This window comes from Agelaius tricolor, unplaced genomic scaffold (assembly GCF_023055355.1).
Source record: "Agelaius tricolor isolate 1412-34295 unplaced genomic scaffold, bAgeTri1.0.p SCAF_32, whole genome shotgun sequence".
NCBI classification, from domain to species: domain Eukaryota; kingdom Metazoa; phylum Chordata; class Aves; order Passeriformes; family Icteridae; genus Agelaius; species Agelaius tricolor.
Window position 1 is genome coordinate 3,917,809 of NW_027269292.1, and position 287,590 is coordinate 4,205,398.

At 43.4% G+C, this 287,590-nt stretch overlaps 3 protein-coding genes and 1 long non-coding RNA gene across 9 annotated transcripts; all 4 read left to right on the forward strand.

The window, feature by feature from the left end:
• Positions 1 to 2,785: 2,785 nt before the first annotated feature.
• On the forward strand, positions 2,786 to 10,931 carry APOH (apolipoprotein H). 2 transcript variants are annotated; one of them, XM_071451385.1, is made up of 8 exons: positions 2,820 to 2,941; positions 4,385 to 4,561; positions 5,291 to 5,387; positions 6,706 to 6,782; positions 7,374 to 7,562; positions 8,153 to 8,332; positions 9,498 to 9,695; positions 10,501 to 10,931. In XM_071451385.1, exons 1-8 carry the CDS (start codon positions 2,878 to 2,880, stop codon positions 10,569 to 10,571), a joined length of 1,053 nt encoding a protein of 350 aa, XP_071307486.1. In that variant the 5' UTR covers positions 2,820 to 2,877; the 3' UTR covers positions 10,572 to 10,931. The 2 variants fall into 2 exon arrangements, with proteins under 2 accessions (XP_071307487.1, XP_071307486.1); XM_071451386.1 differs by lacking the exon at positions 4,385 to 4,561 and having other exon boundaries at positions 2,786 to 2,941.
• A 5,136-nt stretch (positions 10,932 to 16,067) lies between these two features.
• Positions 16,068 to 211,055, forward strand: CEP112 (centrosomal protein 112). Of its 4 annotated transcripts, XM_071451527.1 has the most exons (28): positions 16,068 to 16,550; positions 16,962 to 17,082; positions 18,002 to 18,192; positions 18,891 to 19,039; positions 24,407 to 24,497; positions 27,317 to 27,391; positions 35,280 to 35,327; positions 35,466 to 35,543; positions 47,664 to 47,750; positions 49,944 to 50,043; positions 51,197 to 51,315; positions 52,308 to 52,451; positions 55,048 to 55,202; positions 55,526 to 55,643; positions 56,581 to 56,676; positions 57,471 to 57,530; positions 60,100 to 60,179; positions 74,948 to 75,083; positions 78,283 to 78,390; positions 89,370 to 89,552; positions 118,500 to 118,730; positions 134,237 to 134,299; positions 137,982 to 138,131; positions 162,850 to 162,939; positions 176,351 to 176,452; positions 178,768 to 178,827; positions 179,710 to 179,764; positions 210,920 to 211,055. In XM_071451527.1, the coding sequence occupies exons 1-27, from the start codon at positions 16,113 to 16,115 to the stop codon at positions 179,737 to 179,739; spliced, it is 3,303 nt and encodes a 1,100-aa protein (XP_071307628.1). In that variant the 5' UTR covers positions 16,068 to 16,112; the 3' UTR covers positions 179,740 to 179,764; positions 210,920 to 211,055. The 4 variants fall into 4 exon arrangements, with proteins under 4 accessions (XP_071307628.1, XP_071307627.1, XP_071307630.1 ...); XM_071451526.1 differs by lacking the exon at positions 210,920 to 211,055 and having other exon boundaries at positions 179,710 to 180,151; XM_071451529.1 differs by lacking the exon at positions 210,920 to 211,055 and having other exon boundaries at positions 16,069 to 16,550; positions 56,584 to 56,676; positions 179,710 to 180,151.
• On the forward strand, positions 211,027 to 235,317 carry AXIN2 (axin 2). 2 transcript variants are annotated; one of them, XM_071451531.1, is made up of 10 exons: positions 211,027 to 211,850; positions 217,944 to 218,084; positions 223,500 to 223,602; positions 225,442 to 225,582; positions 225,723 to 226,210; positions 226,314 to 226,490; positions 226,775 to 226,993; positions 227,847 to 227,942; positions 229,283 to 229,450; positions 233,514 to 235,317. In XM_071451531.1, exons 1-10 carry the CDS (start codon positions 211,027 to 211,029, stop codon positions 233,638 to 233,640), a joined length of 2,484 nt encoding a protein of 827 aa, XP_071307632.1. In that variant the 3' UTR covers positions 233,641 to 235,317. The 2 variants fall into 2 exon arrangements, with proteins under 2 accessions (XP_071307632.1, XP_071307633.1); XM_071451532.1 differs by having other exon boundaries at positions 226,317 to 226,490.
• LOC139602041 (uncharacterized) lies at positions 211,859 to 215,065 on the forward strand. The gene is made up of 2 exons (XR_011683096.1): positions 211,859 to 212,921; positions 213,916 to 215,065. It is a non-coding gene; the product is annotated as an uncharacterized lncRNA (long non-coding RNA).
• Positions 235,318 to 287,590: the final 52,273 nt, after the last annotated feature.

The following is a 287,590-nucleotide window of genomic DNA, read 5'->3' on the forward strand; positions in this document are numbered from 1 at the left end:
TATTTTTTCCTCCTTCTTTTTCATTTTACCTTCCCTTTCAAGGTCTTTTCTGACTTATCCTCTTCCTCTGTCCTGTTTCTTGCAGAAATTCCTCTGATCAACCAGCAATGCCAGTCTCCATCATTTAATTGCTGCCTTTTCAAACATTCACTCTGGATGTCTGCTTTGCTGCCCTTCACATTTTAGCTGGGCAATGCCACTCCTGCAAAGGCAGTTTGTTCACATCCTCCTGCATGTTCTCCCTTCAGGCTGTGTTAGCACAACCCCAGGTAACAGTGTAAAGTAAAGTAAGGTAACAATGAGACTACTGGGACACTGATCTGGCTCCCATCATGGCTGATATCCCCTCTGAGTGCTCCTGCACTGCTTTCTCTGCTTGCAGCTGCCATTTCTTTACTGAGGATATTATTATTATTATTATTATTATTATTATTATTATTATTATTATTATTATTATTATTATCTGGGGCAGAGACCACCCCTCTGCTCTGTGTTTATGAGGTCTCTGATGAAACCAAATTCTGCTTCATTCTCTGGTTTGCAGGAGCTGTGATATTAAATAGCTGACATGTGAAAGGAGTGGGCTGGATTTGATGGAAGATCACCTGATGTATATAATTGCACACAATCACAATCACAGCAAGAACTGGGTTGGTTTTGCTCGTGCTGTGCCAAGGTGAATCCATATGATAATTGTCACATTTTCATAGAATTATAGAACCAAAAAATTATAGAATTACAGGATGGTTTGGGTTGGAAGGACCTTAAGGATCACCTTATCCACTCTCCAGCCGTGGCAGGGACATCTTCCACTGTCCCAGGCTGCTCCAAGCCCAATCCAGCCTGGCCTTGGGTACTGCCAGGGATCCAGGGGCAGCCCCAGCTGCTCTGGGCACCTGTGCCAGGGCCTGCCCACCCTCACAGCCAGGAATTCCTTCCCAATATCCATCCAACCCTGCCCTCTGGCAGTGGGAAGCCATTCCCTGTGTCCTGTCCCTCCATCCCCTGTCCCCAGCCCCTTTAGGCTCTGCAAGGGGCTCTGAGCTCTCCCTGGATCCTTCTCCTCTCCAGGTGAGCACCCCCAGCTCTCCCAGCCTGGCTCCAGAGCAGAGGGGCTCCAATCTCGTGATTAACTCGGTGTCCTTCTCCAATTTCTGGAACAAGCACAGTTATTTGTAACATACTTTCAGATGTTTCTCATTGCAGAGAAATAAGTTTTCAAGAAGAATCACAACATTGGCAGTTACTATGCACTTCTACACATAAATATTCATTCCCCTGTCCCTTTCACATGCAGTTTTAAATCTCAGTTTTAAAAGAGGTAAAGTTTTCACGCAGGAAATCGACGGAAAATGAATATACTGGTAATTTAACTCTTTCCCCCCCGTTTTTAAATAGAGAAAACTTTGGAATTGCCGGTCCAAGGCAGAGCGCGTTGCGCCCCCTGCTGCCCGCGGGGGGAACTGCGTGTGAGTTCCCCGAAATGCCCCAAATTGTTCCCGTCCATTCCCGGTATTGGAAACACAGAAAGGGACAAAATCCAAATATCCAAATATCGGCAGATCTACCGAAGGATTTAAACCAGAGGAAATAAAGCTCATTAAAGCAGCGTGCCTTGAAGGGAAGAGCTCCTTGTGAAAGAGAGGAGGAAAAAGCAGGCTGTGACAAATGGAAAAATTATCAGATGTAAATACAGAAAATGAAGTCAATCTTTTTCTGTTGGTTTAGCAGTGGTACTTTGCCCTTCGGCACTGTGTATTTGGTAAATAGTCTGAGCAGGATACTCACAGCGTTTTCTTTCTGAGAAGAATAGCATGTTCCCAATTGTTTAATGTTGTGGCTAAAATTCATGTTTCAAATACAAACAGAGAAATTTCATAAAACAAAAACAAACAAACTATTGGAGATCCCAGCAGTAAGAGCTTGACATAACCCAACTTCTCTCAGAGCTTCAAATGTCCCTCACTCCCCCTCACAGGCTGTGAGTCAGCAGGGGAGGAGGATACTTAGATTAGAAACACCAAACTGTGGAACAATCATTACACAAATGTTATTTTGGTTGCTCTTCAGATGCTCCTGCAGTTAAAATCTGCTAAATTAGGAGAACTGCAGTGATCAGAACCTCAGCTGATACCTGTCAAGTTCTGACTTGATGCTCCAAACTTGCAGTGCCACAACAAGGCTTTATGCCACCCAAAAATCTGATTTATGACCCCCTTGTCACAAATAAGAAGAGGAATCATCATTTCAGCCTTCCTGCAGAGCTGGCACTGAGCACTGTCTCTGCTGCCTTTGGTTAACTGGTAATTGGAAGACAACAGGAATCAGATCAAACAGGACCCTGAAGTCCCAAGTTTCAGGCCAGATCATCATCTGTGTAAGCTGGCATGAGGTTGGTACATCACTGGGGGCACATTCCAGTACCAATGTCACTCCAAAATGGATCATTTTGCCCTGGAATGATTTTGCTATAACTATCAGGAGTCTTTGGTACACAGAAATGTCCACGCTCCAGTGACAAACACGAGCCTCGGAGTGACAGTTCTATTATTCAAACCAAATTTGCATTCCAAATATCCTCATCCTCTACAGATGCTGAGAATACTGTTTTCCCCAACACCATGGGTCCCAGCAGGAGATGCTCTGCAGAAGCAGCCAGAGAGGAGCAGAAATTGCCATCTGAATTCCTGCATTATGCCCCCAGAGCAACATGTGATGCTTGTTTCAGCCTTTATTAGCAGAGACACAAGGAAGCTTTTATCTTTTGTTTACTGGGATGGGAATAAACACAAAGAGTTAATATGTAACCATCCTTTTGTGGGTTTTTAAGGGCAGAGCCCTGGCCTGGGGGCACTCGGCACGTCGGGGACTGGCAGGATGCATCCCCTGGCACTGCTCGGGTGCCTCGTGGCTCTGAGCCACTGCGCTCTCGCGTCCAAAGGTGAGTGCCTTCCACCTGCTAGGGACAGCCCCATCCTCAGGTGGGAATGGGGGACACCGGAGGAAACAACGGGATTTTAAAGCCTCTAGATAATCCTGGTCGAGTGTTTTGATCAGGGCTTTTCTCGGAGAGCTTTTCTTCTCTTTTCGCTTTCCATTTTTTTCCTCTGTCTCTTCCTGTGGTGAGGTGAGTGGCTGTGTACAAAAGCATAAGACGAAGGAAAGCAGAAGAAATGCAGACAGATGTTGTGGGACCCAGCTGCCGGGGTGCCAGGGGGGAACTGTGTGTGCCAGGAATTAACCTGCTCCATCCCTGCTCACCCCTCCGTGCCTGCACAGCTCCCGCCTCGCTTTTCTCCTCCTTTCCCCTACACCCAGAGCTCCGGGCACTGTCTCATGTCTCCTCTGCCTGTGTTTGCCATTTATCTCTCCATCCTGAGCTCCCTGTCCCTCTGTGCTCTCCCCTCGATGGCAGCAGGAGCCTCTCTCCATGTGCTCAGCAGGAGCTCAGGCTGCACCCTCTGTTCCTCCCTCACTGTTCCCTCCTGTTCTCACCCTCTGGCTGATGAGCTGTTCCTGCTGGCATCGTGTTAAAGCCGTTTGGGAAGCAGAGCTGCCTCATGGAACAGAGGGTCTGCCCCAGTGAACAGAAAAGTTGGGGGGAAAAAAGGAATTTAATTACAAGAAAAAATACCTGATTTCAGGCTGACCCCCACCAAATGGATTTGGATTAAAAATGAAAGGCATTTCTTTGCTACTAAGTCCTTCTCACCCTGTTTTGTCCAAGGCAATTTACTGCAATTGAATTCACAGAATTCACAGAATCACCAGGTTGGAAGAGACCTTCAAGGTCATGGAGTCCAACCCAGCCCCAACCCCTCAACTAAACCCTGGCCCCCAGTGCCACATCCAGGTTTGTTAAACACACCCAGGAATGGTGACTCCATCACCTCCCTGGGCAGAACATTCCAGAACTTTATCACCCTTTCCATAAAAACCTTTTTCCTGATATCCAACCTGTATTTCCCTTGGTGCAGCCTGACTCAATTTGTGCACACCTTCATAAATCTATTTTGGAGGAAAAGTAAATTTTAGTTTAAACAGCGACACCAAATCTAACTGGGACCATTGGTAGAGCTGCTGAGGAGAAGAAGAACACCACATTTTTTTCTGGCTAATACTTATGGCAGCCATCAGCTGCCTCAGGAAAACAAAAGCTCAGGGCAGGGAGATACTAGAACTCATAACAATAGAGAATCCTCTGCTTCAAGCTGAGAAATCAAAACAACTCCAGGTTCTAACTGGAGAGTTAACTCCAGGTTAATCAAAACAACTCCAGGTTCAAACTGGAGTTTGCTAACTGGAGAACCTGCAGCAGATCCTGAGCACGCCTGACCTCTCTCCAACTTGTAAACAAAACCTCTTGTAAATTCCTTTCCTCCAGTCTGTCCCAGGCCACCAGAAGTGTTGTTTGCCACACTCAATGTAGACAAAAAGGTGTATGAAGTGGGTGAGGAAGTGGAGTACACGTGCCGGCCCGGGTTCATGCCCAACAGTGGGCAGAGGAAGTACACGTGCCTCCCAACGGGCAAGTGGGCCTTCAACACCCTGCTCTGCCTCCGTGAGTACCCAGCACCTCCTGCCCCTGTGTGAAAGGGGCATCTGAAAGGGCATTCCATCATCTGCAAGAGGAATTGGAGGGATTTCAGCAGGTCTCCCTCCACTGGTTCTTCCCTCTCCTGTTGGAGGATAGCAGTGTGTGGTGAGGGGTGGTGATGGAAGGGGTCTTCCCATCTGTGTCCCACAGCTGCCCTTCACCCCCAGCTCTCAGTGGAACAGAAATTACACTGAGGCTGGATTTCCACTGGAAACTTTTGACCCTACGCTTTCAGGGTCTGAGTTTCTTCAGCGTTTTAATACCAGCAGAGGTTCTGCCAATATGTAGGACACATTTTTCATTCCCAAATGTCACGTACACAGATGGGGATGGAGACTGGAGCTGGACAGGGGGAACCCTCATCCACCCCAGCCCAGCAGTGCTCATTCTCTAACAACATGTGCTGCTTAACCCGTGCATTTATTGCATCCTCAAATGCATTTCCATCATTTCATTGCAGACAACTTACATTCCTCAGGCAATTGAGTATTAAAAGTATTTTATGTTTGTACAAAAACTTGTATTTTGATGGAAATGTAGAACAGCCAGACTTGTGGAATGTAGTACTTGGGAGTGGAGAAATGTGAAAGACACCAGGATGAACTTTTATGATCTACTTGTTCCCACTATAATGAAATTATTATGTCATGCCTCATGAAATAATATGATCCTTTTTTAATATTTAATAAACAGCAAAGAGATGTCCCCCTCCTCCACCCCTGCAGAATGGGAAAATGGATTTTGAAGAGTTTCAGTACCAGAGCACTGTAACTTTTTCATGTGATCCAGGGTAAGTGTTCCTTTCTCCTGCTGCTAAATAAACAGCATAAATTACATTGTAGTATCACCCACTGCCACACTGCAAGACAGAGAACACTGAAAACTGCACATAAAAACTCCTCTACATTTCAGAAATCATAAAAAAGCCTGTCTGGTGATCCACCTCTGTTCAGTCTTGGCTGTAACATTATGGAGCTTTGCTACTCCAAAGAAAAGTCTTACAAATATGGAAACCACCAAAATAGCAGAGATTTTATGCAAAAAATTTATTCTGGACTGCTGTCCCCTGCTTTTCAAATCCTCTTATTACATCATGAGATGAAATCCTACAGCAGAGAGTAGATAATCTCTATCAAAGTTATGCTGTTGGGCTCTGAGGACTGGAAATTGTGTTTCTACGCCTTTCCAAGCTCAGTAAATGAAAACATGATGTTAATCCTAACTTACCTGCAGTAAATTCACTTTTCCTCAGGGCTACGTGTTAGCTTTAGGAAAAAGGATGAATTTAAAAAAATAATAGTTCTGGTAAATGTAGGGAAGCATTTGATAGTAGCATGTATTTAATTGTCCTTGGGTAATTAATGACAAAACCAGGCTTACCTGGAAGGGGACAGGTGAGACAGCCTAGAGCTCACTGAAAAGTGTCAACAGCCTCAACAACCCCCTTCTGTAAAAAAGGAGCAAGATAAGGAATAAATAAATTCAACTATGACACCAAGTGTAGCAATGGGACTTGATTTGGTTTTGTTAATTCTAATTTACTGGTGTTCAGCTGTGTGATATTGAAATGCCAGACTCATGATGGGTATTTCTTTAAAACTCAGAGTAGATGCTATTTGTGTGAATACAGAGGATGGGAGAGAAGTGTGTAATGTGCATATGGATTTGAAATGTCTGAGATTAAAATATAACAATGCACCTTGGTGACTTTAGTTTTTAAGAGCACTGAATTCTTTCCAATATTTGATCCTAATTGCCATAATTAACTGGGAACTCCTCCCAAGAAAGCATGCCATTTGCATTAGCAATCACAGATCAATATTTGCTATTTACATACATCCATAGTATTAATCACTTGTAGAAATTAATATGTAAAACAGAATATAAAGTTGAAACAACAAAACATCTTGTTGTACCACGCCTACTGCCTGGGTCTTTGCAAGATTTGGATATTAATAGTTTTTCAGATCTGATTCTAAACTTCCTCTGAGGTCAGGAACTGTTAAACTAGAAAAGGATTTCAGAGCTGGATTCTTAATTCTGTGTATAGAAATGGCAGATGATTGATTGATCTCCCTGCTCTGATAACCAGGTCTGTTTGTTTCCAGCTACAACCTTGTTGGGTCAAGAACAAGCCAGTGCATGGCAGATGGAAAGTGGACTGGAACTTTTCCCCGCTGTCAACGTATGTGTTTCAATAAAAATTAAATATCCTTATTCTTATTCCAGAAATATTCCTTTGCATTGCTCAAAATTATATATACTCTTATTCAGAAGTCCCCTCTGTGCAAAAGCTGGTTGGGAAAAATCAAGCAGAATGCTGCATATTTGGTTTTCTATGTGTGGGTTTTAGAGAAATATAGCTGAAAGGTCTGAACAAAAGGTCGGGATCAGGGATGCTATTTACAGCTGGAGGTAAGATGCTTATCCACTCAAATTCCTCCTCCCTGTGTATAAAAAGAGGATATTGTCATGCCTTTGGACTTATGCAGGGTTTTGCCATAACCTATCCTGCAAAAACACTTGACTGAAAAGCAGTAATATTAGCTGAAAAATCCAGCAAAAATCATGAATTCCATACTCTGAGGCCCCTCTGACACTTTTAACTTAATTTATATTTTGCCAGCTGTGATTCCATGTGGGTTCATTTAGTCATAAGAATGTTGCTCCTCTGATTCCACAATTATTTTCTTGTTAAGATTTAATTTTCTGAATGCTTTTTTTTCTGGATGCTTTAAACCTTTTTCTGAATTTTCTGAATTCTGTGCTTTTGTAGCTGTGACTTGTGCACCTCCCTCGCTCCCGGAATTTGGGGTCATCTCTTTCCGTCGCCTACATCCTGGAAATGTCTCTTATTTCCTGGACACAGTCCAGTTTGAATGTGTCCCTCCTCTTGCCCTGATTGGGAATGAGACAGCCACCTGCATGGCCAATGGCACCTGGAGCAGCATTCCAGTGTGCAAGGGTGAGTAACTCACTTTTATCCACACCAAAAAACATTCCTGAGAACTGCAGATACAAAACTAAATCAACAACAATATTTTAATTTTTTATACAACTGTAATTGCAAACATACAGCACAATCCCTCTGCAGCTGAATTCTGCAATCATTCAGGCTCATGGATCAAGGAGATTGCTAACCCATGGCACATAACATGGGATTGACAAAACATTTGCTGCAGGTGTAAAGGTTATATAAACAAACCCTGCTAAACATGGTGCACAGTGGGGAACCTGAGCCTGGCCTCCAGTGTGCAGCCAACATTTGATTCTAAGTGCTCAGATTCACCTAAGCCTTACCCTCAGTCCTAAAAACTTCCCTGCTTTTACCATGTTTAAGTCATGTTATAACCACAGATTGCAATGGATGTGTATTTAAAACAAGGAATGTTTATTTATTTGTTGTGGTTTTTAAGCTGTCTTTCCCCTGGCTGTGTTTCCTGTGAAAGAGGCAGCAGTGAACGCCCATGAAAGTTTTTCTACATTTTTCAGGTTTATAGCTGTCTTTTTGACCTGTGACTCTGCTAAAGCTTTGTGTTTGGTTTTGTCCCCTAGCTGTCACCTGCCCCACTCCAACAGGAATAGAAAATGGGTTTATAGATTTTGCTGTGCGCAGAACCTACCACTACAATGAGAGCGTCAGCTTTGGCTGCCAGACCGGCTTCGTCATGGAGGGACCCAAACACTCCCGCTGTGAGAACACTGGGAACTGGTCCACAAAGCCAGTCTGCAGAGGTGAGCACACCCATCCCCAGGAACCAGGGACCAAACTGAGCTCCTCCACCTGACCACGGCTCTGACTGAACAGCTGCCCCTTCTTGGGACTTCTGCTGCTCAGAGTAACCCCAAGATGCGTTGGAAAGTCTCTTTTCCCTGGCAGTCAAAGAAGGAGAACTCTGAATTCTCAGAACTCTTCTATTTTCATTCTCAAAGTCTCTTTTCCCTGGCAGTCAAAGAAGGAGAACTCTGAATTCTCAGAACTCTTCTGTTTTCATTCTCAAGGTTGTTTATTGTTTTTTATCTATAAAATTCTTTCTCTGGCCTGCTGAGGTCCATTCAGCAGGTCAGACAGAGGCACACTGTGTGTTATCTTTTTATACTAAAAACTACGTGTACAATATTTACCATAACTTCCCAATACCCATCACCTGTGTTAGACACTGAGCTTCTACTCTAAACCAATCCAAAAGTGCCAACATCACAGCAGAAGATGGAGGCCAAGAAGGAGAAGGAGAAAGGCTGGACATGCCCAGATCCCTCCATCTTGCCCTCTGAACCCCCATTCTAAAACCCCAAAAAATCTATTTTTCACCCTGTGACAGACTAACTATTATTCTACTGAGACTTTCATGGCTTGCAGATCCTTATATAAGGTTGGTAGTTTTTTCCATGGGTCATAATCAAGTCACAGGGATCTTGGGCTCTGTGCCAGGGTCTCTGAGCCCCCTGGCAGGGGTTCAGGCAATCCAGGACAGCCAGAGGGGATGTCCTGAATTCTGACAGTCACTCCTTTGTGCAAGAGCTGTGCTCAAAAGGAAGCCAAAAAAAGGAATTGCAAGGCCCTGATAATCTAAGCCCACTCCCAACACTGAATGTTGTATGACATTGATGTATCTGGATTGACTTCAATAATCAGCCATGTAACTTTACTCTGTCTGAGTATTTCCTCTCCTCTTCCTACTTCATGTCATTAGAAATTACACTGAGGCTGGATTTTTACTGGAAACTTTTGACCCTATGCTTCAGGGTCTGAATTTCTTCAGCATTTTAATACCAGCAGAAGTTCTGTCTGCATATAGGGCACATTTTTCATTCCCAAATATCACATACACAGAATTCTGCTGGGATCTGATCTACCCCCTTTCCAAACCTGCTCCTTATAACTGGATTTTTTTTCCAGCACCATGTAAAATACCAGTAAAGAAAGCTGTAGTATTGTACAACGGTGAGAAGAAGAGAGTTCAGAACGACCTGAAGGATGGCATTCTGCACGGGGAAACTGTATCCTTCTTCTGCAAGAACAAGGAAAAGTCCTGTGCCTACACTGTAGATGTGGCATGTGTGGATGGCAACTTCACCCTCCCTGCCTGCTTTAAAGGTATGAGGCAGGCTGCTCCCAAACCAGCACCTGGTGGGGGAATTACAACTGCTTGATGTGGGGGACAATGCCATAATTCATCTTCAAGCCCTACTTGAGTGGCTATTTGAATTACTGGGTGTTTGAGTTATTGGGTATTCTGGAAGAAAATGGCCTGAAGAGAGAATGCTCAGCAAGAATTTTCCTTTGGTTGTGTCAGAGCCCTGCTTTAATTCCTGTCCTGTTCTAGAAGATGTTACTTAAAAGTGTTACTAGCCCAAAGAAAAGGCCAAATGTAAAACATTCTGGGATTTCCCAAATCCTCAGGGACAAAAAGCCTGAACACTGCTGCAGGTTTGAGAACCTGACATATTCCCTCCTATTCTGGTGAATTATTTACACCTTCTGCTGATCAGGAAAACACTTTGGACCAAGAGTGTTGAAAAGCAGATGAGAGCTGTGGGGAGGAGTTGATGCTGGAGGAAAAGCTTCACAGGCACTCAGGCTTTTAGAAGAAATAAATAGACATTACCAACTTTGCTAGCAAGAGGAAATGTTTCACACTTGTTTTGTTAATATTCCTTCCATAGAATTTTCCTTGTAAGTTTTAGTTTCATTTCTAAGCAAAGGAAAAGCCTGTCCACAATGAAAACATCTCTCCTCACATTTGGCTTCTGATGCACTTAGCTCAGCTTTATTAAGATAGAAAATAAAAGTGCATTTCTTCCAACAGTTTCACTATGATGCAAAGATTGCTCACCTTGCTGTTGTTTTTAGCTGTCATGTTATAAGAAATTAACCCAAGTTCTTCACTTGTCTTCAACAGAACGTGGCTTTTTCTCAACTCTGGTGAAGAAAGACCCCTCAGAGATGAAAGCATGTGAAGATGAAGCCTGAAGCAGAGAAAATAACCCAGTACTAAACTTCTGCCTTACTGAGACAGAATATTCCACATAGGAGAGAAAAACTTAGGTCCTGTGAGTGTAACTTGGGTCTTGTAAATGTAACTCAGGTCCTGTAAGTGTAAATTTCCAGGTGAACTCTGGAATCTGTGAATGCTTTCTTCCCTCCCACCATCCCCTCCACTCTCTTCCACAAGCTACAACACAACATTTCAGCCATTAACTTCCACTCTCTTGTCTCTGCCTTCTTCCAAATCCCTGCACTAGGGCTTCTCTCTCCACATTTCCAACATTTATGCAACTGTAAATGACCTCCTCAATAGCAGTTGCTTTACAATAAAGTGATTTTCAGCCACTAGTGTGTTCTTATTTAATATTACCTAATCATCAATCAGATCCTTTAGCTCTAGACTGATTTATAGCAAGAGGCCTTAATCATTAGTAATTACTGGGTTCTGATTCCATTACCACTCCCCTGTGACAGGGAGTGGACCTTTAATTATAGATAGAGGGCCATGAGCCTGGGATTTTCCAGAATTTACGTAAGTAGAAAGACTGAGATTTCCAAATGAGTTTAGAAGCCAAGAATCCAACCATGATTTAAACATCAACAACATCAGATAAAGGGTTTTTTAATATTTCTTTAAAAAAATGCTTCAGTTAGTAAGACTATTTACATTTTAGAGATTCTAACTTCACCTGAAACTTTTAAACCACTGTTAATTTTTACCTCTGTTTCAATATTACACAACATAATTGCTTCAGTTTTGGGGTTTTTTTTGTTGTTGTTTTTTTTAAGAGAACTGTTACCATTGAGCAATAGTTCTGATCTCTGATCATTAAGTAGCTCTGAAGTAAACTGTACTTTTAATTTGATTTATGATACAGGCAGCTTACTGGTATGATCCAGTTTGGCAAGTTTTGTGCTTATGTCTGTATTTTCATTCAGAAAAAGTAATTATAATTTCAACATACTAGAAAGTGATACAGAAATATTTGTGGTACACTTACAATAAATTGTCATGAGTCATACAGGGTTCCCTCTGCAGTTTAAAAGCCTTTTCTTTGATAAAAAGCATGAGCTCCACAGTAAGTAATAATCCACTGCAGAAGTTTTAAAAGGACCATTTAACATTAAGATCAAGCTACTTGTAAGATGGTAGAGCTGCCATTAAAGAACTCTAAACATATTCTAATTATCTTTTTTCCTTGTTTTTTTTTTTGGTAAGGCTGCATATGAATATTTTAATAGTATGACTGATATAATTCATCCTTATGCTTCCTATTTTTAAGGAGAGATCGAGGCAGCTATTATTAAGTATTTAGTACTTTGTACTCAGCAACAATTTAATTTTCTATGCAGAGACAGAAAATTCATGCTGGCAACTGAAGTGGGCATTTTGTTGCAGCGTGTGCCATATTTTGGTTGAACACATTCAGGTGGGATCCTCAAATGAAGTTTGCAGGCCAAGATACCCATAAGTCCTTCTAACACAGACATAGCTCAGCTGGCACCACAATGAATTTGGAAATCCAGTCTAAATGTGGTGTGGATCCATCTCTGGGATCAGGATGTTCAGGACAGGTGCTGAGATACCAAACCCAGTTTAATATTAACTCGTGTGTCACAGCAAACCCTGTGAAACTGGCATAAGCAAACTTAGCATTCACTGCCACCCAAATGCAGCTTGTCCCTGAAATGCCTTGTGTTTTGCACAGAAACAGCTGCCCTGGGAAAACTGAGGTTTTTCTAAGGAAGTTTTCCCAGTTCTACTTACCCATACAGCAGAAGAATGACTGAACAAATCAGCTGGCCCTGCTTCCTCACTGGATGTGAAGCACTGCAACACTTGAAAGGATCACCCTTAGGAGCCAATGTTCACATGCTGAATTTATTATCTACTCTCCTGAAGCAAGAAGAGGGAGAAAAAAAAAAAACCTGTGACCTGTTAACTCTTTGAAGTAGTGAGGTGTTTGTGAATCACAACTTTCCAGACATGAAAGATTTGCTCAGAAGGGCTGAAAAATAATGTCTTGCAACTTGAAGTGTTCCAGAAGCTGGTATGAGGCAGTGAGACCTGCTTTCTTTTTTTTTCTGTATTTTTGAGATGTTTGATAAAATGCCTTAAGCTGTGTTCATGTTGCTTGTGGCAACCTGCTGAGACAGTTAAAGAGATAAGAGAATGTGGTAAAATGTGGGGGGAAAAAAGATTATTGACTATATTTTGCTTAAATGACCATATTTTTACAATTCAAATTGGGAATTTGTTCTGTATTTTGGTTGGGATATCTTTGTGTTCTGTATCAGTGTGTCTACAGTGATTTCCTCAGGAGGCTCAGGGCACATCAGTGCTCCTCATGTCCAGGCTGCAGCTTTGGATGGAGACAAGACCTCAGTCATTTCCTCAATCTTGTGGTTTTCTTTCTGTTTTTTTGGACAGAAGTTATGCAATTGTCAAATCACTTCATGTAGGCTCCAACCTCTGTGGCCACCCTGCTCTGCCTTGGGAAGCAGACCCAGAAACTGGATCTACTCCCTCTGGAAATTTCAACTGGAGTAGTGGTTCCAGTCATTGATTTTGCTTAGCCTTGTGCTCTTTTAGATCATGTTCCAGCAAATTCAGTTTTTCAAAGTACTTTGTGATGAGTATGAGAGAGATACACTCAAATCTGAAGGCAATGTGCAGAAACACAGCAGCCTTACTCTGCTGCAAGGATCTACCATGGATTTAACACAGATGAGAAGTGTCCCATGTTCCAATATATATCAAATGACAACTATTTTAAATCTGGAATTTCAAGATAATAAATTATCCTTGTAATGTACTCTTGAGATTCTACCATGGTTGAAATACTCCATCAGTGATTTTTGCACTGCTTCTGTGCAAATGTGGGTTTAAGGCACTCTGAGCCCCGGTACAGCTGTCAGATCTATCACCCAATGAGCCCTAACACAGAATCATTCCTGCTGAAGATTAGCTGAGAAATCAAAGAAAACAGCCAATTTCCTACTGTACATGTAAGGGTTTCTTGTTTGATCTCTATGTGCATCTGAATCAAACTCAGAAGTGTTGAAGAGTTTGTTTGTTCCAGATAAAAGCGCTTTAGATGCTACAACAGAGCAAAGCCCATGACAGATTTTGGGGAAAGAGAAATGCACGAATCAAAGAGGTCAGAGGGTTTATTTGGGATCGTACATACACACAGACACTTCATTCTCTCAGGAAGAGACTGAGCAGCTGAAGGATTTCTCTAATTCTTTTGGATTAATTGATGTTTTTTCGAAATGGCTACAAAACAAGTACAACTCATGGGTTTTGTGCAGAAGTGTCAGGCATGTGCTTTGAAATTCTTCTATTCCACAACACCCCCTCATGTTCTCTGTCCTTGGGATAGGACAACCCAAAACCCATCAGCAATATGGAGCATATTTAATGTTTTAAAGTGAGCTCAAAATCTCTCTATTACCTACAAGAATATACTTGAACAGATTTTACTCAGAAACTGTGAATAAAATTGGCTCTGCAATTATTGAACCTTCTCCTGAAATTTCATTCTCATTTTATCCACTCATATTCCTGGCACCCACCCCCCACTGCTCAGGCTCAAAAGCTACTTCTGATTTATTGACCTCAGGGTGGCAAATATTTCTCACTAAGCTCTGAATAGAAACATTTTTCCCCCAAATGTTGATCATAATGAAGATACAAAAATAGATACAGCCAATATCCAGCCAGCAGGAATAAAATACCACATCACAAAGAACCTGTTCATGGAGTCCAACCCAGCCCCAACACCCCAACTAAACCCTGGCACCCAGTGCCACATCCAGGCTTTGTTAAACACAAGGGATGGTGACTCCCCCACCTCCCTGGGCAGAACATTCCAGAACTTTATCACTCTTTCCATGAAAAAAGTGCCACAACATCCCAAAAAACTCACTTCCTCTCAAACCAGGACACTCCCCCACTGCTGCTGTACCCTCACTTTTCTAGTCCCAGCTCTCCTGTACTCACAAGGCACCAAGTCCATCCCCTGAATATCAAGGACCTGGACCCATCCCGTTAAATTCATAGCACAGAATCGTAGAATTGAGTGGGAAGAGACCTTAAAGCCCATCCCTTCTACCCCCTACTGTGGCAAGGACACTTCCCCTGTCCCAGGCTGCTCCCAGCCCCAGTGTCCAGCCTGGCCTTGGGCACTGCCAGGGATCCAGGGGCAGCCCCAGCTGCTCTGGGCACCTGTGCCAGGGCCTGCCCACCCTCACAGGGAACAATTCCTTCCCAATATCCCATCCATCCCTGCCCTCTGGCAGTGAGAAGCCATTCCCTGTGTCCTGTCCCTCCATCCCTGTCCCCAGTCCCTCTCCAGCTCTCCTGGAGCCTCTTTAGCCCCTAGAAGGGGCTGTGAGGGTCCTTGGAACCTTCTCCTCTCCAGGTGAGCACCGCAGCTCTCCCAGCCTGGCTCAGAGCAGAGGGACTCCAGCCCTGGCATCATCCTGGTGCCTCCTCTGGGCTGTGTCCAGCAGCTCCAGCTCCTCCCTGTGCTGGGGCAGCTCTGCAGGCGGGCTCTGACCTGAGGGCAGAGGGCAGAGCCCCCTCCCTGCTGCCCCTGCTGGGATCAGCTCAGGGCACAGGGCCGGGCACGCTGAGCTCCTCACCCATCAACACCTGAGTCCTGCCCCGGGGGGATCTCCATCCATTCCCCACCCAGCCAGGTTTGTGCTGGGAGCCGCCAAACCCAGGTGCAGGACTTTGCACTCGGCATTTTTCTCATGGAAAGATGATAAAGTTCTGGAATGTTCTGCCCGGGGAGGTGGTGGAGTCACCATCGCTGGGTGTGTTTAACAAAGCCTGGATGTGGCACTGGGGGCCAGGGTTTGGTTGAGGTGTTGGGGTTTGGGTTGGACTCGATGGTCCTGAAGGTCTCTTCCAAGCTTGTGTGATTCTGGGATTCTGCGATCTCCCGTTTCTGCCCCGCCGCTCCCCGAGGCTCTGCTGGGGACTCGTGAGGCGTTTTCCGGGCGTGTCTGAGCGGATCCATAACAATCTACAAAGGGAATCTGGGGGAGAGCATTGGGTGTAGCCATGACCGCACTGCTGGGCTGTGGTGACATTCATCAGGCCGGGCAGGAATCACAGAATGAAATAAACACAAAATATCCTGAGCGGGAAAGACCATCGAGTCCAGCTCCTGTCCCTGCACAGACACCGCAACAACCCCAGCCTGGGCATCGCTGTCCAAACGCTCCTGGAGCTCCGGCAGCTTCGGGGCCGTGCCCATTCCCATTCCCTGAGGAGCCTGGGCACCCTTGGGGGGAAGAACTTTTTAAAATCCAACCTAACCCTCCGCTGGCACAGCTCCAGCCGTGCCCTGGCTCCTGTCCCCGGTCACCAGAGGGAAGAGCCCAGCGCCTCTCAGAGCGGTGGCTGCGGTGCCCCACCAGCACCTTCCTTGCACTCCTCGAGGCCGAGAGCTTTCCCCGTTCCTGGGGCGAACAACTCCTCAGCCCCTGCGGGCTGTGCTCGCCGTCTCCATGCCCCGCCCGCGGCCTCCCGGGCCGGGCCGGGCCAGCCCCGGTCACCGCGGAAACGGAAACGCGCGGGGCCGGGGCCGCCGGGAGCGGGGCCGGTTTGAACGTTCGGCCGCCGCCGCCGCCTCCCCCCGCCGTGGCCGTGACCCGCAGCCCCCAGAGGTAACGGGGCACGGCCCGCGGGGCCCGGCGGGAGGGCTGCGGGGACACTGGAGTGCGCCCCGGGCCGGGGCACGGCCGGGGGCCGGGGCTGAGCGCCGGGAAGGGCCCCGGGGCGGGCCCGGGTGTGCGGCTCTGCCGGCACGGAACGGGTTCATTGTTGAATGTGCCAGGAAGGGCCCCGCTCCGCTGGGGAACGAACGGCGCGGGAGCGGAGAGCGCTGCTCTGTGCGGGGCTGCTTCCTGAAGAACTGTCCTGACAGCTTCTTGCTTCTGCTACTTGTAACTATCGCTGTACTTGATGTTCTCCCTCCTTTCTCCCCCCTCTTCTTAAAAAAAAAACCCAAAACCCCAAACCTCTAATTCCAAGGAATACCAAGTTAGGAATGCGGTATCACACAAACGACTTGAGGTGTTTTATACAAATTGGGTGTAATGAATATATTTATTGTGTGGTTGGCTATTCCGTTTCAAATCTAAACAAGCACATTCTTGTAGATTACACTGAGAACTTGTTATTTACAAAGAATCTGTTTTAGGTAATCTGTCTTCGGTTTGTGTTTGTTTGAGCATAACACATCTAGTTTCACTTTCTGTACTGTTCCAAATGCATCTTTGTGTGGCCTAAGACGAAGAGAGACTGGTGTAAAAAGGAGTTTGACCTTTTCTACATCAATGGCATTAATTTTGCAGGTTAATTTGTGTGCTTTCAACATGAGCAGTGAAGATGAAATAAAGGAAAGACTGGATGCGGAATTAGATCGCTGTATTGTGGCTATGAAACCCTATGTCCTTAACCTGCAGAATAGTTCAGGTACAGATGGTAAAATGTGCATTTAAACACGAATAACAAAGCCCTAGGGACTGACAATTATTATGTGTAATTAATTTAACCAGGCACTTCATCTCTGGCATTACAAGGTACAGTTTTGATGGGGGTTTGCACAACTTCTAAAGTTGGATGTTTTAGGTACCTACTGCAATTGTTTGACCTTATCTGTCTTGTTTTCATGATGTAAATGTGATTTTGCACATTTACAATACATTAACATCAATCTTTAAAAACCTAGTTCAGTAGAAACTAAAGGGAATTTTAAAGGGAATTGTTTCTGAGATAGCAAATATTTTTTAATTATAAAGTTGTTAACATTTGTTCAGGAATGTGTATTGATAGGAACATCAATTAATAAATGATGTTGCATAAATCTAATTTTTACAACAAGCTGGTTATTATTAAAGGCACAAACCCTACAAATTAAGAGCTTTATGTATAAACATTTAACCAAATGAATAATTTCCTTATCTGATAGCAAATCTTGTGTAAATAGAGATTTATTTTTTTTAATGGATGAGGATTTATTGTGTATTTAAAGTATTAATGCTCCTGCAAGCTGTAAGTTGTAGTTTATGGCAGCTCTTGCAGTGAGTGCAGAATTCCTGGGGTTTCCAATTCCATGTTGTTTACAAAAGTGATGTAAACTTCTGGTATAAACATGAATTTATAGAAAATGTTTGTGCATTGTGTAAATTTGAACCATTGTTAAAGACTTGTTTTTATTCTAAGTCTTTAACCATTTATTTTATTTGGTTTGATCATTTGGGAGTTTGTTTTGTTTTAAACTGGTGTAGAAAGGAGAAACGTACAAAATTGGTGCCAGTGATGGCTTCTGTTTTCTGCATGTGTTTGATTTGCTCTGAAAATGTATGGTCACCCCAGAAATCTGTATTTTCAGAAAGAAAAAGATGCTCACTATGGATTAAAAAACTCTGCAAACCTTCAGCAGCAGGCGTAGGAATAGTGGGAAGGGAGAATCGGAACTTGTACGCAAAGCTGCTGCTCCACATGCTGCAGAGAGGAGTTCTGAATGGTCCTTTCAGCCAGAAACCAGAGGAAGGAATGCTGAAAACTTTGCCTGCCTACATGGTGAGTGTCCCTGCTTTATGAGACAGACTTGCTAAAATGTATCCTGGAATTGCTTTTCCATCTTAGATTTGGCACAAAAGTGACAAACAGTTCTGAATGGGTTGAGTGGAGCTCTGTGATAAATAAAGGCATTTCTTGTCATTGATGCTGGGGAAACCTTGCAATGGGCAAAACCTTTTGTGTCTTCAAAATTCTGGTTTGAAGGCTTATGAAAATAGGTGTTTGAAGGAACAGAAAGGTAATCTTTTTCTAGTTCTTTGGAAAAATGTAATAAAAGGCCCTTGAGGCTTTCTTGTGTCCTAATCAGTAGATAGCTCTTGTGAAAGGAAAATTGTTCTTAAAGGTCGTGGCTTTAGTGGCCTGAGAATACTATAGAACTCACAGAGGCATCATTAAAATTGCAGTTTGCTTTCTGGAGAACTGAATATGCTGTGTCAACCCTTGGCATCAACTTCAGTGACATAACAATGCCAATTTTTGCTAAAATTACCCATCCTGTAAGAAGTATTGGAAAATATTTACATTGTTGCCATGAATTCCCATGGGTTGGGAAGGTGGCATTTGCACATCTCACTGACCTCAGTGGAAAGGGAATGATTGTACTGCAGACAGTTCTGCAAGAAATGACATTGAGGGTGTAAAGAATGCCTCTGTGTAAATACATTCTCCTGTTGATTTTGCATTTGTTCTCATTCCAGTCAGTTTATTTCGATGAACCAAGTTCACCACGAGCTCGGAGCAGGCACGCTGGCTGCTTATCTGAGTGGATGGTGGGAGACCTGGGCAACCATGACAGTAATCTGTCCTCTGTGGAGGACTCATCTTCAACAACAGCTCCTGCACTTGGGTAAGGCTTCTGTCCTTGCTTCAGCAGGGTTTGATTTGTATTTAATAGCTGTAAGTTGTTAAATGAGGAGTTTGGATGAGTTTATTGCACTCCCTCGTGGACTCACCATCAGTGTTTATAGTCAGAAACTCTGGTAACAGCTTCAGTGTAATGAGAACTTCTAGACTGCTCTGTTCTTGCTTTTCTCCATTGTGTCTTCTTCTCTGACTTCTTTACATCTCCTTCCATGTCCCATCCCTCTATCCTCTTTGTCTTCCTCTTGTTCTCCTCCTCCTTTCTGTTCCAGACACTTAACATGGAAAATCAAAGCCTACATCTGTTGTCTAAGGCCATGATGCTGAAAGCAGCTGTTTTTATCAAATAGTTTTAACTGTCTTTTTTCCCATAGATTAGAAATATAGGCAAGCACACAGATGGTAGATTTAGAGGTTGTTCTATGACTGTTGCTCACAGGTTTTTTAGAGGAAATGGAATAGTGGCTCTTTGCAGATAAGCAAGTTTTGCTGAGTGAGATTTAGGTTTTTGATTTGCAGCAGCCAGTGAGCTTAAACTGCATCCTCAGTCCCAGTCAGCTGAGAATAGAGCTGTTTACAGCAGGGGAAAAGGGTGAAATGTGTTGTTATTAAGGCTTATTTTCCTGTTGGCTTAGAAAGATGTCCCTGCAGTATTGAAGGAGTGACAAGCTGGTCATTTGGACACTTGGAAAACTTCAGCACTATTCTGTCCTAATTTGTGGGAATCTTAGGTAAATTCCAGTTTAATCTACTGTTCTTAAGTATTTGCTTTATGGATTATCTTACATAGTACAATTTTGTGCTGATTTTCAGGATCTGTGTTCCTTTTTTTTCTTCATGTGTCTTTATTTCAGTCATGGATGGGATTTCCTCTTGTTTGCCCCTTCTAAAGTCTCATTAATGTTTAACCTTTCTGAAATCCTTGGTGAAGGAAGCACTCTTAGACATGCAGTGAATATTACTCAAAGCTCAGTGGGTACTGTACAGGAGGAAGTGAATGTTTGCTCTACTTCTGCTTTCATTTCATTGTGTTAGAAATGCATTTTCAAGTTTAGTTTCAGAAGTCCAATGCTTTTTTTCATGTCTTCATTTACATCTTTCATAAGTGGCCACCATTAGCTGTTCTCTTGTAGGCACACTGATGTTTATGCTGTTTATCATCATTTTTCAGTCATGTTTTTAGTTTTCCAGCAGAGATTTGGATAAGTGACAGATGGAGACTTGCAAGTTTAATCACATTAATATTGAGTATCATTAAACTCTTCTGTATCCATTAAATGTGTGTAATTCTAACAATCATTTCAAAAGTTACTCTTATGTCTGAGGTCTCTGTATCTCCTTTTCTTGAGGATTAGGAGCTGTTCTGGTTGCTTGCAGTCAGGCTCTGATAAGAACCTGTGGTTTTGATAACAGATTTGTGGTTTAAGACCAGAGGCAGACAATGGAGAATTTCCAGTTGAGTTATGATATTACTGATTTGGGCTTGGTGATACAGAGAATTCACTGGAAAAGGAATGATTCTGGTTTTGTTTAATTGTGTTAGAAACACATTTTCAAGTTTAGTTTCAGACAGACACAGAAAATTGTTAGAAGGAGCTGTTCAGATACCCTTCATTTAAAAAAAAAATAGAGTTGACATTATGAAAACAAGGAATGTATCATGTTTCAGAAATGCTTTTTGAGACCTTGGAGGGATTTTTGTTCCTGTTGTGCCATGCCAGGATAGCTGGCCTGGGTCTGACCAGGTTGTGTCAGTCCCTGGGAGCAGCAGCATCAGGTCAAAGTGTCACTCTGGGTGTGAGAGGCAATAAAGCACTATCAGCACAACTCTCCTCTGTTAGGCCAGATTTAGCCCACTGAAATCTCTACAAGGCCCTATTTGTGGTGTAAAAATGCACCTGATTGCTCTGAATTCCTGACTTGTGCTCTCAGCTGGGGTGGGGTTTGCATATTCCCCCCTCTTCATCCTGAGGTGCAGTTCCACCTATTCCCTCCCTTCTTTGCCACAGTTTTTCTTTCTTTTCTACCTGGTTTATAGTAGAATACTGGAATTGGATGTCTTCTCCCACTTTGTGTCTGAACCTAAGATTCAGCTTGGCCTGGCAAAGTTCCCAAAGTTTTTTTGGTGTAGTGAAGCTTAATTTCACTTTCCCCTTCTATCCTGTGGGAATGAAGCAATGCCTACATTGGTAATCAGAGTGGTTCCCAAGACTCTGCTGAGTTCTCTGGAGACCTGCATTGCAAATTATTCCCTAGATTGCAAATTATTCCATGCCAGGAGAAGCAAGTAAATGTAATTGAATAATGTTACTGGTTTAAAGGAATTAAAAATCAGGGGTATATGCACACCTGTGCTGGTGGATACTTGGACTGAGAGTGGGGCTGTGTCTAAGGAAATCTGAATTTGTGTTGGAAAATTTTGATAGTTCTGCAGATTACATAAATTAATCTTCACTGCAATAAGAAACTTAATTTTCCTGCAAGTTTTGCAGAAAAATACTGACGGTAAATATTTCAGCAGTTGTGTTTTGAAAAACACAAAATATTTACATATTTAGTATTTACTTAAATGTGACCATGTTAAGATATTACCTATAGCAAACATATAGCTCCTGGTTTTCTTTGTATTTACAATTTTGAATGAGCAATCAGTGCAGGTGGAACTGTAATATATTAAATATTTCTGGATGTGCAGTTTGTAGGGAGAGCCAGCAGATGGTGACCGAGTTCCACTGTATTTGTCTCCCTCCTCTGAATGTGCACTGGGAAACTGCATCCCTGGGCATGGAATTTGTGTGGTTGGATGAAAATTTTGCATTCCAGCCATGACTCAGTTCCTACAACATTTTCTCAGGGCAAAATAGATAATGTCAGTGAGACATGTTTGAGTAACTGCTTGATGTTCTTTATCTCAAGATTCTCTCCTTTCAAAGACCTAAACAAACAGAAATTCTTTTCATAGTGATTTTTATCTTGCAATACAGATAATTCTGTGTTGGACAATTTTGACTTTTCCATATGAAGTTGTTTTTCTGCCTAAATAAAAGCCTTAGAAATACAAACCTTACTTGCAAACTGGGGTGTTGATGAATAAATCCAACCTGCTGGGACTGGAAAGGTGCAGCTTTATTTTGAAATGTGAGAGGGTTGGTTTGAGAAATGTTTAGATTGGTTTGAACAGAAACCTGGGCTTTTTGACCCTGTAGGAAAATTCTACTCTATGTTTATAGAGCGTGCCTGAAAACATTGTTAAAGGTTAGTGTGTAGTCATGCTGGACCAGGAGGAATCAGTGAATTTCCCTCACTTTGTTCCTGGATGGAATATTTACCAATCTCCTTTATTAGCAGCAAATTGCTGCCTCCTCCTGTGCCAGCTCCCTGCTTGGGCTGCAGCAGGAGGTCACAGGTTGGTGTCAAAACTCTGCTCATCCTTCACTCACCTGCAGTGAGAGGTAAAAGAATTTATCTTGTGCTTTTTGGAGCCTGACTTGTATTAGCAGGAGGCTGGAAAAGGTAATGGACAGGTGGTACCTACTTGATAGGAGCAAAATTGTGTTCATCCTTTCAATCTCTTCAAATTCTGGTTGTACAATCAAGTAAAGGAGCTTCCTTTTCAGTTCCTCTTCAAAAGAGCAAATACAGAACTAAGAATGCATCTAGGCTGTTGTCTTCCCTTTGGTGAATTTGCAAATATTACAGGTAGCTTGGGTTGGCTTGTATTTGTTGATATTCCTGAATCTCTGAATGATGAGGGCATGAATTCTGTTTTCTCTCATTTTAACAATTGGAACTTTATTGCATTGTTAGGTAACCTGAGTATTAGTCAGAAAGGAAATGTGATGAAAGGGCAGATTTACTCACAGGCAAAGATTTATCTCCCTTTAATTAAAGGTAATTTTGTGTCAAATGAAATCTTGGTAAGAAATGCAAGAGACAGTCATTGTGTTATCATATTCCTTTTGATCTTTTTTACCCCTAAGACTTTGCTTATCTAAACTATTTACTGCTTTGTGATTGTTATTGTGCATCCATACATGCTGTTTATGTGGGATTTATTGGTGCTGGAAGGGAAGGTAGGCTCCCAGTTGTTGTATTTCTCTGTTCCCTGCTGTTCTGATGAAAGCTGGGGCCCTGTGCTTTCTGAAAACTTTGTGTTTGTCTCTCTAGAAGTGACTGGTTTATATTGTACATCCAACACTTGTTCTGTTCATAAACACTTCATTCATCTCAGTGTCTTTTTGGCATAGCAGCCATCTCATTTGCTGCCAGATGGAAAGGAAGGGAGGTATTGAATGGTCTGATTTGACTTTTATATAATATGACCAGTCACAGGAAGGTGAAGGGACCAACAGCAGTTTTTAATTACCTTAATACCTGTGGATCTGACCGTGGAGTATGTGCTGAAGGGTGTTTCACTACTGTTCTGGATCTTTTGCTGCATCAACCCATCTAATAAATGCTTAGAACTTCTACTTTATTTTGTTCTTTTTCCTCCTGCTCTGGGGCTGAGGAATGTCAGTGACCAGGTGCAGCAGTGACAATTCTCCTCACCTGTCTGCTTATCTGCATTTCCCTTTGCTCAAGTGTTTTATTTACAACAAAAGCTTTTCCAGAAAATCCCTCTGCTGGACAGAGCACTTGCTCCTGCTGTGCTTGTGTCCTGTCTTGTGGGCATTTCTTTACCATCCCTCAGAAATTCCACTGTAGTCCATAAAACAGAAATGAAATGGAACCAAGACAATCTTTGGGACTTGTTCCTCTCCACCTTGGCCTTTCAAGGCACTGCCTTTGTACAGAGCTGTGTGTGTTGTTCCTTCCCTTTGTGTGTTATAGGATCATTTACCTTGTTCTAACCTATTTTTTTGGTCTTAAAAGTCTCCCCTATGGTGCAACCAACCATCACCTTAATTCCTCTTTCTTCTCTGAGTCACTGGACTCCATCTTATGTTGTTTCATATTCTTAGCAAGATTGTTTCAAAAGCGTTCTCCTAGATCAGCCCTCTCCTTAGCTTGGATTTATCCTAAAATCCTTTGGGAGATGTTGGGTCATGTAGTAAAAGAAAACAAAGAACACTTTTTAATGTACTGTCATGCACACAATATTTCTAGTGGGGTTTTTGGTGTGGGGTTTTATGGTGGTGTTTTTTTAATGGAACACTTAAAGCTTTTGTTTGCCTCTAACATGAATTTTTTATCTTTTTTCTCCTTTTTCTTTTATCGATCTTTCCATCTTGACAGTTATTTTCTTGTATATATTTTACCCAATTCTATTCTGTGATTAACATCCTTTGTGTGCCACAAATTGCTGCAAATGAACTCCTCTCTTTCTGCTTCCTCCTGTCATTACTAACAGGGAAAGACTCAGTGAGAAGCCATCAGTAATATCCCGTTGTCTGAGCTCTCCTCAGCGCACAGATGAAGATGACCTAGGCACGTCACTGTCTGTAAGATGCTTCTCCTTTTTCTCCTAAAGCTCTGCTTTCCCTGAGTTTTGTAGATCCCTGTAAAGCTGTTATTTCCAGATGTGTGGGTCATGATCCCTGTGTAAAGGTGCAGACATTTGGGAGGGAGTGGTAGGGAGTGTTGAGCTTTTTTCTGCTTTTTGCCATGGTCAGGATTACATGTGCTCGAGGGTATTTCTTGTTGGGACTCAGATGTTTATTAATTCTTATCTATGTTACATCTCACAAACCCTGAGCTCTACAGCACTTCACTCTAACAAACTAAAAATGGAGCCCCATCTCTCTTTCTGTAAGGATAGACTGTCCAATTAAGAAATGACACCTAAATTATTTTTACTTTTAACCCAATAACCAACCACCCATGCCCTGTAATGTGGATTTTTATCCAATTACACAAAACCACCCAAACTTGTGAAGAAGAAGGAGCAGCTTCCACCCTAAAACCTCCATCTTGCTTTATATCTATTACTGTATTCTAAAACCTTAAACTCTGATTTTCCACCCTGTGATATCACACACTTCTATTCAAACTCCACACCCACAATCTCAGTTCTGTCATTCCATTTTGGAAGCTTCTCCACAGCCTCAGGTCAGTGCAGTTTTCTCTTGGGGGTCAGTGCCTGGCAGCACAGAAAATCTCAAATTCTCAGTAACCAGGGTTCCAACAAGGGAGGACTAAAGCTCATCAAAATCTGTCCTCTGCAGTGCAGGGGAAGAGAATTTCTTGTAGGATGCTGAGTTCATCCTAATGCTTGACCTCTGTTTAGTGTTGTTGTGTGTCTGCTGCATTGTTTTCCCCGGGCTTGGCAATGTGCCTGCATTGACATCATCTTGTATTTTGCAATAACAGATTAAAGAAAGCTGCAGAGATGCCTCTGGCTCTGTTCAGTGATGGCTGACCTCTGCAAGAGTGAATTTTGGACAGTTTGTTTCATCAGACTTTCCACAAGGAGCATTTTGACTGATGAAAGGGCATTGAACAGGCTTTGTCTGAAACCCTTTTAGTCCAACATATTCAATGATGTTGTTTATATAATTGCAAGCCTTGCACTGACAATTACTCCTGACAAATGTGTGACACCAAGAAATGTGCTGTTTACCTTCTAAAATGTGCTCTGTGGCCTTGCAGTGTCCTTCACCACACCTAGAGCAGCCCTCACCCCTCTGTGAACACTGAATTTCCTGTTTGTTCCTCCAGCTCTGCCCACGCTTCATTTTTGATTCTATCAGAGGAATAGTTTAGAAAGATTGCAGCTGGGCACAGTTGAGGATTTTATGAAGTGCAAATAGGATAAACTGGAAGCTGCTTTCTGAGGAAATTTGTGTTCTGCTGTGCATCTGGAATACAGGATTAGCAAGGGGATGGTTTATCAGGGCAAGTTACAGGTGCTCAGTGGGCAAAAATCAGTGTCTGTACTCTAGGCTCTGATTGCTGGGAATGTATTTATGTGTGTGTTGATTGCATGTATACAAATGGAGTTTAAATACAGAAATGCCATCATTAAAAATAAAACCACATGCTGGCTTTACTACACATCTCCTTATTGGTTTCCTGTTTATTTTACTTCAGGAAATATTCCTTATGGAAGAGTTATTGTAAAAAAAAATTATATTCTTCAGTTGAAACCTGGATTTGGAGCTTTAAAGTATTTTAGGGGAGTTTTGCTGCTTTGGTTTGTTTATTTTTAATATTTTTTTTTGCTGTTATTGCTGGCTCTGCTGTAGCTTCCAGGTCAGTGTTGGACAAATCACTGCACTTCATTGTTCTTCAGCTCCATATACTGGATTCTCCTGTGATTACAGCTCTAAAAGGGCCTTTAAGTGAACCAATCCTCTCTTGCTTTGCCAGTTTGATAATGTTTGGCTGGCTGGAACAAACAATACCTTGTTCCATTGTCAGGGATGTTCTGGGATTTCACAAATGTTCTGGCATGGTTCAGGCCCAGGTAGAGGAGCAGGGAGACTTTTAAGAAACATTTAAGAAACATTTGAGAAACATTTAAGAAACATTTAAGAAACATTTAAGAAACATGGAGAGGTGCCTCAGCCTAGTGTTGATTAACAACAGCCCAAGCTTGCTCACTAGATGCTTGTGACAAATGAGATTTAAAGAAAAGCTGCTGGCAGGCCCATACACAAACCTCACTTCATGGACAAAGTAATTCAGGCTTTAGTGTTGTTTTTTAAATACCTGGGCCAAGGAAGATGTTCTGGACCAGCTTTCCCCATTAGATCCATTAAATGTTGGTAGTTGTTACCCCACAGGAAAAACCTTTCTCCTGAGAGGCATTCCCTGGGACTTTGGCAGCAGCAATAACCCAGGCCTGGCTGAGTGCTGGGAATCAGGGAGGAGCCTTGAGCTGGGCAGCAGCTGCTCTGTCCTCTGCTTTGAAACCATCCCTGCCTTGGTTTCCTGCCATTTTTAAATCTGCTTTTTTATTTGGAGGTTGATAGGTGATCTCTGAATTCTGCATTAGCCCCAGGAAAGGCACTGTGGAGATGAATAGATGCCTGAAAATTGAGTATTTTGGGTTTTTTAGTAAATTCACCCTCTGTAAAGGAGACCATTGCTTTGGAAATAAATAAAGAAGAATATTAAAGTGGAGATCCAGGCTGATTTATCCTCTGAGCTGCTTTCTCAGCCCAGTATCCTCTGGAAACTGTGGAAGCTGTCAGAAGTATTGTGACACTATTAGGAAGTGCAGTGTAGCTATGGCCAAGTCAATGAGAAATTTAATTTTAAATTAAAAAAATAATTGCCAACAATGCTGATATTTTCTTTGACTTTTTTTATGTTCCAGGATGATCAACACAAAAGAAAGTTTTCATTTGATGATGATGACCTCGAAGCACGGCTCAATAGTTGGAATCTTGGGGTAAAATAAACTGAGTACTTTACTTATTTATTAACTTGCAGTGGGAACTTCTCAGTAGTGTAGTTTGCTTTCTGAGCTTAGCCAGCAAAACTTTGTGTGGGAATCAGTCTTTTAGAAATGAGTTGCTAAGGCTTGGAAAGGTTATTTATGAATGTATGAGAAGAAAACATTGAAATTTTAAGTAATAATAATCTTCACAAATTTAATATGGTTACTCATAAATCAGGCCAAATAATGGCTGCTGGTCAAAACCAAGAGTCTTACTCTGGTAGAAATTCAGAAAAATTCTTGATGACTCTGTAATATTATTTTTTATTTATACTTGTATTAATGAAAGAAGAGTTTGGCTTTCTTTGTTTATTTTTTTTAACCAAAGCAGAATGTGTAAGTTATTAATACAACTCAGTTTTTTTTGGTCAGTGTGCCTCCTTTTTAAAGTGTTCAGGAGGCTTTTCTGTGTGTTCACCTCTTTCTTCTCCTTTTAATAATTCAAATTTATTACTCTTAAAAGAGTATTCCCTTGGTTGTATTTTCTGTGGTATTAGTCCATGATAGTTCTAAGGAGACAATGAAGCATCTCTTCTCTGTAGATGTATTTTAATGTATTTTTTCTGTTGTGTTATTTTGTCTTTTTTGTAACCCTTTCACTTGTACCACCAAATCTTTAACCTCTTTCATTGGAATTAATATTCTTACAGCAATTTAGTTTTGTTAAGATCACTTTGATTTTAACAGGGAGGTTTCTTCTTTCTTTCCTTCCTTATTTTGGCTTATTCTCCTAGGTTGAAAGCTCACAGAGTTGCAGCCAAAGTTAGAAGTGATGAGAGTTTAATGAAATAGTTCAGCCTTGTTTTTTGAAAAAGAATCACGTATTTTCATGTTGTCATTTTAATCAGCTGCCAAATGATCCTTACTCTTCCTGCACTATTGTCAGTCCAGAGGGATATGACAGCATTTAAAAATCTTGCCTATTACACTCCAGGTTTTTCATGGATGGCCAAGTTCTCTTCAGTGCAATCAGAAATGATAACAGAGAATATTCATGGTTTTCTGTCCTTCTTGGTGTTTCTCTGGCTTTTTCCAAGCTGAGAGTGGAGATGGGTGTGTCAGCATTGTGCAGGTGCCTGAAACAAAGGTGCAAACACTTGCAGATTTTGAATATTTGGGCTGTATTTATCCATTGGATGATATGAGCAGAAAGCTGTAATACCTCAAGCTTTTAAAGCTGCTTTAAGGGGAAAAACTTGCTCATGGCCATTTTACAAATTACACCAACTGATGCTGACAAAGGATCTCTTTATATCCTGCATTTTTATATCAGTGTCAATCTGCCTGCCTGCTTATCTCTTATCTCTGCCATTTTATTTGTATTTTATTTCTTTCCCTAATTGAAATTCCAGTTTGCAATCATGTTGTGCTGATAATGGCTGGTTATTAAAGTGTGATGATCCTCTGCTGATACAGGAGCTCCCTTGGATAACAAATTGGCTACCGTGGCACATAAATCAGTTTTTCAAGTCTCCTCTCCAGGGATGGTAATTAAAGAAGTCGCTCATGAGAGACTTTGATTGCCTGATAAGACTTGTTGGGAGTTACCTGACAAAGGGGATTGGAGGTTGTAAAGGAGAGGTCTGTGAGGGGTTGTGCTGAACAGCATTTCCCTGCTGGGGATCACGGCCTCCAGTGGCTGCTGAAAGGGTCAGGAAGTTTTTTACACTTCAAGAATATGCCACTGCTAAAAATAAAAAACCCCTCTAAATGATCCCTTGGAATCTGTAAGGTTTGAGTGTCAGATGTGGCTGCTGTTATTTGCAAGCATTTAAATTGCCATGGGAGCATCTTGCTGTCCTTTAATTGCTACTCCTGGCTGCAAATCGTTTGGGAAACTTCATTTACAATGATCCCACCTGAGATACAGGAGACCCTTGACCCAAAACACACTTCAGTGGTGGGGGAAGATAGGAAAGGAGGTACAGAATGGCTTTCACTTTGAGCTGCCTGGGCTAAAGAAGAGTTGTTTTGAAAAGCTTTTGAAACTTTCCTTGGGTTTTTTTGGTTGTACGAGGATTTTTGTCAGTAAGAATCCGTGTAAATTTAGGAAGATGTGAGTATTTCAGGCCATATATGCAGACCATGCTTTTATCCAAGAATCTGCAAATACCCATCTAGGTGAGACAGCCCTGGTGTCTTCCAGCTGTGAGGTGCTGCTGAGCCTTCACTGCTCCAGCTTGGGCTTGAAATGACCACTTATAAATTGTGCATTTATTTTTACTGTTATCTTTCAGCCTCCTCCTTTGTTAATATATTTTAAATTTCCTCTTCTTCAAAGTTCTTGTGTTTTTAAGGTCACATTCTGGATGTGTTTTCAGTTTTTATGATATACCCACATCAGTGATTGAGATTTTATTTTTTTTTTTAATATTAAAAATATTGTGGAAAGTTTTGGGAAATGCTTTTATGAGTTTTCTGCTAAGCTGAGAGGTCACATCTGGAGGCTTCAGGTATTTGTTCTTAATAATAACATTTTCTACAGGAGAAGTAAATCTGTTGTGTTACTTTGCTGATATTGTTACTTTTTGTGAATAATAAAAGAATTTTCCCCTTTTCCTTGCAGCATTCCTGATTATCCCTATCAAACATTTTATGATTCACATTCTTTAGATTCTAATCAGGCATGAGTAAATGTTTGAAAAAAAAAAAAAAGAAAAAAAGTTGAGTTTTGATTGTGATAAATTTGCCTTTCATACGTGGAATACTAATTTACACTCATTTTACATATATTATAAAATGTGTTTTTCTTAGCCTGTGCTGGCTGTTATCTACACTGGTGTGGGGACTGTCCTTTATCAGGTGTTCATGCCTTGAAGGTGCATTTACAATGTAGAAAAGCAGAAATCCTTTTGTGTGGCTGTTTGGAGGGAAAAGTTTCAGGAGCAGGAGCTGAGACAAATAAATACCAGTAATCTTTGGTCATGTTGTTACTTTGAACTTTTTGTCATTCTTCAGCCATCCTGAAATATGATAAAAGTAACCTGGGCTAGGGGAATGAGAAGAACTTTAAGGTCCCTTCCCAGACTTTTCTGTGATTCTGTGGTCTTATTTCATTAACAGCTGTCAATAAATTTCTGCATATTGTTGCAACTCTAGTGCACTTTATGAGTGAAAGGAAGGTGACTATCTCCTGTTGGGGTGTCTCACAAATAATTAAATCTTGTGAGAGATGTGTAGTGTCAGGAAAAGAACCTCGTTGGATAATGGAATTAAACTGCCTTTTTTTCCTTTTTTTTTCCTCTTTAGCTGAGCTTTTTCGATTGTAGACAAATATAATTTTTGGATTAAAAAAAATCCAGTTACATAAAGAAACAGCAATTAATTAAACGCCAGCAAATTCTTCCCTCACCTGTCTTTCTCTCTCTTTCATGATGCCTGTGGTACAGTTTCATTTGTCACCAAACTGTAGCCAGTTTTAGGGGTGACAAAGCATGTCTTTCAAACATCCCAGGAAATTCAGCACATCATTTCAGGTGGAAAGCACACAAAGAGATTGCACCCTGGGGAAACAGCAAAGGGCTTTTTAATCAGGGAGAACACGATTTTTCATCACTGGAATTCAGCCAGGACAAGAATTAACTCTGTGACCGTGTTCACAGGGCTCTGAGGATGAGGGAAGAGAGGAGGATCTGACTCCATGTTTCAGAAGGCTTGATTTATTATTTTATGCTATATATTATATTAAAACTATACTAAAAGAATAGAAGAAAGGATTTCAGCAGAAGGCTGGCTAAGAATAGAAAAAGAAGGAATGAATAATAAAGGTTTGTGTCTCAGACAGAGAGTCTGAGCCAGCTGGGCTGTGATTGGCCATTAATTAGAAACAGCCACATGAGACCAATCCCAGATGCACCTGTTGCATTCCACAGCAGCAGATAATCATTGGTTACATTTTGTTCCTGAGGCCTCTCAGCTTCTCAGGAGAAAAAATCCTAAGGAAAGGATTTTTCATAAAATATCATGGCTACATTAACTCTTTAGCTTTTCCCACAAGTGATGTGGGGCTGACTGAATGCTCAGTCTTGCTCAGAAGAACTTATCCTGCTAAATGTGACTGCCTAGGAAAGGTTTGAGAAGACTGAGGCCAAAGAAATTGCCTGGTTGGTGGCTGTGTTCCCTTCTCCTTCCTTGGAGCCAAGTGTTCTAACACAGGGTTAAGGGATGGAGGGCTGGGAATTCCTGGGAGGCTGCAGCAGCACTGGATGCTGTGCCTGCTCTGTGTGCTTGGCTCACATCTGCCTGTGTCTTTCCAGTCTAGTTAAGCTCAACCATTTCTGCACCAGCCATTTGATTATCTTTTGTTTGGTTTCTCAGTCTGGCTGCTTACTATAAACATACCTACTGTATATGTTGTGGCCTTGGAGGGCAGCAGTGCTGGGAAAACTTTCCCACACTGAACTCCAAATGGTGTTGAGACTTCAAAAAATAAATTCAACTTCCATGCTGACAAACAGCCTTCATGTGCTTTAATGTCCTTCCACTAAGACTGCAACAGCAGCATTAAAGTGAACTTCCCTACAAATGATGATGTTAGATAAGAACGTCCTTACTCAAATTTCCTGAAGCTACTCAGCAGTTATTTCTGTAGGGAACATGCTGGCTGGGTTTGGTAGATTAAAGTAAGAATTTAGGGCAAGGTTCAGTTTAGTTGTTTACCATTTCAAAGTCTTAAGTGTTCTTAACTCTTTCATGTGTGTTTTTGCCATCCTTGTTTTGAAAACAATCCCGTTTTGTCTTTGATGAAGCTTAGGGGGGAATGTGCAACAAGCCTGCAGATGCAAGTGTGGGGGTTTTATTCCCTGAATCTTAATATTTACAGTATTCTGTGAGAGGACTGACCCAGGCTGAAGTTGGGCATTATTGCAGATACCCATCCCTGGAGAAACATCTTCCAAAGAGTGGACCAGGACTTTGGAGGGGTAGTTTGGAACCATGACTTCAGTGTTGTCATTGTTGTGGTATTTACTGAGCAAAAGAGCAAAGCTTTGGTGGGAATTTCTGGACTGGACCATATTTTCAGCCTGAGGGATGGAATGTAATTGATGAGGATGAGACTTGTGGAAGTACTTAAAGCTCAAAATTGTGCTTTTCCTGAACTGTCCTTGCTTTTGGGGGGAAGCATTTCAACTTTTGTCAGTGCTTCACTCATAACTTCCATTGATAGCTTGAAAATTGTATAACTCGTAAATACTTAGTTTTGACTACTTTAGGTGTTGTTAAAATAAATAGAAATTGAAAATACTGAAGTTACAAATTATGGCTGATTTCCCTGAAATGCGGTTTTGGAATTCTATTTTTACGTACATTTCTGCAATACTTTTTTTATCAATTTAAAATTTAAATAAGAAAAAAAATATATTTTAATGAAGTAGATTATCCCTGTTAGATGATGGGGATTTCTTCATGGGGATCTGATCACCCAACACCTTCACAGCTCTGGTTTAGGAGAAAGAGAAGGTGACCATTGCACTCCTCACAAATTGAAACACGATTTCTTGTCAGACTGCCTAATAGAGCAGGGGAATCCAAAATCTTTTCTACAAAGACATTCAAAATACCATTTCTGTTAAGAAGTGGTATTTACAAATTAGAGTTCAGTTCTAGTTCAAATAAAGATGTCTTTCATGATGACATTTATTTGGTTCATACTCTAAAAAAGCATGTGATTTACTGCTCTTCTCATGGCAGTCCTTCAGTTTCATACATATGTATTTTGGCTTGTCTTTGACCTTTTGCTTATTATTTTTAAATTTGCATGTTTCTCATAAATACAGACTTTTTTTTTTCTTTTTTTGGGGCATTCTTTATTGTGATATTCCCTCTTTAATGTGGTTTAATTTGGAGAACAAGAAGTTTTGCAGAAGACCAGCATGAAAAGAATGAATGTTGAGGCATTAAATGTTTACAGATCAGTTTAAGTGGATATAATCCACAACAAGTAACAAAGTGGGAACATTTAACTTCAAAGCACATATGGCTGCTGTTACAAAATCAAGAAATGCAACACTTGGGCCCTACAAAGTATTAGAGACACATTTTCCTTCTTTCCCATAAACAAGTAGGATGTACCTTAGCTTTTCAGATGGTTTTGAAGTGAAGGGTGCAAACAGCTGAATGCCATGGGCAGATAAAGGATTTTAATTAATTGTAAACATTTACAAGAATTTTTATATTACTTTGGCTTCAAAAAGCCCAAGTAAAGGGTGATTCTGCATGAGAGACAGGGCTTTGGAAAATCATGAAGCCTTTGAAATGTGGCTCTGCAGCCTCCTCCAGGTTCCACCAGATATTGGTCAAGGCTTCCCCCTGCTCCCACTGATCGCAAACTGGGGAGTGCCTTGAGCTCCTGGCAAACACCTTCAGCCCTGGGCACGATCAGGGGTGTGGGCTGGATGGGCAAGTGGCCAAATTGAGGTGGGAGGAGGAATAGAATGCCAGTAAAATGTAGGTAGAAAATCCTATTGCAGGTAAAAATGTGTAGGACAAAGAAAATCCTCTGAAATTTTTCCAGTTTGCAATTTCTGTGCCTTTCATTTCCCTCTTCTTGATTTGCTTTTCCTTCCCCTCCACTGGATCTCCCGTGGTTGGTGCCCCAGGCTGATCCCACTCCTGTATTCCTCTCCTCACAGTCTCTTCTGTGGCCAAAATTCCTCTTTTTTTTGTGGCAGTGGGTGCATCCAGGATTCCTTCATTCCCTGGTGGCTGCCCATGGATTTTACTGCCAACACAGGATACTTTGTGTGAAGGAAAGTTGAGTGTAACTGTTTTAGTAAACTCCCTGACAATAAATACTGTTAAATGATTGGTTTCCTGATGCTTTCAGCTAATGTATTAAAATTTTGGATAGCACCATTCATTGAAATTGAATGTATGTGTTAAGTGTGTCTGCAATGACTTCTGGGTGAAGTATGACAACTCAACACCACACTGAAATCCTACATCACCTTTTGGGACAGGAAATGAATAATACTGTATCAAATTGAAATTTCAGAGGGATTAAGCCTCTTTTCCACTGATAAATTCAACACACAAATTTATTTCATGCTACTGCAGAAAGTGCAAGCATTTGATATGTTTGCCATGCCTCATAGATCAACCTAATCCTACAACTTTTTTTTTTTTTTAATGTGTATTGCAATCTCATTCATATTCCAGATCTCGCTGCCACATTTTACAAGATTATACCCTTGAAAGCTTTTTTTGGGCATTCTGCTTTCTCTGTGATGTGATGTTTGAGCCTCCTTGTCTGAGAAAATGAGAAAGATAGAGCTGTCTGATAGAGGAAGTGGGTTGGGAACAATGCTTTGTCTCCAGTTCTTAAAAATAGTGATTAAGAGAGCTGTTTTAATTATATAGCCATGTTAATGAATTATTTCCTTATGTTTTGTCTCTATAACTTACATGTGTGGCTATAGTTTCAACGCACCCAACTGTAATTTTTCAAAAGCACTACATTTTAATCAGTACAATCTGTAAATGTATTCTAGCTTTATACTGATTTCAATGAGAATTCAGCCAACAAAGTTGGAAATCTTTTGCATAAGCCTATGTGTGTAGCTGCCAAATATTTTTTATGATATGCATTGATGGAATTTTTACAACCACAAGAGGTGGGAGGAAAAAAGTGCAATTTTTTGGTCCAAAATTGCTGAGTAGATTTCCAACCAAATGATCCCTTCGGAAGATTTCCTATTTCTATAAGATTTAAGACATGTTGAAATCTCATCTGTGGTTCTTTGAGCGATGCAGTTCCTGTGCTAAGTATGGTTTAGTTCTGATGTCTTGGACTAAATCAGACATTGTTGACCTGCTGATTTTTCTCTGCCTTGTTTTTCAGTTAGAAAACCCCAGATACCTGCGAGAAAAACGGGTGCCAATGACTGTGGTAGGTATTTATATTCCCTTGGTATTTCAGAAGGGCAAACAAACCTTTTATGTTATTTTTAATCCATGGTCAGGGTTGATTGTACTTGAATTCACTGGTTTTGACTTCATTGGTTGCTTTGAACTTTTTCTTCAATAGATGACACCTAAAATTGACCTTGGGCAGGGCAGCCCCTCTCGGTACCATCAGGCACTGCTTCAAATGCAGGAGAAAGAGGTAGGATTCTTTTCCTTGGAAATTGGGCATTAACAAGGAAGTTACTGTAGCAGAAAATCTCATGGAAGAGAAATTTGCTGAAGTGACAGGGCTTGTCATTAAATACTTCATGGGTTTCCCAATTATTTAGGGAGTAAAAAAGACTTTCTGAACATATTTACTGGTCCTTTGAAAGAATTTTTAGTGGAGAGTTTGAATTCTAGGAATTTTCCAAATTACCTTTTAATAGAGGCAGTGAAACCTTTGATTTAGTGAGGACTTTTGTTTGCTTTCTATATACCTTTCAAATTGAGCAGATTTTGACCTTATTTCTGATAGGATCTACATTATTTCAGTATTTGCTTCATTGAGCTCCAATCCTCTATTGGTCATATGGGGTTTTATTTTACTTCTTTGTAACTTTGTGAATTCCTGAGATTGCTGCCCAAGCTTGGCTGTCTAATTCTCTCACACCATGGTTTTTTGCTTTGAATATGTGTAAAAGTAAAATTTTGTGGTCATTTTCACCTTTTTCATGCTTTAAGGAAGTCGACTGCCTGAGATATTTTGTCCCAAGCTGCTCATTTTATTTAAGACATTTCTTTTTTTTGAAAGACAGTGAATTAAGGGCAGAAAAGGAAATTCAAGGTGCATTAGGAAAACAATTAATGGAATCCCAAACCCAACCAACCAATCATTAAAAAAAAACCCAACAAAAAACCAAGTCCAGCAGTCTGCTCTGTTTGTCTTCAAAATTTCTGATTTCAGCCATATGCTCTTGGAAAATTGAGACAATGCACATAGTTCCCTACCATCCAGAAGGACCTAAACCCACAAAGTACCCCAAATATGTCTGAGTTGGGGAGGAAAGGGCATCATCAGCAAAGCAGGAAAACATTCTTTCATTTCCTTGGTGTCTTGTGAGGACACATGGATTGGAACTGCCCTAAAGTTACTTCCATGACAATTCAGAAAACATCTTTAGCAGAGATACAGAGGAGGGTAAAATTGGTTGGCAGATGTTAAAAAAGGATGTGTATGAAATGTTTTCTGGTGCTACCTGGTTGCCTCACTCAGTGCCCAGACAAGCAGCTGCACAATCCATGTGCCTTTCACTTTCTCTACTCTGCTGTTGACTGTTCTGGATTGACAATGTTCAAACCACCAGTGCCTCAGGATGAGGCAAGGTTTCATAAGATGTGAAAATAGCCCAAGAAATAAATAAATTGTAAGCACAGTGTTGTCATTTAAACAATATTTTCAAATTAAATAAACAGGAATCCATGCCGAGGAGCTACATAAAATACCCAGTTAATACTTTGCTGGTTCAGTGGAAAAATCCTCTAAGCCACACAGTAAAAAATCCAGGACTTTTTGCTAATGGTGCTCGACTGTGGGCTGGTTTGAACTGGAAAGGTTACAGACAGTGTTTCACAATCACCATGTGTGTGCTATTAACAAGAAAACTTAAATGTGTTTTCATCTTATTTTGTTTGTGAAGCTCAATTAGGAATAAAGTCCTTTTCATTTATAGAATGTGAATGTATTAACAGAGAAATGGTGCTGTACAAAAGGGTCCAGGGAACCATTAACTGTTTTCAACCTCTTTGTAGTACAAGGGGAGAACATAAAATAGGATAACTGTGGGGTTTTTTGCTTTTAACCTTTAGACCTTTGTTCATAAAGCATTCCTGCACCTGTTTAGAGTCTGTAATGCTGAACACATGGCCATGAGCAGTGATAACCACATCACAGCCCTGCGAGAACGCCGATGTCATCAGGCAGCGGCTTTTAGTCAGCTCTTCCCCAAATTCTTCTGACATGGATTAAACCATTTGGGAAATGGTCATTACTGAAGAATTGTGGCTTTAAACAAGGGAGATGCAACCCAACAGGAATAAATCCCTGTTCAGCAGGACAGCAAAGCACAACAGATGGGGTGATTGGCCTGTCTTGATAAAAAGGGAAAATGTCCCTTTGAACTTCACCTCTGGCCATCCTGTGTCACCCAGGGCTCCACGGGGCAGGGCAGGGGGAAAGGAAAAGTCTGATTTGTGATTTTTCAGAAAAACAGATTCAGTGCCATTGCTAAGATACAGGTTTGGAATTCTTCTAGAATGAGAAAATAAAATCAGCTATGTTAATAAACTGATTTCTTTTAACCTTTCTCTAACAGCTAGTTTATCTGATCTATCACTTTGAGACATTCTGGTGTTTCTTTAAAGAAGTTCTCTTTCTTAATTTTTCATTTTGTCAGTCTTATTTATTCTTAGCATTTTTTCTCAATTTCCTTCTGTTTCATTATTTTGTAAGCAAAGATATTTATTTATCTTATCTCAACAAAGGAAGTCTAAACAAATCAGAGGCATATTGGAAATAATTTTCACTTTTCAGTTGAAGGTTATACCTGGAATAAATTTGTACTGAGTTGTATACCAGCTCTTTATTTATTTTTCAGACAAACTGGCAAGCTCAATGCTTTATGCAATAAATTGTGAAGCTTCATTTGTCTGGGTTAACTGAGAACATAGAGTGTTTCCAATGCTTTTGTTGACTTTATCAGTCCTGTCACTCCTCTGTTTTGATTTTTGGGAATCCAGTGATAAAGCCTTTGGACACTGGAGCCACTTTTCCAGCCTCTTGTGTACTAAAGCAGCCCAGACTAAGTGGTTGTGCAGCTGGGAGCAGGAGGGATTGTGGGGAAGGCAGTGGCTGGGTTTTCAGGGGAACACCCCTGGGACAGCTTCCTCCAGTCTGTCAGCTGAGATAGGTGCTGTAAGATAACAGGCAACATAGAGAATGGGTAAAAGAGGTTTGGTTTTGGTTTTTTTTTTCCCTGAAAATGCATCTTCAAGGATGCATTGGACCTTTGGAATTATGGGGAAGGCGGTGGCTGGGTTTTCAGGAGAACACCTGTGGGAAGCTTCCATCATTTTGTCATGTGGGCTGGGGAATGAGGAAAAGGAGAGATGAGATAGGTGCTGTAAGATAACAGAGAACATAGAGAATGGGAAGTTTGGTTTTTTTCCCCTCTGAAAATGCATTCTCATGGATGCATTGGACCTTTGGAATTGTGGGGAAAGCAGTGGCTGGAGAACACCTGTGGGACACTTCCATCATTTTGTCATGTGGGCTGGGGAATGAGGAAAAGGGGAGATGAGATGGGTGCTGTAAGATAACAGGCAACATAGAGAATGGGAAAAGGAAGTTTGTTTGTTGGTTTTTTTTCCCTGAAAATGCATCTTCAAGGATGCATTGGACCTTTGGAATTGTGCAGAAGGCGGTGGCTGGGTTTTCAGGAGAACACCCCTGGGACAGCTTCCATCATTTTGTCATGTGGGCTGGGGAATGAGGAAGAGGAGAGATGAGATGGGTGCTGTAAGATAACAGAGAACATAGAGAATGGGAAAAAGAAGTTTGTTTTTTTTTCCCCTGAAAATGCATCTTCATGGATCAAGGACCAGAAGTAAGATGAAAAACGAAGAGTGTTTTATGAGTTTATGAGTCAAGAAGTCTTATCTTTAGGATGCAGCCTTTTTAAAAAGCTATTTAGGACCTTCATCTTTGTAATCTTTATTTCTGTTTTTCTCCTTTTATTTTGGGAATGAGCACTCCCTTTTACTGCATGACACAAATTTTGTTTATAAAGATCATCAAGCCATTTATATGGTTTTACTGCAGCAGAAGTGTTGGGATCTAGTGATATATTTACATGAAGATAAAATCTGCAGTGCTGATACAGTTAAGTCGTGGTCTGGCTAAAAGGGCTCTGGATTGAAGGTGTTGAAAGCAGCAGATTTACTGTGCTTCTCACTTATCTGGCAGGAGATTATAACTTGAAACAGAGCAAATTGCATGAGGGCTGTGATATGGATTTCCCCCAAGAGGGACCATACAGAGAATGTAGGGAAAGGAATGCAGGGAGGAAAGAAAGTTGTAAAACTCGGGAGGGAGAGTGAATAACACTGGCTGGTGTTAGCATGGAAAAGAGAAGGAAAGAACATTTGAAGATAAGAGTCCCTGCAATTAGGAGATGGTGATCAGTGGGAATTGTCCTGCTGGGTTTGATTTCTTCCTCTTAATTGCCCTGTTCCATAGTGAAGTATTTAAATATATTAAATTCATGCCAAATACAAGCAATAAATAAACCCAATATGGAGTCCTAAAAAAGAACTCTTGTAATTAAACCACTGTAAAATTTACATTATTGTGTCTTTAGCTACATCATGGATTTTATATTTTTTCCTCATTAAAAAGAAATACTTTTGTTCATACTTCCAAGGATGGTAAAAAAAATATCAGTATTGTTCTTTTGTGTAATATATTGAATTAAAAGTGTGTGCTCATGTCTGTGTGTGTCTCTAGAGTTTAAATCTTGGTGGATGGATATAGAAACATCTGTGTATGGAATCAGGAGAGCTGGATGCAGCTCAAGGAACCTCCTTAGATGTGCTGGGGCTGTTTGTGCTTTTTAATAACAGCAGGAGAGTGGTTCTGATGAACTTTCTGAAAGCCCTTGAGTGGGCCCAAAAACTGAGTCTTACAATAACTGGAGCTGCATGTGTTGGAATTTTTTTTTCTTATTATCCCTCTGTTCTTCCAGTTCTCTTCCTTTGCTGTTCCCCTTCTTTTGTCATCCTGTTCACTGGGGAGTGTCCAAGCCATACTTCTGCTCATAAATGTCATGCTGATTTCCAAGGGTAAAGGTTGTTAAGGTTTTTAATTCTGGTTTTTAATTCTTGTTAAGATGTAAGAACGTGTGTTGCTTACTGTTCACACAAGTGTGACCCATATGAGGGGGCAAGAAAAGGCAGATATGACATAATGATGCCTTTCATTGTGATTTTCACTTTTCTGTAACTTTGTTTTCTTGTGACAACTTGCTTCTGAAAACACTGTTTTATTTCCCCTTGAAAATATTCCAGGCAGTGACAGCAACTATTTTCTGGTTCATTTGAATTTTCTCCTTTTCTCCACAACCCCTGTGTCTGTTTTGAAGGCAGGGTGTGATTTATCTGGAGAATCCAGTTGTAAACTGATTCTCACCACTGAGTAATCGTCCTGAGCAGGAATCTGTTCGTTCATATTTAAAATCACAGCAATCCTGACTGCTGCTAACATAATTCCTGCCTGATTAATGTCCTGCTCCCAAAAACATGTGCAAGTTGTCCCTTGTGTTCCTGGTGAGGAAGTCACATCCTGCCTTGCTTTGATAACTCTTCAGAATGTAATGTAATAAACCCCAAACCTTATTTTATTGCTAGACTGGTGTGAGACACACAGTGGATGTCAAGATGAGACATGTTTTCATAAACTGGCTGCTGATTTATAATTCCTGATAGCAGTCAGGCTGCTTGTGGAGATCTAGATGTACATGTACAGTTATTTATTTTTTTTTTTTTTGCAATAGTTTGTGAACTATGTCTTTAATTATTGCACATATGGGCTGGAGACATTGAGAAAGATCAAAGGGGTAGGTTAGCAATTCAAACTAGTGTTTTAACCAGTAGAATGTCCAGATGGTTGCCAAGCAGCTGGGAATTAATCTTTTGCTGCATGATTAATCTCTGCCTCAAAGTGTGTCTCTCTTTAAAAAAAAAAAAAGAGGAAGAAAGTTTGATTTCTTTTTTTTTCATGTTTAGATTCTGATTTTTGAGGGAGAAAAGACATTGACTAGAAAAAGTAGGTGCTGTACACTGTTATTTCTACTGGTGAAAAGAAGGTGGGAGCACAGTGGCTGCTTTAGGAGATCTTGAAATGAGTATAAAAAGTTCAGTAGCTGCTAAAATGCAGCATAAAAAAGAGAGGAATAACAGTGAGGAGAAAAAGTCAGTGTTGGTGACTGTATTCAGACTGATTCACTGGACTGGGCCCTGTGCAGAATTCCATGGAATTCTCATGTGCTGCCTTTCATTATATTCATATTTCCCTAAATCCCTCTGATACCTCTGTGATTTCTGCATGCTCACAGATTCAGCTGGGTTCAGTTCTCAGTGCTGGCTACTGAAGGTACAGCTTCTTGCATTTTTGTGCTGTCTTCTATAAAATTGCATTTAATACTGCTGTGGCTAAGCTGTCTTAATTTCTAAACATACACTGAACTTTTTTTGGTCCCTGCTGATGTCAGTGTCTCCCACTGGTGGCAGACATTTGTTCCATGTGGAAGTAGGACCCTGCAAATAAAGCTGTTAAATAACAGGATATGTTGTAGTGCTAATATCCATGTTATGTTCATTGGCCAGAGAAAACATCCTTGAGAGCACAAATACCATTTCCACTTATTACAGTTGTTGGGATACAGAGCTGGGTGCATTTCTCCTTCTCTCTGCTCCTTCTTCCCACCACCCCCAGCATGGAAATCCATGAAAAATACATTGTTCTCTCTTGAAAGAGCCTAATGACATTTACATATGAATAAGAACAATTGTCCATTCAATTAGTTCTCTGTATCAAGCAAGTGTTTATTAATTTCAGTGTCATTTAAAAAGTCAGATTTTCCTTGATGGGGGAAGCTGGTAACATTTGATTTAGCACAAAGCCCTAAATTTTAGTAGCTATAAGAATGGGGCAATGTCATATTAATTTTTTAATTAAGTGAATATCCAGTTTCCTATTAAAGAGTAATATGTAAAAATATTGCAACTGGAAATAGCAATTGTATTGTTTTTGAAGATACAAAGAAGCGTGGATATGTGGTGGGAATTATAAATGTTTGTTAGGTCAAATAATCCAGTCCAGATCATAAACATGGACTTTTGTGGAGGGACCTTTGAATCTGGGCAAAATGCCATGTTTATAAAGGGGCTTTTTACATTCTAATTTCTGGCTGTTCCACTTGTTTAATGCTGTTTTTATTTCAGTCCATCTCTGGTTTCCTGAGCTCTTTGCAGCAGAGAGTTTCCAAGACATTTATTTCACCTCAGTCATTGCATTGGACAAAAACATTGATGATATTCGATGCTGTAATTGGAGTGGTTAATGATGTATTGTTTCAAAATGTAGTTATAAGTTTGTTTATTTTCTGAAATGGCAAGTGAACAGTATTTTTTTCACATCCTGTAAACTGAATGCAAAGTTTTCAGCTATTCCATTTGAAAATGGAAGATTAGTTCCAATATTATTAAAATTTATATTTACTACTGAAACTTCTCTTCAAATATATTGTCATGAAATATAATTTTTTTCCTGTTTTCCAGTATTTAAAAGAAAATCCAGTGATTTTCTTTTAAATACTCTGAGTCTTTTTTGTAAAATGTGGAAAGTATTAATATACCTCAAAGCTAATCTTAAAAACTTTTGAGGGCACAGTGTGATACAGAAAGGACACAATGAGATCAGACAGCTTGTTAATGATCAAGTGAAATACACTGTTCCAAATTACCTTAGTCTGAAGTCAGTGTGTATTTATAATAAGTCTTGACTGTTTTGCAAGTCCAGTCTCTTCTGTCTTGGCCTTCCTGTATGGTTTAAAACACTGTATAAATTATCAATATTTATTATTTTAACCCCACATGTGAAAATTGAGTAAGCACAATTTGGTAGAAAGTTTGACTTGTTTGTTGATATTTTTTAAGAAACCTTTTTTCTTCTGTGGAAATATCAAAGCTTTGTGTGCTGTGCACTGATTCCTTTTAGCAGCTGCAGAACACCAAGACAAATAACTTTTGTCGTGTACTGTAAGATATACAAGTCATTGTTCTGCATTGTTAGTTCTTACTTTGAAGTTCTCATTTATTGTTTACATCCTTCTCCCCCTTCCTCGCTTCCTCCCTCCCTCCCCCATATATTCATAGGCTTGGAAAAAAAACCTGGCAAGCAACAAGTTCTGTTTTGTCAAATAGCCAAAAACCCCAGTCTGATGGGTGTTAAAGCTCTGAGATGTCCCCCCTGGCCTGAGGGTGAGCCCTGGAATGGAGACAAGTGGGCAGCAGTTCAGTGATTCATATTGTTAACCTACTTATTGATTTGCTTTTAAATCAGGTATTTCAATATTTCGACAGATTTCTGTAAATGGGGACAAGATAAATGTTTGTCCTCTGTCATGAAAAAAGGAGAGATCACTTTTCCCCCATCCCCTGGAGATCTGTGACAGTTGCAGATGAGACTGTGTCAGTCTAAGCCTGACAGTTATTAAATGTTCCTAACACCTGAGCAGTGCTGTGGGATCAGGACAGTGAAATCCCAAAACCCCATTTTCAGGTAACTATCTGCTGGTTTTGGTGGTGTTTTGTTTTTTTAAATGAGGAAGAAAGTGTGACTAGGCACATAAAAGCAGCTCTGTTGCTACCACCCTTCATGGCTTTAAATAACAGGGACAGCACAGATGTTTGACATCAGTATTGTTTACATGGCCTTAGGGTTTAATTGCCTCATTCTCTTTGTGAGGAGGATAAACAATGACAGAAATCCAAAGGAATGATGTTCAGCCAACAGCAATGGCTGCGTTTCATACATAGTTGCAAACTTCCCAACTATAGCTAAATATCTACACTTTTTTTTTTCCTTGTCTGAATGGTAACATGCCATAAATTTCATATTCTCTGCTGCCTCCTAACTGGTGATAAAAGATATTAAAACCAACGAGCGCGAGCGCCGTAAATTGCGTTTAACGAAGTGAACGACTTACAAAAGTTGGTTTTATGTGGTTTCTCCAAAACTTGTGAAGCTCTTTGGTGAAGCTGCTGTAGGTTATTTTGTTTCTTAATATGTGCTTAATAAATAAAGTCAAGCTGAAGTGCTCGGAAGAGCAGCACATGCAGTTACCTAGAGCTGTTCCACAGGAAATTGGGACAAGCTGAGATTTGACATTTGGGATCTGTGGACAGGCTCCACCTCGGTTTGGTGTGGTTTTAATTTGAAAGATACTCCTTGATTGAAATTAGTATTTAATGATGTGCTTCAGCTTTCAAATGGAAGGGGATGCACTTCACTCCCAGCTGGGGAGAGCTGAGCCGTTCTGCTTCCACCCCAGCCTTCATGAGATCACTGCACAAAACGTCTTTACATGACTCAGTTTTGTATCGACGTATGTGGTGATGTTGGGAGTCTGCCTCAGAGGGAGGGTGGGTCAAAAAGCAGATTTGGAAATGAAACCAGTCCTCCAGGCTTTGCTATAGGACGCTGTGGTGTTGTCCTCATGTTTGCTGCCAGTTTTCCGCTCAAGAAATGGAGTGTTGGATTTTTAAACCAATATATCACTATTTTTACATCAAATGCTCAAATTAACACATCCAGAAGTTATGATGAAGATACATGTGGGGTTGGAACTATGGACCATTAAAAATTTTAAATGCTGTTGGAGATTTTTAATTTTTTAAATTTTTTTACCAGTTACTCAGTACAAACACAGCTTTCCTCTCAACACTAGCTGAAAACTTCATATGCACATCAACTGTTGAATTTCAGACACTTTAATATGGGATTTCTCACATTTCTTTATATGTAGAAATAAAATTAGAAAATTTTATCTCAGATTGTGGAGAAGATGTGCGAGCAAAGCAATTGTGTGAAGATGTGTGAGCAAAGCAATGATTCCTAAAAATCAGGAAAGTTGTGGATGAAGCACATGGAGCAGAAAAGTGCCTGGGATGCTGAAACTTCATTAAGTTTATAGAAGTTGAGGACCTTGAGTACTTTTCAAGGTGTCCCCTCTTTAGCCCTCACCTGATGAGGAGTTGGACTTCGTGATTTTTCACCTATTTTTTTATTTTATTTCTAATATTCAGAGGAAAAGCAACCTACTTTGTTATTACAGTGGTTGCATTCATTAAGGGCTGATTTCTGTATCTTGGACACATTTTTCCAGTTGTTTGGTTGCAATTAGCTCTCCTTTTTGGAAAGCAGTCTCAGAACTGTGACATTTTAAGAGATGAATGTCCTGGTGGAAGGGGTGTAATGAATTAATGAGCTAAAATTGATGGGGACTGGTGCAAGTGTGAGGGTGGTGCTAAGGGGAAGATTAATTAGAAGTGGGAACCAGCTTCAAGTACAGGGAGTTCTGTGTCAGCCTAGGGGAAAACATCCTGTGGCTGAGAACAATCAGGAGCACTTGAAAATATGTATGTCCATCTTAAATCTGAGTGAAATTCTCCATTTTGATTTATTTTTGTATTATTTCAGTGTACAGAATAATAAAACCTAGACCAGCTCTTGGCTGATACAAGCCACCAAGGATTCATTTCCATCAGCCAAGACATTCTGATGTTATTAATGAGTTTTAAATGTAATTTGGGTGGATTTAGTAGCTGTGTGAGGGCAGTAGCTGTACCTCAGTCATTCATAAGCTATTAATATAATTCAAGTAGATTGGAGTCTCTTTCATATTTAGTTTCTAGTATTTGTGTTGGTATGAGACCTTCATATTTATTTATGGCATGTTCACAAGCTGTCTATCTGGAAGTGGATTACTGTGCTCTTTTTATTAAATCAACACTTATTCATCACCTGGTACTAAGATTTTCTTCTGTAATGTCACTTTGTTGCAGTGATATATGCATATATTTCTTTTCATATATACATATGTGTAGATTTCATGGATAGGAGATGTACTTTTATCATAATGCTTATTTTGGGAAGATGAAAGTGTTGGCTGACAGCTGGGAATATGATTTATTTTCTTTGGATTAATTGTCAACCTAATTTTTTTTTTCCTCCTCCATTAATTTGCATAAGTCTGTGTGCTAACAGTTGGGAAATGGATTTCTTTATCTGTGGTGTAATAGGGGGTTGTTGGGTACAACTCATCAGTTGATGAGTTCAGAAAATTGAACAATTTTCTGCTTTTCCTTCTCTTTTCTCTTCTTGAGGAGCCTTCTGTGTTTCCTGCATTGAGGAAATGAACTCATTGAATTGAGTTGGGTTTTTGTAGCTCATGTTTTCAAGTCATGATAACCTTGTGATGTTTTCAAGTCCCAACAAACCTGTGAGACAAATGAGTCATATAAAAAATGAATAATTTGTGCTGTGTTTAGTGTTGGTCTGTGTGAAGTAAAGACTCATGCTTGAATGGCAACTTTTGATGAGTCAAGGGCATGGAAAATAAAGGCAGAATGAATAATGCTGTTCATTCCTGTGGAGTTTGTGAGTTGGGATATTACAAGTCATGTTCTGGGTTGGGCTAAATAAAAATGTGAGAGCTGGAAGTGGCTGGGTGGTGATGGGACTGCAGTGTCCAGCCTCGAGGTGGGGGGACCTCAGCCCCTTTCAGAACACCCAAAAGTCAAACACAAAGTTTTCTGTTGGCCAAGGACCACTTGGAGTCATCTCCTGGAGGGGCTTTGGTGCTCCCTTTCTAAAGTGAGGGGAATCAGGGTCTGTCTTCTGGAAAAGCTTCTCAGTCCACTTTGCTTTCTGAACAGTGACTGTTAATAAATGTAGGAGTGGAACAGCCTGAGTTTGAACTCAAGGTGTCACTTTTGGTATCTAGAAAAGCCTGAGAGATTGAAATTCCTCTCATAGCTGTCCTGAAGACCACCTTTAATGGCGTTCTCAAAACATGCAGGAGGTTCAAAAATACTTGAGAGATGGAAACTGAGACTCTGAGTAAGAATTGGCAGCGTATTTTTGTGTTGGAGGGGTTCAAGTACAGCTTTGAACAAACACAGGCAGAACAGGAAATGTATTTCAGTGATCCAATCCTTAATCCCATCATAAGTCACCTTTAAAAGGAAATGTGTTTATAATGTGAACTCCGTGAATAATAGAAAACAAACAAAAATAAACCTGCATCTGGGCTAAAGGACATTCTTTGTGTAAATGTAACACCTGCCTGAAGAAATGAAAATGAGTTTACCAAACTTGGTATATTAACAGAAATATTAAAGTTTTATTCCTAAGTGTTTGTTTAAATTAAGGATGATAACTTGTTCTGGGCAGTAGCAGTTGTGTTTATTGCCAACTAAAACATCCTAAAAATCCATTTCTCTGAAGAAATGTAGGATGACATCTTTGCTAACAATTGTATTGAATAAATATGAAAATGTTGAGAAACTGAATATAGATTCTTTTCATAAGATTTCTTTGTTGGTGACTTCCCATTGCCTTCTGAAAGACATAAATGAATTATTAAAAAGTTATGAAAAGGTCATTGGTGTAATTTATTCTTTATTTAAATCATGTATCTATTCTGTTTTGCTTTTAAAGCTGGAAATGAAAATGAAAATAGCAGAAGGTAAATTTCATGAAGAAAAACTGAAATTACAACAGAAGCACGATGCTGATGTTCAAAAGGTAGGAAGTGTTTGTACTTTTTTCCAAAAGCAGTGTATTAAACAATAATAGAGACTACGATTATCATAAATATTTATCAGTTGTTTAGCTTCTTCACAATTGCAATTAATGTTCAGTGGAAGTCAAATTGTAGGTAACAGTTGGCATAAACTGAGAGGAACGCAGAATATTTTACTTAGGAAGGGGAAAGCACTTGCAGAAAGGAGATGAAAATACAAGGCAATTTGTTTGTTAGAACAAGACAACCTATTTTACCAGCATAACAACTTCTGTGGGAAATCATAAACTCGTGATTTTTCTGTTGGAGAGAAAACATTTGTGTTAGAGAAGAATGTGAACAAAATTAAATTTTCATGACAAAATGCAAAATATAACAGTAGGAAAACCCACAGATATATCACATGTATTCAGGCTCAGCCAGCAGCAGTGCTTGCTGTCCTGTCCTGTTTTGACACTGTCTTAGAGCAGAGGCAGGTCACCAATCCCCCATTGATTTACGTTACCACATTTTTAAAGTTTATGCACTCTGAATTCTTGTGGCACTAACATATTGTAAATCAAAGGTGATTCCGACAAAGGGGAGAGAGAAGGGTGCATCTGACTCCATCATCAGAAGGCTAATAAATTACTTTATTTTACTATACTACGTACATTTCATCTAAACTGAATCTGCCATGCACTCACTCTTGCTCACAACTGCACAGAACTGTGCTCATCTCTGATTCTGTCGTGACAGTCCCACACACACACACACACAGACACACAGACACAGACACAGACACACACACACACACACACTTCTTGGCCCTGATTGGCCAAGGGAACAAAACATCCTCAATTTGGGTAAACAATCTCCATATTGCATTCTACTTTAGCACAAGAGAGGCACAGCAAGCAAGATAAGAATTGTGTTTTCCTTCTTCTCTGCTTGTCTCACAGCTTCTCTCTGTTCAGAGGGCGTGTGAATACCACACTAACATGGCACCAGCTCTCTGGGTTTCTCTTTACTGTGTCACACACCCCTCCTGGGAGGATTATAGCCACCCCAGACCATGCTGTGACTTTCAATACCATGTTTTAGAGGTGGGGTGAAGTGCTGGGAGATACCAGGTGCCCCGGGCAGGGCTCTGATCCCAATCCTGCTGATCCCGCTGTAAGCTCGGCATCACTCAGCCCCTCTGCTTTGTTTCCTAAAGACTGAGTCACAGCCTTGGAGGAAGTTGGTTGACACAACTCTGTGACACATCAAAGCCTCCTGAGAGGATGTTAATATTTGGTCAGGTGCATATTTGGCTCATCTGTTCTCAAGGCCTTGGAGCAGAAGCAGTGAGCAAAGCTGAGAGTCTAAAGGAAACAGCTTTGTGAGAATAAGAAATAGTTTAAATGCTTTCTCATCCCTTGAGTTGTCATCCCTTCCTAATTGATGTTAGGATTCCGTCTTTTGAAGTCGTTTAATAACGTTGGATATTTTAGAAAAGGTTAAATAGTGTCGTATTAATCTTTAAAGACACCAAACGTTTATTGCAGATGGAGTAATATTGTTTTAAGATGAAAGCTGCTGTTTGATAAGAGATTTGGGGCACTGTTATAAAATTTCTGCAACTTTAATCTTTATCTTAAACACAAAGTTTAAATTAAAATACTATCTCAAAGTGTGCAAATATTCAAGCTTTTTTATTTCCAAACTCAGCCTGTACAGAAATGTGGGTGTAGTTACCCTCCTATACTTGCTCTGTTCCAGTCCATTGTTCCTTAGGATCCTTGTGAAGAATTTCAATTGGTGAAGCACAAAAGACTATAATGAAGTTCACCAACTTATTTAAATATTTCTTGAATCTGCAGAGAATTTTAGATGCTTTTAAATACTATTAGGCAACATAAGTATGGAAATCTTTTCTATTTGCAGCAATAGCAGCATGAAACTTCCAACCTCAACAAAAGCAGCACTGGGTTTGCCCAGGTTTAAAAGGAAAACCAAAAAAACTCACCTTAAAACATGAAACTCCTTTTTTAATCTGCTTTTTCCTACATTTGTCTAAACCAGGTCTTTGTTTGTAGCTAGAAAAATGATTTAGGTTCAATCACTTAATCCTGCATGATGTGAGGACTTCTGGCAGACCAGGTATCTTATGCATTGGTTGTAGGTTGGAATGTTTTGGACATATGTTAAAATATTCTGAGTTTTCTCTGCAGATTTTGGATAGAAAGAATGATGAAATAGATGTGCTGAAGTCCAACTATCTAAAGAAACAAAAAGAGTCTGAGGATATGATAAGAAAACTGGAGAAAAAAGGTGATTTTTATCCTCATGGTTGTCTTCTTTGTGGTGGTATTGTACTGCATTCTCTTGTGGCTGTGGGCTTGTGTGTTCCTCCACACACATCCCTTTCTTCATCATTTGTAGCTCTTGATTTAATTTTTTCCTTTGGATTCTGAGATTCTTGTCCAGTTGTCTCTGCTGTTCCAACCCAAATGTTCCAAGAGGCCTGTGATCTATTACACTGAACACAGGTTTTTTGAGCGTCACCAAAAAAAGTTTCTTTGATGCCACTGAAATATTTTGGCCATTTTTTTGGAATCTCTGGCTCAAAGTTCATTTTTTTATACATTCAGTACATTTTAATCAAACCACAGTGGGTTATTTTTAAGACTATTGCGGCAGGAGATTTCAAACATGAGTGCTCTTGAGCGTGTCACGAGTACAAAACTCACCCTCAGAGTGGCTTGTCAGCAGTTTTTCAGTGTTAGTTTCTTTCAGAATTCCTTGGAGTCCATTTGCTCTATGGACTAAACCACACTGGAAAATAATACAGGAGTTTGGTAATCTATGGACAAAAAGGAAGAGTGTTCCATGTATTTTGTTTCCTGCTCCTTGGGAAAGTAATTTGTCCAACAAGGGATCTGGGGCTTCTCTCTGTGGGCTGGTGGTTGCTCTTGGCTGGAACAGGTTGAATTGGAGATGCCCACACTGTCCCAGGTAATGAAAATCCTCAAAACAAAGTGGAGTGTGAATATGGATCCACTTTTTCCACTAATGGTGATGCCATAATTTGCAATTTAAGTTGGGGAACTTCATTTTCATGTATGTCTTGGGCATTCTACCTTCACAAGAACCTTTTCTCCTAAGGATGCTCATAAAGTCAGGTTAAAATAACTGTGTTCTTGAGGTTATACAGAGTTTTGCTGATGTATATTTACTCCTTCAGGAAGGAAAACTCTCTCTGAAATATTCTGTAAACAAAGTAGAAAAGAGAGAACACCTTGTAATGACACAGTTTAAGTGCTACAACGTAAAGCAGCACATCCATTAAGTATTTAAGAGCTAAAAACCATCAGAAAGCCAAGTCAGTTGGAACACTGACATAAACTTGTTGTATCTACTGCCAACACTGAAAAATCCCAAAGGTCTTGAATGGTTGTTTATTTTTTTTTCCCATTTTTAACAGTTCAGACCCTTGTTCGTGAGTCCCAAGTTGTGAGAGAAGCCAAAGAGCAGCAGATTGCAGAGCTGAAGAAGATGTGTGAGCAGAGCAATGATTGCCTGAACAATGAGTGGGAGAAAAGGGTAATGAACAATGCTTCCCTCCTCTGACAGACTCCTGCAGTGTTTATCTGGGATAGTACATTTTGTCACTCAAAAAATAAATACACAGAATATGTTTTAGGGGTGGTTTTTGTGCTGATTTTATTTTTTCCTGAAGTAATCAGACTCTTTTTGCTGATGCTTTTGCACCCAGCTGGTCACCCTGTTCCTGGGGTTCATCTGGCCTCCTGGCAAGTCTCTGGATCTGTTAGGGAAGTGTTTATTTCTGGTTGACCTGACATGGAATTTTAATCTGGATAAACCTGCTGCTACCTGCTGTCACGGCGATTCCTTTGAACTCTTAGTCTTGCAATGGGTCATGAATTCTTCAATGTATTTTTATTTATTGTTCAACTCAAGACAGCAGCAGAGCAAAGGGAAGAGCATGTTTATTGTGAGACAGTGTCACCTTTGTCCAGATTATTGTCAGTATTTGTCTTGCTTCCCCCTCTCAGGAGAGAGAGGGTCACAGAAAGGACAAACCCACCTCCATTCATGAAGTTCGCTGTCAATTTAATTTTTTTGCAGCCCTGCATGTAGAAATGAAGTTGGATTTAATTCTTGCCTTCTTAAAGGCAAGTCATAATCATAAATCATAAATTGTCCTTTGTGATGAAGATCCTGAGGCTCCAGTGTTGGGTATTTTTTTTGTTTGGGTTTTTTATTTTTTTCATAGAATCCCAGACTGGTTTGGGTTGGAAGGGACTTTAAAGCTCATCCAGTGCCACCCCCTGCCATGGGGACACCTTCCACTGTCCCAGGGTGTTCCAAGCCCTATCCAGCCTGGCCTTGAGCACTTCCAGGGATGGGCAGCCACAATCTTTTTTGGTTTTAGAGAAACAATATTTTCAGAGAGGACAGAAGTGTGACACCTGGGCTTTTCACTGATTCTGCCCATATGCTATAATAATTTAACACTTCTCAATGCTAGCTGTAGATGCCATTTGTTACTTTGTGCCTTTTTTCTGGCGCAGCTCCACGACGCGGTGGCTGAGATGGAGAAGGAGAAGTTCAACATCCGGAAGAAGCACACGGAGGACATGCAGGAGCTGCTGGAGGAGACCAACGCCCGGCTGGCCAAGATGGAGGAGGAGTATTTGCAGCAGACACAGTCAACTGTAGGTTTGGTTGTGAACCTCTCACAAATGTCTCTTAAAATGTTAAATTCCATTTGTTTGTGTTCAGGTGGACTGGAAGTGCCCCAGGCTGGGTTGGATGCTATTGTGTTTGCAGGGACCCCCATGGCAGGGAGGAATGATGAATCTGACTCCATGTGCTCAGAAGGCTCATTTATTGCTTTATAATACTGTATTATATTAAAGAATACTATACTAAACTATACTAAAGAATACAGGAAGGATACAGACAGAAGGATAAAAAGATAATAATGAAAACTTGTGACTCACTCCAGAGTCCTGACACAGCTTGGCCAATGAGTCAAAACAACTCACAGCAGAATCCAATGAAACAATCACCTGTGGGTAAACAATCTCCAAACACATTCCACATGTGAGCACAACACAGGAGAAGCAAATGAGATAAAAATTGTTTTCCTTTTCTCTAAAGCTTCTCAGCTTTCCAGAAGATAATCCTGGGCAAAGGGATTTTTCCAGAGAATGTGAATGCTACAGGATGGGGCTTGGAGCAACCTGGGATGGTGGATGATGTCCTTGCCCGTGGCAGGGCTGGAATCAGATGGTTTTTAAGGTCCCTCTCAACCCAGACCATTCCATGATTCTGTTATTCATGCATGTACATCCTTGCTTTCAATACTGCAGTTGTTCTCTCCTTGGAGAGGGCACTGTCCTGGCAGCCAGTCCAAGCAAGGATTTTATTCCCCAGCTAAAATTAAGCAGGGCACAGCCCTTCAATCAATGTTACACTGTTATCTTAGAATCAGTCCTTAATTACAAATATTTGATTCAAGTTAGTAGAACTTCTGTCTCTGCAGGTTTGTAGATCATTTATATATTACATCTATTTTCATAGAAACGTGATTTTTTACTCACCCACCTCCTCTTTGACTGAGCAAATACTTCTGTTAGATGAAAGATGGCATTAAAAGGATTTTAAAATAAGTATTGATTATTCTAATTTATTGCATTTCTTTTTTAGAGTAATTATAAGCATGTTATTAGGTATAATCTGGATTTTGTGCCTGTTATATAAATGATGCAAAAAGCAAAAAAATTAACAAGTAACCTCAAAAAAGCATCCTGTACTTTTCATCAGGATGAAGTACGAGAAAAATTGAATAAGTGAAAAGACAATGTCAAACAAAATTTATTCCTTTATTAATGAATGTTGAATTTAAAAATTAACATTCAGATCATGTCATAGGTAACAGTAAATACAGAGAAAAATGGACACAGTCTGTCAGCAAGATTGAATTTAAGAACCATCAAAACTAGACAGATCTTGCCGAGCAGCTTCTGATTTAATAATTAAACAAGGTAGAGTTCAAGGCAGGGCTTAAGATGAAAGACTAGACTGTCACTGGAAATTAGTTTTCTTTTTTTCTCTCTCTCCTTTCTCTCTCCTGATTTTGAAATTTTTTTTCTGTTGGTGTTTCAGAGTTTCCCTGTTCAGAGTTTCATGTTGTCAGGAATGCCAGTGCTGTTAGAAGTGGAATTGGCTGAGCCATTTCATTAATGCCATAGAGCTGATAAGGAGGGGTTTGTTCCCTGAACAAGGATGAACTTCCTTGAGGGACATGGGGCCAGCCAGGAATTACATTCAGTGGTATATTAAAATGACTCCTTTTTTAATTATTAAAAAGAAAAAACAAAACCAGAACCCCAGAAAACCACAAAACAGACAAAAACCCCGAGTCTCCAAAGCACACAACCCTCTTCCCCCAGAAAACCAAACCCATACTGAGCAGTTTGGCACAGATGGAGAATTTTGCTGTGCTGTGGCTGTGAAATCTCTGTGGGCACTGGCCAGAGCTCAGGTGATGTCTCTGAGGGAGGTTCTTGCCCTGGCTCAGGTTTGTATCACCTCCAGTGACAGGGCAGGGGCTGTACAGGGCAGATAGTTGGGGTTTTATTTTACTTTAGGAATGAGTGAAATTTCTGTTCCCTCATCTTCAGGCCTTTGTTAATATAAAAAGAACTCTGATACCTACTCTGGGTCTGATTTTCTGACTGCAGCCTCCTGAGGAATTCTTCCCTCATTTCCCTGCATATTACCATACATTTAGGGAAGAATGGGAAGGCCTGGAGTAGTCTCATGCTACCTGCCTGTCCTTATTCTGTTCATTTTTACCTTTGTTTATATCATGAGATGAAGTTCCAGGAAAAAGATACAACTTTTGAGAGATGCTTGTAATTTACTGAAAGTTACTGCAATGAGATTTCTGGAAAGTCGAAAAATGCTCTTTGTATATATTATCATCCATTGTGGTTTTCCATTGAAATATTGTTTTTTTCTCCCATTTGAGAGGATTTGTAATTTAGAAATCAGTTGCATATGCTGTTCTGTGTAAGGGAGAAGAGATGTCACTTTGAGGGGGAATAAACACCCACATTTTGAAGATATATTTGTTTTTATATACAGTATAGAATTTACTGTCAGGATTGATGACAGCTTTGCCATTGTAACTCTTGTGTCTCTGCATCATCAGAGAACTTTGTTGCTCAAGGCTACTGAATAACAACTGGGGTATTCCCTCATTGATTCTGGGCTTTTCTCAATAATTCTTTATTCTTTTAGAACGAGACAGTCCAAAAGCTGGGGGCCCGTGTGCAGCAGTTGACTGTTGAGGCTGAAAATAGTAATTTACAACGTCAGAAATTATCTCAGGAGAAGACTGAGACAGAACTGCGCTACCAGGAGGTCTGCTCCCAACTTCAGGAGCTGACAGAAAGGTAATTCAATAACAATTAGTTGTTCAACTTCTAAGAATATGCAATTTCCAGAAGCAAACATTATTAATTTTGTTCCAGGAACACACTGAATGGCATTTGACATTAGAAAACTCTCATGAAAATATATTAATTGGTGTCAAACTCATTTAAAGTGACCCAAACGACCACCTTGAGGAGTGTCTTACCTTTCCATTATTTATGAGCAGCTCATTCTGTGACAAGAGCACGTGGCAGACGTGCAGACTCCGTGGAATTGATACTGAGCAGGTAAAATGCCAAAATCTGAAAGCAATTTCCATATTCTGTTTGCTTGCTCCGTGTAGGTACAAGTTACTTCAGAAAGACAAGGACCAGATTATGCAGGAATACAAGGAGAACCTTCAGCAACTACAAAGTAAATTTGATGTTGATAGAGATTTTCTGAAGCAGGAACAAGCTCAGGTATGCTGCCAGGTGTACCAGGCAGGAAAATGGGGTTTATTTCTTCTATCAATATGATGCTTATGAATAAATCCAAGGGATTGCTCAGTTCCCCAGGTTACTCATGAGTGTAAGTTTAAATAAAATTGAGATTTAATTTTTCATTCCCAAATTTGACTGAAAAATCATCTGAAGTTGGTTGGTCATTCTGGTGTGTGTGTGTTGTACAGCTGATTCAAATAAGGTACAATTAACATCCTGATTTTGTTTGTGCTCCTGTAAAAATTCTGGATACACCCTTGAAGACTTAATGTTTTCATAAAGCCTCTTCCATGACAGAAAATATTTTTTCCAGAAAAACATAGTCCGGCAGGCCTCATAGTATTGAACATTGTGTTAAATATTTATGTGTTTAAGGAAATAATTTTATATTTTGCAAGTGTAGGTTTCACCCAAAATGTAATAACTCTGGTTTGTTTCTGGAAAAGCATCTGTCAGGCTGATATCTACCAATATGCATAGGTACAGAGATGGCACATGTTTAAAGGGATTTTAAAGTTAAATAATTGTAGAAAAGACTCAAGTTTTAAATACCATTTATTAATCCATAGAGCCATAGGACAAGTGGGGTGTTTGGTGTTTATTTGCTGAAATTCTCTGAGCTTTGATGATACTTTACTCCATTTCATTTACAAGGTATTTTTCTTTCTACCAATTGTTAGTAGATTTTAGTAGGGATTTTTTTATTATTAGGGGTGGTTTTTTGTGCTGTTGTTTCCATTTCTAAGCTCACCAGAGGGCCCAAACTGACACATCCAGAACCATAAACTCATACAGGTTTTTTCTCCCAAATTGATAATTTTTCCAGTTTCTGGAAACTTTAGAGAAATAAATTGAAAAATGCAAAGGAGCTAATGGGGATTCCAAGACAAAAACTGCTTTTTCTGTTAAATCCCAGCAGACTTGTGATGTGATTGCAGAATTACGCCGTGAAATCGCTCTGCTGAAACAACAACTGCAAGATGCTGAACTTCAAAGGAAGCAACAGCTGAGGGTGAGCCCTGACTTTCTTTCTCAGAAATGACCAACTCTTTTTACTTCATTTGATGATTTAAATGTTTAGATATCCATCCTTAAATGTACTTCTATATACCCTGCTTGCTTGTTTCTTTTTTATGAATGGAAATATATGAAATTTCACATATGGTTAAAGGTTGATTTAAAAAGTGTGGCTAAAAGAGAGGTAAGAGCAGAATTTTCACAGAAGTTTTCTGACTGTTTCTTATAGTTCACATGTTAAATAAAAGAGTTTAAATCTCTATTGGTGGATTACAAAGAAGCCTGACAAAGAATGATCAATATCTTTTTTTTTCTCGTAAACTGTAAACATTTTTAAAGTTTCAAAATTGTTTTTAATTTGCACTGTTTAATAGTTCAGTTCAATATTCTGTCTTCCTGTAGGCATTTAAATTAATCCTCCTATCTCAGGGTAATGAGTTCCACATCTGTATCATGTATCAGTCCTGGTTGAGTTTTGGCATCTACTTTTCTTCCAATGTCTTTCATTTCACAGTTGATATAGTACAGAATGGCATTTTAATAGCTCAGGAGAACAAGTTGCTGTTTCTCTTTAGCAAACATGAATCATGACTTTGGAGATAGTTGTGTTATTTGGTGTTGGTTAAATTCTCTTCTATGTCAGAGAATTTTTTCATGATGATATAAAGTAGGTTTTTATTTTGTTATGAACTGTTCTATGTGATAGCTAATGTCTGTGTTTGATGAATGCTCTGAAATGGAAGGAAAATGGGCTATTTTGATTTAGAATACACATCTTTTCCTCTGCAGGAGCAAGAATACAAGGTTCAGCAGGACAAGCTTCGCATGCAGCGTGCATATGAGAAACAGGTAATATTTCCAGGAAAATCTCCCATCTTCTGCACAATTTTGTTCTGTACAGGACTTAAAAGTTGAAATTTTGAAACCCCCAAATAGTAAATTGAGGAATCCAAGCACTTCACACAGTTTGGAAAAAATAATTGGACAAAGTCAAGTAATATTTTAAGGACAGCTGTTTAAGGACAGGGATATCACCTCTGATTTTAGGAACCTTTTGCCAGGGGATGGAGGCTGGGATGGCATTCCCAAAAAAGTGGCCCTGGAAGCCTGTCCTGTGTGTGTACACTGCTTGTGGTGGCAGCTGAAAGGAAAATGAAGTGAATGAAAGCTGGCCTGACCTCTGCCAGTGCTCATGTGTTCTCCCACACTCCTTTTCCCCCAGAGTGTCTCTGTTCCATCCTTCTCCATGTGTTCTCTAGATATTGTCAACAGGCATCGTTTTTACAGCAGAAACTTCAAGTAAAAAATGTAATTTTCATCAGAAACACTTCATCTTAAAGCACTTTGCAAATCCTGCCTGCTCTTTTAGACTCAGAACATCAATAGGCTTCAAATTAAACTTCAATTTTAGTGACATTATATGTGCAACTCATGTGCAGCCAGAGGGTGCCTTAGATGCCTGTTTAATTGAAAGGATGTGTTACTCAAACATGTCATTGCCAAATGTGGCAAATTTATAACATAAAATAATGGATTGTGATCCCAGCTACTTGTCACTTGGTAATAGCACTTGTGACATGAATTGTAGAGAGGTTTTGGTTTGAGTTAGTTCCTTCTGCTAACATTGAAGTCAAAACATTCTTTGTTCCAGGATCTGCCTTAGTTTAAACCTAGCTTACATTTGTCTTTTTAGTCAAATCTTGGGTTTTATAAATGTTGAACTCAAGAAAAATCCAGGATTTGAGTGATTTGCAGGCCAAAATAAAAATATATTGGCACAATTTGACTGAGGTTTGAGGATCTTTTGGGGAGAAAGCTCCTAAGCATGGGCTGAGGGTGTGTCAGCAATGCCTCCAACCAGTGAGCCCAGGGAGGGAAGCAGGAATTCTGCATCAGCAAACAAGGAAGCAGAGCCTTTCTTTTTATAGATAACTTGACAGCAGTTTGTTCATAAATTCTGGTGTAACTGTTTTCGAGCCCAAATCTTTGAGAGAGGACGAGAAGAAAAATACCAGTGAATAATCTATGGGTATAAATCCATAAACCAGGATGGATTGGCCCATAAAATACTAAAACAAGTAAAGGAATTGTGAAGTCTCTGCTGCAATCTGTTCACTTAAAAACCTACCCATTATCTAATAATCTTTATGAGTCTGCAGTGGCTGTTGCCTCTGAGGATACTTAAACATCAAACAAATCATAGGTAGGAACCTTAAATGTCACTGTTTGATTAAATGTGCTTATCTGCTGGATCAGGAACCAGTTAGGCTAAATGGCTTTACAAGCCAAGGAAACACCTGCTTTTTATAAATAATCCACTGCTTGTTTTGCAAACATTCAGCTCAGCATCAGGAGAGTGACAGATTATTCCTGACAGCCATTCCCAAGCCACCTGTTGAATATATAGAATTTTATCAGGTTTGGCAGTAGCTTCTTCATTCTCTAATAGACAGCTCATGGATTTGGAGGTTCTTGGAACCCAACTAAGTGTTCCTGGAGTGAACACCTCCACAAAACTTCTCACAGCAGAGAATCTCTGGATTTGTTTTTTCACTGGCCTGCACACTTAGTAAAACACATTTTTTTTATTTTTTTAAATATTTTATTTTATTTTATTTTATTTTATTTTATTTTATTTTATTTCATTTTATTTTATTTTATTTTATTTTTTTATTATTTTATTTATTTTTTATTTTATTTTTTATTTTATTTTTTTATTTCTTGTCTTTTATTTTGTATTTCTTTACATTACAAATGGCTGTAGGTGGATAAAGGATTTCCTGTGTCTCCCATCCCCACGTTGTTCCTTAAGCAATTCTAAAGCAATACAACTCTTGGATTATGTACAAACTCTTGGACTTAACCTGCTCTTGGCAAAAAACATTACAAAGACCTGTGGTGTGGCCTTCACCTGGGAAGCTGCCAAATTCAAAGGGTTTTGTAACTATTTTTAGGATTATAATTGCTAATTGTTCTATTATTCTTTAGGAAGTTTATCTATTTCTGTTTGATATTTTTTATTGTAAGAACTGATCAGAAGTGATTCACTCTGGTTGGTCACAAATTTGCACCTCAGAGAATACAGGGCACTATTTTAGGCAGTTTCCTGTCTGCTTTTCTGTACTTACCTGAAGAAAATCGAGTTCCTTTTTTATGTAATTACTGGTATTTCTTTATTCTAGACAGTAATACTCACTTTGAGAAGGAAAATAGCTCATTGGCTCCATTCCATACTTCATCTCTCTGTTAATCTCTGCTTTTGAATTTCACATAATTTTAGAAATCCGTGGATGATTTGTCTGCATCAGTGGAAAAGGATCATGCAAATAAATAGTTTTTAGAATCTAAAACATTGATTTATTTTAACTCAGACGCTGTTTTGGCTAAAATATTTGGTGTTTTTTTCTTTAAATGGCAGATTAATGGCATTAGGAGTGATCTGGATAAAGAAAAAGGGAATGCTCAAAAGAAAATTTGCCACCTGGAACAGGTTCTGAAGTAAGTGAATGTGCAATAATTCTTGAACCACCCCATGTATTTTAAAATATTTATTTATTAATATTTATTTATTAATATTTATTTATTAAATAATCTTATGCTTTAACTCATCTAACTGCCCTCCTATAGTTTTTTCCTGTTTTAAAGCTGAACCTTCAGTTCAATCAACAAGAAAAATGAAAAAAATAAAGTAAGAACCACCTCACCCAAATTTGTTGACTTTTAAGTCGTAGGAATAAAATAGAATTAATGAGAATTAATTAAAATAAATAGTGTTAATGATGTCAGCTGGTCTTGCTCTCTCAAATAAATGGGCCCAGGTTCAATTCAGAGTTTATTCATAGGAAGTAAATAACTAAAAACTAAAACTAAAGACTTGTTGCTTTGAGCTCTTCTAGAACATTGAATAAATTTGAAAGGTGTGTTTACTTAAAATATATTTTAATTTACTAGATGATCCTTCTGATTTTATATTTTATGTTTAATATCCACAAATTACAAGTCTAATGCAGATTTTTTTCTCTTTGATACAACTCTTCTTTGTGGGACTGTTTGTTCTTCATGTGGATCTAAAGCTGGGGGAAATGCTCTGTAGCAAACAGTTTTCCTTAACTAACTTGGAACAGTTTTTTTGCTGACTCTGTCCATGAACAGCTAATCAGGAAGCACCAAATTTGATGTTTTCTGAGCAAGGGAGTGGTTTATGTACAGCAGATGCACATAGGACAAGATCAACTCTTGCTATGCTCCTTCCATTTTTGGTTATGTAAATTATTCTTTCCATGTGTTAATCCAGCTAAAAGTCAAAGCTGTGGAAGTAATTTCTGGGCAAAACAGATTATTCTGAAACAAACCAGAAGTTATTTGTTGGAAGTATTCAGTTTAATATCACAATGTACCTTATCTAGGCTGGGAGAGGCAAGTAAAGATACTTTCATTCCATAAAAGTGACAGGGCTGGAGTCTGTATTTCTTTATTTCTATAATCTCTGAGGTATTTGGCATAAATAGAGACTATCTTAAATCACTGCAGACATTAATAAAAACTCCAGCTTTTAATCTTTAAGTTCTTTACATTGGCTATTATTTAGAATTTTGGGGAGGTTGAACTGTTATCAACTGCACTTAATCTTTTAGTATTTTACCATCTGATTTGTTGATAACGAAGCTGCATTAATTTTCTTCCACATCTTTCAAATAATGTGTCAGTTTGCACTTATGTTAATAAAGCCAGTCTGGCTTTGCAGCCCAGGGCTGATCCCACGTGGGTGCAGAGGGAATTCTCTCCAGGCAGGATCTGGGAGCTGCTGGGGCTTTGGAACCTGAGGAGCTCTTGCAGGAGCTCAGGACATCCTCAGTTATTTCAGATATTCCTTGGCTGTGTTTCAGCTTAGGTGTAGCTTGGAGTTGAAGTCAGGATTTGAAAGACTCAATTTTAAGAGCCCCAAGTGCTGGTGATGCTCCAAGGGCCATGAATTAAAACAATGCAGGCAGAGCTCAGTCCCAGCCTTGTACTCCTGTGGGTCAATCTTTGGCCAGAACTGGGCATGGCTCAGCTCCTGGGATTGAAGAGCCCTGGGGCTGTTCCAAGGGTAAAAATCATCTCCTGTTTCCCCCACAGCAAGTGATTCATACCTATAGGGCTCTATATGGATATACCCATATGTTCCTGTCTGGTTTTCAAAGTGTCTCCTAGTACAGGCTGCTGCTGCTCCTGTGGGTCCCCTTTAAATGAAAATATTCTTTGATATTGTATTTTTCTCAGGGTCACTTCCATGTCCTATGGCACTTGGTTTCTCTTAAGTTTTTTCTTTTAGTTTAATTTTTTTTTATTCAGGTTGTTGAAAATAATGTAGAGATTTCTAATATGAAATCAAATATACCTCTCCCAACTGAAATGAAAAATGGTTTTTTTTTGTGGAGATAGTTTACTCTAATAAAACTGCTCTTTTGATTGTTTTATAGCAGGAGTTTGGGGCTAATTTTAAGATTAATAAGGGAATTAGTAATGCTAATAAGTAATTGAATAGAAATAAAAATTAGCTTTCTAGTGTGGTTTTGGCTGGCTGGAGACAGAAGTTGGCAGATCCATGGGGCTGGATTTAGGATCCTATAAAGATGATATTTGCAGAAGTGCAGTGCCCTAGGGTGTGAGTCCAGCCCAGCTCATGTTCTGCTGGTTGGGACTGCAGCTCTGGGTCTGAGCTCTGCATTTCTGAGCAGGGCTGCAGCAGACTCACATGCTCAGGACAGAGGAAGTGCCAGTCCTGCAGGGCTTTCTGCAATTCAGACCATTCCTTTAGCACCAGTCTGTCTTGACAATATTAAGATTTTTTCATATATCTGCTTTTATATGATATACAAGTAGGTAATAGATAAGGAGCAGTGGTATTTATTGTGGCAGAAATGGATGGCTTCCTTATGGCTTTTTTTTTCCTCCATTTTGAAGAATTTTGAATTCTTTTGCAAGAATTATTCTTTTCAGCAATCCTTTTCCTATTAATATCAGTCCATAAGATCCAATATCTTACGTAAAAATGCTTCAGTTTGCTGGATTTCTTTAACTTCTTGCAGAATGAATTTAACTGACTCCAAGCTCAGGCAGAGCCAGTAAATCTTTAGAAAACAACCTTTTCTTGCATGAGGTGGGTGAAAATACAGTTCAGCATCTTCCATAGAAACGATGCCTGGTGGAATTGTAACTCAGAACCCAGTAGGTGCATCAGTGATTTCTCATAAACTACTTTGATCTGAATGCACTTTGATTCTGAAATGGCCACAGGATTATATCTTGAGTAGCTGCTGAGCTGCAAGCACACAGAAAGGGAAGTGGCAGGCATTTTAGGGGATTTTTGTTATTATTATCATTATTTTCCCAGTGCTGTGACAGCAAACAGTGCTGCTGCTGTTTCAAACATATCCACACTGATGCAGAATGAAAGTCATTTGAGGCATTGTTTGGAATAGTAAAATCCACATTTCTGAAAGTATCTTTCACTTCAAAAATAAAAAAAAACCCCAGTATTGCCACAGTTTCAGTACAGAATAGGGGTTTATGTAGTTTACAGGAGGTTTTTTTCTTCTTCTGAAGTTCATGGTGGAAATATCTGTCAAAAGCAAACCTTTTGCAAAAGAATTGCTCCAACACTCCTGACTCGTGGTGGTGACTTGTAGATATAAAATTTATATTTACTTCTGCAGTGCATGTCACAGGCATTGCTTAATAGCAAAAGTCCCTCTGAGAAGTGCTGCAAGGGCTTTTCTAGAATGTCCTTTAAATGGCATTTCTATAAGAACAAAGTTTTCTTGAAAAGCTTCTCTGTAATTACTTGGGGGGAAAGGTTGTTTCTCTAATCCCTGTGGTTTGGTTGCAGAAAATGTGTCTTGAGAGTGGGTTGCAAATAGGCTGAATCTCTGCTGTTCTTATCTCACAGTAAGAAGAGGAGTAGGAAATGGAGGTATATAATTTGTCACAGTACAAACTGAGTAGAATGAAACAGAAAATAAATGAGGGGAAAAAAATCTGTACCCATTTGCTGCTGAAGAAATTGCATGGAAGAGAAAGAAAAGGTCTTGCTGAGTTTATACAATTCTGTTAAACAGCTCTCAGCATCATCTCTTGTGTCTTGTTCTTTGGATGTTTATTCATTCAATATATTTATTTTCCTCTGCTTATATTTGGGCAGCAGATTGTTCAATACTTTTAGTTTGCTATGAGAAATATATATTTACTCTAGGGAAATATTCCCCATTTTATTGAAGATTACAACCACAACAGCAGCTCAGTTTTGAGGTGGTTTTGACAGAGTCATGAAAGAATCCCAGAATGGTTTGGGTTGGAAGGGACCTTAAAACCCATCCCATGCCAGCCCTGCCATGGCAGGGACACCTTCCAGTGTCCCCCTGCTCCAGCCTGGCCCTGGACACTCCCAGGGACAGGGATCCCACCTTTGTGGCTGCACAGACACATAAATTTGGTCACTCCTGAGACTGAGAGATTTTGGACTCAATTATAAACATCCTGAATAGTTTGAGGCTGAGATCCTCTGTCACCCTCGTGGGAAGTGCAGACCAGGTTGATTTCTTCAGGATGAAGGTTGTGACAGTTCTCATGTACTGGAGAGGATTATGGGGTCTGATTTAATGCTTTTTGCTTTGCCTGCCTCGTACACAAATAACATTTTCATATTCTCCTGAAGGACAAATTTCATGAGTTCTTGTTCTTCAGTTCTGTAGTGTGTGAAGGAAACAAATTTTAAGAAGTGACATTTTAGGAGAAATGAAATGAAATGAAATGAGATTAAATCCCCCTGTACAGGTGCAGATGCTGTAGTTAAACACTGCAACATCAAGGAATGCCTGCACATCTCCACCCCAGTGCTCCACAACCTTCTCCCTCTCACTCTTTGCCTTTTTTTTTTTTCCAAGTCTGTCTATGGAGCCAAATCTCAGCACTTTGCAAGTGGGGATGATACAGAGCAAATGCTGAGCAGCTGCTTCATTCTGACTCACTTAATAAAATTATTTGTTTACATTAGGAGCTCCCAACACCTCTTTTTTTCCATGGCTTTCTACCCTTTGTCTGAACTTGTTTAAAATTCTGGGGAAGAAAGAGGGGCTAAACTGCTAAACTTTCTAGAAACCAGTAAAGCCACTCCAGTCCATTAGCAGATTTTCCCAATAGTTTCCACAGTGGTTTTTAAAGCACACACAGACAGTTCTCACAGTATTTTGGGGTTTGTTTTAGGTGGCTAGACCAAAGCTTTCCAATCATGACGTGGTGTGGATTTTTTTGCAGAAAAATTAAAAGTATTCATTTTATTGAATACCTGCTGCTGCCTGCAGGTATTCAGTAAAATGCAGAAGTGAAAATTATTTGCCTTTCTCTTCTCATATATACTTGTGTACATGCACATTCTTGTGTTCATGTGGTTTCTGAAATGGCAGTCAAGGGGAAGAAGTTGATTTCTCAGTGGAGGTGGTGCCATGGAGTTTCCTCACTGCAGATTTAAAAACAGCTTTTCCCACTGCTCCTTGTTATTCCAGAGTGAGGGCAATGCTCTGTGCTTCCCTATGCTGGGCTGCTGTTTCTGGGGATTTTGTCAGGTGTTCAGTGGTACTCACTTATATTTTAAATTTCAGGTTTTGTGTGTAGCACAGTTATTTCTGCTACAAGGTTTTGCCTCACAGAAAATTTCTGATGAAAATGTGTTAGCACTCATATTTCCTAAATCAAGGTGGAAAAAATGCTCTTTAGGGAAGGAAATACTTTTTTTTGGTACCAGTTACTCTTCTTGAAACTTCAGTTATTTCTTAATTCAGAAATTACTTTATTCAGTCATTTCTTTATTCACTTGTCATCTCCTGGTGTGCTTTGCAGTCATTTGGTTATTCTGGGTCATTCTTTACCTGACATTGAGCCAGATCCACAGAGCTGGAGCTATTCTCAGGCTTCTCCTGTGGTTTTAAACTTGGTATTGATACCTGTAAGGCCTTCAGAGAGTGGCTTTGACCTCAGCCTTGCTAAAAGCAGAAGTTAAAATGAAATTAGCACTGTCCTGGAGCCTCGGGCTGGCACAGGGAATGCCTGGATGGCAGCGGCACCGAGGGTCAGGAAATTCCCTTTTCTCTCATTTTGATTTCCACAAGGCCCCATCTGCTCTGGGCTCTGGTGCAGTGGGATGATCTGAGTTGATGAGATTCTGTTTTCATCCTGAGTATTTTATTAAGGTTTTGCTGTTCTGAGCCTGCCTGGCCTCCTCCAGCAGTGCTGGTTCTGCTTGGGGTTTCCCAGTTCACCTGCACTGGTGAAATGGGGACAAGGCAGAAATGGGCAGAGGGTGAGGTTGTCCTTTGCAGAATCTTTTCCTACAGCTGTGTCTGAATAATGACTCATTTTTCATTCTATGGTTCTCTTTGATGCACAAAGAGAAGACTTGGGCTTGTTTGATGTGAAAAGCTCTTCTTGCTTTATTCAGGAGTACCTAAAAATGCATCAAACTTCAGGAAGTTTTATGTAGAGGTCTTCTGGTCCTTAAGATTGCTTAAATCTTGCAAAATTCCCATGGTGTTTATTTAGTTTTTCTTCTCTCTGTAATACCACAAAAGGAACAGTGTAAAAGTGAGGGGACATAGATTTGAGAGAAATAAATAGTGAACAATCTGCTGCTGACCCAATAAAGAGGGAAACAGATGAAGGCAAGGAAAAACAAACATGTGAATAGAGCTGGCAGAAGGAGGTAGAAGAAATAGCAATGGAAATAAATTATTTTGTTTGCAATTTACATTTGCATAATTGTTAGATCCCAACATTTTGCAAAGAAGTAAAATTTAGGCTTTTCAAAATATACGGAAGTTATAATTTGAAAAAAAAAAGCTGTGATTTACAGTGGATCTTGAGAATTTGATTCTACCAAGCCCTTGGAGAACTTTCTATTTAAACAGCTGCTTCTTCAAATCCTCTTGTATTGGCTTCTTGGAGTGGTGTGTGTCAGAAATGCCACTGCACACAGCAAAGCACAACAGCCTGAGAATCATCAATGCAATGATAAATAAATAAAGGAAGTGATAGCTTTAACCGCAAGTTAATTTTTCATTTCTTTTTTCCTTCCTTGCTCCTCTAAGTTGAATCCAAATTCTGAGTAATTGCTTGTTGTTGTTGTTAATATTTTTAGGGTAATTGCCTAAGTGTAGCTGTTTTCCTGCAGTTAATTCCATTTTTCCTTGAAAATGAAGTATTTGTGTGTGGAGAGAATTCTTGTCAGAATGGAAAAGCCATTACTATTTAAAGCCGGAAATAATTAAAGGAATATGAGCAAGCATTGTCTTTAATTCCAAGTGTTGCAATAAAAGAGCATTGTTAAGAGTTTATACTCATGTTCATTGTGTTCATCATTATCTTTTATTAAAATGTTGAGGCCTGTCTCGTTACAGCCATTGCAATATGATGAAAAAAGCCATGTCTGTGATTCAGAAACAGCACAATGTGATGTGGCTGAGGAGTTGGGATCTAGTTTTACTCTTTAAAACTGTGTGTGTTTTTTTTGGTAGGCTGGGTTTTAGTTTGAGGGTTTTTTTTTTTTTCTTTTTTTTTCTCCTTTAAGAATCAGTGGAAAACCAAGCAGCTGTTCTCCACTTGGTGCTGTGCTTGAGCATCTGAAACCTTTTAGAGCAAACCCAGTCAAAGTTTCCAGCATATTGTAAACATTCCCTAACCCTCGCTCTAGGGGCCACAACGTGGAGCATGAACAGAGGGCTCCAAAATATGGTAGCTCTGTTTAATAGTCTCACTTAAAAGCAAAAATAAAGTGTTCTATTAACTATTTACAGCCTTTCATTTTCTTTCCCCCCTGTTTCTCTGGAGACCTACTGGCAATAATGAAATATGTATTGAAAGGAAGGCTCCAGTTGTACAAAAAAAAAAATGTCACAGTTGATTTTTAATCCTTGGCTCTGGGACTGTTATGTCCCTCCAGATGGTTATAGAGATATCACATGACATCTATTTTGTGATAACAACTGTGAAACTGGTTTGATATGGCACACAGCTTATGAAATTAAAAGTATTGCCTTGTGAGGTGAAGAGCATTGCTGTGTCATGCTGTAGCACTTCATTAATTGCTGTAAATTGCTATTCTAATAATTACTGTAGTTAGGACTATCACAATTACGTTGACTAAATGAAAATACAAATAATCAACACTAATGGCAGAATTGTTTCCTTGTTACTCCTAAAGCTTCCCTCTCACATCAGTGTATTTTTCAGATTTCTTATTTCTTTTCTCATTTCAAGATTATACAATGCCCCAAACATTGATGAAATGAGAAAAGCTTTCAGTTGGCTAAAGAAAGTTGTACAGATGATTGAATTCAATTAACTGATTGTTAAAAAGCATGAGAAGTTTCAGGCTGTCACCTCCTTTGAGTCACTTAGAAACCATCTACAAAACAGTACAAGGAAAAACTTTGTTCCTTGTTGCTCAATGATTGTGATTTCTCTACTTCAATTACATTTGATAATCTTAAATTTGCTTCTACTTTTTATGTACTTTGTACAACTTTCCTTTAGCTTCAGCAACAATCCAACCAACCTTCATGGAGGAGTTGAAGCTGATAATTCAAAAAGTACTTAAAAGGAAAAGACAATTGTGACAATCCGTGTCCCCTTGGAAAGAAGAAACCAATGAGCCAAGTAGGCACTCCTGGTTCCCCAGAATTAAAAATCTTTATTATCTACTACAACATGAATATTATTACTCTGAATCCTGAACTAACCAATTATTTTAACCCTAAAATGAGTTACCTTAAGTCAGTAGAATGACAGGATGAATTCTGAGCCCTTGTACCTCCTTAACAATCTTAATCCTGGCAGTTCATCCTCAGCATCTTTGCTTTGCCAACCACTGTTGGCTCTGTCACTCTTCACACAGCCTGGGCTGTGCTTTGTTAGTGTTAAGTGATTCTCCTTGCCTGGCTCTGTCCTGTGCCTGCTGATTTCTCACATAGTTTGTCCTTGGATGGTTTATTTTATCCACCCCCAGCTCTCAGTGCCACAGCGCCGTTCTCTGATCTCCATCTCTGCCTTCCCTGCTCCTCTTCTTTGGGTACCTCATGAATCTCTCTGCTGTCTGGGCTGGCTTTCTGGGCCACCTTTTAATTACAGACTTGTCTGCCCTTTTCTAAGGCATTATCTACACCTGTCTCTCTGATTCTCCCCTCTGTGCTGTCCTTGCTGAGGTTTAGCCGTGCTCTCAGCATGGGAAAGCCGTGACTGTTTAATCTCTGTTCTAATCCTCCTCCCCTGATAACTGAGCCTCTGAGCTCTCTCTTATGTGTGGTGGATCTAAATCTTGGAGACACTTTCTGCAGTCTGGAGCAAAATTACCAAGTTTTCCTTTCCAGCCACATTTACAACACTTGCCCAGCCTTTTAACCCACATCACATTCATCATTTGGCAATTGCTGTTTTATTCTGTTAGCACAGCACCTAGCACAACAGTGCCCTGTCATTATTGTAATGAGAAATAGTTATAATAATTATTAGTGTCTTTAACCAATGTCTGCCTAATTTGTGAGCCATTAATTTTGAATCTAATGCATTATTCTTATTTCAGTGTGGTATTGCACACGTGGAGTATTATTTGCTCCAAATTCATTAATGGCTTTAAGGAGTGATTTAGTTTGTTAATGTTATCTCATGATTTATTTAAAACATAAGTATATAGTTTAAAACAATAACTGTATTGTAAATATATTCCATTGTTGGAGCTTACTTAAAGGGATGCAGACCAGCTTTTTGATGTTAGCATCTCAAATTATGCAAACTGTAAACAATTTATAAGTGGATTTGTGCTTTTTCTCATAAAGACAAGCTCATCTTATTCTTAAAATTGGGGAACACTTTATATTTATTCCTTGCCTTTATATTTTTGGCTTTATTTCTTTGAAAAGATAAAACAAGTTCGAATGCTTTCTAACAACTCCCAAATATTAACGTGCCCAGGGACAGGATAGGGATGATGTTTTGAAGGCAATAAATATTTCAGCTTCACATTTCAGTCTTTCTTCTTCGCTCCTTTGATCTGGCTTTGGTTTAGTTATCATTCCTCTTGGATGACTTCACACTGTCTCTCTTCCTCTCCACACCAAAAAGAAGAAGTGTTCTGCACAAATTCCATATGTTTGGGGCTGGCATGGCAGGAGAGCCCTGGCTGTTGCTCCTTGGCTGTGGGAATCCCAGCCCTGCCCGGGGATGCTCCAGCCACAGCTGGGATGGAGTTCGGCCTAAAGCTGTTCCTGAGCTCTCACTGTGAGTTCAAAACAGAGCAGGAAAAGCAAAATTGATTTTTGTGTATTCCACAGATTTGGCATTACTACTGAAGCATTTTTGTGTAACTGTTAGCCCATTAACCCCTTCCTTTACAGATATGTGGTATTTTAGGCCTGAATACATTATTTATGTAGTGGCATAGCTGCATGCTAGAGTAAGGTCAGAGGGGTATGGCAGGGAGTGTTTTTTACTGGTTGTGGCACTAAAAAATGGTAGCATGGGTCTTGCATTTGGCTATAAATTTAATTAATTAATTAAACTGCTGCAATTTTGTGGAGTCTTGGCAGTACTGGAGCATCTCCATGTGAGGGACTCTGAGAACAGGAGCAGGATTGTGGATCTGCTTAAATTTCCCTCTCTAAAGTCAAATATATGTGTCTGTACACTGGATGGGTCCTCATATCTGTGGACACTGAAGATACTAAGGTGAAATTCCTGAATTTTGGTTTGCAGGGGAAATTTGGGTGTGTTTTGATGCAGTTTGTGTTTTCAGCTACACAGTTTGCTGTGTATTATGTAAGAAATTGTGTTCTCCTTTGGAAATGTGTTTATATAGGGTTTTTTTTAGGGTTTTTGAATCTAAATGAATTATATGAATGGTGATAACTGATTTTTTTTTAGCACATATTAGTGAGACTCAATTTTTTGTTTCTTGTGACATGAAATAAAAAGGAAGGCTGTGTAGAAACAACAATATCCTTCTTCAGCTGCCTTCCAGCAAGTGAACAGTTTGCAGAAAAGCAATTTTCCCTCAAAAGCAGCAATATTTAAGATGGAGAGGGAGGAATGCTTGAAGACATGTGTGAGTACAGCAAATCTGAGTACACAGGATTAGAGTTTGTGTAATGTGGGAATGGCAGCACAGCCTGGCCTTTCCCAGCAGATCCCAGCAGCAGCAGTGGGGCTGCAGGCTCAGCCATGACTCTGCTTTTCCCATCCCTCAGCTTCTCTCAGTCATTTGATTTAGTTTTAAGTAGCCTTTGTGATGATTTGAGTTTTGGTGATTTAGTTTTAAGTAGCCCTGTGAGAAGCAGGGAGTTGGACTCAGTGTGGGAATTCTGGAATTCTGGGATTCCTGTTTATTTCCAGGCATAACCCAGAGTCATAACAACCTGAGAGAGACTTAGACAAGGGATGGAGCCTCTCCCTCTTGTGGAGTCCATCAGAATTTAAGTTTCAGAAGCTTATTCAGTGGCAAAATCTATCCTTCTGGAAATCCCTTGCTCTGCTGCTGTTCTCCAGTACACTTGGGATTCAATGGGCTGTGCTGCCAGCAGGTTCTGAAAACCTGAGGAAGAATTTGCCTATTTGTGAATTAAAGCCTGGTATAATTTTATAAGAAATCATGAAGAGTTTCACAGCCTATTGCTATTTTCCTCTGAAAATCTCTCTGCATGACACACAGGGAACTTGGGTGTGGATTTGCTGCTGGGATGTGAAACTCTGTCCCTGTGCAGCCTTGGGGGTAAAATGTGCTCAGTGTGTGCTGGCACTTCATGTCTGAAGGGTTTTCATTTCCTGATGAGGCTGAGACCCAGCCAGGTGCATCTCCTGCTCCCTGAGCTGTTGGTGAGCCCTTGCTGTTGTTCAGGGGATTTTGGGAGCCCTCCAGGAAGGTGTTGGTACATCCAACATTTGGGGGACATTCCAAACTTAATTAACCTTTCCTGTTAACCCATTAATTTCCCTGTGTTTCCTTAGTGCAGTGCTGTAAAGTCTCACTGCATTTAGTTGTTACATCTTGGAAGACATTTTACAGAGCAAGACAAATATTTATGCTTAAGCATGAAGAGGAAGCACATAAAATATTTGTATTTCTCATCAGTGCACTTCAGGGTGCTGATTTCTGAAATTGAAATTCTGGACTTCACAGTCAACTTTCCCTGAGATGATTTGTGCTGTGTAAGACTCCTCATTCCATTGCCATGTCCTTTACACACTGAAACAAAAGGAATTTGCTGCTTTTTAAACTGGGGGCAAAGAGTAAATTCACCCTGTTTCCATATTCAGGCCGGCTCAGCTTTAGGGGATTTAAGTGATGTAATTGTATTGTACTGGGCCCCACAACTGGTCCAACTGAAAAAAATAATCTTCAAAGTGAATATTTTAGTGCTTCATGCAAGGCACATTGCTCAGTGTCTTGGGAAAGAAAGTGAAGCTTTTCTTATATTTGTGAACCGAGGGCCATTGTTGTTCAGGTTTTCTAAGCTTCTGTACAAATCTGAACTGCACAAAAAACAGAGAGTGCTGGCTCCCACATCCTTAAAAATGAAGTTTTTTTCCTGCTTATAATGAGATGTTGCATTTATTCATGGGATTAAGTCCTAAAAGAAAGGAAGGTGCATAAAACCACATTCCTAGAAGTTTACATCATAATATTTCAAAATGAAAATATCTTCCTGAGGAAGAAGATGCATAAATTTGGAGCCTGACTATGAGCACAAGGCCTGATATCTTGTCCTTTCATGTTTAGATTTGTTGTGTTTTCATCTGACTGGACCTAAGCTGCTGTCCCAGTGTCTTGTGACACTTGGCAGTGTGGATGTGTTTGAAAAAGCTTCGAGTTTTGGTTTTGCTTCCACTGTGGAGTGAATTCTTAGATGTGTTTTGCAGGGAGAGAGATTTGTTATCCAGGGCCCATTGCTGAATTATGGATCTTTGGGAGGAGAAGTGGACATTTTCCCCTCCCCATGGTCCCACCAAGGTAACAAACGTGGCCAGAGCTCTTTATATTCTTCTCTCTGAGGTAGATTTTGTTCTGGGAGAGGGGAGTCATGTGCTTAATGTAGTTCAGTGTCAAACAGCTGTAAAATTAAAAATACCTGTATTCAGCAGCTCCCTGGAATGTGGGATTTGGGGGATAACTGAGCCAAACAGCAGGAGCAGATGGAAAACTGATCTGTCAGACAGTTCCTATCACTTTGAGCCCTGGAGGTGTCACTGGTGTGCCCATTCTGAGGAATGGTGGAGGAGTTTTGTACTTGGGATTTGGATCCTTTGGATCCTCTGTGGGAGGAATTTAAACCCGAAATGGTATTTTGCCATTTGAGTTTAGATGAGGAAAGAAATGTTGATTTTGGTGATGTTTTTTTGCTGAATAATTTGTATTGTCTCATAAATGAGTGGGGAATGTGATGGCTTAGATTAACACAGATGTGCTTCCCCCTAAAGGGAGTGTGGGAAATGGAATCGATGAGGCTGTGGAAATAAAACATATCTGGAGGGGTGGTGGATGCTCTCTAGCAAATTTGAAGAAAATTTGCACAGGTGTTCTAAGAACACAAAACCAAAACCCCAAAACAATCATCATCAAAACTGTGGTACAGGATTTTGTTCCATTTTCTCCAGTTTCTGCTGAGGAAAAAAGGTATTTTCCTTTTTCTGTAAGGAGAGGAGCAGTCTCCCTATTCCCAATTATCCCATCAGCTGTGAGTGAGGTGCCAAAATAAAATCTTTTTTTTAATATACATCATGAAAAAAACCTCTAGACATAAACAGCAATGTACTGACTCAGGGCTTGTGGCATTTCTTTGATGTCTTTGCTGATGGAATTACCCTGCTCTCCTGCACTGCAAACAGCCTCTTTGTGAAGATGTAGGATTATGTTCTTTGTCCTATTGTCAAAGTCTGGTCTGCAAACCACAGAAGAGGATGTGAATACTGTAACTTTGGGCTTGGCAGCTTCCTGACCTTTCTGAAAGGCTCTCTCAGTGCTGCAGCAGCTCCTCCAGGGCTGGCAAGGTGACAGACGAGATGAATTAACTGGGCTTTTCCGTCTCTTACGTGTCAGATTCTTTGTTTTATATGGAAATAATTTCTGTCAAAATGGGAAATTTATCGTGAGGTACTTCCTCTGCCTGCAAAATGAAAATGTCAGCCCCAGGTCCGTTTGAATGTGTCTTCTGTTACAAGCCATGGGTGGAGCCAGCTTTGTCCCTGGATGCCACCATCGTGTTCTCCAGTGTCTGAACACAAAGTCAGGCAGCTCTGCTGACCTGTGGGAGTAGAAACATGTCACAAAAAGTTAATAACAAAACCAGTAAAAAGTTAATAAAAGTTAGTAATATTTGAGTACTCACATCTGAAATATTCATAAGTTACCTGAATTTTTCTCTGTGTTGTGTTAATATAGTGAATGTCTCTATCTTTTCATGTGTATGTGAATGTACATAAAATGTTACAGAAACATTACTATTGATGTACCATCCAGTCTGAAGAAACCCAGCCTGATTTCTATAGATGTATCAGGTTTAATATGTCAAATAGTGTAGGCTGTTGATATGAAATATCTTTGCACAGAGATTTAACATCTGTCATTACTGTAAAGGCTGAATAGATATCACAGCATTATGGCTCTCTAATAGATTAAGAAGGAACCACGTGTCACGCATTGCCCTGCTTTGCATTTTGATTTATGACAAGCAGGGAATAATCCTGCACCTTGTCTGAGCAAAGATGGTGCTGGGATAATTTTCTTGGTTTTTTGTTTTTGTTTTTTTTTCTAATCTGGAAAGGCAATCATGTTAAAAAGAGTTTTGTTTAAGTATTGGGGGTGTTTAATTTAATGAAATCTAATTTGTTAGTATTTATTCATTGTTACTATTATTAAATTTTATTAATTAGATGAGATTAATAAAAGAGGTTCTACAGTGGGTAGAGAGCCATTGAAAGGAAGAGAGACTTTGAAGGTGGAGGTTTTGTTGTGAGCTGTGGACGCCGTGTTTGGGCGTGTGAAATTCAATCGGAGAAAGCGAAAATAACTCCGGCCTTCCATCGCCTTCTTCAAAGCCCTGCAAAGGGAAGTTGGGCAGAAGCTGGGACAGGAAATTGAAATCTGAATACTATTTTAAACTGATCGGGTTAAAGGCCTCTCTTTTACACCAGCACACTTGTTCTTTTATTTGATACTTGAACTCTGAAAATTTTCTGTGACTTTCTAGGGAGAAGGAGGAGCAGCTGAGGCGGGTGACGGAGGTACAGAGGCTGCAGGCCCAGCAGGCAGGCGCTGCCCTGGAGGAGTTTAAGCGGCAGGTGGAGCTGAACTCAGAGAAAGACTCTGCAGAAATGAAACAGCGGGTGAGGAGGTCACAATGCCAGCCTTTCTGAAACTCTGGCGCAGTGGGATAGCGGATTCTGATCTTATAATGCCAGAAACATGCTCCACTTGAGAGTGCTACATCAAAATCTTGCACAATGTAGTGTCTTTGCAGCGAGTCAGAAAGGGATGGTGGCGGGTGTTTCATCTTTCTGACAAAGCCAGAATTGTCATTGTTATAAAGATATCTGCAGTTATGATACTGATTAGGGATTTTTCAGGAGTGAGAGTATAAAGGGTTAGTTTGTACACCCTATGGAACAACGCTTGTCATTTCCCACTTAAATGTGGCTCTTCCTACTCTTTTCCCAGCGACTCTGTCTTCCATTAATGAGCTCCTGTAATCAGTTTGAGCCCAAACAGGGGCAGAGCCATGGTGGCTGCTGGCAGTCATGTGCAGAGGATGGAAAAATCCGCTTTTCTGCCCCTGAAAATCAGGGAGTTTAGTGGCTTAAATTTCTTATGGAGCAAACAGTAGTTAAACCATTCTCCTGGGAGTTTATAAAAGCAGCCCAAGGAGTGAAAGAAAGGAGGAACAAGCAATAGGTGATCAAAAAAAGGGGAGAGAAGGGATATTTCCTAACTCCTCGTGTGGTTGAGATTAACAGACAGAACTCCAGCTTGTAATTCTGGATTACAAGTTCCAGCCTCACCTGTCTTGACCAAACCTTGCTGCTGACAGGAGGGTGCTACAGGCTGGGACTGGAATGGGTGGCTGAGGGTGCTGCCTTAGGACTGAGGAAATTCCCTTTTTGTAGTTCTCAAAGCTTTTTGAAAATCTTCACTGCTGATAGTTTTAAGACCCATGCAGACAGTGAATAATAGAATTTGGAAATTAAAAAAAAAAAAGCCAGAACAAATTTATAAAAGCAAGATGTGTTCAGCAAACCAGACCCACGAGGGCAATACAACAAATCCCACGATTTTAATCTGACATTTTCTGTACTGTAAGGCCCTCCTGCAATTTCTTCATGATAACTTAAAATAATATCCTAGTTCTGATCTGAAAGGGATGTTGTCTAATTCTAGAAAAGCTAATAATAGTTTCATTCACTTAAAAAAACTTTCAGCAAAGAAAACCAATCCAAAACATAAGAAAGTGCAAAAGAATTTGGAAAACATAGTCAACTGTAATTTTAAAATGACAGTAAATTTCCTTCAGAATATTGCTGCATTCTGGGAAATTTTGAAAATCAATTTTGCTGTACTCCATGAATCAGCCAGAGGTTTACTCTTTCCCTGCTGGGGTGTTAAAATCTAGAAATACTAAATGATATTGTACAGTTGAGTGGTTCTATTCTACAGGAACCAAGGAAATCCAAGGAAATACATCAAAGGAACACTGCTGAAGCTCTCTCTTCATGGCTTTGGCCTTTCTCATTCCTCTGCATCCCCATACTCTGAGATAAATCCCCCAGTACATTGGAACATACTGGAAAATTCTGTGTTTTGTGCTGAGGTGGGATGGATTACTTACAAAACAACTGCAGTAGCCATAGCAACACTGTCCTTTTATCTGCATTAGGAATACTGGGCTTTAAACCCATTTTTTGTGTGAGATAAAGTTAATTATGGAGACAAGTAGGATGGGGTCATTTTCAGTTGTTGCAATCAATATTTGATTCTCTAGTTTGGCTCTATGATAATATCATTTATTTTGTCATCTGCTTCCTATTTTGTCAAGCTTGTGATTATTAAGAGTCACCTGATGTCCACTGGTGGGTGGATGGCACGTGTTTAACTGCAAGATCTGCATTTTTTCCAGTGCTAATTAAAATATTACATAGACTATGTCATGGCACTGTAGATCTGGGGCTTCCTGAGTTTGGCAAACAATGATCAGAAAACTTTGTTGGAAATAGATGAATGTGACCTAATGAATAAACTGCAGAATCCAGTGGATTTAAAGCATCTTTGCATATGTTTTTACTATTTTTTTAGAACATTTTCATTCTCTCAAAAAAAAAAAAAACAAAACAACTCGTTTAGTGCAGTAACAAGATCTGTTATTTTTTTCTGGGTTTTATTAACCTGAGTAAAATATGGCCATGGATATGCAATTTGAGTAAGTTTGGAGCCAGAAGAAAATTATTCATAAAACATTGATTTCAGTCCCTTTTCTTAATGGCAGATGATAGCAGTGAGGTTCAGGAGCTGCTTCCTCCCTGCTCTCTTTTTCCACTTTCTATGTGGCCAGCTGCTCCTACTCCAGCCCCTTCCTTTCCTGCTGGAGTACTCTGCAATAAAATGCTTTTCCCACTCTGAGTGCTGCCTTTTCTCCTCCTTCCTGGCTGGGGAGTGATGTCCAGGCCAATTGGCACAGACATCTGTTGAACACTGAGCACTCCCTTAGGCCAAGCAGGATTTTGGCTTGTGGTTCAGAAATTCATGGGTTTCTTCTTTTTGTGTAGCAGATGGGTTTGTGGTCCTTCAAACCCTTCCACTTCTTTTCCCTTTTTAGGGACACAGTTTATTCACTGTTTATGTTGGGATCTAGATCTAAAAGTCATTGATGAGTGTGCAGTGCAGCAGAGTTACATATATATATTTATATATATTCCCTTGGAAACATGCCTGATGCACAGCTAACAGTTGTGCTTTTGATACAAAAGCCTTTGTTAATTGAGTTGTGAAATTGCTTCCTTGATGCTGCGTGCTGGAATCTGTGGGACTCATTATTCATAGGCGATGACTATCTTCAGAGGACTTCACTTGCAGCCAAATAATTCTCTTTTAAGTTATTTAAAGTTATTTTCTGATTTAATGTAAACTTGCTTTAATTGTGCAGTTTATGCTCTGACTCGCACATGATTTCCCTTGAATTTCCACAGGCAGTGTATTTTTAAGTGAAATATATTTGAGTCTTAAATATGTCTAGAGAAAACATTCCCTTAATTTTGATGGGATATTCAGCACTGTTGAGTGAAAAACGGAGCCAATCCTTTGTAATTAGGGAGTGGCATAACAGTGATCACTATGTCCTTGAGTAACTAATAATCCTGTAGAGACTGAATATTCATTTTCACCACATACAAATGGTGTTGTTATCATTCCCAACAAGTGATATTCTCCTCTTTGATGGTTTACAAACAACTGTAGAAATGTCAGAACATTTCAAGCTATGCCTTTTTAAAAAAAAAAAAAAAAAAAATTAAATATTCCCTTTCTTTTCCCATGTAGATGGCAGAGGTTGAAGCAGATCTAAGCAGATCAAAATTGCTTCGGGAAAAGCAAGCCAAAGAATTCTCCTGGCAGTTGGATGAGATCAAGAAAGGATATGAACAACAGGTCAGTTGCTTTGCTCCTCCAGGTGGAGGGGAGCAAACACCCTTCCTGCAGCTGTAGGTCACTGTGTGTAGCTGTCCTTCCTATAAAAACACCATTTATAGATATGCAGAGTTTTGTGATGGAGGGGGATGTAGTATTTTCTACACAGAAAATACTTTTTGTTTCCTCTTCACAGCTCTTTGTACCTCCGACTCTTTTCAAATTGTTTCCCAGGCTTACAGGTGGCAACACCTATTTCCATAATCACCAGGTTCAATTATTTAATGCATTATCTGTTTCTCTTCATGTCAAGAAACAGCAGTTTTTTCTTTTTATCATTTTTGACACGGGGAGTGTTCGTTTGAATGCTTGTTTTGGCCCACTGAACGTGATTTTCTTCTTTGTAACGTAATTTCAGGGTTGGGAAATACTCAGGAAACGTTTGGGTGGAGACAAGAAAGTTTTGTTCAGTACTGCTGTGAAATGTAAAGGGGGAAAAAGCAGAAGGAGAGAAATTATTGCATGACACAGGCTTGGGAGCTAAGGAGCAGCACCAGACATGGGTGTGAGCTGGTACTTGGTCATGAAATTAAAGTGGCCTTTGTTGGTAACACCTGCTGAAGGATTGAAAGGGGGTTTTTAGTACTTTGTAGGAATGAGGTGGTTAATCCATGAAAGTTCTCTCTTATCACTGTTCTTGTGTGGATCTAAGCTTGCATTTCCAGCAGGGAAATGTGGTTTCATTTCTGTTTATCTTCTGTGCCGTGAGAGGATGAAACGCTGCGGTTGGCTTTGGAGCCAGGCCTGCTCTGGTCCATCTGGAAGGGGCTTTTTCAGGGAATTAAGGAGCAAGATCACTTTGGGAGGTGTTGAGAGACCCCTTCTCTGTGCTGGGGAGGAACAATGGTGTGTTTTGTGTGTGGCTCTTGGAACAGAAGGGATTTTGTTGGGTCAGATCAAAGCAACGTCACCACTTGTGCTGCCACCTGACAGAGGTGACACGTTGGCCTCTGGAAGGGTGAGGGACATCTCACAGGTGTTCAGCTTAACTGGGAGATGTTATTTATGGTGATTCCTGCATTTAGTGATTCAGAAATAGTCAGAGATACTGGGGATTTGTGCAGGAAAGGTGAGGAAGTTTGGTGTGCCAGGGACTTGCTGAAAGGAGGGTGATGGGGCTGTCAGGGTCAGTTGACATCTGCCTTAAATGAATTTATATTTAGTATTTTCACATCATTTTAGGCATATGGTTGGCTCACATTTTTTCTTTACAGTTCTCATAATTTGTAGTGCATCTTTAAAGTCCCAAGTAAGCATTTATTAAAAGATTTTGTTCCCATTTTCCCATCCCAGATTTTAATCTGTAGAGATAAATGCTAACCTGCAGTGTATCAGGAGTTACAACATTCCTGTTCTACCTACAAATGGTAAATTTTTTTTACTATCCATAGTAACATCCACCAAGCCATAGATAAAATTTTCTGCCAATATTCAGCTGACTTTGCACACTAAAGGCAAATGATAGTGTCTCATATTGTCATGGTTTGGTTTTATGTGTCTTCTTATATTTGACTGTGTCAAAAAAACCCCACAAAGCAAGAAATTAATATGAGAGTTAAAAATTTTTTGGTGAATCTATTCTGTAACATAGTTGATGTTGTGGTAAACATCAGTGAAAGCTTTTTTCACTGAGATTTTACTGCTTCCCATTTATTTTATTTAGGATAGCTGTTTTTACTCTAAGAAAGAACAGCTAAGCTTTATGAGACAGCACTGGAACCCGAGGGTTTCAGCGCTAAACAGCTAAACAATGAGAGCCTGAGAAGAATTTTCAGTGGAATCCTGTTTATGCCCTTTTTAAAAATCTATTTCTCTTTGTCCTTCATCTGGAATGTTCTTTGAAAGCTGGTGAGCATGAAGAACACGTGCCCCTTCCTGCAGATTGTGGGGGGTTATCACTGGGAGTGAGGCTCTTTTGGGAGGCACAAAGCCCCTCCAGCCCCACCACGGAGCAGGATGAGCTCAGTTCTTCCACTCTTAAAATTTCCTTTCAGTACTTCCAACTTCTGTTTCTCTGCACTGCTCTCTATTTATGCTTCAGAACTTCTAAACCATTTTTAAAGCAGACTTTTTCTTGCCTTGTTTTACTGCATATTTCTTTGGTTGTTACTTGGCAAGGAGCAGACTGATTTAAAGTGTTTAAATAGAGCAGTGAATTCAAAGTGGGGATACATTTTGACAGGGCTCCAGCAGACTTCCAGTTGGAAATAGACACCCAACCAAAAACCTGGATATTTTAGCTACCTGAGAAATGTAGTGATTGCTTCGAGATGTTCTGCCTCAAGTGTCTGAATCTAATTGTCAAATGAAATTTAGACATAAAAAGGGAAGGGAAATTGCCCTACAGATTTATTTTTTGTTGGCTTTCATGGTGAGTAGCAGGGGTAGCACTGATGGCAACCTGGACAATTCAGTTGTCCCTAATTTTAATCAGATTGGTAATAAAGAACCAAATTAACTGATATGTTATCCAATTCCCCAGTCTGAGAGACATTTTGGGAGTGTAGGCACTTGGAACACTGGTTTAACTTCTCTGCTTTGTCTGAATGGTTGATACCACAGGACTCTGCTTGAATACTGATTTCAAAACAATTATTGGTATGAACATGGACTGTTCATTGTGGGGCTGAAAGATTGTTCTGCCTGAAGATTAGACATATATTGATATTTATCTGATATTTATTACAACAAATACCCCAATACATTGATATTTATTTATCTTTGTCATTTGCTTCAAAAATAATTAGGAAAAAACCACAGCACTTAATATTTTATTCGTTTTTCAAATGCACTCAAATCCATTAATAAAGCAAAAAGGAACTTTTGGATCCTGCAGTATTTGGTTTCAGCTGTCACATGTCCCTCCTGGTTCCAGCTCCATCTGATTCGGTGCCACTTGCTTTTGAAGTATCCACTGAGAACACTCTCAGAGAGAGAAACTGGTGGCTTTTTTTTTTTTTTCTTCTTTAAATATACTTTAGCTCAACTTTGTTCTACTTGCAGCTGTTAGATTTGAAAGTATATTTTGAAGGAAAAAAAAAAAACTCCAGCAGCACCAGAGTTCCTATCTGCTGGGAGCAGCTGCTTTCGGCACTTCAAAGCCAGTGGACAGCACAGTGAAGGCCTCAGCCTTTCCTGCCTTTGAAACGGTTGCAGTATCTGTAGTTGGGCTTTATGGCACTGTCAGCACAGGAAGAAAGGTTGTTTGGTTTTTTGCACCCCCTCCCTTTTTTCTTTTTTTTCATTTTTCCCCCTACTTTCTAATTGCATCCTCAGTCCAGCTCAAAATACCTGGGAAGTGTTTCTGATGAGTTCATCTTCTATGAGCCCAAATGTTTGAAAGATCATGTGCCCAGGCTTTACAGTAATGGATTTTAGTCAAATTTGACAGAAAAGTTAAGGGATTTGCTGGGTTTTTTTCCCATATCCTTGTCAGTTGAGCACTTTCTGAGAGCACATCTCTAGTGGGGAGTGGTGGTTCCATGGCAGTGGTGGGACAGGGCTTCATGCAGGGACATTCCCCAGCACACTCAAGTACATGCACACCTTTGTTTCAAGCAGATCTTCATAAATTGTTGAGAATGGAACAATCCCAGTGAACTCAATGTCATCCTAATGCTTAAATGATATTAGCTTGTCCTTTAAAAACCCCCCCAAACCGTTAATAATAACTGTGATCACTGTTACACCCATTTTTTGCTGTGAACAGTTGCTGAAGTGACTGAGTGAATGTGAAATAAATGAGATGCAAGATTAGTAAGAGAGCCAAAGCCTAGGAAATTTTATTTTCCAGCAGGAAGGGAACACACAACAAACCAGTTGATGAGTTATTGTCATAGCAGGATGGGGTTACCTGATGAATCATGACCATACTCTCTGAGATTAAATCCCAGCCTAAATATATAAATAATCCTTTTGGTTTGGTTCATCTTTAACTGTGTTTATTCCCTTTAAAAATAATTATTCATGCTTCCATAGGAAAGTGGAAAGTTGTTACATGATAGCTGAAGAATCACCCTATATCTCAGGAAATCCTTTCTTGTGACATTTATTGTTGGGTTCTGACTTCTGTAAAAGTTATGAAGAAATTAGAGTTGTCATCTTGTCCTATGAATCCAAATAGGGAAGAAAGAGACACCTTCAGAAATATTTTCCTGGGTATTTAATGAAATTACTTTGAAATCATGCTAAAGACAAGTCAATAGACGATGCCTTTAAGTTGGCAGCAAGACAAAGGTGTGGTTAAGTTTAAATATGCCTTTTATAATAAAGAAAGTGAAGTAAAGAAGTGCAAAATAGCTTGTTAAAAGTGAAAAAAGCATGTTTGTAATGTTACCTGCCAGCAGCAAGGACAACATCTGAGGTGCTGCTGGGACACAGTTCTTGTTTTAGCAGTGTGTTGGAGCAGAGAAAAGTGTTAGTGATAGGAGAAGAAGAATATTCTGTAGATCTTTTTGTCTTTTATAACTTCCTAGTGAGGTTAATTTAAAGAAAAGAGTGAGGTTCTCTCAGGCAAAACATTCACTTACTAATTAACACTAATAGAGATAACAAGCTCCACCTCCAGCTCGCTTTGTCCCCATACCCTTGCTCTGTTAGGAGTTCCTGCCTCTACACTTCCATCCTGGCTTTCTTTCTGGCCTTGTTCTTCATTTTCTGGTCTTTTAGTGTCTCATTTACCAATCTGTTACCCACCCAAGTGAAGGAAACACTTGCAAAGCCCAGTTTGAAATACGCTGTTCCTTGGACAGACCGATGTCCCAAGCATTTCTTAGCTGTACATTAACCTGGCCATTTATTTTCAGAGATCCACAATCCATTTTTAGTATGCTGGTTTAGTTGTGAGGAGAGAGTCTTTGTGAAAAGCTTTGTTCCTCTCCTCTTTGTCTGTACTCGAAGATAATTGAAATACAGTCTGTTCTTGCAAGGAGGCCAAATGAGCACGTTAGTAGAAGCTCTAAATTTTTCATGTCATTGGCAACAAGCTGCATAAATTTCATTTAATAAATTAATCTAGGATGCATAAACGTTTCCTTTGAACCATCCTAAGACACAGATGAATACCATTTGTGCAGAATATCTGAGGAATAGTTTCTTCAATCAACATCAACTTTTTGCTTTATAGCTAAAACTCACAAATGGGAAAAGGAGATGAATTTAACCTCCAAGTGAAGAGTGGGTGGAAATCTTCTCATGGTGCCATTGCTGTTTACAGAATTGTTAACCAGACAGATGGGTATTTGCACGGTCTCCTTCAGGCATCTGAGTTGTGTGTGATGCAGAGTTGAAAGCCTGAGCTCCCTGTGTAGTCAAAGAATCCACTTGGAGGGGAGGAGGGAGAGGGAGGCGATTCCAGAAACACAAACGGGTGCCTGCGGTAAACAGCCAGGCTGGGAAGGCAGCTCTGTGTTCAAAGAGGGTCCTTGGATAAACTGAATCCCTGAACAAAGCCTACATACAGCAAATCCTGCTGCAGACAGGCACTTGCAGTGGCTCAAGGTCTGTCAGTTGGAAAGGAATATTTCTCTTTGCAGCCTGCGATGGGTTTGGTGGTGTGGGTGGGCTGGGGACAGGAGGGGAGGGGAGGAACCTCCTGATGTTCATCGTGGCACCAAGTTGGATTTAATCATGGCATGCAACTCCATTCACAGTATAATGTTACAAGAGGGCTGGAGAGGGATATTTCACAAGGGCATGTAGTGATGGGACAAGGAGGGATGCCCTTGAGCTGAAGGAAGCCAGGTTTAGATTAGATATTCAGAAGAAATTCTCCATCATAAGGGTGGTAAGGCCCTGGCACAGGTTGCCCAGAGAGGTTGAGGACTCCTCATCCCTGAAGTGCCCAAGGCCAGGTTGGACAGGACCTTGGAGCAAGCTGGAACAGTGGAAGGTGTCCCTGCCCATGGCAGGGGCTTGGAATCAGAAGAGCTTTAAAGGTTCCTTCCAACCCAAACAATTCTGTGGTTCTGTGATTTAAAAACAAATTTACTCATGCCAGAAGATTGGGAAGATGGAATGATTGAGGTGGGGTTTGTCCTGCCCATACTTCAAAAATATTAAAATTCTAAAAAGCCTTTATAAGTAAAAATGTACAGATCAGGAATATAATTTTATATAGTGAGAGTGAGACCATTCAGGTGCATTATTTTAGGGGAGGATAAATCAAACTGCAGTTTGGCTAAAGACCAGCTTGTTTCTTTTAGAGAATTTCTTGCAATTCTTAGTTTGCAGTTGAAAAAGAATTATTACTAGTTGGTGACAAGGTGTAAGTATTACAGAAAACACAGTCATACCAATTAAATTATTGCAGCCTGCAATGAAGTAGAAAGTCATGTACATTACCCCACATGTGGTAATGTGTGCTTCTGCACAGATGTATTTTTCACTGTCCCATTTGCCCTTGGCTCATTGCACCCCTTATATCTTGGGAGACCTTAGTGCTTCAACTTACAGAAAAATCTCCCCCCAGAAAAGTGTAAATTAAAATCCATTTCATTTACCTGCTGCAAGGGTGCTCTGTTCTGGTTTTCTCCCTTAACTTGCAGTGAAGATGCTCCTTTTCTGCCCAAAGTTATGCTAAACCAGACCCCAACATGATTAGCACTCACTTCTCCAGGCTGCTAGATCAGATTACTTTCAGCAGCAGCATTTGCAGGGATGGGTAATCCCCATATCCTCCTGGAACATGCAGGTTTATTGATAGGCTTAGGAGACAGAAAATGCTCCATTTTGCTGCAGTTGTTCTTTGAGGACAGATCATGTGCTGTGCCCTGCCTGGGCAGAGGCTGGGGGCTGGTTTTCAGCAGGGTAATGATGCAAACACCTGATTAACAAACACTTAAATGATTTTAGCATGGAAATGCAGAAAGCAGGCGTGCTGTAGGTGTGCTGCAGAGTGAATTTAGCTCAGTGCCACATGCAATACATTGGTGGCTTCTCCAGCCCTCAGTTCAGTCGTGCCAAAACAGTGCTTATAAAATCATCCTGCCTTGCAAAACCATATTTTATATAGGTGTTACTTAAAATATTTCTGGAATTGCGGACATAAATTTACATGAATTTTCATACTTTGGTGTCAAATATTTATTGTAGCAGTTACATTTTTCAAAGAGGTAGTGAGCTAACTAATTTCCTTTCCCTCCTTTGGGGACTCTAAAAAGAATTTCAAAGGCGTGCTTGTTCTTGAGAACAAGTTGAAATTGTTCTAAAATTGAAAAGCCTAAACTTAGCATGTGATGTAAAAGCAAAAACTGGGTAGTAGAAGGCCTTGTCTAAATTAGAGACTTTCAAAAGGTATTTGCTGGTTTTGATTAAATTACAAATCTTTGGCTTGTGAAAACATCTCCTGCCATCAGTGGGCTGCTTATTGTCAATCTCTGTTCTTCAGGCGTGCTAACAGCAGCAGGATTTCACCTTGGCTCTGTATTAGACTGTCCCTTGTTTTAGCAAATTGTCCTAAAGCACCTCCCCTTGTGAGTGCAATTCCATCTGCCTGTGTTCACTGGCTGAGCTGTCACTGGCCTGGGCACAAGCCATGCTGCCAGATTTGTTTGGCATCTTTTTGTGGGAGTGAACAACAAGGGACTGTCACAATTCTTGCACAATTCTTCTTTTTTAGCCCTTTGTTAAGAATTTAATTTTCTTCTTAACATCCTTTTCTCTGCAAAAAATAAGGAAATTTTAATTTTGGTTAAAAGATAAATTTAGAATAAATAGTGTCATTAAAAGCTAAATTAAAAATAAGTAGTGTAATTTTGATGACAGTTTAGTAAATCACCTGTTGGCTGTTGCCTTGAACGTTGTTCTATCACACTGTGTAGAAACAAAAAATGAAGAATTCAGCTAGGAAGAGATCATAATTTTCAAATATTTGTGTTAGTTGATAACAGCAGTGGTAAGAAAGGCTCTCTCAGGTCAGACAGACATTCCTGCTTGGTTTTGTGTCCAGGCCATGGCTGGAGACAGGAACAGATGCACAGGGAAGGGAATGAGAGATTTTCATCTTTGAGAGAACAAGATGAGGAAACATCCAAGGCACAATGAATGCCCTGTGATTATGGTAATGGGGCACACACGATTATTTAATGAATGTTTCCTTTCAGCCTCGCCCCTAATGCCCATTGTGAGCCTCGTGTTGCTTGTCTGGCTGAAATGTATAGCACCTACCAGTGCCTGTCCCTGGACACTGGAGTGCTGGAGTGGAGCAGGCACTTGAATGTGATCTGATGAAGTGCTCAGCATCAAGGGGTAGATGCAGCAAGATCTCAACATGACAGAATTTTTGAAGGAGGTGGTTTTGTTATATCATTCATAAAGGCTCTCTCTACCTCAAAGAGTAGACAGAATCTGTCTGGTTTGTGAAGAATTAATACAATTTTTATGCAGTTTCCTGTGATGAAGTCCTGTTGTTGCTGAAAAGCAGCATGGATTTTCTCTTTCCGTTTTTTTTGTATATGTTAATTTTTTTCCTTTAAAAAAACAATCCAATAAAAATAAAAGAATGGGAGAGGGAGGAGTGGAAGAGAAGCCATAGTGCTTGGCAGCAGTTCTGAGGGGAGCAGGAGCTTCAGGGAGTGCTCACCAGGGCAGGGAATGGCTGCTCAGTCACTTTGTGCTCTTTATTTTGTTGGTTGGGAATGTGGAATACCTGCTAATATTCATTAGGGAAGATGGGTGTGGAGGCCTCTGAGGGATGAAAATGCTTTGGTCCTCATCCTTTCTCTCCTCTCCTGTTTCTCCACCTCTGCTCCCTGCCAGAAACATCTTAAAGTACCAAACCAAAACCATCATGGGGAATACGTAGCTTTAAATGAGGAGGGTTTTAAAATTTTTCTTCAACAAATTTGCCTTTTGTAAAACACCTCCTCTCATGGTACCACTCTTTCTCTTGCCATGGACGAGCTGAGGGGACACCCCTCCTGCTGAAGGACCTTTTGCTTGTTCCACCTATGAGATGAAAATCTTTGTGTCTATAAATGCTGAAAGTGAAGAGATTACTAAACAAAACAATTTACTTTGGTTGGTGTGGTAAAGGTGTAAAGAGATGGAGAAGCAGGATGTGTTCCTTGCTCCCTCTGGGTCGCGTTCCCTGCCTGCTGCCCTGGCTTCTGACAAAAAAGTGACATCTCCAATAATTGAAGCTCCCCACAGCAAACTGCCTTCACCCAGACCTACATGGAACAGCCAGCTGAAAACCCAATAATTAAGACAGCAAAATGTTTGAAGGGAAAGGCCTCTCCTGTTGACATGATTTCTTTTTAATCAGGTCTTATTTACAAAGGAACACTAAAAATGTTTTCTCCTAAATCAGGCAAAGGCTCTACAGTTATTTTAGGGAGCAACAGCTTTTTCTCTTAGGCACAGGATGGACACCGCAAGCATCCAAGAGAAGCCAGGTTTGTACAGAAACCTTGGGCAAAAACCTGGCGTAAAGAACTTGGTGTGAGGATGCCAGGCCTAGCCTGGAAAATGTGAGGGGTTAACCCCTGCAGGGACTTCAGGCATCCCCTAATGAGCTCTTTAGTGTTATTAAATAATGTAGATACGTTAAACCGTGCAGTGTTGCATCTGTTCTTCTCCTTGCTCCGTTTGTGGAAGGATGCTCCCAACCACGGCATGGACGGCACGTTTCCCTTTTAAACTTGCAACACGCTGATCGGCACTTTGAGAAAATGCCCTTTTTTTTAAAATTTATTTTAACTTGGCTTCAAATTTTCCCCGCGGAAGCCGAACAACCAGCTGATATCATTCCAGAATTGAATGCTACAGCTTTAAGATAAGGTGCCGGGCGCTCTCGGCGCTCACACAGCGGCTCCTCCCGTCCGCTCTTTTTTTCCTTTCTCATGCTGAAAATACCCCACCATGTTCACGATAAGAGATTTCTCTTTTTTTTTTTTTTCGTTTTTTTTTTGTTATTTTTCTTCCTTCCCCCCCTTCCTCCTTCTCCGAAATCCACCAAAACTGAAGAAAAATCCAAGTGACTGTTCTTAGCAGCTGTGTGGCCCGGAGTTCAGTGGGGAAGCGGCTTCCTGCCGTCCCTATTCATCACCTGCTTCAAAGGCGGCCTGGCCGCTCCAGTGTGCAGGCCAGGTAGGGTGCCTTTGTGCGCAGGCGGGAGGATTAATATCAAAGCTGCAGCAACCAGGCCCTTGGTCTCAGGCTGCCATTCAGGCAAGCGGGGAGAGGCTAAGAGTGGCCAAGGTCACAGCATCCAGTGTGGTGCGGACTGGGAACGGCTCCTGAGAATAGAGGGCTTCTTATGAAATCATGGTGCAAGCTTGCGGCACAGCAGGTGCCCTTCTGGAACACATACATCTGTTTATGTTGGGATAGCGTAGCTGACAACGGGATAATAGAGCTTTGTTTTTTTTATAATTTTCTTGCTCTTTTTTTTTTTTTTTTTATTTAAGGGGAAAAAAAAAGACAACTCTATGCGCCAGCGTTGAGGAATATCGCAGGAAGAGCGTTCGCTTTGGAAATCATAAAGAATTCTTGCAAAGCTTTAATTGCTGGGGTGGGGGGTTGTGTGTGTGTATACTTAAGCGAAGGGGCGAGCAGGCTGCCTATTAACCATTTAGGATCCTCAGTCCTGCTGAGTGAGGAGCAGCAGCGGGATACGGGGGCACCCGCCACACAATGCGACAATGCCTCCCCTTTTTTTTTTTTTTTTTTTTTTAATATATTATTTTTTCGTACGCTTCCGACATTTGTACCAACAAATTGGGTAAGGATGCGCTGGATTTGCTCGGTTGTCTCCATTGTTGGGATTGTCTGGAGGAATTCTGTCACGCTAATGGTGGCTTTTTAAGAGGTGAGGTAATAGTGACGTAAAAATAAAATTGCCAACTTGATGAAATTAAGGGGGAAATTAAGCTGTAGAGGAGTTGTCATGACGACAAGGATGTTCTATTGATGAACTGTACTCCTCCCTGTCCAATCAGATAGTGGAGCTGAAGCTGGAGCATGAACAGGAGAAGACGCACCTATTCCAGCAGCACAACACAGCACACGAATGCCTGGTCCGAGACCATCAACGGGAGATGGAGAAACTGGAGAAGCAGCTTCGCGCTGCCATGGCAGAGCACGAGAGCCAAACTCAGGACTGCAGGAAGCGAGACGGCCAGGTAACGATCAATAACACTTGAAAGGCACCCGCTTATTAGAAATTGCTGATAATGAGTGTTTCCTGTTTGCCAGCATTGTTGGTGGTGCTCGCTGGGGGAGCATTTGCGAAACTGGCACATAAACGTGATTTCGATTTTCTTTTTTTTCCTTTTTTTCTTTTTCCGCTTTCCCCCCTCCCTTCCTACTGCTGAATAGGGCTTTAACTGCAAAAACCACAGGTAGCCAGATTAAAAATCCCATGGTGCGCTATAACTCGGCCTATTTATAATCTTGTCTCATTTTCTTTCAAGATGGATTTGTTTAAGAAAAAAAAGGTATCTGTTCTTTTTCCCCCCCAGCCCTCACAGTCACCCCTCCTTTTCTTCTTCCTGGGCAAATCCATGTGAATTATATCTGCTTCGTTCGTGTGCTTTTTTTTGTTTTAAATCTCTGCAGGTAACTCACAAATGGCTTTATTTCCTTTTGTTCATGTCTTTTTTGTTTCAGTTTTTGTATTCTAGATTTGCATTGTGCGTTTGGTTCCGTGTGTCGGATGTTTGATAAGATGATGTGGGTTTGGGGTCGCTTACCATCACGTTTATTTTCCTACACACACGTACCCCTCCCATCCTCCATCTCTGTGGTCACTGTTGGAAGCCATTTGGCAGAATAACCCCCAGCTGAGGTAGCATTTGACTCTTCAAACTTCTGGATGAAATGCACACTGTCAGCATGGAAAATGATCTTTATGAGTTTTCACTTCAAAAACCATCTTACTGCCTTTTTTTCAATGTATTTTGTAAGGACGGCGTGGTATATTTTCCTAAGAGCCTTTATTAAAAAGGCCTGCAATGGCAATATTCTAAAAACTAAGGTGGTTTTCTAGTTTAAAGAGTTTACAGAAAATAATCTTTCCTAAGCAGCGTTAGAATTGCTTATCACGCATGGATTATTTTGTACCCAAACTGGACATTTTGGTAAAGCATCTTTAGTGACACGTTTTCCGCGCACCACCACCTTCCCTAGGAGATGTTAGGCTCAGACTAAGAGGCATTTTCACTCTACTTTCCTGTAGACTGGTAGGCTGTAGCTTTTACTAACACCTCCAATGGAGCTAAATGAAACTGAATTGTAAATTTACTTTTGAAATCAATTGATTTTTTACTTTGGACGGCTCAGACTATCGAAATCTGGCTTAAGGAAGTCCATTAGGAAGCAAACGGCTTCTTGGGGGAGGTTGAGAGGTATATTGCAAAGCCAGGACTTATTTCTCCATTTCCACCATTGTGGTTTTCCAATGAAAACGGGATATACTTTGTGTGAACACTTGGGCAGGGGATACTCAGGTGGCCTCTGAAAAAAAAATTAAACCTCGCCTTTTATTTTCCGCTGCATTGTAAGAGCGAACAAAGCCTTAAATGGTTCAAGGGATTGGTTTTTATCTTTGCATTTTTTCTTTTTGGCCCAAGATAGATTCATCTCAGCTCTGGATCTGTTTGCGAGTGTCTTTTCAGAATTGTAGCCTCCTCTCACCTGCATTTCTGCTGTTGTTATTTTTTTTTTGCGGACAAGGGCAGAGCTGTAACTCCCACGTTAAAAGAAGGCAGTTTTGGAATGAGCAAAAATATAGAATTATTCTGTCTACACACCAGTGCTCATCCAGTTCCTCTGTTGCTCTGTAACACTGGATACGAAAGGAAAGGGACTCTCTTCAGCAAATCCTGAGAACTGGGAGGTGTCTCTAAGTCCAGCTCTGGTTTGTGCTCTTGGGGGTCGTTTCTGGCAAAGGTTGGAACCCAAAGTTTGGTTGTGCTTTCTGTTTGCAGGGGGATCAACGATGCTACTACAGGTGCTCTGTGGAAAGCTGGGAATTTTCACAGCTATTGGGGGAATCTGAACAGTCTGAAAAGCAGAGTTTGGCCTTTTTACAGAGCTTTTCTTTGTAGTTTGAATATCCCTGTACAGTCGTTTGAACATTGCTGCCATGAGAATGACATGTAAATCAGGGAAGAAAGGGCAGTTGCTTTGACAAGAAGAGCTGTTGTTTGTTTAAATTCTAGTGAGACCCTCCCAGCTTTCAAGGACGCAGATTTTTCCATTTGGGAAAATAAATTGCTCTTCGTTCCTTCCTCTGGTCTTTGTATTCAAATCCGCCTCCGTCTTCGCACTGAGCTCAACAGACAATACTGGTGTTTCTTATGGAATTATAGCCCAGATTTTTAATTTTTTTTTTTTTTTAATCTTCACATATGTTTACTAAAAATGCGTGTTTTGGACATGTGATGTGACTAACAGCCAATATCCTTTATGAAACATTTATCAGGCTCTAAACAAAGGTAACCCACTCATTTAATGGGTGTTTAACAACACTGCATTTTAAAAACCTGTTAAATTGGAACCATCTTTGACAGCAGTAATTTTTAGGAGTGCTTTGTGTCGCAGCGAAGGTGAGATGAAATAGGAGCGGAGGCCATTTTGCTTGGCGAAATGAAAAGTGGATTTGCTGGGTTATTCAAAAAATTTAAATAATAATTAGTGTTAATCACATATGAGTAGCTTGGTTCGAAGGACCTATCTGCTCAGTGTTGGGTGAATGATGTGAAAGCACCATTATTAAAGTATTCACTGGAAGTCTTTCTTAAATCCTGTTCCATATGAAAGAGTAGCGAATACGTATTTCTTAATATATGTGGTTAAAATATGTATTTCTCACTATATTCCTGAAGACAGCTATGACTGAGTACTGCAGATCAATTTCTTTTACTAATACTGTAAAGATTAATTTAGTTTTTTTGTTGCATATCCAAGGTCTCTACTTTCACGTAGGTGTGAAAGACACTATACAAAACAGTTAGATTTTATTCAAATATAAATAAATTTATTAAGGCTTTAATCTCAACTAGAATATAAAAATTAAGATTTGAGTGCCTTGCCAGATATTAATTAAAAATAAAAATATATTATTTCTTTGTGAAGTATAAGTCTAATATATTTTCCAGAAAGAAATTTGATTGAAGCGTATCACCTTTTGTGTTGATGATAAATTTCTGGGTAACGATTGCATTCAGTCTGGATTTCTCCATTTTTAGGAGTCTTGCTCTGATTTTTTCACCTGGGGTTGTAATTCTTGGGGAGGAGTAAATTGACTTGTAGGTCAATAAAAGTCAAAGCAGTACAAAGGCTTTTATGCCATGCTGTGTTCTTGTAGGCTTTTAAATCCTGTGTGTTTTCTATGAACTGCCATAATGTTGTTATTCTTTAAACAGTAGCTAATCACACAGGATTATGTTTTTTTTAATGGGAAGTTTTGAATCACTACTTCTATTTAATTTAGATATTTGGATTTTCTTTAGGAGCATTGTTAAGTTTGCTCATACATTCTGCACCTCCCTAAGTAATTTAGTTTATCCATCAGTTCACAAAACAAGGAGCTCCTTGAATGATGGAGACCTTCCTTTGTTTTAACAAAAGCAGTCTTGCTATGGAATCAGTGATTTTCCGAAGCAAGACTTCAGGTCACAGAGAATATATCCAGTTTGCTTGGTGAAATAAAATAGCAAGGTTAGGAAATTTTAATAACTGAAGCGGAGGGGCCGAGTGTCTGCGGTGCCAGTTGTGCCCTCATATTTCCCCTTTGTCCTTTGAATGTCCTTCTCTCCCCAGCATCTGCCACGTGCCCTCAACCAGCTCAAAGATTTCCATGTTCCAGCTGCTGTACAGAGTTGGATCATTTTCCTGCTCCTTCTTCCACCGTTGACCTTTGGGCAAGAAGAAGAAATGAAATGTACCCCTGTAACATCAAATACAGCGCTTGGCGCTAAAGGAGAGGAAAGAAAGTTTCCATGAGGAAGCTGAATCCTCTTTCCAGGTTCTGTTCTGAGATAATTGGCCAGGCCTCTGTGTTCATCCAGTCGTAATTGGGTCAAGAGCAGCTGGAGCGCTCGGGCGCGTTCTGCCCGCGCGTGTCACTGATGTCACCGTGTTTAATTTTAACAGGCAATGCCTGTGCTCTCAAAAATGAGGCTGCTCTAAGAGATCACTGCTCTTTTGGGGTGTCTTGGGGCTCTCAAGAAACCCTTATTGGTTGGGAAAGAAAAACCTTGAGTAGTTCTGAAGCTGTGTGGACGCAAACATTGAGAGCGGAGCTTGTTACAAAAACGCCGACAAACAGGCTGGAGGTGGTAAGAAGAGTTAATAAGGTGTTATCCCATGGCTGAAGGATCTGTTTCCTTTTTTCCTCTCTTGCTTTGTGAACTTTCCATAATCCCCTTGGCCTTTACCATCCAGGTTTGCTTTCCCTTCTCAGAAATCAGCAGCTCCTCCCCTGGTGTCCCATGTACAGCACATCCCATTCTTTTCTGGCTTCTCTTTGGAAATTTCTTTCTTTGCACTTGGGATCAACAATCTTTCTGCAGCTATTGCTTTGTCTGAATTAATTTGAACCTGTGGAGTTCAAATAAAAAACCAGTAGCAATCACTATTTTCATTCCAGCAATGATACTTATTTCATTCCAGCAGGTTCTTGGTATCTGTTTGTGGTTCTGTGTAGATAATTAGTGTATCAACCAAGTGGAGGAAATAGAGGACATTTATCTTGGCTTCATAAATGTCTGAAGGGTGGCTGTGCTGCTGTGTGTCTGCTGCAGAGCTCTGTCAGCTATTGACAAGAGAAAATACAGGAAAATATCCCAGTAGAGACATTACCTACATGTTTAGTGATCACTTAATACCCAACTCATGCCCAGTTTCTGCCCCTATGCAAATACTGCTGCAACAGTGACTTTGCAGTACTGTACTAATTAATAAGGATTTGGGGAGCATTTTTTTCAGAATAAGAGGCTCTCTTCAACTTTGATTTGAAAGAAGCTATTGTTACCTACAGGTAAATCACTGATCAACTCTTCTGCTTCATGTAATTGTTTGAATATCTCCAGATACCAGTTCCCACATGGTTATTTTCCCAGTATCAGTGGAAGCAATTTGCTTGAGGGGATCTGGAGGGTACACATAGAGGTAGCCTGGGAAACATTCAGATGCTGACAGTGCTACTGAAGTCACTTCTGTTTACAATTTGGAGTAAATAAATTATATTACTCTTCTTTTTTCTTTAACTTCCTTTCCTTTTCTTAGCAGAAGATATCTTTGGCATGAGAAGAAATGCACTGCTTGCAATGCAGGCTTTCTCTGCAGCCAATATGAATCCTGGAGTTGCAATCTAAATATTTGTTTGTTGTATTTTACTTGGAGAGGGGCTCTTGGGCTGCCAGTCAGACTCCTGTAGACAGACAGCCGTTCCCTTTGAGCCTTTCCCAAACAAAAGCTTTTAGCTATATTGCAGCATGTTTAATTTACCACCAGTCAGCCCAGGATAATGAACATGACTGTTGATGTAAAGTATTTAAAGTACCAAATATTTGTTGCAGCACTTGTGTGGTTTTCCTTGGTTGTTATTCACAGTCTGCTGACTCAGGGCTGCTGTGGATCCCATTGATGGGGAATATCTGCTGAAATCAGGGAGCTGGTGCTGTGTCCCAGGGAGATGTTCACTCTGGGCTTTCACTCAGAGCATTGCTGTGAAATGGTCAAATGCAGCAGTTCCTTGTGGAAATACTCAAATATTGTGAACCCAAAGAGCTGGTTTTCACTTGAGTGAATGCAGGGGAGCTGTGGGAAGAGTTTGGGCTGCAGCATTGGCATAATCTTTGAGATAAGGGTTGAAAATGAGCCTTTGCTCTGAACTGGAGCAGGCAGTGCAGGCTCAGTGTTCTCTCCATCAGGGGCTGGGTGTCCTGAGCACATCCCTGTCCCTGCTCAGGTGATCCCACCCTGGCACATTTGTGTTCCTGTGTCCCACTCTGGCTGAGCTGCTGGCTTGGGACACCTCTCAAACACCTGTTGGTCCAGCTGTGCACATCTGGCACTTCCTCCCTTCATGCCCCCTTCAGAGTGTCCTCGGCCATAGTGGGTGATCACCTCTGATGTCTCCAGCGTTTTTCCTTGACTCTCACTCTCCTCATTAGAACTGAAGTGGGATTGGGAGGAATTTGGGGCGGGAGGTGTGACTTCACTCTTTCCTTTTATACTTCAGTCAGCCCAGCACTTGAAATACTTAAAGGACATTTTTGGAAGGCATACATAATAGTGCACAAATTGTCATCTGCTGATTAAAAATGTTAAGTTAACTTAGGAGACAACAGACATTTTGTGCTGTCTACAGTGTATGTAAAAGAGAAAGCAGTTGCCATAGAAACTAGCTCATCACATAATATGAACTCTGAATCTGAGATGGAGTTCTTTTCAGCAAAATGGACTTTCTGTTTCTACAATATGAAATTGAATATATCTGGTAATTATTATAACATTGCAACCAGTGTTTTTATATTCTTTTCTTGTTTCATTTTAAATGTTGGCAGCTGAAGGTGGAGTGTATAATTTCACCCATCTAGGGGCAGGGTGTAGATCGTATGACAATCATTTTATTTTATACCAGCACTCCTTGATTAGGAAGAAGTGATTGTTTCCTGCATAGATGTTAATGAACATAGAATAATTTCTCTGAATAGAAGTGAGATCAGTTTTACTCATCAGTGAGATGTAAAGGATCTTTATGCCAGGTTTTAACACATCCACTAGGTGTGGCTTTGCAGGCAGGGTTTGTGTGTGATGGCTGCAAGGAATGATTAACACTAATAGACAATAAGCTGTGCATGGTGTGAAATCATTTCTCACATTAAAGTTACAGTAAGGAATTCTGAAATGATCAAGTACAAACAGGTGCCATGTACAAACAGGTAGTAACTGCAGCTTTTGAGGTGGTGTAATGTAATTTCTAAGCAGAGAGGCAAAAATACTGTGTTAGTCTGCAGAAACAATCAATTTACAATACAATCTCGATATTTTGATTTGATTTATCTCTTGATTCCTTTGATTTGATGAAAGGAGCTTGTGCTTTCTACGTGAGGATCAGTGTATAGCAAAGCCAGGCTCTGAATTTGCTTATTGATATTACCTCCAATTGTGTCCAAGTCTTCAAAGTGTAGTTTCTATGATATTGGATTGTTCCAAATATTACAACTAAACGAATCCAGTAAATGTCTGCTGCACAGAGGAGGGAATGCTTGCTCACAACTTTATTAATGGTTTTTAGTTCTTTTGAAAATTGCTTTTTTTGTGTTACCTTGTAATGTGTTTGAGGCAGTTGTTGAATAGAAGGAAGTTGACTTCTCCTAGTCCATAGAACAAGTGCAGCAATTTGGAAAACAGCAGTGCCATCCACTTCAAACGTTCCCCTGAGTGCTGAAGGGACATCCTCTAATGGGAGACCAGCATTCATTCTGGAGTTTTTTCACAGCATCATAGAATAATTTGGGTTGGAAGGACCTCTGGAGGTCACCGTGCCCAACCTCCTGCTCAAAGCAGGTCTGACTTCAAAACCACATCACGTTGCTCAGGGCCAAGTCCAGCTGAGTTTAGAAAAACCTGCACTGGTGGAGATTTCACAGCCTTCTTGAGCCAAATGCTCCAGAGCTTTACCAATCCAGTGTGAAATCCCTTTTCCTGGATGTGCAGCTGGAATATCTGTTAAAAGTTGGATCTGTAGGTTCAAGAAGAATCTGCCTCTGTCTCCTCCACAATTCCTTACGCTCAGTTGAAGACAGAAAATTGATTTCTCTTTGGTTTTCAGTTCTCCAAGCTGAGTAAACCTGGCTTGGTGAGCTCCCTGCAGGTCCTGGTGGTCCATTCCTCAGCTTGCAGGGTTTGAGGTCCCTGTGGATGGCACCCTGCTCTCCACACTGGCTGCTTACCCAGGAAATGCCATGCACAGTGTGGCAGAGTCACTGTGTCCATCATGCAGGGCTTTGGAGCAGGTTTCAGCTCTATCAGCCCCATCTGAGCTTTGACAAGTGCCACTTGTTGGCTGACTCTTGGCTCCTGTTCAAACCCTGTGAGCTGTCTGCTCACACTGGAGACAGGTCTCTGCTCATCCCTCCAGCCTGTGTCACTTCAGTTTGACTGGACAGGCCCTGTAAAGCCTGTATCAAAACCTTGCTAAAATCATAAATGACACTGACACTTCTCCCCTTTCACTGCAGGAGACAATCACTTTATTGAAGCCTGCCTTGCCCTGGTTTATCCAGCTTGCTGTTCCCAGTGACTCTTTTATGCTTCCTGTGCTTGGAAATGAATTTCATGGAGTTTTACACCATCATTTTTCCAGGGATGTAGGTTAGGGTGTCCTGTCTGTGATTGCCTACTAAGGTGCTATGTATTGCAAATTAAGTAGTTAAATTTCTTAGAGTGTGTTTTTTTCTCTAATCCCTTCTCTAAAGGAAGATTATCCAAAATCAATTTAGTCTCTCTTCCTTAGGTCATCAGATGTTAATTCCATTCACTCACTGCCACCATAAATCAAGTTTTGAACAGTAGTCTGGCTGTTAAATGATATATATCTTGATAGGAGAGATTCTGTGATCTGCTCAGTTCCTCAATTCAAAGGTATTTTAAATACCAAGTGAAAGAATGAGACACTGGGTGAGAAATGGTGACAATCTGTAGTTTGGAATGTTAACACCACTCGTTTTGGCAGCAATACTGCTCGTAAAACAATAAGATCCATATGGATGCTAATTTTCCCAATTTTGAGTAATAAATACAACCTCTTTATGGTTTAAGTAATGATATTACTCAATACCACTGCAGGGTCCAGTAGATGGTTTCATGATGAGGTAATAAATAGCGATTTTGGAGAGCTGATTTATTTGTGTTTTTCTTTTATGTGGTTTCTGATGGGGGAAGAAGAAATCCCAGAGCCAGTGCAAAGCCTTGCCTTCTCCTGTAGCTGACATACTTTGGCTGAAGATATGTCAGCTGAGAAATATGAGCCCATCCATACAGCTCTGCACGCTCCCACATTAAAGTATTATAAAGGAACCTTCAAGTGGAAAACCAGTAACAAATTGCAGCTGAGATGCTTATGGCAAATTGCACTGCCCTGAGTGCCCCACCACTGCTCTGCCTGTTCCTCCACACGCTGCTTTAGCCTGGAAGGGAAATGGGAGCCTCCTCTGGTTTTTCCTCTGTTTCACAGACAGGAGCTGCAAGGGGGACAAGCCCCAGGCCCCCATGGTGGGTTCCTGCAGGCTGGGATGATGCTGCTGGCACAGACACAGCCTTGAGTGTTTCACCACTGAAATCTCTGCAGCTGTTTCCCCACTGGCCCAACCCCGGCCTCTCTAGCAACTCCTCCAAGTCATTGCTGCCTCAGAAGTATGGAATTTGCTGTCCCATCCCATGGAGGGGCAGCCAAATGCTGTGCACTGCTCCAGCCCTGCTCCCACCCCAGTGCCATCCCTGGTGTATGCTCCCAGCTCCAGCAAGCCCAGCTCCAGCCCCTCTGAGCTGCTCCAGCCCCTTTCCCACCAGAGCATGGACTCTGGGCACACCTCACCCCACACAGGGAGGGCTGGGGGTGTCCCCTGCCAGTTCTGAGCCATTGGTGACAAAGAGGTGCCAGCAAAGGGCTCCTGACTGGGTTGTTGGGATGTGCAAGCCAGGGAGATGGGACAGCACTGTGCAGTGCCAGGAATCTGCTGGACCTAACCCTAACCCTAACCCTTTCCCACCAGAGCATGGACTCTGGGCACACCTCACCCCACATGAGGTGGGCTGGGGGTGTCTCCTGCCAGTTCTGAGCCATTGGTGACAAAGAGGAGCCAACAAAGAGCTCCTGACTGGGTTCTGTGGGATGTGCAAGCCAGGGAGATGGGACAGCCCAGTGCAGTGCCAGGAATCTGCTGGAGCTGGGTGGTGCAGCCCCTGGGGCACTGGCTGTGTGCTCTGGGATCATCTCCTGCAGGGACCCAGCTCAGGAGAGCCCATTCCCCATCCCCACCTCTGAGCAGGGGCTCTCAGGCAGGAGCAGCTGCCCTGGCACAGCCCTGCAGAGCCCAAATGAGCCTTGGTATCGCTCCACATTTCCCATCCTGATTCATTATCTCTTGTCTGTTCTGCTGCCATTTGGTGTTTCTGTTTTCCCTCACACCTAGATAAGAGCAGGGATTTTAGGTTCTGCATTTGGGGACATTCCAGATAGAGAAAACATAGAGTCCTCAGCTGAGGCTGTGCTGGCCTCAGACATTTCAGCTCACAGAACTGTGCATGCCTGCTCTGCAATTTTTCTTTTTCCTTTTGAATTTTTTTTTTTTTTTTTTTTAAGAAACAAACTAGAAATAAAACCCATTCTTTTAAAGTGCAGGGATTATTTTCAGTATGGAGCTCAGCCCAGTCACCTTTGAAGAAATGATTGTCACCTTACCTGAACAAAACTGTTTCTTCATTTGAATGAGTGGCACAGACTGTGACAGTGATTTAAGGTCTTAAGTGTTGATTTCATGCAAGGAAATATTTTTCACAGTATGACTTTAAAGTAGACTTTTTTCCCCCAATTACTCTACATGTTGGCAGCAAATTAGCTTTGAGGGAATATTGTGCACATCATAGTTCTCTGTTGATGTATTGGGGAGTCATTTTTGGATCTTTTAGCTCAGTCAGACCAATGACTGACGTTGTTCATGTCTTCCCTTTCTGTGGATTTGAAAGACTTCCTTTTGACAGGGAGGGTGAGATGGAAAAAAAGCAGCCAAAGTACAAGAAATGATTGGCAAAGTGATGATATCATCCAGTGTTCAAAGACTCTGCAAATTGAAGCTTATTAAGGTGACATTTTGTCTTCTATTCAGCACTAATTGGAATCATGCCTGGGTGCATGATGTGGAAGGTACTTAATACCTGAGTGTTTATCATGACAAAGTGACAGGAATCGATGTCAGGGATGCTGTAGATTTCTGTTTAATGGAGAAAACAATATATTTCAAACTGCAATTACATTTCTCAGAGTCATTTGTATTCACGTGTCTGAAAGTCCTCCTAAAATAACACAAATAAGAAAACTTAACTTTTGACCCCTCAAATAATCAACCTGATCATGAATATTCCATTTTCAGGTTTTAGACTTGTTCTTCAGAGTTCATAAAATCATCACTAAGGTAGTTTAAGGGAAAAAAAAAGGCAAAAAAAAAAAGGGACAAAATCTTCTGACACAGTGTTTTCACTTGAAACAGATCTGAAAATCCCACGAAGAGTGAACTCCATCTTCCACACAGGTGATACAATTCTTCTAAAGTTACCTCTGACAGCTTGAGTTCTTTTGTAGACTCTGCTTTCTGCTGTATTGGCATCTGTAAAATGAGTTTAGAAAAGAGAAACAGCGGAGAAAGTGATTTTTGGAAAGGCAGCTGCTGCAAACACAGAGTACACTGGAAGATTTGAAGGAAGCTGCTGTATTTGGTATCCTTAGGGATCTCTGGGTTGGAGGGCACCTGTGTCCTGGCTGGGGTAGCAGCAGGAGCAGTGTGTTACTCTTCATCTTCATCTTGGATCTTATGAAATTCAGATCTTCAATTAAACCTCTACTTTAATATAAAATTAGTATTTATTCAGCAGCTGATGAAAACAATAAGCTGATAGATGGCATTGTTACCTGAAGTGCTGTTTTTAAGGGAGTAGGGATTGACAATTGCAGAGTAATATGTTTTTTAAAAACCCAAACAAAACAGAAACAAGCAAAACAAACAGAAGGAAAAAATGCCACCCCAAACACAAATCAATGGAGTGTGGATGCTCACAGGAATTACTGGCCATTAAGTGACTGATGCAGCTGCCTGTGTGTCCCTGTGAACTCCAGCAGTCCTGTAACTAATGAGATGTTGACAAGCAGTAGTTTAGGGGCTGCTGGTAATTATTTGTATTGCTGGAATCCTCTCGGGGGGCTGAGCCCATGTTGTGTTAGTGAAAACATGGAACAACAGGCAGTTCCTGTCCCTGAGAGCTGGTACCATAATTGTGCTTGTGGGATGCTGCAGGTGGGGGCAGCAGAAGATTGGGCACCTGAGATAAACAAGGTTTATCAGTTGGTTTCTCTCTAGGTTGGTGTGGTTGGAGGAGGGCAGCAGAAGACACAGCACACGAGCTGCCTCCTTTGAGTGCCTCTAATAACAAAAAATCACATCAAAACACATCAAAAAATGCCCTTGCATGATTTGTCTGTAGCTCTAAGAGACAGCTGAAGAGTGCTGGCCCCTTGCCATGCCTGCAGTGGCTGCTGCTGTCAAAGCTTCTTGTGTCACTGTAAGGAGAAGGAAAAGTGTTTGTCTGAGGTGGGAGATGAGCACATGAAGAACATTTTTGTCTGTGCAAAGTTTGGGAACCCCTGTAGTGATTGCCAGGCTTCCAGACATGCTGGTTCTTCAGCCTACTCAAGTTTGGTAATAACTGACTGGAAGCCTTCTGAAGCTGTGTATTGCATGGATTTCCTCATGGGAAAGCAAATTTAAAGAATAATTTGTTATTGTTCCTTTTATCTTTTGGATGCTGTTGTTGGGGAGGGCAGGGGGAGTGGAGGGAACAGGACCCAAGCTGTAAATATACCATTGGTAATTAGACAGAAAATATTAATTTTTCCTGCTAAAATCAGTTTGGGATACATGAGGGAGTGTGTTTGTGTGTATATATGTGTCTGAGTGTGTGTATGTATTATTGCCCTCTAATGGATAGAGTCTGAATGGCTCAGCTTTGTCTGCTTATATGGGGCTTGTAGAAAATATTATTTTCATGATGTCTAATATTTCCCATTTTTGAAGAACTTTATGATGTTCATTCAGAATTCTGATGCATCTTTTGTGAGTAACATTCCTTTAGTTTGTGTAATTAATTTGGAATTCTGTAGAAAGTCCCACAGCTTAGAGAAGTGCCTTTTCTTTGTTCTCTGAAGGTTTATTTCAGCTCAGCTGTAACTGCTTGAAATTCAACATTTTATTCTGCTATTTTTACCACAGTGCCAACATAATAACTGAATTTTGAACAGATTTCTGTACAACAGTGACATCAAGGGCCTTTTGGATGTGTAGATCTTGCTCCTTTGCTTTCTTCCATCCAGAGCACGTCCCTGTCCCACCACCAGGCATCCAGGATCTGTCCAACTCCTGAGATGGGGATGGGAGAGGGAATGAGCTCTGCTCTGGTTGAGGGGTGTTCCAGGGGCTGCTCCACCCCATCCTGCTGAGCAGCTTCCTGCCTGCTCCCAGGTGTTGTTTGTTTTCTAGGAAAAGTGACAGAAGTGTGTAATGTAACATTAATTCAGGCTGAGTTTTCAAATCTACATGAGATCCTGATAAAGCCAAATGGTCTAATGATGTGTGGTAGGTTAGGGTTTGTTTTGCTTTTTAAATAAAACTGTCTTTGAAGATATAACTGTGGAATGACTCAAGGAGGAAGATTGGGAATGGGAATACAATTGTCTGTGCTGACAGTTGTCCACTTCTCCATATTCTTTATAGTGGAATCCTAACTCCACCATGTTCTTCCTAGCAGGGCTCTGTTTCCATTCAATAAATACATGTGGGGGAATTCCATTTCAGAATTATGTTTTTTCTCTCTGCAGCCATGTTCTTTTCCTTCTCAAGCTTTGCAGTGCTTGCTTTTGCAGCAGGATAACTGAGCAGCATTTGGGACAGGCAGCAGAGCAGCCCTGGCTCAGGGCTTCCTTCACCTCCTGCTGCAGATCCAGGGAGCACTGAGTGTCCAGAGCCACCTCCCTCCCCTCCAGGAGGCTCCTGAGGGGGGTGTTACACAGACATTCCTGATGGATATGGATTGCAACGAGCCAAATATTCCTACTCATGAAATCCTGTCAATATTCAGGGCAGAACAGCAGCTCATTTCACAAAGCTCCGCTCCAGCACCTCCAATCTCTGCAGGCTTTCAGCTGAGTCCATCACATTTCTATTTATGATCCAATTACAAGCTGAATGTAGGCTGGAAGAGCAGAAGGAGCAGCACATTAATCAAATTCCCTTGTAATGACTGTGTTCTCATGTGGGTGATGCTCTGAGGTGTGATACAAGGTAGGGCACACAGTGCTGGCTTTGCCTGTCCCTGCCCAGGGCTGGGCTGTCCCTGGGCTGTACCTGCTCAGCTTGGCAGGCTTCCACTAAAAGCTATTGTAGTGATGGGAGAGCTTTTTCCTGGCAGCAAAAGAAATTTTCCCTGTGTTTCAGTCTACTACATTTTCCATTTGTGAGGAAAATAGAAAAAATTTGCATATGTTAAGAGAGAGATGAAGGATGTTGCAGGAGCATCTTCTCAGCCCAAGATGGGGATTTTATCTGCATTTCTAAATATTGGTGTTTTTCTTCTGAACATGATGTTTCCTAGCAATATGCTTTTTCCCTTGGAAAAGTTATTTTCCACTTACAATACATTGGCAGCCATTGTTTGTATTGTTCAGGATCAACCCAAGGATTTTTCTAAATGTTATTTTGATTTGATGACTTTGTTCATCAGTGAATTATGAAAGCTCTGATTGTTTAGGGCACAAGAAGGGCACAATGCATTACTGGGTCACATGCTCATTTAATGCATGCACATTGTGGTGGCAGTAGTAATAGCTCCATTAAAGAACAAAAGGTAGCAACACATAGAAGCTCTGGATCTGGCCAATCCCCTCAAATTACCATAAATATTTGAGCAATCTGAATAGTTTTAGACTCTGTAGTAAAGCTTTCCTGTTTTTATCTGGCACCGAAGGAATGTGGAATAAAGTATTCATTTAACAAAGTATAAAAATATGTGTGCTATGCAGTTATAATCATGTGTCATTAATCAGAAAATACTGCAGAAACTCTGACAAATTAAAAACACAAGGATGTGTCTGCAAGGGCTTTTTCAGTCATTAAAAAGCTGCTTCACCTCTCAGGCAAACTATTTAATGGCAACTCCTTGCTCAGTGTACTGACATCTTCAAAGGCTCTGACATCTGTCGGCCTTTGAACTACCATTAAAAAATATTATCCCATTTCCATTCTTTTATGCCCATTTTTTTAATTATAGTCCTTCTTTCAAGTTAGGAACATGGTTGGTTTAAATGATGCTGTCCTTTCGTTTTCAGCCACCCAGCTGCGGTTTGAATAAATTGATGTAGAATCAAAGGCGGGACTTTAAAGGGAAAAGGTTTGATGGACTTGGACTCGGAACCAGATGAGGTTTTATGATGAAAAGGGTTTAATCCCAGCACAGGCATCGCTTCTATCACTCGAGCAGTACAAAGCAATTCATATATATAGGTTCACCAGAAATGATCTATTTTTTTTTTTTTTTTTTACTTTTTTTTTTTTTTAAACAGCACAGATCTCTTCAGGACTTGCAAATGTGGCATTAGCTAATATTCAGAGAGCTGATTTCCTTTCATCCACCAGAAGCTTATGATTATAGTACAGTTCTCGAATTGGAAATGAGAGCTGCAACACAGATTTAAAGCTCTGCTGTCTGATTTGTATTCAATATACATGTCACTGCGGGACAAGGCAGTCTAGGCCGAGCTGTTCAATGAAGGGAAAAACAGTTTCAGCCTCAGAAATTCTGGGGGGGTGGGTGGGAAAGGTACCAATTAATTCTTACCTGTTCTACCTGAGTATTGTGTGGGATACTTAGTGGATTACCCTGTGCAAACAAACCCTTGTGATAAGGTTTCTTTGGCATCTCTGGCATAAGAGGCCGAGGGAATACGCAGGATTAATCAGTAATGGCTCCTAAAGCAGCCATTTATATGGAAGGCAATGTTTGTTTTTCTGTGCCTGAGTTTCAAAGAGGTTTAGCAGAGACAGCCCTGCTATTCCTTTATAGCCATCACCCTCATTAATGTGGTAATTAGGGCTGTGTGAGGAAAGCCAAAATCTCTGTCTCACAAGTGCATCAGAAGCCATTTGTCAAAATTACCACCTCAAGGTATCCAAGAAACAATCTCTCTCCTAGTCCCCTGATCTTTGTGTTAGTTAGTAAAAATGTGCTACAAAATCATGATTTCTTATTTATTTTCACAGAGTAAGATTGTGTCCTTCAAAACAGTGATGCTTTCCAGGGAAGGAAATCAGCAGGTTTCAAAAGTCTGCAAATTCTGTCCCCTTAGAAGGCTGATGTACAGAAAAGAGCCAGCTCCCTTTGGTGCTCTGCCTCCAGTCAACAGTTTCTCCTTCAAACCCTTCCCACAGCTGTTGTTCCCTGCCAGAATATTCAGTTTAGGAGTAGTACATTTTTCCTGATTTCTTAGTGCAATTTTGAGGTTGTGTTTTGAGGTTGTTTTTTTCTCTTTTTTTTCAGGCAGTAATAAATATAAACATGGGCCTTTATAAATGGATTATTTTATTTGACTGCTGTTTCATAGTCTGCATGTTTAGTATGTATTTAGATTTTTATATTTAAACTGTGTATTAATATTTATTCTGAGTACAGTATATCCAAAACAGTTGCATAAATAAATCTGAAGAAATTCCTGCCCCAGGATGCAGTGGCCTATTTGTCATTCAGAAAACGAAGAGGCATCAACTGAATTCAAGGACAAACTGAGAAGGATGAAAAAGACAGAGATCAACAGAAAGGTGCCAGAGGAAGATACTGAGCCAAAAAAGCCTCTCCAATTCAAGAGAGGAAATGTTAGGCAGAGTTTTCATTTATTTTGAACAGATCATCCTGTGATTGATGTCATCTTTCTGAGCTGGAACCTGTGGAGCAGGAGGTTTCCAAAAGGTCTCTGAAGTCAGGAGGGGCACTGTGGAGATGGTGGGAATGGTGCAACCAGACTCGAGGGTGAAGGTGCAGAGAGGGAGACTTGGGCCAGCATAGCTGGGTGTGTGTGGCAATGGGACCATCCCTGATGCCCTCAGTGCCAGCCTAGACCTGAGCTGGTTAAACACCACCTTCTCTAGGATTTCCTCCTCAGGTGGAGAGGACACATTTGTGTGTTTTATATCAGGATTGTCTCTAGACATAGACTGCCAGAATGGGCTTCTTCCAGTGAGAAATTGATTGGAAAAGGAGACAGCCAAAAGTTGGACCTGTGGGTGTAATTGTTCACCTGATTTGTGTGAGCAGCTAACATGAGGATGAAAATTTACTGCTGACTAACAGGAATGCTGCAGCTGTTGTTGCTGCCCTGCAGAAATGAGGGATCCATACACTCAGAAGCTGATTATTTCTTTCAAATCTAAACCTGTGGGTGATGCAACTTTTATTTCTGGAGCTGCTGGAACTCAGGATTCCTGCCCACACATCTTGCCAGTCATGAGGCTGAGAACAAGTTCTTCACATTTGGTTAAAGACTGTCACCTTTGCTGTAGCAGTGTGACATCAGAAATGAGAGAAGTTCCTGTTGCTTGGCATCCTAAACAGAGCAGAACAGGGCAGGTGGTGCTTTGAAATCCTCTGTTGTTGGCCCAGAGAATGACAGCATTGGGTTCCTTAGTTGGCTTCCTGTGATTATACTGGAGTTTTGAAAACTTTCTCTTTTTCACCTCAGTGGCAGTGAAGGCAGGGCTTGGACAGAGGTGGGAGCTGGGAGAGCTCCTCAGGTGCCTGTGGAGATGCTCCTGGCAGAGCTGTGAATGGGAGCTGCTGTCCAAAATGGGCTTTTCTACAGGTGTGAACCTCAGAAATTAAAGATGGCAGATATTTTATGCATGGACAGTTGATTATTGAGGCTTTTCTTTACTGAGGCATCTTGTCTTTGGTTTGTCCTGGCAAGTTTTGTGTCTGATGCTATTTCTGTTGCAGTCGTCATAAAACCCTTATGGGATGTGTGAGGTAAAACTTGGGAATATTCAAAAGTTTTGAGCAACAAATGCATCCAAAATAAAAGTGTGTGATGCTTTTCTAGTGTTTTTTTGAGGCATGGGGTTGTTTTGGTTCTTTTGCTTACAGTGAAATCTTTTCTATAGTTGACAGGCAAAGACATTCTCATAGACAGTGCAGCCTGTTCCTCTTCTGGGGACAAATTGGGAATTACAATACATTTAATTTTGCTGCCTCACAGAGATGAATGTCTGTAGTAATCCTTAATTCTGCAATACATCATGTCTGCATTTAAATCAGAATTACACATTGTTCTGGAAATGTTAATGCTTTTAAATTTAATGTGTGGAAAATTTAAATGCAAATGTTTTTAAAAGCTTTGAATTATGGGATGCTGGACACAAAATGCTCTGAGATTGACAGGTGGCTCTCCCCAGTCCACTGCAGACATCTTTAGGCTCCATTTCTGGATTCCCTTGCAGGAAATTCCTATCCTTCCTTAAATATCAGAAGCTTTTCCTCACTTGCAGAACAAGCTTTACTCCGATGTTATTTCAGAATTGAACATATCCATGACATTCATCTGAGAGGAATATTTGCCTTTCACATCCTGAAATGCAGAAACTAAAGCTTTAGAGTTTTTCATAAAGGAAAACAAGGAAGATGTTTGGTGTCATTTGCATCAATCATCATTTAGGGATGGATTTTTGTGATTTGTACAATGCAGAAAAATGTTAATTTTTTTTTTTAGCCATTCTTCATTTTATTTATGTTTAGCTCTCACAAGTTATTTTAGAGGATCACTGCATTAAACAGGTATTTATGGCTGATTTATTTTCTTATCTCCATCATATTTAAGTTCTAATGATGCAGTTATGTAGGTTGTTATGTGCCTATTTGAGTGTCTCCATTAAAATTCTGGGTAGAAAGACAGAAGGAAATGAGTCCTTTCCTGGCAGGTCCCTTAGCAGTTTTATTCAAATCATTTTGTTTGTACAAGGAAGAATACAAAGGTAAACATTCCTTTCATCAGATAAAAGGAGAGGAGAAAGAAGGAGGAATTTTTAATTTTTGTCTCACTAATCTGTTTCAAGGCAAATTCAGTAAATCAGGGAAGGAGGAACTGCTCTGGATCAGTCTCCAAGGAAAGAGGGCCAAGTCTGTTACAGGTTTTAGAACAGTGAAATGGAAAATGTATTTAATTTATCTCAATTTCAGCTTGGTGAGTAATCCTTTGGCTCACCAGTTCTCTGCATTGTTTTGTTACACATGCAAGCTCAAGGTTCTCCCCTTCAACTTAAACTCATTTTGTTGGGAAGGCAGTGACAATAACCAACCTAGATGAAGTTCTGCTTTCTGGCTGCTGTTAGCTAAATTGGAGTCAAATGGACTTATGTAAATTAAGAAATGGAAATAAGCTCTGTTAATTTTCAGCTCTTTGTGGAGCTGTTCAAATGGATGTCTGATTTTCTTTCTCCCCCCCTCTTTTTTTTTTTTAAGCCCAGTTTCTAGCTTAAGTGCCATTTACATTAACTGGGATTTAGGCATCTGACTGGCTTCTGTAAAAGTCCGGATCTACTTTAGTGCACTTCTTTTGGGGAAAAAAAATCATCAAAATTTGTGTTTTGCTTAATGCCATGTCACAGCAGACCTCAAAAATGTGCTGCCCCTTTCTAAGATGTAGAAAGCAGAGTGAGGCCAATATTTTGAGTGTAACTTTTCCCTGCTGGTTTTTTGATACCTCTGTGTTGCTTGTTTCTTTTCAGCCTTCATAAATACCTGGCAGAGTCAGTGAACAGTTTGGGGGTTAAATTGCCTGTTAGTTGTTTCCTAAGTGTGTTTATTTATAGGAATGGCACAGGCAGACTCATTTTTCCTTAATTTTATTGGAAGTGGAGCTGAGCAGAAGGTAACTATTGTTCTTAGTGAGTCAACATTTCCACCGTGTTTCAGGAAATGCTGAACAGGATTAGACAAGACAGAGCAAATACATTGCTAAAAAGTAGAATCTCTTCTTGGAGGGTGCTGAGCCTTCCTTGGGATGATGTTCAGTGCAGGAATTGTGGTGAGGGAGATGTTGGTTTGGGTGCCAGAGGTGGGTGATGGTTCCCTCCAGCAGCACTGTACAGGTGGGGTGTTCAACCAGTCCCCACACCAAAGTGAGACCCTGGTAGATAAAAGATAAGCAGGAATAAACTAGTAGGAATTAGTAGGAATAAATGCTTATTATTATTCCTACAATTAGTAAGAATAAGCTTTTATCAGATTCATAAATGTTAGAGGCATTTTTCAGAGCATGCACAACGCTGGAATAGCCTAAGAATCTTACCAAGGAGGTTTGACCTTTAAAAGCAGCTTAATGCAGTTAAAATTAATGAAATGAATTTGTAAGTTAGCAGCTCAACACCTCCCTGTACAAATCCCAGGGGGTATTTTCAAGAGAGGTGTCAGAGGTGCATGTGCAAAGGTGAGAGGAGTTGAGGTTGTGTGGGGATGGAGTTGATAGACCTTTGCATAAATTCTGAATGTGGGCATTGAGATCTGACCCTGCTGCACTGCCACATTTCACCCTTAGTGTCACCTGCACTGCTGGTACTGAGGTTTATTCACTGGATATTCATCTGCCTGAGCCTGAGGAGCTTCCCCTTCTCTTGTGCTGTGCAGGTGCAGATCAGTGAGTGCAGCTTTGGTTGGTGTCAGTCCTCCCCCAAACCCAAACTTGATAATATCCAACCTGATTTGTAAACTGAGCACATTTCATTTATGAACATATTAATACCCTCACCCCATCACTGCAATGTAGTCACATATAGGATATATAGAGAGAAATATATATAAATAAAATGAAGATGGCTGCTTTTTAAGAAGCTCTGCAATAGAACCAACGTTCTGGAGAGAATTTTTTCCCCCTCAAGAACGAGAACATTTCAGTGCACAAAATACTCTATAAGCAAACAATAAAATGCATCTCTGAGTATTGAAGCTGATATTTTAGTGTTTCCAGGAAGTCTTAGACCACTGTCCAGGACTGTTTATAATGGTGGGGGTGCTAATTTCCAATTTTTTTCCCCTGGAAGGGCTTGCACAGCCCCATGCTCTTGGAATGATCAGTGCTCTTAGGAACTGAGCCAAACCTGCTGGTCACTGAACTGCTGCTCATTTTCACTTCATTTCACACCATTTCATTTATCTGCTCCCTTAAATGCCACATTTATGGGGCTGTGTGTTCTTACCCAAAAGGCATTTAAACTTGACAGTGTAATAGATTGTGCTGTGAAAGCTGAATAGCTGTTTATTTCTTATCCCTGCTAATTTGTGCTCTGCCACATCATTACCCATGTGATAATGTGCCACTGGTTTTCTTTGCAAATGAAATCTCATCTTTTAAAGTATTCAAAATATTGGCAAATTGATGATTTTAGGAGTCACGAGAGAAAAAGGTTAATAAATTCTTTACATGTTTTAATTGAAATTGCCATGGTATAGAAAATATTTTTAATATAGTTGTTTAAATGGACATGATTGAGTTCATACAATACAAAGGAGCCACAAATATCTGCCAGCTGGCTGGACTGGCCACTTGGAATTCCTTTGGCATGGAGAAAAGCAGGTATGGTGGGACCAGTGAGTCAGACTCAGTAGGATGATTTGTGGACAGAAAAATCAGAATGATTAGGACTGTGCCTGGCCCTTGGCTGGCAGGGTCCAGAGGGTAAAAATCATGAGGATAGTTCCTGCAAACCAGAATAAGATCAGTTAAGAGAAGGATTGTTGTCCCTTGCAGAAGCTGCAGTAGAAAAACCTCATTAATATAAACTAATCTTGTTCTAAACACAAAATCAACATTACACACATTTGAAGTTCTTACAGCTGCACTTTTTTCTAAGCTTAGAGCTGCAAATATTTGTTTATTTTTCAGGTTTACGTTAAATGCATTGGTTGTTTTTGTGATGGTAGAAAAACTTGTATGATGTTCTCCAGCATTTGATAAAGCTTTGTTTACTCACAAGAAAGCTGAAGTGGTTCAGATTCCCCTTTTGAGCAGATAATCCCCTTTACAGGAAATGTTTTACAGTAAATGTGCATGGCTGGGACAGGACACTTCGTGCCCCTCTTCTGGGACACTGCCCTGCTCATGGGTGAAAAGGGACTCATTGTCCCCACTGAATCACTGGGTGTTCCTACTTTGTTCCTTATTTTCCTTTCACTTCTTCATCATCAGAGTGAGATTTGTTTTTATGGCAGCCTGCCTTTCCCTTGACTGGACTGATCTCCTTTCAGAAATTATCCAGTGCCCAATAACAAATGTTATGGATGCCTCATCCATCCCTGTCACCCCAGAGCAGTGGCAAGGCACAGGGGGACAAATGTCCCTTTCAGAAGGGCCCAGCTGATGTTCCCCAGCACACACTGCTCACTTCACTGTTCCTCTCCAAGGAGGAAATGCTGAAAAGGTCTTGGCATGCAGAGGCAGAAGCTGCTTATCTGTGGTCAGATAGGGCTGTGACTTACAGGCTGATATTTGAGGTTATTATCCTAGAGAGGATCTTTGGGATCATCCAGCCTAGTCCATGCTACTGCTCACAGATTCAGGGCTTTGTTGTAGGTTTTTTAAAACGTTACATGCCAGCAAAATTAAACACAGCAAAGTGAGCCCTGTGCAGTCATCTCTGACTGGAGCCAAGTTAACCCAGCACAGAAAACTTCTGAGACTCAGTTTGAAGAGTTGTCAGGAGCCCCTTGAGCAGGGCAGGGGTGTTTAACAGTGATGCTGTGTTCCAGCAGCCCCAGTGCTCCCAGCAAGGCAGAGCAGTGAGGTTACTGCAGCTTCATCTGCTGCTCATCATCACTTACTGGAAATCTGCTGCAGCAGCACCTCAGCGCCTCTAGCTCTGCACCACAGGGAATAAATCAGGAGTGCATTTCATCTCAGCTCTCCTCTGCCTTGTTTTTGTGACTTTCAGAGGCCCTGGCCACTGGTGGTGCTGGGTGGATGTGGTTTGGTGTGTAATGCATGGGGAGGAGGGGGCAGCGAGCTCCGTGTGCTCATCCCCGTCAGGGTGGAGGTGCTCCCATGCTCCAGCCTCTTCCTCAGAAACTCATCCAAGGAAATGCTTCATGGGGGTGAAGGAGCAGCTCCTGGAAAATAAAGGGAATTTGTGTTAATATTGTTTTTAATTAGGCCGTAGTCATTCGGTCCATTTCTCATCCCCGTTGCCTGGAAGTGGAGCAGAGTTTCAGACATCAGCAACAGATTTTAATTTAAACTTTTTGCCAACTTTATATTTTCTTATGCAATTTACTTTTTAAAATTAAGAGCACATGTTTTCCTTCCAAATAACACGCAGTACATTTATTGGCATTTTAAATAGGCCAAAGTGAGTGACCAACCTTCTTCTTTTTCTTTCAAGTCTATTTTTTCCCTGCAGGCAAATTGCTGTGGGCTTATGACCCACCCTTTTTATGACACTATTTCAGCACAGATATTCTTAGTTAGAATTCTAAGTTATTTCTTTGAAACAGAAATAGAAATCACCACCTTGGCCAGCAGTTTCTTCATCTAAGGGACATACAAATATGTCACATAAACCTTTATGAAATCTCTGTCACACAGTTTATGTATTTTTGTTCCATTTGGGAAACTGTGTAAGCTGGTGTTGTCTTTCTATTTGTTGTCCTGTGTGTGGATTAATGGTCATTTTACAAAATGCTTCCTTGTTTGGGGCATGTTCCTGTGGCATGGCCATCCTGGGAATTGCTACAAACTTCTGCATCCTTTCTAAAATAGATACAGATCTCTCTTATTTCACGTGCTCGTACCCACACCACTGAAATAGAGACTACAGCACTTTGATCCAGAAAAGGCAGCAAGTGGCAATAACATTTTGGCTCTATTACATACTGTCTGCCCTTATTTCTTATGTTTAATCCTTGTTTAGCACAATAATAATTCGCTTAGATGGGGTGTTTAAGGTGAGTTTTTCTACCAGCAGCTCTTGTACTCAAACTCTTGTTTGGACCATACAAACCATTTGGTTCCCAAACAGAGATTTGGGCAGCCAGAGGAGAATTTGAGAAACCAAGACTGAGAAAGAGGACTCAGTGTTACAAAGAAACCATCCTGCCTTTGGATCTGGAGCCTGAGAAGTGAGATTTTGTAACTGCAGCTTTTATTTTCCCACAGAATCATTAAGAAAAGACAGTTGCTCATAAGTTTTATATTTCATGGATTTTTCGCAACTGAGAGTTAAGTCATCTTGGGGCTTTTTTTTTTTTTTCCCTAATTTGCCTACATTTAAGTCTAATAATAGTTTATTAAACCTGGCATGTGGAATAACAGAGTCTTAGTGCTGGAAAGTTTGGGATTCATTTCCTGCAGCAGTGGGGACATATCCGTGTCACACAAAGTTGTCTCAGGCGCTGAGTTGGGCGTAAGCTGCTTCTGCCACTGACTTTGTTTATGGGAAAAACTAATCTGGCTGTGAGAACTGGACTTATTTGAAAGTAATTGACAAGAACTGTGCCTGTGATCCCCAATATAAGCTTTTTCCAGTCACTTTGGAGAGATTAGATGTCTCTTAACATCATCTTACTGGCAGTGAAGTTGCTCCAAAGGGACTCCTTTAATCATATTAGTTTCGCTGCCATCACCCCGTCTTCAGAGCCTTTCTTTTTCCCTAATAGAACCAAATCTGCTTTTGCCATCTATTAGGTCCAACATTAATGCTCCTTTGCATATTAATTACTGTTGCTTTACCTATAACATTCAGCTCACTCTCAGCTGTCCCCAGTTTTGGCTCTGAAGGCTGAGAGCTGTTACTTTCTCCTTACAGAAAACACTGGATTGTGTTTTATTTTCTAATGACTTTGTATAAGAACCATTGAATAAAGAAGGAAGTAAAGCTGAAAAGGTGTAACAGGAATTCACCCAGTCTTTATTTTGGCTTGTAGTGTTATTTGTGAATGAATTTTCCTTGTATTATAAAAAGTTAGCCCTGATTTCTTATCCTAAATATTTTAACAAACTTTTTAGGAAACTTCTGAGCAATGTCATTTCTTCGTTTCACTTATGTGTATATGTTGGGGGTATAATTAAAGGAAGTTTTCTATTTTGAAAGAGGAGGAAAAAAAGGAGAGTAGGAGAATGAGCTTTCAAAAAGAACTCCCACAGATGAAAAGATAATTGTGGCTATTTCAGGCAGGACTTGCACTGGTGCAGCTGTTAAAAACCCCAAATTCTCAGAGTGTCAGTTTGGAACTCAGACCATATCACCCATCAGCAATTGCAGCTCTTATCTTCATTGAGTTAGTGCTGCTTTGGTTAAGGAAAAGCCAGGCAGGCTGTCATGTTCTTGTGATCTGGAGATGAAATCATTTTCCAAAAGAATTATAAAAGTACATTGTGGATTATAATTATACACTGAAACTTGCTTGACGTTTTTAGTCTGTATACAGATTTAATAAGAAATTAAACATGTGTAGAGGAAAAGCTCAGGAAAGGAAGGAAAGGATCTAGCACAGATTACAGTATATGAACCATATGTTTGAGATAATGCTGATAGGACTGAAATATGTGGCCTGTGGTAGAGTTCTGTATACAAATGACGTGCTCATTCCTTCTCCACCATACACACACTCTTACCTTTGACATAGTAGGGACTAATGCCAGTGAGTAATTAAGAAAGCATGGAAACAAAAGTTTCTGAGATGGTTGATATTATTTAATACATGTTACAGCTGGGATAGCTGAAGGACAAACTGAAGGTTTGAAGGGAGACAATGTCTTTTATTACACCATATAGTTCAAATAGCTTGAGAAATAGGCAAACTTTCAAGCCTTGATTTGTTTTTTTTCCTCTCTCAGATCACAGTATTTATAGGAATCTGTCTTGAGAGATTAATGTGCAAGGCAATAGATCTGATAGTCATTCATGTCCCAACTTTGGTCAGAAACAAATGTTTCCTTTTCAAAGTTTTGTACTAATGTGGTTCTCAGAGGCTGCAAATAAATGGTGTAGCTGAGTACAGACAGTGTATTAAAAATGTCTGAAGAAGAAAAATAGTAGTTGGAGAGAAACTGGCATTCCAGGACAATGGGAACTTTAAATATACACTGCTTTTCCTCAGATTTTCCTGTGAAACCTTTAATAAGCTTGAGCTGAGTCACCTGCACTTGGTAGAACATCAGTTTCTGCTCTCAGTATTGTTGCATCCTCTGGGAAAGAATTCCAGGCAACTGCAAAGTTTCTTGTGAAACAGGGAGGAAAAGGGGGGAAATTCTGTGGGAGTTTTGTAGTGAAAGTGCTCATTTCCAGAATTACATTTATGAATGAGCACATAGATGTGTTTTCAGTGTCATCCATCACACTTAGCTGTAAGGACAGTGCTTTCTGTCCCACATGTGATGCTCCTGTACCCCAGCGAAGAACCCACAGAGGAAATGGAGTTAGAAAAGTAACTAGTGAGAGTTTGTAAATGTAATCTGAAGTCATAGATGTGCATCTACTCCTGAGGTAAAGTAGCAGAGGGAATTCTGTGGAATTAAGAGTTGTTAGAACCCTGGTTACTGAGAATTTGAGACTCTCTGTGCTGACAGGCACCGACTCCCAGAACACTGCATTGACCTGAGGCCATGGAGAAGCTTCCAAAATGGAATGATAGAACTGGGATTATAGGTGTGTGGTTCAAATAAAAGTGTATAATATCACATAGTAGAAAACTTAGGGTTTAAGGTTTTAGAATATAGTAAAATATATGAAGCAAGATAAAAATTTTAGGACAGAAGCTAGTCCTTCTTCTTTACCTTCTTCTCCATAAGTTCAAGTAGTATTGTGTAATTAGATAAAAAAGTCCACATTGCAGAGCACAAGTAATTAGTTATTAGATAAAAAATAAAATAATTTAAGTTCCATTTCTTAATTAGACAGTTTATCCTTAATAAGCCTTACAGAAAGAGAAATATGTCTCCATTTTTAACTTGTTAAAAGTACTGTAAAACTCACAACTTGTGAGACTATAATATAAATAAAAATGAATAAGCATCTAAATCCAAACAAGCAGTACCATCTTGCACATTTAATCCTGACCCTGACCTTAGAAGAAAAAACCAATAAAACTCAACAAGGAGTGACTCAGCATTATTCCTGTCACTTCCATCCCTCCCCCTTGTGTTCCCCACTGGGGGCAGGTAGTGATTGATAAATGATTGATGATGCTCTGATAGCTCATTGGAAGGATGCAGGTCATTTCTTAAGGATAAAAAAAGAAGGCATGGGTAGGGTATGTAGTGATTATATGCCACAAGCTCAATTTGTCCTCCAAAAGTGTCCCTCTCACCAGTGCTTTGGAGCTGTAATTTATCTGTGTGCAGGAAGAGAAAGGGAGGAGCAAGAAGAGGGCCAGGAAAAGGGACAGAGCATCCCTGCCCCTACCCCAGGTGACAGCCTGTAGGAGGAAACCTGTGGTATTCACATGCCCTCTGAACAGAGAGAAGCTGTGAGAGAAGCGGAGAAAAGAATGATCAAAACAATTCTTATCTCATTTGCTCCTCCTGTGTTTGTGCACATGTGGAATGTGCTGGAAGATTATTTATTTACCTGAAGGAATTTTGGTAATTGGATTCAATTTGGTAATTGAATTTGATGTTATCTCTCTGTTCCAGAGCAGTAATATTTTTATTGGTTTTGTTTTGTAGAGCCTGCGTACGTTAAATTACATTTGGTTCTTGAACGTTTCTGACACAGCCGTAGTGATTCACCAACTAATATTAATAAAAATGAGTGTAGTACATTTGGCTTTGTTGGAGAAAATCTAGCAAAACCAGAGATGTGGTGCCAAAAGATCAAGTAAAAGCAAAACATGATGCCAGAAGATCAAGAAGGAATGTATTTCACAAAGAGGAAATACTTTTAATGTATATTAGCACAAAGAATGCAGATTATTTAATCTGTTTTGATAGTGCCTTTCCACAAATCCTTTTGAAAGCAGTTTCCTCTGTAGTGTGTCCCTTTTTGCACTGCTCCTTCTCATTCCTCCAAAGAAAAGGCAGGATGGTGGTGGACCAAGAGCATGGTGACAGGAATTGCATCATCCCTCAGGGGAGCCATTTGGAAGAGTCTTCAATCAACAGAGCCAAACATGAAGAAAAAGATGGTAGAATCATGGGTTTCACATTTCCTTGGCCAATCAGTCAAAGCTGTGTCCTGACTTTTGGGAGACAATCAGGAGTTTTCTTTAGTATCTTTTAGTATTCTTTAGTATTCTTTGTAATATAGTCTTGGAATCCCTGCTGCTCAGAGATGCCTTAGAAAGTCTCTTTTCCCAGCCCAGCAGTTGAAGGAGTCAGAACTCTTCCATTCTTATTCTCAAGGTTGTTTATTGTTTCTTATCTATAAAATTCTTTCTCTGACCTGCCAAGCTCTGTCTGGCAGGTTGGGTTGAGGCACACTGCTGTTATCTTTTTATACTAAAAACCACGTGTACATTATTTACCATAACTTCCCAATGCCTATCACCTATGTTAGACAGTGAGCTTCTACTCTAAACCAATCCAAAAGTGCCAACATCACCCAGAACATGGAGGCCAAGAAGAAGAAGGAAAAAAGACAAGGCACACCCAAATTCCTCTATCTTAGGACCCCAAGCCCCCATTCTAAAAATGAAAGTTTTTCACAAATCTATTTTTCACCCTGTGATGAATTCACTATCATTCTACTTAAACTTTTGTGGCTTGTAAATCCTCATATAAGGTTGGTAATTTTTTCCACAGGTCAAGATCAAAGGCACAGAGGTCTTGGGCTCTGTGCCAAGGTCTCTGAGCCCCCTGGGCAGAGGCTCGAGTCCTCCAGGGCAGCCAGAGGAATCTCCTGGGTTCTGACAATATAGTTATAGTATAGTATAATATATAATATAGTATAATATAGTAATATAGTATAATAAAGTATAAAATAAAGTACTTAATATAGTATAATAAAGTAATCAATTAGCCTTCTGATGTCATGGAGTTCTGCCATCATTCCTGGGTTCTGACAATATAGTTATGGTATAATATAGTATAATAAAGTAATCAATTAGCCTTCTGATGTCATGGAGTTCTGCCATCATTCCTGGGTTCTGACAATATAGTTATGGTATAATATAGTATAATAAAGTAATCAATTAGCCTTCTGATATCATGGAGTTCTGCCATCATTCTTCCTGCCCGTTGGGCATACCCATCACCAACAGAAACCAAGTGGGTTTTGTGCTGTGGGTTTGGGTTTTGTCACTTTGTTTGCTCTTTCTCTCAGGTGATCTCTGGTTTGGAGAGCCAGATCCGCAAGCTGAGGGAGGAGCTGATCCAGGCCAACGCCCTGAGGAACCATCAGCTGCTGGACCTGAGCCTGCAGAGGGATGAGGAGAAGCTGAAGGCATCTCGAGACAAGGAGGAAGCACTGAACAGCCTGAAGATGGAGATGGAAAAAGTGATATCAGAGCTGAAGAGGAGGCACACGGCGGAGACAGAGGCGGCTTTGAGAAAGGTAAGGGATGGATAAAAAACAGCTCCACGGGGCAGAAGGGGAGGGATCACCCCAAAGGTCAGCTGAGCAAAGCTTCCCTGAGGAAAAATCACCCAGGGATCACTTGAGTTGAGGAAACAGATGCAGACCATGGGATGTCAGTCACAGCAGGAGTGTGGGGTGTTTTGGGGTTCTTTGATGGAAAACTTTGCTCTGGGCACGCTGGGGCTGGGCAGCACTTCCAGCAGGGATGGAAGGTGCCATGAGGATCCAACAGCACTTGAAAAACACAGGTGATTTCAGAGGTAAAGCCAGCCAGGAGCAGACTGATCTTCCTCTGCTGGAATAGAGACACTGGAAAGGGTGGTTCTGCCTAGCCAAGCTTTTTCTCCCTTAAGAAGGTGAGCTCTTAAGGAGGGAAAAACTCAGGCTCAGGGTGCAAGGAAGTTGTGTCTGATTGCTCACAGTGGCTGGTCTAATTTTTCCTGTGGTGTACATCAGGTGAGAAAGGACTCTGAGTAAGATTTGAAAATAGAAATTAATGTTTCAGATTGATCAAGGCTTCCCTCCCATTCTGTTCTGTGGGGTCACTGCCCACATTCCTGCTTGCTGAGCATCCCTTGGACCCCTGTCTTGAATTCAAGTGTTCCTCCCCATTAAGGAGCTAAAACATTCAAGTTTTATTTCAAAAGCCAAACTAAAAAAACCCTACTTAATATTTATGGTAGACTCTGTGTATGTGTAAGCAGATAGTTGTTGAAGTCTCTTTTGTACGTTGCATTAAGGCACTAAATCACACATTTTCTTGCAAGGGGATGTGCAGTGGCACAAATTAACAATCTGCATGGAGTGTTGGAGCAGCCTTTGTGCAAGTGACATTTCATTTACCTGCGTCAGGTTCTTGGTCTGTAATTTTAAAGAGCATTCGGAGGATTAGGTTGGAAATCAGCCAGCCTGAAGCCATTAAAATGGCTGTGATCAACAATTCAGAATCTTTTCTGAATGTAAGGAAAGCTCTGCTTGGCATAATTATTTAAAGCCAAGGTCACAGAAAGTATTTAAACCTTTGAAATTCATCATTAAAGGATTAATTTTAACTCAGGAAGACATTGTCATTTTTGCTTAAAAATGGAATTTGAATCTCAATTCTTTTCTTTCTTTGATCTTTTTTTACATGTGTAGTATAGCAAAAGAAAAGTTAACTTCTTTACATCCTCAAATTAAAGTTACAAATAATCCTTCATAGGGCAATATCTCTAATAGTCTTGAATTGTCATTTCTGTCAGAAATACTGGTTTCCTTTAATTTGTTGGATTTTTTTTCTATTTTTCAAAAAATTTGCTAATTTTAAGCTATATTAACTGCTATTGTATTTTTTTTCTTTAACCTACTTCCCTATTTTTACTCTAATCTGAAGAGCACATGTTGAGTAAAAGATAGGAGGGGAAAAGAAAAATGTATCTCTGTTGAAAAGTCTTTCACAGACATGTGAAAATACCTGGCATTACCTTCAAGTCTCCATTCCCCATTCTGTTTCATTTCTGTCTTGCAATTGTAGAACTGTGGAAATTGGCCACAAAATACAAAACTGAAGTAGCTTTGAGGACAAACTCCATTTAAAGCTCAAAAGTAGCAGTTTCAGCTAATTTAGTTCAAATCTTGGTCCTAGTCCACAGAACCTGGCTGAAGATGATTTTATCCAAGAGGGGGAAAAAACCATCTTAATTGCATCATGAGCCTTGAAATTTATTTTTGAAAATATTTTCTACCAGATCTGGTTACCTGGAAATTTAGGGCAATATGAAAGAAAAAATTGTTCTCTGAATTTACTTTTTTTTGGTGCCAATTCTGTGAAGATTGCTTAAAAATCCAATGGGAAGCTGAATTTCACAGTTTAGGCATGGAACATCTGACTGGCCAGATTTTCTGAAGGTCACTCCATTCTCAAGTGAGGGATCTCATTCCTCTGTGATCTGCTCTGGGAATAATGTTAATTTCTGTGTGGATTGCTTTGTGTCATTGTGGACCGTTGTTAACGTGAACATGAGGAAATAGAAAAGAAATGATTCATACTTCAATGACAAGAAAAACAGAACTGAAAATGGGTGAAGAAGATCCAGGATTCCTCTGGCATTGCCCTCCTGCTGCTGTGGGGATGAGAAGGAGAAGAGTGAGGAGCAGAGACTGGGGAAGGAAGAGTCTTCATTACAGACACACTGAATATTTAAATGTTTGTTGGTGGTTGTAGACATCTTTTTGATATTTAGGGACACATGATTTATTGAGCTCTTGAATTTTCTGTTGCTTCAAAATCCCATCTGTGAGGCTGGGACATTGTTTGTTGTGGTGTCAGATCCTGAGCACTCCCTTAGCACTTTGGGGTTGGTGTCTGCTGGAGATTCCTGGGACACTGTGAGGGTTGTGCACCTTTTTTCCTGCTTTGCCCCTGTAAGATATTGAGGTGTTTTCAGCATTTTTTGTACATACCTGGTTGAGCTGACAAGTTTTAGGATCATTTTTCTGCAAGTTGTTTTGCCCCATTAGGAGGGTGCCCAGAGCAGCTGTGGCTGCCCCTGGATCCTGGCAGTGCCCAAGGCCAGGTTGGACAGGGCTGGAGCACACTGGGACAGGGGAAGGTGTCCCTGCCAGGGCAGGGGTGGCACTGGGTGATGTTCAAGGTCCCTCCCAACCCAAGCCATCCCATGATTGTTGGGTGTTTGGAGCTCACAGCCCTGGAGCTGCTGGCTCCTGCTTTGGGCAGGGCCAGGTGTGCTCCAGGCCGCAGCAGCAGCAGCACTTGGGGCACTCCTGAGCCAGGTGCAGTGGAGTGCACGAAGCTTGGAGCAGTTCCAGCTTTGCCAGGAGTGACTGAGAGCAGGAGACAAAATCTGAGTGTGTGCAGATGTGGGGCTTGGCACTGTTTGTAACGTTCTGGGGGATTTTCTTGGCAGAGGAAATGAACGTTCAGCAAGCGCGGCCCGAGCAGAGCAGTGGACAGGCTAACAATGCTCAAAGGAAACAACCTTGGAACGCTGAAAATATCTCATAAAAAAGCTCCCTTTGAGCAGCACACATGAGTAAACTGGAGTGGGAGAAGATGATGATGGGGTTTTTTTTTTTCTCTCTAAATAATTTTCAACATTTCGCTTTTTATTGACTTCTTTTCTATATTTAAATAGATATTTTGACTCATTCTGTTCAAGGCTTATGCAGGTTCCAGGAACATCTAATTCTCTGTCAGTGCTGCTTGGAGAAGCAATTTGCATTTTTGTGTGTTGACTGTACTGAACACACATGAAATTTGATTATAGGACAAATCTGTAGTCAAAAAAACCCCAAAACTGAGTTAAACACTTTATTTTTGGGGCTGCTTCTGATGGAAGGGAGCTGTGAAGTGGTTCCTTCTGGAGAGATGGGGCACCAAAGTGGCATAAACCTGGCCAGAGCCATGCAGATCCTGCTTGTAGACTTTAATGATGATGTTAGTTATACTCCAAGATTTCTGTGATTTTAAATCAAATCTGATGATACAGTTTTTACCTGGTACAATCACTCCATCTGTATCTTGTATCAAATCTTGGTCCTAGTCCACAGAACCTTGATGAAGATGATTTTATCCAAGAGGGGGGAGAAAAAGCACCTTAATTGCATCATGAGCCTTAAAATTTGTTTTTGAAAATATTTCCTACCCGATCTTGTTACCTGGAAATTTAGGGCAATATGGGAGAAAAATTAATTCTCTAAATTTACTTTTTTTTGGTGCCTATTCTGTGAAGATTCCTTAAAAATCCAATGGGAAGCTGAATTTCACAGTTTGGGCATATCTGTGTGTGTATCTGGTGTGAAGTCCTCATAAAACTCAGATACTCACGGACCTTAAAGTTAAGGTCACTCTGTAAGTGTCCACTTCCTTAATTAGGAATAATTATTCTATATAACAGTTTTGTGGCAATATAATGTTTTTGTAATGGGGAAAAACTCTTCAGACAGTGTCCTATAGAGGGATGCTTATTTTCTGAGCAACTTCTTGCATATAATTTGCAAATAAGGTACTGATAATGTGCCCTAGGGAACATTTCAGTCCCTGCTTTAGCATCAGGCTCTGTGCTGCTGGGTTAATTCCTCACCCAGCACAGCCCTAGGACAGCCCAGTTGGATGTAACTCCCTGGGCATATTTTCATGCTGCATATGCAGGAATATCTGTGATTCACAGTATCTGTTCTGGCACTGTTGCAGATGATGTCACACTGTTCAGCACTGGCAAAGACAGATAGAAGATGAAGGGAAGGAATATGACATCTTCTGAGATGAAAGATGCTCCAAGAGATACTTGATTAAAAGTATTGAGTTACCCCTAAGCAGTTACTCCTAAAGTAAAAGCATCTTGTGCCTTCCATGAGTTCCCATTTCTGAGTCCTGTCTCTCCAGCTCTGCTTCTTCTCTGCCAACTCCACATTTCATTAGCACCAAGAATGGTTCCATCTTTGTCCCTAAGACCTTCTGAGAACTGGCTGTGATGGAACCTTTGATCTGACACCTTTCACTTCATTAACTTGGAGACTGAAGCCACAGTTACTGCAGAGAACTTTGTTTGTGATGAGTTTTCACACTCACTGCAGTGATTCCCTGGTTATTTACATGGGGGCAAATAGGTCAGCCACAAAAGGTGGATGTGTATTCCTCCCAAGTGTAATGATCTCATTAAATTGTGTCTAATTGTAATGCAGACCTGTTTCTGTCCTTGCTGAATGCAAGCAGGACCCCCACCAGTTGTAGAAGTGCCATTTTTTTAAACTTGTTTTGAGTCTATTACATCAATTATTTAGCTTAGGCTCCAGCTATGAATAATTTAAAGAGCCTCCAATTCTTACCAAGAAGAGTTGGATGTTTCCCAAGTCTCCTAATTTTTTTTCATTATAATCCAAGAACTGTTGTCTCTGATGTTATCTCTCTGTTCCAGAGCAGTAATATTTTTATTGGTTTTGTTTTGTAGAGCCTGTGTACATTAAATTACATTTGGTTCTTGAACGTTTCTGACACAGCCATAGTGATTCACCAACTAATATTAATAAAAATGAGTGTAGTACATTTGGCTTTGTTGGAGAAAATCTAGCAAAACCAGAGATGTGGTGCCAAAAGATCAAGAAAAAGCAAAACATGATGCCAAAAGATCAAGTAAAAGCAAAACATGATGCCAAAAGATCAAGAAGAAATGTATTTCACAAAGAGGAAATATTTTTAATGTATATTAGCACAAAGAATGCAGATTATTTAATCTGTTTTGATAGTGCCTTTCCACAAATCCTTTTGAAAGCAGTTTCCTCTGTAGTGTGTCCCTTTTTGCCCTGCTCCTTCTCATTCCTCCAAAGAAAAGGCAGGATGGTGGTGGACCAAGAGCACGGTGACAGGAATTGCATCATCCCTCAGGGGAGCCATTTGGAAGAGTCTTCAATCAACAGAGCCAAACATGAAGAAAAAGATGGTAGAATCATCTCAGGGATATTTCTCTCAAATAGGACTAAACAGAATTTATGGCACTCTCCCTACTGGAGATGTTTCAAAGCAAGAGCTGCAGTTATTCACAGAGTTACACTGCTCCTATCTCCTTTAAATAAAAATAAAAACTCTGAAAAAACAATCCAGAAAACAACAAATCAGATTTGTGCTCATCAGCTGTATTCATAAATCTGGTTCCAGAGTTAGGAGCCAGGAGAAGTTGGTATAACTGTCACTGTGGGGGAAAAAAATGTGCACCCATGAGCAACAGGCTCACTTTTTAATATCTTCATTAATGTCTGCAGGGAGGTCAAGCACCATTATTTGCATTCACAGATTGCACCACAGGGTCAAAAATGAAAATGATTGAAGCAATGAGAAATGAGAACCAGACAAGAGCTAAATGATAAATTATGACAAAACATGGAATTAAAAAGATGGCTTTCAGCAGGGCAGGGACTGATGGGATTAAAATTGAAGCTCAATCATGTGGCCCATCTTTCAGCACACTTTACTCATGTCCTGTCATATCAGTGATAGCTGGGTAGTTGTTGGAGAAGCTTGCCTGGGTTTTTTAGGGTTTAGTGGATTTTTCACCAACTGGAGTTCATCTGAAGTGTCTGTTGAAGAAGCATTCACAGGTGGGGTTTTTTTGTTGTCTCTGTCTCCTCTTTCTTTTTCAAGTGTGTGCCCAAAGCCCCCTCCCCGTTCTGCAGCACCTGGGCACATGCTGCCTCTTCTCCATCCCAGAACTTCCAGCTTTTATCCTTCAGAGTGGATTCATAAGATCAAGACTCCCAAAGTCCTGGGGATGGTGGATAAGGTGAATGCTGAGGTTTTGCCAGTGGCAGAACAACTGTTTCAATTATTTTTTCAATCGTTTCCCGAGCCTTTCTTCGCTCTCCAAACAACCTGTAATACACTGACTTTATCTTGTAATACACAATTGCTTATTATTTCAGCTTTATTAAATACTTTTAAAAGCCCAGTTGAATCATTACCTCATGCTCTCCCTTTTTGCCCAATACCTTGTGTCTTGGAAAAGGCTGATTGCTTGTAGGTCCAGTTTTATCAAATTTATTTATCTAATTTTATCTATCCTCACATTCCTGGGTACTTGATAATATTTGGAAAACATTGGCCTTTTTCCAGTGTGGTGCTGACTGTAACATGAGATTACTGATGGATTTTTTTTATTTTACCAACTGAGCCAATTCATTCTTAGATTTGTTGAGAATTCTGGAGTGAGGCCTGGGTTCCTGGTCAGGTGTGACAGGAAGGATTCCCTGCTCCTGCATCCCAGTCAGTCCCTGCTGGTTTCACTGGGGCTCCTCTGTGGTTTTGGTTGTGCTAACAAGAGTAACTTGGTGTTTGTTCCTTGGAATTAGAGGTAGAAAATCCTCCTGTATCCATGAGCTCCACATTCCTACTTTGCTTGGGAGTATCTGGGGTGATGTATCCTTTGCACAAAGGCTTTCTCAAGTCCCCCAAAGCCCAGAGTCAGCACAAGGTGCCCCATGGAATGTGGCCATCACATCCCTGCTTAGGTCAGCACAACAAGATAAAACAGATTTCCAAACAGCTTTGTTTAGGAAAAATGCTCAGTGATCAAGACCAAATTAATGTAAAACATAATAATTGTGTTTTTAAATATGGCACATTTTGAAGACATTGTTTACACTCATTTGCTCTTTCTTCATATCATTATAATAGAGAAAAGCTGCAGGTGGCTTTTTTCTTCTTCTTCTTTTTGGAGAAGGAGTGTTTGGGAAATAGGGAAGGGGTAAAACAATGCTATTAGTCCTTCAGAGTCATTAATATGAAGAAAGAAAAGTGCTCCAAAATGACTTGCTTACAGCTGCAGAACATGTCATGGAGTAAAACCCACCTTCATTAAATGGGTGAGAAAGAATTCTAATTGTTTTGAAGTTCTTATGATCAGTCTGTATGTGCTTCATTGTAACATGATACTAAAGTGCCTCAATTATGATTTGTATATTTTGGTGCCAGAAGGGTTTTTTTCTTATGCTAAATTATTAAGTTCTGTCAGCTGCTGGGCTGTCATATAGAGATACAGTAAATCACATTATATTTTGTCATGGATTACACACAGCAATAAATTTGGGAAGAGAGATCAAAGTAGTTTCACAATCACATCTGAGTGTAGGAGGGGTGTTTAACTTGTAGAAAATCTGATTTAGGTGAAACTGTTGCAGTTCTTGTGTGAATTTGAAATGAATTTAAATGTTTGCTTGAAAATGAATAAGGTACAAATCCCCAAAAGAGTTCTCCTGTATTTAGTTCAGAGGAGTTAATTCTGACCTACAGCTGCAGGACAGAGAACAGATAAATAATTAAACATTGGGAATGTTAAGAGTCGTGCAATGCCTTATTTATGTTTTTAATTGCTTTGATGATGGAGCAATATATTCCATTTTCTTTTTAATTGGCCTTTGCTGGACTTGGGAAGTTTCTCCTTGGCTCAGTAACGCGCTCTGGCTCCAGGAAGTTGTCTCTCTTTTGGGGAAGCTTTGTCATATTTAAAATACAAAAATTAATCCAACATAATCTTTCTAAGGAGCACTGATGGCCTCAGATCACAGATTTATTGGGGGATATGGTTGTATTTTCAGTGTCTGTTGTTCCAGCTGTAGAAGTTAACTTTTGTGGGGCTCTTGTCTAACGATGTAACTTCAAAACTCTGAGTTAACTTTGTGATACCAAGTTAATTTATTGATGCCAAGTTAATTCAGGGGTACAGTTTGTCCTTTGTTCCCACTTTTGCTTCTATTTAATAGCAAAGATTCTGTCTTAAAATGATACATACATAGAATGTTTTTCTACTCATTGTCTTCTTAATAAATGCTTGTTCTTGCCACAAGACTCAACTTAAGACAATGCAAAATCTAAAGACTTCATTCTTATCCCTTTATAATTCTTTCAGGAGCCCAAAAGTCTCTCCTTGGCAAAAATCAGGGTGTGTGAATTTAGCTGATAAATAATGATAAAGTGCCGGGGTTTCAGAAATCTCCAGTTTCATAAAGAATCATGTTTTGTGAAACTCAGATTAAATAGTCTTTAACTGAGTCAAGTCGAGGATCAGTGTCACATCTTGGGACTGTTGCCTTCCATGCATGGAGGAAGCTTTAGCTTTGACTTGATGTGAAACATCTTCCAAGGTGTTTCCCAGCCTGTCCCCTCGTGGTTTGGTTTCCTTTGCCCGAGGAATTCTGGAACCTTCTTTATGTCAGAGTGGGGGAGAGCCCGAGCTCATGAGAGGAGCGAGGTGCCTGCATTTCTCAGGGGTGAAGGCAGCTTGTCAAAACCCAAATAATTCCTGTTGGCTGCACATTTTCTTTGTTCAAACTCTGAAAAAGAACATGGCAGCACTTTTGATGTAACATCTTAAACTCAGTTTAAATAACCATCTTTGGTTGGATGGAACGGGAGAAAAGCAGGAAATTTAAAATGGTGATCCAGGAATGTGATTTAAGGACTCTGAAGTGGAGAGTGTTGGAGTCTCCCCACCTTCACTTTACTCCATCTTGTTTGAATGTGGAGCTGTGGGAAGAATCGTGCCATAAATATAAAACCTGACCCCAAAATTGGTGAAATAGGAAGATAAAGAGAAATCTCAACCCCAGCTGCCCAGTGTGATGGATGGCAGATGAGAAGCAGTGACATCTGTGATGATCATTTGAATCTCTTCATTTGCAGGAATTTCTGTCACCACAAAACACCACACTGATTTCACCAATACTCATCTCACAGATGACTGATGAGAGTAAATCAAACCAAAATCAGCCATCTCTGCCTGTGCTGTCCATGATCCCAGCCCAGAGCTTATCACACCCAACAATCTTTTGGTAAAAAGTCCCAGAACCTCAGATTAAACCCTGTCCCAGCCTCAGATTAAACCACAATTCTCTGCCAGCCCTTCAAGTGCCTGATGCACTCACCAGTATTGTCTTCTATAAAGGGTAGTTCAAGCATTAAACAATTGCATGTGGCAAAATGTGCTGTTAATCTGGTTTTAAATCCTTGTCTTGTATGCAAGGCTGGTATTTCAGGCCAGTTTGTTTGAAATAATGTGCCTGGCTGACAGCAATATTGACTGGAAATCAGCATTAGTGATGCTGGGGAATGTTTAGATGCTGATTAATTCCATTTAGATGAAGGTCATAATTGTGCCCTGGTGCAAGGCTGGTGTACCCTGGGCATCAGCCACCCTGAAGCTGGAGTCCCACACAAGACTTTCTGGGTGAGTTCAAAATGCCTGTATTTAATCCCTCTGCATAATTTCAGAATTATTAGAAATGCTCTGTTGGTTTAAATGAGAAGTCTGGAATTTGGAGTTTTCCTAGGGCACAGTTTGCAGAAGCAGCTTCTCAGTGGGCCCCCATTGAGCACAGAACTGCAATGTGCTGCAGAAAGGCAATTCTCTGTGCAGGTACTGGCAAAGGCATTTCTATTCATTCTTGGGTTTTTCCCAATGAAAAGTACTTCACACATGAATGAGAGAGTTTTTTTTTCTCCTAAAGATGTATGTTTAATGAATAAAAAAATAAAAAGGAAAAGATTTGTAGACCTCGAAAAGTGAAATGTAAAATAGAATATTAATAGGATTTTGGGATTTCTATCATTCATTTTCAAAACCCTTGAAGTCATTTGGTACTTGACTAATTATTCTGTTAACATCATTTTGGGTATTCAACTATTTTTAATGGTCTTTTGGGTGGTTCAGATTACATATTTGAACTGTGTGTGCTATTTTCACTGCTGAACGGAGATCCAGCTTTCATTTCTGTCTGATTGGTGGGGAGAAAGAGCAGGAGTTTGGTGTAGGAAGTCACCCACTGTCAGTGTTAGAGGCACATAAGGAAAATGCATGCTTCAGGCTTTGAGTCAAAATGGAATTTTTATGTACAATCAGATGAACTTTAAAGGTGATCTGCTGATCTCTGAAGTTTAAACAGATATTGTACAGAGAGTTTTAACATACTTAATAACAAAGATTGCCACCATTAGCCATTCTGAAGGTCATTTTCTCCTGACATCTATCAAATTACACAATCTTGAATTTTGGTACAAAGCATAATGCTGTCAAACTTAAAATAGAAATATTCCAGAATGTGGAGTGGTGTGTTGTTTTTTGAGGTAAATGGGCCCCATTTACATTAGTTCTTTGATGTTAAATTCCTTGCTGCACATCAGAGAACAGTTGCTTCTTCCCTGGAGCAAGTTTTCTTTCTTCTTCTTCCCCCACCCTTTGATTTTTTTTCCTCCTTTTTTTTCTTCTTCTTTTTTTTTTTTTTTTTTAAGTTTGCTTACACTTTTATCTAACTAATTATGGAGGATCAGCTTATGGATGGCCACTTTTAGCTAGTTGCAGGCATTTTGAAAAATGATTCTTTCATAGCGACTGCCCTAAACAGAAAAGTTCTTTAATCTGCTGCTTCTCTATCAGTGATTATGGTGTTGTGTGTGTGTATATATGTATAAAACTCTAGTTATGAGAGCTCTTTCCAAGGCTGGAAGATAGAGAAACGTGGAATTATTCAGATTGGAAAAGACCTCTAAGGTCATGGAGTCCAACCACAAACCCAGCACTGCCAAGCCCATCACTAAACTCTGATTGTTGGGGTTGGAAGGGGTCTGAAAACTCACCCAGTGCCACCCCACAGGGAAGGATTTTTCCCCAGTATCTTGCCCAATGCACAGGTTTGTAATGTTCCAAGGCTTCTGAACAGCTTCATTATTGACAAAAACCCAAGGCATCCCAAAAGCCTCCGTGGGTGTTGCTGGAGGATGGAATTGTCCCCGTGGCTGCCAAGCCCAGAGGGACCTGGGGCTGGTCAGGGCTTGTGCTCCACTGAGTGGAACTGGAGCTGAAAGTTCCCTCTGATGCACCTCATACCTTCAAATGGCTTCTAAATAGTTGGTAATTGGGGTAGGACACGGTGTGCTTTTGTCATGTGGTCCTGTCATAGATCCTGGGCTCTTCAACTGATGCTGTTCTGTTCCATGAAAGGAGAAAGTGAAAATGGGGCTGTGTTAGAAGAGCGTCCATTAATTCAGACACCACATCTGGAGTGCTAATAATTTTAATTTTTTGGTTTAATTTTTAATTTTTTTGTTTTCATTTTTACATGAAATGTTTTGTTGAAGTCGATGCAGTTTTGCTCAGCAACCACAATATGATGCTTTAAGGCTTGTTAAAGAATTACAGTTGGTTTTTAAAACCAATTAACTGCAACAAGGGCATAATCTTTTTAATGCAAAAGTCCTCTGTAATATTAAATAACTGCATGTCAAATCATCATAATCAGCTAATTTTAGCTAAAATATGTATTAACTGTGTGAAACTAAACAGGAGTCAGTTTTTGAATCAGTGGAATTCCTCTGCTGCTTATCCAATTTAAATCTTTTTCATTACAAAAATGGATATTCCAATTGATATTTCTGACAAGCTTCTGCCAAGTGGGAATTTCAGCAGCCACCTCTCACACACTGAAAACTGGTTTCAGACCATTAACTCTATTTGCAGTGCTGCCCATTGCTATAAAAAGAGCTTGACTTTAATGAACACTGGCTGACCCTCCAAATGTTCACCTTCCACTTGGATTCTTATTCATTATGTGTCTGAAATAGCAGCTAACCTGAAAGGGAGGGAATGCCCTTAAAATAATTCAGAAACAGCTCGTGCTTCCTGCAGCACGTGCACCCAGCAGCCAGCTGGAAAAGAAGGAGCCCAGGAAACTGCTGTGGGTGTGTGCACCAGGCCAGTGTGAACCCTCTCATTTATAAATCCCCCCTGATGTTCCCTGACCACAGCTCTGTGTGTATTTACTCATTCCTTAAAACAAAAAAGAGTAAAAAGACATTTTCTGTGCGTAGCAGTGCCCCAGGGAAGGTGGTTTGTGTCTGCCTTGGTTGCAAAGCAACAGCCTGTATAAGGAGGTGCTAAATTAGTTTTAGTTGCAGGTTTTGAGAAAGGAGAAGCTTCATATTTCTGCAGTTAAAAGATGGCAGTGGAAAAGAGGGTGAGCCCCGTGAGTTGGATCTTTTCAGTGCTGTAAATTGTGGTCTGTGCCTTCATCAGAGCTGCTGGTGTGGTTTGTGATGATGCAAGAGCTGCTGGGTGTTACAGACCTCAGGGAAAAGCTGAAGTCAGCAGGAGCCACAGAATTATGGAATGGTTTGGGTAGGAAGGGACCTTAAAGATCCTCCCATTCCACCCCTACCATGGCAGGGACACTTCCACTGTCCCAGGCTGCTCCCAGCCCCAGTGTCCAGCCTGGCCTTGGGCACTTGAGGGGTCCAGGGGCAGCCAGTGCTGCTCTGGGCACCTGTGCCAGGGCCTGTCCACCCTACCAGGGCCAATTCCTTCCCAAAATCCCATCTAACCCTGCCCTCCATCAGTGGGAAGCCATTCCCCTTTTCCTGTCACTCCATCCCTTGTGAAAGTCCCTCTCCAGCCTTCCTGTAAGACCCTTTGAGGTACTGGCAGGGACTGTCCACAGTTTTTAGTGCCCCCAGGCCAATATAACCAGTTTTAGTCAACCAGAGCCCATGGAGCTGTGCTTGTGCTGTCTCCAGGGGAAACTTTGGGAACTCTACCTCTGAAATTCAGACGCCTCAAATGTTTGGGGCTGGAAGAAAATGCAAGAATTTATTGGTTTTTGGTGACTGGGAGACAAAACTTATAAATATTTTGCTAACTGGAAGTTGTTAAAGCCATTATAAAATAAAATGTTGCAATTCCTTTTAAGTAAACTGGTAGGGTATCCATTCTTTGCCTTTAGTTAGGAACAAAAGAATAAAACAATAATGAAATTCAGAGTATCTTTCTTCTGGATCACCTCTGTCCTGTCTCAGAGGTCAGCCTGATTCTACTCAGTGTGAACAAACAAATTCTAATTTGTTTATGGAACTCATGAGTGGTTCTTTATTATTTATTGGGATTTCATCTGTGGGTTCAGGAGGTTATAAAGCTGCTTCTATGAAAGATGAGGACTTTTACCCCAGGCAAGTTGAGCGAGAGCAGCTGTAACGTGATCTGTGCAGTGCCTTGCTGACGAGTCCCTCTCCCTTTCTGGGACTAACAGTAATTTATGCTATTGCTGTAATTTATTTTTTTACTTTTTTTCTCTAAAGATAAACTGGCAGTTTCAGTCACTTTATGACATGCAGTGGTGGTAAAACATCATCTGAAACTAGGCTGCAGTACAATGGAACGAGTGTTAACATGGGTCAGCCCGAGTACAAGGAGAAACAGAGCATGGACAGAGCTCCCTGGGATAGCTGGGGCTGTGTCACCACTCCTTTTATTTATGCACCCCCACCATGGGCCCTTACAGTGTTTGTGGTTCACTTTTGAGTGATAAATGGAGAAAAAGTGAAATTTAATTTGTCTGGTGCTCCAGAATTCTTCTAGATGCTGGTTCAAGCCAATGTGTACTGCCATTATCTCTGTTTATAACAAAACCAAGCCATAATGTCATCTCAAAAATGATGCACAAATTTGATAATTGGTTTTGCCAACTTCTTATAGTAGATTCCTTAGTGCCAACAAACAGATGGAGACATCCATATGTTTCATAATTTTGGAATTTGAAGGGATTGAGGATCTGAAATTGCAATTTCATGTAAAGTTTAGGATTACTTTGAACTGGCTGTAATATTCTTAGGCTGAGCTGCACCTTACAGAGCTGCCCGGATTGCCGAGGATGATTCCAGCCCTACCATGACGATCCGCGGCTCTAAGCTCCTCGATTTATAGCCCAGCAAAATCAATAAGACTCTTTGCCTGCCTGAAATCCCTGGAGTCTGCAGAGATGGAGCCTGAGCTGGATCCATGCAGGGTTCAGAGGCTCTGGGGGCCCCTGTGGGGTTTTTTGGTCCCCCCAAAGAGGGGCTGGCAGGAGCCGGCATTCGGGCGCTGGATGCGGTGCCGTAAAACCAAGGACGACAGATCAAAGGTTTGAGCAGGAGGTCAGATAGGTTTTGAAAACTTAATCAGCTTAAATTTGCTTCAGAACTCAGCTGTGTGATATTTTGTCCCCCCTAAGAAAATATTTGTCTTAGACACCTGTCCTCAAGTGTGAGAGCCAAGGAGATGAGAGCGCCGAGCAGTTCACCTGAGGACAGAGTGGTGGGGCTGGGCTGGGCTGGTTTCTGCAAGAAAAATACAAATCAAGTTTCTCCCCTGAAATGAAATTGCATTTTTTTTTTAATTAACATCACTATTATCAAATTATTTCTGAAATTAAATTATTTGAGGAGAAAAAAAAACTTTAAGGGGTATTTTTCCTGAGGTTATAGAAATATTTGCTGGTTTGATTGTGATATGACCAAGCAGCCTTGTTTTCAGTTTGGTTTATTCTTTAGCTTTGATTTGTGAAAAAAAAAAGCCGGGGTAAGGAAAGAGTTGTATGTCCATGCTGCATCTTGGGTGGATTTTCAGTGTAATTCCCACCTTTCAGTGTAATTCCCACCTTTCAGTGTAATTCCCACCTTTCCTAGGAAGGGATGAGCAATGGGACAAGGGACAGTTGCAGACACAGAACTGAGAGGTGAAGCTGCATCCCCCATGTCACATTGCCTGGGATTTTCTCCTCATTTTTCCCCCCTCTGTTCAGAAACAAATTCATCCTAATAAACTCATTTATATGTGTTGCCTTCTTCCCCTGCCCCACACACACACACACGCACGCTCTCCTTCTCTCCTTTTTTTTCTTTTTTTTTTTTTTTTAATCCGCAGAACCCTTTATGTTTTGCTAATAATTGGCAGCAGAGGTACAATTTCTCCCCTCTTTCAAGTGATGAATAGTTGGCCCGAGATCAAAGGCCAGCCCTGGCGGTTTTCTGGCTGCCACAGAAGGGCGTTGGGGCTGGCGCGGGGCCGGCGCTCGGCGATGGGCACGAGGAGGAGGAGGAGGAGGAGGAGGAGGAGGAGGTGCCAAGGTGGCAAAGTGTCTGTGCACGCCCTGTGCCTGAGCTAACGGGGTCTCCTTTGTGTGTGTTCCAGGCCAACAGGCGGCTGAAGCAGGCGGAGGAGGAGTTCAGCCTCAAACTGGCCAGGTCCACGCAGGTAGGTGGCCAGCAGGGAGCTCAGGTGAACCTGTTCCACTGGGGAGCTTGGTGAAAAGTTGAGTTACTGCTGGTTTTGATGACCAAGAGAAGTCAGATCCTGTTGCTGAATGGAACATCCAGTGTCTTCTTGCAGATTTTAACTGAGAAACTACAGGGCATTAAGCTGGAAAATAGAGGTGGGGCTTTTTGAGTTCTGAATTTTATCTTTTTCATCTCCATCGTCATTTCCTGAGGACCCCAGAGGACCAAGTCCTCCTTCAGCCAGTGGGAAGGAAGGTGAGGTGCTCCATCACATCTCACAGAATCATTGCACAGCCAGCACTTGAATTTCTGTTAAAGGTGGTGTCACCCAAGGTTTCTTCATCTTTATCATTGATCCCCACCAGTTCTGCATTTCTGCCCAAAACATCACCTTGAAGAATGGCAGTGTCCTGGAAGCAGACTGGTTTTGACTTGAATATTTGGTCTTCAGAGAACTCAAAAGATGAAATGAGTGTTGAATTTACATATATGCTTAAAAATGGTAAGGCTGGATGATTTTTACATACTTCAGCTTTCAGTTTGACTGACAGGTAGTACTGAAGTGTGAAAAATGATGGAGATGCAACCAGAAGTTAAGCTTTTAATAAGAAAAAAATTGCCACAAGGATTTGTGTGGAGGTGTCATTCTCCTCATTGCTCCCAGCCATAGCAGAATGTTTGCCTTGCACTGCAAAGTGTGTTTGCAGCCAGCAGTCCAATAACAGTCTTTTAAAATCAATAAAAACACTACAAAGAAGGCTTTAGCAGCCTCTAATCTAGACAGAAATTATCAGTGAGACAATAACAAGAAACTACAAACTTTACTGTTTTACCAACACTTCAAAATATTTAAAACTCTTGATTTCAGCTTTTCATCTCCTTTGAGTCTTATTCTCTGTAACACTTGTCCAAAATTGTGACTCAATTGTGACATTTATTGGCTGTCACTTTTTCACACTGCTTTATCAGAATCTTTGGTAAATATGTCTTATATTCTATTTCTAGAATCTAACCAGTATTTTTACACATTCATTTGCATACAGAGAGGTTGTAGAGTCTCCATCCTTGGAGCTACTTAAAACCTGACTGGGCTGATCCTGAACAACCAGCTCTGGGTGTTAATTCTTTAAAGTGGTCCATTCCACCCTCACCAATTCCACAATTCTGTGGTAAATCAGAGATAATTCTCTCTGTCCTAAATACCTTGCAAGTAATTTTAAATTACTAATTTTGTAATTTTTGAGAGCCTTATTTATAAAGAAAGAAAGAAAGACACACCAAAAAAGGCCTCTTCTTTTTTTTTGTCTTTCCATCTGAACCTGAAAAGCAGGAAATGGTTAAAGCTCAAAAAGTAACATTTAATCCACGTCAGACCTGCAGGAAGAGATCCTTTCCATTTCTACCTCTATTTTACCTTTTGTCCTTGTCACCCCCATGTGAGTGGAATCAAGGCAGCCTCTCCATGCCAGACTCAATCCAATGTCAATACAAAAATGGTTCTTGGTCCATTTGTTAAGGACAGTTGGAATAATTGAGGATTTCTGAATTTTTAAGCAAAGGGATGAGGGAAATTGCTTTAATTGTTGCAGCAGGAACATGTAGGTAGTGTAGGGCAAGGTAAGAAGTTTTTAACCTAAATGTCATAATAAATTTTGTCAGACTGACAAAATTGATTATGTCATATAGTATTTATTGGCCTGCAGAATAGTCTCAAGATTTGGGGACATGTTTTGTATTAAGGTGGCTTTGCTGTAGCTGGGGCATTTTCCTGGCAAGAGCTGGGCCCAGCTCCTCAGCCCTTTCTGGGGCAGACACAACACATCCATCATCTGTCAGGGCTGCTTGGCTCAATAAAACAGTTTCACCCTGATGTCTGAATTTCTTTACTTGTGTGGGTTTAAATCAAATCCCCCAAGTTACTTGGACACGCTTGGCTTTGGGGTTTTTTGGTAGCTCACTGTTAATAATTGGTCGATTGCAACTTTTCTTGTGGTCCCCTTGCTGACAGCATCTGTCCAATCTTTCTCTCTGTGGCCTCTTGGAACATTCACTTTTAACACCCACACAGAGCAGATATTTCAAGAAATTTCCTCTGAAGTTTATACAAAGTAAATAGAAATTTTTGCTCTGAAAAGTACTGCACAAAGCAGATCTTTCTTCATCAATTTCTGCTGAAATTTCCTTGCTTGGATTTCAGAACTGCTGTGCTAGACCAGGCTCTCAACCTAGTAAAAGCTTTAAATCTCAGGTTTGTGTTATATTGAGGAGTTTGCTGCTTTGTTTTCTTTTTAAAATGACAAAATGAGACATACTCAAAATGCTGTAGTTTTGCATGAGGTCAAGTTGTTATCTTAATAATTTACATAATCCATTGCTTTCTTCTGCTTTCTCCTGTGCATTGCACACCTGGTAAAACCACATTTCTGCAAATTGCCTGTCTTCTAAACAATTACCTGAACTGCAAACTCAGAGACACTGCTTAATCCTGGCTAAAGAGTTGCACCCTATCCAGATAATCTCTAAACTTTGGCATATTGGTCTCAAAACCCCTTCTTTTGGGTGGGTATTATCTTTTGAAATACGTATTTCTTTTTTAGAAAAGCAATACAGAAATACAAAGGTAGGTTTTACACATAATCTGGGTTACTTCCTGAGCTTTTCAGGCAGGTAAAGAGAAATAAATTTACTACAGGGTTTTAATCAGGCTTTTTCCCCCTTTCCAGTGATTTTAGTGCCTTCATTTGTAGCACAGTTCTTTTTACACTAGTCCTGGCCTATTATTAGGGGTTTTTTAAACTTATTTTTTTCCTAAATAACATGTAATTAATATAGATAAATTTTTCTCTGCCAGTGAGGAGGCCTGGCAAAGTCTAAGCACTCTGGTAGTGTCTCCCTGAACTGCCTGTGTGCTAAAGTGTTTTTAGAATTATTCTATAATATGCTGCTACAGCAGCTTAACCTTAAGCTTGAATATATACATTGAAGTCAGTGACTCTCCCACATGTCTAAGTGCTTTGCTGGGTGATGATGTGTCAGTATAAAATTCTGTAAATATGCCTAAAGGATCAGGGTTAGTTATGACTTTCCCCAGTGATGAAAAAGGTAAAACAAATACAATTCAACAAATGACGAGTGAATCACCTAAAAGGTCTGGATGTGGAGTCAGGTCCTCACTCTATTGCTCAGCAAAATCTGCTCCTTTCAGCAGCTCAGAAATGTCACTGCCAGGTTTAAATTTCAGTCCAGTGTGTGAATGTGGATGTGTTTGCTCTCAGCAGTACCAAGGTGTAAAATATCCCCCTGGAAAAGGAGCAGCAGCATCCCAGAGTAAACTCACACTCCCCTTTCCGAGCCGGGCAAGATGGGGAGCAGGCTCCAGTTTGAAGATCACAGATGTGCTTTGTTCTCATGAGTAAATATTTTGGAATGTCACAGTAGAAAACACTTCCAAATATTTTGTGTTCAGCGATTCTTGTCATTTCCAGCCTTGCTCTGTTCCTTTTCTGTGCGTGGAGTTCCATGCCCTGCCAGTGTGCAGCGTGCTGATTTCAGACACCCAGCTCGCACAGCAGAGCTTGCCATTGCCGTGTTTATATCAAAAAAATGCAAAATACGTGTCTTTTATTGAAGGAAGCTTTAACATGCTGCTTTCTTTTCAGGAGATAGCTGAACTGAAGGCAACCATTTCCTTCCTGACAGAGGAGAGCAGCCAGCAGCAGCTTGTGGTGGAGCAGCGGCTCCAGGAAGTTGCCCAGAAGTTGGAAGATGAGAAGCAGCAGTTGATGACAGATAATGACAGAGCAATCAAGGTAATCTGGGCATTTCGGTGCTGCTGCTGCTGCCTGGGTCAGGGGAATTAAAAGTTCTGAATGCAGGGCTGGTTCCTGTTCACACAGAGCTCACCCAGACATCCCCAAACCTTTGATGGAGCTGATGACTCAGGCTCCCTTTCCTCCAGCTGATCCCATGCCTGCAGAAAACGCCTGGATTTGGCAAATCTAATCCATCCATGTCAGTCAAATACTTGACTCTTATCTGTTCTCTTTCTTTTTGTACTGGCCCTGATGTTTTAGTGTGTTTGCAGCAGCTTTATGCTGTGCTTTCAGGGCTTGAAAGAGAGGAAAGGTGAAAAATAGGAGAGTGTGGTCACAAACCTTCCCAACTTTCACGTTTAAAGCTGCATTGAAGGAAAACTTGTCCTGAACTTCCACTGAAAAATACAAGCAAAGTCTGTGCTGAATGTTGAAGGAATAAAGTATTTGTTATCTGTAGTTTTATACATATTTTATTATATTTTTTCATAAATATTTTGCTTCAGAATTCCATTCTTTGGTTTTTCTCATTGCTTTAAGGGACTGAATAGCCACGTTGTGTTCTTGCTGCTTTGACACCTTGACTCAAAGTGGCTGCAGAGAATTCCACCTGTAGAAGTGAGCAGATAAACATTTTTAAATTTTTAAACATTTTTTCTTCTCAGAGTAGTAAAGAGCAATGGGAAAAATTTGAAACTGTCATTTGGTCTTTTGACAACAAAAACAACTCATGAGAAGTTGTATAGAAAAAATTCCTTTTCCTTTGTAAAGACATTCAATCATACCAAAGAATTACATTATTAAATGTAAAACCTCATGGAAAAATCAACTCCTACAGTTTACCTATTTTTTTTTTGTGCCTAAAAGGTACCATGGAAGTTTTTAGATGTTGGAAATCCATTGGATTATGGTGCAGTTAATGCTGTCCTCTGTCATTGGAATGACTTGCATTAGGTTGTCATTACTGTCTCATCATCTGCAGAATGTTTTTCTTTCATTGATTTTTAATTATCATTATTTTTTCTTAAGGAAAATATCTGCCTTTATTTGTGTGCTTGTTGAGGAAAAGACTTTTCTTTCTGTGAAAGGTGTATCTATAAAAATGTTGGCTCTAATCTATGCAGATAGAATCACCACAGGTAGGTTATTTTATCACCAGGCTCTGCAGAGAGAACACAGGTAAATCCCATTATTTTCAGGTACAGGTGAATTTTTACCACTTAGGAACATGAATTGTTTGTAGTTCACTTTTCCAGTGGCCACCAAGATCTGCAGACGCCCCGTGACAGTGGAATCATCTTCCACAGAGTCAGAAATACACAGTAATTCAAGTTATCATGGTGCCTTCTTGAGTTACATGTTGGAAAAACATGGCTCAGACTCTTAAGCAGCATTTCTCTTCTGGTGCAAACTCTACTCTTGAGTTTCTGGATTCTCTTAAGTTACAGGCAGTGGAATAATTCAGCTGTTGGCAACACCAGTTTTTGAACAGTAATGATTATAGGTGGCATGAAACCCTTCTGCATGTAAATCTATTATAAACTTCATTTTGATGTTATTACTTCACAATGTAATGAAATCCATAAAAACCACAGGGAAATTGTGCACAGGATTTCTGAGCAGTGTCCCAGGGAGTTTTTAGCACTGGTGCTGGGAGTAAGTTTTAAAAGATTTTGTCAACTTGGAGAAGAAATTGGAGGAGCTGTTTTGCTTGGAGTTCTTGAATTTTGTTTAGTATCATTAATACTGTACTTTTTAAAAAAAATCTTCCTTTGAAACCACTGATTTAATGGAAATTTACTGAAATCCAGATACTCAAGCAGAAAATTCCTAGGAAGCTAAAATGCTGTGTATACTTCTGGAAACAGAAAAAGGTGGTTTTAATATTTGATCACTTTGTATTTTTAAGAACCACACATATTTCTAGGCAAGCATATGCAGAAATACTTTGCTTTTTATTAGCCTGGGGCAAAAAAAAAAAAAAAAGGGTTTTGGTGAAAATGGAATCCTGGATGTCCTGGAGATGGGGAACAACATCTAACCTAGGGTAAGCTGAAGACCTGGAGGGATGATTAAAGAAACATTCTACAAACAAAGCAATTCTTAATGTAATGCAAGCCTTTGAGGAGACTCAGTGTAGTAAAATCTATTGAAAATACTATCATTAAAAAACAGCCTTTGCTAAATATAACATTGATTTAAACTAACATTGAGGAACAGATTGCAATTTCCTCTATTGGTATTGGGTGGCTTCCTGTTAGACCTTCCAATTATTATTTCCTTTCAAAGGGAGAAATACATTTTACAGAAACCAACTGGCTCTCAGAGAAGTTTTGGATTTAGGCAGTAAAGTGATATCCAGATGTGGATGCCATAATACATGATTTTGATGTTAATTCAAATTCCTGACTCTCTTTGCTAGTAAAAGATTTCTGATTTGTTATTATTGCACAATTGCATCCATCTCCTTCAACTCAGTATTTCTTAAGGTAGTATCTTAAATATTAGTCAAAAAATATGTTTGGATATATTGGATCTTTTGAGATCCAATATATCCAAATATATAATGGACATATTGGATATATAATAATGGATCTATTGGATGTATATCAATAGATCACTATGATCTATTGGATCAATATATCCATTGGATATATTGGATCTATAATAATGGATCCAATATAATGGATATATTGGATCTATAATAATGGATCCAATATAATGGATATATTGGATATATAATAATGGATCCGATATAATGGATATATTGGATATATAATAATGGATCTTCTAAGAACCTCCTGTTTCTTTTGACAGCCTAAAAACCCAATTTGAACAAGGCTTTTTGCCTTCAGGTGGCCTCAGTTTGGGGCAGTTTGAGACAAATGCTTGAAGGCCTTGGTGCTCTATGTTAGGTCTGGCCTAAGGGCAGGCTGGGCTTGTCATCACTCATGAGATCAGGATGAACCCTTGGCTCTCACATTCTGCTCTTGTGGCTCAGGGTGACCCCTCTGGGTGCAGCAGTGTCCCATGGCAGCTCCCACAGCAGCTGAGGTGTGACCCCAAACCCAGCTCCCCTCATGGCCATGTCCTGCTTTGGGCTCCCCAGGGGTTAAATCCAGAGCAAGGCCCAAGGACTCTGAGCTGGGGCAGGGGGGACAAAGGGCAGAGCTCCCCTGGCCACTGAGCTCTGCTCAGCCCAGAGATCAGGAACCCAATTTTTAAATTATTTTTATTAATTTTTTATTAATTTTAATTTTTTTTTTAATTTTATTTTAAATTCTTGACATTATGTTTCTTGCATCTTCGTAGTGATCTACACAGCAGCCTGGAGCTTGATAATTCCAACAGTCAGAGCATTTACCAAACTCCTCTGCTGCTTTTGGTTACTGGGCTGGGCAGAACAAGAAGTTGGTGGCATCATAAAGATACCTTGAGGTTATTTATGAAATCCCAGCCTTGGTTGTTTAGGCTTAGTTGTTCAGTTTTTTATGAAATCCTTTTGGATCCTGGGATTGGAAGGACAAAACATTTCCTGGGATTGGAGCTGCAAAACATGTTCAGAGCATTTTAATGCTGAAGTTGATGGCCAAGTGGGGACTCCACATCAAAAAGTAGATTCTGGAAAGAAATGGATGATGGAGAGCATACAGTGACAAACCCACAACAGAAAAGGGGGAAAATGCTGCTTTTTTTGCCAGATGAACCACAATTGTTGTTTGATTCCTGTTACAGATTCTAGGATTCTGTTAAATCCCTGAATTAACACCAAGATTTCATTAGCAAAGTATGGTTGGAAGATGACATATTTCAACACTTTTTATGCCAGCCAGCTTATGATCAGATTAATTCTGTTAATAAATAAGACTTAAAAGATTTCTAGGAAAGAATGGTCTATAATAATGTTCCCCTTCATGTGAAAAATTTTGAAACAGTTGTTTTTCTTTGTTATGTTTAAAAATGTTGAAAGGGGGAAAAAACGTCAAAGTGTTTTACAGCCATAGCAGAACAAAGGGAAAAATTTTGGGGTTTAAGTTGTCTGGGCCTTTGTGGGCATTGAGTATTCCTGACATCCTATATTTGTTAAATGCTGCTGTATCTTGGAGCCAAAGGATCTTTTTCTCTGGAAAGTACTGAGAGTTTTATCAACTCAGTGAATTTCCTCCATGCAACTGTAAAAATTATCAGATTTCTCTATCAAAAACCTGTGTTTTTAAAAATTTGATGCACAAGCTAATTTTGCTTGTAGTTCTATTTCATCATCAGCCATGTTTATTAGCAAATTCCACTGGTAACTCCAAATAATATTCTTCATTAAAAGGAAAAGCACATTATGTCTCTGGGAACATTAACTGAGTGACTGCAGCCCTGCAGAGGTATTTAGTTTTTTGTCCTTAAAACACCTTTTGGAGCAGCAGCATTGCACTCTGGGTTGAAGTTGGTAATAAATAAATAATTCGAGTTTATTGGTTTAAAATTCCCAAGCAAAGGTAAATCTAAGTGGCTTAAATCTAAGGTTTAAATGCCCTTAATTAGTGCTTATTAAGGGAGGAGAGGCATCTGAGAGCACCCAACCTAAGGTGCCCTGATCTGGAGAAGAAACATTTTTAGTTTTAAAAGGGAGACAGGAGGGCAGAGCCTTGACTTCACCCAAGGTTTGTGGCAAAGGTGGAAATGAAGGCTGGAATGAGTGGTGGTTCAGGAGGCTGTGATCTTGTGTGACAGCACAGAGGACATGAATTGGGGAAAAAAACCCCTGAAAGCTGAGTGTAAACTCTAAATGAACATCTAAAACTTCAGGGGAATTAATAGAATAGAATTAACTGCTACAACCTCACCACTAGCTCAGGGTAAATTTTGTCACCAGACCCACATTATGGATAAGATCTTTAAGATATTTTGTTGCATTTTCTGTTTTAACTTGGATGAAGGGAGGTTTTTGGTTGTTTGGTTTTTTTGGGCTTTTTTTGTTGTTTTGGTTTGGATGAAGGGGTTTTTTTGGTTTTTTTTGGTTTTTTTGTTGTTTGGTTTTTTGGGTTTTTTGTTGTTTGGGTTTTTTTGGGTCTTTTTGTTGTATTGGTTTGGATGAAGGGGGTTTTTTTGGTTGTTGGGTGTAAACTCTAAATGAAAATCTAAAACTTAGGGGGAAGGCATAGATTGTGTCAAGGGCTTTTTGGAAGGGAAGCCTTGACTTTATTCCCCAGGATACACTGAGGGACAGAATTAACTGCTACAACCTCACCACTAGCTCAGGGTAAATTTTGTCACCAGACCCACATTGTGGATAAGATTTTTAAGATATTTTGTTGCATTTTCTGTTTTAACTTGGATGAAGGGAGTTTTTTTGGTTATTTGGGTTTTTTGGGCTTTTTTTGTTGTTTTGATTTGGATGAAGGTTTTTTTTTGGTTTTTTGGGTTTTTTGTTGTTTGGGGTTTTTCGATATTTTGGTTTGGATGAAGGGTTTTTTTTGGTTGTTTGTTTTTTTGGGTTTTTTTGTTGTTTGAGTTTTTGGGTCTTTTTGTTGTTTGGGTTTGGATGAAGGGGGTTTTTTGGGGGTTGTTTGGTTTTTTGTTGTTGTTTGGGTTTTTTGGGTCTTTTTGTTGTTTTGCTCTGGATGAAGGGGGTTTTTTGGTTGTTTGGTTTTTTGGGGGTTTTTTGTTGTTTGGGTTTTTTGGTTTTTTGGTTTTTTTTGTTTTTTTTTTTTTTAGTTTTGTTTGTTTGTTTGTTTTGTTTTGTTTTATTGTTGGGTTGGGATTTTTGGTTTTTTTGGGGTTTTTGGAGGTTTTTGGGTTTTTTTTTTGCATTTCTTTTTGTTTGTTTCTTTTTTTAGCCAGCAGTGCCTGTAGAAAGGAGGTCAGCATTTCAGTGTTGGCCCTGGCTCATGTCTTGCAGGACATGTGGTGGGAACATGCCCCGGTGTGGTGGTGGCTCTGTGGCCCCAGCCCTGCCAGGCACTGTCGGTCACCTGGGGATGTGGGAGATGTGCCTGACACTGAGTTCTCCTCATCCTTCTAATTGCCTTTGTGCCAAACATTGCCATGATAAACCTTTGGCATGGTGAAAGAAAGACTTGCAAGGGACCATCTTGATGTTGAGTACATAGAATGCTTTCTTCATGGATCTTTATTTCTTTGTCACTGACTTTAGCCTGTTATAACACTCATAACTCTGCAGTGTCTTTTATTAGCAGTGGTGCTTTAGCATTGGAAAGCAGACCTTAAAATTTACCAGGCAAATGACTTTATCTTGCTCATAACTTCCTATATTCTGTTTGATCAGCAGAGGAAGTCACATCTTCCAAAAGAATAGGTAAATTAAATCTGCAGGTCTTTTATAGCTTTGCTTTCTCTGTTTCATGGGGTCCAAACCCTGAGGCACCTGTTTTTCACAGCCTTTGTTGATGTAAATAGTAGTTTCACCCAAATTCTGTCTGTTAGAGAAATGAGGGTGTAGCCCTGAGGTTTTCAGCTCTTGCTTCAGCTCTGTCTGTTGATTCCATTACCTGGTTATCTTTAAAATCCTGTATTGACACATTCCTTATAAAAGATAATTAAAATTAGCTGACTTTCGTGTTAAGCTTAGATAGCTATTGACCACAACTGAAATTCTGATTCTAAAAACTCTTCCTTTCAAAACCATCTCTCTTTTTCTGCTGCCACAGAAATTATTTCATTGTCTGAAGCATCGTACCTTCTCTTCAAAATTACAGGGTTTCAGATGTTTGGCCAGCCAGGCAATCCGAGTGGCTGAGCATCTGTAAGTACTTTATAATATCTCTGACATGCTTTGTGAGGCGAAGAATTGAGTCATCTTTTTTTTTCCTGCAGCAAACTTTGCACTCTGGCATTTTTCTTGACTTTTCATGTCTCAACACATTGAAGAACTTACCATGGCCAACAGCAAAATCAGACTTACAAGTTTTATAAAAGACTAGAGCTAGTGTCTGCCTTTTCCTCTGAACTGCAGTCCAGATTTATCTGACAGGTTTAAAAGTTGGTATTTTTACTTTTTCCTACATTATCATTGTTGTCCTCAATGTTTTATTTTCCCTCCAGAAGGCACTTTGCTGCATGAAGTCCTTTTTATTCCTTGTTAGCCCCAGAAGGGATGCCACCTGTCTCCAGATTATGGAGTTAAAGATTCTATAAAGGCAGAATAAAATATAAAGTCATATACAGCTAAATGTCTTGCTCCTAATAATGTGGACTAATTTTGCACTGGAAAAACAGGGAAAAAATTCAAAACCAGCCATAAAATTCACTGCTTTTAATTGACAAAATGGGAGTAATAACACTGAGAGGGGTCCTGGGTAATTAAAAAGGTGCAGGCAAAACATTCTTATTAGTAAGTGTTAAGTAATACTGATATAAACCCCACGCAGTTTGTAAAGAAGGACAGACAAGGTTTAGAATCTGTTATGAGAAAATGGAAATCAGCTTTTTTAAGGCTGCTGTGATGCTCAGAGTTTACTGCTCCATTTTCAAAGGCGTTTTTCTCTCCAAAGAGCAGAAAGACTTTTCTGTAGGGGAGAAAGTGGTGCTTAAAAAAGACAGAGCTGGGGAGATACCCAGGAGTTAGGAGGCAGAATGCCCAGGAGGAAGAGCCTGTGCTCCAAGGTCTGGGGCTTTACTGGAGAGGAGGGGGAAAAAAATTATAAAGATAAAAACAAGTGTCTAATGCCGTCCAAAGCCAGGGCATCTGTAAAACAGTCTGTGCACAGGGCTGTGTAGGCTTTCCAAGGGCTGTGCTTTGTTCCAGTTCCAGTGAGTTCCTGGAACACAGCCTCCTTCCCTGCTCCTGGAACAGCCTTGACTGCAGGGCTTCTCCAGCCGTGGAGGTGGAAACAGAATCTGTGTGAACCACGGCTTGCACCAACAAAAGGGTGCTGGGGAGAGCAGTGCCTTCAAAGCCAACCTTCCATGGGCCACAGACATTTCTAACTCTGCTCTGAGGGCTTCTAAAGCCTGGCACAGCCAGGAGAGTTGCAGGGTTTGGCAAGCAGGGATTTGGGGATGTGGACCTGCTTTGTTATCAGCATCTCTTTTCCCTGAGAGATCTCTCTTAGAGCCTGGCTCATCCCAGGGGGAGCTGGAACAGCACCAGGTTGCCCTGGCTGATGCCATTGTGCCTGCACCACTTCCAGCATTTGTGTCCACATCCTTTTTTTCTTTGCAGAGCTGTATGTTGTGCTGTAGGTTGCTTTTGATTTTGTGCTAATCGTGGTGCTGCTGCTCCAGGGATATCAGCAGGAGAGAGTCACTGAGGATTTCAGCTTTGTGCATTAAAATGCTCCTGCCAAAATGAGTGTTGACTTAAGAAATCTTCAGATTCCACTTAGAATTTTCTGCTGGCTCTCCAGCTTTATATGTAACTGAAACTCAAGAAGATCAAATATCAAGAGTGTTTTTTAAAAAACGACTGGCCAACACTTTTGAATGGCACATCACAGAGAAATAGAAATATCTTTGTTAAACTTCACCATTTTCATAATAGTTGGGCCATTCTTAAGTGTAACAAGAGAAACCTGGAGAATCTGATACCTGTGCCTGGTAACTATTTACCAATATTTAAAGGCAGGGTAGGAGAAGAATCAAGTGGTCAGTAGCACTCTTAGACTTTTTGAAAGGCATTGCCTTAATTTTCTGTTACTGGAATGCTTTTTCCATCCAAAATGAAAATACCTATTGTTTTGTTAGCATTAAAAGATTACTTACAAAGAGCTACAAAAGGAAAGCAGCCAGAGCTGCCATATTCCTGCCACTTTCTTGCGTCAGCAGAGTGGAGAATAAAAGAACTTTCCAAGTTACAGTGCTGCACTTGAAAAGGGAGAAAAGTCTGCGGTGACTTTTATCTGTGTGTTCAGCAGATCAGATGGCAAACTCACCCCCAGAGCCGAGCAGGGGAGCAGCTCCTGCCTTTCTCTGGAGCCCCAGTGTGTGAAACAGCACCAGGTACGACATCAAAAGGTCCAAATAAAAGTGTAAAGTTTGGGGTTTTTCAAAACACCTGTCTAATTAGCTCAGCTCAGTGTTTGCCAGCTCTAGCTCTGACTTTCTCACAGTTGTGGGCTCAGCAGAAGTGGCTTTTTCATCTCAGAGATTTGGGTAAGAGGTTAAACCTACAAACACTGTCACCAAACCTGACCCGTCGGCTCCTCGGTGCAAACCTATCCCATTTCCTCACAGCATCAATCACCCCATTGTGCCCAGCTAGGAAGGGTGAGGTGGAGCTGTTTGCCAGCTTTTTCTAGAGGCACAAGATCATTTTAATTGAATGTTATTATCAGCCAGTCCTTGTGGTTTGACATGGATTCAAAGTGAAGCTGCTCATCCGCTCAGAGAATGCGTAGGCACGAATGGAATAACCTCAGCGAGTCTTCAGATGCCTCCATCCTCAGGGAAATTGGTTTGATTTGCCCTTCAGTGGAAATTTTGTGTACTGTTGGCAGCCAAAATAGCTCTGGAGTCCAGAAGGAGGAGAAAGTCTATTCTGTGTCTTGTGCTCTGCTGCTTTTCCCACTAAAATTTCTACAGTGAATATTTTCTGTTTGTACACTTCGTTGCCTTCCAGCCCAAGGAATTTGCCTCTGTGTGTTCATACAGCACATGTGTGTATAAGATGGAAAACTAGATAAAAATATACTTAATTCTTTGAGCCTGTTGCATGTGGATATGCATTTCATGTCCATCTTCCATGCTGCACTGGAGAGTGGGGTGCCTTTCCTGGGAGCAGTTCATTGTTGCTGATTCTTGCACCATCAAGTCTTGATTCACTGATGAACAGGATCTGAGACAGTAAATATTTATTTGTTGACCCTTGAAAATATGCATGAGGAAGACTGAGGGCTTGAGGCTTATGGAGAAGACTGTGAACTTCAAGACTGAAGCTTTTTCTCAAGTTTTTCTATTCAGGCATCTGTAGTTTTGTATCTTTGGCCTCTTCAGGAAGCCTGACTGATTTATGGGACAAAGAGAGTTCACCTGTTTTCTTCTTCAGGGGTCTGTCTGTGAAATTTATTCTCAGGAAACTGAAATAAGTTGCCTACAGGATAAAATTTAGGACTTTAAATGAATTTCTTGGCAGCATCTCCCCCAAAACTGCCAGATAACAGAGGAGTGGAAGAGCAGTAAAGCAGGGATGAGTCAAGCACAACCAAAACCTTACTACTCTGAGTAAGAAGGAGGACACAACCACTTTTTAACTTCTTCTGTTTCTAAAACTGTCTCTGCTTATTTTTAGTTTAAGCCTTCACCACAATGAAGTCAATAATTTCAATTAAATCAACATGTTTTAATAATTATGAAACCAAATTCTTCACCACTGATGGGCCTTCATGTACAAATCTAATTCCTGATACAACTCAAAGAGTGACCTGCAGTGGTGTTGGAACTGCTTCACCAGCCTGGACAACCAATTGTGAGACCCAAATTTGTATTTCCAATGTTGAATTTGTCTCCTGTGTTCAGCACCTCCAGAAAATAAATCATCAGTGAAAACCCCAGATTGCCAATTATGAAGAGTTCATTAAGATTTGCTGAAGTTCAAAGCAAAAACACCAGTTCCTCACAGGTCAGGGCAGCTCTTCTAATGGTTCCTGCTTTGCCTCCAGCAGCAGCTCATCCCCAGAACCTGTTTATTTTTCTGCCAGGGCTGTTGGCAGGTGAATAGAGTCACATCAGATCACCTCACTTGTATTTTATGCTGGAAACCCATGCCCTGGATATGGCATTTTCCTGGCCCAGCATGGCATGAGATCATGGATTTCAAACCAGGCCACGTTGGCCATAGAAGACAAAACATTCAGTGCCCTGTTCACTTCCCTCTTGAGATTTGCCAGGAAGTCCCAGTTCAGTTTTGCCCTGGGCTTTGCTGTCTCTCAGTTCAGAGCATCCCAAAGGAACAAAGCCTGGTGTGGGGAGGAAGGAGAGCATCTCTCATTGTGTCCTGAAAATAGATCAGATCATTTGCAATACAAAAAGGAGTGGATGCAAGTTCTTCTAGAGCCAGATCAGGGGAGAACAAACCAGTCCCTTTTCTAGGGAAATGATTAGTTAGGGCATGGCAGCACTAAAACTCCATGCAGATATCCTGTGGCTTAGGAAAACACATCATTTGTGCACAGACTCACATTGAGGTTGGAAAAAACCTCTGAGATCACTGAGTCCATCCAGGCTCCTGAGAGTCCCTGTCTCAGCAGCACGACATTTTCATTTCAATGGAAGGTTGTGCTATCTCTCTTTTCAACCAAAACTGTTGAAAATATGTCAAACCCTGAAGTGCTGTAATGTTTTCCTTTCCATTTTCCCTTGGCAGTGCCAAGGGACTGCCATGAGCCCCCACCTGTGGCACCATGGACCTCCTTGGCTTTTTCATTCCCACCTTTCCACAGCAGGATCTCACCTGGAGGAGACCCAGGATGAAGATGTGCTCACTCAGGGAGGGATGGTGCCCACAAGGAGTGTCCAACCCCTGCACCCACAGCAGAGCCCTGGGTGCTCTCCCTGCTCTGCTTTCTGCCAGCTTTGTTATGTAAGAAAGGGTAAAAGTACAAACAAGGGCACTGAACATGAACAGTGAGTTTGTTTGCTTACTGAGAAGGCTGGCAGGGGCAGAATGGAACTGTATAAATAAAAATTCAGGCTGACAAATGTTAGGTACCTGCAGGAACACCTGCAGCACTGAACCAGGCCAGGACTCTGCAGGCAGCTGGGAGGAGAAATGCAGGGTGGGTATTGACTCTCTCTGCTCCAGAAAACAACTTGATGTGCTGTATTTAAATTCTCTTTGCTTTTGTTTCTACTGTCAATATCATCCATGTCCTTTCCAGTTTTGCACTTGTAATTCAGCAAGGTAGAGCAGCAATTACTGAAGACTATTTAACAATTTGGATATTATCAGTGGATTTTAATTGCCTGCCTGGAAACACCTCTGACCACAGCCGTGCTCTGAACTCCAAGGAGGGACTCCTACCTCATGAATTGTTTTCTTCCTAATCACACATCACTTTTACTCAGTGTTTGTGTCTATTCAGAACCATTGTATGGAAATGTGTGTTTGCAAATGAAGCTGGGTGTTGCTGAGCGCTCATTTGTGTTTCTAACTCAGCCTTGTGGAGGGTGTGAAGAGCTGATGGCCCTTCTCCATCTCGGCACAGCCCAAGCTCATTTGTGTTTCCTTATCAGATCCTGAACTAGACTGAGCTTTATGAACTTAACCAGTGCTGGAATTCTCAGATCTTTCACGTTGTGCCATATTTCTTGTTTTTCCTGCAGTTTTTGTCTCAGTTGTGATAAGGGGAAGGTTTTGGGATGCATGAAGTAACTGTGCAGTTTAAATGAGACAAGTTAATGTGGAGCTGCACAAATGAGAAACTCATGGTGCTTCAGAACCTGATCTGTTTTCTGTTATTTTTAGTCCTGTTGCACTGTAAAAAATGTTGTCCATATAGAATGTTTTGAACTATTTACATATATATTTTTAAAAGCTTTGTGTGCCTTTTGGGGGTATCTCAGCTGCCCTGTCAGGACCCTGTGGGTGTTCCTGAGAAGGAAAAGCAGGGGGATGTCTTGGGGATGCCTGTTAGGGTCACAAGTACCTCAGCAGGACTTGTGCTGGTGGGACTGAGCTCCTCTCTGCCCGTGCATTTTCATGTAAGGCTTTTCTGCCACAGCAGAAGGATCTTCACACTGAAACAGCAGAGTTCCAGCTCAAAACTGGGTTGAAACAGTCTTAACAAAAAAACCCCACAAAAACAAACAAACAAACCAAGCCCAAAAGCTCTCAATGGAAATCAATCTGCTTTGTCACATCTGTGATAAGAGCTCTTGACACCCCACTAAAACTGTATCTGAGGCACAGCAATAGCTTTGCTGAGTGTTTTTCCTCTCTTATCCTCTTCCTAGCTTGCCTGTGTATAAATTACACTTTATTCTTACCTCTGCTGGAGAAGCTATAAGCACCAAAAAATGCAGCATGGGCTTGAATGTTTAAATAATTGCTTTTAAGGGAAACAAACCCAATAAATTTAAACTAGACAAATTCTGATTTTTTTAAATCGATGATTCCAGTTCAGCTATAAAGAATACAGCAGAGTTAAAGAAATACAGTGGTGAGGACTCCCAGGAATGAGTTATGCAGAAATTAGAGTAAAATGTTTTGTATAAAAAGCTATCAGAAATATTTAAATAGGTCATGGAGCCTGACATTGTTCTTTGCTATGTGTGTATGTGTCTGTCTATCTGAAATATTCTGCACTACTTTTGTAGAGCTCTAAAATGGACGGGAAAAACTTCTGAAGAAACTGAAATAGATCTTCCCCATGTCTAATTTGGAAAAAAAAAAAAAAGTACTTAAAGGATTTTAGAAATGTTTAGAAACATTGGCATTATGACAGCAAGACTCTCTGTCATAACGTCATATGATTAACTAGATCAGAAACATTCTGGGATGTTCTGATCAGTTATGTTAATGCCTCTTTTAAAAAGTATAAAGCTAATGCTCTATAAAATAGATACTTGAAAAACAGTTTTGGTTTTCCTCAGGCTACTGAGATTAGAGTTTCATAATCTGTTTGACCAGCTGCAGAGGACGTTCTGTTTCGTTTTTTCTTTTTAAGTAAATGAGCTTCATCTCAACATGATTAAAAAGTTGAAAAAAAGAATCAGCCTTCAAAAATACTCTGTTTTCACTCATACTTTTAAATAGGAGCAACTGCATTGTCATGTCTTGTTGCAAATGTAATTGGGTTGGAGGTCATTAAAGACTTTGAATAAAAGAATTTCCAAGTTTCCAAGTGTGCATCCTCCCCTGTCAAGAATCGCCCCATTTTTGGCTTCCAGACATAATTTTAGCAGATATTACTTTGCTGCCTCTCACATCTCACATGTGTTGAGTCAAGCTCGCTCTTGTTCAGTTCAAAAAGCAGTGGTTTGCCTTGCAAGTTAATTTTGTTGATTAAGGTTACTTTGAAAGGTAAAAAGGCATTATTAGATTTCTTTGTGTGTGCCTGTGTGCAAGCAAATGTGTGTTATTTTATGTAATGGGAGAATTGCAGCAATACTGAGCACTTGATTGCACAAAATAAATAGCTTTTCTTTCATTCCTACTGGGAATCAGATTGGCCTATTGATTAGAAATATTTCATATTTCTGTTTTAAAAGAGCATAACAAAATAAGAAGCTTTGTAAGGCTTGTTAGAAATGTTTCTATTTCCAGGTCTTTGTGTATCCCTGAGGAGCAATGCATTTTAAAGAGACATTTGTAGAGCACCAGGGGTCTGCTGGAGCCCCTGGGCTGGCTCCAGGTGTGAAGTATCTGAACACCCACTTAAAGTGGCAGTTTGGTGATAAACCTGGTTGGGAATGAAGCCCCGGGCAGCAGAAGATTGCCCCGTTCAGCCAGTGATTGATAAATCTGCTTTATCACCACTCAGGCCTTCTCCAAGTCATTGCAGGAAATTCTGCCCCAACCCCTGATGGTTGTTTTTTGCAGAACTGTTGTTAAGAGTTCAGCAAGCAGCAGAACCAGGTGTTTTTCTGGTTAATTTGTGTTCACGATAGCAGTTTTTCAGTAGCACGGTGTTGACACGACGTTTTAGACGTTCTTGCGACAGAGCATCAAAAATTCAAAAAGTTGCCTGAAAACGTTGAAGCTGACATCAGGTCTTCACAGGAAACCTGCTCAGAGAATGGCAGACTCCTTGCTGTTGCCTTTGATTGCAAAGTGTTTAATAAAAAGCAAATTAGGAAATGAAAATTGTCTCGCGGATCAATCAGGCACAGCGGTTCCGCCTGCTCAGCATTATCTGTCAGACATGAGCCTGATGTTGTATTTTGGATAATAGTCTCAAAATCAGACTGAAAGGTTGACTGAAAAAATACCTGATGTATTTTGTGTGTGCTCTGAGGCTGATAACAAACTCTGCAGTTCAAGTTTTAATAACTTGGGGGGAGCTAAGAAACTTCAAAAGCTTCGTGATAAATGTCTTTGACAAAGCGTCAGCCGAACATTAGGCAGAATCTTGGTAAATCCTCTCATAAGTGGTTTAAAATGGAGTTCTGAACTTTTCCTTTATAAGTTTATGCTTAAGATGTCATGGTATCTTTGGGTTTAAAAGATTCATTTTATCTGGTGAATGTGCACCGCTGGTGTTTCTGCCTAAACCTGGGCAAGTGCAAGGGGGAAACAGTTCAGGGCTTTTCTCCTTTTGGCAGCCTCTGCTCTGCTCTTGACCATGACACTCCTGCAGGCTGAGGAGAAGGGGAAGCAGTGTTAAAGCAAACTGCAAAATACTCCAGGGAAATATTGCAGTAAATTGTCCAGCTGCCAGGCTTTTGATTGACTTCATCACACCAGCCCCAAAGTGTGCTGGTCATAGACAAAGCAGTGCTTGGACGTGGCAAGTGCTTGTTGGGTTTTGTGGCCCGTTGAGAAAAGCAGATGAAAGCCAGTTTATTACAGCCTTTGAACCTTGCCTCCCTTTCCCTCCTGTCACCTGAGCCACTAAAACAAAGCAAAAACAATTCCCTCCTTGGCTCCCCCTGACAAAAATGCCCGACTTTACAATTTATGCTGCTGTTTTCTTTGAACTGTTATCTCTGCAGGACCTTATGGCATCCTTTGCCTTTCAAAAGAATTGAGTTTATAATGTCCTGCAGTGAAGCCCTGACTCAGCAAAATGCTTAAGCCCCTGCCTAATTTTATGTCTACAAATAGCCCTGCTGGTGCCATCAAGGTATTTTAGGGATGTATCTTAGAATTGTGGAGTTTTGAAAAGATTTGGGTTGGAAGAGACCTTAAAGCCCATCTCATCCCACCCCTGCCATGGCAGGGACACTTCCCCTGTCCCAGGCTGCTCCCAGCCCTGTCCAGCCTGGCCTTGGGCACTGCCAGGGATGCAGGGGCAGCCCCAGCTGCTCTGGGCACCTGTGCCAGGGCCTGCCCACCCTCACAGGGAGGAATTCCTTCTAATAGACCTAATTTTTGCAGGGAAATTATTTTAAAATTTTGGTCAGCTCAACCGGGTATGTAAAGAAAATGCTGAAAACATTCAGCAAAATATCTTACAGGAGCAAAGCAGGGAAGGATAGGCATATTGAGAACCCTGACAGTGCTCAGGTGATCTGCAAAAGCCACCAGATGAAGTCTGATGTGGAATTGCTATGGGACTGCTCAGGAGCTAATGCTGATGATCCCAACTTTGTAATGTACTGCCAGTCAGTCTCTTGCCTGTGAATTGTCAAAAATGAAAATAGCTTATATTAGAGCCTGCCACACTGCAAAGTGTTTGCATGTATTTTTCTTTTATGTTAAATGACCTACTTTAAATTTTTCCCCTGCTGCTGGAGAGACTTGATGCTGTTCCTAGAGTCAAATTATTCCTTTTCTTCCTGAACCTCTCTCTTTCTTTTTCTTTCTTTCTTTCTTTCTTTCTTTCTTTCTTTCTTTCTTTCTTTCTTTCTTTCTTTCTTTCTTTCTTTCTTTCTTTCTTTCTTTCTTTCTTTCTTTCTTTCTTTCTTTCTTTCTTTCTCTCTTTCTCTCTCTCTCTCTTTCTTTCTCTCTCTCTCTTTCTCTCTCTCTCTCTTTCTCCCTTTCTCTTTCTTTCTTTCTTTCTCTTTCTTTCTTTCTTTCTTTCTTTCTTTCTTTCTTTCTTTCTTTCTTTCTTTCTTTCTCTCTTTCTTTTCGCTTCTTTTCGCTTTTTCTGTTTCTTTTTCTTTTTTTCTTCCCCCAGCCCCTCAAGGGCAGGGTTTGTTAGGTTTCCCAGGGGCATCTCGTGCTGGCAAATCTCTGAAGCCATGGCCTGGTGCTGCCTGACTGGTGGGGATGGGCAAAGGCCCCAGCTTGGAGAATTTTTTAAGTTCTCCATTCCCATTTTGAAATGTCAGCAAAGTGAGCCAAACTTCCCAATGTGCCCTGGTGTATGTGGGAGCTCATGTTATTCATGCTGAATTCTGTGCCTTTGGAAATTACACCTTTTATCTGATTCCTGACCAAGGAAACCTTTTTCTTTCTTTTTTTGTTTTTCATAATGGCAGCAGAAAATGAGCAAACAACTCTTGTAGGGACACATTTACAAAGGTATTACCAATTTGCATTTTCATTCCGTGTTGTAATTCATGTTCACTCTTCATGAAACAGTGTTTAGTGGTTGAAATTAAATATGAGGCATGAAGAATCATGACAGATTTGTTGTCAGTGCACAGTAGAGCACTGTGAGGAGCAGCCTTTGCAGGTTTTCCCCTTTCTCCCACTCATCCAAAGCTGTTCCCAGCTTCACCAGATCCTGAAGTTGGACTGATGGTAACAGGCTGGGAGGTCAGTGAAAGTAAAATAGGAAAGAGAGATGTCAAATATTGCTCAAGGCATTTTAATTTCTGTTCCTGAGGAGCAATAAAGCCTAAATTTTCTGTACAGTCATAATAGCAATTGTAATGTACCTGTAGGGTAGAGAAATACTTCGTGTTATTGAACACCATGACTGTTCTCTCTGTAAAATAAGAGATTTTCTTTTCTCTTGCATCAATGTTGGCCCCTGCATATAGGTTGTAGAAAACCTTGTTTGCAAAAACAAAGCCATTGTTTTAACAGAAACAGCAGAAATTTTGCCTTTCATATTGAATCAGTAGCATAATGAGTGGTGGAGCAATAGTTCAACATCAAAGGAGACTTTTTGGATATATTGTGTGTTGCAACAACAGCAAAAAAGTTCCCACCAGAAAGGAATTTTGCCATATGTGAGCAGCAAACATATGTATTAGGTTAAAACCAGAAGATTTCCTTTGCTTTGCACCAAAACCAAGAGAGAATTCCAAGTACAGAGGGGTTTTTTTTTTTTGTTTGCAGAGTCATGGGCAGGAGCTCAGTGAAAACCCAAAGAGCTCTGAGGATGCCCCAACAATTTGGCTCAAACATAATTATTTCACTTTTAGAACACCCTTGTTTTGCTCAGACTCATGGCATTGCATCAATGGTCTTCCCAGATATATTTGCCCAATTTATTTGTAGTAGTAATGAACCCAGCTAAATCTATTCATCTCCATGAAATGTTGTAGCAAAATTAATGATTGTTTTTAAAAATCTGGATGGGATTCTTGGCTGCTTCCTTTGGATAGAGTTGTATTTGACTCTAAATTGTGAGACCACTGTAAAGAAGTTTTTGCCCAGACAGCCTATAATTCTGGCTTCATGGAGAGATAAAGATTTTGAAAATCAAATGTCAAAATTTTTAATCATGTCCATGTGTATTTCTGGAAGAAAATTCTCTTTAATTTTTATTAACATTCACATGGGACTTTTTTTTTTCTCAAAGTTCCAGAGATTTTCTTCTCATGAACGAGGAGAGAAAACACATCAATGGATGTAAATTGAATTTAGAAGGCACTTAAAGAGAGGCCTGTATTCAGAATTATTGTTGGCACATGTTTTGAGGATGTAAAGTGGAAGCCTTCTTCTGTGAGCATTAGTAAGGAGATAATTAAGACTACAGTAGGTAATTAGAGTAGCTTTTATTACTGCATCTTTCATTAACTAATTATATTAATTTGGTAACATTTGAAAAATTCTTTGAAGATGAAAAGTGCTAACTCTCACTACCTTTAGTAGTAGCTTTTCTCTGCACTGGTCATAAATTTTCAGGGCTTTTCTTGATACAGATGCACATCCATATATGCAGAGTTGCTAATAAAAATTACATATTTCTAATAAAAAAGACTGACATTATCTTGCATAATCTGATCAGGATGAGCTGTTTTCTGCTGTTTTCTGTTTCAAAGTGAAAATACATTGATACTTAATTTTTTTTAGGAAATTTTCCCTTTTTTTGAAAGTGTCACTTATTTATTCAACCCTCAGAGCAGAGAGATAAATGCTTGTTGATCCATGACTTCCCATTGATGTAATGGCATCAGGAACCAAGCCTGGTCTGCTCTCAGGAACATACAAAAATAGGAAATTATTTCAAGTTAAAGAAAGAAAACATATCACATTTGTAAACAGTTGAAATCAATACACAGAAATGAAGAATTCTGATTGTCTCTGTTTATGTAATTCTTCAGAACTGAACTTTCAGATAATCCAACACTTTTGAAAAATCCCCTGTGGTTAAAGTATCATCAAATCAGTTTTCATATATTGGAGACCAAATCCTCCTTACATTCCTGTTCCATGCTTGTTCCTGGGATTCTTCAAACTCTCACCAGCTTTTAGTTGATTTAGATCAAGCCCTGTAACTAAGACCAAAAATTAATTCTTGCCTTGACAAGGGATTTTGGAATGCTGGCACTGCACCTTTTTGTCTCTTTAGGGCTCCTTGTCAAACCTCTGTGCTTGACAAGTTGGGTTTTTTTTAAAATCACCTTTTTTCCCAGCCTCAGTCTGCCCCTGGGTATCCCACAGAATTCCTCTGATCCTGTGCATCCTCCCAGCTTTCCTGGAGCCACAGCCCAGCTCCACGGGCAGAGCCCCACGTGTGCTGCTCCCTTGGGGCTGAAATCAACTGCATTTGGGGCTGAAATCAACTGCATTTGGGGCTGAAATCAACTGCATTTGGGGCTGAAATAAACTCAATTTGGGGCTGAAATAAACTCAATTTGGGGCTGAAATAAACTGCATTTGGGGCTAAAATAAACTGCATTTGGGGCTGAAATAACCTCAATTTTGGCTGAAATAAACTGCATTTGGGGCTAAAATAAACTGCATTTGGGGCTGAAATAAACTCCATTTGGGTAAGAAATAAATTCCATTTGGGTCAGAAATGAACTCCATTTTGGGCTGAAATAAATTCCATTTTGGGCTGAAATAAATTCCATTTAGGTCAGAAATAAACTCTATTTTGAGCTGAAATAAACTCCATTTTGGTCAGAAATAAACTCAATTTTGGTCAGAAATAAACTCCATTTGGGGCTAAAATAACCTCAATTTGGGGCTGAAATAAATTCCATTTGGGAATGAAATAAACTCCATTTGGGGCTAAAATAAACTTAATTTGGGGCTGAAATAAACTCCATTTTGGGGTGAAATAACCTCCATTTGGGGCTGAAATAAACTCCATTTTGGGGTGAAATAACCTCCATTTGGGGCTGAAATAACCTCAATTTGGGGCTGAAATAACCTCAATTTTGGGCTGAAATAAATTCCATTTGGGAATGAAATAACCTCGATTTTGGGCTGAAATAAATTGCATTTGGAGCTGAAATAACCTCGATTTTGGGCTGAAATAAACTCCCATTAAACATTTTGCTGGAGATAATCCATCCCCAGGGGGATAATAGGGGCAATAAAAGGTGCCTACCCAGAAATGGAGCTCAGAGGTTCCTTTCTCCTTCCCCATCACGGCTCTGGGTCCCAGGGGCTGGGGTGGGCTCATGCACAAACTCCAGGTCCCAAAATCTGCCCGAAAATTCCAGCGGCGCCGTCCCAAAGCCGTCACTTCTCCCTTCCCTCCTTCCCCTGCCTCTCAATGCTGTGTGAGACCCAAACAATGTGATTTTATTTTAGGATCCTTTCCATTTTTAGAAATAAATCAAATGAGTTTTCCCTTTCTCTGGCTGTAATTCACCCACATTGTTGCATTGGAGCTTATTATCTCATTTACATTTTTAAGAGCTTTTCAAAGTGTAGGATATCTGGGCTGGAAAGCAAAACATTGGATTTCTTTGTTCTCTGGCCAACACAAAGCACTTCCAAGGTCAGGTATGGTGTAGACATTCAACAGCAAACATGTTTACATGGCATTTGAAAGCCCGTTTAACTGAAAAAAAAAAAAATATTGTCTTTATAAGAGTGATGCAAGTCAGCTTAGCCCAGCTGAGGGATGGGAATTCATCCGAACCTGGAAAAATTTAACTAAATAAGTTAAGTTTTGTTTTCTGTTCAGGGGGAAAAAGCCTCTGACGCTTCAAAATTGGCCTGGATTTTTGTTTTTAATCCCTTTTTCTTCATCTTGACAGTTATTAATCATAGGCTCTGCTGCTCTTTGGGCAAAATGTGACACTTTGAAGCCGAATTAAAATTGCCTTTCTAAACAAAACAAAACATTGTTTAATTTTATAAAGGAGATGTTCGGGGGTGTACCTGGGGTAAATCCTCTGCTGTTTTTTAAGAGTGTTCTACATGGCAAAAGCTTCCCTGTGTGGTTCAAAGATCTGAGTTCTGGTAGCTTCAGGAATTGCCATCAGCATTCAGGCTCTGGCCACTGCATGTGAGGCTTTTTGACTACTGAGAGAATTCCAGTGTGATCTTCAAAAAGGTGCATTATTCATGACATCTCTCACGATCCCTCCTAGAAAATTAAAATCACGGGCAACAAACTTGCATACTTCTAATTGCTATTTTCAGAGTTAATCACCTGCAGGAATGCACAGCAACCATGAGATTTTGATGTTGCTTTTCCATTTTGGCACGGCTTTGATCAAGTGCTGAACTTTTGGTTTTACTTTTTTTGCCATTGTGCTGATAAAATATCTGGAGTACTCAAATGAACATTAATTACTCCTGGAATTTCTGCAGCACAGGAATAGTCCAGAAAAGGTCCAGTAAAGGTATTTGTGATTGATCCAAGGAATTAGCTGAGTTGGTTTTTTTGCCATGCCAATACAAAACCTGCCAACAGCCAGTTATGATGTGATTGGAAAAATCTGGGAGTTCATACAGTAAATTCTGGTTTGGACAAATGGTGAATGGATAACTGGAGGAGTTGTTAGTTTGCTGTACATACATGCTACAGTAAAAATATCTTCTATCTAAATTTAAATTTAAGACATTTTCTGCTCTCCTAATGAAATAAAACATGTATGCTCCGTGCTGGCAAACACTGTCTAGAGTAGGTGAACCTAACAAAGGCTGTGTTATCTGAATCTCCCAAATTAAATGACTTTCAGATGCATTGCAAGCCCTCAGATTTAAAGGAACCTCTCGTTTTAACCTCTGCAGAAGAAGTTTGTTGTAAATAAGAGATGTGAAAATGGAGAAGGGAAGGAAGGAAGGAGCAGGGCACCCATTCTCTTTGCCACCACGGGGTTGTTGTTCTGTGCAGGAACAGTTTGAGATCCAATTTTGTACCCAGGACCTGCAGATGGGGGTGATAGAAATCTGTTTTCTGGCACAAACACATAAATAAGGACTCACATGTATTTAAACATTTAAATGCTATCTCTTGGCCAGCTTCAAAGCCCTGTGAAAGGGTCAAACTGGCTCTTGAGCACAAGGGAAGGATGAGTGATGGTGATGAGGTTTCTTCCCTCCTTATTTTTCACCATTTGGGCTGGAAAAGCTGACCCTGAAAGAGCAGGAGAAGATGGGTCATACTTTGTAGTTTATCCAAAATGTGCTCCAGGAATGTTCCTGAGAGTCATCCTGGGCTGGTTATGAATGGACACTTTGGGGTTATGGCAGGATTTTTGTCTAATTAATTGGGTTTTTGGTGATCTTCCTGGTATGTGGAATGACCCCGCTCCTTATTGCATATCTGCACTGCTCATTTTAGCTTTTATGTTTGTTTGTGTTTTACCTCACAAGATAGATGTACAAAAAGCAAACAAAAAGCCTGCAGTTCACATATAATTCCCACATATATTTCATTATATTAATGCAAATTCCTGGTACTGCAAGACTTGTTGAGTATTGAAGACAAGTTATGTATTCAAAGCCTGGATTTCAACATTTCTCAGAAGCTCTGATAGCATAAAAGTCCCTGGGCAGATTTGAAGTTCATGCTTGGGTCTGGTTACAATTTTTGGCATCAGAACATGTAACAGTCTTACAGCTATAAGACTTTAAAGTTAATGCCTGGCATCACTTCAAAACAGCATTCAAGATCTATCATAAGTAGTCCTCTTATCTTATCTCAATAGCAATTTTATCCTGTAAATTATTGGAGAGTGCAGGATTTCGGTGCTGTGGAAAAGAGCAAGGCATTTTTGCTGTTAAGTCTTTGCACCAAAAGGACTTTTAATGATCCTGAGTTGTGCACAGGTACCCTGGGCTGCTGGAAGCAAACATGAACCATATGGCAGGTCCTGGAGAACTCCCTGAGTCCGTGGGGTTGTTGGTCTGTCCTCTCAAGGGAAAGGCAGGGGCAGCAAGGGAGGTTTAGGTTGGATATCAAGAAAAATTTCTTCACTGAAAATATGGTCAAGATCTGGAGCTGCTCAGGGAAGTGGTGGAGTCACCATTCCTGAAGTGTTCCAAAATCCAGTGAAGGAGGCATTTCGTGATACGATTCAGTGACCATTGCAGGGTTGGTCAAAGGTCTGACTCAATGATCTTTTCCAACCCAATGATGATTCTGTAATTCCAGGGTGCTCTGCAGAAGGCCTCAGTGCAGCTCAGCTGTTTTAAAAGCAGCACTGGAGGCTCCTTCAGTGGCATCTGCAGCCTGAGCCCCTTCCCGGGCGCAGCCCTGTGCTGCTTTTCTGATGGGTATCAATGCCCCAGTTTCCTGCCATACAAAAGATAACTCAAAATATTCCCTTTCTGCAGCCACAGCCGCCTCTGTGTTGGTGTCAATCCCCCATCCACATTGTGCACTTTGCTTGGAGTCAGCACTTGCAGTTAACAATGCCTTTATTCAAGCTGACAACATCGCTAAGCTTTTAGTAAATGTGTAAGTAAATGTTAAGCGTGTATTCAAACATCCAACAATGAGGAGGAAACTTTCAAAACAAACAAAAAAAAATCTTTGAAACTTTGTATTGTTTGTTTGGTGTGTATCTGTTAGAAATAACACAGACTATCAGTTCCTTGGGGCACGCTGTTCCTTTGTTAAGCATGTAACAAAAAAGATCAAGGCTCTGAGTGACTGCTGGAATAAAAATAAATGTATAAGGAGAACAATCATGACAAAATAAATTTGTCCATGCATTTTATGAGCTTGGTTAAGGAGTGATTACTTCTGAACTAAATAAGGATAGGGTAGTTGTGGTGAAGTGACACGATCACATTATTCCTTTTATTTATTGCCATTTATATTTCATTTGTAGATCATGTGCTAGATTTGACTGCAGGGCAGGAGGGGAGCCCCTCATCTCGGCCAGCATCCCACTTCAGTAATATGGAATACATTTCCACTCCAAATTCCAGACATTGTTTTCCAGAGAGAGGATTATTCTGGCTTAAATAAAAAAAACTCTTGGTACACTGCAAAACTGCTCCTAAGAAGCTCAGGTTGTGCAGATAGGATGACAACAAAAACCTGGGACATTTGCAAATGCAAATGATGCAATATTTCCATTTGCCTTCCAACCTTTGAGAGTATTCCTTACTTAAAATTTCCTATTCTTACTTAAAAATTTCCTGGTTTTAGGATGGATGATCTATAAGAAGATATAAAAATAATGTATTTTTAGGATGAGTAGCCTCTAATAAGACAAGACTTTTAAGATGTAACTACTCTTGTTCAGTCAATGCTCCCACCTGTGCAAAGTAACTTTTAGGATGGATGGTCTACAAGAAGATATAAAAATAATGTATTTTTAGGATGAGTAGCCTCTAATAAGACAAGACTTTTAAGATGTAACTACTCTTGTTCAGTCAATGCTCCCACCTGTGCAAAGGAACTTTCCTGAGTGGCCAGAGTGCCTCTGTCATGCCCCAGCACCGATTCCAGCTGGACTCACAGTGCTCCATGTCCTTCCCCAGCTGGTTGAAGACGTGACCTGGAAGTTTTGCTGCCATGCCAAGTTCCTGACGTGTGTTTTGCCTCCCTTGCTGTTGTTCCAGGCCTTGCAGGACGAGGTGGAGAATTACCGTGGGCAGGTTTACGATGCGCAGAGGAGGCTCCAGCGCAACGAGCTGAAGGCCCAGGAGCAGGTACAACTACTGGGTGCTGTCCTCACCCCCTGAGCAAGGAGGTGCAATGGTTAAAAATAATCCCCTCCTTCAAAGCAAAAGCACATATTTTCCTGCAAAATTCTCAGCTAGCTTGCTTTTCTGTTTTGTTGGTAATAAAAGAGAATTAAACTGTCTGAACCCTTCAGGCAAGTACTTATCTGCTGCTCTCTATTGCAAGTTGGTATTTCAGCTATTCTAGCTGTTAAATGATGCATTTATTTTGAACTGACTGTTTGCAACTGACTGTAGAGTTTTTAATAAAGGTTTCTGAGACTATTCGAACCTGTTCTTTAATGGTTTGTATGAAGAGAAGTAAAATTGGACAATAACAGCTAAAAATAATCTTTAGTCCTGATCTTCTGCATTCATTGTCCAAACATGTCTGTAAACAGTTTCAGATGATGAATAGTGCTAAATTTTTTCTGGACACTTACAGTGAAGTCAGAGATTATTTAGTGTGCTTTGAGCAAAATAGAGTTGGTGTTTACAGGCAGTGTTGGAATAGAAAGTCAATGATCTGCATTCAAACCAGATTAAATTGAAATATTCAGGAGAATATGCAGGTGATGAATGGCTGAATCAGATAGGAATTTCTGTATTCCTAATACAAATAAGGTTTTGAAGCATTTGAGAACTTTATTTGGTGCTGAGTAAACAGTATCAACAGCATATGTCCTACATAAAGCATTTCTAACTCTATACCTGAAGGAATAATCAGTAGGGGTGGGTATAGGAGATTAATAATCATGAATTTCAAATATTTTTTCCTCAGTTTTGTCATCCTACCGGCACATGGGAATTCTCTGTCACCCTTGGTGTTTAATTGATGTATTTCCTCGCTGTTCCTTCTGTCCCCCCTCTGCCTCCCAGTCCCAGATGCTGGGCCAGGCTCATCCTGAGCTGCAGTGCCTGCAGCACTGGAGAGTTTGGTGCAGTGAGAGCTGGCCTACAAGCATTGCATTTTGGCTTCAGAGTCTCCTGGAAAAGAAGGAGGAAAATCAGCTCTTTAAAGCATGGTTGTCCCTCCCAGGGAACAGCACTGGCTGCATGCTGTGAGGGATGTCCTTTTCCAATTTTTTTCTTTTTTTATGTTTTTTTTAGTCTCTGCCATTTTGCTTTTTATTTTCTGACCTGTTTTGAGACAGATCCAGAAGAAGAAATTAAAAGTGACTCATGAAATACAGAGGTAGAAGGCTGCACATGCAGATTCACAGGGTGCCTTCAAGGTTTCCTCCTACATGAGCATCTGCTCCAAACCAACCTACAGAGCTCTGCTGTCCAGACTTAATTAATGCAGGACGAGTTCAGATGGTAACATCCTGTTCCCCAGTATAATGGAACAGGAATGTTATTTAAATCACACTGTGCTGTCCATCTTTGAGCTGGATGTGCTGGCAGATTTGGTGGAGCTCATATCCAAGTTCCTCAAGGGTCTTGTCTCTGCCTTTCATCCACTGGGACTTTCTGAAGCAGCTGGAGCCACTGGAGCTGCTTTGGTTTAGGTGGCTTCGGTCTATTTTGCAGACAAACAGTTTGGAAGTTGTTACTTGTCTCCTCTGTGACTGGTTAATTCATTAGTTCTGCTTATCTCTCCAGAAGAAAAAATGCAGAAGTGACAGGTCTGACATGTTTCCAGTTACTGGGTTTGGCCAGGCTACCTGTAAACATGTTCATCAAGTGTTAACAGTGGTTAACAACTCATCAGCCGATCAGGGACTTGAAATATTCAGGGCAGTAACTTAATTTCTGCTTTTACCAAATACTGTGTGAATCAAAATTGCATAAAACATGGAGCTTTGTGCTGGCGCCATTACAAAAGCCACTTTTCCGAGCTTTTACATATCTACAAATAAGGAGGAGCGAGGGTTAAAGAGCTTCTGTTTCTCATTAAAAGGAAAAATCTTGTGTTTTGATTCTATAACAACAACAAACAAATGAATGAGACATGAAAAAACATTTTGTTGTGCTTTTAATTAAAACTAAAAAGCTGTTTCTCGTTATGGCTTGTTGGGTGGTATCTCAGTGCTCCATGTTGGCTGTTTTTCCAGAGCAACGTCCTCATAACTCTTCAGCCTTTAAGAGTGACTGACAGAGCCACAAAGTTTAACTCTTTGTCACAGTGACCCTCTGGTGATCACACAGGCTTAACCTTTCGTTATTATAATCATCCAGAGAGACAAACTGTCCTATAAATAAAGGGGAGAAAATACTTGGGGCTGTCAGCAAGCCCTGAGCTGCTCTGGAGGGGAGCCTGGTGCTGCACTGGGAGAGGAGCTGTTGTTTTCATGGAGCTTTTCCATTCCCATACTTTGTGTTCTTGGATGAACTCGTGTTTACTCCTGTTTGGTTTTTCTCTCCCATTTTACAGCGTGGGTCGGTGCAATCACTTTGTGTCTGTGTTCTCTCACCAGTGGTGCCATATGGCAGCCATCTCTGGATGATGGGTTCCAATCACACTTCTCAAAAGTGCTGGCTTAAATAATTTTATCTTTTCCATAAAGGTTGTCCTGTCTCTGTCCTGGTTTTCCAGTGTAATGCTGCACTTCAAGAGTGGAGTCCCAGAGCTGAATCATCTTTCTTCAGGTCAAAATGTTGGAGGTTTCCTTTAGCATCTTGAGACATAAATAACTGTATTCATGGAAAGTGATAAACCGGCAGTAAATGTGAAAACTGTAATATATAGTTTTATATATATTGTTATTGTTGAATGTATATGGTCACAGGACTGTTAAAGTCTGGGAAGGTTTCTGGCAAATTTGGGTGTGTCCAACCCATTTCCTTGCAAAGCAGCAGTGAAGTTTCTTGTATCTCAGTCCTGCATAACTGTGGGACCAGCTTCCTGTCCAGTGATCCCATTGTGTTCCCATATCATGTACTTCTGGAATGAATATATCCCTTGGTTGTCTCTGATGTGTGCCTGGCTCTAATGTGAGACAAAATTTCCTACTAAACATTATTTCTTAAGTCCTGTGGCTTTGTGCATTTGTCAGTCATAGCTTCAAAAATCCCCATTGTTCATACAGGAGGCTCTACATCCTGTGAGTGTGTAATTAAAAATGACACTGGGAGCTTAATGAATCCAGGAATTTAGGCATGTGCAACAAGTTTTGCTGAATTGGGGTCTGTATAAAAATTCATGGTAGTGATCGGTTTTTTTTCTATACTACCTAGATTTCTTTAGCATTCATTTCATTTCAAATTCTTCTTTGAAGGGTAATCACCCCAACTCAGTTTACTAAAAAGCTCCAAGAATCTGTCTTTTGGGAATTACACACAAGAATTTTCTCAGGAAAAAAATCCTACTCTTTTCATTCCTTGTTCTAATGTTTCTGGCCATAGATTTGGATTGACTGTGATATAAAATTGGGGATAACAGAGGAGAAAAAAGTTCCTCATGTTTGCAAACAGCTGAAGTAGCAACAGTATAGATACTCAAACCATAGGGATACCTCCAAACAGTCAAGTCAGAAATAGAGTTTTAAAGGAGATTCTGAGACAGAAAATCAATTATGTTCAATTCATTAATGTTGCTGAGGAAATGAAGGAGAATAGCAATGGAGGTTTTCAGCCCTTTAATTTCTTTTTTCTGAAACAGATTATAAAAAAGGGAGAAAGGAGTTATCTGAATGAGGATGTTATAGAAGTATTTGGCATAAAATGGAGCAGCTTAGTTAAAGTGGATTTCACTCATGTTCAAATGAAAACAGGAGTGATAATTGTAAAAGAGCCATGATTCAAAAGCATTCAGCCAGTTTTCATTTCTAATGTTTATTATCCTGACTTGCTCGATTTTTTTATGGCTGCTGGATATTTACCACATTCAGCCCAACTTACTGTTTCCATGCCAACTAAATATGTTTGTTCTCAGATGAATGCTGTGATGCATCCTTCTGAAATTTCAGTTGCTGTGTAGCACAGAGGAACTTCTAAGGTTTGCCACACCTTCTCCTTGGTGGGAATAGTGCTGCTGCCAGTGGATTTGTGGAGCTGGGAGCAGGGAATCAGTGAGGCACAGATGAGCAATAGACATTGATGTCCACAGCATGAGTCCCAGGTAGTTCTTAATCTGATGGCTGTAGCACTTGAGTAATATTGGCTCTTTAGTTTGGGGCTTTGGGCCATATTTCTTCTTAGAAGTTATCTAGTGAAAGTTGTCCCTGCCCATGGCAATGGGATTGAAATGAGATGATCTTTAAGGTCTCTTCCAACCCCAACCACTCCATGATTCTGTGATCTTTAAAGGTATCAGAGAGCTCTAAACACCATCAGATGGCAGCCTGGGGTGCCTCCCTCAAATTCCCAGACATTCTCCAAGTGTTGTCATTCTCAGAACATGTTACAGTCACCCAGAATCAGGCAAATAAGCTCTAGATTAGGATATTGAAAAGCCCAGGTTGGCTGTGTGGCCAGCTGCAGGTGAGGAGGGTGGAGAGAGCCCTTGTGTCACCGAGCCAAGGGACACTTTGGGAACTGAGGCCCAGCCAGCCAGCACAGGCTGGAGGTGGTGATGAAATTCTGCTGTTTGCTCCACGTGCTTCAATCCACGGTGCTGAAACACTTCCAGAATTTCTCCCCCAGAGACCCATTTCTGCTCCCACAGAAATGGGAAGCCCGGCCTGGATGTGGAGGATCTTAAACCACAGCAGTGATTCACCAAGAGCAGCCCTTGCTGGGGCTCTGCAGGGAAAAGAGTGAGAACCTGAAAGAAATTTCCACTGTGACTTTCAGGAACTGCACCACCAAGTATTGTCACATTAAAATAGTTCCTGTGGTTCCTGCCTCTGACCAGCAGGATGGATGGATGGATGGATGGATGGATGGATGGATGGATGGATGGATGGATTGGAAGAGTGTTTTTGTGCAGTTCTGTGTGGCTGAGGAGGGACCTTCTGTCATCTCCCCCATCCTCTGCTCTGCTGACACTGGGGGCAGGAGGAACCCGTGTGTTTCAGCTGTTTTCCTACCATGAAACCTTGTGAAGGGTTTCTGCAGGGGACCAACAGGCAGAAGGACAGAGCTGCCCACAGGCTGAAAACCTGATGGTTCCACAGCTGCACAATAGAGGATTTCTTTTCTAACTACTTGTGCGAAAATTTCAAATTTAAAGTATTTTTATTGAAAAGAAGATGTTGGAGAGCCACAGAGAAGCAGTGAAGAATCCAGTGGGAGTGGGAGCACTGCTCGGGCTGTTTGGCACACACAGACCACAGCATCCAGTTCTGGAAGGTTCTTCAGCCTTCCCAGTAGAGACTGGTGGGCAGGAATCACTCTGATCCTGGTTCTGTCTCTGTAAGGGACCTTTCATGGACATAGGTGCCCCATAGGTGTATGATAATGTTGATTTCATAGAATTTGGGTTGGAAGGGACCTTAAAGATTACTCAGTCCCACCCCCTTCCATAGACCAGGTTCCTCCAAGCCAATTCTTGAACACTTCCAGGGATAGGGCATTGTGGACTTTGGGTACCATAAATGACCACAGACATCATTTGGAGCCCAATTCTACCACTTTTTACCTTAGTAGGTGTCTCAAATCCATTGATATATTCATTGATCACTTTGATACAACAGCACCCCTCAGTTTTTAATTAAGACTGAGATTGTTAGGATAAAGCAGGATTTTGCATTTGCCACATTTTATATTATGTATTATATTTTTGTTTTGTGTTTTATATTTGTCTATCATTTCCTTTAATGGCAAGCTATGAAAGGAAAGAGAATTACAAGGAATACAGTAAATTATTCTGTATGGCATGAGGTTTCAGATTAGCAGGAGGAGGTGGAAGCTGAGATTCAAGCACAGAAAAACAGCTTTGCAGGTGGGATTTGAAAGGAGCTGGAAATCAATGGAGTTAAAAGTTCCCAGGAGCTCCATATGGCAGGAACTGCAGGAGAGGAGGCTCTCACCAACTGTGCAACTGTCAAAGGGAAAAGAGTTGAGGATAGTTGGTGCATGTGTGGAAGCCGGTGATCAAATGTTAGCTTTGGTAATCAGACACAACTGGAAAACACACAAATATACACCTCCTGAGCAGAACAGAATGAATTGTTGGAGCTTGGTGGCCAGCTGGAGAGAGAGAGACAGCAAACTGAAAGTACAGGACAAATAGTTAAAAGGGAAAAAGGGAATTGTTACCAAAAGAGAATAGAAGCATATGGCAGCATGAAGGAATTAGAGATTGTTTTAAAATGTCACTTTTCTTGCTCTTTGTCTTAAATAATAGTGAATGGGAGAGAGTGTCCTTTTAAGAGGGCAGTACCTCCTATTAGAGCATCTGTGGTTTGCTTATATTTTATCCATGAAGGGAACTTTGCTCTTTGAGAGCCTGTTAAATTAGGACTACAAGGAACAGTGATACTGGTGCTTGGTGCAGGGAATTAAAAGAAAAAGGAATTGGGGATGTCTGGAGGGGATGACACAAGAACAGAGCAGCAAATCCTCATCTCCAGTCGTGCTCCCAGCAATGCCTGTTCAATCAGGAAACTGTCCCAGTCTCTTTTTCTAGGAGATGGAGCTAAAAAGACTGGGAAATACCAACTTTATGGTGATCTTCACCTTCATGTAAATTCTAAGGCACTGTTTTGCTGTCAGTTTAATCAGCACCAAATGCCATCCATGGCAATTTCATCCAGGCCTGTTCCTGCTGCCCTGCCCATCCTTCCCAGCCCTGAGGCTCTGCAAGCCTGGCAGCTGCTTTTCCACTGGAGACACTGCTTGGATTTTTGTTCTTGGAAATGGTGGTCGTAAAAGTAGCTTCTGATTATTATCTATAGAGCTTTGCTTGTTCACAGGGTCGGTGTGGAAAGGCAGATCCTGATCCTGCTGCTGCTGCTGAGCTTTGTGAGCCCTCTCTGGCCTTGGGGAGCACTCGGCACCTCCTGGATCAGGCTCTGAAACCTCTCCCTGCTGAGCCACCCCAGATGGGAGGGAGTGTGTGGAAGGTGGCACATGCTGGAATGTGAAACTGAAAGGCATAAATGTGTTCCAGCAGTGGTGTCAGAGATGCTCAGAGCTTCATTTCAGACTTAATTATCCTGATAGTGCACGAGGAATGGCCAGAGGCAGAAATTAACCCCATGTGTTGGACCTGATGATCCCTGTGGGCCTTTTCCAGCCCAGAATATTCTGTGTTTTCCATGTTGTCAGCTTTGGCCCAGCAGCACTGGGGAGCAGCTGGGCTGGTTTGGGGCTGCTTCCTCTGGATCAGGGGGTGTCAGTGGGGTGTCCCCCCATGTCCCCCTCACCCTGTGGAGGGGAGAGGCCTCCTGCTGCCATCCCAACCTCCTGGGCCAGCAAAGGGATGGCAGTGACAGGAGCTGAGGGGAAGAGAGCTGGGGGAACAAAGATGGCATCTGCCATGAGTCATCTGGAAGGAGAAGAAAATAAGTCCAGGATCCTCCAAATCCCAGCTGGAACAATAGCAGAGCCCTGGCGAGGGGGAGGCTGAGGGAACAGCGTGAATTTTCTAGCCACAACATTCCTGGTTGTTCCGTGGTGTTGACAGTGAAAGCTTTTATTCCTCTCCAAGTCGTGTAGTCCCAGGAATGCTGTTCTTGCCATATGCAGCCCACTGGTGGGGTTTTTGTTCAAAAAGCTTCTTTTGCAGCTATGAATTATATGGACTCAGATTGCTTAACTACAATCAGAGGATTTTCCAGGTGGGAGATCTTGTTCAAGAAAAGAGAGATGGGAACACAAGCCACTGAAGTAACCAGGCCACTTGGATGCAGGTTGGGAAAAGAAAAAAAAAAATGACCTGGAGCAGCAAACTCAGTGCCCAGCGAGGAGCTCAGCAGGGCTGGAGGTCCCCGTGGGTCAGCAAAACAACAAGGCAAAAATGTCTTGGATGCTGGGATGGTTTACTGGCTACAGACAGACACACAAAGGGGATGGCTATGCCACCAATTTATCTTTTATTGGAACTGTCAGGACAGGGGAGGTGCTCCAGCAGGATTTTCTCAGTGGAGAGCAACATGGTGTTCACTCAACAAAATAACTCGCTCAGCTGATCTCGCCCGGTCGCTGTTTTCAGCTGAGCCAAATCCGTGGGATTTATGGCATTCATTACTTTTCTTAAGAACTCGAGAACATTTGTATCAAGTTGCACGCTGTTCCTCCAGATCTGGGAGAGCCATATTTCAACAGCCCTTGCACAGTGAGAGTCAAAATTCCCTCTGCCTGGAACCAGACTGGAAAGCGGCGGATATTCGTGTTTGGTGATTTTCTGAAAAGACAAATGTGCAGACCTTGGTCTTCTCTGAAACAATTGATACATCACTGGATTCTTCCTTGGGAAAAATCATTTCAGAAGATTTCAAGCTCCAGTTCAATGTTCTCTTTACAACAGAGGCCGGAGGGGTCTGAAATTTAAGGAAATTGCCAATTTTGGTTGGTTTGTTCCTGGGTTGGGGACATTGTTCAGCGTCCCCCAGGCCAGCTGAGGGAGGAAGGGGCACATCTGGACCCACAGAGGTTTTGTAGGAGTGGAGCTGTGCTCACTTAGATTTCAGGAGTGCTGAAAAGCAAAGGAGGAGTCCCTGCAATTAGAGAGCACACAAACAAGTGATTAATCATTCTTTGCATGTTGGATGGGTTTTTATTTTTTGGTGGATTCTTTTGGTTGGCTCTTTCTGTTGATTAGGGTTTTTTTTAAATTGGGATGGCAATGTAATATTTTGTCCTTCATTTGCCCTTTTCACAGTGCTTTCAGAAAATTCCTTCACCTGAATGAACCTGACCTTTTCAATATTATTATTATTATTATTATTATTATTATTACTACTACTACTACTACTACTACTACTACTACTACTACTACTACTACTACTACTACTACTACCACTACCTTCATTTAGAAGGAGGAGACTTTATTCTGAGATTAAATTATCTCCCTAAGACTGAAAGGTTTATTTTTACCTGTTTGGAACCCTCACCTGTCTTCAGATTTATTGCAGCAGATCTTTCCTGTCTCCATTCAGAGATGTTGCAGAAAAGATCCATAACCTTTTTTAAGAGTTTTTTTTTGTCTCATAAACAGCATTATAGCACACAACTGTTGATATAGGAAAGGATTTAGGAGAGACAAGAAATAACTTTCCTCATCTTGCTCACCCTGAAACATGGAGAAAATTTGATAAAAACTAGAAGATTCTAATTATGCCTTTTGGTCACTATCCTAGTATTCCCTGGCACACATTATGCTGCATAAATATTATAGACAGGCAGAAATTAAAATACTAAAAAAGCCACAATACTCTGGTTAAGGCAACTGTCTTTTGATTCTTATCTGACACAAGCACAAAATTAACTTCATGTCCTTCAAGACAAGATTTTTTTCTTAAAGGAACTTGAACAACTTTCTGTGGTCCCTTCATTTACTTCAGAGCTTCTTTTGCAGTTTCCTTATGCTCCCCTGGTTCAGATAAAGCCATTTACAGCTGGAAGGTCTGGAGAAGATTGTATTTGTTTGGGGCTTTTGAATTGTGGACTTTTTTGTTTTTTATGAGATGGGTATTTTGCAACAGGGATTAACTCAGCATCACAGAGCTGTGGGATGTCAGGAAGGAAGAGTTGGGTGTTGGGAACCTGAGCAGGATCTCAGGTTCTGGTGGAGAGCATGGAAGAGACACAGAACACCCAGTGCTTTGCAGGCTGGTGGCAGCACATGGCTGAAATTCATCTGCTCACCTTGAAGATGCTGCATTTCTCTTGGATGTGCTTGAGTTGTTTCTTTCAGAAAGGAAGGAGAGAGACTGGAGCACGGCACGGAGCCAATGGAGCTTGTTCCTGTGCTCCCACCCGCTCCTAACCCAGCCCCAAACATCCCTCTGAGGCTGGAGAGAAGAACTGCAGCACTGAGCTGTGCCAGCAGAAGACTCTGGGGAGCAGTGAAAAATTGAAGCTGATTTCCCAGAATTCCCAGAATCCCCAGCCCCAAGGCCATCGAGTCCAGCCCAGCCCCAGCCCCTCACCCAAACCCTGGCCCCCAGTGCCACATCCAGGCTTTGTTAAACACCCCCAGGGATGGGGACTCCCCCACCTCCCCGGGCAGAACATTCCAGAACTTTATCCCCCTTTGTGGCAAACACTTTTCCCTGCTCTCCAACCTGGATTTCCCTTGGTGCAGCTCGGGGCTGTGTGCTCTGGTTGTGTCAGAGCCCAGCCCCAGCTGAGCACAGGCACCTTTCGGGAAGAAAGGAGATTCTGCAGTAGAGCCCAAGGAAATGGTCACCACCATCCCTGGAGGGACTGCAGAGGTGTGGACGTGGTGCTGAGGGACCCTGGCAGTGCTGCTTCATGGTTGGACTGGACCTTAAATGCTTTTTTCAACCTTAACAATCCTGAGATTGTGCTGATAAGCACGGGATTGGTTGGTTTGGAAAGCTCAGGTTTGTATGTTTCTCTTCTGGGCATCAAACTCAGCTTTTCTCTCTTTGAGAATGGTCAATGCCCAACACAATTTCAGTGTAGTCTATGAAACTCCAAGTCCCATTTTTGCATCACTTAAATAATTGTGTCACTATTTATCTCTTCTTTTTTTACCGATTTACCAGGTGACCAAGCACACATGAGCTACGTGTGGCAACCTCAGCTTTCTGCTGACACCAAAGATGATTGATGATCAAACTCCAAACCTCATATATTAGCCACCAACCTGAATAAACAAAGACCACTGTGGCAGCTTAATATTAAAAGCTATAAAACCTTCCTGGGGGTTCATGGATTAAATCAGCTCACCAAAATGAATTTTCAAACAAAAACCAAAAAAAAACCAACCAACTTTCTCAGGACTGAAGAAAAATGAACACAAGTAAATGAAATAGAGCCATCCTCATTCAGCTGACTAAAGCCCTCCTGAGGGATGAAGAATTGCAATTTTAAACGTCCCTCAAGTGTGCAAGAGGAGACACAGTATTTGTGGATCCTAGGGAGGCAGCTTGAGGCTATAAAAGAACAAAAAAGCCTTTAAGGCACAAAAAAATCTATCCCTGCAGACATAGCTTTCGTGGGTGAAAAATAAGTGTTAAAAAATAAAAACTTTCTGCCATTAAAATGAGTACCCATTAGCCCACTGGATGTTATTTTTCAGTTGTAAGAAGTGATTTAGATTTTTGCCATGCACTGCTTTAATCTCTTGGGTCAATAAACCTTGATAGTGACTTCAGCCAAAAATACCAGCAGGTTGTTTACCATAACACAGCAGGAAACAGCTGGGCACTTATTTTCATCCTATTGTGATGCAATTAGCAGGGAGCAGAGCTGAAAGTAGCATGTTTTGTCTGCTCAAAGAAATTGGAATTGTATCCAAAAGAACAGGTTTCACTGCAAAAAAAAAGTGCATGCCTTGTGTCTGAAACAGAGTAAGGGCTCAGTCCCAAGCCAAAGTGCAGCTACCAGGGCTTGGTTCTCATTTTCTCTCTCCATTCTCAGCTGGCCCTGTTAGGTATCTCCATACTTCAAAGCACAATGCAATATTTCTTCCTGGCTTTCCAAGAAACACCTTTGTCAAAAGGGAGTGATCCTCTGCTGCTCTGCAAAGTCAATAACAAATGTTTCCAGCATTGTGAAAGCATTTATTTAGAGAATAACTGCAGATTAAACTGTTAAAACCAGTGACCTGGTTGCAAGAAAACTCTTGCACAATTAGAAAATTATTATTTCCCTCACAGAGCTGTATTAAAGCTTCTGTTACAGCTGCATATTGGCCAGGTGATCATCCAGATCCTTTTACCCATTAAATAGATTGTTATTCATCAAAATTCAGGAAATAAAAGCGTTTTGCTGCTCTGGCTGCCTGTTTCTGGTCTCGTCTCACCAAGAATAAATGGAACATGTTGAATCAACTGAAATATATGTTTCTGCTCTATCAAGGTCCCCACCCAAATGAGCTGTTGGCTCAGAAAATATTTATCCTGGCAGACCACTTATGCATAACTTTGGAAGCCTTGATAGAAATAGTAGCATGAATTTATTGGTGTAGCTCTCAAAAACATAAATTTTGTTCGCTGGCTTTTACACGAGCAGAGTTCAAACGAGGTTTCCTGTCTCACCTCTTTCTTTTTTTTCCTTTTTTTTTTTCCCCTTCAGATTTGCATAGTGGCATCACTTCCTTGCAGTTCCCAAGGAAAGCCTCTAATTGCCCATTTGCATAGAGATTTGGCAATTCCTCCTGCCTGTCGGGGTGACTCAGAGGGAGAATTTTCCTAACGTTTCATCAGATTGTTTTATTCCTTTTGTATTGATAATTGCACGCTGCATAATGCAGGTTCTGGCGGGAGCTGCTTTTCCCATGGGATGGTGCCGGGATGAACTCGGCCTCGGGTTCTCACCTCTGGGAGCTCTGGGGTTTGGAACTCGTGGCTTCCTCAGGTGTGAGGCTGAGGGTTGGGTTTGTGGTTGCAGTGGTGGAGTTCAGCCATTTGGGAAGAAAAAAACCCCCCCAAAAAAAAAAAAAAAAAAAAAAAGAGATTCCGCTTGAAAGTTTCAAGATATTTTATGAGTTAATCTGATATCGAAGCCCTTTGATCCTTTATTTACATATTCAGATGCTAATCCAGAAAAACACCCAAGTCCTTGCTTAATTTGAGTTAAGCAGTTAATCCTATTGGGAGTTAAGTAGAGATGTGAGGCCCTGATTCAGCCAAGTGGGAACGTGATGGGTTGGCCTGAACCACACTCCCCAAATTATCCCAGGTCAAAACTCACCAAATCCAGCCATTCTGGAGAGATAAGAAGCACAACCCTTCCATCTGATCCCTCTTCATGTAACTCTGTAACTCCTGTTTACTCAGCATCTGTTAAATAAAGTTGCAGATGAAAATTTCCCTCTATTCAGACTTCCTTATTTTGGGGTCTAAGATGCTCAAATCTGCTCATTGAAAGTTCTGTAGTGTCCATGAACCTGAGGAAGACACAAAGTGCAATGAAAAATCGTTGCAGGATGAAGAGTAATAATAAAAAATCCACAAAAGCACCTAGAAGTTGAGAAATGTAAAATTTATCTTGGAAAGCAGGGGACAAATGTCACCCCCCTGACCTGGTTCAGATCCCACAAAGACAAACAGAAAACTTCTGTCAATTTGTAAGGAGTATCTGTATAAATGCTCAGTTCAGATGAATTTAAGAATGATTATTGCTTCTTCAGACCATGTTCTTTTCTCATTTTTTTCCCCCTCTCCATATATATTTTTATTCTTATGTTTTCTTTTGCCTTTCTTTGTCTCTTTCGCCTCTTTTGATCAGGTCTTCACTGATCTTTCTTCTCTCTCCCTTTTGATAGCACAATTAATTCTGTGTTTATTTGACCTCCAGTTTGGGCAAAAGAAGCAAAAAAATTTACAGCACCTAAGAGCAGCCATGTCTATATAAATTTCTCTTTATTCTGTTACAGTTGGTTACTATACGAGAAGAATATCAAAAAATACTCAAAGGGCTGCTGCCAGCATCTACCAGAAAGGAATTTGAAGACACCATTTCATCTTTAAAATCTCAGGTAAATTCTTCTTCTTCAGCATTTTAGGATGGATAAAAGCCATCTCTTCTAGACAGGAGGTTATGACCGTCTGAAATTTGGCCAGAAATACTGAATAAATGTCAAACCCAAATTATGGCAGCGCTCACATGCTTCTCACTCAGTGTCATATTTCACAAAAGTTTTCTCCTCCAGTTTGACAGGTACCATATTGTAATTTTTGATCCCAGACTTTTCTTCCTGGAAAAGCTGGGGTTTATTCAGTATTAGGGGTTTTTCCTCAGCCTTTCAGATGCAGCTCAGAGTTATCTTTCATGTCCTTATGCTATTTCTCCTGAAGGAATCATTTAAAAGCTGCCTATAAAGGGCAAAGAAGAGGATTAGAAATAATTTATTTTCTTTCCAGCCTATGTAATAAAACAAATTGGATATTTTTAAGATATTTGTCTAAATGATCATTGTGATATTTTTATATTTTCCTATATAAAGAGGCTCTGTAATGTTCTGTCTTGAACATTGCTGACCACCAGTTCTTCTGCAGAATCAGTATGATTTCTATGAACTAGACTATTCAATTTCCCTATAGGAATATCCAAATGTCATTGGAAATAGGGAACTGCTGATTAATTGGGTGTGTCACTCACACATGGTTCCTGCAGAAGTTATTTGGGGCTTTTCTATTCAGAGTATTGGGAGCTGGAAGAAAACAAAATGTCATCATTGCCTGAACTGCAGTGAGGAAGGATAAATAGCCATAAAGAAGGGTGATCATAGCTGTGGAATAATGGGAATGCAGGAAAATGCCACCTGTGTTTGCAGGATTGTGTATGTAACTGAGCTGGGAAGGACTGGGATGGGGGATGTGGGATGTGGGATGTGGGACCTGGGATCTGTCCTGGCTGAAGGGAAGAACTGGGACAAGGACAGTGCCAAGCTGGTGGCTCAGAGCTGCCCTGAGCTCTGGGAAGAGCAAAAACCCGAGGACAGAGATTACAAGTTATCATCACGTTATCATCACATCCTTATGCCAATTTTCAGGACCATTTTTCAAGAAATTATTGATCTCATTTCTCTCATTTCTCTCTCCTACACAACCTTCTCTATGGAGATGATTGGTAATTTCATATATTTGGGGATTTCCCCCCTTTTTTTCTCTTTGCAATGCATAAGAATTATTCCATAGCATATTTTGTTTTGCATGAGACACTTCCCCTGGCAGAGACCACCTTCAATGGAAGCAGGAAATTTTGACAGTGGAAACTCAACATTTCATATGCTAGGACTGACACAACTTCAACACTCTGGTTGTAAACATTCTGCTTCCACCTCAAGGGGGGAAGTGATGCTCTTTGTCACTTAAATAATTGTGGGAAATAAAGAGTTAAGGGTCTATTGGGGAGATCTATTTCCAGTTGATAGTAAAAAGCTATTTCTAAAGACTCCTAAAAGTACTCTCAGTACTGCCTGCTAGGAAGCATCACTCCGAGCTAACACCACACCTTTTAATGAGTTAAAAAAAATAAAAAAAGCAGAATCTGATATCCACCTGCAGAGCTTCTGTAAGCAGCAGCAGCATTTCAAAGGAGTAGAAGTCACTGCACACATGAAAACCTGGGTGCTCTCCCAGAAATCCATCGCTGCTGGCTGCGCTCCCGCGCGCGCTGGCGTCGGAGACTGCTCGGGGAGCTGGGCTCTCTCTGAAGCCCAGGTGTCCTGCTCTTTGAAAATTGTTGAAATTCCTGTTTGAAAACATCAGACAAGAAGGGCACTGGAATCCCTGCACCTGTCAGGATTATTTATTGTTGGAGGAGGATGAAGAGGATAGGCTGGGTAAAAGCACCGCGCGGGGATAAAAATAAACAGCAGAAAATGAAAATACTTGAGGCTTGGGTGAAGTTTTCTAAACTTGTTGCTAAATATAAAGGATTTGCTGCCTGGTTGTCTGCTCCTGGAGGGATGCAGTGTGTTAATAAGCATTAATTCTCATCCACTTGGGGAACAGGTGAGTACCTCCATCACAAGAGCAGAAGTGCAGGGATCAGAGCACAGGAATCCCATGGGAGCTCTCAAGGCCTTGCACTACCCAGATGGTGCCACCAGCTGGGTTTAACAACTGGTTTGTCTCTGTTCCTGAAGGAGTGAAGGGTGCACAGCCAGAGCAGAGCCAGGGAAGCCAAGAGAACTGTCTTCTATTAAATATGAATTCTTCTACACAGCTAAAGTGTTACTGCATGCTATTTAGGCAGGAGAGACCAGAAAAATTCCTTTTATGAAATGAGCACAAATATATTGATTGGAATTTTGTACCCTGTTTTCATGTGGGATGTATTTTACAGGTAAGTTTTCTGCAGAAAAGAGTCCTCCAGGAAGACCCGAACGCCTGCAACGCCAAAAAAGTACGGGCTTATCTTTGATCAATTTGTACCATTCACACCTCTGGGTCCCAGTGCTTGAGAGTTTTACAGTTTAATACAAACCCTCCAACGTGGGTGCAGTTTGAAAAGCTCCTTCTTTTCAGTAAACAAGCATCTGAGAAGTTCTCCCCAGTGCTTAGTCAGTGCTGCTAGGGCAGGATTAGAGGAGCTGCAGGTGCTCTGCAAGTCTGGGCTTTGCCTGCATGTCGAGGGTGAGGCTCCTGCACAGCTGCGGTGATGCCACCTCCTTTAAAGATGGAAAACAATGATGCAAGGCAGAATATTACAGATCACATCTTCAAAGCACCGGATCTCCACGAGCCTGAGCTTCTTTTTTTTCTTTTTTTTTCTTTTTTTTTTTTTTTTGAGAGGTTTACACCCTCCAATATAAATTATGGCAAGTGCTGCAGCCATAAAAAGCCTGGCTGTGCCTTTAGAGTAAGTGATTCACGTGGAGAGGTGAGTACAAGGAACCTTCCTAGGAAAACCACTCCATCTTTACTGTATTTATAGACATTGATGGTGTTTCATATCTATCTCACATGAGGGTTTCTGCAGCTAAGAATGTGTGCTCGTAAAAGTAGTGTCAGCATTTGAGATATTTAAGTAACTGTGAGAAGGTTATCAGTGTGAGAGCTGGTGAAAATATTAATCCTGAATTGTTTGTTAACAGGAATTAGCTAAAGCTAACTGGAAACTGAAAATGTCATAGATCCTTGGTAATAAGTCCAGTATAGGTAACTTTGTTAGATAAATAGAAAGCTCCAGACCCACTGCCCACTGGACCCAGCCCTGCTTTCAGCCTGTTGTGTTTTTATAATAAAAATAATGAGGTATAATTGACAAAAATCTCTTCTTTTTCAGGTAGCTGATGGACCGGTGGGATCTCTGTGATTGCCAAATGGACTGCTTTCAATAGGTTTGAAGATTTGGCTCTTGTAAATTATAAAGATTAGTGGTTCTTTTGTTAGCACAAAAAAAATGAACTTCATGAAAACATATTCATAGCTCATGCCAGCATGGATTTTGTTGTATCTTCCTTCCATTATTTTTTTATCATTATTTTATTACAAATTTATGCTTTTGATACACGGTTTGACACCACACTGAGCTTGCTTACCAAGCAAGTAGGCTTTGCTCTACTAATATTTTTGTTACTCCTTCCCAATACCATTTTTTTCACTTTTAAACATGAAGAAAACCCCATTTTCTATTATTATTATTATTATTGTCCGAGATATTTTAACATATTTTGACATTTTTCTGTGTCCATGTGTTTACATAATATTAAAATATTATTTTCTTATCTTTTTGTTTTGACATTATTGTCCTGCTTGAGCATCTCACTCACCTCAGTAGCCAGGGGGGTTTTGTGTGGCTTTGTAAAGTGGGAATTTGTGCTGTGTTTGGAGGGATTCTTTGGCACAAGGATAAGAGCAGCAGGGTGGCACTGCAGGCAGCTCTGGCTGTTGGTGGGGTTGGATATTCTGGGCACAGGGAATTCCTTCCTCATGGGCTGGTAACAGAGCCAGGGGTGTTGTTAGGAAGGAGTCAGGGTGATGTGACCTTGGTGCTACGTGGGCATGTGACAATCCCAGGAAGTCTGAGGAGATTCCAGAGGGTTTTCTGGGGTGAGCTTTGAGGGGCAATGCGGGCAGCCCTCAGAGCTGGCCCTGTCCCCAGCCATGGGACAGTGCTGGTACCTCCATGGCCTTCCATTGGAGCATTTGGAATGTGTGCATTTAGGTCTGGCTTTGTTGTTCCTGCTGGTGCTGTTGGGATCAAGGCCCAATGCTTGAGAAAGGGCCAGAAATTCCTGTTCCAAGTCCAGCTGTGGCCCTGGCAGCACCAGAGGGGCCCTGCTGCTGGGGATGGCCCCCTGTCCTCCCTCACCACGGTGTCACCAGTGCTCCTGTGCCACAGCCTGGGTGGAATTTGGAGGTTTCCTCTCCCATGAGTGCCATGGTGGAAGCAGCCGTATTTTCTGGGGTGAGCTTTGAGGGGCAGTGTGGGCAGCCCTCAGAGCTGGCCCTGTCCCCAGCCATGGGACAGTGCTGGTACTTCCATGGCCTTCCATTGGAGCATTTGGAATGTGTATGGCCCCCTCTCCTGCCTCACCACGGTGTCACCAGTGCTCCTGTGCCACAGCCTGGGTGGAATTTGGAGGCTCCCTCTCCCCTGAGTGCCGTGGTGGAAGCAGCCGTGTTTTCTGGGGTGAGCTTTGAGGGGCAGTGTGGGCAGCCCTCAGAGCTGACCCTGTCCCCAGCCATGGGACAGTGCTGGTACCTCCATGGCCTTCCTTTGGAGCATTTGGAATGTGTGCATTTAGGTCTGGCTTTGTTGTTCCTGCTGGTGCTGTTGGGATCAAGGCCCAATGCTTGAGAAAGGGCCAGAAATTCCTGTTCCAAGTCCAGCTGTGGCCCTGGCAGCACCAGAGGGGCCCTGCTGCTGGGGATGGCCCCCTCTCCTGCCTCACCATGGTGTCACCAGTGCTCCTGTGCCACAGCCTGGGTGGAATTTGGAGGTTTCCTCTCCCCTAATGCCATAGTGGAGGCAGCTGTGCTGCCAAGTCCCAGCTCACCAGCTGGGCTCTTATCTGTTCCTGGCACCAAGATCAAGGAGGAGAGGCTTTGGCAGGCTGGCTCCATCCACCCCTCCTCCTGGCAGCTCCGTGCCAAACCCCAGCTCTGGCTGCTTTGCTGGTTGTCAGGGCCTGGGCAGGTTTTTCACCTTCCTTGAATCAACAAGTGATTCTTCTAATTACAGATAAGGCTCCTCTGATAAAGGAGGAGGTGCTGCTGTGGCAGGTGCCACAAAGCCTGGCCTGGGGGAATGGGGAGATGGAGGAGCAGGAATTGTTGGGATGCATTGAGCTAATTGAGGGCAGGAAAAGGTTTTTACCCTGGGACTCTGTTCACAGGGGTCCGAGGATGAGGGAAGAGATGAGGATCTGGCTCCATGTTTCAGAAGGCTTGATCTATTATTTTATTATATATATATTATTAAAACTATACTAAAAGAATAGAAGGAAGGATTTCAGCAGAAGGCTGGCTAAGAATAGAAAAAGAAAGAATGATAACAAAAGCTTGTGGCTCAGACAGTTTGAGCCAGCTGACTGTGATTGGCCATTAATTAGAAACAACCAACATGGACCAATCCCAGATGCACCTGTTGCATTCCACAGCAGCAGATAACCATTGGTTACATTTTGTTCCTGAGGCCTCTCAGCTTCTCAGGAGGAAAAATCCTAAGGAAGGGATTTTTCAGAAAATATCATGGCTACATTACCCCAAAAGGTGCAGGGCAGCAGTGGCTGGGCCCTGCAGGAGGAACAGGCTGTGGGCACTGAGAGGTACCCACTGAGCATGGCCCCATGTCCAAATGGCAGAGATGGGGACAGTGGCAGCTCCTCTCATGCCTGAGGGAAATGAGCATCTTTGATTCTGCTTCTCTGCTTGTGTTTGTCCATTAAATCTGGGTGGGTTTGGTGCTTTTGACAGCAGGAAAGGGTGTACATCCATAAAGAAACACATGGACGCTCTTCTTGCTACTTGAATTCCTGAATTTCCTTCTTTTTGGTGGAATTGGGTTGCTAATGTCACTGATGATCATAGAGCAGTTTGAGAAAAGTAGATGTTGGTCAATTAGGACTCAATGTGAGTCCTAGATCTCCTGTTATCTCAAGCTTACACTGAAGTTAACTTTGTCCAGTTTTGCCCAAATAAAGGATTCAAGGAATTCATTAAAACTCTAGCCCTGGAATCCATCAGGTTTCAAAACTCTTGTAGAATTCTCTCCAGCAACAACTACAGCTTGAGGACCACTTTGAACCTTGGAAGAACTGAAATGTAAGTTTGGGTGGAATTCTCTTGTAGCTGTTAACATTGTTCTGATCATTTTTGTGGCAAGTAAGAATTAGAGTCTAAACTGAAGGATTAGAAAGATTTCCACAGTTATTTCTTGCTCTCTGCCTCTCTTTCCCCCACCTGGTAAGGAATTGCCAGCAGCCAGGAGTTGGCTTTGTTGTCCCTAAACAAGCTCTGGCCAAACCAGCTTCAGTGTGGTTACAACCTTGTTTCTGTTTTATGTTTATTTAATTTATTGATTTTGCTCCATGACTGAAGATTGTTTCACCCTCTGTAAAACCCAAAAAGTCACTGTAACATTTTTCACCAGTACCCAGGGAGGTGACCTTTATCAAGGTGGCACTTTATTTCAGTGCCACTCACAGTTCTTGTGTTACATGGAACAAAAATGCTCCTTTTTGGCCCAGCTGGAAGGAAAGGGATACAAGGTCCCTCCTTCTGCTTGTGTCTGCAACAGAGCTTTAATTGTGCTGGGGACAGCAGGTACTCCTGGTGCTTGCCCAAATCTCTCCTGACTGTGGTGGTTTCAAACTGAGAAATGATTTTTGCTGCACAGAAAAAAAAATATTTTATAGTGATTAGAAAAAAATATTTATTGAATTTTCTGGAAAACAGGAGCAGCTTTGATCCTGGTGCTGAGGGGTCTTCATAGACAATCTCTATAGGATCTGATTTTTTAAAAATTCTCTTAATGCACTGAAAGTTCTCCCCAAATCAAAGAATGGACTGGAGGCACCACACTGCTAAATTATACTTGGTCCCATTTGGAGGGTACAAAGGAAAAGTAAGACATCAGATATTGTATGAAGAAGTTTCAGAACACAAGGTCATTTTAATTCAGCCTTTTTTTTTCCAAGGAGCTATCTTTTCCAAGCTTTGATATTTTCTTCAGAAAGGTCACTTCCTTTAAGCCTTTGTCATTAAAGACTTGTTCTTTAAAGTGCTCTATCAAAGCATGCAGAAATTGCAAGTTACTGAAACTAAAATGCATGATCAATTTTAAGTCTGCCTACTAAAGCCCTCTTAAAATTAGATGTGCTCTGGTACTGGTGGCTTCTTTGATAAAGGCAGGGGAAGATATGCAGTTGGTCAATTCAAATCACAAAAAAAAAAAAAAGATGATAATTAAATAAAACTTTTCCTCCCTAAATTGGAAAAAAATTGTGAAAAAGCAGTGAAAGAACTGAATGAGGGCCTGATCCTGCAAAAATGTGTCTTGTGTGAGAGAAGGAGGCAGTGTGCTGCATGTGGGAGCAGTTTGTAGCACTTACACATAGTGATTGAGCAGCTCTGTGGTGTTATCTGGCATTTGTCATAATGTAAATAAGGCAAAGCCCTGGATAAAATATCATTTATTTACCATTTGCTGCCACAGTTGGTCTCTCCTTCACTGACAGAGAACCAGAGAACAAAAGGAGTGGAGATTGTGTCGTGCCCTTGTTCTGCCATCCCTAATCCCAATCTCTTTTCATCCCTTTATCCCATGAACTGTGGGATAGTTGGCTACAGGTCATAAGAGCTTTGCTTTATGAAATTTAAATTTATGGCTACAGGTCATAAGAGCTTTGTTTCCTTTCAGGCATCCTTGGGAGAAGAAATGTTTTCTTTCCTGGTAGTGCTCTATCTTCTAATAGAAACCTTAATTTTCCTTTCAACCCAGATATGTCCAAAACTCTTGGGAAGGTGGACATGGAGCTCACCTTCCCACAAGGAGGATTTAGAGCTGAGACCTCCTTTGGGCAGCTCTCTAAAGCAATTTTATCTGCAGAGCTGGGTCCCAAAAGCCTGTTTGTTTCAAATGCTCCATGGACATACAGCTCAGTGGGAATGGAGAAGGGCTTTAAATGTGGCAACACATGATTCAGACTCAGTATCAGGGCTGGAAATGAGGAAATGTGTGTTGGTAGAATAAGCAAAGTAAAGGAACACCTTTATCTCAGCTGGGCAGTGAAGTTGTAACAATACCTCCACCTTTATAAAATCTATTCAACAGATTCATACTTTAGGAATCTTGTTCTTCTCCCATTGAAACCTCATATCAAAGTTTAATACCAGGCAGAGCTGACCATCTTTTCAAAAGAAGGTTGTGAGTCCTAATTCTCTTGTTATCTCAAGCTTACACTGAAGTTAACTTTGTCCAGTTTTGCCCAAATAAAGGATTCAAGGAATTCATTAAAACTCTAGCCCTGGAATCCATCAGAAACCTGCTGGTGGAAGAGGTCCTGGGCTGAAATGAAGGATGTAAGACCACCCTTGGCTCTTCACTGAGGAGTGCTGGGGGCTGCAGGACTTGTTCAATGAGATTTAGCTGGCACAGGCTCAGGTGTGTCACATGGCACTGAAGATGTGGCAGTCACACTCAGGACCACAGCTGAACCATCTTGTCCCAAAGCAAGTGTTTTTAGAGAGGGATTTCTCAGTCTGACTGATTCCTTCAAATTCAGAGTCTTCTAAATCTCTCACTTAAATTTTATAGAGTCAGTTCTATTCCAGCCTGGCTCTAACTGAGCATCTGAGGGTGCTGGAAAAACAGACCTAAGGAGGCAAATGACCCCATATGGATCTCATGATCAGTCAGAGCCTGGATGTTTGCAAGGCTGTATTTAATTGGGATCAGGAATGATGTTACATCTTCTGAGACTTAGCAACACTTGCTTGTCATCTTCTTGTTTGTTCATCCTTGTTGGATGAGGTCACTGACTCATTTCAGTGTAGATCTGAACCTGCAGTGAAAACTCTGGATGAGAGCTCTGCTGCTGTGCCCAGGAGATCCTGGAAGCACCCCCACAATCTGAGGTTTGCTCCAGCACAGGTTGGTGGCTCTGTGCTGCTCCAGTGCCTTTGTTCAGACCTTTGGTGTGGTCCTTCCTGCACCACTGGGCTGCTTTGTTGCAGTTTGAAATATAAACACTGGGCATGGTAAAATGGAACCAGACCCCAGCTCCCACCCCACACCCTGCCCCAGCACCAGCAGGGCCAGAGATTATGGACAAAAAGCTACAGGACAAAGCAGCCCCTGCCCAGAGGGACATTCCCACCTGAGCCTTCAGCCTAACTCAATAAACCCATCTGCAAACACTAAACCTTGAGCCTGCTCTTCACTTCAGGCCTATCCCCACCCTTGTGCTGATAAACAGGGACCTTCTGGGGTTTCAGCCCCACAGCCAGGATGGATGGTTGGCTCCTGCCTTTAGTGCAGATCATACCTGGGCTGGTTCATGCTCCTAAATATCTCCCTTGAAGCCCCTTTCTCTAAACAGCACTGCTGTCCAAACAGAATCCGTTAGGTTGGAGAAGAACTTTAAGATCATTGAGTCCAAGTGTATCTCCACCATCTTCCTGCCTGAAAAACCCTTCAGCCCCCTGTGAGCTGCCTGTGCCTGTTGGGTGGCTGCAGAAAGGCTGGTGCAAACATCTGTTCCACAAAGGATGCTTGAAGTTCTTACCCCTGGTAACTTGGTGGGGTAGAAGCAGCTTTCTCTGTGGAGTGGGCTTGTTTTTTGGTTTTTATTTGAGGTATGCTGGTGGAATCAGCATCTTTAACCTCTCTGGTGGATGCAGGAAGGGCTGTAAATGATTTCCTTTCACATATTTCTGGTGGGGGCTGATCCTTTCTCTCCAGGCAGTGCAAACCCATGTTTTAGGGTAGCTGCAGGAGCTTTGCTCTCAGCAGCTGTTGTGATGTGCTCAGCTGGGCTGGGATGCTGCTCCTTGTGCAGGGTCCAGCCCATGGGTGACCTGGTGTGGTGCCACCTCTGCAGGTGTCCCCTCAGGGTGTCAGCACCTGGAGGCAGGTGAGCACTGGTGTCCTCAGGGACCCCTCCCTCCCTCCCTCCCCAGTCTTTATCCTCACAGAGGAAGAGCAGGGCTTGGCTGGCTTGAGCTTTCTAATATCAATATGTTTTTTTGGTGTCACTTTGGAAAATAAATGCTGTTTTAATCCTGTAGGAGAATGGATGGGAAGTGTTTGGTGGTCCCTCTCTGCAGAAGATGCTGGGTTTGGCCCATGGGGCTGTTTCCAGGAGCAGGGTCAGTGTAAGCTGCAGGGTTGTGAGCAAGAGTGTGAGAAATGCCAAGTGTAAACTGAAATAATATTTTAAAATATGTGCAACTGCCAGAAGCTTTCTCACTGATGTGAGCAAATCTCTATGGATCTTTATTTTCCTTTTTTTCATATAACAGCCCTTTCCAAGTAAATGTACATGTACCCATATGAGTGCAAAGCTGTGAAATAGCTGCATGGATGCTTAGAAACTTCTATTTAGAGATCTGAAGACTAAAAGGGACTTGGAAGTGGCCTAGGGACACTGTTCTTAAAACTTCCCTGAATTAATTTTCTTCTTCAAATCCAGTGGGTTTGGCTGAAAAAGACCATCTCTATTAGAAAAAGAACTACTACCCAAATATTACTGAAGTCCTCTTTTACATTGTTCCAGACTGTGATCAGAAATTCTTCCCCTGAATTTGATGCTCTTAATTACCTTCTCTTTTAAATTTGTGATTATTACTTTTTGATGTCACTTTTTTGCTGTTTTCACTCCTTCTTTGCACACCTCACCTGCAATACTGTTCCATCATTATAAAAACATAGTTATATCTTAGTAGTTATATATTGTACATAGTATAATTTTATATATATAGTTATGTATATAGATATTTATATATAATATATATAAATATATATAATTATATAGATATTATATATAATATTAAAATATATATCGAAATATAATATAATATAATATAATATAATATAATATAATATAATATAATACAATATAATACAATATAATACAATATAATATAATATAATATAATATAATATAATATAATATAATATAATATAATACAATATAATGTAATGTAATATAATGTAATATAATGTAATATAATATAATATAATATAATATAATATAATATAATATAATATAATATAATGTGTGTATATAATATATATTATATATATAAAAATTATAATATATATTAGATATATAGTTATATATTATACATAGGTTGGTGTAGCTAAAAATATTCTGCTAACCAGAGGTTGCAGTTATTGGTCACTTTTTGGTTTTTTGGGCTTTTTTTGTTTTCTCCCTAAGTTGATTCTTCTCCTAATTGTTCCCAGGCTGGTGGAAACCAGTTCTGTGCAGGGGCAAACTCAGACCTGCCCTGCTTGGGCGCAAAAGGTTGGGCTTGGGAGAACAGGAGGGGAAATCCAGTGGAGCAAACACGTCCATGAGTGCCTGTGGTCAAAGCTTTGCTGGAAGCACCCTGGGAGCAGCGCTGGGTGTCCCCAGAGGCTCCTGCAGATGTTGTACCCCGAGGTCACAGCCTCTGCCCTTGCCTGGGGGCAGGGGAAGCCTTTCCTCCCCGCACAGAGCATTTGAAGCTGTGTTTTCAAAACAGCGCTTGGGGTTTGATGCTTTGCCTTGATTTGGATGCCCCAAGGGCTCTTTGATGGAGCTCTTCACAAGCTAATGTTCTCCGAGAAACCCAAACACCCTCGGTAATTAACGCTGTGCAATTAGGGGTGGGTTTATTTGTATCCCGAGCTGTCATCTGCGTTGGGATGGGGGTGGGACTTTGGGGGGCTCAGCTCACAGCTGAGCTTTGGGAGAAGGTGTGAACCCCAGTCTCATTCACACTTTGCATCTGCAGGCACCTCTGGGTTTAACCTTTTCTTGCCCGTGGAGAGGTGGTTGGTCCCCCTTTAAGCACTCGGGTCTGTTGTTTTCCCTGCAGGTAGAGCAGTGTCAGGGCAAAGCAGCTCCAGGGAAAGCAGTGACAAGACAGAGCTTTACAGGGGGGACAGAGGAGTTTATTATTAGTTATTTACCACAGTGCTACCTCCTGGATGTGTTGGAGTTCTAGATGCTAAAAATTTTAAACTTTCTGTACCAACAGACTCTAACCTCCTAAAAGAACACTTCACTTGACCTAAAACCATAGAGAAAGCTTCCAAAATTGAGTAATAACACTAAAATTACAAGTGTGTAGTTTAATCAGAAGTGTGTAATATCACAAGGTAAAAAACTTAGAGTTTGAAGTTTTAGAATATAGTAATATATATAGAACAAGATAGAAGTTTTAAAATAGAAACTAGTCCTTCTTCTTCATGAGTTTAAGTAGTATTTTGTAATTAAACAAAAACTGCATTGTGGGCTTCAAGTAATTAGTTATTAAGTTAAAAGTAAAAATAATTTTAGTGTCATTTCTTAATTAAATAGTTTAACCTTAAAAGACCTTATAAAGAAAAACAGTTAACCATTTTGGAGCTTGTCAGTAAAATCCTACAAAACTCACTACCTGTGAGACTATAACATAGATAAGAAAACATAAACATTTAAATCTAAACACAAAATACCCTCTTAAATACCTTCAATCCCAACCTCAACAGGAAAAAAAAAGAACCCAGAAGCTAGCATGCAGCAGGGCTGTTGCTGAGCAGAGATGAAGGGCGGGCTGGCAGCGCCTGCTCTCGGTGCCCGCCGAGCCCAGCCGTGTTTAACGCGGTTTTGCGAGCGAGGCGCCGCTGCCAAACCCTGTTATCCTCCGAGTGTGGCTTGACAGAACATCGTGTTTAACCTCGGACTAGAGGGGATGAAACAAGGTTCTCTGTCAGGACTACGAATTCATGGTTCTGTCTGCTCCTAAGCTCTGTCTTCCACTCCCAGCTGTGGCTGCTTCCATCTTGCGGGTACGTGGGATGTTTCTGAGGGGACACAGCAGCCTAAAACCTTCATCTTTTTAATCTTAATTAGGTGTCCTTCCAATTTATGCACCTCAACCACTTAACCCCATGGAAAAATGCCTTCAGTTCCTAAAGAAAAGCCGTTGCAGTGGTTTGCTCACCAGCTTGGCCCACATCTGCTCATACCCAGATGTTGCCCCTGCTAAAAGCAGCCTCCGTTTAGTCCCAAGTGTTGCATACGTGTTCAAAACATCTTGTAGAGCACTGCATGGGAGTTAATGTGTAGCAGGGCTCCCAGCTCAGCATCTCTGAAAGCTGTCCAAGGCAAACCCATCCCCAGCACGTGGCATTCCCATCTGGAGAAGGAGAACAGGCACCCAGCTCCATCCTGCACGGGCCATGTATGGAAAAGCTCGAGTGCTGATGGTCTCTAGCACAGCTCCCCAATATAATGGTGTAATAATTAACAACAGCATCTGAGTCTCACAGCTCCTCACAGCCTGTTCCCCCCAGAGCTGATGCTGGGTCCAAGAGCCCCATGTTGACTGTTGATCTCCTTGGGGTGGATTTGAGGCATGGAAGATTTGTTGCTCGTGCTTTGGCACATCTGTTTGACAAATCAGATTGGCATTTCCGCTGGGAGCTGTGGAAAGGGTTGCTGCAGACCCCCCTGCATGGACCAAGGCTTGAGGGATGATTTGTCAGCATCTCTTTGTTGTTGCTCAAAAATCTTGCCCCACTCAGTGCTGTGGGAGAGCGCCCATGATGGATAACGGGATCTCCCTGTTCCCAATCTGATGGATGGGAGCTGTTCATACATGGAGCCTTCTCCTGGGAGTGGTGTGATTCCAGGGCTCTTCCAGGACAGCTCAGAGCACCCCCTGAGTGTCCTAACAAGCCCCCTAATGAGCTTTGTTCAGGGGCTGCAAGCACAGCTGCCGTGGGGACAGCTGGGAGACGCACGGAGCTCCTGGGCCCTCCATATGGATGCTCTTGACCTCTGAGGCCTCTGAAACTCCATGTGGCTGCTGAGGACACTGGAAAGGGTCAACCCCCTCTCCACACCCCCAACAAAAGAAGGGTTTGGCAGACACTGCCAGGACCAAGCCATGAAAAGGTCCTGGAGGGAGGTGGGGGAAGCGCTGGTTTTCTGGGGATGCGGATTTGCAGCACAGCAGAATTCCCTTGTAAACACGGCCTGGAAAAGCAGCTCCCACATGCACAAACCTCACTGGGTGCCCAGTAACTGGGGCCACAGGGCTCTAACAGGGCTGGGATCCAGCCACTGCCATCGAGAGGCTGCTGCAGCTCGGCCGGGGTGACTTTGAACCCCCTCCCCGTCCCCCCAGCTTTGTTTTCGGGGCTATTGTGGGGCTGCCGGAGCCAATCCCCACCAGCCCCGATTCAAAGTCCAGGTGCCAACCAACTTGAACTCTCCAGCATCCCTGCCGTGAAGCAATTATTCCCTCAGACACATTCATTGTTCTCATTACACCATAAATTGTGAATGAATTAAACATGCACTTACCACTATGCACCACAGCTGTCAAGGAAAATAACACACCAATATCGAGCAGAGCTGGATCCCGCTCCTCTCCCAGGAAGGTTTGCTGCTCACAGGGAAGGAGGCAGCAGCCAAGCTCACTGGGGCTGGTATTTTCTTTATGGAGAGGCCAAATCTCTGTTCCCACTTACAGCAGCTCAGGGCAGGACTGTCTCTTATATTTGATGTTTTAATTATGGTTTTTCTCCCCTTTTTGGCCACATCAATATCGCTGCTGTGCAGGGGGAAGGCTGGTCCTGAGCTTCCAGACATCCCATGTCTTACTTGGGGCACAAAATCCTGCTGTGGGTGTGAGAGGAGAAATCCAGCCTTGCTTTGGGCTGGTGGGATAAAGCCAGTGGAGCCCCTGTGCCAGCAGCAGGACATGCCTGGCCCAGTGCCTGCTGGGCTCGCTCCCACGAGCATCCCAGTCCACTCAGGGAATTTCACTGTAGGTGCCTGAGAGCTGGCAAGGGAAGCTGCAAAGGAAAGGTGATTGAGAGGGAAGCTGTGAAAGGGTGATTCAGCTGCCTGACTTGACTTTAGGGTGCTGGATGCACTCACATACACAGACACTTTCCCAAGAAGCAGCACAGGCCTTTATTTATTTTCTCATCTCTGCTCCACATCCTTGGAGTTTATAGAGCTGGAGCAATCTCCTGGCGTGTCCAGATAAATTCCCTGATTGTTCCTGCTCCAAAGAGAGGACCTGGAGCTGGCATTTACCTTGGGGTACAATGTTGGGATTCACCAGACAGGATTACAGAGGGGGCTTTTCTTCTGAGTGCGGGAGCTGGAAGTTTGTCTGCATTTCTCTCCTTGCACCGCATCTCCAAGGAGGTTTTCACTTTCTAAGAAGGATGTTACCCACTGAGCTATTCATAGCAGTTAAATGAGAAAAGGGGTTAATAAAATACATGCTAGAAAAAAGAAAATAAGATTAGAAGGACTGATGTTTTGGCTGTGAGGCCTTCAGTGGGCTGCAGAGAGACGGGGGAAAAAAGGAACAAGATTATTATTTCTTTTCTCTAGCTCAAAGAACGTCATGGCCAGAATGGCACCACTAATCCAATTTTCTTTCTAACAAGTATTTTATCAACACCTCTTTCTTTTTTCTCCCCTCTATTCTCCTTCCTTCAGTCTCTACACTGACATCTGATTAGCTGCATTAAAACCAGTTTCAGCTCCAGGCTGGCTCTGCTCTGTCTGTGGGGCTCTCAGGAGCTGGGGACCCCCAGGACGGTGCCCATCCATCCCTGCTCACGTGTGCCTGTGCACACACAGTCCCTGCACTTTCTGGGCACCTGGTTTTCCCTGGCTGACCACAGCAAAGTCTCTTTTCCAGGCGCTCAGCCCCGCTTGGCAGAGGATCAGATGCAGCTCCACTGAAAGCAAACAGCCGCCTTTCCGAGGGAGTAAATATTTCGCAACGTGTTACTTCAGTCTTATTTATTATGAACATATTTTCCCTTTTATCCGGGGATTTGCCAACTCTCTGCAGTCACAAAACCTCGTGAAGGGCGGCGTGCCTCTCCTCCCCCCGTGCCTTTCCAGGGGGATCCAGAGATCTGGATTTCAGCCAGCCCTGCCTCCCCTCTGGGACAGGGGGATGTGTGCAGGAGCCTGGCATTGTCCCCGGCTCCTTCCAGGGACAGGGGGATGTGTGCAGGAGCCTGGCATTGTCCCCTGCTCCTTCCAGGGACAGGGGGATGTGTGCAGGAGCCTGGCATTGTCCCCTGCTCCTTCCAGGGACAGGGGGATGTGTGCAGGAGCCTGGCATTGTCCCCTGCTCCTTCCAGGGATCCCTGAGCCTGGCATTGTCCCCTGCTCCTTCCAGGGACCCCTGAGCCTGGCATTGTCCCCTGCTCCTTCCCAGGGACATCTGAGCCTGGCATTGTCCCCTGCTCCTTCCAGGGACATCTGAGCCTGGCATTGTCCCCTGCTCCTTCCCAGGGACATCTGAGCCTGGCATTGTCCCCTGCTCCTTCCAGGGACATCTGAGCCTGGCATTGTCCCCTGCTCCTTCCAGGGATCCCTGAGCCTGGCATTGTCCCCTGCTCCTTCCCAGGGACCCTGTGCCTGGAATTGTCCCCTGCTCCTTCTCAGGGACCCCTGAGCCTGGCATTGTCCCCTGCTCCTTCCAGGGACACCTGAGGTGGGGATTTGGTGTGAGCAGTGGTGTTGGATCGTGGATCAGAGTGGGGAGAAGTTCCCATTAGGACCAGTCTGCCCCAGGATGTCCTGGAGGGGTTTTGGGGCATTCCTGTAATGTATTACAGGAAATACCCTCCAGGAGGAGAGTAGTTGCTCTCTTATCTGCCTTTTCTCCTAAACCTGCTGGAGGGATAAAAAGGTGTGAGGGATGCTGCTGAGGGAGACCATCAAGAGGAGACCCTGGAGAGGACCCTTTATCTTGGAAAAAGGAGAAAAGTAATTAAAGCCTTAAAGGAACCTGATTCATCTCCATCAGCCCATGACTCCTGTCTGGCTGGGGGAAACTGCTGCTGCCCTGACCTCCCTCCCTGGAGGTGTGATGGGGCTGGGAGGGTCAGTGGCTCCAGGCACTGCTCCCCTTGGCAGGTGGGCTTTTGGCAGTGCTGTGCTCTCCTTCCCTCAAGGGTTAAGAAAGCAGATCCCCTCCCTGCAAGGTTTGCCTGGGTCTGGGGAGGTTCTCAGGTGGGGTTTGTGCACCTGGGAGCCCAGCAGCAGCTCTGGGCACCGTGGGGTGCAGCCTTTGCCTGGGTCCCTCCTGGTCCCCTGGGAGATAAAATTCCCCCTGAGTGTGTCAGGAGCAGAGGTCACAGGGGAGGCTGCTTGGCCACCCTGCTGCTTTCAGAGGGATGGTGTAGAGCCAAGAGATTTTCTCTACTGTGTTTGACTCTGTTCCTCCATATAATGAGCTGGGAAACACAGGTTGAGTAACAATCATAGTGCAGGAGGGGGTGTCCCTGCAGCCAGCCCCTGCTGTGGGATGGGGCCAGCCCTCCCTGGGCTGGGGTTCCCAGCAGCTGAGGAGGCTCCCCAGGAGCTGGGCTGTGCCCTGACCCAGCCCAGCCAGCCTGTCCAGCGTTTTTACAGGAACAAGGAGAACTTTATTCCTTTGTTACCTCCTTGGATCACCTCCCTCTTCCCTGAGCATCCAGGTGCTGATAGCTGGCCAAAGATCAGAGCAGCTGGAGCAGGAGTGAGTGGCTGAGCCTGGCTTTTCTGCCACAGCTTGGGATGACTGTTTAGGCAGGAATTAGCTGGCACAGGGGCCCCTCCTGGTCCTCTGGAGGGCTCTGAGGTGGAGGAGCAATGACCCACCGTGGTTCAGGGTGTGAGGAAGCATCCTGGGCTGTTCCCATTTGTTCCTAATCCTTCTTGGCTCTTCCCTTCGCTGGAAAATGAGACCATGTTGGAACACGACCTTGGTTCAGCATATTAATTAGTGGGATGTTGAAGATAGGTCAGCAGTTAAGTGCAGACAGGCACAGTCATGCTCAGGGGCTGGGAGCTAATCCTGCCATTCCAGTGGGGTTCACTCAGCACCAGCTGGGGCAATGATGATCAGCTGGGTCTTTGCAGTCAAAATTTCGGTTTTGATGAGAAATCAAAATGTTCTACAAGCAGAGAGGAGTTTCTGATTCATGCTTTTTTCCTCCCCTCTATAGCAAAGCTGAAATTCCAGGGGCAGTTTGAGCCAAACCCCAGAATGTGGGAATTCTGGGATGCAGCAGTGGTCTGTAGAGGATGTGGTGGTGTGACAGGGGTGGGTGACACTGCCACGGCCCAGCCACTGTGTGCTCCTCCACTCTGCCATGCTCTCCTTGCCCAGGCTTCCCTGGGAGATGCCAACTGGACCTGTGAAATGCACAGAGTAAAAACTACACCTCCCATGTTGTACTGAGTTTAAAAAAGAAGGTTATTTAGTTGCAATATAGGGTTTATCAGGATTTTCTGTTTTCTTTGCAAAACCTTTCCTGTCAGCACATTTTCCACTGATTTGATGGACAAGACCAGCAGGACCTCACTGAACCAGCAAGTGACCCCCCAGTCCAGGCAGTGGCAGCACCTTGGGGTGCCCCAGCCACCAGTGTGACCTCCCCCTCTGCATTTCTCCATCCCAGATGTGTGTGTGATGTCCCTGCCTGGTGTCATCTCTGTCAGCAGCCCTGCTCTGGACCCCAGTGCCACGTGCCTGCTCCACAGCCGCCCCTCAGCCGTGCCTGTGCAGGCTTCGTTAGCATTTCTCAATCAACGCTTTCTCATTAGTGGCTGGGGCCACTGGGAGCTTTGAATGAAGGTGGAGCCAGGCCAGAAAAAGATCCTCTCCTGAAAAATCATAATGAAAGCAATAATGGCTGGGTCCTTGAGCAATGCCTGTCTATGACAATTGTTGTCTGGAGGCTACTTAATTACGAAACTCTGTTCTCAGCCTGGGGCTTCACGGTCTTGTGCCTTTACTCTCTCTTGAGCAATGTTTTATTGCCATTGTCCTCAACCTACTTCGTATCAAGTTCAGAGCATCTGAAAGTTATATGAAATATATGTTGGTCCTCTATTCTATTTGCACGAATTTCTTGTATTGTGGGGTTTGCTTGGTTTTTTATCGGTATCTGAAAGCCTAAAGCTGGGATTATCTAAAGGATTATAGGAGAATTAGGCACCCAAAGCCAATTGATTTTTCGCTGTGAATTAGCCAAGTGCATTTGGAGGGCTGGAGGTTTGGTCTGTGCTCATGGTTTCAGGTCCACCTTGTAGCATTTCAGTTGAGAGCTCAGCACAACTCGGGTGGCCTTGAAAAGGTGCTGGAGCAGGAGCAGTCAGTAGGAAAGTGCAGGTACAGAGAGGGAGACATGGCCCTGGGACATTGAACCGCCTTTGAAAATCTCCTTCTGACTCCCTGAGGCTCTCTTGAAAATGCCACTCTAAGTTACCATCAATTTTGATAATTAAGCACTGATTTAATTTTAGAGTAACAATAATTGTCAACATTTTCCAACCCAAGCACCTTAAATTAGACACGCAGCTCGGAAGTCTGGCGCGGGATCAAAGCGAGGTTTTGGGAGATGCTGAGCACACACCGAGGTTGTGCTCAGGACTTCACAAACCCAGGCCATGTGGGCTTGGGCCCCTGCCAAACGAGGTGCACTCAACATGCGTTTCAACACCTCGCTTTAGGCACCTCGGATTAAAAAAAATTAAAGGAAAAGAGTTGGCTGGGAGTGTTGCTGTGATTTTCCTCGGATGGTGAAAGCGCAGCTTGGCTGTGGTTCTGCGAGGGGAGGGCTGGGGCACACCCCAGAGCCCGTGCAGGGTGTGACAAGGATGTCACCAGGATGCAGCCAGGTGGATTCTCTGAGCCTCCTTCCCCAGGCTTGTTGCCCTCCAAGAAGGGACTCAGCATCCCACGGTGGCTTTGTGCTGGGTGCTGGCAGCAGGGAGGGGTGGCCAAGTGTAGCCCCACATTTCTCTTCACAGAGAAAAGCAAGGCACAATTCCCCCCGAGAATATTCTTATCTCATTTGCTGTGCCTGTGTTTGTGCAAAAATCAAATGCAGTATGGAGGTTGTTTACCCAGAGTGATGGGGTTTTCTTTCCTTGGCCTATCAGGGCCAGCTGTGTGTGTGTGGGGACTGTGGGCTGACAGTCAGGAGATTCTGGGCAGTTGAGTGCTTGGCAGATTCAGTTTAGATGCAATGTAACATAGTGCAATATAGTATAGAATAATATAGTTTAATGAAGTAATTAATTCGCCTTCTGATATCAATGGAGTCCTCCTCATCTTCTCTCTCCCCCTGCAATTTCCGTAGCCAAGGACCCCTTGGTGACAGCGGGGTGCAGGTGGCAGGGATGCTGCTCTGCCAGGGAAGGGCAGGAAGGGTTCCCTCTGGAGCATCCTACATGGGATGGAATCCTCCCAGCCAAGGAATCCCCCGTGTCCTGTTGGGACGGGCCGGTGCCAACCCCTTGTTTTGGGGTGGGGGTCCCTGCTGGGGCCAGGGAGGGTCCCCAGCACCCACCCCGTGTCCTGTCCTGCAGGGCGAGGTGTCCTGGCCAACATCAAAGGCTGACGGAGCCAAACCTTTGCTCGTATCTCTCCTCGCCTTTGATGAGGCTTCACCTCGCCGTGCTCCCCACGCCCAGCCGCACCCCGGGCTGCTGCTTTTGCTTTATTTTTAGCAGTGATTTGGAAATTGCTGGGGCTCCTTTTTTTTTTTTTTTCTCTTTTTTTCTTTCATTCCCCCCCCCTTTTTTTTTTTTTTTTCCCTCTTCATCTTTCCTTTTTATTTTTTTTCTTTCTCCTTTTCTTTTTCTTCCCAAGGCTGTGAAGAAAAAGAGCCCCCCGAACCCCCAGCCCGCCGTTAAGGGCACATTCACACCTCTTCTCCTTGCCTTGTCTCCCCTTTATTCTTATGAAGCTCTCATTGATTATTGCCCTTAAATTCCTCAGTCCGGTCATAGATAAAAGGATAACCACTTCAAAGCAAAGTGTTAAGAGTTTAACCTCGAGCTAAAAGAGTGGACAACAAGGTAATTGAGGGTAATAACTGATCACAGACCTACTTTCAAAGGCACATGCAAGCCTCACTTTCAGATGGCTTTAATTTTATTAACATTTGTAGCAGCTCTAGATGCTTTTGAATCATTACAAACTTCAAAGCTTGAGGTAACACTCCAAATGGAGAACCTGACACCAGGTTTTTTGTTCAGGCCCACATCATATTGATAGTCTCTCTTGCAAGCATGTAACATCTCTTCTCAAACTATAAAAACCTAGATGAAGAAAATATTGCCAATAGAGAAGATCAAAGCCTGAACCTCCCTTTGAATGATCCCAAAGAAGTCAAAACAGAAAACAACAAGAGGAAAAAATGCATCTATATTACTCCAACTGTCTTTATCCATATTTAAACTTGTCTGCTGAGGCAGATGAGGATGGATCATTCTCCCTGAGTTTTATCAAACTGTTTGGCTGATCCTCTGTTTCTCTTTGGGCATTTGAAGCTGGCCTTTTGTCTTTTTGTGGCCAAAAACCCAAGAATTTGGGAACAGCACATAGAGGAACAGCCCTGACCCAGGTGGGAGGGCAGCCAGGTGAGGCAAACAAAAAAAGAAAAATTTATAAACTGAAAACCCAGAGACTAAAAGGAAAATTATAAAAACACCCTCATTGCTCCCTTCTCCAGCCCCTGATAATCCCAGGAATAAAGGTCATGTGTGGATGTTGAGCTGGTTTCCAGCCAAATGGGGTCAGTGCCCCAGTGCCCAGGATGTGCCCATGGGCACCCCAGGCTGGGTTGGCTGAGGCAGCTGCAGGGCTCCTTGTGCTGATCATTCCAGGGGCAGCATGGTGAATGAGCCCAGGAATTGATCCAGGGTATAAATAGCCATTTTCTTTGTCTATTTTTTGTGAGGGAAGGGTTATTTTTAGCTGGGTGAGTTCCCTGAGCTAATGCCTGAAGCATTCACAATGAAGGGGGTGGCCCAAGGAAACGGGCTGGCCCTGCTGCCAAAAAACACATCCCTGCTCCCCTCTGCACAGGGGCTGCTGCCACTTCAGCTGGTGCCCAGGCTCTGAGCAGCTTCAGAGCTCAGGGAGAACCTCCCCAGCCTCTGTAAAGTCATCAAGAGAAGAAAAGTTGCTTGGAATATTTTTTTCTTACTGGTTTTATAGTGGTGTAATCCTTTCCTCCTGATTTGCATGGGTGTATTAGCAGTATTAGGCAGGTTATTATTTTAGTGCACTCCAGGACAAAGGGCTGGCTCTGCCTCCAGGCTGTTGAGCAGTGTCCCAGCTGTGGCTGCAGCTGCTCCAGTGGTCACAGAGCCATGGAAGGGTTTGGATGGGAAGGGACCTTAAAGCTCATTTCATTCCAGCCCCTGCTATGGGCAGGGCCACCTTCCACTCTCCCAGTGCCCCAAGCCCTGTCCAACCTGGCCTTGGGCACTGCCAGGGATGGGCTGCTCCTCCTGGCACAGCCCAGAGCTCCCAGAGCCATCCCAGCTGCAGCACAGGGGGGTTGGAGGCCAGGGCTTGGTGCCCAGCTCCAGGTCTGTGACCCAGGGTTTTATCCTCTCACTTGGAGCCACGAGTGACAGATCCACGTTCCCAGTGCTGGCTGGTGTCAGGTGTATCACAGGAGAGCCTCATTATCCATGTTCACTTCAAGAGCAGATGTCAACGTGTCTGAGCTTGTGGAAACCACATCCTTTTAAATGTATTAAATAGCTCTGTCTTGAGCCTGCCCTGATATTACATTCTCCGTGAACTGAAATCAATTTAATATTAAAAAAAAATCAATTCAATAAAAAAATTAAATTTATTTTAAAATATAAATCGATTTAATATAATTCAATTTATTTGTAATATAAATAAATATAAAATAAATAATATAAAATAAATATTATAAATAAATAAATTAATAAATAATATAAATAAATATAAATAAATATAAATGTTTATTTAATAAATACATTTAATTTAATTTTATATCTGCTCTTGGGTTGGGCATGTGCCTGTGTAACAAAACGACAATGGTGTATTGCTTAAATCTATGGGATTTATCTAATTTTATTGTCTAAAATTAGGGCTGGAAGAAAAATCAGCTATTCCAGCATTTCTTTCATTGAGTCCATCATCAGACAGGGTGGATAAGTAGAAGCCAGCACTAAAACATGCTACAGGTGCCCAGGGCAAGCCCTTGCAGGGCTGGAGCTGCACCAGGTGTGCTCAGAAATCCCTGCCCCTGTGGCCAGTTGGCTCCTCTGGAGCTCTGCCATCCCCCAGGCCAGCAGGGAGCAGGATGGGCCCCGTTCTCCTGGGAGCTGATCATCCTCCCACTGACCTTCAGGGAGGGACATCCACCATGGCAGTGCTCTTAGTTAATTTGAGCAGCCAGGCATGGGATGGGGATCATAATCAAAGAGTTATTTCCATGATTTCCAAAGTTTTATTTTCCATTCTCAAGCAAATTCCCTTCAGCCATGATTGAGATGAGGTAAGTGTTCCCCTTCCAGCTTGCAGGGGGCTTGGGTGGAAGCTCTTATTTCCATTCCATGCACAGAGGTGAACAGCCCCTAAATCTGAATCAAACCCTCAAAGTGTCTCTGACAAATTCCTCAGAACTGGTGTTTTTTGGAGGTGAAACACCTCCAAGTGTTTTTTAGAGGTGTGAAACACCACAGCAGTGTGGTTGTCCTGTAGCCAGCCCCACTCTGCATCACCCACAGCAGGATTTCAGCTTTTACTGCTTTCTAGGAGTTTTTAGGGCTTCCCCCAGGTGGAAATGTTCCCATTACAAACTCAGCTTATCTCAGGAAGCAGCAGCAGCTGGGACTCAGGAGGTGACAGCCACCTCCTGCTCCCCTCAGTGCTTCCTGCCATGGCCACCATCCCCTGCCAGGGGCTGCCCTGCATCATCACTAATGAGCTGATCTGCAGCTTTGATTAGTGTGGAGGGGATGTGCTGGCCTTTTCCAGGGGAGTAACAGCAAGGTAGGAACTGCTTCAGTGCCAGAGGATCCTCCTGGGCATGGGTTTTGTTCCCTGGAATGGTTCTTGGAGGAACAGGAGTGCTGGGGAAATGATTATCCAGACACTACCAAAAAAAAAGGAGGGGGGTTCTCTCAGTTGTGATGTGAAAGAGTCTGGATTATGCTCTCAGGATAACAGGAGATTTGAGTTAGAATTGTTTACAAATATTTTTAAAAAAATCCCAAAGTGTTCTAATTTCAGTCTTGCTGGGAAAAGAGGGAAAAGCCCAGAAGCTGGTTTGGGGCTGGGGATGCAGAAATGGGGATATGGGCTGATAACACTTCAGTTTCTCCTGAGTTGCAGCAGTGTGAGGTTCCCAGTCCCCCCAGTTTCTTAGAGAGAAAGGATACTGGGCAATTTCCAGGCTTCTGTGAAAGGATTAGAAAGCAAAAGGAAAAAAAGATTAAAATACTATTTTGATGGTTTCTCTCCCAGCATGAAGATTTCTAGTAAAAAGAAAAAAAAATCACATACATGAAATGTATGTCCAAGCAGCCTTTTTGGGTCTGGTCAGGAGAGAGACTGACCTCACACTCAGCAAGTTTCCCTTCCTTTTAATAAAAAGGGAAAACAAAGCTGCCAATATTAATTATTTAAGGATTATGGTGGAGGTTCCCACAGTGGAAGAAAACACCTTTTCATACAATCAATAGGGCTCTGGCAGAGGAAGATACAATCTGCTAAAAAGAAATGTAGATAAACAGGGAGAAAGGGGAGCAGTAAAATGTGATTTTAGGTGAAATGGCACCAATAATTTGGCGCTGGTTTGGTCACAGCTGCTCAGGAGGGGTGACCTGAGGATGTGGGGGTGAGGCTTTCTCCATGCAAAGCCTCCTCTCTCCAGCCTCTATTTCACACCTGGAAATAAAAGCATCCTTAAGAAAATTAATGTTTCTGTTGTGGCCTCAGGACTGGTCCAGCTTTTGAGAGGCATCACCCAGCTCCTGACAGCACCACAGGGGCTGGGATCTCACACCCTTCACTGTCCTTAATTCTGAGAATTGAATGGACAGGCAGAAACAAACCAAAGCAGGTATGATTTTAGGGTATTCATCTTTGACAGCACACCTAAAAATAACCATGCACAAAGGCCTTGGGTTTGTATTTTATTTTTTTTTTTACCTCTGGAACTGAAAAGTTTTATTTGACTTTATGATGTGCAAGTTTTCCACTAGTCAGGAAAGCCTGTTCTCTCCTAACTGTTGTCTCTCCTCCTGCTTTTTCCATTACCATCCTGCTGTAAGGGCTGTGTGGATCAGGATATTTGGGTCCAGGAAGGTTTTTTGGGATGCCCTGTAGCAGGCAGGGTGGGAGTGGACTGTGGCAGCCCAGCAGGCACGGGAAGGGTTAAACTTCATGCTGCAGCTGCAAAGCCCAATTTCTTTATTTCCTGTTAATGACATTATTGCCTACATAAAACCATTGAAACATGTTTCTTTCATTTGTTTAATTTCAAATTCTGAGCACACTAGCTGGAAACTATGTTTAATAGTTAAACTCAAAACATTTGGATTTCCTTCCCTCGCTGAGATTTGCAGGGAGTGCACTTCATCCTTAGTTGGGTTTTCAAGGAGCCATTTTTACACAGCCATAGGAGCCAGCCAGAAAACAAACCAGATTAAATTGCAGAATCAAATCACATCAGTTCAGGCTGGTAACACATCATATATTTCCCTTCCTCTGCAGTCAGGCCAAGATACCATCAGCCCCAAGTTGTGTTGGAGCATCCAGAGCCAGGACACCCCTCTGTGCATGCAGGAGAAGGGCTTCCCTGAGCATGCCTGGAAAAAATTGTTCCTGTTTCCATGAAAAAATGCAATGGAATCTCCTTCAGGCCCTGCTGGCAGTGATGCTCCTGTCCCCTCCCCACATTCCCCCTGCTGCAGCTCCAGTGCCCCAGAAGGGCGGTGTGGGAAGGAGGAGGGCACATCAAGGTGGATCTCAGCCACCTCAGGGTGGAAGGGAGACCCTTAAATCTGAGCCTGTTGGGCAGATAAAGCTCCAGGCTGTCAGAAACACGGGGTCTGGTGATGGTTTTAGCAAAAGCTCTGTCCCACTGTCAGGTTTGTCCCCTCAGGGTGATGGACACTCACAGGTTGTTGTGTGGAGCTGATTGCTTGGAGTGTCTGAAAGTGACTTCATGAACACTCACAGGGTTAGAGCATGGAGAAACTGGGCTTTGAACCACTTCAGATCCAGCTTCTCCTTGGCACCATGAGCTGATGAAACCCAGAACCAGCATTGTGAGCAAAAGCAGTGAGTAGAGGTGGAAAAATGAGGAATGTGGCCCTGAACAGGACTTTAAGGAGTCATCACTGACATGACAAGAGAATCACAGCCATTGTGAGCAAAAGCAGTGAGTAGAGGTGGAAAAATGAGGAATGTGGCCCTGAACAGGACTTTAAGGAGTCATCACTGACATGACAAGAGAATCACAGCCATTGTGAGCAAAAGCAGTGAGTAGAGGTGGGAAATGAGGAATGTGGCCCTGAACAGGACTTTAAGGAGTCATCACTGACATGACAAGAGAATCACAGCCATTGTGAGCAAAAGCAGTGAGTAGAGGTGGGAAATGAGGAATGTGGCCCTGAACAGGACTTTAGGAGTCACCACTGACATGACAACAGAACCACACTCAATGTTCTGCCATGGCATCAGGGTACATCCCTGAGAGCCACAGCAGTGCTCAATTTCCCATCAAAAAATCTGTATTTGACAAAAAAACTCAAGAGGATTTAAATGTTACATTCCAGGGCCAGCTTCCATTAGACCAGGTTGCTCCCAGGCCTGTTCAGCCTGGCCCTGGACATTTCCAGAGATGGGGAATCTTGCTGTCCTTGTTACAGGGAGATGGCAGAGATGCCTCATTTGTGCATGGTAAGGAAGGGGTGGTGGAAAAAATGAGTCAGGGGAAGCTGGTCATAAATATCCTCATTTACCTCTTTTGCTCCCACCCTCTCTTCAATCTCTGTTCTGTGCAGGTGATGGAAGGAGTTCAGAAATGTTAATAGATAGCAAAGTGCTCGTGTGTGTTTTATCAGCTCTCCTGGAATGGTTAATGCTGATACCGTGCCCCTTTCAAGTCTAAAAAATCTGGGCAAGCGTGTGCAGATAGCAGGGAGTGCACTGAACAAAACATCAAGGAAAAGAGTCTGTGGGGGGGAATGGAAATGGTAAAAGGATTATAGGAGAGAAAATGTATCGGACTTATCTGGCGATGGTCGCTAACAAAAGTGTGTCAGTTTATGGAATGAACTTCAAATCCCATAAAACTAATTGTGTGTTTTCTTGTCTTGTTTGTGAGTATCTCTGGCAGTGCTCTTCCCAAAGCATGTCTTTGTGTGGATAATACCCTGTGCCTGCAGTATGTGGGGAGATTACACAGCCCATCGGGTTCATACCTCTTAAACTAATGATGTTAAACTAGTTTATTAGAAAAAAAAAAGAAAGAAAGAATAACTTCAAAGGTTCACATGTGGGCTGCAAACCTCTCATGTCTTCTGTATACAGGGTCTTCCTCTTATTTTGATCAAGGCTGTTCCCAGCACTTCTGTTGAAATAGTCCCAAGCCTTTGATGTCGTTATCAACGTGACCACCAGTGTGAGCTCAGTGACGAAGGGGGACATCAGCCACGCTGGGGGGCTGGATCCTCCCCTCTGTGGGACCCCGTGGGCTCTGCCTCTCCCTGGGCAGCTTTCCTGCTGGGAAAGTGATTTTTAGACCCCGAGCCCCTGGCCCACTCTGGCTCAGGGTCTAAATGCCCAAGGTGGGAAGAGTGAATAGGGCAGGGCAGGCACAGGGATGGAGTGGGGGGCAGGAGGTGAGGGCTGGGAGGGGTCTTGGCAGGGAATGAGCCCCCAGTGGGGGCTGTGCATGGAGAGGAGGGAGCTCTCAGCATGCCTGATTAATGTTTCCTCTTTATTGTCCATCCACATCCTTGTGACCCCCTGGAAGTGCCCAAGGCCAGGTTGGACAGGGCTTGGAGCAATCTGGGCCAGTGGAAGGTGTCCCTGGCCATAGCAGGAGCATGGAACAGGATGAGTTTTAAGGTCCCTTCCAACCCAAACCAGTCTGGGATTCTGAGATTCAATGATCCTGCTGTGGTTTTAGCAGAGGTGCATCAGCAGAGTCAGGGTCAGGCAGCAGCACCGTGCCCTGGCCTGGTGGTGGGGCTGGACAGGCTGTGCTGGCATCTCCTGGTGGGGCTGGACAGGCTGTGGTGGCATCTCCTGGGCTGCAGAGGCTGTGGTGGCATCTCTTGGGCTGGACAGGCTGTGCTGGCATCTCCTGGTGAGGTTGGACAGGCTGTGCTGGCATCTCTCAGGTTTTTTGAGGTTCCCCATGAGGAAGGCAGCTCCCTGGCCCACAGTGTGTCCCTGTGCACAGGGAAGGGCTCTGACTTTGTCCCCTGGTTTAGGACTTGTGGCTCCTGACAAACACAGTGTGGGCACTGCTCTGATGTGCTGGGGCTGCTGGATTTGATTTGATTTGATTTGATTTGATTTGATTTGATTTGATTTGATTTGAGCTCCTGGACCCCTGTCACCTCCACAGAGCCCCTCACAGGGACCAACAGAAGAGCCCTGGTGCAGCCCCAGCACTGCTGGGCTCTGAGCTGGTGCTGTGTGGGAGGACAGCAGCCCAGAGCCATCTCTTTAGGAGCACAGCACCTGCCCTGTGGGCACACAGGAGCCAGCTTAGCTGGGTGCAGTCAGGAGGAGCCCAGGGACTGTGGACTGGCACATCTGAAATGCTCTCAAAGACCTTTTTGCCTTTTGCTTTCCCACTTTTTTTTTTTTTTTTACTACCTGCTCTATAAAAAGCTCAAAGTAAAAAAAAAAAAAAAAATTAATTTCTCTTTATTGTGTAGCTTCGCTGTGAACTGATTCTTTTAATCTAAAATTATTCCTTTTTGGTGCCACAATCTGACTTCATGCTTCTTTGCTGGCTGTGAACATGACACACAGCAGCAGCCAGAGAGGAGGGACAGGCTGTGTCTGCCCTTTGCTGGGCACCAGGAGGGCTGAGCACGGCTGGAGGACACTGCTTTAAACAGCTTTTTGCAGCCTTTTCTCCCTCATTCGACTGAGTTTTTATCTCAGATGCAGAGAAGGGCTAACAAATAAAATATAAATAGTTAATTTTCCCTCTGCTCAACCTGGGAATTCAGATTCAAGTTTAGACAGGAAAATCAGAAGGAAATTCAAAGATCCTCCGCTTTCTTGATGACTGCAGCTGCTACCTGAACACAGAGATTCCCTGTAGATCTGTGAACAAGGACTTCCAGAAGCTGCTAAAGATGAAGAACACTCTGGAAGACCTTCCTGTACCTGCCACCGCCTGCCTTGTTCACCAGATCGCTTTCAAATGCCAGGCAGGACCTGGCTCTTCCCTGTTGGCAGGAGCAGAAAAGAGACTCCTGACTGGACATGAGTGGGGCCACCACTGCTCTGGGCAGGACCAGCTGCTCCCTGGTGTCTTGGTTTCAAAAGCCAGGTGTTTGCTAAGGGAGGCAGGAGCCTCCCCTGAAATGGAAAATTTAAATTTTTCTTTTTCTGAATCCACCCCCTGCCATGGCAGGGACATTTTCACTGTCCCAGGCTGCTCCCAGCCCTGTCCAGCCTGGCCTTGGACACTTTCAGGGATCCAGGGGCAGCCACAGCTGCTCTGGGCACACACCACCCTCCCAGGGAAGCATTTCTTCCTAATAATCAATGTAACTCTGCCCTTAGTCAGTGGGCAGCACTGCCCCTTGTCCTGTCACTCTGGGCAGGGCAAGTGGCAGAGCCTGTGGCCAAAGAAATAATTTATTATTATAATTTATTATTATAATTTATTATTATTATTATTATTATTATTATTATTATTATTATTATTATTATTGCATTATTATTTTAGTATTATTATTTTAGTATTAGTATTAGTATCATTAATATTATTATTAATTTTTAAAAATCTATTTATTATTATAAATTATCACCTTCCACACTGGCTGTGCCAGGGCACCTCCCGGGAAATGCCAAGGCACAGTGGAGCCCCTGGCTGGCCCAGGAGTTGCTATAAATTTTAAATTAAGGAGCTCTCAGGCAAAAATATGGGAGCAGGGAATAACAAACCAGGACACCTGGGCAGCTCCCCACAAAGCCACGGCCCCAGGGGCTCTCCCTGCCCTCCTTGTGTGCCCTCAGTGTCCCTTTGTGGCTGGCACAGAGAGGATGGGGACTCAGGCAGGTGCTTGGGTGGGCTGCTCCTCTGCACCTGCAATCCCCAGGATTTGCTAAATGAAGTCCCTGTCTGAGTTTCTGGTTGCTCTCCCAGGGTGGTGTTATTGCACAACGGGATTTGGAGAGAAGCACTGGCTTAAATGACATTTTTATGAAATGGGATGAATAAGGCTTAATGAGATTTTCTTCCAAAGGGAACGAGTCTGAGGTTTTCAGCCTCCATTACAATGGTTTCATTTTCTGTGCTGTGACAGTAAGTGGGACTCAGAGAGGTTTTTATCCAACATTGTTTCAAAGAAAGTTGTAAGGAGAAAGGTGGTCAAGTCACCTTCTCATGGCTGGAGGTCCTGGGGTGGAGGTGACACCACTGTCACCATCCCAAGGGGCCCAGAGGGACACAGGCTGTTCATTCTCCCAGGAAATGACAATTTTTGTATGGTTCAGCAGCATCTGCCATCATGGCACGTTGATATTTGGCATTCTGAGCAGCACAAATATGAATAATCCTAATAATTCATAACTCTTGTTGTGCCTTGAAAGGGCTTTTGCTGTGCAGCTCGTGGGCTTGGCAGGACATTTGCTGTCCATGTCCATGCTGGCCATTCCCAGGCCTGGAAAATGTGTAACTGGGCAGCAACAACAAATTCACCCATGTGTTATTTCATTATTAGCCAGCCCAGGCATGGTCAGTTCATGGGCTGTGTGAGGCTCCAGGATGGATTCTGCCATTGGATGGGTGACAAAATTGTGACTCCAAAGGACATCCCACCCAGGGCCACCACAACACTCAACCTCTGGGGGTGTTTGCTGTTTGTTCTGGTGCAGAGGGGCTTGAGCAGGGCCTGGAGCAGGAGGAGCTCTGTGCTGTGGGGTGAATGCAAGCTCTGGGCTGGGGATGGTGCAAACCAGCAGCTCTTCCTTCCAGAGAAGGTGGGAAGGGACAGGGAAAGGTCTGTGGTTGTGATCCTGGCTTCTGAACCCTCATTTAGGATCAGGCTGTGCCTGGGACCAGGGACATCCAGGGACATGCAGGGCCCAGGAATATCCACTGGAGCATCCCTGGGGTGCTGCTGTCCCACATTCCCCATCCTTCCCTTGGGGTTTCCTTTTGCAGGGCAGCAGGAGAGGGGGGAGGCACTGGGAGCAGCTGTGGGGCTGGGAGTAGGGTCTGTTTGGGGTCTGTGCTGGGAGCAGGGTCTGTTTGGGGTCTGTGCTGGGAGCAGGATCCATCTGGGCTCCATTTCCCAGGGCTCTGGGGTCTGTGCTGGGAGCAGGGTCTGTTTGGGGTCTGTGCTGGGAGCAGGATCCATCTGGGCTCCATTTTCCAGGGCTTTGGGCTCTGTGCTGGGAGCAGGGTCTGCCTGGGCTCCAGTTCCTGGGCTCTGTGCTGGGAGCAGGGTCTGCCTGGGCTCCAGTTCCTGGGCTCTGTGCTGGGAGCAGGGTCTGCCTGGGCTCCAGTTCCTGGGCTCTGTGCTGGCTGGAAGGGGCAGCTCTGCAGTGTGCCCTGGATGTGGGACAGGGCACTGTGTGACCCCACAGCCTGGGGACAATGCTGGGCCAGCCAGGGGCTCCACTGTGCCTTGGCCTTTCCCAGGAGGTGCCCTGATGATGCTCAGGCACAGCCAGCATGGAAGGTGACATTTCTTTGGCTTTGCCACCTGCCCTGCCCGGAGTGACAGGACAAGGGCAGCGCTGCACACTGACTAAGGGCAGAGTTACATTAATTATTAGGAAGAAATGCTTCCCTGGGAGGGTGGTGTGTGCCCAGAGCAGCATCTGGAAGTGCCCAAGGCCAGGCTGGACAGGGCTTGGAGCAGCCTGGGCCAGTGGAAGGTGGATGAGCTGGAATGGGATGAGCTTTAAGGTCTCCTTCAACCCAAACCCGTCTGTGATTCTATAATAATGATAAAAACCAAGCCAAGCTGGACCCCACCAGCTCTGCCAGCCAGACCAAGGTGGGCTCTGGACAGAGGGACAGCTCCTGGTGGGGAACTGTGGAGCCCCCGGGTCCAGGCTTGGAGCAGGCTGAGGAGGAGGAGGGCAGGAGGCTCCTTGGATCTGGAGGGCAGGTTTGGGGGCCAACCCCTAATTAAAACCTTTTGTATGAAGTTCCAAACCCTCCATTCCGTGCCTGGTTAATATTTAACAGCTGGGGCCGGAGATGGGAACACAACTGCGGCTGGGCTTTGGCTGCTGTGCCAGTTCTATTGCAATCAGGGATTGTTTAATTAGCCTGCAGAGCGAAAACAGGCCCGCGGATTATAGATATATATATATATAAATATATAAAATAATAATAATAATAATACAGGGACCCGCCCAATTTTCTCCCCGACATGAAAACTTTTTGCAAAGTTTTTAATGCCGGGGAGTCGCCCCCGGCCTGCAGCGCTGCGGAGGGCTGGGGAGGGGGACGGGGGATGCGCGGGGGATGCGCGGGCGCTGCGCGGGGCGGCGCAGGAAAAGGGGCGCTGCGCCTTTAAGGCGGCGGAGCGGCGGCTGCGATCGCTTCCCTTTGATAAGGTCCTGGCAACTCTGTAGCCGCCGCGGGAAGGGCGCAAAAAATAAATCCTGCTCCCCAAAAATATAAAATAATTTGATTTTCCTCCCCAGCCCTGGTGTACGCACCCTTCCTGCCGCCCCCGCCCGCGCCGGAGCCGCCCCCGCGCACGCCTCGCACCGGGGATGCCCCGGGGGTGGGAGCACCGGGAGGGGCAAGAGGTGCTCCCCCATCTTCTCCCTCTTTCTCTTTTTAATTTTTAAAATTCCTTGGGCCCTTTTTTTCTTTTTTTATCCTCTTTTTTTCTCCTTTTTAAATTTTTTTTTTCACTGCTCTACCGCCCTTGCAGGACCGCTCCGCCGGGCTGCGCTTTGATGCTGCGGGGGGAGCCCGGGGCGGGGGGCGGAGGGAGGGGGGGGCGGGACCTGCGCTTTTGTATTTAAAATAAATAAAATAAATAACCAGGGGAGGGAGGGAGAGGAGGGAGGCGCGGATCGCAGTGGGCTCCTTCCCTCGCAGCCCCCCCGCCCCCCCCTCCCTTTACCCCCCTCTTTCCCGATGCTCTCCGATGCGGTTGCACCGCCGGGGAGGAGAGGAGGAGGAGGAGGAAGGCGAGGAGGAGGAAGGCCGGCGGGGGGAGCGGGTGCAGCCTGCGCGCTGCCGGCGGCGGGGAGCGGCGGGGCCGCGGGCGCGCAGCGAGCTCCGGCTCGGCGGTGAGTGGCAACTTCGGGGGCGGCGGCCGCCGCTTCTTCTGCTTGAGATACGGAATTTTCTCTTAATTTCAGTTATTTCCTTAATTTTTTTTTTTTTCAATATATGTATTTTTTTCCCCGTGGGGTGCCCGCGCTGCCGCCCTCCGCGGGCGCGGAGCCTCCGCGCCGCCCGTGCCCGCCGCGGCTCGGCTGTTGCTCGGAGGGCTCCAAGTCGCTCCGGACTTTTTTCCCCCCTTTCCTCCCCCTCCGACCTCCCTCCTCCCAGCCCGTCGCCATTTCTGGAGCAGGTTTTTATTATTATCATTATTATTTTGCACGCCGGGAAGCTCAAGGCTGGGGGCTGCCCCCCTCCGACACCCCCTTCCCATTTATTGCCCCTTTTCCAGAGCCGGGGGTGCTGTCCTGGGCTCCAGGGGGGATGCGGGGGGCCCGGGATGCCCCGCAGCGCCCAGGTACGGCCGCCTCGCCTTAACCCACCCTCGGGGGTGTTTTTTGGGGAGGGGAGGGGGGTCCCTGGTCCAGCCTGGCTCCCGCAGGGAAGCGCCCCAACATCGCTGCTGGCGGAGGGGGGGACACCCGGGACACACGCGGGTCGGGCAGCGCGGGGGGAGCGGGCTGCGAGAGGGGCAAATGGAAACCAGATGCCGGGGCAGGGACGCCCCGAGCTGCCCAGGGCTGCGGGGGGGCCGCGCTGACACCCCCGCGCCGGCCCCGGCCCCGCTCAAAGTGAGCCGGGAGTTCAGCGGAGCGGATCTGATAGTCGCGATCGGGCTGGCGATAGAGCCGCGCTCCCTCTGCCCTACCTCCCTCCCTCCTCTCTCTCTCTCTCTCTCTCCTTTTCTTTCTTCCTTTTTTTTTTTTTTTTTTTTTTTTTTTGACTGTGAGGAGTTGAAAAGCCTGTTTACTTTTTTGCCTTTGATGTTGGGAGGATCTGGTTTTGATTAGATCAATACTCCTTTTTTCTTCCCCCCCCCTTTTTTTTTTTTTTTTTTTTTTCTTCCCTCCCTTTGCAGAGAGGAGGCTCCGAGGATCCCCTGCTGACTCCAGGCAGAGGCAGGCAGAGGCACAAGGCAGCTCCTGAAGGCACTGGGAGCCCCTCTCCCCAGCCAGCTCCGGAGCCATGAGCAGCGCCGTGCTCCTCGCCCACCTCCCAGACCCCAGCAGCAGCTTCAGGGAAGACGCCCCCCGACCCCCTGTCCCGGGGGAGGAAGGAGAAGCACCATGCCCGCAACTCGCCAGCTCGTTTCTCGCCAAAAGCCAAAGCTTCAAGGCCATGCCGGTGCCTCCTGCCCCGCGGAGGAATGAGAACGGACTCGGGGAGCCCGAGGGCAGCGCGTCCCCGGACTCCCCTCTGGCCAGATGGACCAAATCCTTGCATTCCCTGTTGGGAGATCAAGATGGTGCCTATCTTTTTCGGACCTTTCTGGAAAGGGAAAAATGTGTGGATACCTTAGACTTTTGGTTTGCCTGCAATGGCTTCAGGCAGATGGACCTTAAGGATACCAAAACTTTACGAGTAGCCAAAGCTATTTACAAAAGGTACATCGAGAACAACAGCATCGTCTCCAAGCAGCTCAAACCTGCTACCAAGACCTACATAAGGGACAGCATCAAGAAGCAGCAGATAGATTCCATCATGTTTGATCAGGCACAGACTGAGATTCAGACTGTGATGGAGGAAAATGCTTACCAGATGTTTTTAACTTCTGATATATACCTCGAATATGTACGGAGTGGAGGAGAGAATCCCGCTTACATGAACAGCAATGGACTGGGGAGCTTAAAAGTTGTCTGTGGCTATCTCCCGACCTTGAATGAAGAAGAGGAATGGAGCTGTGCAGACTTTAAAAGCAAAATCTTGCCTTCGGTAGTTGGACTATCCAGCAAGACGTTGAGGGTTACAGCGAATGTCAGAGCCACGGAAACGATCGAGAACGGCTACAGGTAAGGGAACCCCTGGAAACTGTGCTTTGTTTTAACTTTAAGGACTTAGAGAGTGCTTTTCAGAAGGCTGTTGGGGTGGAATCGAGGGGAGGCAGGGCTTCCTGAAGGGCTGGGAGCACAGCTGCTTCCCCACACCTCCAGACACTGGAATTCGTGGGGTGTTGTCTGAGTGTGGGGGTTTTCCCCCTCTACAGAGGAAAACAAGATCCTGTGCTCTGAAGCCCTATTGGCTCTTTCAGTTCTTTTATAGATCAAAAACTTCATAGCAACTATGTCCTCCGGACATGCGTTAATTATTGGTTCAACTTTCAAACCTATTAAGAGCAGTAGTGGAGTGGATCACAGAGACACATGAATAATGTAACCTACCAGTTCCCCAACTCCACCATCAACCGGTGTTTAACGATGTTGGTTATGTGGGAAGCAATTGTGCGGTCGTGGAAGAGGAAATGTGTGCACTGACTGCATCAAACTCTGCAACTTGGCCAGAATCTGCTTTTATTTTGACTCTGTGTGTGTGTGTGATGTGCAGCTTCTCCATGGCGTGGGGTGTCGGTGTCATGTCAGAGCCATCTAGGGTGGCTTTGAGCCAGTGCATACAGCAGGATACCTAAAATTTGAGTGTTTAAGGTGGTAGAGGCATTCCAGGTGTGGTGTAACAGATCTTTGGTGGATGTTTGGTGCTCTCATGTTGGCCGTGAGCTCAGGGTTAAGCTCGTGAAGAGGTGGCTGTCCCCAGGGGGATGTGGGGACATTGTGTGGTGACAGGCTGTCCTTGTGCCCTGGTCCTGGGGTGCATCTGCATTGCCAGAGCCTTCTCTTTTGTTGGAATTGTTGATGGCACAGCTGTGCGAGGGTGAGGAAAGCAAGAGCCATCTCGAAGTGCAGGGGGGGATGGGAAAGAGAGACTCTGATGAGCAAATGATGAGTTGTATAATCCTCTGAAAATGTATTCTTTCCTCTCCCCACCCTTGCCATAAATGTGGATTGTTGAATCAGGGCTGAGAGGAGAGGGCTCTGCTGCAGATGTGCGCTCTCCTCCGCCGGCCCGGCAGCCTGGGGGTTGGTATGGTGAGTGTTTGACATCTCGTTTACAGGAATTTTGAGAGTGTGTCTGTGATTCATGGACATCAAAGGGCATCAGCCTTCTCCCGGGGAGGCTTTGCTGGAGCGCTCCTCTGCTGCCCCCGGAGAGCTTCCAGCTGTGCCGGGCTTGCCGGGGCCGTGGGGTGCTGGCAGGGTCCCCCCTGCCCCGGAGGGTGCTCCGGAGCCTCTTTGGTGTCTGCTGAGCCGGAGGCTGTCCCGCCAGTGGGGCGGGATGGAGGTGCTGGGCGTGGGGACAGCAGGGATGCTGGGGTGGGGACAGCAGGGATGATGCTGGGGTGGGGACAGCAGGGATGATGCTGGGGTGGGGACAGCAGGGATGATGCTGGGGTGGGGACAGCAGGGATGATGCTGGGGTGGGGACAGCAGGGATGCTGGGGTGGGGACAGCAGGGATGATGCTGGGGTGGGGACAGCAGGGATGATGCTGGGGTGGGGACAGCAGGGATGATGCTGGGGTGGGGACAGCAGGGATGCTCTGCATCCCGGACCCCTCCTGCCGGGGGCTGCGGGGGGGCAGCGCTGGCAGCTGCTCTGTGCAGGACTTGGGCTTTGGGATGCTCATCTCGTGCCTGAGCCTTTCTGCCTGAGCATCTGCTGTTCTCCAGAACTTGGTTTGAACTGCTGCCCTTCGCTGGCTTTCCAGGAGGGGGATGTTTGATGCTTTTATCTCTGAGCCTTTGTTGGGATTCAGAGCTGGAAGGGCTTGGCTGTATGTTCTACCAGAGCTGCAGGCCCTGCTAAACCCACATGTGCCTTGTCCAGGAGAGCTCTTGCAGTGCCGTGGCTGCTTGCCTGATTAGTGCTGGGCTTTTTTTCCTTTCCTTTTTTTTTTTTTTTTCCCTCTTTTCTTTTCTTTTTTGTCCAGGGATTAATGCAGCTTGCTCCTCACATGTCAGATCTACCCTCCTAGGACATTAGGTAGTGCTTTTTGCTTTGATCACCTTCTGTTGAATTTCCAGGAGCTTTTGCTCTCCACGGGGCCAAGATCTCAATGCAAAGAGAGGGGAGGTCAAGCTGAGATGCTGCTCAGTTCCTCCCATTTGTGAAGCCACTTGTGCGTGCATGTGCTGGGAGCTGATGAGCATATGGATGGGTTATCTCTCATCACTCAGCATTTAGGATCGCAGCTAGGATTGGAGCTGAAGCTTGCACAAAGTCTTTCCTGGTGAGTGGCCAAACCACACCTCCCTCATGTGTGTGTTGGAATTAAGGAATTTCTGCTCAGCGTGCTCTGGTTTTGAAGGGCTGTGCAGGCTCTGGCCATTTGCTTTGGTGGGTTTCAATGTGATTATCCCAGAGAAAGCCCTGAGCCCTGGGCTGAGCCCACCTGACTGGGGGAGCCCAGCAGTCCCAGGCCAGCCTGGTGTTTGCAGGAGAGACCACCTGGAAATCCCAGGGCAGGAGCCACAGCCAAACCCACAGCAAACGGGAGACAGCAGGAACCAGACAAGCTGAGAGACTTTGTTTGGCCCCAGTGCTGGTGATGGACAGGAACAGGAGAAGTCAAGTGAAAACACAGAGTTTGCACCTGGCTGGGGAGCAGGCGCTTGCAAACTGCTGGCTGTGTATTTGGAGCCCTAATACAGGGAATATTTTAAAAGCAGGACCTCCCTCTTGTCCTGCCAGGCGACTCCCCTCCCCTCTGGGCTGTGGTGTGGTTAAAACTGGCCTCCCCAGGCTGCTGTGCTGGACCTGGCCCCATGCTCCAGGAATTCCAGCTATTATTTATACGCGCTTCTAAATTTATCACGCACGACTTTGTGTACACAGAGAGCTGCTCTTCCTTTGCTGTGCCGCCGGGGTAACGTGGCTTTGCTCAGCCCAAGGTGGGCTCATCTGCCTCCCATTAGGCTCTAACATCAGTGGGACTGACCTTGCTGGAGGAAGGCTGGGGCTTGCAGATGGCCCTCTGCCTGCTCCCAGTGCTTCCTGGCCTTTGAAAGGACCCGCTGGTGCAGCTCCTTGTGTGTGAAGTTATTGGAACCAAGTTTGGCTTCAATTATCAAAGTAAATGATGCCATTGTAAAGCTATGCTCCAAGCAGTGTTCTACAATTAGAGCATGGAAGCTGTGATTAACATAGTTGTGTTAAAATATACTTTTTTTTTTTTCAGGTTTGTGCATGTGTGGTTTTTTTGCCTTTTTTTAAAAATGTTTTTAAACCCATGGTTGCCCAGTGATGTTTGTCCCAAGAAAATACTTAATGAGATTCAGTGCTGCCTCCAACTGCTCCTTGTACAGTTTTTCTCTCTCTGTAGAAGTCTGGTTTGACCTGCCCAAGTGCTTTTATTTCTAAAAGCAACCTGAGAATAAAAAAACCCACCCCCCTCACTCTGGAACTGCACCCTCATAACAGGGGCTATGACCAAGAGCCCCTCTGTAATTTTCATGGCATTATAATACCTCTGATATGGCCATTGCCTAACATAGCAGAGAGAGAGAGAGAGTTACATGCTGTGTGTCATCGCATCAAGATAAGAATAGGCTGAGAAACATCAGACATTCTCCTTGAAGCTCCAGAGCAACTGCTACCTGACAGCTGAAAACACTTTGCATATTGAGTTTGGAGCTGGGCTGTGTTTGTGTGTGCAGCATCTGTGGCAGGAGACCACCACTCTCCCTGGAATTTAAAACCCTCGCAGGCAACTTGATGCATCTGGGTGCAATTACTGGAGTAAGGTGGTCAAATCAAAATTGGGAGGAAGAAAAAATTCAAAAACATTAAATGTAGCAAAACAGCCCCCGCTGGTTTTCTGAAAGGATGGGGAGATTTCACTGATTTTCTGAAAGGATGGGGAAGTTTCTGTAGGATGGTGTTGGATGTGGAGCAGGGATGAGGACTTTAACTCTCTGTCAACTTTAGGGGTTATTATTTTTTTTCTTGTCCACGAGGTGTTGGTAGGTGAATGATGCTGCAGTGCTGCTGGGAAGATGAGTTCATTCCGGCCACTTTCTCTAATTCTATGTTTGGACACACCTCCCTCTCCCTGTGCCACACGGAGCTGCTGCCTCCGCCCCCAGCTCAGCCTCTGCAGGGATGCTCGTGTGAGAGCAGCATGGCAAAGCCACCCTGGGGGTGACAGGGGTGACAGACACCTCCCAGCGAGGTGCTGGGGCTGTGCTGGGGAGCACCTGCACCCCTGAGCCTCGTGGGGCATCCTGAGCCTTGTGGTCCTCAGATGCACTCAGAGCTGAGATGGTTTCAAATCAAAGAGTGGGGAGAGCTGCATCCCTTACACATTGACCCAAAAGCCCACCAGGGCCCTAGGAAGGGTCTCTGGGACTGCACATCCCCCTGATCCAGAGCAGAAGACTCCATGGCTTTTAGAGGGACTTGGTTGTAGTAGCAGCAGGATAACTTTGCTTTCACCCACATGTGGAATTAATTTGTCTTTGAAGATTTAACTTCTTTCCTGTGGCATTCCTTACTATCTCATTTTTTCCCCTTCTTCTTCTTCCCAGATATATATTTTTTAACATCTTGATCTCCCCATCAGAAATGCCTTGGCCTCCTTGGAAAGGAATGCAGCCCCGGCTGGGCTGAATACCTGCCTGCAGCCAGCCCCACACTGCTCATACCAGAGAGGCCCATCTTCCCCACCAGCCTTCCCCTTCCTTTTCACTACTTTTTTTCCCTTCCCCTTATTTTTTAAAAACTTAAGCCTCGCTGAGGCTTCTGCTTTTGGTGCTGGGGGAGGAGGGATGGGGTGATGGGGCACAGGGATGAGGATGGAGATTGAGAGGGGGCAGTGGGAGGATGTTGCTGTCACTTCAACCCAGCTGGTCCCTCCAGCCCCAGGGGGGCAGGGAGATGGAAAGCCCATTAAAAAAAACCTGCCGAGCCTGCTGGCACATTCCTTAGGCCCCCAAGTCCTGGGTAAGTGGCCCTAATTATTAAAATCAGCAGTCCTTATCAGATGACAAGGCCTTTTGCTTTGATATACAAAGGCAGAAGCTTAACAACCCCATCTTGCCCTGGAAGAGGAACAAAATGTGCACCTTAACATGCAGCTTCCAAACCTCCCCTGCATAATCCCCTTATCACCTGCCAGGATGTGTATATTGATCCTGGCTGGGGAGTTGCAGTGGTGGAGGCAGGGGGATGCCTGGGGGGGCTCCCCATGCAGTGACCCTGCCGTGGTGACCTGGCCCTGCTCCATCACAGCCTCTGTCACTTCCTGTGAATTCTTCACAGAGCTGCTCCTGCCTGCTCAGCTCAAACATCCAGGCTGGGCTTTGGGCTTGCTGTTGTGGGTGAGGAGGTGTTGGGGTCAGTAACCCATGTGTCCATTAATACAATGTGCTGGTCTCTCCTCAATTCCCCCATCCATCCTCCTCTTCTCCACCCAACTCTACGCCAAAAAAGTAGTAGGAGGTTCTCCTAAAAGCTGAGCTTTTTGGTGTGTGTTTTTACAGTGCCAGTGTTTTTGTAGTGCTTCTGTCTTTGTGAGGCCAGCCTGGAACAGCAGATCTGAGCCCTGCCCTGTGCCTCTGACACGTGGGGGTCCTGCCCCTGTAATTCCAGGCAGTTCTCCTGGTTCAGAGATACCAATAATTTGTATTTCCAAAGGGATCCTAACCCTTGTCTTCAGAGTAGAAGTAAGCATTATTGGCTGATTCCTTGTGCCTTTCAGTGGGACTCGAGCTGTGAACTTCTTGGACTTTTCCCTGCTGGTGCCAACAGCAGAACTCCTGCTGACCTCAGCAGTGCACCATCAAGCCTTAAGGACTGAGCTTTTCAGGGTATCAAAGGATGCAGAGGTGCTTCTTGGGATTTTCTAGAGCACTTTAGAAGATGCTAAAAGTCTTTAAGGTTGTGCTCTGGGTGTGTTTAGATGCAGCATCCTGGTTTAGGCGGTGTGCTGGCTGAGTGAGCAGTGCGTGGTTGGTTGGCTCTGCAGAGGCTGAGTGTGGTTTCCCCACAAGGATGGTGCTGCCACCAAGCCCAGCACTGTGTGGTAACTGTGTTCCTGTCCTGCCTGTGCCAGGTCCTTCAAGAGGAACGACCCTGTTAACCCCTACCACGTGAACTCGGGCTATGTCTTCGCGCCGGCCACCAGCGCCAACGACAGCGAAATCTCCAGCGATGCCCTGACGGACGACTCCATGTCAATGACGGACAGCAGCGTGTGAGTACCTGCTGCTGCTGCCCACGGCTGGGGATGGGACAGCTGTAAATCAGCTCTGTGGGGCTTAGGGCAGTGATGGGCATCACCCAAAGGCCATGGCAGCCTCTCTCTCTCTGCCCCTCGCGCCGTCGCCGCAGGTATCGGATGCAGGGAAATAGCGAACCCCTCTCTTGCCATTTTGCAACTGCAGCTGAGCAAAGATGTTCTGCCCTGCCTCATGGTGCTGCCTGACTAACCCAAGGAGTGAATGAATCTCCCTGAGCCTTTGTCTTAAGGCCAGGCTTCCTTAACTAGTTATCAGTCATCAAAGAGGAGATTACTTCCTGTAGGAAGTGCTTTCTGTAATTAACGTTCGTCATTAGTGTCAGAATGTACATTAATAGGGCCAGTGACCTGAAGGGGCAAATAGCTGCTCATCTAGTGTGGCTGGGACAGTCTTCAAAGAGCCATTTGGATGGAGCTGCCTGGATCAGGTGTGGGTGTTTCAGGAGCATACAGGCATCAGAGATGATGCTGTGGCTGAGCTCAGGAATTGCAGGCTCTGTTTTCTCCTGGCTGCTGAGGAGAAGGGTTTGACTGTCAGTTTGCTTTCCCCAGCAGGACAGAAATGGTGCTTTTGTTTCTCTAGAGGGGACAGTGAGGCTCACTTAGTGCTTCTAAGGACCATTTCTTCAGCTTAGCAGAAGGCAGATGTTGCTGTTTGTGTTTCATGGTCTTCACTTCAGTGCTCTAGACGAGCCCACCTGTAAGCTGAGTGCTGCATTGCTGGTTTTTCATCTTGAAACTTCTTCAGTGTCTCTGTCAGACAGGGCCAGTGGTCCCTGTGTGCTCCTCAGAGAGGTTTTCATACTGGGTTTTTGAAGTCAACATGCGTGAAGATGCACAAGGGAAAACAGGATTTACCAAAAATCCTCGATGCATAAACAAAAAGCCCTTTTAAAAAAATTTTTTTAAATGCACATGTGTGTTTTGAACTGATATTACAGGAAAAAAATAGTTTGTTGTCCCAGCAGATTCCCTTATTGAACAATATTGGCATTAAATAAAAGAGCTGAATCATAGGGTGACTTCTTTATTTCTTCTTACTGGCTCTGGTTGTATGTGATCATGTGTCAACAGAGCATTCATTGGGTTAGTCATTTCTGGACCAGTGTAGGGTCACTTGGGATTCACAGGGCTAGGATTATACCCTCTCTTCACAGCAATGCCAATTGTAGGCCTTATACAGATGAGAGCACTGAGTGAGAAATAAAGTGCATGGTGGATGAAAGGCTTAACTGAATCGCTTTCAGCCCATTGTTAGTCCAGGGGAGCTTAGCGGGGATGAGAGGGCAGCAGCCCGCTTTGAAATTTGCTTGAACAAGTGAATAGGAGCTCCCCATAAAGCAGCCCTGAAAGGAGCTGCCTGTTTTTTCCTGCTGTAACAATGGCCCGTGCAGGCTGTGAGAGTTTGGGGAAGCTTGGCTGATTAAACTGCCTGCAGCTCCAGGCTGGGGGGCTGCAGGGAGCCCGGGGGTGGCACAGGGGCAGAATTATTGCCCAGGGGTGGCAGAGGGGCAGATTCCAGGTGGCAGAGGGGCAGAATTCCTTCCTGGGGATGGCAGAGGGGCAGATTTGCAGCCCAGGGGTGGCAGAGGGGCAGATTCCAGGTGGCAGAGGGGCAGATTTCCTGCCTGGAGCCTGGGGGTGGCAGAGGGGCAGATTTCCATTTGGCAGAGGGGCAGATTTGCAGCCCAGGGGTGGCAGAGGGGCAGATTTCCTGCCCAGGGGTGGCAGAGGGGCAGATTCCAGGTGGCAGAGGGGCAGATTTCCTGCCCTCACCACACTCCAGCCCTGGGGCTGGCACTGGGCACGCTGCAGCTTTCTGCAGCTAGGAGAGGCAAACTGGCACTTCTGGAGGCTGGGCTTAAAGTTCAGGCTGGTGTAGAACTTCCTTTGCAGAGGAGGAGGGCTGCTGCCAGCATCTCTAGAGCAGTTGGGATTTTTGGGTTCTGCTGGAAGCTGGAGGGGCACAGACCCATCCTGGCTGAGCCCAGGTGCTCAGCCTGTCAGGTTTTATCCCCCTGGAACAGGAGGCCTTGTTTTGTTCCAGCAGGGTGAATGCAAATTAGTTCTTTTGGCTCATATTGGTATCAACTGAAGAGGAAAAACTTGTTCTGGAAAAGTCTGTCAGACATAGCAGTAAAGTGAGTTTGGAGCTTTTTTTTTTTTTTCAATAAATCTAAGTCTGAACTGCACTGGGATTAGGAGAAATCTCCAAATAATGCGTAATCTGCCTTTTTTATTTTATTCCAGAAGCCAGGGATCATTCTATCCCTATATATTTTGTAATAGCCACAAAGCATCATGCAAATTTCTATTTCCATTTCTTGATTGGGGGGGGGGGGGGGAGGGTGGGAGGAAAGGGGATTTTTTTTTTTCTATTTGCTTATATCTTATTTATGGATTTACTTTGGACACAGGGGAATGCTGCTGAGCAAACTTCAAATATTACCTTATCTTACAAACCAGGCTTTTGATGTTGGCAAGATCAGAGGCTTGTTTCAGAGCCGTTGCCAAATGAAGATGGGAGTGAATGCATATGCGCATGAGTCTGATATTTCAAAGCAGCAGTAAAACTACATTCAGGTTAGGTCAGGCACATCTGAGTCAAAAGGCTAAGATAATTGGCTCAGCTTAAATGGCAGCTGACTGGGTAGAAGACTTCAAACTAGTGTTTCCCCCCCAGAAACAGATTGGCTTAGCCCCAGCCTGGTTAGCTGAAATGTTTATAATTAAACTCTACTATTTGGTGCCTCAACTCTGGAGCTCTTCAGCCCCGCAGCTTTTAGTAGCCAAGAAAGTGAGTGCAAGTGTTGGCTGTAGGAGCAGGGGGAGAGGTGGCACCTGGAGAGCTGGGCTTAACCCTTGGCCTGCCCCAAGGCCTCAGGCCACGTTCAGCCCTTTCATTTCCAAGGTGCTTTCCCCTGCTTGGGGGATCTGCTCAGCATCAGGGCTCCCCCTGCCCCCCTTATCTCTGGCTGGTGGCTCCAGCTCCATCCCTCTGTCCCTCCTGCAGTCAGGGGTCACTTGGTCACCTCTTCAGCCCTGGCCTTGTCCATTTTCCCTGTTTTCCAGGAAAGGGTTTAGGCAGCTCTCAGCAAAGTGGCTGCTGAAGTCCCTTCCCGTTCCCCAGGCTGACTTTCCCAAGCTGCTCCACAGTCTTCCCATCCCAGAGAAATACCTATGGGTTTTTTTAATTCTTTTTTTAAAAATTCTGCATGTTGTTACAAGTTGCAGAACTCTTCTGCCAGGGCAGAAGCAGGGAGCTGGAGGTTTGATGGGGGGCTCTCTGCTGTAACCAGAGGAGTTTTAGGGGGAAGGAGCAGTTCTTGTATCAGCCTGAATGAGGGCAAATCCTAAAGTGAGGAACCCGCACTGTTGGGTCAGTGTTGCTTTTCCTCCTCCTCCTTTACAAGTGAAGCCCCAACTCCTGCTCCACAGCCTGTCCCAGAGCTGTCCCTTTGGGCAGAGATGATCCTTGTGGGGCTGGGACCTTGGGGATACCCCACAAGGAGATGGTGTGCCACAGCAGAGGGCTTGGGGACAGAGCTGTTGGGGACAGCTTGCAGAGCTGGAGGGAGGTGGGGAATGCAGGAGGGCTGCAGGACTGCCTGGTTCTATCCTTGTGGTGGACACACAACCCTTCAGCTGCTTCCCTGCTCCTCCCCATCTGGCCTCTTGGCCTTCCATGGACAGAGGACACCTCCTTTCCCACTGAGTGTGTTGATGGGATTCATCCCATGGGTTCATAGGCTCATGCTGGCATTTTTACTTTCCTTTGAAATGCCAGTTTTACTGGGCATTCCCTGTGCTGAAGGTCTTCCTTAAGGGACCCTTGTCTCAGGAGGCCCTCTCTGAAGGTACAGGTGGTTTTGTCTTCACCTTAGATTTGCTTTTCTCCCATCCTCCCCCAAAACCAAGACATGTCATGTGTCCCAAACCCCATTGCCCTGTGGGTTTGTGGAGCAGAAATGCTTCATGGGGAGGTGCTTGTTGGCCACCAGTGGCTGTTTTGGCTGTTCTGTGCTGGGCTGCTCCTCCAGAAAGCTCCTGGAGCCCCCTGTTGTGCAGTGGGGACATGGGGACAATCAGCTCCTTTCATTTTCCATGTCACATGTGCTCAAAAACTGTATTTATGGGAGGTGCTCATCTTGTGGCCTCCAGGGCCTCCCAGCATGCTCGTTTTTATGATAAAGATTTTTCCAAGTTTATTCAGATGGGATTGTTCTGATCATCATTCCAGGCTTTGCAGCTTAGTCTTGCTCATTAATGGCAACTGAAGGCTTTGGCCAGGATCTTCACAAAGCTCTGCCATCGCCTCCTTTGAGCTTTGAGAGATGGCATTTGATCATCCTCCTCCAGGGGAGGGACATGGTGCCTCTGGGAAGGTGTTGTGGTGTGTGGCCACGGGAGGGGACAGGCAGGGACACTGTGCCACGCTGGCTCCTCTGGCAGCGGCGTGGGGCCAGCGCTGTCTGCTCCTCCTTGGGCTGGAGTTATTTTCTCCTCTCAGGAGATGAGTCAGGTGTGGGGGCAGGTGGATGAAAGGGACAGCACCAGAGATCAAGGTTCTCCAGGCAGTCTGAGGGAAGTGGTGGAATGAGACATTCAGGATCTCCAGGCGTGCTCTTCCGGCTGGCCCCACTGGCTGTGGAAGGCCCTTTCATCCTCTCTGGGGTGATTTTTTGTGTGGCTGGGTAAAGATGCCTGGAGTGGGACATGCAGGGGGCTGTTCCCACTGGAGAACCTGGAGCTCCTGGCCTGGTCTCTCCTTGTGGCTTCTTGGCAGGAGCTGGGGTGGCTGTGGGCAGCAGTGTCCTGTCCAGAGGATGTCCTGTCCATGACCATGTTCATGCCCTGAGGTGTCCTGTGTTGGCCAGCCTTGGGGCAGGGAAATCCTGGTGATCCTGGATCTTAAATGAGACTGGAGATGGGGAGCAGCCTCTGGATGGCCATCCATCCTCAGCCTCTTCCTTGTTTCCACTGTGCCAGCAGTTCATGGGGTGTCCCAAAGCTTGAGGAACGTTGTGGTCCTAGAGAGTGTAATTGGATGGGGAAAAACCTGAAATTAAAGGTCATGAGCAGAAACATGGTGTTGGAAAGGCCTTGCAAGTGAAGCTGATGGAATCTTTGGATGTGGAGTTGCCTTCAGCTTTTCAGCTTTTGCTTAATTACTGCACATCCATGTGCATCCTTTGGTGACACAGGCACTTCCCACACCGCCGGATATTTGAGGCTTCGGGTGTCATCCCGAGGGCTCAGCACCTCTGGGAACGAGGCCCTGCGGCTGCCTGGGTGGCTCCAGAGGGGATGGAGAAGTGTCTCAGAGCATGGGGACAGCCCCAGCTGACGTGGCCTCTCTTCCATGTGCAGAGATGGGATCCCCCCGTACAGAATTGGGAGCAAGAAGCAGCTCCAGCGGGAAATGCACCGGAGCGTCAAGGCCAACGGTCAAGTTTCTCTACCTCATTTTCCGGTGAGTCCAGGAGGGAACTGCAGGGTCTGGGTGGGCCTTGGGAAGTGCTAGGGCTGGGGACAAACACATCTGGAGGGAAGGGAGCAGGGGAGGAGAGCATTTGATCCCAGGGCGATGCCAGAGGAGAGAGGTGCTGCCGGGTGTTGGGCAGGAGCCATCTCAGCATCATTCCAAAACCCTGCATGGTCGCATCTTGGTCCTTCCTGAAACCAGCTGCTAATTAGGGGTTTTCAGGGACACTGAATTTGTCCTGTTGGTTAAATCCCAAGTGGAGATGTGTTGGTTAAATCCCAGTTGGGTCTAGTGGGAGCCTTGGCTCTGGCTGCCACCCTGACACTTCTGTGGTGCTTGGCCTCCTGTGCATGGCTGTGAGAGCTGGGGGTGAGCAGGAGCTCCCAAAAGAGAGAACTGGCAGCAGATCCCTGCCTGGCTTTGAGGGATCTGATGCACGGTCCTGCCCTGCTCTTCAAAATTAACTCGCTGACTTGCTAATTCAGTTGACTTGCAGCCTCTCGATTCCTGCAGTGAATAAACTGTTTACACAGACAAGTGTAAACTTATCTTGTCTTGAGATTAATATGCTAAAATTCCTCTTTCTGCTGTCTTAAGCAGCAAGAAGTCATAGATGATATTTCTGGTGGAAGGTCGGGGGGTGGTTTATGTGGTTTTTCTTTTTGGTATTTTTTTTCCCCTTCCTTCCTAAAGAAAGTTCTATAGCCTGAGCTTGTAAATTAGATTATTTTGTCCCAGGGCGTGCAAATCGACTTTCTCTGTAAGGCAGTGCTTTGATCAGGGACTGAATAGAGCCAGCTTGTGTAAGAGTGACAATTTCCAGCAGAGTGGCCTTTTTCTACCCTCACATCATTTCTGGAGCTAAGTGGTTGCCGGAGAGAGGCCCCACCTCATCTGGTGGGTAGTATGTGAAAGAGTTGGCAGTTCAGCTTTCTGCTTTCGGGGGGGGAGAAAGAGGGAGAGAGGGGGCGAGGAGTGGGGTGTGTGGGGATGGCAGGAGGGAGGGCAGAGTCAAGTGGGTGGTTTCTTTTTCCTCCTTTTTTTTTTTTTCCTTTCCTCCCCTTTTCCTGCCATGTTTGCTTCTTTTGGCAGAAATTCGCGTTTTGCCTTTTTATATTCTGCACTTGATTTGGAGATGTTCCCTTTTTCCCTTGATAGATCTGCTTGAGGCAGCCAAGCTCAGCAGTGTAGCACCGCTAGCCTGCAGCAGCTTTCTTCATTTTCTGTACAAAGAGATGGAGGGGGGGGGAAGAGATCTAGGACACTGTTGAGACAACACTACCTCAAAGGTGCCCAGTGTGTAGCCAGGAAATAAATTACCAGCACTTCTCTGATCTGCAACCGTTTGACTTCTTTTTTTTTTTTTTTTTTTCCCTCCTTTCCCTTTTTCTCCCCCATCTTATTTTTTTTAATTTCCAACTCCTTTCTGTTTATACTCACTTTATTCCTTTAGTTAAAGTCTCTCTCCCTCCCACCTCAGAGGTTTTTTTTTTTTTTTTTTTTTTGATGTTTGACAACAGTCTTTGAAGATTTTCTACTTCAGAGTAGCTACTGATGGGCTGGTTGTACTACAGAGAGAACAAGCGGGGTTCCTCAGAGTGCGACCAACTGCTCCTGCCGAAGGCAAACGCTGGTGGGGAGGATGTCACTCCATGAGGCCACAGCACTAGCTCATAAAAATCCAGAGCAGACCATGCCTAGTTGCGGTCGTCTTTTCATCCAAACATGGAGACACAACAAGCGTGGCGGGGCCGGCGATGCCGCAGCGGCGAAGCGCCCGCGCCCCGCTAAACATTGCCTTGTGCCTTCTGTCCCCGCTCCTTGTAGAGGACCCACCGGCTTCCCAAGGAGATGACCCCGGTGGAGCCAGCCGCCTTCGCCGCCGAGCTCATTTCCCGGCTGGAGAAGCTGAAGCAGGAGCAGGAAACCATGGACTGTCTGGAGGAGAGGCTGCAGCAGATCAAGGAGGTAGGATTAGCGCTCCCAGAGCTCCGCGTGCCACCCGGCCGGCGGGCGGGAGGGGGGACATCCCGGGGGGGACATCCCGGCGCGCGCCTCGCCAGCTCCCGGCCCCTTCCATTCATTCCCTGCCATCCCTTGTCTGGCAGGACGAGGAGAAGGAGGGCACCGAGCTCCCTGCCAGCCTGCAGGGCGGGCGGGATGCCACCAACCCCCAGCACCCGCTGTCGCTCCTGCCCTCGGGCAGCTACGAGGAGGACCCCCAGGCCATCCTGGACGAGCACCTCTCCCGCGTGCTGAAGACCCCCGGCTGCCAATCGCCCGGCGTGGGCCGGCACAGCCCCCGCGCCCGCTCGCCCGACCGGCTGCCCGCGGGCAAGCTGCCGCCCGGCACGGCCTCGCTGGCCGCCTGCGCCCTGCTGGGCAAGGGCTTCATCACCAAGCAGACCACCAAGCACGTCCACCACCACTACATCCACCACCACACCGTGCCCAAGACCAAGGAGCAGATCGAGGCCGAGGCGGCGCAGCGGGTGCAGTGCTGCTGCCCGGCAGGCGGCGACTACTACTGCTACCCCAAGTGCAAGGGCCACCCCAAAAACACTGACCCCCCTCTCTCCCCGCTGGAGCCCTTCGGGTAAGTCACCAGCATCTCCGTGGCACCCGCCCCAAACATCGCCCATTGTCCTGCTGCGGTGGGGGTGATGGGGATGGGGCTGAGTGTCCCTTTTTGCCACCAGCAGGACGGGGACGCTGCTGAAGAGGCCGGGCCGAGGAGGGGACAGCGTGGCCCCTGGGGACGGGGGGCTGCCCGGCCCTGCTGGGGTGCAGCTCCCGGGGGGCGAAGCGGATCGGGCACAGAACGTCTGGCAGTGGATGCTGGAGAGCGAGAGACAAAATAAGCACAAGACCCATAGGTAAATACGCAGCTGTCTGCAGCAATATCGCTCCCGGTAAATATTTATATATTACATGGGCTGTCTATTTTTACAATCGCTAAAAACAAATGAGACTCTTTGCTCCTCCGGTTTAATATAAAAGCTGTTCCGCAGAACCAGAAAAACCACAAAAATGTCATGTTTTTGGCAATAAACCTCCTTTCATGTTATGACAGACTTTTGAGAGGGAGCGAGCAGAATAGGAGCTGCTATTAAAGTCATATTTTCCAGCTTTTCTAACCCGACTTCTTCCCTTCCCCAAGCACACAAAGCACAAAGAAGGCCTACAGCTCCGACTGTGCCAAGGGGGCCCCCGGCCGCCACCACCCCTGGGGGACGGGCAGCCACCCCCGCGGGGCACAGCCCGCCCACCCCTTCGTGCAGGACCCCGCCATGCCCCCGCTGACACCGCCCAACACCCTGGCCCAGCTGGAGGAAGCGTGTCGCCGCCTGGCCGAGGTCTCCAAGCCGCAGAAGCCACGGTACAGCCAGGGCAGGGACGGTCCCCTCCTGCTGTGGGGACAAACGGGGCTGGGGGAGCTTTGCTGAGGGTGGACGGGGATGTAACCTGCCTGTCCAGGCAGAGGGATGGCCATGGGGAGGTGTGACAGCCATAGGGAATGTGACAGCCATGGGGATGTGTCCTGCCTGTCCAGGCAGAGGGATGGCCATGGGGACGTGTGACAGCCATGGGGACGTGTGACAGCCATGGGGACATGTGACAGCCATGGGGATGTGTGCCAGCCATGGGGATGTGTCCTGCCTGTCCAGGCAGAGGGATGGCCATGGGGAATGTGACAGCCATGGGGACATGTGACAGCCATGGGGGCGTATGACAGCCATGGGATGTGTGACAGCTATGGGGACGTGTGACAGCCATGGGATGTGTGACAGCCATGGGGACATGTGTGACAGCCATGGGATGTGTGACAGCCTCCTGGCCGAGCCCAGAGGATGAGCCTCTGTGTTCCAACCCCACCCTGCACCGGCACAAATAGTTGGAATCCGAGGCTATTACTTCCACTCTTTTGATGGCTGTAATTTGCCCGTTTTTCCTCTGGGACAGGCTCCAGCTACATTCCAAGTGGGGAATTGGACTGGTTATCGTTCATTTGGGTATGGAAGGATAAATTAGCCCACAGCATTTTTAATTCTTCCTTTGATTGTTTACAACATGTGAGGCTTGATACAAAGAGCGAACTTAACGACCCACAGGAGACTTCAATTAAGGAGATTGTATTTCAACAATTTTTTTCTTAAAGTTGTTTTTTCTTTTTTTTTTCCCCCCCCCCCCCTCCTTCTTCCCCCACTTGCTTTTCCCCCTCCCCACTTCAGATGTTCAACCTCAAATCAGCAGAGGGACCGAAACCACTCCGCTGCCATTCAGGGGGGGAGCTCCCCTTTCTGCAATGCAAGTCTAACGACAGAAGAGTGAGTATTGCACGTGCAGAAAAGGAATGGGAAATAAATAAATATATATAGATAGATATAATAATTATATTTTCATTAAATGGATTGCTCTCTGAAAGGAGAGGAAATTCTTATATCTGAAATTTCTCCTTTCAAACGTTCTTCTTAAAGAAAGAACAAAACATTTTCAAATCTTGTCTCCGGCTCTTTTTAACTTGCATTCCTGTAAAGTGGACAAAGATTGGATTAGTCTAATTACAGGATGGTTCTTTTAACAAGAAATCTGCTACAGAGAGGTCTAAAATGGCCTAAATAATTAAAGTTTTCTTTCTTACCCTCTTCATCTTAAGCAATGAGTAATGTTTGAAGTCCAGACTGAGCCACCTGACTAGAGCCTTTCATTTTTAATTGGTTGACCTTAAGTCCACCAGCTGTCTTTGCTAGCAGCTTTTTTTCTGAAACCACTCTACAAAGACTTAGAACAAATTAGGAAGACTAAATTACTGCGGACTAACACTTTGTGACCTTTTGACATGCCAAGTGTACATTGCCTCAGAAGCAGTTGTAGATTTGCCTGCATGGTATTCACTAGAGTGTTGCCATTTTTGCTGGGTAATATTGTTTTAATTATTCTGTAAGAAGCGTTGCTTGGGTGCAAATGGCAGAATCCAGTTAATTTTATCCTCACTGGGAAAAATAAGATTACCTGAGTGCTTGAGGTGGAACATCTGGCCGAGGGTTTGCTTTGGGGTCTGGTGGTTGCAGGTGGGTTTGGGCACAAGGAGGAAGCCTGGGAGATGTTTTATGTGAGGGCAGATGAAAAGAGCCTTTAAAATCCTGGGGGTGCAGTCCTGGGGCTTGCTGGGAGCCCAACCTCCGTCCCTCAGCTCCCCCTCTGCCATGCCACGACCCCAGGGGGGAGTGGCTTCAAGCTGAAGGAGGGTGGATTTAAGTTGGGTATTAGGAAGGAATTGTGGGCAGGCCCTGGCACAGGGAGCCCAGAGCAGCTGTGGCTGCCCTTGGATCCCTGGAGTGTCCAAATCCAGGAGCTTGGAGCTTGGACAGGGCTTGGAGCAGCCTGGGACATGGCAGGTGTCACTGCCCATGGCAGGGGTTTGAAACTGGGTGATCTTTAAGGTCCATTCCAACCCAAGCCATTCTGTGATTTCCTCTGTGGAAATCCAGCAAAGGGCTGTGCAAACACATCCCAGCCAATTCCCAACAAAGGCAGTACAGGAATATCTGATTTTCAGGGTATTTCTGCCAGCATTCACCAACTCCACTGCTGGCTGGAGTGAGGTGAAACAGCCTGTTCTCAAATGGAAAACCAGAGGGTTTGGTGTGTGTTTTCTGTTTTGCAGTCACAAAGAGCCAAAGAAACTGCCAGTTGTTCACACCTCTCAGTCTGGTGAGCTGGTTGTCACCTATTTTTTTTGCGGAGAAGAAATTCCCTACAGGAGGATGCTAAAGGCCCAGAGCCTGACACTTGGGCACTTTAAAGAACAGCTGAGCAAAAAGGGAAATTACAGGTAAGAATGTGTGATTTGTTTGTTCTTTAGTGTGTTACAGCAAGTCAGAAGAATTAGCAGGTATTTGGCAGGGCTGCTGCAGTGACACCTTGGATTTTCAGAGGCTGTGGATCTTCTTAGTCCACTCCCACTCAGAACAGGAGCATCGTGGAGATGGAGAGGGGAGCCTTGGCTGTAGGGCACCTCCTCCCTTCCACCCCAACCTTTTCCCAGTTGCATTAGGACCTGTGCTCCAGCCCTTCTCCAAAAGGCTTCAATAGCAGGGAAGTGTGGGATGGCTCTGTGGCAAAGGCACGGAGCAGTGGATTCAGATTCCACACTGGGGTCAGGGCTCACCTGGGTGCTGGCCTCCTGCTTTGCCTACTGTTTAACTATTTCATTTTTGATTATTTTTTGCAATGCTGTGGCCATAAATGGGCTGGGATGGTGCTGCTGAGGTACATGGGGATGGAGCTCGCTCCCTTTTCTCTTCATTAGAGGGGAAGACAACCTCTGCCCTGCAGGGAAAGCTGCACCAGCAATACCCAGTTCCTCCTCAGAAACACCAACAAACCCTGCTGCTCTGGTTTCTAGCTCCCATCTCCCAGTTTACCCACTTCTGGTTCCTTTGCTCAGTTTGCTGCCTTGGCTCAGCTATGGCAGTAGCTTCACACTGGCTCTTTTTGGCTGCCCTTTCCCAGTGGATCTGGGCACCCTTGGGATATGCTCTGTTGGCCACTTCTCCTGCAGGGTGAGCAGGATAAAGACATTCCAGCTTTTTTTTTTTTTAATTTGCACTGAATTTGGTGGTGCTTCAGAGAGCTGGGTGTCCTGCCCTGTAACTGGCAGCCTCTGATTTAAGCTGCAAATGTTCATTTTGGTTTGGTACAAGGAGTTCCCAGCCTGCTGCCCCATCACTGGCTTCTCTCTAAGTGTGGAAATTCCACCTGTACAAACCAGGGGTTGGTGACCCTGGGCACTCCCAGGCTGGTGGATGCCAAGCTGGGATCTCTCCATGGCTCTTGCACATTGGGGCTGAAATATTTCAATTCCTCTCCAAACCATCTTTGCAGCCCACCCAGCTGCCATTGGATGGCACCAACCAGCAAGTGCATCCAACCTGGACACCCTGCAGGATAATCCCTGGGCTTCTGGCACCCTTGTGCCATTTCCCAGCCCCTAAAGCCTGTCCCACTGTGCTCCTCCTCATCTGCAGACCAATTTCCTTGGCCTCACCACTGCTCTGCCACTGCCTAGTGGCTGGGTAATTCCAATTCCTCCCAAAAAACCCAACTTTTTTTAATGTTTATTGGTTTTCTGTGACATTTTTCATGTGATGCCCAAGTGCAAGACTAGGCTCCTGAACCCTCTGTGGCCCAAAAGCCCCTCCAGGTGCAATTATTTGTGCCTTGTCGGACCGTAATTACTTTAGAAAATGTTTTTAAGTGACTGACAAGGATGAAACAACGTTTTGCTTAGATCTCACCCCTTTACACCTGGGTAAAGACAATACAGAAATTTATAAAAGGAACTTGGGTACGTGCCCAGTATTTTATCTTGCACAGACACAAGGTGAAACTAATTACACAAATGTGTGTACCTCCAGGGAATCATTTTGATCTAAGCTTTGACTTTTGGCTGGACTTTGAGTGAAACTGCGGGTGACCTTCAGGGGAGAGGTCCGCAGTGCCCGGAGTGGCGTGTGTGTTAGGGGAGGCACTAACTAGGCTGCTTTGGTCACATCTGGCATTGATTTCTTTTTAAGGCACATTTAATAAGCATGTCTTTGAAGCCCTTGCCTTTCATTTAATGCACAAAGACATGTAGAAATGCTCCACTCTCCAAATTCTTTATTGATTGGATCAGTTTGCGAGGCGGGTACCTCGGGCTCCCGCGATGCCAGAGCCCTGCCGGGGAAGCGCTGCCTTGGCTTTCCAACCACCCCCCCAAAAATAAAAAAAAATTAAAAAAAAAAAAAGGAATTAAGCAGTGATTTAATACTGATGGCGTTAACAAAAAACAAACATACACGCACAGAAAAAAGTGGGTGGTGTCGGGTAATCTGGGGATGGCAGTGGTTCAAAACAGAGCTGCAAGGCCGGGCCCGCGTGCCTCGATTGGTGCCAGATGTCCCAAAAAATAAAATTAAAAAAAAAAAAAGGAGCAAAGCTTGCCACATAAAATATGTTTCAATGGAAAGCCCATTGCTGAGCAAATAAGAGCAGAGTGACTTGTTTGAAGATGTTGTGGGGGTGGATTTTTTTTTCATTCTGCTTTGCCTCCTCCTTTTCTTATTTTTCCCCATTTCTCTACGAAATAAGGTTGTAATTATGTAAAAGGTCATAGCGTGTTTTCTCAAATAAAAATTTTGTAAACACAGCCAGGGTTTGGGGAGGAAGTTCTTGGAAGAGTAGCTGTTATCTGGTCAGGGGAGAGGGAAGGGAAAGTTCTTTGTAACTCATTCAAACTTTCCTTGGGTTTTTTGCGTTTATTTCAAGGCTGTCCTGGGGAGTTGTGGCCTTGACCTGCAGCACGGAAGTTGGTGGGAGTTGGGCCATTGACTTCCCTGAGTGCAGGCTCTGAAGGACTCAAACAATAATTTTTTCCTTGCTGAGCCATTAAAGATGCAACATGTGCCAATTCTGCTTGGAATCACTTGACAAAAATGCATCCTAACCATACCTGGACTAACTAGAGGTGGTATAATCTCATTGACTGAAAAGAAGGATCTTTTATCCCCCCACCAAAATAATTTTCATGTCCCTGAAAATAAAGAGATATTTCAAAAACACATCATAAACCAAGTCACTAAATAAAAATGTCTGATTCCAAGGCCCTGCTGTGGCTCTTCCAGTTTTAGTAGTAAAAGTGAGCTTCATTTGATCTCCTTTGCTATCCTAAGGAAAAATCATAATTACAAACCCCTTTCTCCCTGACAAACATCTGCCAACCCAAGTTGTCTGGAAGCTACAGGGGAGGAGTTAATTTTATATTTATATATATATATATATATATATAAAATTTTTAATATATATAGATATATTTTTTTTTCTTTGTAATCTATCTGCTGGAATATTTTCCATCCCTGGCAATCAGATGGCAAAGCCCTTTTCCAAGGGAAAGCAGGAATCTCCAAGGAGGTGTTGGGCGGCAGACGGACAGACTCCCTAAATGCTACCCCTCTGAATGGAAGCCCTTCATTTGTGCATATGCAATTAAGCACCCTTAGAAGGAAGAAAGCTCCAAACGGGATAAAAGGAACCTTTAATCAAGAAGCTGAACGGTCTAATTCAGGATAATAGAGGGGTCCTTAGTGTTTGACACAGGAGGGGTGGGGGTGCTTTTTGTCTCTGCAGCCTTGGCTTCATGATCTAACGACCCGGAGCAAAAGAGCAGGAATGCAGGACACTGCTACTTGACCTCCCCGTGTCACGGCCCAGGGGCTGGACCAGGCTCTCTGAGTGCTCCTGAGCCTGGGGAAGAGAGGCACGAGTTTGTGTCCCTTAGCTCACACCCGGTTGTTCCAAGCCCATGGATGTTTTTTCCAGCGGGAACACCGCAGAGTTTCAGCTCCCGCGTTGCAGGAAGCTGGGGATGGTTTGCTTTTCATCCATCCTTTTAATAACAGTTGCTAATTTTAATGTTCGCCTTCAGCTTTGAAACAAGAAAACACATGAAAGAAAGAAGGTGGGGAGAGAGGGGAACCTTAAGAATGCTTGGCTTTGAAATCCTGTTTATTTATTTTTAAATGAGATATTTGACCAGAAATCACCGTGCTTTCTAATTTTCTTTATGGCTGGGGGTACCACTGCCAGTGTGTGTAATCTGCTCACTGGAGAAGCTGTTGTCACCCCTGAGGAGCATTCACAGCCCTGCTCCTTCCATCCCACCCCATCCCTGAGGCCCCAGGGATGCTTTCAAGCCACCAGACCCAAGCAGCCCAGAGGTGTTCCTGGAGGAGCATCCTCAGGAGGGAGAAACTGGAAACATCGTGGTTACAAAAGAGCAAACAAAGCATCCTTTGCCTTTTTACCTTTTGATTTATTTGCTTTTTAAACTTGTGTTTTAATTCTCTTTGCCACAGATACTACTTCAAAAAGGCCAGTGACGAGTTTGACTGCGGGGCGGTGTTCGAGGAGGTTTGGGAAGATGAAACCATCCTGCCCATGTACGAAGGGAGGATCCTCGGGAAGGTGGAAAGGATTGATTGATGGCATCTGTGCTCCTCAACAAAGCTTAACCTAGGAAAATCTTTGGACACACAACAGTAGTGATGACAAGGAAAGAGGAAGAAAAAAAAAAAAACAAAACCACTCTGAAGGAAAAGTTTTGAACCAATGAAGAAAAAAAAAAGTGAAGTCTATGAAGACTTTGCTGAATTAGCCTTAGAGGAAAAGAATGGCATTTATTATTCATGAGTTGGGTACTGAGATGATAAAAACCCTGGACTATTTATTAGAAACATGACCACTGTTGGCTATTGGAGATGCAGACCGTGTTTGAGAGACTTCCATACATAATATATGATTTCCTGGGGATCTGAAATCTATGGACTAAGAGAAACTGTGTATAGCTTACCTTAACAGTAATCCTTATTGATATTTATTGAACAGTCTGTTTTCCCTTAAGTCCAGTTTTTGGATATGCTGCTTTAACAATGGAGAAGAGAGGGGCTGGGAAGTGGGGTGAGGGGAGGAAGGAGTATTTTATTTTTTTACGTTTTTCCCACTATCTAAAATTTAGGAGTTTGGCGATGAGCACATTCGTGATGGTTTTTTGGTTTTTTTCTTTTGAAGGGGGGGAGAAGGGAAGGAGTGAGGTCGTGCCCAGTATTTCTCCAAGTGAAGATAAAACTTTCCTAAAGAAATAATATTAATAATAATAGTAATAATAATAATAATAATAAAAGCCGAAATAAAAATCCATTCACCTAGAGACCGGTGCATTTTAATCTATGCTGCTCTAATTTGAAATAAAGGTCTTAAACATTAACTCTATTTAGCTGCAATATAACAACAACAGCAACAGGTTATTTTGTCCATGGATTTTGGCGGGGTGAGGTTTTTGCCTTGCTGCTCTCAGTGGTGCCCAAGGTAGAGCAAAAACCCCAGCCTGGGAGGGCTGTAGAAGGAGCCATCCCATTCCCATGTCCATATTTAGCACAGCTCGAGGTTAAAAAGGTTAAAAAAGCCTGTGTGGGTTCCACAGAGCTAAAGGTTTTTAGCTGTTCAATGTTAGCACTACTTGCGTTTCACGGCTGTGTAACTGCGACGGGGCGTGTTCAGCTCGGTGTGGAGCGTGTGAGTCCTTGTGTGCTGGGGTTTGGTTGGGGTTTTTTTTGGCTGGGTTTTTCTCTGCCTCCCCTTGAACACCCACAGGCCGTGGGAGATGTGGGTGAAGGCTCTGGGAGCTCTGTGGGGTGGGGTTTTTGGGGCAGAACAAGCCTTTCCCGGGAAAGACCTTGCATTTCAACAGTTGGGTTTTGTGTTGATTAAGTTAATCTGTGCATTCTGTTTGCCATTGCTACTTTGTGTAAGTCTGTATATATTGTAGAAAATGTATGGTGGAAATATTAATACACTATCTCTAGTGTTTTTTAAATTTAATCAGTACAGTACCTGTGCCTGCATGGTGTTACCGACCATGCTTCGCCCTATATTCAGGGTTCAAGCTTTCCCTTGTTTGTTTAAGGGGTTTATGTATAAATATATTTTATGCCTTTTATTACAAGTCCTGTACTCATGACTTTTGCCATGGCATTTTGTTCTACTTATACTGTAAATTATGCATTATAAAGAGTTTCATTTAAAAAAAAAAATTACTTGGTACAATAATTATTGTAATTAAGAGATGTAGCCTTTATTAAAATTTTATATTTTTCAAATTAATATTGTCTTGACTTTTTTTTCACCCTTAATGCCTTAAAAAGGGGGTTTTTTTCTCATCTGTGGTGGAAGCTGGAAAGAGCTGGTGAGCTCCCCTGCCTTGGCAGGGGCTGTTCCTGCTGGGAAGGAGGCAAGGCAAAGGCTGGAGCTGCTCTTCAGTGTGGGGATTAAATCATTTACAGCTGCTTCAGGTAACTCACCTGCAGATTGAACCTGGTCTCGCTTCCAGACTGTGCTGCAGAGCTCACCTGGTGGAGCCAGGGTGTGACACCCACAGGGATGTGGTGGTCCCCAGCTGGAGCTCCTCTCATGGCACACGTGGTGGGTTTGGCCTTGGGATTTGGGGATGGTCACAGCCCTGCCCAGATGTGATGAGCTGGGACTGCCCACCTGCATCCCATGCCAGAGCAAACTCCTCTCTGTGACGTTCAGGGCAATGCCCAGCTCTGTAAAGCCCAGCTCAGGTGCCCACGTTGGCCAAGGTGAACGGGGGCGAGGTTTGCTGGGAGCTGCTGGGCAGGACAGGCACAGGGAGCTCCTTCCCCTCACTGGTGGGGCACAGCACCCCTTTTACAGCTGAACAGGCTCAGTTTGTTCCTCAGGGGAGCTGCCCATACCATGGATTTGTCTCCCAGCTGTCACCCAGACCTTCCTGGCTCAAGTGCGAGATGCTGGGAAGGCAATTGTGGAGCAGCTTTTGGTCTGTCCTGTTGGTAACCAGAGCCAGCCCTTTGCTTCTGCCACACCAATGGCACTGACTAGGGCTTTTTTTTTTTTTCCTTCCTTCCTCCCCTCTCTCCACCCTATTTTTTCTATGAGGTTTTAAATTATCTGGGTTATTTTGTGTGTTTGAGAAGACTTCATTTAAAACATCAGTAAAACTTGTATCAAAGGGCTCAACTTCACACTGAGTACACAGAGCTGGGGACTGAATCCTGCAGTTCAAGGGAGCTGCAGGCAGTTTTACACATTTAAATGGATGGTGCCTTGTTTTAAAAAAACCATCTGAAGTTCATGGGGTTCATCTTAATTGATAAGCTGGACATAACGGATGGGTGTAGGGAGACTTCAACAACATAAGGGAAGAAAGATTTTTTTTTTCCCCCCTCTCTCTCTTTTTTTAGTCTACCATCAAAGGTTGGGAACTTAGCACTACATCGTAGTATTATTTTTCTTCTGCTATTAAAATGAATCACACTGTGCCTAATTCTTCTTGGGAAGATGAATGTGTTTGAGGCAGCTTGAAGCCATTCAGTGCCTCACAAGCCTTTGCATCTTTCTATCAATGTTCCAAAATACTCACCTCTGTTTTTTTGGATGTCTGTAGAAACAATATATAAAATGGCTTCAAATACATGGCAGGCTGTTTAGTGGAGATGAAAGGGTATTTGAATAGTCTTTTTAAAATGAATGAAAAGTGAATACTCTCTTCTGTTTCAATTATAAGTGGGACATGGAGCTCGTTAGACACCACCTTAATATGTGACACTCTGAAAAATGTTCACCTACCTTCAGCAGTTCAGAAACATTTTGTTTTTTAGCTTGTCTTGGGATAAAGATGGTGATTACAGGTCTGGCATGTTCCCTGCTAAATGGAGAGGCAGCGTGGGAAAGTTCTGCTCTTACAGCTTGAAAGTAACATCCAACCAAATTTTTTTTTACACAGTACAGAAGATTGAGAGGGAGTAAGAACCTTATTTTGACCCAAGTGGGGGGTTTTTTTAAGTTTAGCTGAAGTTTATCAGGTTTAACAAAAACCATGTAAATTCATGCAGAAAAAGGGTGCCCACAGAGCTGCTTCTGGTGTCAAAATATCCTGTATTAGATCTTTGCAGAGGAGGGACCCAAAATGTTCCAGTTTGGGTCCTTTACCAGAGAAGGGACCCAAAATATCCTGTCATGGGTCCTTTTCCAGAGAAAGGATGCAAAATATCCCTGCTTGGGTCCTTTTCCAGAGGAGGGACCCAAAATGTCCCAAATTTGTGTCCTTTTCCAGAAGCAGGACCCAAAATGTCCTGCTTTGGGTCTTTCCAGAGGAGAAGCATCAATAACAAGAGCTCTGCTCCACAGGAGCAAACTTGAGCAGGGCTTGAGCTCTGCAGCAAGTGATCCCCAACCACTCCACACGCTCAAAGCACGCTAATTCTTAACACTTAGAGCAATTTTTTGTCTTCAAAGCAGCCTGGAAAGGCTCCTGAAGCCCCAGAGCACCCACAGAGGTAGGTGGCCTCAGCCTGTGGTGGATAATTGCCGGGGTGAGTGGTGGCCAGAGCAGCTTCAAAGCCCTGTGTGACCATCCAACAAAAACACCAGCCCCAGCCACTGCCCAATTCAAATGTGTTGATGGACCTTTAACAGTCCTTGGGAGCATTGGGGATGTGAAGCCTGGAGGCTGGGAATCATAAGCAAGCCCTGAGGCGCTTTTTTTGGGAAAAAGAAACACTTTCCCAAGTGTTTCACAGCTGGAATTGGTTGGGGCATGTGGCGAGCAGCCACAGTGGTCTTGCTCCATCCCAAGTCAAGGCTGGAAGCAGTGGGGAATGGGGATGGGCTGAGTGGGGAGGGACAGCTGCAGGGCTGCTCCTCCTCTCTGAGTGGGGACAAGGACCCTGGAAGCCTGCATTTGGTTTTCTTCAGCAAAAACCAGGCTGCATTTGGATGCATAAAAACTTCCCAGCCCTCGCTCCTGGGCCTCTCTGCTGGCCTGGGTTGATCACAGCAATGAAACACTTCTGTTCTCTCTCTGCCCTGAATGTTTGGAATCCCCTGGCCCAAAGGGTGCAAAACATCCAAAAACTGCCCCTGAGATCATGGAATAAATAAAAAACAAAACCCCCTATTCCTTCATGAACAGACACCACATGGTACTTTGGAAAGCACCAGTACTGGGAGGATGCCTTGCAATGGTGAAGTACCACAGAAAAACCCCTCCTTTCCCCAGGTGCTGGGATCAGGATCATGTCCCGTTGCCCCCAGCCTTCCTCAGGTCTCCCTGAGGTTGTTTCCTCCCCCCTGCCCTGGGAGTTTATTCCCTCCAAACCCATGAGTCAGCTGGGCTGGAGCATCTGCTGGTTCAAATTCTGCCTGCCTCATACTGGCAACTGTATTCCCTTCCTCTTTCACCTTCCATTAACCTCATGTTCCTCAAACACCTTCATCCAACTACTCCATTCCGGTAGCAACCTCAGATTAATTAAAAAGGGGAAAAAAAAGAAAGGAGCACACTGTCTTTAAATGAGGTTCCTATCCCATTGCTTTCAAATGCTCTCTCTTAATCACAGAGCCCAGAAAACACCCACACACTGGAGGCTGGAGAATTATTTAAGGCAAATCATCTTCCTTCCTCTTCTGAAAAAAGATCAGACTGGTTCTGGATGGTGAGAGCAGCTCTGGTTCAGGTCCTTTCCATTCCTCCCAGCAACGTCCCCAATTCGTGCCCGCAGCCTTGCCCAGCCTCCCCACACAGCCCTGCACACACTCCTTTCCCCCTTGCCCTCATTACCATGCTACTAATCATAATGAAAAGTCCCAGGATGAATTTTTCTAACATTTAAACCATTTAAACCATGGCCTGCCATATGTTTTAGCCTCTCTTTTAAATTAAATGAGTGTTGTGGTGCGTTTAATCTTCAGGGAGCACTGAACTTGCAGAGTGAGAGAGGAGGCTAATTTTGGACATCAGATCTAGGTGATAGCATAATTTCAGACAATTTTGGCTGACCTCCCTGGGCAATGCCCTTCATCTCTTTCATGAGAAGATCTATTTTTAGGGAAGAAAGCCCATTAAGTCTTGCCTTCCTTAATTCAGCTCTTCACATGATAAGATTTGACAGGTAGATCTTCTTTTTTTTATTATTATTATTTCTAAAAAAGAAAACAGAAAGACCCTCTGGGAATTCTGGCTTTCAACATTTGTCTTGGGCCCTGCAGGAGTCTGGAACATCTCTGAACCCCACAGTTGGTCCTGCTTTGAAAGCGCCGCCTCGTCATTGCTCATGCACAGCTCCTCATCTGCAGTCACAGCACTCCCTGCTCCCTCTCCCACTGCCCTGGCAGCTCTCCTTGCCTTCCCTCTCCTCCTGCTTCTGCTGTGTTGGCTCAAAGCAAGCTCTCATTCCCCCCAAATCCTTCCAAAGGCAAAGGATAAATGGGATGCATGGCAGGGGTGGTGCTACCTACCTTGGTTCTCCCTTTCCCCCTCTTGCAGAGCTGCACCCTCAGCGTTGTCCCAGTTGAGCCCAGTTGGCCCCGCAAGGTCTCACCCAGCCCTAAAATGGGTGGGTGAGACCTTGGCCCTCCAAGGTCTCACCCAGGGGCAGCACAGAGGCCACCAAAATCCCTCCAGCCCTTAAAGTATCCGCAGGTGGAGCTGGGAACAAAAGATTTGTGCCTTTTCCAGAGCCCTGGTTTCCTGCAATCCTCACATCCCTAAAGGTTTCTGGGATCTCTACAGACAAACCATCCTTTTCCAAAAGGTTCCAGAGCAAACATCTCTCCTCTGCAGGTACAAAGGTTAAAGGAGGGTCTTCACCTCCAGGGGCAAACCAAGCACCAGCCCCAGCAGGACAGAGGCCAGCTTTGGGATTGGACACTGCTCCTGGGAACGATGCTGTGGCACCAGCTGGTATCCAAGGGTGATTCAGGAATAAGGAGACAGTGGTGAAATGGTCAGCAAAGAGGCCACTCTGGCTGGAAGAGCTGTGGAGGGGTTAAACCCTCCCCGTGGTGCTGCCATGCACAAACCAGGCAAAGCTCCGGGATTTTGCATTGAGATTCAAATGCCCAGATCAAAGCAGAGCTCCAGGAAGGAAGAGCCAATTTAGGTTGGAACCAGAGAAAACTTTCTCAGCTAACTTCTGGGAAGTGGAACAAGCAGGTTTCAGAGAGCTCCCATCCAAAGGGAGAGGAGTTTCCGTGGGTGCCCTCGCCCTGTCCTCACAGACACGGAATTATTACTGGCCACCGGCCCCCTCACACCCATTCCTGCTCTTTGGAAGCTGTCACTGAGCTGTTCTTGGCCAGCCCTGCAGAGGAGGATGAGCTGGAGCAGGTCCTGCCACCTCTGGTGTCCCCTCTGGTGGCTGCGGTGGCATCGTCGCTCCCCAGAGCCAAAGCCCCCGAGCCTGCAGACACAGCTCCTGCCCAGGCTGGGCTCCATGGCCCTGGGGATGGCTGCTGGCCCCACTGCCAACATTTGATGGACTAGCCAAAATACTATTTCCAGCTTTTTTTTTTTTTTTCTTTTCTTCCTTGCTGTTTATTCCAAACCAAACAAACAAATGAAAAAAAAAAGAAAAAAAGAAAAAAAGAAATGTTCGAGAGTTCAGCTTTGCTAATTTATGACTCTGTGCTCTGCTCTTTCTCCTTTGGGATTCACTGCCCTGACCTCGGGTACGAGGGGAAGAGGAAGGAGAGCTCTCACCTTGCCAGTGTGAAAGGTTGCCAAAGCAGGGAGAAAATGTCTACTCACTTCTCCTAGGAGCATGCAGTGCTTTTGTGTTTCAGGTCTTTGTAGATTTGCAATGCCTTTACAACCCCTTGCAACTGTCCAGTGTGGGGTGGTTAATTACCAGGTAAAACAAATTTTTTTAGACTCCATTTAATTATTTGATTGCACAGTAACCAAAGAGTGTAAGAGGGCTGTAGCCAGAAGGCACTTCAAAGCAAGGCCTTGATGTTTCTTAGTGGGCATTAATGGTTTCTGAAGGCAGGAGATTGTTTAAAAAAAATATTAAAACCCTCCTCATGATCCCGCCAGCAATCTCAAAAAAATGCATAAACACTGGAATCCTCTGCCAGGGAAGAAAAAAAAGAGTTCAAAGGGATCTGAGAGTTTTCATGTAAAGTTTAGAGTTTAAGGCGTGACTGTTGGCTACGGAGCCCCACTGTTTGAACTCTTGTTTATTAAAAACAGTTTCCCAGCATTTCACAGGGTTCAGAAAGACAACAGCGAAGTGCAGCCTTTTTCACAGCACAGCCTTTAAAGGCTCCATTGATTTCTACCTATGTGTTTTATCTTCTTTTTTTCTTTTTCTTTTTTTTTTTTTTTTTGATCAGATGCTGAAGTTTAGCACAATATCCACGGCTGAGCTGGGGCTGTGGTGGAGAGAACCACTCTGGAATAAGAGTTTGCCACGATTTTTAAAACACTTTTTTAGCAGTTCACTCCAGACTCTGCAGAGTCCCAGAAGGCTGGATGACAGCAGCAGCAGCAGAATTAGGAAATGACAACTTGGCTGGCCCCAGACTCCGACTGCCTTTTTGATATTATCGCCAACCCTCCAGCCTTTATCTGAGCCTCAGCTCTCAATCAATGTCCAGCCAAACAATTGGCCACTGGGAAACCAAAGTCCTTTTTTTTTTTTCCCCTCAGGATGGGAGATAATCCTTCAGCCTGCCCTGTCTGGGCACACATCTTATTTTTGATGAGCCCACCAGCACACCTAGAGCAGGCTCATTCTTTTTTGTGCTTACACTTCTCCTTCTCCTTCAGCCAGCCTCATTTGTCCAAAAAAACCATCCTAGTTTTTAAAGTGAAGGGTTTTTATCCAGGGGTGAAGGGAAGGGGAATCTGCAGCGTGTTGCAGCTTGGTGCTGTTGGCCATGGCTGGAGAAGAGCTGTGCTTTGAAGGGGCAGCTGGGCTGCTCCCAGCAAGATGCCTCAATTCCTGCAAGGGCAAGGAGAGCAGACACACAGGAGCACTGGGAAAATCCTGTGCTGTCCTGGGAAAAAAGCTTGCAGCTGAGTGTTTTAGCAAGTTCTTTAAGTCTAACTGCAGAGATCTGAAGATAACAAAGCTCAGAGCCGCCCAAGCTCTGCCTTGAACAACAGAGGGGTCTAGAAGTACTGCCAGAAGATGTTATAAAAGGCACATTAGGAGCAGAATTAAAGTCAACATAAACCAAAACAAACAGAAACATCTGCTGAGCAGGTAGCCTGAGAATAAACTCCTTATTAAAGCTGTTCTGCAGGCTGAATCCCCAGCCTGGTGCTGCCAGGTGACATCGGCCGCGCCTCTGACGCAGGAGAGAAAGAGCTAAAAATAGTGTCATGCCAAAACCCTGACACAAACTCTCCAGAGGGGAGGGAGAAGGGGATGGGAGGTAACAAACAGGGGGATGCTTGAGTTTCTGGCTCGGTGCTGCTCTGCAAAGGTGGCTGGGAGCTGAGGAGAGATGCTCCAGAGAACCTCTCCGTGCTCGGAGGGTGCAGGGTGCAGCAGGATGGAGAGAGGATTTCTAGGACTCCCTTGAGGGAAGAGGGTGTGTGGGATGGAGTAGGGCAGGGAGAGGTGAAATCACATTTAAATCACACTCAGGCCCTGAGCATTTAAATCACACTCAGGATTTTGCACTGGAGTCACTGTGTTCAAACCTGAGCACAAGGAGCTCCTCTGGACTGAGGAGATGTTTGCTGTGAAGGGTGCTGTGAAAATGTGACACCTGCTCTGTACTTACAGAGATAAACCCAGATCTTAAATGCAGTGGGGGGGGAAAAAAACTGAAGAAAACAAACAAAAAATCTAAAAAAAAAAAAGAAGGAGCAGAAAATTTCTTCCTGTGCACAGCTGATGGCAAAGTGCTGCTCCAGAGATGCTCCTGGAAGCAGCCACAGTGCAGAGCTGGGGTTATCCTGTTGCTCTCCCTACTCCCAGCAAAAATCTCCTCCTTCCCAACTCCAAGGACTTACGGAAAATATGAATTTAATTTTGGGCTCTGTTTTCCTTAAATCGGCGCAGTTCCAGTAAAATCATATTAAAATACCTCCAGTTCCTGATGTTTGGGGATATTTAAAGTCAGATCAAAGCACTTTTAACCAGTCCTTTTGGTAGCAGGTTTGATGAGAAACACAGGTGCAGGAATACATGAAGCTGGGCTGATTTAAATGCTGCCTTGCAATGCTGCTTCTGATCCCTTAAATATCAGCTGGGGGTGGGCAGAGGGAATGGAGGGATGATGTTTTCATAGAAGAATACTCTTTTTTTTTTTCTGGATGCAATTTGAGCTGCTTCCCTTTCTGCATGAAAACTTTAACTTGCTGATTTTTTTTTTTCTTTAATAATTACATGGAGAGACTCAGACAAGGGTGAGCCACAGAGAGGTGGAGAGTAAAGTGATTTACAGACCATAATCCTTCAAGCTCAAGATGCTGATGTGCTCTGAGGGAACCAGCACGAGCTCCATGGCTTGTGCACAGAGACCTGAAGGTCTAAACTCTGAGACAGAGATGAATTTTGGGTGGTTTTCTGCAGAATTAGCTGGTTCTGGTGGGACTGTGGGGTGAAATTCTGGTGTGTGGGTCTGGCTGGGTGAGGAACCAGGCTCAGGGTGGGCTCAACCCCTGGGGAATTCTTTCCAATCCCCGCAGAGCTTCACAGGGGAGCTTTGCAGGGATTTACCCAAAAGGATTTAGCTGGGAATTTTGGGGTTTGGAGACCAGAGAACAAACCCGGCTGTACTGGGGGAATGTGAAGGGGTTTCAGACAATTCTCTGCAGAGTTAAGCCAAGCCCAGCAGTGCTGCTGGTGCAGGACACAGGATGCAGAGTGGAGCTGGTGCAGGATCCTCCCTTGGCACAATGGTGCCAGCATTTATCAGGGATTTTGGGATGACACATTTCACCAAGATGAGGGATTTTGGGACAACACATTTCACCAAGATGAGGGATTTTGGGACAACCTATTTCACCAAGATCAGGGATTTTGGGATGACACATTTCACCAAGATCAGGGATTTTGGGACAACACATTTCACCAAGATCAGGGATTTTGGGGTGACATGTTTCACCAAGATCTGGGATTTTGGGACAACACCTTTCATCAAGATCAGGGATTTTGGGGTGACACATTTCACCAAGATCAGGGATTTTGGGACAACACCTTTCACCAAGATGAGGGATTTTGGGGTGACACATTTCACCAAAAACTCTTGGTGCTCTTGGTCCCTCTCATCCTGCCTCCAGACAATACCAGCCCCGTTCCAAACACACCAAAATGAAGGCAGGTTAAATGAAACCATTTGACAGCACCAATTAAAAGTCATCACTTTTATAGTTCAGGAAAATCAGTGTTTCTTAGAAAGGATTCAGCCCTGTTTGTTGACAAACGATGTGACCCCAGCAATTCATCCCCAGTGGGACAGGATGGGAAGTACTATAGGATTTTCTCTGCTGGGAGCTTTCAAGTTTTATTGTGTGCAATTAAAATGCAGATGAATAACACAGTAAAATAATAAAAAGCTCCTCATAAAAGTGCCCCAGTGAAACAAAACTGTCAAAACACAAGGAGAAAATAAAAACCCCAACAAAAGAGCAAATATTGCTTCCTCTCAAAATATCATGGAAGTTTAAACAAACTCTGTTATCAGGAGACCCCAAAGGCAGTGGTTCAGTTCCAGCTTCCTGCCTGTTCATCCACAGCTCCTAAAAATTGGGTTTCCATGCAAATCCCAGCCCCACATCACCCCTGGGTCACCTCAACCCCATCACCACTCCAGCCACCCAGAATAAAGAATAAAGCCAGACACCAATTGTGATCCAGCCTGGGCTGGTGTGGCCACAGGGTGGGGACAATGTGGGGACATGCTGACATTCTCCTGACAGCATCACCAACCAGCCTGGCAAATCCTCTTCTACAGACCCATTTATCATTCCTCCAAACCCCACCTGGACTTTTACATGAGCAGCAATAACACAGGGAATAATAATAATAATAATAATAATAATAATAATAATAATAATAATAATAATAATAATAATAATAATAATAATTATTATTATTATTATTATTATTTTATTATTATTTTATTATTTGAGTAAATGTTATTATTCAAATAATAATATAATAAATAATAATAAATAACAATTTAATAATAATTTTATTTTATTATTCTCATTATTTTATTATTATATTATTATTTGAATACTAAAATTTATTATTATTATTATTATTATTATTATTATTATTATTACTACTACTACTACTACTACTACTACTACTACTACCACTACTACTACTACTACTACTACTACTACTACTACTACTTCTACTACAATAGGAACAATGTTTCTTTTGGGGTAACTGACAGGGCTGAACAGAAAACAGGGCCAATAACAGAACTGAAAACCAAACAAGATGCAGAGCCCAGACATCCAGAAGGAATCAGACACTAAAACTGAGGGCCAGCCGCTCTCTGCAGGGCTCTCCTGGAGGCTTTGAGCCTCACAGCTGGGCACCCTGAGGACAAAGCAAGGGCCAGTTTGGATAACACACCTGCACAAGGCAATCCAGGCACCTGAGCTGGCAGTGAAGCAAAGGAAAGCCCTAAGCTGACACTGCTGGGAGGTGAGAGTTTCCTGCAGCCTGGGTTTGTGCACTCAGGAGAGGCTGGGGTGGCTTTTGGGTGGTTTCTAAGATGAAATGATTGTTATTATCTGACCTCACCTTGCACTGGCTTCATCCTGGGGCTGGAGCACCCCTAGTGCTCTGCACATAATTAACCATTAATTAACCATTAATGTGGGGCACAGGCAGGGTCCCAGCCTTGCCCTGAGCCCTGGGGCTGCTGGTTGCTCTGTGCAGCACAAGGGGAGCTGGAACCCTGAATTCTGAGCAGTAACTTGGGTCAAGTCATGGCTGAGTCCAGAGCACCCCGTAAAGCTGATGCCTTGGGCTGACACAGCCAATTTGCAGCCCTGCTCCTCCTGGATCTCCTGTCACATCAGCCTCTGTGCCCTGCAGAGGAGAGGTGCAGCTCTCCAGATTTACAACAGCAGGGTTTGTTCAGTGTGGAGCATCTCAGAGCAGCTCCCATCTCTTCCTCAGTGGCTCCTGCACTCGCAGTTGTGATTCCTCTGCTCTTTCATGAGGCCATTGAACTCCTGTTATCTCCCTGAATTAATATTAATGGCTTCCTCTAAGCTTCTCCTTTAGCTCTCTCTTTTTCCAACAACTTTTTGATGATTTTGATTCCTCCAGATTCCTTTCTTGCTGCTTGTCTGCTCTGATCCCAGCCCTGCCCTGAGATGGCATTGGTGGCACTTGGCCTGTGCAGGGGACACGGGCTCAGGGCTCTGGGTGAGGGTTGGGAGGTGGGATGAGGGGTTGGGAGTGGTGCTGGGGCAGCTTTGGGGATGTCAGGGCACTCACTGAAGCTGCCAAGAGCAGATCTGAAGAATCTTGGCCCAGTCACTCCTGCCCAGGAGCTCTGCACCAGCAGTGAGTGATCAAGGTCACTCCCTTTCCCTCTGTCCCTCCAAATTACGGCCAAAATGCTTAAACCTGGGGGGAAATCCTGTTTTGTAGGCTGTTCTGCCCCATGAAAAAGCCTGTGGAGGCCTTTCCCAGTGCCAGGGGTGTCTCCCTGAGCTGTGTGGAGGCAGAGGCTCCTGTGGTGAGGCCTGAGCTGCTCCTGAGCCCTTCTCATCTCCACCAAGATCAGCTCATCCCATGGAGCACTAACACAGCACCTCCCAGAGAGCACCAGAACCCAAACCCCTGTTTGGGGCTGTCCCTGGGCCCCCTCCCTGTGGGAATGGAGCTCTGAGCACTGGGCACTGCTGAGCAAGCTGGGCTCTGAATTCTGTCCACACTGACACAGAAACAGATTTTATTTAAATTATTTTTCAAACCATTGAGCAATACCCAAGCATGTGCAAATCAGGACTTTTGCCTCCTGCCAGAGCTCTGGGATGGAAACTGAGGATGCTGATGGGTTTGGTCCCAATTTAGAGGCTTGGCAATGCCTTTAACCCCTGCAGCCTGCTCAGCCTCTCACCCTGCCTCTGCCCAGCCTCTCTGCAGATGCTGCTGCTCAAAGACACCAAAACAGGGGGCACAGCACAGCCTCTGGGGGCTTTCTGTCCTTGTGCAGCCCAGGAGGGAGAGGCAATGCTGATCCCAGTGCCTGAGTCAGCCTAAATCCATCCTTTCACTGCTCTAAAGCGTTTGCTTAAGGCAGAGCCTTCTCTGGGGTCCAGGATCTCTTTCTTGCATTTTATGAGTTTTTTCCCTAATTATGGAATCTCTTTCAATCTAGCCCTGCTTTGATCACAGCTGGCCCCAGAGAGAGCTCCTCTTGTCTGGATCGACTGAGGAAAGGAAGAGATGAGAGGCAGGAGTGACCTGCCCGGGATGACTGAGAAAACACACAGCAAAGCAAAGGGTGAGCAGCAGCTCTGCACAGCCACAGCTTTAGAGAGAGCTCAGGACAAACCCTCCTCTGTGTCATCAGTCACCACCTCCTTCCAGGTGAAGCACATTGCAAGGGGGACCCAGGGCTGAGGCATCACTGAGAGCCTCCTGTGGCTGTTTTGCTCCCAGATGGGGTGGGAATGGACCATTCCTGAGGCTCCCAAGGGAATTTCTGAGGCAGGACACCCCAGTGGCACAGCAGAAAGCCATCCCAGCTCACCCCACTCTGATTCAGCTGGCAGATCACAAAGGATCCCATACAACCCTTCCTATAAAACCCAGCCAAAGGAGATTTCTTCAGAAAAAGGCTATTTTCAGTGCCACTCTGATTATTTGCCCTCTGTTGTCCTCCATAAAGGATACTGTGAAGTTAATGATCCAGCCATGGAATTTTAAATAGCTGCTTCATGACTAACAACATGTGCTCCAGATCAGCTCCAGCCTGTATTTACATATTTCCCATGATAAGTCAACATATGGTTCTTGTTTGGAACATGGAGTTACTCTCTTCATATTATTACCTTTTCCCCCCTCCTTTACTTCTTTTCACAATTACAGGGGGAAAAACCTTTTTCTTTTAATTATTGTTAGCCAAGACCCTGTGCAAATAAGAAGCCATTAGGGTGACCAGGAGCCTGTTAATGGCTTTATTTTGGTTCCCACCCCATCCTGAGCTGGGTTCACAGCACCATTGGATGAACAAGGTCACAACAGGGAAGGGTTGTGAAATCCCATGGATGGGATTTCACAACCCTTCCCTGGCAGTGGCACTCTTTGGGAAGCTTGCACTAATGGTTTGAATTTCTTCCCTTTTGAATTCACAGTTCTAAGCATGTAGAAAATTTGTACCATTTTTTGGGGTTGGTTGGGTTTTTTCCCCTCTGTTCCCTCTCTTTCCTTGCCCACATCAAAGCATTGGATGTCCTAACTGCTCTCATGGCAGGGCTGGAATCACAGGAATTGGCATTTCCACCTCCTGGGCTGTTTTCCCTGGTGCTCTGCTTCCTAAACTCCCCTCTAACAATTCAGTTCACCTATTTCCTTAGGGATATTATTCCACACAGGAACTGGGCTCTAACTTTGAAACACTTTTCCTTCTACCCAGCCACAAAGATTATTTCCTTTATTTAATCTCATGACTCCCATTTAAACCAGACTCAATAATTCCCATCCTCCTGGGGTATGTCCACCCCTCTGACACTTGCACACAGACACCATATCCCACCCTGAGCCATCATTTTGCTAAGCTAAACAGATGTAACTCTTTTAATCCTGCCTCATAAATCAGCCCAGCCCTTTCATCATTTTTATTGCTCTTCTCTGAATCCCGCCCAATTTGTTGACATTGTTCTGTTCTGTAGGTGCTCAGGGGATGGATATTCCAGGTGAAATTTGGTTAGGAGGTTAATTAACACAACCTCCCTCTCTGATTAGCTGCACACAGGTCACAGGACAGGCTTGGTGCTGCAGCCTTGACTGAGGGGAAAATGGACCCTGTGACATCCCTTGGGATGGTGAACATGGGGTCCCAGGGCTGAGAGCCTGTAAACCCCAGGTATGACCTGTCTGGGGAGGCCTCTGCTCCTGTCACCCCCCAGGACCCTCAGAGGCTGATCCTGCACACGGGGCTGCCTCAGGGGAGGGATTTGGCTCAGCAGCATTCCCTGCTCCAGAACGGCCAGGCAAGAACTGACCTGGGCATTGAAAACCCACCTAAACCTCACTTTTAGCAGGAGCAGGTCTGGGACAAAGCCCCTCCAGCCCAAGGTTCCTGGGGAGGTCTTGTTCTGTCCTTGGCCCTCACAGCCAGCACACCTCAAGGTGACCTCAGCTCCTTTGTGGTGCCCCAAGTGAAACCAGAGAACAGGGGAAAATCTCTTCTGGCACCAAAACTGAATTTGCTGATCAGAGCTTTGCCTTCAGCTCAGACAGAGCCGTGTCCTGGGGAGCCCCATCCCACACCACTCATGGTCCCTTCACCTCTGATGGGGGCCTGCACCCTCCACCCTCACACCAAAACCCTCAGGGTCCTGCAGCACAAAGGGAATTCTCTTTAAATCTCAGTGGTGCCACCATTCATAGACTCACAGAATCATTTGTGCTGGAAAAAGCCTCCAATATCACCAGTCCTACCTTGGACCAAATACCACCATGGCCACTAAGCCATATCACAGTGTGCCAGGTCTACTTGATTTTTGAGCACTCCCAGGGGTGATGACTCCATCATTTCCCTGTTCCAATGCTTAACCACCCTTCCAGTGGAGGAATTTTTCCTCATATCCAACCTGAACTTCACCTGGTCTCACCTGGCTTAGCCTTAGACAAATAGTCCAGGATAATAAATACCTCAGTGAGATCAAAAGATCCTTAAACAGCCTTGATAAAAAAAAAAAAAAATAAAAAGATCAGAGCAGAGCAATTTGGTTCTGCTCTTCACCACTTCTCTCCTCTTTGGGAAGGTAACTTTTGCATTTCAAAGATCCAGGTCCCATTGTGTGGAGGGAGCCAGGCTGAGCTCTTTGTGCTTCCCTGGTTTTGTCCGGTGGTTGTCCCACTAACCAACCTCCTGCCAAGGGAAAGGGATTGCTCCCTTCTCCTGCTGACAGCAGCTTTGCTTTGAAAGTGAGAGTTGTCTGCTTCTTAATTAGTGCTGTCATGAGCTGGTCACTCCAGGCTGGGAGTGGGGCAGGGGAGCTCAGCTATTCACTCCCTGCACATCCTGGGGAAGGATTCCAGCCCTGCCTCAGCTGCAGCTGCCAGGAGCTCCTGGGGATTCTCCTAATGGCCCCATTCAAGCCATGAAACACAGCTCAGAAGCCTTGCAAATAAACGCAGGGCACTTTAGAGATTGATTTGTTATAAAAGGGTTTCCTTTCAGCCCCCAGGTATCCTGAGGTGCTGCACACAATAACGTGGATCCTGCTCTGCTCACAGGCCCAAAGGCTGCTCAGCCACACACACAAAAGTCATTCAGCCCTGGAGACCTCACAGCACCTGTTTGCAGAGGCACACGTGCAGTTCTGACTCTCCCCAGTGTTTGTGTGTGTTACAAAAGAACCTGGGAAGAGTCCCAGGGCTGGAGTTGTGCTGTGGGATGTGCCACAAACCAGCACAACTGATGGGACCATAAAACAGCTCCAGCCCCTCCATGAGATCCATCACCCTCCATAAAGTCCAATAAAAGCCATTCCATCAGCCTGCACACCTTTCACTACCAGACAAGTGCTCCATAAAGTTCCTATTTTTTTTAAACTCAAATAATATTTGACCTTGAAAATATTAGCAGCAAGTCAAGTTGGAGACTTTTTGACCCAACTCTGTTGCAGTCAGCCTCAGTGCAGATCCCCAGCTGATTGCTGGGCTCAGAAACATGCATCTTTTCCTTTCTGTGTTGATTTGAATCCACACCAAATACAGGATAACTTTCTTTTGAAGAAAGTGGGAAAGCAGCATGGCAAGGAGCCACTGAGTTACTTTCTGTAATTCATATTTTCTCTAATGAGAGGCTTTCCAGAAAGATATTCCCCTGGTTGCTCTGCGAGTCAGACAGGTACAACAACAAGTGCAGCAGGCTTGTAATCCAGAGAAGGCTTTGAACCTGATCCCAGGACACAGAGCACTCCTGAACTTTAAAGGTATTTAGATCCCAATCTGCATCTGGGCATTGTGGTTGACCATTTACCCCATTCCCCCATCATATTTTATTTATATATATATATATATATATATCTTTATTTTTTCAACAATGAAAACATGAGATGGTAGCAACTTTTGACCTCGAGGCAATTTGTTGGCATCTCAGTTTTTTGACTTATGTTTGTAAAAATCAGAGGACTTCCACAAACGTGCCTAGCATATGACTTGCAGCATTTTCCTGAAAATATCACTCCATTTTGCAGATTAGCCCAGCTCAGAGCAGTTAGAAAATAAAATAAAGCACAGTAGGAACACATGTAGCTTGTGTGGTTCCCATGCCAGAGCACTTTATCAAATCCTACATTTTTCCTGCTGGGATCAGCACAGTAACTTCCTCAGGCTTGAGGCTGGAGATGAGACAGGACCCTGAACAAATACAGGATTCCCTGACATTACTGTGATACCTTCATGGGAAAATCAGAATTTCAATGAATTCATCAAGAGGTTTCCAGGCCAGGAGGGAAAGTAATAAAGATCCATAATTCAGGCCAGAGCAGCTCCCTGAGTGCAGTCCAATAACTTACAGATCTCAGATGAGAACAATCCTTTTACTCTTTTAATGGCATTTCAAATTTACTGCTCTGTGGAGAGGTTTCAGATTCTTTGGGTGAGTTCTGCCCCTGCTACCCACAGCCCTGGCTCCTGCTCCTTGCCTGAATACACTTGCAAATGCTCCACCCTCGACATTTCTATGAATTAAACCAATTAGTTCCCATGAATTCATCATGGATGCAACTTTGAAATGCTCCTTTTGTGAGCACTGGGGTCATTCAGAGTCACTCATGGCAGAGACTGAGGAAAGGAGTCAGGATTTGGGTGGGTGGGGACAGCCAAGGAGCCAAGGTGTAATTTCTACACCTGATAATCAGCTTGGGAGAAAGTGTCCCTCAGGATTGCCTGGCATCGCTTGTGCTGTTGGGATGTGTTACAAGAGTGGGCAATGGCATCTCCAAAATCTTTTCTCTCTACAATTACATTTTCAACAGGCTTTAAAAATACAAGACCTTCCATTAATTTCCTCTCTCCTCATGGCAGAAGCACCCATGAAACTCCAAGCTCAGTTTGGCCCTCGAGCTAAACCCAGTGGCTCTCACAACCTGGAAAGCCTTGGCTGTGCTAACAGGGAGGAAAAAAAATTCTTGGAAGAGGAACTTTTCCTTCTTTTGAAGTCAGAATGGATTTGCAAGGGTCTTAAGTGATGAGGGGACAGTTTTAAGTAGAGGGGATATGTGTATAATTTTAACCATGTAAATAGTCCTTTGCAGCCTGGGAATCTTCAGACTTTTCAAAGCTTTAAGAAGTTGGCACTGCATACTTGTTAAAATCAGTTTAACCACTTGCCAAGAGGTTTAAAGAAAGACGACACCTATTTTGCATGAATAGTAATATTACTCTGATGAATTTAGTTATACTAATGGGAGAGCTTAAAGAATATGCTCCTGCCCCTGATGGAATTTTTAAGGCAAATAATAAGGTTCTGGAGGGTGTAACCTAAAACAGACATTTCATAAGAGATTCATCCTTGAACAAAAATGTCATGAAAGCATGAAATGAAAACTAGACGACAATCAGAATTCCTCTTGAAGTGCTTTGTAGTAATTATTTTTAAAAATCCTCACAAAAGGCTCTATTCAATTGCAGAATAGCAAGTGAGGTCTGGATGGTTCAAGGCCAAATAATTTCTGCAATGGAAAAAAACAGGCTTCAGTTCTTCAGTTCTGATGTAAGGTATTTTAAATGGGCACGAGCTCCAATTATTGCTTTCTTTTCCCCAGCTTCTGTGGGACATGAATTGCCCACAGATAAACCCCCTGCTCTGCAAAGTGGTGACCAACATTATTTGCAGCTCTAATGCCCCCGATTCCACAGCCACACCACGATCTCCAGGTGAGGGTCAGGGGCTTGTGGCACCACCCTTTCATCTCTTTATTCTCCTTCTCCTGGCTGGTGCAGGAAAAGGGAGCGGCCAAAACCCAGCCCTGCCCTGCTGGGTGAGCCCTCAGCAGCACAGGGACCGAGCACAGGCTGGGTACAGCTGTGATTTCCCAGCTCCTCAGCAGGGAAAAGCCCTTTCCACACCATGGCACAACCATTCCCATCCCAGGTGTGTGGGATGTGCCAGACACCAGCCAGTGCCATCCCCTCCTTTTGGGGGTCACAGGGTGGATCCCTGGGGGTAAGAGGAGCAGGCAGAGCAAGACCAAGGCTTGCCATTGCTCACTCATGTTCAGTTGTTGGTGTTTCCAGTTCACTCCAAGCCTACACCGTGCTTGCTTTGCCCCAAGGAGCCAGACTCGTGCTCTGCCTGACACCAGCCAGTGCCATCCCCTCCTTTTGGGGGACACCTTGGGTGGATCCTTGGGGAGAAGAGGAGCAGGCAGGGCAAGACCAAGGCTTGCCATTGCCCACTGCATGTTCTGCTGTTGATATTTCCAGTTCACTCCAAGCTTACACCGTGCCTGCTTTGCCCCAAGGAGCCAGAGTCGCACCCGGCATCCCCGAAACGTGGGTGACAGGAGAGCCATTCTTCCCCCAGACAGCAGGGACTTGTTCACAGCTCGATGGCAGCCTGGTAAAGCTCTGAGTTTTCAAGTGTGTTTGAGTTGGGGCTTAGCTAAACAAAACTGGTTTTCTCAGCCAGGCTGAGGGATTCTCACAGGCTCTGCACCTCCTTGTCTGCAGCTCTGACTTGCTCCCAGAATCCTTCCCCTCTCCCTTCTTGTTTGTGCTGCTCACCCCTTTGGCAATTCTAATTTAGCACTGAAAATCCTCCTGCTCCTTCTTAAACTGAGGGCTGACCTGTGTTTAAGACCGTGGTGTTTGAAGCAGAACCCATTCCCCACCAGAAGATTTTAATTTTAAGCTAAGTGCTGCGCTTTGTTTCCAAATGCTTTATTTAAAATTGTTTCAATGTGTAGTGCTCTGAAAAATTATTTCCCCTATTCTGAGGCTTTTCTGGCTTTGGATTTTTCCCTCCTGATTTTTAGGACTTCTCTTTTTTACTTTCCTGATGAGCTACTACCCCCCAAACCAGATCTCCTGAAAAAGTGCCTCTGGACCTTCCTACAAATGTATAACCTCTCCATGTCTCAGTTTACATAGGTGTAAAACTCCAGGAAGCATCATTTCCCTGCCTCAGAGAAGTACAGTGAAACTCAATTAAACCAGCTAATGCCTACAAAAGGATCCCATATCCTCAGGTGGACAATCTATATGGAAAACACGCTTCTGAGAGAGTGCCACGAGCACTTCAGCATGGAGATAGAGCAACAGGAGATCACACAGGGACTTGGCTGAGCTCCTCCTCCTCCAGCAGCTCCTCAGTCTGTGCATCTGTTTCCCCTGAGGGACTTGTTGGGAGCCTGCAAGGGGAAGGATGGAGAGGAGCTGGGTGCCTGGATGTCCTCTGGAAGGGGATGGGGACAGAGCAGAGGTGGCAGTGCCCATGTGCAAGGTCTGTGCTTGACTTTGTGGAGCTCCTGGAGGGCACGAGCAGCTCATGCAACAGACCCTGGATCTCCCCTTCATCCTGAGCCCCTTCAAAAGCTTGGAGATGACTGAGCTGCAGCTGCAGCATTGCTGGGATGTGACAGCCAGAGAACTGCTGGAGATCGAGGAGCCAGAGCTGGGGAATGCACAAGGTGCTCAGCCTGGGCCTGGTGCAGCTCCTGCCCCAGGGTGGGAGGGGAAGGCTGGGATGGGGCAGGTCCTGCACAGGGCCTGGGGCTGTGCTGGAGGCTGATCTCAGGGCTGGAGGTGCTGACACAGCACCACAGGGCTGGACAAGCCTTGCCTGGGGGGCACATCCAGCACAGCCATGGGAGCCTCTGTGCCAGGGCTGCCAGCAGTGCCCTGCCCCATCCTGGGCACCACGGCTGGGTTCAGGCCCACCTGCAACCAGCATGGGCACTCCTGGGGTTTTATGGGGCTGCTCTGCCCTTGGGGTGGGTTTTTGGAGCAGCCTGATGAACCTCACTCCATGGCACCCCACCCTGTTGGGAGCTGCTGCCCTCCTCTTCCTCCTCCTCCTCCTCCCCATGCACCAGGAACTCTTCCCAGGGGAAGTGAACTGGGTTCATATGCATGAACACAACCCAGAAGCCAAACCAGAGCTCCATTTTCCAAACAGACAACATGCCTGCCACCTCTGCAGGCAAACCCGGACTGCCTACGTGATGAACACAAAGCCATGACTCTGCAAGCACGAGGAAATAAATGCATATTTCATCACCATGACATTCCAGCCACCTACAACCAAAATAATAAATGACTGCTTAATGGCTCCAACAGGGTTTGGTTTGTAAGGAGATGAACTTTATTCCCAGTGAAAAGAAAAATGGTATAGATTACTTTGACCTGGAATAAAATAGATATTATATTATTCACTCTTATGCATTTAATCTAGGTCAGTAATTTCTGTATGACTTAAATAACCTTGGCTTTTTTATTTTTTCTATTTTGTACAACAGTATTTTTCCTCAGTGTTTCCAGAAATGCTGTTCTGAATTTTTTCAGCCAGAAGGAAACACTATTTTTGGTTTACAACAGTTTCAAGGGATGCCAATGGAAATGAAGCTAAACCAGCCCCAGTGACAGAATGTTTCTGGCCATTGCCCCACACGAGCCACCAGCATCCATGGTGCCTGCAGGAATCCCATTCCTGAACAGCCAAATCCTTGGAAAGAGTAGTGGGGATGCCATGGGGTGAAAAGTGTTGTTTTGTACAAAGCCTGAAGGAATCAAACTTATTTCCTGGGTTCAGGGAGCTCAGGTTTCCCATGCTGGAGCTTTACCCTGCCATGGCTCCCTCTACTCAACACTTCCCCCTGTCCTTGAGGGGCAGCAGAACCCTTGGAGCCTCCCTCACTGCCATGGCAGCAGCCACAAGAGTTCTCCCATTTTCCTTCCCCACTGGCATTTTTTTCTTAATTTCTCAGTCTGTCTCCTGTGATTTAAGCCAGATCTAGGCCAGCAGCATGGAAAGGTTTGGGAAATCCCTGCATCTCTGCCAGGGTGTCCCAGGGATTGGGATCCCAGGTAATTTGGGATATCTGAGGAGCATCAGCTATTGTTACATGCTGCAGCTTTATTGCCAAGTGTCACTACAATATTTATGAAGTGGTTGGCACTCCTGTGCTAGACTGACACATTTTGAGAAGTCATAAACAAATCATCTTTTCAAGTGGAATTTAAAGCTGTTTTGCAGCATCGTGTTTTCTCTAACAGTCCCATCACTTTTAAGGCAGAAACGTTCAAAATTCAAGTCCTGCAGGTGCACTTACTACTTCTTTACTACTCCTTTACTACCATGAGCATCAGCATTACTCAGCTGGAGAACAGCACCAGATCCCATCTCACCACTGGAACCACATCCAGCCCTTTCAAAGCTGTGGTTTTTAACCAGACTGTATTTCTCCTGACTGGCTCTGTTTGGAAAGATGTTTAAGGATTTGGTCTCCCTACAATATATCCTACATTTCATCCTACATCTGCAAAGTGAATTTGTGCATTTCTCCAGCAATTCCTGGAGCATTTCACAGCAATGACATTCAGAACACATCCTAACCTCTCCCCATCGTGATTGTTCATGATGCCTTCCCTTCCAAAGTGCATTTTCCCCGATTTTCTGCTCTGCCCCCAGTTCCTGCTGGGCAGGATGGAGAGCTGGTGGTGATTGATCATTTTCAGCCAGCTCCAAAACTGGGCATTAACACACACAGGGGTTCAAGCACCACTGAGCAATCCCAGCACTCAACTCCAAATACAAGGTGAGTCTTGCTGGAAAGTTAAAGCTATCAAGAAGCTCTTAAAAGACATTTAAAACTAAAATACAAACTTCAAACAGTCGCCATGGGGACAAAATATTCAAGTGACAGTTTAAGCTGTCAAACATTAACTTTTGATATTTTTATTGCTTTCCATTGGCCACCTTTGGCACATCACCCATCCCACTAATGGCTGTCCTGTTATTAAGGATGGATTTCATGGTCATTAACTTGAGTTCAGCAAGTCACAGATGACTTTATTAGGCATGACTTCAATAATCACCATTTTAATTGCACAAGCTGTCCTCTGTGCCCACCCTGAAAACACAGGCTATTTTTAAGTTGAAGCAACATTATCCTTTCCACTGGGCATCATCACACAGGGCAGCCTGCCAGAAAAAAAACACAAACCCTAAATAAAATGATTCAGGGTAAGAGCTCACCCATTTCTATGCTGCTTTGAGGTACAAGCCACATCTGATAAGGCAGAAATGAGGCCACAAGAACCACATTCTGCTCAAGGTTCTAATAAAAAGGCTAAAGGAGAAAGGAGGTGAGATGGGGCTCAGCTGACATCCTGCATCAGGCTCTTCTGCTTCAAAAAAATACCCAAAAAAATCCTTTTACAGCAATCCTGTAATGAGTGGCTGTGCCCAGGGTGGCACAAGCAGGTTGCACCAGGAGCAAACACCACGCTGACCTGCTGAAAATTCCCCCATCTTTCCATCACTGTGGAGCCCCAAGGTGTTTTTCAGGATGGGCAAACCCAGCTCCTTGGCTGGGTCTGGCAGGAGGGAATTGATCCTCTCCTGCCAGGAGAAGGGGGTTTAGAACTAAATCTGAAGCCAGGGATATTGGAACAGGACTGGAACAGGATAATATTTAAGGCCCCTTCCAAGCCATTCTATGGATTTATGATGATTCTACACTAGTCAAGCACTTGGCCACCACCTTTGGAGCTGGCTTGTGCCTCAAGGGCAGAGCAACATCTCCCTCTGCATCATCAGCATGAATAAAACAAATCTGTTCTCAGCACTCAGCCTCTCAGGGCAGGAGTTTTCCTCCCCTGATCAAAACCAACCCTTTCAGACCTGGATTTCCATGGGGATAGTGACCTGTAGGGACAGACACCCCCAGCACTCTGCCCTCACTCCTCATCTGGAGGGAGCATGACCTCCTTCAGACACCAAAATTCCAAACCCAACACTTAAACAAACAAGACACCCACCCCAAACAAACTAGAAAAAAAAAACAAAAACACTTTTAAAGTTTATATTTTTCCTACTGCACTGTGACCAACCTGGAATAGGATTTTTGTGAAACTTCAAATTTGGAAGTGTAAGAAAAAGTGGATCAATATCCACCAAACTGGATTCTGTGCCAAGCTGGGCTGTACGGCTGGCATGGACAAATTCATTTCTGCATGAACTGTGCTAAAGCACATTCACATCCCCAGGGCATGCAAATGTGAGGTTACCATGCTGCAGCTGACACCAGCCCTGATATAACCCTCAGCTCTCAAAAAAAATCCAAACCCAAACCTAAGAAACCCCCAAGAACTAAAGCACAGCCATCCCAGGTCAATAGATCTTCCAGAGGCACAGGAAGCCCTCAAGGATATTCCACAGGATCACAGCCTCAGATCTCCCATTCAATCCCAGCTGTATCCCTCCTGCCTTTTACAGACCCTGAGAACTTTTGCTGCACAGTTTAAGAACATAATATAACATGTAATAAATAATTGTGTTAAGCCTGCATCCATGAATGGCTTTAACTCACAGCTTGAGCTCAGTAATGAATGTCAAAATATGTGTTAATAAAAAATTAAATCACCAGAGAGCAGTGTCAGGATACACACTCTGGTAACCTAATGCTGCTAAGTTTTCATGTCATGTGAGCTGCAATGTACAGTAGCAAGGAACAGGCATTCCCACTCCCTTTGAATTGTACAGATGTTTTGTGCTCCCAGAGAAAATCCTAAAGAGAGATGTACGCTCTTAGTATGTATCTATTATAACATTATTAGCCACACTCCTAATTAATCCTTAGGAATTCCAGGCATTTTTCATTTAGTTCTTAGCAGAGGAAAGGGAAAAAAAAGGTGCCTGAACAACTATTTGTGTCTAGAGTTCATAAATGAGCCCATCACCCTATACCAGAACTGCTATAATTTTATCGGAATGAAAACCATTCTCTTTGATCTCTTTTAGTTCTTAAATCCAGCAGTTGTGTATTCAAACATCAATGGAAATGTGGTTTCAAGCTTCCTCTTTCATTATCTTTCTCAAAGATAAAAAAGAGCAAAAGAAAAAAAAAGTTCTGAGCTTTAGAGATGAGGCAATATTTTTACAGTAATTTCTTTATCTGATTTCATCCTGTTTACAGAAGCTGCTGTTTGGAAGATCTCATCCCCCCTCCCCATTTTCGAGATGGCTTTTCTTTAAATAAACGTATATTAAAAAATAGAACAGACAACAAAGTCGGCTTCCTGCTTGCTCTTTATTGTAAAGGAGATAAGGTTGCTAAATGCTGCGTTATCTGACTTTGGTTCGGTGCGTGACCTACATGGATCAAGATGGAGATTTAATGATTAAACTTAACTCCTTTATCTTCAGCAAAGGGGGAGGGGGGGAGGAAAGAGTACCCAAACAAACTACTTATGTTCTGGCGTGATAGAATTACAGTTCAACACAATAATTAACTATCTGACACATTCCTGCGAGGCTGCAGATGTCAGGAATGGCTCTGAAATGCCCCCTCTCTGTTGTCATAACCCAGCAGCCAAAACATGCACGTACTCTGCAGGATCAGGGCTGGCAAAATGCATTTCACCCCTCCTCAGCTGATTCACACAGACCACATGCTTCAGGTACCACGGAGAGACAAATTTAGGAGCAAATTCAATTAAAACAAAATGCATCCTTAACCTACCAAACCCACAAAAGCGTTTTAATCTCTTCTGTCCGTGGGCCTGGACTCCAATCTTCCTGTAAGATTCTTTACAGCTCTTGAAATGTATTTCAACCTCTCACTCCCAGATAACACAGCTCATTTCACCAACCCCTGCACATCCTGTGTCTCTGAACAACTCAGAGATGGTTCCCAGTCTCCTCCTCTTGCACCCTATCAAGCTCCTCACAAGTAGATCCTAAAAATCTTGAATTAATCTGCTACACAAACTTCAAAAGACCTGGCACTTCAGTTTGGATGGCTTGTAAAAACTACACCTACCTATGTGTGCAAAAAAAAAAAAAAAAAAGACTGGCAATGAAACCCAAAAAATCTCCAAGCCCAACATGGATTCCCTCAAAAAAAAAATTAAAAAAAAAAATCTCCAACCATGGAGCCCCTGGGCTTGGGACAGCTCAGACTGTGGATGCTGGCAGAGGGTTTTTTATGCATGAAGGCCACATGACAAGCAGCAAGTTTAATGAAGTTTGTTCTTAGCATTATTTCAAACCTCCAGGGCTGCTGTCACCCACGTGGATCAGAACAGCAGGATTTATTTGCATCAACTCCCACTGGAAACAACAAACAGCAGCCATGAGCCCCAGCTCCTGCAAGATCCAGAAAAGCAACGAGCTCCCTCCAAATCCAGTAGCAAAAAGATGGGGACATCAAGGGCAGAACTCACTCCCCACCTTGGAGCGCCAAATTTCATTAAAGCAGAGAACAAATTTAGGATCTTCCCTTCTAGAAAATCCCCAGAGAGCTGAAAGACCAGCTCTTTCAGGTGCCAGTGGAGTTTCCCTGCCTGAAGTCCCAAGGCAGCCCCAGCAGCACTCATTGCCTCCCCTCTGGGAGCATTTACCTTCATTAACAAACCCACATGGGGCTGAGAGAGGCATTTCTGCCCCCTGCTCCTCCTGGAGGGCTGGCATCAAACCTGCCTGCCCCTGCCCAGGGGGGGCTGATCAGTAATAAGGGGTTCATAGGAGAACTGGTTTTTCCCTGCCACCTCCTCCCATGTTGGAATGGAGTGGGAACAATGAGGTTCTTGTGCTGCTGGTGGCACTTCCATTCTCTGATAAGCAGCTTGAGTGAAGACTGGAGTTATTTTATCACTTCCCAGAGCCTTTTTCTCTAATCTTTAATGGGCTTCCTATGTTTCCCACCTCCCCCTGACCATCTAATAGCACAACATCCCAAAAATCTGACTAGGAAACCAAATGCCAGCTTAATCCTATGGACTATTCCCAAATAAAAGTGCTGGAAGGAAGCAGCCTGCAAATACAATGCTGAACCCTCATCAGGGGAGAGAATTTCATCCTGGAAGGATGAAACTGAATCCCATGAATGCTGTCACAGCCAGAAACTGAGCTGCTTCCAGAAGATGCTCTGCAGCTCGAGGGGAGATGCTCAGTGAGGTTGTGTTGGCCTCTGCATCACCTGGTACTGATCATTGGCTTTTCTTGTGAGCAGATTTAGATTCCAATGGACAGCCACCACAGCTTGACATTGGAGTGCTGAGGAATCAATTAGCTGGTCGTGGGAAAGCAAATTTTGGTATAAAAATAAAAATAGAAAAGAAAGAGGGGACAACACCCACTGATCACTCTCTTGCCCCCATGTCTTTCTAAGGAAGTGTGGGAAGGAGAGTGGATTTAGGGGGACAGCCTGGGTGCTGTGATGAGCTACAGCTGTCTTGGGCTGGGAGATGGGAAATTCAGAGGATGCTCAAGTCAAGCATCAGGGACTTGAGTCATCCATGGAGCAGCAAACACAAACTGCTTTGGTATTTGGGGACATGTGGCCTCGAAGCTGATTCCGTTCCTAAACTTTTTAATAAGCTTCCTAAAAATTGCAGCATGAGGCATTTGGCAAGGGAGAGCCAGAGATGGAAAGCAAATCAGAAGGATTTCCATGGTGCTTGGCAGGCTGATGGATTGGGGCCGTTGTATGGAATAAAATGCGAAACAATTAAATGGCACGTGACTGCAGGAGGGGGTAGGTTTACTTTGCAGGATTTGCATCAACATTTTCTTTGGCTCTCATCCAGGTGGCTCAGCACCCCTTGGAGTCACTTAAACAAACCCAACTCTGAAAGCAAAGCTCTGTCAGAAGTTCTGAGTCTCACCCAGCTCCGTGTTCCCATCAGGGGGATGGTGAATCCCACACGAGGTGGTTGCAAGGGCCACAAATCTCCCCGAAGGTCTCTGCTCTCCTCACACACACTCTGCTCTCCTCATAGGAGTCCTTGTGTGGTTTTTAAGCTTTGTGATGAAGACTCAGCTCAGCCCTGTGCAGTCCATAGGAAGATTTCTGGTCAGGGCTGTAATAGAGAGAGAACACCCAGCTCCACCTTCTGTCCTTGGGGAAGGTGAGAGGAGATGGTCAGAGCAGGGATTTTGGCCAGCACACTCTGCAAGAAGGGTTGAGGGGGACTAAATGTTGGGTCAGGTGTGCCCCCTTTCCCTGGTGCTGAGCAGTCAATGGATGATCCGGGGCTTGACTTCAGACTCACGAGTTTTGGTGCAGAAAATACCCTGGTGCATATCAAAACCCAGCTCCCTGTTTGTTTCCAGCTGATAGTTATGGTTTATCTATTTCATGGCATGGTTTGCAAGTGCAGACCAAACTTTTTGTTCTGTAAATTTGGGAGCAAACTCCTGGCTCACACTAATAACAGCATTTGGGGCCTCGTGATTATTTTATTTAGAGCTATTTTTTGCAATTAACCTCGTCCCTAAAAGCCTTTCTGTTTTGATGAGGTTATTTTCATATGGTGCAAGTTGAAAGGGGGGGTGAGACAGCTACACACATGTATTATAATCATATTTAAGCCATTTTTGTGCTTCATCTGTTTAATGTCATCTGCACTGCCAAAGCAGCCAAGCTCCTTCAGGGCAAGCTGGGTAATGGGAGCCATCATTCCTGATTTTCTGATCCTGGAGCAGCTTAGGGACCAGGGCACTGCTGGGCAATGGGAGCCAGCATTCCTGATTTTCTGTCCCTGGAGCACAGGAGAGCAGGGCACTGCTGGGCAGTGGGAGCCATCATTCCTGATTTTCTCATCCTGGAGCAGCTTTGGGAGCAGGGCACTGCTGGGCAATGGGAGCCATCATTCCTGATTTTCTGTCCCTGGAGCAGCTTCGGGCACTGCTGGGCAATGGGAGCCAGCATTCCTGATTTTCTGTCCCTGGAGCACAGGAGAGCAGGGCACTGCTGGGCAATGGGAGCCAGCATTCCTGATTTTCTGTCCCTGGAGCACAGGAGAGCAGGGCACTGCTGGGCAATGGGAGCCAGCATTCCTGATTTTCTGTCCCTGGAGCACAGGAGAGCAGGGCACTGCTGGGCAATGGGAGCCAGCATTCCTGATTTTCTGTCCCTGGAGCACCTTTGGGCACTGCTGGGCAATGGGAACCAGCATTCCTGATTTTCTGATCCTGGAGCAGCTTTGGGCACTGCTGGGCAATGGGAGCCAGCATTCCTGATTTTCTGATCCTGGAGCACAGGAGAGCAGGGCACTGCTGGGCAATGGGAACCAGCGTTGCTGATTTTCTGTCCCTGGAGCAGCTTTGGGCACTGCTGGGCAGGCTCAGCTCTCCTGTGCTCATCTCTCAGTGCCCGTTACTTTTACAACCCCGTGGTAACCCCGTGGTAACCTCGTGGTAACCATTAACCACTGTCAGTTGCTACATGTGTGCACAGCCTCTGCTTGGAGGGAAGAAAATCGGGATTTGGTTCTGGATTAAAATCACAGCTCGGGTTTGTGCAGCACTTTGGGAGAGCTACGAGCCCGCGGGCGAGAAAGTTTTATCCAGGAAATCACTGGAGTGAGGAAGAGTTTGAATAGAGGCAGGTCCTTCCTTGCTGCTGGAGTCAGACCCTTCCTTGGGAGGCAAACACCACCCTCAGGCTGCTCCAGATGAAGTTTCCAAGCCTGGATCCTTTTCACACATACGTGATCAAGCTGTGGAGGGGAGTCAGCTCCAGCCTTCTGGAAAAGATGCATGGAGTCAGAACAGTTTGCATCACATGTTCTGGTTTAGACTTTCCCACTTCTCAGTTAATAAACAAATGTAAAATGGTGCCTCAAGAAGCCCCTACACCCCAAAGTCACAACTGGTGGGTGAGAAGAGGCTGGAGTTATGGGATGGGTCTCCCCTTGCTGTCCTGCTTCAGGAAGACATGCAGAAATTTACTTCAACCTGAAGCTGCTTGGGGGAAAATAATTCTGTAGAGAGAGGGGACAGAGTTTAATTTTGCCTCCAGACTTGTATGAATGAGATGTGTTTGTCCCCACAGGCACTGCAAGCTCCTTTCTCATCATCTCCACCTTCCTCCTTTACTGCTAAGGCAGCACTGACAGTTGAGCTGTTGTACTTCAAAACACGTCACCAAAATTCATTTCTCAGCTCCTTCTAATTTTTCTTCATGTTCCCTGAGTACACACAGATATTTAATGACCTAAAACTGCAATTGAAGCAATTTAACACTGAAGCAAACACAGGTGTTAGCACCCTTCCAGAGCAGCCCTCGGTGCATTTGCTTAATGCTTTTAATTACAGTTGTTAATATGACAGATTGATTAGATGTTTGACAGCTCCTGGGATGTTCTGGTACCCAGCAAATGCTTGGAAGCAGCATCCTGCCCAGGACTCAGAGTTACTCAGTCAAGCCATATCCCAGGGCATTGCAGCCGATGGAAATGACTTTTTTCTTCTCTTTTCAATGGGGAGTTTTTCCTCCTTCACCTCCCAGTGTGAATGTGGATGTATGAGCAACAAACAGCAATGGGAAAGGAAATGCAGAGAAACCACACAAAGATTTACTGGGGCTTTAGCAAAATATTATCATTCTTAATGTTTGTCGACATGTGGCAATTTTCTTTGAACCGGGAATAGTTCAAATTCCTGCTTGCTTTGAAGACTTAATTTTCTCCCATAAAAATTATGGAGACTGTCTTGGATAATTTTAGGACTAAGGCACCCTATTTGCTGAGCTCAGGCATGTTTTGCACTGTGTATATTTTATTTGCCACCTACCAGCTTGTGTCCACATTTCCCCAAAGTCCAGGGAAGAGGTCCAGGACAAATCCTGGGCAAACCCTTGAGCTCTGTCCCACCCCTGTGCTGGAGATGCACAACTCAAGCACCCACACACAAGGCAGGAACAGCTTCCTAAATAACATTCCCAGGGACAGTGAAAGCCCCAGCCCTGCACACAGGGACACCTGGGAGTGACTTTGCCACGGGCCACTGTGTGACAAGGTGTCTGTCTGGCTGGTGATGCAGAACCCCTCCAAGCTCAGTGCATTGACAGGCAAGCAAGGGGTGAACCTAAAGATTTAGAATCATTAGGGTTGGAAAACACCTCCAAAATCAAGTCTAATCTTCAACATCTCTATTACTCTGATTAAAGTTGGGTCAGGAAGTTTCAAAACCAAAGTTTCAGCCACTCTCTGGTTTGGCCATGGCAGAATGGACAGGTAAGGTTTGGAAGGTACATGAGGAGTCATGTGCATCTTCTGGGGATTATTACCAAGCAGAAGATGGAGATGAGGTGTGAAAAAAAGTGTCAGTGTAAATCACAGCTCTCTGCTTAGGAGGGGAACACACTGAAAAGGACCAGTAGATGAAACCTGAGGCAGACAAAGTCAAAATAAAACCTGTAGACACAGCAGTCATTGTGAAGTGTTTGTGAATGGCTGTTGTGCCTGTGCTCGTGTCTGCAGACGGTTAAGTAGAAAGGGATTGTTGTCTTTACTCACACACATTCCCTTGCCCTGAGTTAACTTCCTCAGGCAGAAGAGTGCCCAGAAATAAACTGTCATAACCACCAAGTGAAACTGCCAAGGGGTGGTGAAGTGTCCAGCTCCAATGTCTTCAATCAGGAGCGGTTTTCTCCTTTGAAGATATGCTTCTGCCAAGCACAAGTTGTACCTCAGTCAGACGCCAGTTATTGCACTTGATACGGGTGAAATCTAATGGCCCACGAAATAAAGGTCAGCAGAAAAAAAGATTATTGAGTGGTTTCTTCTGGTCTCAAGTATATGAATCTGTGAAAGGTTGGCAACTCGTACCCACCGTCATGGTGTTTTTCATGGTATCCTTTGATAAAGGGATTAGGAAGCACCAATATTAGTTCAAAAAAGCTGCTGCAAGTCCCTGACATTTGGTCATTACCAGTCTTCAGTCACTATTGATTGGTGTCTGTGCTGGAGGCACTAATCCAGCACAGGGAGGGATCCAGGGTGCCTGCAGATAGGTTGGGATCGATACAGAGCTGCTGACGGGATACTGGCACTGCTCTCCCTGCTGCTCCTGGTGGGACCCTAACACTTGCTGTGGGTATTTTAACAAACCAACCCTGATTTTCTTGTTTTTTAGCAGATTATCCTGCCAAGCAGTTTGGCAGCATCCTCATTTCTGCAAGCAGAGGAATCACCATTTCTCTTCTCCCAAAGCATTTGCTGTCGAAGCAACCACCCTGCCTGGAATGGAGCTCCCAGAGCATGAATATTTCATGGGACTGGTTTTGGGGAGATTACTTATGGTTGAGTTTTCATGGCCAATAACTAGATTTTTGTGACTATCAGCACTTCTTTGGTAATTTAAAATTGACTTGAAAGGGAAAAGAAGCAAACTGAGGCTGGATGGGTACAACCAAGGTCTTGTGCTCCTACAAATACCACGATAAAAGTGTATTGGTTCATAAGGATACTTTGAAATATTTAGGAGAGCATCAGCAGGAACTATAAACACATGTATATGAATAAAACTAGCATTTCGTGAAGTGTGTGGGAAGGAGAACGTTTGGGAGTCAGCACATTTCTTACCAACCCCATTAAGTGCACCCAAGGGTGAATTTTTTATTTATTTGGGTTTTTCTTTAGAACTCCCCCCTACAGAGCTTTGGATTTCTGAACATGAAAAATAACAACAAACTTTACAAACATACAAGTTGCAAACTCCTTCCCCCAGAGTGATGCAAAGAAGGTGCTGAGCCTGCCCTGCCTCTGGACACAGCTGAGGAAGGCTGGTCCCAAAAAGCTGAGACCTCTCCCCAAAAGAGTCAGACCTGCCTGCACCTGATAACTGGGATGGGTGTAAGCTCTTCCTGCTCTTCCATGAGCCATCCCACCATAACTCTCCCATGGCAGGCAGATATTTATTTTCAAAGCGAGCATTCCTATTTAATGGGAAACATCTTCTTTGTGTGGAAATCAGTTTGAAACATCCCTGGGCTTGAGTGGTGCAGAAAGCTTTGACAAAATATTAGAAGTATGTTTAGCTCCTTGGATATATCAGCCTTGCCAGAAATAAAACCATTTTGATAAGCTCTCATTTGGAGAAATTTCTCATCTCCCTCTTTGCTCCCCAAACAGAATAATTAATAAACCAGGAATACAGAAGACTCCACTGGCATCCCAAAGAAGCCTCTCCCTTGCTACAAGAGAGTAGATTCTCTCAGTCTCTCCTAGTGGGATTACTCCACTTTCAGAAACCAGCAAACAGCCCTTTTTTCCAGGAACTTGAATCAGATTTGGCCTGAAAGTGCAATCCAGGAATCAGTCACAAAACACAAGGCAAAAGCTCTGCAGGTTTTGTCTTAGGGTAAGACAGTCAAATTGCCATTTTCCCTTCCTCAGTGGGGTGTGGATGGTGCCAGTGGAGCTTCTCCTGCTGGCCAAGGATGAGAAGTGTCACAAAAACTGGCTCCTCCTGCCTTTCCCCAGCAATCAGATCAAGCTACTCTTTTCTTCCCCTCAGTCTCTTATTTTCAGGGTATTTTGCCTTCTCATTAACTAGTCGATGGCCTGGCTCAGTCCTGTCCAGGTTTGTCTCCTCTCCTTGCATCCTGTTTGGGATGGAAGCTGCTGCCTGGGCATCAAGGTCCACGGAGAGCTCACAAAAGTCACCCTGAGATCTTCCTGACCCTCGCTGTGTTTGCTCATTTCCTTCTCAGCTCTCTTTCTATTGCTTTTCAAATTAAGGTGCACAGGAAACCAGAGCAGTTTCTGATCTCTCCTCCACCTAAAAAATTAGAACATCAAAACCAGTTTTACCAGCAATAAACGAAGCTACTTTGAAAAGTGAGGCAAAGGGATCTATCTGGAGTCAGTAAGACATTGTTAGGATCTCTTTGATCGGGAGCCTTAAATGAAAATTATCAAATGGCGCTTTAAAACATACACCCTTTTGTTTGATTAGCCTGCTGCAGATAACCTTTATTAAACCTGATCTAAAATTACAGCCATGCACTGGTGGTTCTTTGATGCCTTGGCTGTTTCATTTCCTGTTTATACTATGATACACGTTGCACTAGGAGATAAAGCACTTCTGAAGGATATTAAGACATGAAAGTCCCTTGGCTATTTGCTGGCACTGTTTTGATGTTTTCTTGCTCTCTAGAAATTAGCATATCCTTTTCAAAGACTGCCTCTGATGAGAGTAATCCTTTGCCATGAAGTATTTGCTAAAAGTCATAAATGATAGTATATTGTGTAAAGAAATGACACATAAAAGGGACGATGCTAGATTATTGATAATGAGGCAACTTGTGCAACTCTGCTTTTGGCTTTTATAAAACACATTTTTGACACCATAAATACATTGAGCTTATATTAATGAGGATTTAATACTTCTGAGATTTTAGAAACTTGCTTAGAACAACTTTTCAAAAGAAGGTTTTTTTGGGAAGTTTAATGTTTTCACTAATTTTGATAAGATATTCTGTTAAGCACGTTTTGCTGCCTTCATAATGAGGAATGATGGAAAGGTTTTTAGCATGGCTTTGCCAGAATTAAACTGTGCTGGAATATTTATTTTATTAATTTGTATAGTGTCTATTGCCATAGAAATGAGGTTGATTAATTATAGAAATTTGCAATAAAATGTTGCTTTTCAGAAAAAAAAAAAACTTTGACACACATAAAAGCAAAACATAAGGATCTGGTATCTGAAGGTGTAAATAAGTATTGCTCCATGGAAGCTTTGAAGTGACATTGATTTACATCACCAAAAGATCTGTCTCCTGTTGTCACTAACAAATGACCTGAGCATTTTCACAGGAGAGAAAGCCATGCCTGGATGACCTAGAAAATAAGGACCAGGGCGTTGGGATGATAGAGGGGTGAGGAAGAGCAACAAGGGCATGGGGGTCTTCACCAGCCTCTCTTCAAAGGCACTTTTCTGGGAGTTTTCAGAGTGCTTTACATGACAGGGTCTAAGTTAAAGTACACAATTTCTGTATCTGTATGAAAATCATCATCACATTCTTTGAGCTGTGTTTGCAAAAGCACTCTTCCATCACTCACAGGGTGGTGGCACAAGATCTGGGCTCTGATGGAGGTGGCATGTGCCAGGTGTGCTGTGGTGACTTCACAGAAGTGTGACAAAGGTTTACTCTTTGCCTTACAGAAGGTGCTTTCTGTAGACAGACACAGAGGTAATAATTTCATTTTTTCCAAACTGGGGGATCCAGGTTACACACCTGAGGTCGGTGTGTAACACCTGTGGATGAGGATTTCCCTACCTGAATCTGTAAACAAGAATTTGCAAGGACTCTGAATACCTCAACTCACCCTGCCAAAAATCCAGTCCCTTATCTATGCACCTTTCAGTGGAGCTGAGTCCTCACCTTAAATACCCCAGGCTGATAATCCTGCCCTCAGGAACCAAAGATCTCATCTGATAGCCACTGAAATCAATGGAACAATTGACTGTGGGTGGCTGTCCCAAGGAGCCCTGAAGGCACGAAGATCACAGCCAGCCTGGAACAGAGGCAGAGCTCTGCTGCCACCAGCTCCTCCCAGCAGGCACCAGCATGGACCAGTTGCCACCAAGCTGATCGGCCCAGAGCCCTGCTCCTTGTCTCTGTGCACCCCACGAGCTTGGGGCAGGAGCTGGAGTTTTATGAGTTCAGGTAAACTGGAGCAGAAGATGAGAGGAAGGAGCAGTTGGAAAGGCAGAGACAAATTATACCTCCAGTGATGAAAGCCACCTTGACTGCAGCAGGGCTAAGACACTGCCAAGATGATTGCCAGTTAAGCATGTATTAGGCAAATATCTCCCCTTCCTTCCAGCTAGGCCTCCAGTGCAATTGCCTTCTCCTACAATTTGCTGGATTGAAGGTGCATTGAGTGACAAAATTACTTTTTTAACGGCTGCAAAGAAAAAAAAAAAGAAAGAAAATCACAAACAGTTGACAATTCAAGAGAAAAAGACTTTTAAAAAATTGATAGTGTTTTTTCTGTATCCTTGTCAGAAAGGCTTTCAACTTCCCTCTTGGAAAGCAAAGATATGAAGGAGGTATTGGGAAAAGGATTTCTGCATGGGCACCTGCTGTTATTACCGCAAGCGGTGACAGGGAGCGGAGGCATTTAGGATTAGTCCCTAAGAAATGGTGATTATCAGGACTTCTTTCTGCAGGACCTTTGCTCATTGGTCTTCGTGCCAGCCAGTAACAGGATTTGCACAACTCCAGCCAGCTGCTTGGGGAATGTGTCCCATTCCAGTGCTTTACCATATGCCATGGAGCATTCACGGCAATGAGCATGACTCATGAGATCAGCTCACGCCTGCATAAGGTTTTCCACAAATTTGGGATGATTTAACTCAAATACATGCAAGGCTCACGCTGAGCTCATATTCTAACCCAAAGAAAAAGGAGCGAAGAAAGGCAACGAGAAGAAATTGTGTGGTGGCCTCAAAGCCAAAGGGCTTGGTCTTTCTTGGAAGTCCTTGACATCCCCCTGCTGCTGTCCTTGGAACCATCCACAGGTCTCCATGGGTCCAAGGCAGAGGAATCCATCCCTGCCTGGCTCGAGTGGCCCAAGAGGCAGCTGTGATGCAGGCCAGACACTCCCTGCAATAACGGCTCCTTCCAAGAGCCTCCCCAGTCACAAGACCGTGAGTCAGGGAGGATCACAAAGTGTTGTTCTCATAATGCAGCTTAATAACAGCCAGTGTCAAGGTAAAGGCACCTGTAAATGAGGCAGCTCAGAGCTTTACAGCCTGGCAATGGCACTGCTGGGCAGCTCCTGATCACGGGGATCTGCTCTCATTCCATCCTGTCCTCAGAGCAGCTTTTTGGTCTGTCATTGCCACAGGATGGGTTGTTTGCAGACCAGTGCTGATAATGAGGCAGATAACCAGCTCCTTCCTCTCCTCAGAGTGCAGGTTTGATTGGTGGGTGACAGCCAATGTGGACAGTGAGGAAGCCCAGCTCTGCTGCCTGGGCCACCTGCAGTGAACCTGCTGTAAATGAGACTGGTCCAGAGCAGTGTCCATGGGATCCACCTGGCACTGCTGTGACCCTCTGGAATCCCATAGCTGGACCACAGCTGGCACCTCTGGACAGACCATCAGGTTCAGCCCTGGTGGATGGGCAGGTGAATCCCTGTGTGCCTTGTTTGGTGGGGTGAGGAAGAGGATGCTGCAGTCACCGAAGGTCCCCTCTTGGCCTGACAGTCATGCTGGTCCTAAAATGTCACCTGCTCTCCACCAGTGGCCTCAGTGACTGTGGGCTTTCCTGATCTCCAGCAATTCTCTGGCTGCTCTCTCAGGCTGCTGTGTTCACTCCAGATCCTGTGAGGGATGTCCCCTGCCCAGCTGTATCTTACACAGCTTTCCATCAGTAAATCCTTCTGTCCTCACTGTTCTTCCACTTTACTGCTTTGGGGAAACTCCCCTTCACTCTCCTGACATCCAGGTGACACACCCAGGTGCTGCCACATTCACCTGGCCCCTTCCAGCCAGGCAGGAGGTCCATGAACAGCAGAAAGTCATCACCAAATAACCATGGCTAAAACTGCCCATTCCAGCACCTGGGTGAAGACATCTCAACTGAAATTTTTTTGCTGATTTCCTGCAGCTGATGGTGCCCTTCACTCCTCCTTGGCATGTTCAGGGCTGCATCCTAAGCATCCAGACAGTACCCACGAGATTTGGTGCAAAGGTGACCTTTCTCTTTGGAGCTCCTCTGGAAACCCACCCAGCGCACACCTCTGCCTTTGTTTGTCTCCTGAGCATCCTAAGGGTTTGATAATGATCTCAGAGGTGCTAAGCTGATAATCACCTACCTCAGCTACTCCCAACACTTTGTCAGGCAGGTCGGTAATGAAAACACAAAGTGTAAAGATATCCCTTTCCCAAGGTAATGGGAAACCTGCGTGGAGATTGACATTAGAAACAAGATAGGCAGAGGGAGAAGCCAAGTCAAAAGGAGGAACATCTGGTTCCGTTTTCCTTTGTGAAATTATCTCACACTGACCAAGCAGTACCTTCTCTGAAGTATATAAACGCTGAAGACACACACACATGGTTGTTATCAAATGGTATTGTGCAAAATTAAATTGGCTACTTTATGGTGAAATGGAGAAGGAAAGCAGGCATTTCAAACACATGCGTGTCTCTCAGCGAGGTCTGGAAGCGATCATGATGCAAGGATGGCTACTTTAAAATATCTACAAATAGTTAAGGCCATTCTGTGAGATGAATAAGCTGGGGCTGAATTTAATAAAGTTATCAAGGCCATAATAACACAGGGGCCAGTGCCTGAAACTAATAAGTGGTTTGGTGAGTATGAGATAGTTCATATGTGCAGAGCATTCCTCCAGCGCTGACTTGCAGAGGTAAAACACCAGGCCAAATTCCTCTAACCTCATCCAGATGTGCTGAACATCTGCCCTTTGGCCAGCTGGGCTGGAGGGGACATTCAGCACGTTTTTGGCCAAGGGACAGTCACAAGCCCTTTGCTGAGCAGAGCTGGTGGGTGCCCACAGCAGGCACGTGCTTGCCCTCAGCACGTGTGCTCCCCATGCCAGTTGGTAGCACTTTTGTGGTTAAGAAGAGAATCAAAAAAACCTTCACCAGAAACAATCTGTTACTGCAAATTTTTATCTGATGTTTTTCATCGGTAGCTTCAGGGAAGTTTCCTTAGGGATCCAGACTTGCTCACCATCTCCAGCCACAGCCAGGAGATCTCACTGGTCCCTGGAGCTGGGAAAGACATGGGGACACATCTGAACATTGGGTGTGGAGAAATGTTCTCCTTCATGTTCTCCAAAAATTGTAATTTCCATGAGTGGAAAATCCCACATCTCTGGTTTTATTTTTACTTTTGTTTTTCTAATTCTGAGGAATATTTTAGATATGAGAAATTTTCTCTGCATGAGAAATTCCATTACTGCACATGTTGGGAGGAAAGTGTTTCATTTTTCCATCAGACAGGTGGAAGAGCAGGAGAGAGGGCTTGATTTTCCTGAATTTCACTCTGGAGAATGGATTTCACCAAGCCACACAGTGACTGCACCAATTTAGTTTAGATAAACCCACCTTTCCCACAGAGCTGCAAACCTGGGAAAAGGGTGAAGTAAGAACCCTACTTATTTAATTTTATTTTTCTTTTAATTTCAGTTTCAGAAGCAGAGACCATGAGCAGTGCTGGGGCTGTGCTTCAGGGAACGCAATTCTCATTCCTTTGAAAATTCTTGTTCTGCTGGTTGGGAATTTTGTTCAGCATTTCCCTTCCCAGCTGGCATTGTGGGGCTGAACTTTCTCAAGGTGTTGACTGTGTGGAAAGAAGAAAAAAGAAGGGCAGATTTCATCTAACTTGGATTAACCCGGGGAAAGATTTTCTTCCAGAGATCCTAATCTGAAACCGCTTCTTCCCCGTGGTAGTTCACAACCTCTGACGTACATCCACAGGGATGGACTCTGCAGCTGGGAGCACCAATGGGGCTGTCCCAGGCTCTGGGAAGAGGTGAATTGGCATTTTGGCTCAGGAGATGAAGAACCAATTCCACTCCAGCCACGGACTGTGGAAACCACAGCATTTATGTAAAAAGCATTTGGGCACAATTTATTCACCTATCACCAATTTTTCCAGGGTGGGGGAGTTTTGTTGAGATTCAGGGCATCTCCCAGAGCTGGTTCTGTTGTGATTAATTTTAAAACTCCTCCCTATAGCCCTCTGGAAAGGTAGGAGAGGTGGCTGCAGCCACATCCTTTGGAGCAAAGGGTTACTGAGGAAACTTTCAAAGTGCCTTGAGAAACATAACTCTGAGCCCCAAGTTTCAATGGAAATGCAGTGAAGAAAAGCTCAAAAAGCAAACTACAAGCTCCTCTCCCAGATTTCCTTTTCCTTTCATGGCGCAAATTAGAGAATACAAACTTAGTGGAATTGCAAGCATCTAAGAATAGCTTTGATTTTCCTAAACATTTACAATTCTGTTTTATGTACATCGTCAGAAAAAGAGCAAGGAAATAGAAAATGTAAATCTTTAAATGAACCTGAATACCAAGGAGACTTTACATATCTGCTTGGAACAAATGGGATGTTGCAGCTAAATATCAAACAGGGGAATCAGAGAGTTTCAATAGCCGTGGATGTGTGGAGTATGATCAGACATGGGATGTCTCATGTAGGGTTCTTCTCTCCCTCCCTCCCTCCCTGCCTTGCAGGTTAAGAAAATTGTTGTAACTTGCTACAAATTTTGCTGTCTGTTTGGTTTCACAGCTCCCAGAGCCAGAATCCCATCTCCATTTCAGAGAGCAGCAACTCCATGCTAAGCTGGATGCCAAAATCCTGCTGGAAAGGGGCTGGGAAGGTACTCCATGGGCACTGTCCCCATTAAATGAGCACCAGGCAAGGTCTAATGAACCCAGCAGCTGTGGATCGGAAACACCTCCTGACATGGAAGATTTGCAGGAATTCCAGAGAGCCTGTTGGGTACCTTTGATAAAAAGTCACCTTTACAACAGGGATATTGTTCTTGGTTGTTCCGCAGTGCTGAGAGAAAAGTTGAATTTGGGGGAAGATATTAGCCCTTTCCTCAGCAGGACAGCCCTGATAGAGCAGAAAGCATTAAGAAAGCAATTTAAAAAACATAATGCTCAGGAAGAACATAATTTTACCACCAGCTGGGTGTTAAATTAATTGTGTGCAAGTCAAATGTGACACAAGATGGAAAAGTCAGGCTTAAAATGTGTGTCCTTTTCTAAGAGCAATTTTGTTTCTTGGTTGAAAACAAGGGGTGAATCTCAAGGAAAGCATCAGGTGATCAGTGAGTGATATCCTGATGGATTGGCCCAGCACACACTTGCCTGGAAATGCTCTGGGGTCAGGAGAGGGTTATAACTCTGTCCAGCACTGAGTTCTGGGCACCCTCGGTGTGTGTGGAGAGGAATTTTGGGATCAGGAAGGAGGCTGCCTATGGATGGGCAGAGCCATGACTCGTCTCAGCAGGCTGAGGGAGCTGCATTAGTGAAACCTCGGAGGCTGCAGAGTGTTACCACTCCCATTTTCTCACTAGGTAAACTGAGGTCAGGGATGCTTTTTGACTTGCCCAAGGTCATGCACAAATTAGTGGTAGAGCCAGAAACAAGACCTAAAAGACCCCGTTTCCTTTCATTGCCACAGTGTTTTCCATTGCAGATGCAGAAATGTTGTGGGTCTGCTGTTCAAAAAGAACCCATTACCCATCTGCAGGGCTGGGATCAACCTCAAGGGAGATCAAATAGCCCCGTGGTGAAAAGGCATCCCAGAACAGCTGCCTGCTGCTGACTGGATTTTAGGCTGAGATTTCTTCAGTAGCATCGTTTCTGCTTCCCACTGAACACTTAATTCAGATTGATGGAGCCATCCTGCAAAGCAAGAAACTTTCACTTACAGATATGCAACTTCTGCACTTGTTCAAAACAGCCAGAAATGTTATTTATACCAAATTTACAGCTCAAAGCTATCAGCTGCTAAAGCCCCTCCCTGCCTGCTCCTTCCATCTTTTTTTTCCTTCTTCTTTCTTTGTTTTTTCTTTTTTTTTTTTTTTTTTTTTTTTTCTTTTCTGGTCAGAATCTTGTTTTGGAAATACCCCAGACTGTAATAATTTTACTTGTACTGCATTACTTGGCTTTGTTCATCTACTGATGAAGTGCCAGCTCTGAAGTGCTGCCAGATGAGAGTAGGCATCTTACAGCACTGAAGGGAACTTTCCTGGGATGATTTACTGGTCCAGTCACCCTGCAAGTGCTCTGAACAAGGCTCTCCCTCATGGGGTTAAGGTGGGAAGGTGCACAGAAAATCTCATGCACTGCACCCACCAAAGCCCAGGGAAGGGGTTGCAGCTTCAGCTGGACCAGCTCTGGCCAAGTGCATGAGAAAATGAGCAGCAGCAAAATTTTAGGGGTGATTCAGGTTCCCCAAGCAAGGCCATCCATGGAGAGGCAGCAATGGGAACAGGGGAAATTCAGCCATCAGCTACCCATGGTCCCACTCCAGACTTGCCTCCCAGCTGCTTTGAACTCCAAACCAGGGTTAGTTCAGTTCTCAGGCCCAGATTCACTCCAAAGATCTGAGTCTTGATGAACATTTTAACTAACTTGGCCCAAACCCCCAGTTCATAAGAGAGCACAAATCCAGGCACTTTGATGTGGTCTGAGGTTTTGTAAAGAAAGGTTCAGCTGGCTCTCGAGTTGACTTTGGGTTTGGCTGCTCCTCCTGGGTCACTCCAGCCTGCAAGGGCTGGTGTGGGCTGGCCCAGGGCTGCTGTCACTGTCACAGCTGGGGACAGAGCAGCTCTTGGCACTGCCAGTTGTAGAGAAGCAAGAAAATATGGGGACAAGGATGCCATTAACTCTTTGCAGGCTGCACCGTCATCTGCCACAAGGCCTTCTAGAATTTCATCCCCTGATGGCTTTCAACAAAGAACCCACCCTCTGCAACAACAGAATTTAAACAAGCAGATCATCTTACGTGCTTTTCTTGGGTTTGAGTCATTTTTACAGTTTAACTTGCTTCTTGGTAAGGTCTACTGAACTATTACTGCAAAAATCAGAATGCCACAGCTTCCCCTCGTTATTCTCCCTTGCACAGATTTCAGGGTGTAGGTGCAATACCTTAGCAAAGAAGAAGGAATTTTTTTTTTTTCCAGGGAAAATGTGATGGACAGCAAGTGAAAGTGAGCTCCTGGGGAGTGCAGTCCTTTGGGTACTTGTGGATGTCACTGCAGTGGCACCCCAGCTCACTGACCAGTAACTAGCTTGGTTGAAGTCTGGCTCAGCAGATCCAACTACAAAGACTTGCAGTTTTGAAGGACTCCTTTCTTGCAAGAATATATAAGAATCCTTTCTAAGAGCAACTGCTTAAGTCCCTCCTGTGATCTCCCACAGTAGACCTAAAAAGTAGATTAAGAAAAGTAATAAGCTAAAGGAAAAAAACCAGTGCTTTGCTCATTTATTTTATACATTAAGGGGAACACTGACCTTCGAGATCTCTTTTTTCCCTAGAATTCATGGTGATGAATAGAATGTATTCTGACTTTAAATGAAACAGAGTGCTTTGAAAAGACAGAAAATTAGCAACATATGGGCCAAAGGACCCAAAGAGATGAGAAAAAAGGAGGGGGAAGAAAATGAAGGGAAGTTTCAGATGTCGCTGTGATCCTGCAGCAGAATATTTTAATGTTTGTGCTATGAGGGGAGGTCAGGCCCCCTTTGGACATCCCCTGGTGTTGTGATGAGGCCTTTCTGTGTGCAAGGCAAATAGAAATTGCACTTCCTTCACTGCAAATGCTCCTTTAGACCAAACCAGAGGATGCCACAGAGAAAAAGGACAGCAGGATCTTACAGACAAGGTGATTTTCCCCTTCCTTATCCCCTCTCTGCTGTCACCCAGACATAGTTGATTGTGTGTGATACAATATCTCCTTCCAGATTCCACAAAACCTTGGAGTCTCTGGATTTTGGTCCCTGGTTCTTAGCTCTGCTCTGCCCAGAGGAGGACTTGGGCACAAGGCAGGAGAGTGGATGTCCTTGGGTGTCCCTGGGTGTCCTTGGGTGTCCCTGGGTGTCCCTGAGTGTCCCTGGGTGTCCCTGAGTGTCCCTGGACATCTTCACACTGCAGAACAGCCACCACCAGCTTCCCCACAGGAAGCTGTATACAAAGGGACACCAGTCCTATTAGCTGGCCACCAGCACAATTCCATTTGTGCTGCCTACAATTCCATTTTCCACAGCCCCTTTTTCCATAGCCCAGCACTTCCTCAAGGATTTCCCCCACCCACAACACCCCTGACACTTGCACCAGACACAGGCCCTGCTTTGAACTCACCACTGAACAAGCATTTGCTGATTTTTATTCAATTAAGTCAATTAAAAAAAAATCATATTGCCAATTATATTCTTACTACAACTTTTCCTTAACTTGCTTTTTTTTTGGAGGGCAAATGTCCATGTTTTTCTCAAAAGTATATTTGAAATATTCCATTTCTACAGGAGTAGGCAGCACACTCTGTAAGGGGTGGTTGGTTAAAAATAGTTTATGACCCAATCAAATGCTGATTACCTGAGCCTTTTGGATGGCTGGGAATCTTCATCCAATCAGGACTTAGCTAAAGCAGGAGCTGCAGTATCAAACTCTTCACAGTTAACTTTGTGTAATCACTTAAGTGTCTTATTAATTGATTCAGTATTCTTAATTAAATTTAAAAAACACTCCCATTTTAATTAAAGTTTGATTCAAGCCAACCAGAGCAAGGGAACTTGGAGTGAAAGATCCCAGCTTCAGCCCTGATGCTACTGCAGCACATGTGCTTGGAGAGGCCATGTGCTGATAGGAAATCTCTCCAGTGGAAGGGAATAAGTGAAGAAAAATCCAACCTGGTCATTCCTGTCACTGCTCTGGTGACGCTGGCATGTGCCACACTTATACATTATGCAGACAGCTATGAGAAACTAAATGCTATTTCTTTTTCCCCAAGTGAAATCAAATCTGGGTAAAATTAGCATTCTATCCTGCGAGTACATTTAGTCCAGATCCAAGTCTGCTTATTTTTTCCATTCTGTCTCTGTCATTTTAGCTCATTTGTCTCTCAGCTGAAAAAAAAGAAAAGTGGGGGCGGGGGTGGGGGGGGGGAATGCTCTGCTGTTGTACAAGCATGAAAACTGTTCTGTGCTCCCCAAAACACCCCTAAGTCCAGGTTACCCCTTCATACACAGTAATAAATAAATAAATAAATAAATAAATAAATAAATGCATCATACTTAGGTATTTGCACAGACCTACCATCATTTTTCTTCCCCACACACATTTTGGAGTGTCTGGTTAAAAATTACTAAATTACTTTGGGCTTTGCTTCTCCTCTTGGTCATTGTGAAGCTTTGCATTTGCACAGGATGCACAAATATTTCTATAAAAGTCTCTTTTTAAATTTTTTTTCTTTTTTTTGCAAATGCTGCTGCTTCCTTCCAGAGCTACATGTACTTAAATCAGCAGAGTGTTAAAGCAGTGAAGTAAATAGGAAGCTTGTGAGTGAAATGCTTGATCCAAGAGCTCTTGCAGTAATAGCATAAACCCCTTTTGGCATTAACTGTGGCCCACTTTGGGGAAGGACAGGACAGAAATTAAGCCCCTCTGGGCTTTGGCTTCTGTGCCAGGCCTGCCTGTGAAGGTCCTGCTTTGTGTGAGGTTGTTAAATGGCTCATGGATTATGGAAATCCTTTAGCAAATGGGCTCTCTGAGCAAGTCTTGGGTGTTTTTCAAAGAGGAAGTCAAAGTCCTGGGATGGGGTTGAAAATTACAAATGCCAGGCCCAGTCCAGCACAAACTCCTCCAGATGTTGGTGGGACAAGTCATGATTTGAACATTGCTGGCTCTTACAGAATTAAAACTTCTTCTCAGTGTTTTGTCTGGTCCTGCAGTGTGGAAAGAAAACTCATCTCAGCTCCTTGTCCAAACCTGCCTGGATATCCATGCCTGGAATAAAACCAGTGAGGCAAGCAGCACCCTGAGGTCACGTTGTGCCCTCAGAGCAGTGTTATTTACCCAGCTCGAAGGCTTCTGGTCCCAGCAGGGAGGACATTGGCAGCCCAGGGACACCAAGCCATAAACGTGACCACAAAGTGACACCCTGGGCCCTGTGATCGGCCTGTCAGCAGTGGCAGCCCCTGAGCCTCTCCTGGGCTGCTGTTGGACAATTTATTTGCAGATGGGCTCATTTTCAATGAGATGCTGGCTCTTCCCACAGCCCAGTTCACATAACCTCACACAGATCTGAAGGTGAACAGAGAAGAGACCTTAAAGCTCGTCCAGTTCCACCTCCCTGCCTTGGGACACCTTCCATCCAGGTTGTGCAAGCCCATCCAGCCTGGCCTTGGATACCTCCAGAGATGGGGCAGCCACAGCTTCCCTGGGCATGATTTTCCTCTCAGGCTCCCTCACAGAACCTGAGCACTGGGATTTGTGCTCCACCTGCCCTCCACCAGTTTCTCCTCTGCCTGTCAGGTCCTGCCTTGTGGGCCAAGAGGGCTTTGGGCCCAAGCCCAATGGTGCCCTCACCCTGCTAAGGCTCCTGTGGGACAAACATCCCCAGCCAAGCCTCATCCTCACCTTCATCCCCAGCCAACCCTCATCCTCACCTTCAGCCCCACACCAAGCAATTCCAGGAGCAGAGGACACCAACCAGCATGGCCTGGGATGTGGTTATGCATCACCTCTGAGAAGGGAGGCCCCACAGGAGCTTTTTTTTCCACTGGCTGCCTTCCCAACTCCCCCCAGCCTTTCCACACCACACAGCACATGGAACAGGGAGCCCTGAGGGCCATGCCCTCAGATAATGATTTTTAGGGTCAGACAAACTCTGCCCTTTGCTTCCCCTTTGCACCACGAGGACCCCACAGCTGGGGCCAAGAACACCAGCCAGAATCTCCCAGCCATGGATTTGCAGTGACATCATGACTTTGTCTGGGGTTTTTTGCTTTATTTTTTTTCCCCCAAAAGGATCTTTCCAAGCTCACCTCTCATGGTTCCTTGCACTGATGTTGCTGGAAAAGATAAGGCTGGGTTTTGGCCAGAGTCCAGCTCAACTGTTGATGGAGCCATGCAGTTCAGCGCCAAGCTGCAGGACTCTTCCTCCAGAATAAAGGCTCCTTTTCAGTTTATAGACACAAATATGTGAATAAAAGCATATTTCATGCGTGATGTCTAAGTGTATCAATCAGATAACTGGAACTGGTGTGCGTGTGGAGAAATTTCTGACGTAATACAACTTGTACAAAGAAGAAAGGCGCTTTCATTAATCTGCTGCTTGGAATGTCACTTGTACACCAATGAGTGATTCAGTAAGAACTTGGAAAAACAAATGAAGCCATCGCTTTCAAATATGCAGGAGCCTCCCAAATTACAAGAATGACTGAGTGTACAGGATTCACAAGCAGGAAAGGACTCCCAGATCCCAGAAAGGTCCAGAAAAATAACTGGAAAATGCAGGGCAGGTAGGTATAAATTATGCTGATGTGTCCAACAGAAAATAAATAGTTCATATTGTTCTCCCTTTTTTCAGGAAAGGAGGAAATCACCACAAAAAATAAGATCCTGAGGAACAGAGTTTGCAACAATCCTCATGCAAATTGCCTTTGTAGTGTGAGTACAGAGGGGACTTGAGGACTCCTGCCAAGATTAAGAGTCTCCTGCATTCAGATCCCATGTCCTGTTGAGATTTACAGCTTGTCTGTAACATGAGGACACAGTCTTCCATCATGTCCTTGTAGCCCCAAGAATGCACAATATTCAAGACTCATTGGGAGCAGCTCACACAGTTAAAGGTGGTGGATCCACACCACAAAATTCAGCTCTGGATATGGATTTAAATGCCCTGAAGAATGGCAAGTTTGGATTTACTAGAAAGCACTACATTAAACTTAAACAGAAGGTTTTATTTGAATCAAAGAAAGGAAATTAAATTTAGGTGGAAATTCCACCATCAAAAATTTCTGCAGTGTGTTTCAGTGTTTTGTCACCTACAGATGGGTAATTATTGTTCGGTCCTTGGACGTCTCCACTCTATCTTAAGTGACTTTTGTGTAGGCACAAGATGATATTTAATAATATTATTTAATCTTAAGTAAGAAACAGTTTCTTTTCTCTGAGAATGAATAATTTCCTATCATCTTTTTTTATTACTCACAAGTATTTATAAGGTGTCTGTCACACAGGTATCCAAGTGCCAGGTTTTTTTTCTGTAAAGAAAAATAAAGTTCTTTGATTATTTTTTTAAGGTAATTTCATACCAAGCAAATAAAGCTTTCATTTAAGAGGTATTAAAAGAATAGTTGTAAAAAAAGGAGGAAACACCTCTCCAGGGATAATAAGAAAACTGTATCTGCTTTACAGCTGTTATGACCCATTCCAGTATCTCCCCAAATGTGGTCTTGCACCACTGATGATCCATGGAATATTTGCTGGAGCTCCACAGAGATCTTGGCTCTCTTCCCCATTTTCAGCTCCTGAAATATATATATAATATAAAATTAAAAATACACATTATTCTTTCCTAATGCAGCTTTCCACTCCAGCATCTTGACAGAGGGAAGTCTGTCTGTCCTAGTGGGGCAGGCATGCAGTCAGTTCTGCTGCAGGAAAGGAAGAAAGGGGCAAGGAAATCTGGAATTTAAGAGATAACTGGGACTAATGGACGTTTCCCCCCGTACAGGTTGCTGTCCATACAGGAAAATGGAGCTGTCCCATTATTGGGGTCTGGTGGCACCACTGGCTCTTGCTGGTGATGAGAGAAGGGGACACACCCAACATGATCTCAGCCAAGTGTCCCATTGAAAAGTGGCATTTCCCATAAAATGCAGAAGAATCTCTTGAGTCCCTCCCCTGTCTTGCCGGGTAGGTGCAGAAAACGAGGCTCCAGCCTCCTAAACCATCCTTGGTGCTGGATCCTTTTCCAATGAGGTGTGGAGTAGCAGCGACAGGATAAAGGAATGCCGAGATAAAGGAAGCCGGTCAGCAAAGGGTTAATCCCCCAGAGACCAGCACAGGCGATAACAGCACCCTGCTAATGACAGTGCCGGGATAGCAACTGATAACAGCGACACCGGCCATCCAAAATGTGTCAAACTTGTCGGTGCTTTGGGGTAAATGAACTGATTTTAGAGCCGCACCTCACACGTGGATAATGCTTTGGTGACTTTTATGCCACAGAGAGGGGAGCAGAGGAGAGGGGAGTTTGCAGCTTTGGTGCAGCCTCTCTTTTCCCAGGGAGGATGGGAATCTCAGTCTGCAGGGGCAGGGATGGAGCAGCAGCTCTGGAGCCTCACCTTTCGCTCAGTCCCTGGTTCTGATCAATGCCACCGCACAGAACGGAGTTTCCAGCCAAACCCTCCCATATAAAGGTTGAGCTCAAGCCCTGTGTGGTGTTGATAAACATCTCAGAGTCACTTGGGGCATCTGCATTGAGGAGGGGACATTTCCCAGCTGCTGCTGTGGGTTTGCACAGGCTGTGATCAGACAGCGAGTGCCCAAGGACCAGCCCAGCATTCCCACAGATTTATCCTGCCTGTGCCATTTTGTCCCCATCTACAGAGCAGTGACATCCAAAAAAGCTCTGCCCATTCCAAATGGAAAGGTTAACAATTATGCCCAGCTAATTATATCCTGATAAAAAACACCAGCCTCATTATTCCATCCCAGTTCTTATTTTCATATCTAACTTCTGTTTATTCAAAGTAAACACCCTCAAATTATTATTTTTATGCTTTCTTAAAATACAAGATACCCCCAACCTTATTTTCAGGGGTATATGTACATTAGAGATAAGGTGATTAAAAAAAAAAAAAAGTCATTTTATACTGTTAATTGTAAGCAGAAAATAATAAGCTCCCCATGAAAATGCACAAATAAAGCAACACATGGGCCTCAAATGCTAGAAGTTCAGTAATTGCTTTTCTGATAAAATGTTTTCAACTTCTCAATATTATTTTTATAGCTAGAAAATCTCGCTTTCAGACAATGGGCTAGGAGCTGGCATTCCCCAAATGTTTTAGACAAATAATGCACTCCTGATCGAAAGCAATGGAAGAATTGCTCCTGCCTTGTGGGTATTATATTTTTTAATCTACCAATAAGTTTGGTTTTTCTTTCTTTTTTTTTTTTTTTAGTTTTACAGAAAGTAATTCCAAACTGTAAGCCACGACTGACCTAACTACTTATTAAAAATGCTAATATGCTTTTGTGCTTTGATGTCTGGTGAACAATAAAAGGGAGAGAGTTACTCTGGGACACTGTAATCCTTTATTTGTCACTAAGTTATGACACCCAGCAGAGCTGTGTGACAGTCCAAATCAATCATCCCCCGTGCACTGCAGGCCTTCTCTGCCTCCTGCAGAGTCTATGCAGTTTAATTAGCTTTTTTTCACACTAGCATAATGTACATCTGCAGCTTCAGCAAGAAAAAGAAATGGAGGATAGTTCACTGGGATACGGTGCCTTAAAAAAAGTTCATATAAAAAAAAAAAAGTCTGAAAGAAGAAACATCGCAATCCTTTGTAGTTTACTTCAGAGGAGTTTGCGGTAGAAATCTACAGGACTGGGTACTCTATATTGTTAAATGTAGATTTTTTTTTAACCTAATAAAGGGCTTTTCAGCTAAAATCTCAGATGGCATTTAAAGCCTTGTTCTTTTCTAATGGTCTATATCTTTTATACCTTCTTCTCGCGGTTGATCATGCAGCAGCTCATTATCTGCTCCTCTCCCCCTCCCCACGGTGGGCTGGCACAATGGAGGCTTCAAACTGATATTTGCTGGTTAGAACTCACTGCCCCATCCCTGGCTGGAGGAGGCAAAGCCCTGCTCCCTCCCACCAGCACCGACCCCGTGGCCAGAGCCTGCCGCATGTGCTGGATCCACAGTAAATAAGATTTCCCCACAATCAGCCAAGCAGGAGCCCATGGGAGCGTGGGTGGAGAGGGGCAGGCAGGGGCTGAGCCCGCCTGGCATCCCCTCAGCCGCCCTGCCCGAGAGCAAGCAACGTCAGGGGAGAGAAAACCTTCAGATAAATGGGATTCCGTCATCCTAAGGAAATATTTCTGGCCTTATTAGGCTCGTGGTTGGATCTGATGACACATTCAATCAAATGAAACCGACTCAGGCTCTGCCTCGTTTCAGAAGGGCAGTATCCCTTTCCAGCCATTCCAGCTGAGCCGATAGAAGTTGTTAAATGATGGTGCAAGCTAAACTGCCTGGCTTTTATTTGTCTTTTCTCCCCTCCATGTATGCTGAGGAAGTTTAAAGGCTGGAGCGACCCTTCCTCGCGCTGTTCCTCCGAGCGCGGCCACAAAGGAGTCACCTGCAGGACTCGGCAGTTGCTTTATACAAATGCTAGATTACATTACCAGAGGCTTGTCACTGCTAATAACCTCCCAGCAGAGAAATGCATCTGAGGAGATGACGGGTGGGTTCAAACGGGGGCACTCCACCAGAGCCAGCACTTCCCGTCCGCGGCTGGAGGAGCTGGGCCGCGCTGGGAGCGCCTCACAAAGGCTGTGCCTGCGCAAGGATGAGGTCCAGTGGGTCACCCTGGTGGAGACCACCACAAAGGCTGGGGAGCAGTCAAAGACACTTATCAGCCTCTTGATTTTGAAGCAGAACTCTGCCTTCAAATAGCAGCAATTTGCTTAAGATCTGTTCGGACTGCTGATGTTCCCCTCCAGCGCCTTCGCCCGTGAAATGCAGACGTGATGCACCAGTTCTGGGCTCTAATGAAAGAACAAGAGCACTGGCCAGACCTACTGTCAAAGACCCTTTCAGAGCTGTACCTGAAACTGTCTTTTAAACAGCACCTCTCTAATCCTTCAGTGCAAAAATACTTTATCCTCTTGTGGGAATTATACATATTTCCCAGTTCAAAGAGGTATAAAATATAAATGTACGTCTGTACAATTCAGTATTAAGAAGAGTAAATAGTGTACAGTGCCTTTTCATCTTTAGATTTCAAGTTGCTTAAGCATTTAGAGACTACAGTTGGCATTTCTTGCTGTGCTGCTTCTTGGTCTAATGCTATTATTGAAAATACTTTTATCCTGGGCCTTGGCTGGGGTAATTCCTTTGAAAAATCTTATTCCACACTTACGCCAGCAATTCTCCTCTGTTTTCCCCTTCCAAAACAGATAATTCATTAAAACCATAATATGCAGTTTTAACATATTTCCAGTTTAATGTTTAATGGAGTGTTTGAGGTCTGGTGGACAAAAGCACTAGATTTCTTGCTCAGAAATGAAACATTTTGAAATTATGACAATAACCCAGCTGAACTCCCCTCTGTGAAGAGCAAAGAGCAGCCATGGTCCTCATGAGAGAGTTTTTCCCACGGGACCCTCTCCTGGGTGTTTCAGTGCAAGCAACCCCTTCCCTCCCAAAGCATCCCAAAGATGGATCTTTGAGGACTTGGAGAAAGACAAGCAGAGGAGCAGCCCATGTCTCATCAGCCACGCTCTTAGGAGACCAGAGCACGTTGGGCTCCTCAGAAACACGACCAGAAGGACACACACAGAGTCCTCCTGCTCTTTATCCACACACCAGGGGACTTGCAGGGACGCTTCATCAGCCAACACCTTTCTCCTGGCCCGTGTGCCCAAACCACTGCACTCCCAGTTCCTCTTCCCAGGGAGAGCCTGCGGGTTTTTCTTTTCATTTCCACCCCCATCCTTCCTGGCCAGAGGACAACCCTCACCCCAGAACAGGCTCCAAGACAGGTAGTGCAGGGTGCCAGGGAGCGTTGTTTGATTAGAGGAAAGGATGAAAAGTGAGATGAAACCTCACTCCTTCCTGTTTCTTATGCCTTGTTAGTGGAAATCTTTTGGGGATGAGGAAAACTGAGAGCTTTAAGGCTTCCCTGTAAGAGAGAATTTAGAGCAGAAAAGAATTTTTCCTTGTATTTCAGCAGGTTATACATTGAAGTGAAAGAGTTTCCAATCAAATAATAAAAAATAATTTGTGAGCCATCTAATGCCTTGCCTTTTGTAGGAGAAGCATTACTTTGGTGAAGAAAGGCCTGAGGAAGAGGAGCAGAGGCTGGTTCTGGTAAGAAGATGAAGTGATTGATTCACTTTTTGAGAAAGCCAGGGGAGGGTGGTTGAAAGCATTGCACTTCCACTGCAAGATGCCCCAATTACACACTGAAGACAAATCATGGCATTTCCCTGACTTGCCACACCATCATCTTCTTCAGGGAGATCCAAAAAGCAGAATTTTCCTTGTTAGGGCTCAGCAGGTGAGACTTGCAAGAGCTTTCAATGCTGCTACTGCCCCACTCTCACCTTGCCCTGCCCCTGGGATGTTCCTGGTCCTGTGGCACAGGGAATCAGAGGCTCAGCCCTGCAGAATCTGGGAGAAAACCCTCCCTCCCAGTCCATGAAGCTGCTGGGTTTGCCCTGGAGAGCTCGTGGTGCCAGCACAGCTTTGCTCTTCCAGCTCTGCCGGGGAGGGGTGAGCAGGGGCAGGACAGAGGGAAGGGGAAGTGGGGGTGTGATAACATCTGCAACCACCCCAGCAGATCTGCTGGGATTCACCTGCCAGCCCCTGAGTCAGGCAGGAGGTCAGGGGGAGCCATCTCTGTGGTTGGGTGGTTGCCTCCAGCAAAGCCAGGACCTGCTGTTCCAGTGAGGGAGCAGCGCAGGGATCCCACCCCGCGCCTGATTCTGGAGCTCTCAGTTTGCTGACACTGGAAAGGCATCAGAGAAGATAGGAGCATACTTATGCAAAGACTTCTATCAATGGGGAGGCCCATCTTCAAAGCTTTGATTTTACCAGGTGCTGGCACCCCTTCTGAGAGCTGTTCTTGCTTGGGGGGATTCCATCTCAAAGTCTTCACATCACAGGAAGGGGAGCCTGGCTTTGAA

Excerpts from the sequence above, each read along its gene's own strand:
- APOH (XM_071451385.1), top strand. The coding sequence starts at position 2,878 with ATGCATCCCCTGGCACTGCTCGGGTGCCTCGTGGCTCTGAGCCACTGC. Across the intron at positions 5,388-6,705 it reads ACTTTTTCATGTGATCCAGG|CTACAACCTTGTTGGGTCAA; the intron begins GTAAGTGTTCCT and ends GTTTGTTTCCAG. Across the intron at positions 8,333-9,497 it reads CACAAAGCCAGTCTGCAGAG|CACCATGTAAAATACCAGTA; the intron begins GTGAGCACACCC and ends TTTTTTTTCCAG.
- CEP112 (XM_071451527.1), top strand. The coding sequence starts at position 16,113 with ATGCCCCGCCCGCGGCCTCCCGGGCCGGGCCGGGCCAGCCCCGGTCAC. Across the intron at positions 24,498-27,316 it reads ACCTAGGCACGTCACTGTCT|GATGATCAACACAAAAGAAA; the intron begins GTAAGATGCTTC and ends TTTATGTTCCAG. Across the intron at positions 47,751-49,943 it reads ACGATGCTGATGTTCAAAAG|ATTTTGGATAGAAAGAATGA; the intron begins GTAGGAAGTGTT and ends TTTTCTCTGCAG.
- AXIN2 (XM_071451531.1), top strand. The coding sequence starts at position 211,027 with ATGAGCAGCGCCGTGCTCCTCGCCCACCTCCCAGACCCCAGCAGCAGC. Across the intron at positions 211,851-217,943 it reads ACGATCGAGAACGGCTACAG|GTCCTTCAAGAGGAACGACC; the intron begins GTAAGGGAACCC and ends TGCCTGTGCCAG. Across the intron at positions 226,211-226,313 it reads TCCCCGCTGGAGCCCTTCGG|CAGGACGGGGACGCTGCTGA; the intron begins GTAAGTCACCAG and ends TTTTGCCACCAG.